The following is a 242,866-nucleotide window of genomic DNA, read 5'->3' as shown; positions in this document are numbered from 1 at the left end:
AAAAATGAGTAACACTTTTAAATAATTCAGATTAAAATAACTGATATTGAGGATAATACAGGAGGAAATGCATTCTCCAAATAGGTTATTCTCATTACCACAGTAATCCAGAGCTTCGACATACAGATTCATTTGCTCTCTTACCTAATCTTGTGCTGATACTAATGTCAAGACCACTTAATTGTCCTTCTACATATTCTATTTATGTGGATATGCCAACAATTTCTTTTTATTTAAAAAGAGGATCTTCCTCCACTATCCCACTCAGATCTTAAGCCATAATCAATGTAAGTGCTGCTAGGTCTTGGGTGGGGACGTGGGAGAGTAGAAACTCTATTTTGGGTGGCTAGCAAGGGCAATGTTTAAACACACTATAAGCAAACACATTTTTACTTTCCTGCAAACTGCCATGGTGAGCCTGGTATTCTTTCACCCAGGTATAGAATACTAAGGTTGGAAGAGACTCATACTAAAAGCTAGAATAAAACTGGTTGGGCAGTGAAATTAGGAATCTATATGAAGAATTTAAGTAGTTTTAAAATGCAAAAAAAAAGAGTTACAGAAAAAATAAGCTGGCCAGGCACGGTGGCTCACGCCTGTAATCTTAGCACTTTGGAAGGTTGAGGAGGGTGGATCACTTGAGCTCAGGAGTTTAAGACCAGCCTGGGCAACGTGGCAAAACCCCGTCTCTACTAAAAATACAAAAAAATTAGCCAGGCATGGAGGTGCGCGCCTATAGTCACAGCTACTCTGGAGGCTAAGGCAGGAGAATCGCTTGAACCTGGGAGGTGGAGGTTGCAGTGAGCTGAGATCACACCATTGCACTTCAGCCTGGGCAACAGAGCAAGACTCTGTCTCAAAAAAAAAAAAAAAAGAAAAGAAAAGAAAAGAAAGAAAGAAAGAAAAAAAAAAGAAACCAAAGAAATTCTGAATGGCAGTCATCTTCTTCTTTTAATTTTTCTGCAACATTTTCAAATACAGATACCGTACACAATTTTTTAGCTCTTTGAAAAAAAAGCTGAATATAAATGTTTTAAATAAACAATATTTAGCAATTGTGAACACCTTGGTTATGACACATCAAACATATTTTAGATTTTAGTTTTTAAAAATAGATTTCTGCTCCCAAATAACCCAGTTCCCACCTTGCTTATCTTCAGTTGTAATTGTATAAACATTATACCACAAACCTACAGTTCAAGATTTCATCAGAGTTAATTGATACAAAAAATAACCTTTAAAACTTTTTAATGACCAACATAGTTAAACACAAGCTTTGTTAAGTGGCAAGCAAACACAAGGTTGGTTACATGTCTTAAGCCTTCCCCATAAACTTGAGTGGCTCATCCAACACATGTGTTTCTTGTGGTTTGAACATGATCCTGTGCTTGCCTTCAGCTGTTTTCTTAATTCAGTCAGTCAGCCACAGAAACAATTTACTCACATTGGGATGATCCACAGGAATGTCAAGGAATCTGGAAGATCTATGACAGAGGAAGTCTTCACTTGGATGATAAGCATAAGAGAATTTCCACGCTAGTAGACTCATATAAAATATTTGCATTTGCTATTTTTCTTATATCGCTATAGGCTCCAGTTCTCTAAAACAAATTACTCACATATACCAAAGCTTCAATAAGTTTTGCTTGAAGTTTGTAGATTCATCTTAACGGATCCAGTATCAGATGAAAAAAATTAAACAAAACCTCTGTGTGGTATTTTTGAAAAACAGAGACGGTATGTATTTTTTAGCCATTTTTAATGAGAAAAATTTTCACAGCAAAGACAAGTTCTTGACCATCCAAAACAATAGATTGGTGGTGGATTTTAGAAAATATTATACAAAAGGCATGACAATAATATAATTGAAAAAGACAATGAAATCGTTAAGAAATTTCTTTTTCATCTAAACAGTACTGAAAATGCTTGCCTGGGAAAACTAAAAACATTTTAAAAAAACTATTTAAAAGTTCAAAACCAACTTAGTTTTAAAAACTAAAAACATTTTTAAAAACTAAACAGAATACCCGCTTAAAAACATTACCCTGAGAAGTAAATTTGTGGTTACCTGTCTCAGGAGAAGCACCATTCCTCTATCAATCAACCAGGATCATCTAAAGTCCAAATCTCACTGCCTAACTTGTATCAGACACAAAAGTGGCATGAAGGGAAATATGATACAGCCCCGCCAGCGTAATGAAGGGTATTTACAGGGTTCCGTTGCAGATCCAGGGACAGTCATTTAGAACAGATTGCTCTTTCAGATCAACTTTAATAACTCAGTCTGCACGATGTTCTTAGGCTGGAGGGCTGGTGGGGGTGGATAATGACTAAGATGACTCAGGAAACAGGCTTTCTTGATTTCTTCTTAGACTAAATGAAAATAGTAGTGAAGAAATTCTCAAGAATAAAGCATAAGGAATATATAAGACATCTATACACAGAATGTATATTACATGTGTAAATATCTTTATTTAGTATCACACTGGGACTGTGGTCAAGGCCTTTCTTAAGGTAAATATGGAAAAACAATCAATTATTATAATACTTCCTGTTTGCTCCCCTAATTTTAAGGTGATTAAAGTTTTGCTATGTGGTTTGTATTAAAACACAACAAAGCTTCCTTTACTTGTGCTTTTGGTATATAGTACATATCAAAGTTTACGCTTTTCAAAAAGTATTATTTCCAAAAAGAAAATCTATTCAGAACTTTTTAAAAGAGCGCTCTGAGACTAAGTTACTGATGAAATCTGGAACAATTGTTATCATGTATGTATTGCTCAAAGTATACAGTTAAATCCTACTTCTTACCACATTAATATAATGACTATATTAACACACATAAATACACTATAGTCTTGGTAGAGATAAGTTAACATTGCTTAGCTATGTACTGGGCACTATGCTAGACTCTTTGTGTATGTTGTGTTTTATGTAATGGATTCCCTTAAGTCTATGAAGTATATGCATGGATTAAACATGTATTAAAAAAAAAAGAAAAACAGTCTATGAAGTAGCTATTGTTACAATTCTCATTTTACAGATGAAAACTTGAGGCTTAGAAATAAGTTTAAAACTTGCCCAAGGTCACAAGACAAGTAAGTGACTGAGCCAAAATTGAACCAAGGTCTGTGCTCATAACTACTGCAAATATTCAAATGATTACATTTCCAACATATTTGTGAAAAATTAAGATCAATAGAAAAATATCTTTCTTGTAGTAAATATTCTGAGGGAACACTATGTAGGGTTTTAAGTTAATAATTTTTCTGACTGAAACTGACCCTGAAATTATCTTGTACGACTAAACAAACAACAAGAAGTGATAATTTAGAAAGAAAAAAGCAAATGCTTGCAAATAAACTCTATATGCAATATTTTAACTGGAAACATGAATTAATATGTAGACTGGAGTGTTAGGCATTAGTGTGGAAAAGTAGGGCATTGGAAGCAGTTAGAATGCTATGACAGACCTATTTTTTTGTTTCTATTTGTTATAGTTATTGTGCTGAAACAATATAAGAGGTTTGTTCTTTTAAAACTAAATTTAGGCCAGGTGCAGTGGCTCACGCCTATAATCCCAGCACTTTGGGAGGCCGAGGCAGGCGGATCACAAGGTCAGGAGTTTGTAGACCAGCCTGATCAACATAGTGAAGCCCTGTGTCTACTAAAAGTACACACACACACACACACACACACACACACAAAACTAAAATGTTCTGGTGTTATTTCTGAGCACAGCAACATGGGTTAATAAAGTTTTACAAGTTAGGAAAATAACAACTTGTTAGCTCGAAATATGCCAATATGCCAGGCTCTGGGTGATTCCACACAGATTGTATTTTTGGTCTGCTCTGATATCTCCAAAACAGTATTCTTACTCATGACTCAGGTAATCACACTAATGCTAATGATGTGAGGGAAAGGAAATGGGAAATAACATTTCTTACAAGTGTATTCTAGGCTGGGGAGTAGCTTAAGTTACTCTCATTTAATTCACATAGCAACCCTGCAAAGTGTTGTTAACTGCATGTTACTGGGAGGAAATAAACCTTAAGGAAACATAGTTTTCCCAAAGGTACCCAACCAGTAAGTTACACAGTTGAGTGGATTCAAACCTAAGCCTTTTAGAGGTTTGTTGTTGTTTTGAGATGGTGTTTCGCTCTTGTTGAGCAGGCTGGAGTGCAATGGCGTGGTCTCAGCTCACTGCACTCTCCGCCTCCTGGGTTCAAGTGATTCTCCTGCCTTAGCCTCCCAAGTAGCTGGGATTACAGGTGCACACCACCATGCTGGGCTAATTTTTGTATTTTTAGTAGAGACAGGGTTTCACCATGTTTGTCAGACTAGTCTTGAACTGCTGACCTCAGGGAATCTGCCCACCTCAGCCTCCCAAAGTGCTGAGATTACAGGCATGAGCCACTGCACCCAGCCTAACCTAAGCCTTTTAGTTTAGAATACTCTCTTTTCAATGGCCCCCACTGCTTTCTCATGAAGAATAATTTTTAAGATTAGTTCAAAAATTAGAACTCACTCAAAGGGGGAAATTCATCATGATTTTCATATGTGTTGATGGGCAAACAGACTGTTAAAGATATCACTTTAGTTTCATTGACTTTGTCTTTAGTAGAAACATGAAGGGAACAGAAAAATAGCATATGACTAAGCTCTAGGGCTATTTTCACAAAGAAGACTCAATAAAATTGGTTGACAAAAATAGCAATGGCTAATACACACTTCTGGGAAGTTACCATCTTATTACATATAATTTGTCAGGAAAATAGTAAGTGCCAAATGGAATGAACCTGTTGTCAAGGAGGGAAGAGTACAGAAGAAGAACTTCGAGAACATAGACCATGGAAAATTCAAAAGAAATTTGTATCTTATATCTTTATCCAAGTTCACATTTTTATTTGCACACGAATCTATATGTTTGGCGTTTTCTTGAGTCAGCGAACTTCCTAGCGAATAAAGGCAGTAGGAAGCCCTGTAAAATCTTTTTGTTTTGCTTTTTCATTCATTTTGCTCATCTCCAAATTACTATTAAGAATGGATTAAAACAGCCCAAAGATTCATGATTCAATGTAATTATCAAGTGTGTTAAATATCTTAGACCTCCTTTCCTTTCATCTTTTAGGCTAGATGGTGAGCTTTAGTTCGAAACGCAGATGATAATGTCACTAAAAGGGATAAGTAAGCAGATAATATTACAGAGAAGTTAAACACAAAAATTTATCACAATTGGGATAAATTTAGCTGGGTATAAATCTATTTGTAGATAAGTCCACTGGCCTGACAATATTGTGCAAATTTTCCTCAAGAATAAGAAAAGCTTTGGTATAATCAGAAATGTGAGCATCCCAATCTTAGGAAATACAAACCACCATTCTGGTCTTACCTGCCACTCTTCTACACAATTACGTATCTCCAACCCAAATGTTCCAGCAATATGTCCTTGCCTTCTCTTTATCCCATGCCTTTGTTCACTGTCACTCCACTTCTTTTTTTTTTTTTGAGAGGGAGTCTCACGCTGTCGCCCAGGCTGGAGTTCAGTGGCATAATCTCAGCTCACTGCAACTTTCCAACTCCCAGGTTCAGGTGATTCTCCTACCTCAGCCTCCTTACTAGCTGGGATTACAGGTACACGCCACCACGCCCAGCTAATTTTTGTATTTTTAGTAGAGGCAGGGTTTTACCATGTTGGTCAGGCTGGTTTCAAACTCCTGACCTCAGGTGACCCTCCTGCCTCAGCTTCCCAAAGTGCTGGGATTCCAGCGTGAGCCACCGTGCCCAGCCTACCTCCACTTATTATGTAATTAAACAACTATTTGTTGCAGCATTTCCCATATAGTTGAACTAAACCAGGTCTTTATTTATGTATTTATGTATTATCTACTCAACTAGATCAACTTTTTGAGAACTGAAGCTATAAAAATTTTTTCTGGCCGGGCGCGGTGGCTCAAGCCTGTAATCCCAGCACTTTGGGAGGCCGAGGCGGGTGGATCACGAGGTCGAGAGATCGAGACCATCCTGGTCAACATTGTGAAACCCCGTCTCTACTAAAAATACAAAAAATTAGCTGGGCACGGTGGCGCGTGCCTGTAATCCCAGCTACTCAGGAGGCTGAGGCAGGAGAATTGCCTGAACCCAGGAGGCGGAGGTTGCGGTGAGCCGAGATCGCGCCATTGCACTCCAGCCTGGGTAACAAGAGCGAGACTCCGTCTCAAAAAAAAAAAAAAAAAAAAATTTTTTCTTTTTAGGTCACGCAGTTTTTATCTCAAGGTATGACACAAAGTAGGCACACAACACATGTTTGTCTGTGGCATGCCATAAAAATGATGTCTAAACTGTCCTAAATTATTCAGTCAAGCAACACATATTTACTGAACACTCATTATGTGCCAGGAAAGAACAAATGGCCAGACTCTCAGCAACATTAACTGACTTAATTGTCATTAATGGTTATGATATTTGTTTAACATGAAAATACTATTAAGAACTAAATCAAATGTTAAAAAAGAAAGCGGGGTGGGGGGGGCGGTGGCAGCGGAAGCCAGGTGCCCCTGCCTGCCCTGTCCTAAAAACAAAATAATTAAATCAAATGAAGAAAGGAGCTAAAAATGATTGTATGTTCACCATGCACCAGTCACAAACTGAGGAACTATATGTGCTTTTGGCTCAATGGATGCTTATAATTCTTGAGATAACTGGTATAGGGGAACTCTTGCTTTTGAAAAAGACTTGTGCTGTTTTCAGTGACCACCTTGGCCAAGGGTTCTTCCATAGGTGCTCATAAGAGGAGTTTCATACTTTTACCTCCTTCTAAACTGGCTTACTAATATTTTTCCTGACTACCTTTGCCCAACCTTTATTTTACATAAGGTCCTTGCTTTCTATCCACCCCATAAAGATCAGGCTCTTTCTTGCTTCCATATGCTCCTTCTGATGAGTTTTGTGCTTCTTGATCCTGATTCTCATAGCTGATAGGCAGTTCTGTTCATTCTCATACGCTGGTTTTGGGGATCCCAGCTCAAGCCACAGACTATTACCTGTTTGCCCAGAAATAAACAGTACACTTAAAACACACATAATAGTCTCTAATTTCAATCAAAATTTCAACTATTTGTGACTGACTCCAAACTGGACTTATTTTGGAAAGGCAGATAAGCTGGAATGAATTATTTAGCTTCCTGAGCCACCCTAGCTTACCTCAGCCCAGCATCCATATCAACCAAGCTTTGTTGTTCATATTTAATTCGTTATTTAGTTTACTACAACAACCCAGGAAGCATAGGTCATTATCCTTATTTTATGAAGAATGAAACTGAAAAAATTATATACTACTGTGGTTTTTGCAAATTCACGGATCTGAAAAAGTCTCAGGAAGCATACTTTGAGATTGTCCAAGGTATACTATATCATTATCCTTTTTTTATAGAGAAGGAAACTGAAGATCAGAGAACAAATTGCACAAAGCCACTCAGAGCTGTGATTCACACCTAAGGTCTACACAACGCTAAAGCCCAGCTGTTGTCTGCTACACCACGCCACATTTCAGAGGCTTGCACACTCATTAGTAATGTATTCAGAAACCTATTTGGAAAAAAACTGCGGAAGATGCAAAGTAACAACATGGAGACATCCGGTGATATTGGGATTACCTTGATTTGTGACTTCCTCCAAAATGTTTCCAAGTCCTTGGAAATCCAGATGATTCATTATCTCTCACTAGTCAAAGAAATAAAGGAATTGAAGCAACAATATATAATAAGCAATTCTCTCCGTGAATCTCTCTCTGCAAATTATTAGTTACTTTTTTTTATTTTTTGAGACACAGTCTTGCTCTGTCACCCAGGCTGGAGTGCAGTGGCATGATCTTGACTCACTGCTACCTCCACCTCCCGAGTTTGAGTGATTCTCATGTCTCAGCCTCCTGAGTAGCTGGGATTGCAGGTGTGTGCCACTATGCCCGGCTAATTTTTGTATTTTTAGTAGAGACAGGGTTTCACCATGTTGGCCAGGCTGTAGTTACTGTTTTAAGTAGACATCTGAAGTTATCTACAATCACATATTCATTATTACACGCCAATAAAAACAACAACAAAAACAAAACAACACTGCTGCCCTTGAAATTGGTCTTCATTATGATCATTTTGAAAGTTATGCTATAGAAAGGCCATGCTGCATGTCCATGTAGCCAGCAGTAAAACCCAGATTTTCAAGTTGACATTATTAATTTAGTCTAATGAGGGCTATTTTGGGGGGGTACCCCAAATGTTATCTATCAGCAAAACTAGAGCAATAAATGTTTACCAAGTGAGACTTACAACAGCTTTGAGTAACTGGGTATAGAAGGCAATGAAAAGAAACATTAAAAGGTGGTTATAGATTATTTTATGTCTCTAAACAGTAATTACTACAAATATTATTTTACTAAGTCTTAAGAAAACTGTGAGAACCAGATTAACGTATATGTTCATTGAAACATATCTAATTGCTTCATGAACTTTATTTTAAAGGTCACTTAGTATATTAAAAACTTATTCCCTAGCTACTATGGAAAATATAAAATAAAGACCCAGATTTTCAAAACATTTTTTTTGGGGGATGGAGTCTTGCTCTTGTCACCCAGGCTGGAGTGCAATGGCATGATCTTGGCTCACTGCAACCTCCGCCTCCTAGGTTCAAGCAATTCTCCTGCCTTAGCTTCCCGAGTAGCTGAGATTATAGGCGCCCGCCACCACGTCCAGCTAATTTTTGTAATTTTAGTAGAGACGGGTTTCGCCGTGTTGGCCAGGCTGGTCTTGAATTCCTAACCTCGTGATCCACCCGCCTCAGCCTCCCAGAGTGCTGGGGTTACAGGCGTGAGCCACTGAGCCTGGCCAAAAAATTTCTAATCTGCTTTCTAATTTTGTGGTAATAGTGGGTGAAAAGAATCTAATTACTATGTTAATAATAAGAAGTAGCTGGACTGCCTGTTTGTCAATTGTTCACAAATTATGTGAACTGTGTGTTGGAATAAAGTGATTGACAGAAATTTATTTTATTTTACACTCTCAAATTAATTTAGCTTCTAAATCTATTAATTTGAAAGCGAAGGGCAGAGAACGTTTCCAAATGCCATGATTAACTTGAACAATATAAAGACAGATAAGCATAAAAGCCATAGTAAAATTGAAATTTTTTTTTTTTTTGAGACAGAGTCTTGCTCTGTTGCCCAAGCTGGAGTGCAGAGGCACAATCTCGGCTCACTGTGACCTTCGCCTCCCAGGTTCAAGAGATTCTCCCACCTCAGCCTCCCAAGTAGCTGGGATTACAGGTGCCCGCCATCATGTCCAGCTAATTTTTGTATTTTTAGTATTGACAGGGTTTCACCATGTTGCCCAGGCTAGTCTGGAATTCCTGAGCTCAGGCAATCTGCCCACCTTGGCCTCCCAAAGTGCTAGGATTACAGGCATGAGCAACCATGCCCAGCCTAAAATTGAGATCTTTACGGACCTTAAATTCAGAATAATGATGTATATGAATTAAATTCAAGAAAGGGATATCACCTCTTTTGGAAGCAAATAATAAAAAACTAGTACTGAAAGGTGAACAATTTTAAAATTGGGAAATTGATATACACCCCATTTGGTTTGGACACAGATTTTTTTTTTTAAATCAGCTATATAGTAAGATGATAAAAGAGAAAATCAAATAAATGCCATAATTAGCCAGAGAGTCATTTAGTATTTAGAGCTGTACTCCAACTCTGCCACATATTATGTGAGAAACATTAGGCAAGTTATTTAATCTCTTTGTGTCTCAGTTTTCTCATGTCTCTAAAAGAGGAAAATGCCGTAAGAATGCTGTGAGACTTAAGTGAGTTAATACTCTTAGAACAATGCCTGGCTCCTAGCAAGTGGTCAATAAATGTTAACCACCTCTATTATCATTCATTACTATTATAAAGATACATTTATTTTAAATAAACATTTTTTCGTTCACTTTGTGAAGTCACAAAGAGTGGAGCACACCCAGTTGCACTGAGCTGTAAACTCCAAGGAAAGGCCAAAGGCTGAATGGGCCACCTAGAATGATGAGTCAGACACAGCAGCAGTTCAGGTTTCCAGACTGATTCAGTCCTTGGCTTCTAACCGGAGGCTGACAACAAGTGCCAACAGTGATGAGTTTTTGTAACATGGGGTACTCCATTAGAGATGCAAATCAGATCACTTACATCTTGTATAGAGCACCAATAGTAATCAAGTTCAGATTCACACCAGTAACATAGAAGTAAAATGCTTCATATCTAGTTACCATGCTCCTGAACCATACGCTTCTGAATTCTATGTTCTTGACCCACCTACTGCCAAAGAGCTAAACATAGCTAAAGGATTTAAATCATAATTTGATCTGACAACCAGGTATCAAACAATCCTTCTTTAGCCAAATAAGTAGAGCGGTGACAAATATCGGAGCAGTATATTCACTTTATGCTATGCGCTTTGTGACAGGAAAATAATAATTGAGGGTATTGGTAAATATCTTATTCTTATCCGATCTATAAAAGGATGTCAGCATAAGCTTGGTATTCAGACCAACAAAATTATTGTTACAGTTAAGCGACTTAGAAGAGAGAAATCTAGGAAAGTGAGGAATATCCTAACCTTTCTATGATTGTGAATTATAGGCCACCATTGAATGCATATAAACACTCTGATGTAGAATAAGACAAAGCAGATTCAGTTCTTCCAAATAAATGCTCCTAAGGATAATGATGATGAACTGGGACAGATGGCAAATACAAAGAACAATGATGTTTTAAATCCTATTATATTCAAATGCCCAAATATTATTAAAAATATTATGCTTGAATAACTTTTTTGTTTTTTAAAGTAGTTATTTATCATCAGAGTCATCAGCAGATCTGCTTTTTTTTTTTTTTTTTTTTTGAGATGGAGTCTCACTCTGTCATCCAGGCTGGAGTACAGTGGTGTGATTTCAGCTCACTGCAACCTCCACCAACGGGTTCAAGTGATTCTTCTGCCTCAACCAGTCTCCTGAGTAGCTGGGACTCCAGGTACCTGCCACCACACCTGGCTAATTTTTGTATTTTTAATGGAGACGGGGTTTCACCATATTGGCCAGGTTGGTCTTGAACTCCTGACCTTGTGATCTGCCCACCTTGGCCTCCCAAATTCAGATCTGCTTTAATATTCATGTTTCACATATGAGAAAACTGACATACAGAAAGAACAATTGACTTAGAGTTACATGGCAACTCAATACTAGAGTATTAAGAGTTATTATTTGCCCAGACCAGTATTTATTTTATATATCTTCAGGTTTTGGTGAATCTTGTCCCCATAAATAGGATGTCATGATTTGGGAATTATTAGAAATATCAGTTGATTTGTATATATTATCTTTTGCTGATCTCTGAATCAAATTCATACCTAATAATGAACTGTCTTAGCATAATTCTGTTCTATTTCAATTTTGTGAGTAAAAGGCCTAAAAAAATTTATTTTGAAATCTGATCTCCAGGTAACAATCTTTTTTTCCATTTTGAATTGTGGTAAAATATGCATAACATACAATTTACCATTTTAACCATTGTCACCACCCATCTCCAGAACCTTCTTCATCTTGTAAAATCAAACCTCTGTACCCATTACAATAACTCCTTCTATTCCCCTCTTCCCCCAACTGCTGGCAACCACCACTCTACTTTCTGTCCCTAGAACTTTGCCTTGCTACTCTTAGTTCCATATAACCTATGCTTATGAACATTCAAAACGTTTTGTCTTTAAAGAAAGCTTAGGGGGCCAGGCACGGTGACTCATGCCTGTAATCCCAGCACTTTGGGAGGCTGAGGCAGGTGGATCACAAGTTCAGGTGTTCGAGACCAGCCTGACCAACATGATGAAACCCTGTGTCTACTAAAAAAATACAAAAATTAGCTGGGTGTGGTGGCGTGTGCCTGTAATCCCAGCTACTCAGGAGGCTGAGAGGGGAGAATCGCTTGAACCTGGGAGGCGGAGGTTGCAGTGAGCCGAGATCGCACCACTGCACTCCAGCCTGAGCCACAGAGTGAGAATCTGTCTCAAAAAAAAGAAAGAAAAAAAAGAAGAAAGCTTAGGGGAAGATTCTTTAAATTATCCACTTCCAATTAGTCTCTGAAGTGAGACTCTGTAATTGTTCTGCCTGGAGTATCCACATTAGTTAGGCTGGTTCTAAGTACTCTGTTGAGTTGTAAATGGCTGGTACTTCAGATAGGAGGCAGGAGACTCTGGTCTGCAGTGTGATTTGTGATTGGCTCTCCCACCTTGCCACAGTGCACGGGATGCTTCTACAAATTATGGCAAGAAAGAGTTATTCATATGTACTGTCTTTCATGCCTTATACATTTTTTTTTGAGACAGGGTCTGACTCTGTCACCCAAGCTGCAGTGTAGTAAAGCGATCTCTTCTCACTACAGCCTCAACCTCCCAGACTCAAGCAATCTTCCCACCTCAGCCTTCTGAGTAGCTGGGACCACAGATGTGTGCCGCCACACCCACACCCAGGTAATTTTTGTATTTTTATAGAGAAGTGGTTTTACCATGTTGCCCGGGTTAGTCTGGAACTCCTGAGCTCAAGCAATCCATCCACCACAGCCTCCCAAACTGTACCTGGCCTTATGCTTTATATCTTCTTCTTTGTTTTTAAAAAGTCTCCTTCTATAGTCCAGGCTGGAGTACAATGTGTGATCTTGGCTCACTGCAACCTCCCAAGTTCAAGTGATTCTCAGGCCTTAGCCTCCCTAGTAGCTGGGATTACAGCGCCCGCCACCATGTCCAATTTTTGTATTTTTAGTAGAGATGGGTGTTCACCATGTTGTCCAGGCTGGTTTTGAACTCCTGACCTCAAGTGATCCACCCACCTCGGCCTCTCAAAGTGCTGGGATTACAGGCCTGAGCCACCACACCTGACCCCCATGCCTTATATTTTACATAGTCACAGCCACCCATTTTTTGTTTTCTTTGAAAGTGCTAAACTTTAAGTGTAAGATCCAGTAAGATTATGTCAGAGAAGTGTAATTTATATATCACGAAGGCAATTTTACTTGGGATAAAATGCTGCTACCTATGTCGGAGGTGTTTGAACCAGAGCGACTTTCATCTCAAATAGGGGCTGGGTAAAATAAGGCTGAGACCAAGGCCGGGTGTGGTGGCTCACGCTTATAATTCCAGCAGTTTGGAAGGTCAAGGAGGGTGAATCACCTGAGGTCAGGAGACCAGCCTGGCCAACATGGTAAAACCCCGTCTCTAATAAAAATACAAGTTGGGCATGGTAGTGGGCGCCTGTAGTCTCAGCTACTCGGGAGAATCACTTGAACGTAGAAGGCAGAGGTTGCCAGTGAGCCGAGATCACAGCATTGCATTCCAGCCTATGCAACAGGAGCAAAACTCCGCCTCAAAAAAAAAAAATTCTGAGATCTACTGGGCCACATTCCCAGGCGGTTAGGCATTCTTAGTCACTGGATGAGATAGAAGGTCGGCAGGACTGGTTTCACAAGATACAGGACTAAAGACCCTGCTGATAAAACCGGGTGTGGCCAAGAAGCCAGCCAAAATTCACCAAATCCAAGATGGCGATGAAAGTGACCTTTGGTTGTCCTCACTGCTCATCATATGCTAATTATAGTACATTAGCATGCTAAAAGACACTCCCACTCATCACACCGTGACAGTTTACAAATGCTTTGGCAATCATTGGAAGTTTCCCTAGGTAGTCTAAAAAGTGGAGGGACCTTCAGTTCCGGGAAATGTCTACCCCTTTCCTGGGAAACTCATGAATAATCCACCCCTTGTTTAGGATTTTGTTTTAAAAGTTTACAAAGTAGCATCCAGAATGGCCAGGTGTGGTGGCACATACCTGTAGTCCCAGCTACTTGGGAAGCTGATGTGGGAGGATCACTTGAGCCCAGGAATTTGAGTCCAGTCTGGACGACATAGCGACAGCCTGTCTCTAAACAATGAAAGTAAAAATAAGTATTATCCAGAAAAACAAACAAGCAGAAAGAGCAATATATATACCCAGTTTATATATACTCAGCTCTGCCTATGGAGTAGATATTCTTTTATTCTTTTACTTTCTTAATAAACTTGCTTTCACTTTACTCTAAGGACACCCTGAATTCTTCCTTAATACAAGAACAGTCTCTTGGGGTCTGGATCGGGACCCCTTTCTGACAACACCTACATTTTTATTTTTATTTTTTCCCCCCTCAACAGCTACATTTTTAGAGCCATGATTTTGTTAAGAGTTTTAAGCCATTTTAAAATTCTTGAGAGTAAATATAATAAAACTTAGCAAGGTCAAAAGCACTGGTTTCTAACCTTTTCAAGGTTGGGATGAGCCCTCCTTTTTCCAACATGTAAAAATATTATAGACAACTGGACCCAGTGGCTGACACCTATAATCCCACCACTTTGGGAGGCCAACGCAGGAGGATCACCTGAACTTAAGGGTTCATGGGAGACCAGCCTGGGCAACATGATGAGATTTCATCTCTATTTAAAAAAAAAATCCAAAAAAATTATGTTTTCCGATAACCTTTGATGTACTCATGGATTAGTGGGCCCATTACAATTAATTTATAGCCCTCCAGGGGTCTTGCTCACAAGTTGGAAACCACTGATCCAAGAAAACATGCAGGTTCTAGCCCCAGCTCTGTCTCTCACTAGCTATAGAGCCTTGGGTGAATCATTCTACATGTTTCAGTTACCTCACCTTTTTAGTTACAGAAAAGTGAGGAAACTCTTTGTTTTGCTTACTTCAGGAAATTTACAATGAGTATAAGAATGAAATGATATACAAAGGATTTAAATCTTAAACATGACACATAAAAAAGTGACATAATTATGGAAGAATTTGATTTTATAGAAAACACATGGAAGCATCATAGAGCATTCCTACACTCTGAAAATTTAACTAGAAAATCAACATATCGTGAATAATGCATATAATTTGACATGCCTTAAGAAACGAACAACTAGCATTCCTGTATTTATAAGGATGTTCATCAAGAACTGCTTGTAACAGCAAAAAACTGGAAACAACATACATTTCTTGACATGGGAAGATGATATGTAAAATTTTTTTCACCAGTTTTCAAAACAGTACTTATGACTCCACTTTATTTTTTAAAATTCTGGAGTAAAATATTCTGTTTGTTTGTTTGTTTGTTTGTTTGTTTGTTTTAGAGACAGAGTTGTGCTCTGTTGCTCAGACTGGAGGGCAGTGACACAATCATAGCTCACTGCACCCTTAAACTCCTGGGCTCAAGCAATCCAGCCACCTTGGGCTTCCAACACTGGGATTACAAGTGCTTAAAATGTTAGTTATAGCCAGGGAGTGAATTACAGATAATTTTTCTCTTGTTTTTTTTTTTTTGACTGCACTAAACAAAAACTTTTTTTTTTTAAAGACGAGGTTTCACCATATTGGTCAGGCTGGTCTCGAACTTCTGACCTCATGTGATCCGCCCGCCTCAGCCTACCAAAGTGCTGGGATTACAGGCGTGAGCCACTGCACCTGGAAATCAAAACTTCTAATAAAATTGTTTATTTTTATAAAGAGAACAAAATAGTAAAACTCTTCCTCCACATCAAAAAAAGAGAATGCCTCAAGGACATCAAAAGAAGGAAAAGAAAAAAGATGAAAATTGGGCTGCAGTCTAGGCTGGGCACAAATGGTCATGTCTGTAATCCCAACACTTTGGGAGGCTAAGGCGGGCAGATCACTTGAGCCCTGAAGTTCGAGACCAGCCTGGGCAACATGGTGAAACCCCATCTCTACCAAAAGTACAAAAATTAGCCAGCATAGTGGCAGATGCCTGTAGTCCCAGCTACTCAGGAGGCTGAGGTGGGAGAATCACCTGAGCCTGGGAGGCGGAGGTTGTAGTGAGCTGAGATTGCACCACTGCACTCCAGCCTGAACGACAGGGCAAGACCCTGTCTAAAACAAACAAACAAAAAAACTTGGCTGGGCACAGTAGCTCACACCTGTAATCCCAGCACTTTGGAAGGTTGAGGAGGGAGGCTCACCTGAGGTCTGGAGTTTGAGACCAGCCTGACCAACATGGTGAAACCCGGTCTCTACTAAAAATACAAAATTAGCCAGGTGTGGTGTCGCATGCCTATAATCCCAGCTACTCAGGAGGCTGAGGCAGGGGAATTGCTTGAACCTGGGAGGCGGAGGTTGCAATGAGCTGAGATCGCGCCATTGCACTCCAGCCTGGGCAACAAGAGCAAAACTCCATCTCAAAAAAAAAACAAAAAACAAACAAACAAAAACTGGGCTGTAGTCTAGCTGATGGTACATATGTATGTATGTGCATATGTTATATGTCTTTATATGTAAGTATAAATGTGCATATATCTATATCTTAGGAGGTAATGGAATGACAGGTAGGAAAGAGAAATCAGAGAATAAGGAATCAGCACTGTCCACCCAAGAGAGCCCTATCTGCTCCTGATGGTGAAGCTGGGAGTCCAGGCCAATGCTGACAAGGTGCCATAATCAATTACCTGCCTTTCTCCAGTCCATGCCTACCCAGCACCATTGTAATTTCAGTCTAGTTTTTTTAAAAAACAAGTTTCCTGGTAGAGAAAAGAAAAGCTGATTTTTAACACAACATGCTATTTGGTTTGCTTTAAAACTATTTTTCTCAGTGTAAAGTAACAAATCGGAATTCTGGCTGATATAGTACTCTCTTGGGAATTTGGTTAATGTGAGTACTTTGCTAAGGGACTGGATCACTCTAAGAATTTTGGAAAATATATATATATTAAGTTTCTGAGTTTGAAAAGCTGAACACCAGACAATGAAACTTGATAATTTCATCAGTGTAATTATAAGCTGCAAAGTCTTACGACAGTCAACCAACTGGACTTCCCTAAGAAGCAATCCTATAATTCAATGTGTCACCTTTAGCATGAAATAAACACAAGGCAGATGTGTCTTGGAGACATAAGGTAGTTTTACAGTATGAACAATGGGTACAACATTTTAGCTATAATCCAGTGTTATCATTCCTAGTTTGGTGTTGTAGATAAATTAAAGACCAGAGAAAGTAAGTTGGTTATCTAAGATTATAATTGATATTAGTTCAAACTTGAAATTATAATTGATGCCTCCTAGTCCAGGATATGAAACTATTTTCCCCAGCCTTTATGAAAAAATGTCACAGTTCTTTAATGCCCTTATTCATGACTATATCTACCTTCCCTGTTTTAATAAGTGCTCATTAAGGCTGGGCACGGTGGCTGATGCCTGTAATCTTAGCACTTTGGGAGGCTGAGGTGGGTGTATCACTTGAAGTCAGGAGTTCAAAACCAGCCTGAGGAACATGGTGAAACTCTGTCTCTACTACAAATACAAAAAAATTAGCCAAGCGTGGTGGCAGGCGCCTGTTATCCTAGCTACTTGAGAGGCTGAGGCAGGAGAATCACTTGAACCCAGAAGGCAGAGGTTGCAGTGAGCCAAGATTGCATCACTGTACTCCAACAAGAGAGTGAGACTCTGTCTCAAAAAGAAAAAAAGAATGATAATTGAGTAGTATTTCTTTTTTTTTTTTTTTTTTTTTGAGACGGCGTTTCGCTCTTGTTACCCAGGCTGGAGTGCAATGGCGCAATCTCGGCTCACTGCAACCTCCGCCTCCTGGGTTCAGGCAATTCTCCTGCCTCAGCCTCCTGAGTAGCTGGGATAACAGGCACGCGCCACCATGCCCAGCTAATTTTTTGTATTTTTAGTAGAGACGGGGTTTCACCATGTTGACCAGGATGGTCTCGATCTCTTGATCTCGTGATCCACCCACCTCGGCCTCCCAAAGTGCTGGGATTACAGGCGTGAGCCACCGCGCCCGGCCCTGAGTAGTATTTCAAAGCACTCTGCTAGGTTGTTTTTTTTCAAATCTGCTCTGTATGTTTTATAACATGAGTGTGTGTCTAACACTGAAGTAGGATGGAGGAAAATATGCCTATTTACTAATAATCTAATACCTGCAAGGCACTGCTCTAGACATGCAGTGTCTTACTTGAAGTCTTACTTCATTTATTATTTACTAAAACCTTAGGCTGTGTCCCATATGAGTTTTCTAATGATATCCTAAATGGATGTACTTCATTCCATCAGGTCATATCCAAGATTATCATTAAATAAAAATTATCATTACTGTAAACCATGTATTAATCATTTCATTATATATAACACTCAAGTACCACTATAACTGGACAATCTTAGAGTAATGGGTTATAAATATTCACTGAAAACAGAGACTGGAAACAATCACAGATCCTCTTTAGGGTGAATCAACAGTCGATATTTCAACAACTTCCACTCACACATTTAAGCATCCTCTTTAAAACCAACAAAAAACAGGCCAGGTACAGTGGCTCACACCTGTAATCCCAGCACTTCGGGAGTCCAAGGTGAGGGGATCACTTGAGGCCAGGAGTTCAAGACCAGCCTGTCCAACATGGCAAAACCCTGTCTCCACTAAAAATACAAAAATTAGCTGGGCATACTGGCACATGCCTGTAATCCCAGCTACTTGGGAGGCTGAGGCATGAGAATCATTTAAACCTAGGAGGCAGATGTTGCAGTAAGCTAAGATAGCACCACTGTACTCCAGCCTGGGTAACAGAATGAGACTCTGTCTCAAAAATTAAACAAACAAACAAACTCACAAAAGACAATGCATTGTATGATTTTGTTGATGTGAGATATCTAGAATAGGCAAGTCTATAGGAACAGAAAGTAGATTAGTGGTTTCCTGGGGCTGTGAGTGAGAGGGGTTGGAGGAAGAGGAGTGACTGCTATTGGATATGAGGGGGTGATACATATGTTCTAAAATTGATTGTGGCAATGGTTGCACAACTCTGTAAATTTTCTAAAATCCATTGACTTACACACGTTAAATAGGTGAATTGCATGGTGTATGAATTATGTCTCAATAAAGTTATTTTTTTAAAGTTCTGAATTTCTGCTACCCAATTGCACAATTCTTTCAGATTAACCCTCTGAGAAACTCTGTTAACAGCACTGGAAGGTTTTACCACTAATGAGGAGTTGTAACTTCAAAAAGCAATTGGTAATATATCATTGAAATGAATTCTAGTATGGGAGACAGGAACTACAGAAACAATGGAGAGTGACAGATCAGTACCCTGACTGGGGGTTACTCATGTGCAATGTAAAATCAATCACTGATCCAGTTCTTTAGGAAACAATAATACAGAATATTCTGGTCCCCTCCGGGATTCTGTTGACTGTCCTCAATCAGCTCAACTGTTCTGCACCTCATTCATGAAAAAAAGCACACTGTTGTCCACTGAGTCCTATTTGTATTATCTCTGATCTTTCCTTTCTGGCTCTGCAGTTTCTTTTCTTTCCTTTTTTTTTTTTTTGAGACAGAGTTTCACTTTTGTTGCCTAGGCTGGGGTGCAACGGTGTGATCTCAGCTCACCGCAACCTGTGCCTCCCGGGTTCAAGCTATTATCCTGTCTCAGCCTCCCCAATAGCTGGGATTATAGGCATGCGCCACCACATCCATCTAATTTTGTATTTTTAGTAGATTCGGGGTTTTAACATGTTGACCAGGTTGGTCTCGAACTCCCGACTTCAGGCGATTCACCCACCTCAGCCTCGCAAAGTGCTGAGATTACAGGTGTGAGCCATCACGCCCAGCCTCTGCAGTTTCTTTACATTGCTTGGCAGTGTCCTTTCATCATTCCTTTTCCCACATGGCTGTAAAGATTTTCTAGGCCAGGCACGGTGGCTCATGCCTGTAATCCCAGCACTTTCGGAGGCTACGGTGTCCAGATCATGAGATCAGGAGTTTGAGATGAGCCTGGTCAACATAGTGAAACCCCGTCTCTACTAAAACTTCTACTAAAACTTAGCCAGGTATGGTGGCACCTGTAGTCCCAGATACTCAGGAGGCTGAGGTGGGAGAATCGTTTGAACCTGGGAGAAGGAGGTTGCAGTGAGCTGAGATCACTCCAGCCTGGGCAACAAGAGCAAAACTCCATCTCAAAGAAAAATTTTTTTTCTAGGACACCCTCCCTTCTTTAGCGCTTGAAAGAAGCAGCATCTACACACCCCAGAGAGCACCAATTCAACAAAGAGAATGTGAGTGGTTCAGATGAATACCCTGAGTAAGCATGAATAGAAGAATGCTCTTAATCTATTGCTCTCTTAATCATTAAATTGCTGGAGACTCTTTTTACTGGACAGCATTAAAATATTTCAATTACCTGGACATCCCCTTAAGAAATCTCAGGCTTTTTACCTCCCAAGGTGAGTTTTGAGGGAGGACCTTACCTGGCACAAGCAGCAGTGGAGCTCCAAAGGCTACGTTGGATAGTTTTCAACCGGGACTCCCAGCCCCTCACCTCACTTGTTGAGGGCAGGGAAGGCTGCTGTGGCTTTCCCCTCCTGGGCTTGCCCATCCTGCTAATTTTAGGCTGCTTCCTCATGCGACAGCCCTGGGTATCAGAGCATGTGGCTCCCTGTGGAGGAGCTATTTTCTCCTGTGAGCCTCACTTGTTTGTTTCCAACTTCTCTCCCTTCTCCTCCCTGCTCCCCACCTCTGTAGGGTAGAGCTATTTCATAGCAAAAAATAAAACATCTCTCAGAATCATGCTCTGATCTGTGTTTATTCCTGAATCTAAGAGACCAAGGGAAACTTTTCACGTTAGATTTTAATTGCGTCTGCCAATAGCAAGATTTCCAAATCATGTTTATTTAACAAATATTTGCCAGAGTCCTACAATGGATAAGATCTTGCCCTAGGTCACTGGGATACAATGATGAGCAAAGCAAACTTGTATTTCACTGATGAAATCTTAATAACAGAGATTTATTAAACTTCTGCTATGTTCAGGGTTTTCTGTTAAGACTTTAAAATATAAAAATCAGTAAGTAGACCGGGCACAGTGGCTCATGCCTGTAATCCCAGCACTTTGGGAGGCCAAGGCGGGCAGATCACGAGATCAGGAGATCGAGACTGTCCTGGATAACACAGTGAAACCCTGTCTCTACTAAAACCAATACAAAAAATTAGCCGGGTGTGGTGGCACACGCCGGTAGTCCTGGCTATTTGGGAGGCTGAGGCAGGAGAATCACTTGAACCCAGGATGTGGAGGTTGCAGTGAACCTGGGATGCAGAGGTTGCAGTGAGCAGAGATCACACCACTGCACTCCAGCCTGGGCATCAAGACTCTGACTCAAAAAAAAATCAGTAAGTAGAATCCCTTTTCTCAAAGAGCTCACAGATATTTCAATATATAGAGAGAAATTCAAAGACATAAGTCTTATAAATTCCTGTTGAGATTTAGAGATAATGAATGGATTCACTCATTCAGTTAATCAGTAAAACTAGATTTGAGATTATTTTATGGACATAGTATTCTGTTAGGCACTGAAAACAATAAATAAAAGTATATCTTGGGTCCCTTCCTTAGAAAGATAACAATCTAAACAAGGAACGATTGCTCACTGACAAATATTTACTGGATGTTTACTATATATATATTCAGTCTTCTCCATAGAGGACTGCTTGATAAGCAGCATGTTTGCTTATGCAAATAACATATAAAGATATAATTCTTTTGCTTTTTGGCAGTAATAATTTCTATCTTCATTGCTCCTATCATGGCTTCAGTTTAGGCTATCGTTGATTTCAGCCTGGAATAATCCTTTGAAAGATTTTATATACTAAATAAAATTTTCTGGGCCGAGGCAGGTGGATTACTTGTGGCCAGGAGTTCGAGACCAGCCTGATCAACATGGTGAAACCCTATCTCTACTGAAAATACAAAAATTAGCCAGGCGTGATGGTAGACACCTGTAATTCCAGCTACTCAGGAGGCTGAGGCAAGAGAATCACTTGAACCCTGGAGGTGGAGTTTGCAGTGAGCCATGATTGCACCACTGCTCTCCAGCCTGGGAACAGAGTGAGACTCTGTCTCAAAATAAATAAATAAATAAATTCTAACAATGTATTTCTTATATTTATTAGTCAAAAATATTTGATAACTACAATTTCTGAGTATTTGAAACAAGTTGTATTCATTCATTCCTGGGGATACAAGGGTAAAAAGATACAAGTTCCTGACCTTCAGCTAGCAATCCAGTGAGAGAGAAGACAGGAAATTGATTATGTTGAGATGTGGCAAGCTCTGTCGCAGAGGATGGCACCAGAGAGGAGGGTGCTAAATGTCACAGACAGGGCACGTCTTCATTATGAAAGCACTGCCTAAGCTGAGTATTGAAAAATGAGAAACTTATTAGGTTAGGAGCAATATGAAAATTTAGGGAGATGTGAGAGAGCATATTTCATACCTCATAAAACAAAGATGAAGTGTGATTTGTGGAATATGGCAGGGAGGAGGTTGCAGAGAAGGACAAGGGCTTGATTATGAAGAACTTTGAATGCCTAAATTATAAACATTTTCAGGAGGTATGATCAAATCTGCATTTGAGAAAGATCACCCCAGTGGCTGAGGGTTTGGACCAAAGAGCCAAGACTATATGTGTCCACAGGCCAGGGCAGAAGTCCAAGCTGGAACCAATGATAGCCTGAGCTGAGGCCATGGTAGGAGGGATAAAGATTGAAATAATTACTGCCAAAAAGCAAAGGAATTGGCTGGGCATGGTGGCTCACGCCTGTAATCCTAGCGCTTTGGGAGGCCAAGGTGGGTGAATCACCTGAGGTCAGGAGTTCAAGAGCAGCCTGGCCATCATGGTGAAACTCCATCTTCATTAAAAAAAAAAAAAATATATATATATATATATATATATATCTTTATGTGTTATTTGCATAAGCAAACATGCTACTTGTCAACTTAAAGGATACAAGTATGAAAGTGTAGTTGATAATATGCAAACTCTATGCAGCATCTCAACATTCTGCTTTCTATCCCCCTGAGCATTGTGCTCTTCTTTGGGGCCAGAAGAGTTGAATAACTTGGAGAAGCCATTCTAGGCATTCAAAGCACAGGTGATGATGATGATGATGATTTTTTTAAGAGATGGGGTTTCATGATCTTGGTCTCGAACTCCTGACCTCATGATCCACCCACCTCGGCCTCCCAAAGTGCTGGGATTACAGGAGTGAGCCACCGCGCCCGACCATGGTGATGATTATTAATACAAAAAGCTACATCAGAACACATTCAACTTAAGATTTGTATTCAACCTGGATAGAATAAGACTGAACATATCCATTATTATTTCTATCTGTGGTTAACTGCCCCTGTAGGTTCATGGTCTGGCATGTCTCCCATATGAATATAACTAAGCCCCTCAATATTTGGAAGGAGGTACTTAACACCTTGTTGAGTAAAAATGGGTTAAAAAACTCCAAGATCCATTGGGTAAACTTACATTGACTTTTCTGTGTGTACGCTTTGGAGTAGGAAAAAAATGTCAGAATGATGTTCAATATAGTGTTAGCATATGTATCAGGATCGTTTTTCTGATAGTTCTTTTCTTCTTTACTGAGTTATTTTAATTATTAATAAGCATTAATATTTTAAATAAAAGCTATTCTATTTTTATTCTTATTTTTATTTTTTGAGACAGGGTCTCACTCTGTCACCCAGGCTGTAGTACAGTGGTACGATTTCAGCTCACTACAACCTCTGTCTTCTAGGTTCAATCAATTCTCCTGCCTCAGTCTCCCAAGTAGCTGAGATTACAGGTGCCCACCACCACAGCTAATTAGCCCAGATAATTTTCTGTATTTTTTTAGCAGAGATGGGGGTTCACCATGTTGGCCAGGCTGGTCTCAAACTCCTGACCTCAAGCGATCCACCCACCTCAGCCTCCCAAAGTGCTGGGATTACAGGCATGAGCCACCATGCGCAGCCTAATTTTTTTGAAAATGAGAGTTCCCCATACTAAGCAAATTTAAATTTAAAACAGAAGAGTTTTACACTTTAAAAGAAATCTTATCCAGTCTATTTGTAACTGAGTTAGAAGAGGATGACAAGATGTTTCACCTCTATTGTAGACTAATTAAATATGTAATTATATTCTCTGATTATTCAGTCCTTTAAAAGTAAACAAAAATACTTCAACATTAAGAACAATTCTGACATTAACTGTTCCTCTATTTTATTGTCAACACTATCAGAGCTTGTGAATGGGAGCAGTTTGAAAGCTGCTCTTTGGAAGTTAGCTTGTTGGATAATGCTTCCATTTAAAGATTGAATAGATGAAGTTGTTTGTTGGAAGTGAACAGCACACAACACTTCAATTCACTTCTTAAGATCCTATGTTTATGAAGAGTAATTTTTGTTTGGCTTTTTAAAAAAATTGGTAAAACAGCAGCTTGAATTGCATGGCATTTTTCTTGGGCAAACATTTCTGTCATTTCAATATGGTTAAACTCTATTTAGGCAATGTGGAGGTGGCAACTATAATTTGTCTTGTAGGAACACTCTGTCCTTCCTAGTCACTACTGCTCAACTGTTCTGTCAGGCTATCAGATCTTACTTACATTGAGATTATAAGAACATCAAACTCTAACGAAAGCCTGTCCATAAAAATTGTGGTGTTTTATTTATTTCTGGATGCCAACTATTAGGGCAATCTTTTTCACTTTTCTGAAAGAAGCATGAGTAGCAATAGAGATTTTTTAAAAAATTTGCAATCACTGTGCATAAAAGTTATCTGTATGCTAAAGGCAACCAACAATTAGTTCTACAAACATAAGGAGTACACTAAACTTAAGGAAATTAGAGGCAGGTAGCTTTAAAAAACTTTTCATCTCTTTACTTCTGTAGTTCTTCTGTGCTGCTTTCCTAAAAATTGCAATGCTTAGTTAAGGATCTGAAATGTACTGTCAGCTCCCATTCTAAAAGTGATAATCAAATAAGATGCTTAGCAAGTCTTTGTCTTTTATAACATTACTTTGGAAGTTATTAATAAGGGATTCAATAGATGAAGATATTCATGTTCTGGCTTAATTGTTATCCAAAGCAGCAGTACTGTTAATTTGACACAGATCTGTAGTTACAATTAGTTTTAGTCCTGATTTTATTTAAGGGCAGTGAGGCATGCAATCTAAATATATACATATTCTTCCCCGATTTAAATTTCTGATAGTTACATTAGAACTTTCAACCTCAAACATCTTTATAAGACCCTTGGAAATAAGTAGCAACAAAATAGTTCAATTAGCTACTCGAAAGTATGACCGATAAACTCTAATAGTGGAGATTCCTCCTTTTTTGCTAGTCTCTGCTATTGCTATCTTCTGTTTTCATTAAAAGAAGACACATAGATTTAAAAGAATCATTTAAGTACAGATTCTACACTTTCATATTGTATTACTTTGATGATGCTGACTATTAATTAGAACTCACAGAATCCTCATTTTATGATTGCTGTGGTTTAAAGCTAATTTTAAAGAATAACTTATGCAGCTAAGACTTTAATATTAAACACAAATCTTATTTTTTACTGCCACAAAAAGCAGGGCAGTTTGAGAGTTTTCTCTGTTAAGAAAAGTAGCAACTGAAGTAATCGCTCTGTAATTTCAAATGTATGAACACATCTCCACATACTGGTGAAGGGCCACATTACATGCGATTTTTCACATTTATGCCCGTTTGAATGCCATTTGAATTTCGAATTTCTACAATTAGGCGATAAAAACAAACACAAAGAAATCATACAGAGTTATAAAAGGGGAGCATTTAAAAATATTTCTGGTATTCATGATGCAACCATTACTACTATTTCACACTGGGATACCAAGAAGGGAATTGAAGCCAGAATGTAAAGTTTGAGCCAGAAAGGAGGTTGAGATAATTGTGAGGGTGAAAGTAGAGAAGGAGTCCTATAATAAATAAGCTGGAATTAATATTCTTCATGTGTAGATTAAGTTGCCTATTCTGCGACATACAATAGTCTCAATAAGATTGTTTTGCTTGCATCCGTTAGAAAGACGGTCCACATTTTCCTCTCTGCTGTCTCATTTATGTGGCAGGAGTGAGTTATTTCTTCCATCTCTTTTCTGGAACAGGCCCATACCTCAAGTCAGAAAAAGGACTTTTGTCTGTTTGTTTTTGAGACAGAGTCTCTCTTTGTCGCCCAGGCTGGAGTTCAATGGCATGATCTGCCTCACTGCAATGCACTCCACCTCCCAGGTTCAAGAAATTCTCCTGCCTCAGCCTCCCACGTAGCTAGGATTACAGGCACCTGCCACCATGCCCAGATAGTTTTTTTGCTTTTAGTAGAGATGGGGTTTTACCATGTTGGCCAGGCTGATCTTGAACTCCTGACCTCAGGTGATCCGCGTGCCTTGGCCTCCCAAAGTGCTAGGATTACAGGCATGACTGGGGGAGCCCAACCAGAAAACAACTTCTATAATGCAATTCAGAAGAAAAAAAGATATGGCTATGGGCTGAATAGTGTTACATCCCCCCAATCTGCCGCCCCTGAATTCATATGCTAAAGTCCTAACCCTCAGTACCTGAGAATGTGACTGTATTTGGAGTTAGGTCCTTTAACGAGGTAATTAAGGTAAAATGAGATCATATGGGTGGGACTTAATCCAATATGACTTTATAAGAAGAGGAGCCTAGGACACAGGGACCACATAGATCAACGGAGGAACACATGAACACACAGTGAGGAAGTGGCCATCTACAAGCCAAGGAAAGAGGCTGCAGAAGAAACCAAACTTGCTGACATCTTGATGTGGGACTCCAGAACTGTAAGTAAATAACTTCCTGTTGGTTAAGCCATACAATCTGTGGTATTTTATTATTGCAGCCCCAGCAAACTAATATAGAAACCCACTCTTAATTTCTCAAACCTAAGGTCAAAACAGAACATTTGCTTTTTCCCAGTCAAAACCTGTCCTCCTTTACTTCTCTCAACAGTCATCCTTATATTAGATATAGTGAACCCCAAGTTTCTCTTCAAAGAATCAGTATGTCAGTATGTTCAGTTCTCTTATTCTTCAATTTCTTATTTTAAAGTTTAACTTCCTTGTAGTTTCAGTAAACAACCTTTTCTACCAGTTCTAATCAGTAGTTCACATCTGTTCCCCTGGTCCCCTGCCCCATCCTGATGCATCCCAGTCACCTGCTGTGGTCACCTGCTTTGACTCCTGCTTACCTGCTTTGGCCTGCCAGTAACTGTCCTTCCTGCCAAACTACCCACTCCGCCACTCCAGCTTGTACCGCTGCTCCCTTCAAAATAGCCAATCAGAATTATACTAGACTGTGCAGTCTAATCCTAGCCAATAGGGAAACGACATAGCAGGAGGGGTGACCTCCATTAGGCATAAGTACCCCTTCCCCTCCTTGTCCAGGTGTGCACTCACCATTGTTCCATCTGTGAGCTGCACCCTTCTGTAGAAGTAAATTGCCTTGCCGAGGAAATTTATATTTGAGTGCTACTTCTTTTGCAGCATGGAAAATTCTACTTATACACTCATCTTTGTAAATGTCATTTCTGTTAACCCAGTAGCTCAAGTCAGAAAACTACCAGTGGCTCAGCATTTCTCATGTGCTCTGATCCCCTGCAACCACCCCCGTCACAATCCTGTTAAGCCTATTCCCAAACTTTCTTTCGAATCTACCTCTTCATTTCCATCACTGCCATAGTCCCCACCATTATTATCTCCCATGTGGATTATTGCAAAAGCTTCCTCAGTAGTATAATTTTCTCCATCTTCCCTCTCTTCTAATCCAGCAATCCTGTCCAGCTCAGTAGTAGAATAAATCCTTTGGTCACTACTCACTCTTCTGGCTTACAACTCTTGAGCAGTACTTGGAATAAAACCAGACTTCTTAATGTGCCCTACTTGATCTAGTCTCTGTCCAATCCACCTTCTGCCTATCTCCAAACTTATCTAGTATCCCTGTGCTCCATCCAACTAATTTTTGTTCAGTTCCTGGAAAATGTCCAGTTCTTTCCTGGCTCAAGGGCTTCATTTTGCTCCTTCCACCTAGAATGTTTTAGGACTTGATCCTTCTCTTCCTTTGTTTTCAGTTTTAATTGCAAAACTCCTCTACTGAGGCCTTCATTATCCATTCTACTTCAAGGATTCACTCTGTTATTCTCCATCTCTACTCCTTGTTTATATTTATTACAACTTGAAATACTTTTATGTGCCTGCCCACTTGTTTTTGTCTATCTTTCTACTAGAATTGGGAGAGAGGTGCTCAGTAAAGACTTGTTTAATGAATCTGATAAAAGATTTGATGTCTTTTGTATGTTTCAGGCTGAAGCCATAATGCTAGGCCAAAGGCCCAGGAGAAGAGATGACCATGGAACCCTTAAGAAAAAGGATGGAAAAAAGTGAATCTCTACACAGAGGTACTCACTGAGGAACCATACAAGGCATGGCTGTGCTTGACTGAACGAAGGTCCAAACCTTGGAAAGCAAGAGTGACTAAAAATGACTAGAGGAGGCTTTTCCAATTGCCCACTCAAAGTGGAATCTGTGATTTGGTTACAGTTGGTGAAAAACATTTTTGGGCAATACCATCATGTCTCTTCAAAGTTAACAATAAAAGGACTACACTTGCCACACATCCTTATTAAAGCTTACTTCACTATACTGTAATTTTTGGTTTTTATGTCTCATTGACTAGAAAGTTCCTTGAAGACCAGATATTATTTTATTTCCCTTTGCATTGCCCAGAACCTAACAGAGTTCCTGGTCCCATGTAAGTGATCCACCAACGTTTGCTGAGTCAAGTGGTCCTGTCTAAAATCCTTGAAACCAGAAGTTTATTTGGGCTATGTCCACAGTCTCTAATATGCAAATAGAAGAAAGCAAGAAAGAACTATAAGATGTGGAAGAACAATGAAAAGGTGAATGGGAAAATAGCCTTTAGGGCAGGAAGAACTGACTCATCACTGTCAATGAGAGGAAAATGAATATGCACTTAGCAAATGTCCAGAATCCTAGGCTAATGAGATTATCTGTAGGCAGAAGGTACATAGATAATGTTGGTCTTTATCCCTTCTGAAACTGTTTTCAAAATATATGTTACCCCATAAATCACCAGTTTTTCTTTAGGGTAATCGAGAGGTAGGTGCAAGTCACATTAAGTTTACAGAAAATTAAGATAATAGAAGAACAGTTATGACTTATTGATAAAGGATTCTAGTGGGTTGAATAGAGCTCCCCCAAAATTCGTGTCCATCTGAAACTTCAGAATGTAACTTTATTTCAAAAATACAGTCATGTACTGCATAACAATATGTTAGTCAACAACATGTTGCATGTACGATGGTGTGGTTCCTTAAGATTATAATAGCATATGTTTACTGTACCTTTAGATAAACAAACAGTGTATGAGGCAATTATGTTACAGCTCCCTGTGGTACTTAGTACAGTAACATGCTGTACAGGTTTGTAGTCAAGGAGCAATAGGCCATATCATATAACCTAAATGTTTAGTAGACTACATCATCTAGGTTTGTGTAAGTCACTCTTTGTTATTTACACAATGACAAAATCACCTAACAATGCATTTTTTAATAAAAATATCCCATCATTAAGGGAGGCATGACTGCAATGTCTTTGAAGATGTCATCCAATTAAGTCTCTAGAGATGTAAATAAGTTACAGATCTAGATTAGGTGGGCCCTAAATTCAATGACTGGTGTTCTTATAAGGGAAAGGAAAGAGAGACCACAGAGACACAGGGAAGGAGGCCATGTGAAGATGGAGGTTGAGATTGTAGTTATACTGCCACAAGCCAAGGAACGATGGGAGCCACCAAAAGATAGAAAAGGCAAGGAAAGATTCTTCTTCAAGCCTTTGGAGGGACTATAGCACTCCTGACATCTTGATTTTAGAATTCTCACCTCCAAAACCATGAGAGAATAAACTCTGTTGTTTTAAGTCACCAAATTTGTGGGTAATTTGTTACAGTAGCCCTAGGAAATTAAATACAAGGATCAAAAGAAAACTGAGGAGTAATCTTTTAGTGGCACAAATGAACTCAAATTGGCATTCCCAAATACATAGTTCTAAAATGTCTGACACCTCTAAAAGCAATGCTTATCAAAACAGAAACTTCTAATTCACTTAAAGGAGTCAAATAATTCAATATATAACTCATAAGATCCTCTTGACACTCAATATTTTAAAAATTTCATAGAAGAATTACAACCTTGACTTAAACTATATATAAAAGTGAATATATACTTTGCAAGAAAAGGAAAATTTGATTCATTTGAAGTTCTGTATTTACTTTTAGATTGAGGATATAATTATGCATATCTATACTTTCAACCTCTTCTATTTTTGAAGTAAGTACGATTTCTCTTATCCACAACTTTTTAAGCCATAAGTCAAATATTTATAGAAATTTTGAAAATAGAGAAAACAATTGCTTCAAATTTCAACTCTAACACAATTTGTAGTATTTTGGTATATTTCTTTTTCATCTTTTAAAAACATGGCTACAGGCTGGGTGCAGTGGCTCATGCCTGTAATCTCAGCACTTTGGGAGGCCAAGGCAGACGGATCGCAAGATCAAGAGATCGAGACCATCCTGGCCAACATGGTGAAATCCTGTCTCTACTAAAAATACAAAAATTAGCCGGGTGTTGTGGTGCACACCTATAGTCCCAGCTACTTGGGAGGCTGAGGCAGAAGAATCACTTGAACCTGGGGCGTGGAGGCTGCGGTGAGTGGAGATTGTGCCGCTGCACTCCAGCCTGGCAACAATAAGTAGAACGGGCGTGGTGGCTCATGCCTGTAATCCAAGCACTTTGGAGGCCAAGGCAGGCAGATCACCTGAGGTCAGGAGTTCAAGACCAGCTTGACCAACATGGTGAAACCCCATCTTTAAATAAATAAATAAATAAATAAATAAATAAGTAAATAAATAAAAATAAAAACATGGCTACAAGCAGGGAACACACAATTTTGTATTCTACTTTTAAAAGAACCTCATAATTGTGTCATGTAAATTTTGTAGCAACAGAGTCTTTCAAATCGTAATTTTACCAGCCACATATCAATACACATTTTCCCCTGTTGGAACTTAGGCTGCTTTTTTTTTTAATTTTTGTTTTTTAATATGGAACTTAGGCTGCTTTTACTTTTTGTTTAATTTTTAATTTTTTGTTTTTTGAGATAGAGTTTCATTCTTGTTGCCCAGGCTGGAGTGCAATGGTGCGAACTCAGCTCACTGCAACCTCTGCCTCCTGGGTTCAAGTGATTCTCCTGCCTCAGCCTCCAGAGTAGCTGGAATTACAGGTGCATACCACCAGGCCCAGCTAATTTTTGTATTTTTAGTAGAGATGGGGTTTCACCATGTTGGCCAGGCTGGTCTCAAACTGCTGACCTCAGGTCATCTGCCTGCCTAGGCTTCTCAAAGTGCTGGGATTACAGGCATGAGCCACCATGCCCGGCTGGCTGCTTTTTATTTTTGCTATGGGAAATAACTCTACAATAAAAATCTTGTTCATACTTTCATTCACCTGCCCCCATGTTTTTATCTATACTGTTAGAATTGGGAGGGTGTCACATAGTAGATGTTCAATAAACATTTGTTGAGTGTATCTTGTATTTCCTTAGGATGGAATACAGAAGTAATATTGTACACGTAAATGATTTAGGGCAACGTCTCATAATAAATATTGCTATTATTATGAACTATTATTAAATGAAATTTACTGGCTCTTGAAATTTATTGCCAACTTTATTTATTAAAAGATTGTGATAATTTACAATGCTGCCAGCACCATTAATTAATTAATTCAAGAAGTGTTTTTTGTTTTTTTTTTGAGACAGGGTCTTACTCTGTTGCCCAGGCTAGAGTGTAGTGGCACAATCTCCGCTCACTGCAACTCTGTCTCCTTGAATCAAGCAATCCTCCCATCTCAACCTCCTGAGTAGCTGCGACCACAGGCTCATGCCATCCCATCCAGCTAATTTTTGTATTTTTCATAGCAACGTGGTTTTACCACGCTGCCCACACTAGCCTCGAAATCCTGAGCTCAAAGCAATCTACCCATCTTGGCCTCCCTAAGGACTGGGGTTACAGGTCTGACCCACTGTGCCTGGCCTCAGAAGTATTTTTTTAGCACTTGGCATGGACCAGAAACTGTTCAAGATCCTGGGGGATAGAGCACTGAACAAAACAGACAAAAATCACTGCCTTTATGAGTTTTCATTCTAATGGAGGAGGTGAAGTTAAATATCTATTTATGTAATATATAAATAGATTGTATATAATTGCTTATCCATTTTCTTGGTTATATATATTTTTTATATGATAAGCATAATACAAACTTATAAATTGTATAATAACATGTCAGTTCATTGTAATGGATATGAAGGAAAAGCAAGGAAGATAAGATGATAGGGAGAAAGCGGATGGTTTTTTGAATAGGATGATCAGGGAAGTCTGGAGAGGTGACTTGGGCAGAGACCTGAATGAAGAAAATGAGGTGTGATCCAGCAGGAGCAGTACAGCTGGACGGAAGGGAGAAAAAGAAAGAGTGGAAGAAGAATGAATACTATTTTTAGACATCTCTCAGCAGTCTGAATGGTTTTTTTTTCTTAATGAAAATAGGTAAAAAAAATTTTACTCTTGTGAACTAAAATTATTTTCTTTCTGTTCACATGGACTGCATTCACTTACTAGTAGTTGAGGAAAAATAATACTAGTAATAGCAAAAGTTAACATTTACAAAACTCCTGCCACATATAAGGCACCATACATGTTATTTTACTGGCTTCATAACAACCCAGTGAGATATGGATTATGAACATAATTATAAAAATCATGGCTGCGATGTAATATTCTGTAAAACAGACCATTAGTAAATGCCTCTGTGTTTGGGAGGATAGAAGACAGACAGAGGTCTGAGGTAGGCTATAGGGTTTAGGCTCTGAATTCAGATAAACCAGTACCAGAGATCATACTCACCAATATCTCATGCTGCATTTATGCAACAAATTTACATTATTCTACTAACCCTATGATCCTATACTTGTTTCACCTTAAAGATAACCACAAGCTACTTTCAAAAACCTTGCACCATAGTTTCACAGATTTATAAGGTTAAAGGGAACATGCAGAAATGTCCATTCCACTTTCTACAAGCAAGATCTATCTTTAAAAATATTCCACATAGATATACGACCAAGTGGAAGAGATAGCTGTCCACTAATTTACGCTCTCCCTTCCACAGCATGGAATAGTACTTGGGAACTCAGACAGAGACTATGCTTCCCAGCACCCTTGTTTCTAGGGGTGGAGCTCTGTTTTGTGTATAGCCGTGATATGTGGCATTTCCCAGACAAGGATTTTAAGAAGTTCACCCTCCTTCCATCTCCTCAGTTCCCTGGAAATCAGTTTTCACTCATTAGGAACACTTATTTGGACTGCCAAAAAGGTTTAAAAATACACTTTTATTATATTCAGCCACTCACATTTTAATGTTTATGTATTGTAGCATCATGTATATATCTTAAAGATCCTGAATTCTATAACTTCCTTTTTAATGATACATTCTGAGGCAACAATCTTTAAAGGTAAAAGACCACAAACAAAAATTCTACAAGAAGCCCGGTGCAGTGGCTCATGCCTGTAATTCCAGTACTCTGGGAGGTGAAGGTGGGCAGATCACTAGAGCCCAGGAGCCTGGGCAACATGGCAAGACCTTGTCTACAAAAAATACAAAAACTTGTTGAGCATGGTGGCGTGTGTCTGTAGTCCCAGCTGCTTAGGAGGCTGAAGTGAGAGGATCCCTTGAGCTTGAGCCCGGGAGGTATAGATTGCAGTGAACCGAGATGGGCAAGACCCCGTCTGAAAAAAAAAAAAAAAAGCCAACAAGAGCAATGATGCTCTTTCAAAATATGGCTATTTTTTTGTGAACATTCCTATCAGTTCTAATGTTGAAATTATGCCTTCCTTGCCTAAGCATCTTGTCATTCTACATTCATTTCTATAACATACTGTTGTGGGTTAAATTTGGTCCCCCAAAAGATAAGCTGAAGTCCTAACCTTCAGTACCTGTGAATGTGACCTTTAATTGAAAATGAGCTCTCTGCAGATGTAATAATGTTAAGATGAGGTCATAATGGATCAGGGTGGGCTCTAATCCAATGTCTGGTGTCCTTATAAAAGAGGGAAATTTGGACACACACACACAGGGAAAACAAGGTGAAGAGGGATGCTTCTACAAGGATTGTTGACAACCACCAGAAGCTAACAGACAAGCCTGGAAAAAGATTATCTCTCAGAGATGCCAAGAGAGAACCAACTTTGTTTTCACCTTGATTTTGAACTTCCGGCCTTCAGAACTGTGAGACAATAAATTTCTGTTGTTTTAAGCCACCCAATCTGTGTTAATTTGTTATGGCAAGCCTAGGAAACAAATACACACACTTAAACATATTCCAGCACAGACACTTCTTATCTAAAATATGTTTTTCAATAAGAGATAAAGAGGGAGAGAGACCCAAGATGGCTGATCACTAGCAGCTCGGGATCGCAGCTCCTAGTGAAAGCGCAGAGAACGAGAGGACGCCACACTTTCAGATGAATTTTTGTTGCTGACAGACCGAGATTCCCAGCGGAGGAACCCCACGGGTCACCAGGGCGACTCTTGTGGCTGGCGCGGCGGTTTTGCTGGTGCCTTAGCATGGCAGTTCTTGGTGCAGAGTCCGGAGATTCCTGGGCAGAAAAGCACCATCAATCTTAACACCGCTGTTTTGGCTGGCGCAGTGGATTGCTCAGAGACCTAGTTAGAAAGTCAGTAATTACAAAGACGACAGAGGGATAAATATATAATAAAGGGAAGAAACCAGCCTAAAAAGAGAGAATACTCAAAATCAGAATGCCTCTCCCTCTACAGGGGATCGCAGTTCCTCATCAGCAACGGAACAAGGCTTAATGGAGAACGAGTGTGTTCCATTATCAGAAGCAGGTTTCAAAAGGTGTGTGATAAGAAACTTCTGTGAATTAAAAGAACTTGTTCTAACCCAATGCAAAGAAACTAAGAACCTTGAAAAAAGGTTTGACAAAATGCTAACGAGAATGGACAATTTAGAGAGGAATATAAGTGAATTGATGGAGCTGAAAAACACAACACAAGAACTTCGCGAAGTATGCACAAGTTTAAACAGTCGAATTGATCAAGCAGAAGAAAGGATATCAGATGTCAAGGATCAGCTTAGTGAAATGAAACGAGAAGACAAGATTGGAGAAAAAAGGATAAAAAGCAATGAGCAAAGTCTCCAAGAAATATGGGACTATGTGAAAAGACCTAATTTACGTTTGATAGGTGTACCTGAATGTGATGAAGAGAATGAATCCAAGTTGGAAAATACTCTTCAGGATATCATTCAGGAAAACTTTCCCAACCTAGCAAGGCAAGGTAATATTCAACTCCAGGTAATACAGAGAACACCACAAAGATATTCTTCAAGAAGACCAACCCCAAGGCACATAATCACCAGATTTATTAGGGTTGAAATGAAGGAGAAAATACTAAGGGCAGCCAGAGAGAAAGGTCAGGTTACCCACAAAGGGAAACCTATGAGACTTACAGCAGATCTCTCAGCAGAAACCCTACAAGCCAGAAAAGAGTGGGGACCAATATTTAACATCCTTAAAGAAAAGAACTTTCAACACAGAATTTCATATCCAGCCAAACTAGGCTTTACAAGCGAAGGAAAAATTAAATCTTTTGTGAACAAACACTTAGAGAGTTCACCACCACCAGGCCTGCTTTACAAGAGCTTCTGAAAGAAGCACTATACATATAAAGGAACAACCAATATCAGCCTTTCCAAAAATATATCAAAAAGCAAAGAGCATCAACACAATGAAAAATTTACACCACCTAATGGGCAAAACAGCCAGCTAGCATCAAATGGCAGTATTAAACTCATATATATTCAAATTGGATAAAAAGCCAAAACCCATCGGTATGCTGCATCCGGACCTATCTCACATGCAACAATACACAAAGACTCAAAGCAAAGAGAAGGAGGAAGATTTACCAACCAAACAGAGAGTAAAAATAAACAAATAAATAAAAAACAGGAGATGTAATTCTCGCCTCTGATAAAGTAGACTTTAAAGCAACAAAGATCAAAAGAGGCAAAGAAGGACATTACATAATGGCAAAAGAATCAATGTAACAAGAAGAGCTAATGATTCTATAGATCAACGAGACAGAAAATTAACAAGGACATCCAGGACTTGAACTCAGACCCAGAACAAGTAAACTAAATAAACATTTATAGAACTCTCCACTTCAAATACACAAAACATACATTACCACCTCACACCTATTCCAAAGGTGACTATATAATTGGAAGTAAATCACTCCTCAGTAATCGCATAGCATTTCATAGGTTTAAATGAAATATTGGTTGGCTGCTTGTTTGTTATTTCCTTCCCTTATTTCTTCCTGTCTACATCATTAAGTATAATTATTGGTATAAAAGAGGTTTTCAATACCCATTACTAAACTGCATTCTAGCCCGGGCAAGAAAGCAATACTCCCATTCTCTCTCTCTCTTTCTCTTCCTTTTTCTTCCTCTTCTTCATTCTTTTTTTTCTTTCTTTCTTTTTTTTTTTAAAAAAAAAAAGAGAGATAAAGAAACAGGCCAGGCGGTGGCTCACACCTGTAATCCCAGCACTTTGGGAGGCTGAGGCGGGTGGATCACCTGAGATCAGGAGTTTGAGATCAGCCTGGCCAACATGTCGAAATTCTGTCTCTACTAAAAATACAAAAATTAGCCGGGCATGGCGGCACATGCCTGTTGTCCCAGCTATTCGGGAGGCTGAGACAGAGATTGCAGTGAACCGAGATTGCGCCACTGCACTGCCTCCTGGGAGACCGAACAACTCTGCGGGAGGAAAAAAAGTAAAGAAAAGAAAAAGATGATCTATTTGTGGAATTTCTTCTAGGTTCTCAATATTCATTCTAGCAATGCCCAACTTATGATTTCAAAAGTGCATTGTTTCTTCTCCTTTTTAAGAGGTTGAGGCTGGCCTAGGAGATCCAGAGTTTGTTTTTATGAAGCAGGAACTGCAGCCAAATGTGTCATTTTCTCTGATAGAATGAGGCCCTGCAATTCAAGCTTATCTTTCAGGCAAAGTGTAGAAAGTGATGGAAGCCAACACTGTAACAGGAACTTGAACTAGTGGTGTTATTAGTTTGAGTAGCTTCAGCTATTGCTATCAATACATCTCACATCCTCAGACTGGCTCCAGTTGAGGCCAGGGGATAAGATAACTCTTCACCAGTCTTTATATTCATAATTGCGATGGTTATTCTGCTACTTTAAAATCTCCTTGGGAAAAAGAGTAAAATACTAAAAAGACTAGCAATCATGAGCACAAATACAACCAAATCAAAAAACAAAGTAATGTTTTTCATTAAAAGGCTCTGTGCACGCCGAAGCATTCTCAAAAACAGTTGACACCTTCTCCACTTGTCTTCGCAAACTCCAACTTTCTGTAGTTGTCGTTTTCCCTCTAAAAGCAACGCAAAGCTGCAGACTGCGCAAGCGCGAGTGGCGAGGCGCCCTGGGAGGATTCCGGCGCAGGCGCGGGGGCCGGGAAGTGGGCGGGCTCGCGCGCGTGCTCTGCGGTTCACTTCCGGCCAGCCCTTCCCCCGCCTCCCTCGCGTGGCCACCTCCCACTCTGCCTTCTCCTACCCAGTCTCTTCCCCAAGTCTCCCCACCCCTCGTGCTCTCCGCCCCGCTTGCCCCCAGTTCTTCCCCGCCCGCTCCATCCGGGTCGCTGACGGCTGTCTCTGGACTGGACAGCGGCGGCGTCCGCTTTTCTCTAAGGAACCGGGTAAAGTTTCATAGGGGCCGGGGAGGGGAGCAGCGGAGCAGCGGAGCAGCGGCACAGACGCCGGAGGTGCTCTGGTGCTCGTAGCCACTGGCTGACGGAGGAGGGTCCCCGGAGCCGGAGACCTGCTTCAGCGACCGCGCTGCCTTGCTCTCTGGGGAGGGGCCGCCCCCGGTCGTCCTGGGCTTCTCCTGCCCTGAGGGGCCGGGCGAGTTGTGGCCCCAGTGGGTTCGGGGGCGTGTGACGGCGTTAGGGAGGGGCAGGCCTGGCTGGGCGGATGGAGGCCGGCTCGGCACGGGGCGCTTTCTCAGCGCTTCCTGGGGGTGAGGGGCGTGGGGCGAGGGCAGGGCTGGGGCTCCCTGGCCCCGAGGCTGGAATGTCGCACCTCCCTGGGGACGGGCTTCTCTCAGGTTGAGGCCGCGGGGTGCAAGCCTCGGCCGCCGGCTTCTGAGGCTGCTGCGAGCGGGCGGTTGCCGTAATTGTCTGCTCGGCCGCGAGGTTGGGTGTTGTATAGATGATTTCTCTTTCCCGGTCCCGGTGAGCTGATCTGGGTGCACGTTCAGGGAGAGACGGGACTAAACTGCTTCTCATTTCCCTACCTGTTGCTGGCGAGAGGACGCCTGTGTCTTAAAGAAAAGGGTGGTTAAACCTCACGCGCTGAAGTCGGGATATTTTCCTGTATTACTCTTATTATATTTTTTAAATACGGGAAAACAATGCAGAACTCTGAGGAATTACCGAGTTCTGATGCCCCAAAAGAATGAAATCAAACTTCTGTTAATGGATGATGGGTCGTGGAATAGGACACCTCGGGCACTTGCTAGCCGGAACGTAGGAAAATTGAGGTTGAAACTTCGCAGGCTCTATGTAAGGAATGTGGATGACTGCTACAGAATAAGGCTGACTTCCTGTAATTGTGATATTTAGTAACGCAATGTGTCTATGTAGGTATAGATGAAGTGGACTCTGTTATTTGTGTCTTTCTTTACAAGTGAAGAAATATTCAGTCAATGTACTGGAAAGTTCTACAGATTTCGCCATCAGACTGTCAGTGCCCCAGCCCCCATTCCTATTCTTGAAAAATCAGCAGTGCGAGAGTTATTTGCAATCCACCCCAGCCCCCCCTCTAATTGTCTCAGAGGTATGGATAGATATAGATTGCCCACGGGAGAGTTTTTAGTTCCGGTTACCACTTGTAATAAAAGAAGTTGAATTTTGGAGATAATTGATATTTAAACTGCATTTTTTTCTGTATTATAATTATGTACATTGATTTAGTTTTAAAATTAAATTAGTGAGGTTGGAATGTTAGTATTTTTATTTGAAAAATGGGATCTTTGGAGGTGATTTAAGATTATGGTTTGGTAAGAGAATCCTCATTTTCTTTCTGGCCTATTAAGAATAATTGGAAGAGTCGTTTGAATTGTAGAAAATTGCTTTAAATTTCGTTTATTGGTTTTATTTCTGTTACAGATAAGAACTTCCATTTTCTGTTGATGTGGAGGTAGGTATTAGAAGGCTTAATTATACTAGGAGTTGAGGGAGATTGCAAGGTTATGTTTCTGCAGTTGGCTAAATTTTTCATTGTGTATATTTGCTTTTTGGGCAGTGGAAAGATGGCGTATTTCTTGCTCCCACTGAAATTATTTAAAGCAAAAAGTAGAAAAAACTCTGATTAATTTCATCAGGGTACTTATTCCCATTAGTTTAGTCTATCACAAGATAACCAGAAGTCAAAACTAGTTAATATGTTTTAAATTTTGCAAAGGATCATAGAAAGTGATACATTTTCCCTGAAAATTTCTGAATGATATGTTTGAAAAAATACAACTGAGTGGTTTTTGAAACTGACTAATACTTATGTAGCATATTATAAAGTATATTTAATGTTTACTATGTAGCAATTATTGTAGCCTAGCACTTTAAAGAGCAATTATACATCCTTTTTTCTTTGAAGCCATATTAACTTCTTTCTATCTCCTCAGACATAGGGTACCTCCAACTTTCCGGGGTTTCAGAAGAGAATTTTTTATTGAAACTGGAAGACCAAAATAATTACAAGCATGTTGTGCTGGGGAAATGCATCCTTTGGACAGCTAGGTTTGGGTGGAATTGATGAAGAAATTGTACTAGAGCCCAGAAAAAGTGACTTTTTTATAAATAAAAAGGTCCGAGATGTGGGATGTGGACTCAGACATACTGTATTTGTTCTGGATGATGGAACAGTGTACACATGTGGATGTAATGATCTAGGACAGCTAGGTCATGAAAAATCCAGAAAGAAACCAGGTAAGTTGAAACATTCTTAAAATTAGCTATTTCTATTAATTATATTATTTTAAATTTGAAGCATCATATAATTTCTGTAGTTCTAACTACATGTTTATCAAACTTTAAAAGCAAAGTTTAAGTTAATTATTTCCTTTTTGTTTGTATATTTATATGCTTCTAAGTACTTTATGTTGTGGTTTCTTTTTTTTTTTAACTACTAGCATTATAAGACCTTATTTTGTATGGTGATATAAAACTATAGAGAAAATCAGCCTGTAGTATATAGATCTTTGGTGTAGAGTGTATAGTGTGCAGGTCCTTTTTAATAACTTCTGTTCAGCCATCGTGGATAGATTTTAAATGCATAATTTACTCTGTGTTTTCCTTACCTTTGAGCGGGCAGGTGAAACAAGACGAAAGCTTTTTACTTTGACTTACTTGCCTAAAATATGTTTTTATTTTTCTTTTTATCCCTGTGTCATTCATAGTATTTTAAATATGTAATTTTATTTGGTTTAGTTGGAAATATCTTTTATTCGCCTAATCTTCTTTCTGTAGTATTGCTAGCTATTAAAGATTTTGTGACTATGAAGTGTCCTGATTTTGTAGTAGTTGTACAAGCAAAATTAAATAATTTGTATGGTAATGAGAATTTTGAGGAATTTGGTCACATTTCATGTTCTGTTTTCCTCGATATTGTATTTTAAAATCAAATATTTCTACAGTTAGAAATGTCGTTGTTATATGAGTTTTGCTTTCAATTATGATAAAAGTTAATGATTTCAGGTGGTAAATTCAGATGAGACTGAAGCTATACTGTGTTACAGTTCCTTCTTTAAACTGTAACAATAATGGCACCTCAGTATTTTCTATGGCACTTATTTTATCAGTTTATTATCTAAGTGGTTTCTGTTGTTAGCCAACTTTTGAGAAATTAATGTAAACTAAGATATTCAGGCATTAAATTAAGACACATTTCATCCTTCACATCATCTCATGACCATGCCAAACCTCACTTTTCTAAGTTGCAAATACTGTATAGTTTTCATCCTTTCTTTGTGGTTAAGGTCCTAGTTTATTTTCTTCTGCCTTAATGTGTAATTTATTGTTATTGGCTATGATAGTGACATTAATAACAATAGATTATTTTTTTGAGACGGAGTCATTCTGTCACCCAGGCTGGAGTGCAGTGTCGAGATCTCAGCTCACTGCCACCTCTGTCCTGGGTTCAAGGGATTCTCCTGCCTCAGCCTCCCGAGTAGCTGGGAGTATAGACTCACGCCACCATGCCCAGCCAATTTTTGTATTTTTAGTAGAGACAGGGTTTCACCTTGTTGGCCACTCCTGACGTCGTGATCAGCCCTCACTGGCCTCCCAAAGTGCTGGGATTACAGGCGTGAGCCACTGCACCCAGCCAACAGTAGATTTTTAATTATTGCAGAACTTAAAGTAATGACAGCTTTCTTGTACTCTACCTGTCTCAGAACATTTTATGGATTCCTACCAGATTTTCATAATCTCAGACACTGAGGTGGTCATATTGGTAGAAATGAATGGTAATTTACAAATACACATTTGATGATTGTCTCTGCTCCAGAGACAAATGATGCCCTTTACTATTTTTCCTTAGTTTGGAATGCTGCCTCAGGTTGAGATTTTCATGGTGCGGAGGCTGCTGATGTTCTTTGTACTTTTAACATGCCCCATAGAAATAACTGAACATTTCTCTGTATTACTTTAATAATTTCTGAAAGGCCATTGGGCAAGTAGAAAGTAAAAAGCCAGCACATAGGAATTGCCAGTACACTTACTTACGTCTACTGAGGTTTAAATTTAAGTGTTGTTGATCACCTGTTCAGTGTCCAGGACAGAAGTAGACACTGTATACTAATAGTATAATGATCATTGTGCCAGGAATGGCTTCCAACTACATAAATGAGAGTCTGAGAACCTTAACTAGCTAGAATAGGCTTCTTTGTGGTCATGTTGACATTGTGATGATTGCGTTGTGACACCTATATCATCATCCTCTTGATTCATCCTGGAAGCATTATTTGGTAATGTAAAGTTGGGGCAGTGGGTTTCCCTAATTTGTGATACCTCTTTAGGATTGCCTCATTGTTGTCCCGATTATGCCACAGTCTGTGGAAGAGAAAAGTGAAAGGCATTAACTTTGTCTTTGAGAAACTTAGACTCTGGGTTGGAAGTTAAGGTGTACATGAACAACTGGAGAGAATTGGAAATTAGACATGATGTGCTATGTATTTTGACCCTAGGAAATTTAAATTATGGGAAATATTATGGGATAGAATTAAGATTTCTGGAAGAAAATGAAGGCTTACATTTAATTCTATTGGTGATCACATAAACAACTAGAAAATAGTCTGGAGCTGAAATTGCTTCATTTTATAGAATGGGATTGTCCTGATCCTGAGAGAAGCTTTTTGTTTTCAGAAGTTCTAGTTCAGTGATATATTGAAGTGAACCTAGGTTTCAGAGGGAAGTGAAAGAAGTTCAAAAAGTAGTAGTTGCTCTGACAGGAACTTCATCTTTTAATCTCAGCCTTGATTGAAGATTTTTTTTTTTTTTTTTTTTTTGAGACAGAATTTTGCTCTTGTCGCCAGGCTGGAGTGCAGTGGCACTGTCTCACCTCACTGCAACCTCTGCATCCAGGTTCAACTAATTCTTTTGCTTCAGCTTTCCGAGTAGCTGGGATTATAGGTGCCACCACACCAGCTAATTTTACGTTTTTAGTAGAAGTGAGATTTTACCATGTTGGCCAGGCTGGTCTTGAACTACTGACTTCAGGTGATCTTCCCACCTTGGCCTTCCAAAATGCTGGAATTAACAGGCATGAGCCACTGCACCTGGCCCAAGATGTTTTTTAACTAATGTTTTTAACTAAATTTTAAGAATGTTTTTAACTAAAGTTATTTATATTTGGAATAATTCCTTAATGATTTAAATGTGTCATTTCCCCAACCCCTTTTTAAATTTGTGAATTTGAGGACTGAATTAAAAGATAAGAAGTTGTTGTATCTTACTTAATTTATTTTAAAGTCTTCTGGTAATTGAGCAAGTTGATTGTTTCTAGGACCATTTAATAAACATGGTTCACTTCAAAAGAGCTTTTTTTTGGGGGGAGGGGGGATGGAGTTTCACTCTGTTGCCCAGGCTGGAGTGTAGTAGCACCATCTTGGCTCACTGCAACCTCCACCTCCCTGGTTCAAGGGATTCTCCTGCGTCAGCCTCCCAAGTAGATGGGACTACAGGCGCGTGCCCCCACACCCGGCTGATTTTTTGTAAAGATCTCGTGCCCTCGTGATCCACCCACCTCAGCCTCCTAAAGTGCTGGGATTACAGGCGTGAGCCACCGTGCCTGACCGACTTCACAAGAGCTTTAAACTTGTGTCAGAAAGCAGACAGGAAGGAGGAAACTAAGAATTGTTTTACGTAGATTGGCTTTATAAATATACATATTCTGTAACTAATCAGGAATGAAAGAGAAAGGTAGGCTTATTAAGGATAAATTATTTTTGAGAGTCATAATAACCTACTGGAGGACTTGGCCTGACAATGTAATAAATAGATTTAACCTGTGGCCTATTGAAAAGAGGGTGTTCTGTTCTGGACTTTTTAGGAAGCACACAGAAAGATTTAACTGAATGCCTTTATTATGCTAAGGGTGCAGATTATGTCCATGGTCATCTCTGTTGTCTTGTATATGTATATCCTTTTATGTCATTACTAGCTTTTTCTGAGTTATTTCCAGAGAAGTGAATGTCTGTTTCACTTTCATGTGTTTTTTCTTCATAAGAACTTTGAAATACATTTTAAGCTAATGTCTCACTTTTTAAAATTCATAGCTAACAAATAAATATATTTAATCTTCAGTGTGCTAGACCAGTCCATTTAAATGAATTGTTGTTTTTTTTATGGTTTCAAATTCACTTCTGAAGATTTTAAGATAACCTATGGGAAGTATTCTTTTCTTTAAAATATCCTTTTCTTACTGTATTATCTAATCATAGGTATAATTTGGTGACCATGGTCCTAACTATATGTTTTGCATATTGATTTCCATTTTCTTCATGTTAGAAACAGTACTAAACTATTCTGTGATCATAATTTGTAAATAAAGTGGTGTTCTGTTTCAAAATAAGCCCTGTTATCTAAAAAATAGTTTTTTGTGTTTTACAACATTCTTTCAAATGGAGTATCTCATTTAATTCTCACAACGGTTGTATGTAGCTAAGGCAAGTATTATGGTCCCCATTTACAAATGAGGACACTGAGGTTAAAAGAGATTAAGAGACTAATAGGGTCACTGGGCTAGCACATCTTGAGACCACCCTAAATCTTGTGGTTTTTATCCTTTATCTCATAGAGTTTTTCCTTTGCTATATTTAGAAGATAGAAGAATATTTGCTCACCTTTGAGGAAGCTGGTTTCCGTTAATATTTTATTGTAATCTGAGGGTTTTTTATTTTTTTAGATGGAGTCTTCCGTTGTCATTCAGGCTGGAGTGCAGTGGCATGATAATAGTTCACTGCAGGCTTGGACTCCTGGCCTCAAGTGATCCTCCTGTCTCAGCTTCCCCAGTAGTTGGGACTACATTTATGTGCCACAATGCCTGGCTGATTTTTTTTTTTTTTTTCTTTTTTTTGAGATGGAGTCTCGCTCTGTCACCCAGGCTGGAGTGTAGTGGTGTGATCTCAGCTCATTGCAGCCTTGACCTCCCAGGTTTAAGCGATTCTTCTGTCTCAGCCTCCTGAGTAGCTGGGACTACAGACATGTGCTACCACGCCTGGCTAATTTTTGCATTTTTAGTAGAGACAGGGTTCACTATGTTGACCAGGCTGGTCTGGAACTCCTGACCTCAGGTGATTCGCCCACCTCGGCCTCCCAAAGTGCTGGGATTACAGGTGTGAGCCACTGCCCCCAGCCAATTTTCTTATGTTTGGTAGAGATGGGGGTCTCCCTATGTTGCCCAGTATGGTCTTGAACTCTACTCTTCAAGCTATCAGCCTGCCCTGGCTTCTCCAAATTGCTGGGATTTATAGGAATGAGCTACTGTGCCAGCCAAGAAAACTCTTTAAAAAATTACTATCTTATAACTAAGTTTACAATGAAGACAGCATATTTTATTATGCTTCCCCTTGTGCACAAACTCAAAGAAAAATCATTTTAAGAACTGATAAGAAGATCGAGAGTTCTATTTTCAAGATGTAATATTGCACCAACACAAACTAAAAAAATTCAAATATGTATAGTGTATTCTTGAATGAGAAAATAACTTGATTAGCAGAGCTTATAGGTAAAAGTTTTAAAAGTATGATAAAATTTTTGTGATTTATGTTGCACTCTTTTTAAAGATGATGAGCATTGATTCTGTGTTTTCCATATCCTCGAATGGTAATTTCTACTGTTTAGTCATTCCAATAAAAGCATTTGGTCACGTAGTAGTGATTACTTGGCTTGCCTTTCTTGCTTCTTCATTTTCTGACCTGTTCTCTCTGTTCATAAAACAAATCTGTAAACAAACTGCTCCTTAAAATAGTTGAAATTTAAAAAGTAATATAGGAAAATATGGGAAATAAAATTACTCACTTTAAGGATGGGTTAACAATAAAAATACCCGATTATCCCACACATTTCTTTTAAACCAAAGAAGCTCATTGTGTTTTATAACTTGATTTTCACAATACCTTCTAAGGAAGAGAAAGATGTGAATGATAGATTTGAAAAAAGTAATTACTTGGGTCAGAAGTGGAGGCTTGCTTTGAACGCTTTACTTTGAGAAAGGTTAGTGCCCAAGAATCACAGTGTCAAGGATAGGGAAAAAAATCATAATGCAAACAGATGACTACTGTTAGAGAGATGTATAATAATACTTTACTTTGTGTAGGACCCTACATCTGAGGAATTTCAAGAGCATTACACAATAACTCATGGTTCCTTTCAAAATGCTTGTGACACAATTTGCAAGAATTATCCTCATCTTAGGGGATAAATTTACGGAGAATGACAGCACAAGTTGGTAAGTAACTTGTCAAAACAGCAGGTGACTGGTGAATAGCTGTAAGTTGAATCTGAAAGTTTAAGTCTACCAGTCTCCTACCTTATTCACTAAATGTGATTATGTTTAGAATTATTTACAGTAATATTTTCTGTTTGAGGCAGATCAAATACTAGTGCACAGATTGTTTCCCTGCCATTCTATTTGATGGCCTATTAAATCATTATTTTAGAAGATGCTTACATTCCGATACCACTTTGATACTTCATTTTAACTCTGTGTGGTATAAAGGATATTTAAACAAATTAACAGAAACTTACTATGGTAATACCCAGTCTTTTTTCTGTTATATATTGTATATGTTCCCTTGTCTAACTGCTATGATGTACTACAATCCAACGTCCATAGTAATTGACTTGCAGAATTGATTTGGTGGCTAACCTTGGAACTTGGATTTTTTATGTTGTGTAAAGTCCGCCATATAGATACGTGCATCTCTCTCTAAGATGCATTGATTTGGTGAATGCTTTATAAAACTCTTAAAACCTACACAGAAGACAAAAATAGCAGTAGATGCCTAATTTGAGGAGTCTAACAAAGGGAAACTTCTTTAAAGGACTTGGAACCAGTGATTTTCTCTTGGGTATGTTAATATTTTTACGTGATTAGAAGTGAGCCACATACTTTTCTTAAAAGATCAGTAGCGTGGTAGATATTGGTTTCACAATTTGGGTAGTTACCAGATTCTTGTTGCAGATGGCAGTCTAGGTAGTCTAATTTCCATTATCTCCTTAGTAAGAATTCTTAGGTTTCCATGTTCCCAATAGGTTATACAAATGTAGCACTGTTTTTAAAGCTCATTTCTTACAAAGGCATGTATTTTTAAAACTGCTTTGAAGAAATAAAAGTTACTTCTGTATTTGTAGACTATAAAGTATATCAAGTGGTTGGGATACATATTAAAGAATCTAATAGAGGAAGTGTACTCAAATGTTTATATAAGGGTTTATGTGGGCTTGGATAGTGTTAGTGGAAAAATAGGTAACAGTAATGAGGAAACTATATTAATGAGCTCATGGTTGATCTCCTTCCTGTTCCCCTGGATTTTTATTTTTCATATTGATAGAATTCAAAAGGCAATAATTAATTTTAAATCATAGTGAATTGTGATAATTACCTTATATGCAAGAAAAACCTATGCTATGTGTAATTATACAGACATTTATTGGAGTTTTGTTTTTTTAGACACGATCTTACTGTCACTGGAGTGCAATGGGAAATCATGGCTCACTGCAGCCTTGACCTCCCTCCGCTCAGGAATCCTCCCACCTCAACCTGCTGAGTAGCTGAGCCCACATGTGCATGCCACTATGCACAGCATATTTTTGTATTTTTTGTAGAGACGGGGTTTCCCTCTTTTTCCCAGGCTGGTCTCGAAGCCATCCTCTCACCTCAGGCTCCCAAAGTGCTGGGATTATAGAGATGAACCACCATGCCAGGCTTATTGGAATTTTTTTTTTTTTTAAGGGAAATGTCGTGAATTTTGGTGGCTTATTCTTTAAACCATAATGTTTTATTTGCCTAGATTTACTCTTGTTTGTTGTTGTTGTTGAGACGGAGTTTCACTTTTGTTGTCCAGGCTGGAGTGCAATGGTATGATCTCTGTTTACTGCACTCCGTCTCCCAGGTTCAAATGATTCTCCTGCCTCAGCCTCCAGAGTAGCTGTGATTACAGGCATGTGCCACCATGCCCGGCTAATTTTGTATTTTTAGTAGAGACAGGGTTTCTCTCTGTTGGTCAGGCTGGTCTTGAACTCTCAACCTCAGGTGATCTGCCCACCTTGGGCCTCCCAAAGTGCTGGGATTACAGGCATGAGCCACCGTGCCTGGCCGATTTACTCTTTTGTCTTCATTCGTAGCATGGCACAATTTTGGTTTAGCCTTTCTTGGCCATAAAACATTCTGGAATCCTTTAGTAATGGGCTTTTCACAAATTATTTGAAAATATCTTAACTAATTTTTTATTCATATCTAAGTTTCGTCTCATTTTATTCCTTTGCTAGGTGTTATGCTGTTCTGAAATAACACATTTTTAGTTTATCATACTTGTTTTCTATTATAAAAGTATTACATGTTCTTGGTAGAGAATTTGTAATACATAGGAAAGTAAAAACTGCAGCCATCTTGCATAGGTAAATACTATTGTTACTTGAGACGTTTTCTGTATTCATTTATGTTTCTGGTTACAAACTGGGGTATGTTCTTGTATCTCAAACTTTTTTTTCCCTAATAATAATTTAGCATTTTCCCATGTTTAAAAATTTTAGGAATATTGTTAATGATAATTAACATTTCATCATTTAGATGTACCAAAATTTATTTAAGTATTCTGTTTTTTGGAATTTATTTCCAGATTTTGTTGTAAGTAATACTGTAATGAACATATGTGTGAATTTGGTCTTTATTTTCTTTTTCTTTTTTTTTTTCTTGAGACAGAATCTCACTCTGTTGCCCAGGCTGGAGTGCATTGGTGCCATCTTGGCTTCCTGCAGTGTCTGCCTTCCAGGTTCAAATGATTCTCCTGCCTCAGCCTCCCGAGTAGCTGAGATGGCAGGCATGTGCCACCACACCTGACTAATTTTTGTATTTTTAGTAGAGATGGGTTTCACTATGATGGCCAGGCTGGTCTTGAATTCTTGACCTCAGGTGGTCCACCTGCCATGACCTCCCAAAGTGCTGGGATTACAGGCATGAGCCACTGCACCCAGCCTATTTGTTTCTCTTAATTATTTAGTTATTTTTTACTTTTAGGGGACAGGGCTTTGCTGTGTCTCTCAGGCTGGAGTGCAGTGGCATGATCTCGGTTCATGGCAACCTCTGCCTCTTGGGCTCAAGCAGGAGAATCTCCTGCCTCAGCCTCCAGAGTAGCTAGGATTACAGGCATGTGCCACCATGCCTGGCTAATTTTTCTATGTTTAGTAGAGATGGGGTTTTGCCATGTTGACCAGGCTGGTCTAGAACTCATGGCCTCAAGTGATGTGCCCACCCCAGTGTGGGAATTACAAAGTGCTGGGATTACAGGCATGAGCTACGCTGCCTAGCTTCTACTTCTTTATTATTAGTATTATTATTTTGAGACAAGAGTTTCGCTTTTGTTGCCCTGGCTAGAGTGCAGTGGCGTGATCTCATCTCACTGCAGCCTCCACCTCCCAGGTTCAAGTGATTCTCTTGCCTCAGCCTCCTAAGTAGTTGGGATTACAGATGCCTGCCAACATGCCCTGCTAATTTTTTGTATTTTTAGTAGAGACGGGGTTTCGCCATGTTGGCCGGGCTAGTTTTAAACTCCTGCCCTCAGGTTATCTACCTGGCTTGGCCTCCCAAAGTGCTAGGATTACAGGCATGAGCCGCCACACCTGACCTACCTGTTTATTTCTTTAGGAAAAAGAACATCTTTAATTTTAAGGAATGAGAACAGAATTTAATTTATTTTAATTTATTTATTTTTTTCCTTTTTTTGACCTTCAAAGCTACTGTAAATCAGGAATTTATTTTTTAAGCACAGTTGCGTTTCATTTTACGAAGTTGATACGCTCATAAGGTATTTGTAAATGAGTTTTTAAAATGTATGACAAGGCCGGGTACGGTGGCTCACACCTGTAATCACAGCACTTTGGGAAGCAGAGGCAGGCGGATTACGAGGTCAGGCGTTCAAGACCAGCCTGGCTAACATAGTGAAACCCATCTCTCCTAAAAAAATAGAAAAATTAGTTGGGTGTGGTGGTGTGTGCCTGTATTCTCAGCTACTCAGGAGGCTGAGGCAGGAGAATTGCTTGAACCCAGGAGGCAGAGGTTGCGGTGAGCCGAGATCATGCAACTGCACTCCAGCCTGGGTGACAGAGCAAGACTCTGTCTAAAAAATAATAATAATAAAAGTAAATAAATAAAATGCATGACAAGCTTTTGAGTACAATATGATGTATATCATTTAAAGATCTAGTAGGGAATAGAAAACAAATGCACAAGTAATAGAAATGCGATTAAAATATGCTAAGTGTTATAGGATGTATAAACAAGAGTGCTATGTAGAAATAGTATAACCATTTGGGATGAAGTGGATTGTAGGTGAATATTTGTAAGAAAGATAGCACATTAACTAGAAGGATATATATAGTATTTCAAGGAGGAAAGAATGAAGAATGCTTTATAGGTAAAGCAGCTCGGATGGCAGCAGGCAAGTTTGAGGCTTACTAAGGGAAGGGTAGTCCATGTAACTGAGATGTCTGAGAATAGCAAGCAGGAAAGTTAGGCAAAATTGAGGTCAGATTATAGAAATAAATTAAGGAACTTGAATTTAATTTGATGAATATCTATCCACTGATAGTTTGTAATGGGAATTACCATGGACTTATGAAGGAAAAGTTGAAAGGGAGAGAAATTGGAGGTAAGGAAATTAGGCTGTGATGATAGTACTTTAAAGCGAGAAAGGAGCAGGTAGATGATGGAGAGACTTAGGCAGAAAGAATGGACAGGCTTTGGTAACCAGATGGAAATAAATAGTAACTATAAAGGCTTTGGTAACCAGATGGAAATAAATAGTAAATGTAAAGGAAAGAGCCAGGTATGATCCTAGGTGGAATTGTTAGCTGACAGAAATAAGGAATCCAGGAAGAGGAGGAATATTCTCTTTTATTTTAAGAGGCAAATTAAGAGATTCTGGTGAGGTGAATTTTGTAGCAAATTAATAATAGATGAGTGAGCAGTAAGAAATTTAGTACTGTAAGTGGGGAGAAAGACCGGGCTAAAGGCGTGAAGTGTTTTATTTTCAATTTTGTTTTATTTTCAGTTCAGATAAGCTAACATTCCACCTGTAGACTTCTCCCCAGTTCTAACCTGTTGAGTAATTAACAATTCATTAACATTACTTAATTTTGTGCTTTTGGAAGACTGCTTAAGGTATGTGGCGATGTAGTACCATTATAAATTTAAAGTAATGTAAATGGTTGCTTCCTCCATGTGTTTTGTAAACCTGAATTTTCTTTTTTCTTTTTCTTTTTGAGATGAAGTCTCACTTTGTCACCCAGGCTGGAGTGCAGTGGCGCAGTCTTGGCTTTCTGCAACCTCTGCCTCACGGGTTTAAGAGATTCTCCTGCCTCAGCCTCCCAAGTAGCTGGGATTACAGCTGTGCGCCACTAGGCCCAGCCAATTTTTTTTTTTTTTTTTTTTTTTTTTTTTTTTTGAGACGGAGTCTCGAACTGTCTCCCAGGCTATAGTGAGGTGTCACTATCTTGGCTAACTGCAATCTCTGCCTCCTGGGTTCTAGCAGTTCTCCTGCCTCAGCCTCCTGAGTAGCTGGGACTACAGGCCTGAGCCACCACACCCAGCTAATTTTTTTTCTGTTTTTAGAGGTGGGGTTTTACTGTGTTGTCCAGGCTGGTGTTGAACTCCTGACCTCAGGTGATTCACCTGCCTAAGTCTCCCAAAGTGCTGGGATTACAGGTGTGCGCCACCATGCTTGGCCAATTTTTATATATTTTTTATTTTTTAAATTTATTTTAATTTTAATTTTATTTTTTATGATTTTTTTACTCTTAGGATATGCTTGCAATTTTTATATTTTTAGTAGAGATGGGGTTTTGCTGTGTTGGCCAGGCCAGTCTCAAACTCATGGACTCAAGTGATCCGCTCGCCTCAGCCTCCAAGAGTGCTGGGACTATAGGTGTGAACCTCCACACCTGGCCAACATATTTTAATTTTAAAGCCTTGATAGTTAAAATTGCCTTACAAATAGACATTAAACCAATAAAACAGAATATTAAGCCAAGACATAAACACTCATCTTAAATCAAGAGGGGAAAAGAGTCAAGTGAGGACTATTTAATAAAGGGTCTTGGAATTAGTGGGTGAGTCATCCAGAGAATAAGAGTGTTGGATTAATACCACACTCTATGTATATATTTGGATAAATTCCAAATGAATCAAATATTTAAATGTAAAAACTGTAAAGATAAAATTAAAGAAAACATGAGCAAATTTGTTATTTTGGAGTCAGGAAATCCTTTCTGATTAAAATGTGAACAGGCATAGATGAAAAGATAAACTACACAAAAGTAAACATAATTTTGCTAGGCAGAAATTATTGTAAACAAAGTTAAAAAGACAAATATTTGTGATTCATATTACAAAGTACTAATCTCCCAGATACAAAGCACTTCTAGAAATTGATAAGATTAATAGCAAAACGGGCAAAGGATATGAACATACAGTTCACAGAAAAGGAAAAACAAGTGGTTCTTAAATAGATGAATACTGTTTAACCTCATTTATATTAAGAGAAATTAAAAACCATACACGGAAGGTACAATTTTTTTCACATATCAGGTTAACAAAAATCTTAAGTTATGTAAAACACGGTGTGGAGAGCCTGTCATTAATAAGCATTTAATGTTGTTTGTGTTAGTATAAATTTATAAACTCCTGTGGAGGGTAACTTGCCAGCATATATCAGAATTACGAATACGCATACTCTTTTTTTTTTTTTTTTTCCTTTGGGGCGGAGTTTCGCTCTTGTTACCCAGGCTGGAGTGCAATACACATACTCTTTTTCTTGAAGAAGTTCTGTGTTCAGTAGAAATTACCTGATGGCTTTATTTTTATTGAAGAAGTTCTGTGTTCAGTAGAAATTACCAGATGGCTTTATTTGTACATGTGCAAAATAACATAAAGTACAACTTTTTTTTTTTTTTTTTTTTTGACAGAGTCTGGCTGTGTTGCCCAGGCTGGATTGCCGTGGTACTATCTTGGCTCACTGCAACCTCCGCCTTCTGGGTTCAAGTGATTCTTCTGCCTGAGTAGCTGGGGTTATAGGCACCCGCCACCACATCCAACTAATTTATGTAATTTTAGGAGAGACTGGGTTTTGCCATGTTTGCCAGACTGGTCTTGAACTCCCGACATCAAGTGAACTGCCTGCCTTGGCCTCCCAAAGTGCTGGAATTACAGGCATGAGCCACTGTGCCTGGCCTACAACATTGTTTATAATGGTAAAACATTAGAAACAAACTTAATATCTATTTTTTGGGAATTGGTTAAATAATTATCCATCCAATTAATATAATATATAATGATAACATAATTGTGAAAAGAATGAAATTCTGGCTGGGTGTAGTGGCTCACACATACAATCCTAGCACTTTGGGAGGCCAAGGCTGGTGGATCTATTGAGCCCAGGAGTTTAAGACCAGCCTGGGCAACATGGTGAAAACCCCATCTGTACTCAAAATACAAAAATTAGCTGGGCATGGTGGTATGCACTTATAGTCCCAGCTACTCAGGAGGCTGAGGTGAGAGGATCATCTAAGCCCGGGAGTTTGAGGCTGCAGTGAGCTACGATCATGCCACTGCACTCCAACCTGGATGACAGAGTAAGACCCTGTCTCAAAAAAATTGATATGGGAGAATCTCTAATATACATTAAGTAAAAAGAGTAAGGCTTGGAAATCAATGTCTAGAGAGCTACATTTTGGGTTTTTTAAACAAGGAAAAATACACACTTATATTTGCTATAAATACACAGAAAACCTTGGAAGGATATGTACAACTAATAACATCAGTAACTCTTGGTGTAGAGGTGGGAAAAGAAGGGATGAGAGTTAGGTTGATGGAGAACATAAATAGTAGACTTTTCACTGCATACCTTTTTAAAAACAGTGTAAATATATTACCCATTCAATTTTTTTTTTTTTTAAGGGTACGCTTTGGAATTAGAGTGCTTAGATAAAAATCCTGGCTCTGCTGCTAGATCTGTTTTCTTGGTCACATTGCTTAACCTCTGTGTGTCTAGGTGTTCTCTTCTCTAAAATTAGGATAATCATGCCAAACTCCTAGAATAGATGCAGGAGAATTGCTTGAACCCAGGAGGCGGAGGTTGCAGTGACCCGAGATCGCGCCACTGCACTCCAGCCTGGTGACAGAGCGAGCCTCCATCTCAAAAATAAATAGATAGATAGATAGATGAGAGATAGATGGATGGATGGATGGATGAATGGATGGATGGATAGTTAGATAAAACAGTGCAAAGAACAATGCCTGGCTTTTGGTGAGTATTCAATAAGTGTTTGCTTAGAAGAAAAAACATTATTAGAGTGGGAATTTAAATTTAGGTCTGCCTTACAGTAATGTGGGTATTATGCTGTTTCATATTGCCTGAAGCCTGTTATGTTGTCCTATATGGAAACTATGCTGCTTCCATAATTACCTCCAGCTATACAATACAGATCTTTTCATTTATGCCTGAAGTTCAGGCATTTATTCAACAAAAACTTGTCTTCCTACTGTGCTCCTAACATTGTGCTAGGAATGAAAATACTTCTTTGACTTTAGTCTTCAATCACCTTATTGAAGCTCTTACTTAAATAATATGCCAAAATTTTAAAAATTGTTTGTTTACGGTGCTTAGAGGTAATGCTTTATTGGAGTGATATAAAATGGATTGGATTCATTTACCTTCAGACTTTAAAGATATAATAATGATATCGAAAAAGAAAAGAATTAAAGATGGCTTTTTTCTTGTGAGAAGCACATAAATGATGAAAGTTAGATTGATCATTGATTTTTAAAAAGGTTATTTAATGATTAATAATTATAAGGTGGCTGGGCATGGTGGCTGTCACCTGTGATCCTAGCACTTAGGGAGGCCAAGGCAGATGGACTGACTGAGCTTAGGAGTTCAAGACCAGCCTGGGCAACATGGTGAAACCCCACTTCTACTAGAAATAGAAAAAATTAGCTGGGCATGTTGATGCATGCTTGTAATCCCAGTTATTCTATTCAGGAGGCTGAGGCACAAGAATTGTTTGAACCCAGAAGGCGGTGGTTGCAGTGAGCCAAGATTGTACCACTGCACTCCATCCTGGGCAACAGAATGAGATGCTGTCTAAAAAACAAAAAAATTATAAGGTATAGTTTGTATACTGATATTTTGAGGATCATGGACATTTGATTAAATACTACTTAGTCATACTTTTAAAACCAGCCCTGCCCCTCCCAAGATGATGAACTGACCTTAAAATGTAGAATATGTGTTTGATCATATTTTCTATTCTTATTTTGCATTTTCTGTTATTTTTACACCAATCTGAATAAAATTTTTGCTTAGTGTGTTGTTGATGAACTATGTACCCACTGTTACACAATGCTTGACTATGAGAGAAATTTATACATTAAGAAAATCAAGAACAAATATATATATACATACTATATAAAACTGATAAGTTGTGGAGAACAAAAAAGGAACATTTAAAATGGAAGCCATTGCAATTAGCCATCTTTATCTTTTAAAACAAAATGCAAAACAACCCCTTTTCCTTGTTAATGCTTGCACTCATTTAAGTTCAGACCTCAGATTCATTTTAGGGTCTGTTTCCTTTCCTGTAACACCAATATTGATTGACCCAGTTGCCAGATTTTGGTTATTTTTCTCAGTGACTATCTTGTCTTTTAATTTCCTTAGCAAATAGCTAACTGTGTGACATTGAGCTAATTACTTTAAACTATTGGGCCCTTAGTTTCCTTCTCTCTCAATCTAAATTTCTTCATTTTCATTCTGGACTATTACTGTTATACATGAGAACTGTGGCCAGTAAGCTGTTTAACTGATCTCCCTGCTCTAGTTCATCCTTATTAATTCCAGGCTGATTTTTCTAAGGTATATTTAAGTTTCTCTGTCTTGAAATTTGCCCAGCTAAAGTACCATCTTGGTCACTCTTAAAAGAATTCAAGTCACACATTTTGTGTACTACCAAGCACAGCCCATGGAATTCAGTAACTTAATTAATTGCACTGCTGTCTTCTCATTACAGTTGTCTTCCCTACCATGTCATCTACTGGATGGTAGAAAGCCTTGTCTTACATGTCTTCGCTAAAACCACGGTGAAATACTATGGTGCACATAGAAGGAACTCGGGGCAGGGTTGTTGAATGAACACATGATCAGTGTATTTTAGTGGTTGTGTCTTAGGAAAGGAAGATCATAGACTCTTGTTTTAATGAGCTTGATCAGCATCAGCTACATTATAGCCAACATTTTAAAATTTAAAACTCTACTAATATATTCTGAGGTTTCATTCTTGCTTGTCTTTGAAAGAAATTGAACTAAAACAACTATATGATTGTATTATGTTGGAGTCTTTATATTTCACCTGTGTCTCTTCTTTCCTCTTCAAAGCAATTAATTTTAGCAGTTCATAGACATCCAGATAGTACTTCTTTAAAAGAAATGAGCCCAGTGGCTCATGCCTGTAATCCCAGCACTTTGGGAGATCGAGGTGGGCAGATCACCTGAGGAGTTGAGACCAGCCTGGTCCAACAAAATATAAAAATTAGCTAGGCATGGTGGCGGGTGCCTGCAATCTCAGCTACTTGGGAGGCTGAGGCAGGAGAATCTCTTGAACCTGGGAGTTGGAGGTTGCAGTGAACCTAGATCACACCACTGCACTCCAGCCTGGGTGACAGAGCGAGATTCCATCTCAAAAAGAAAAAAAAAAAAAAGAAAGGATATTGTAATGCCCCTAAGTATTTATAAAACTGTATTTTGGAAGTAAATTATTGAAACATAACTATGTTATACTTGAATATTAACAAAAGCATAGCGGTTCCTTTTAAAATAGGATAAATAAATAGGGAAATGTTTATAACTTAGTGCCTTTATCTGTGAAGTGTAAGGGTAATTGTAAACCTGCCTCATGGTGTTAGGAAGTTTAAATAATATTAAATAATTAAAGTGCTAAGCTTAGTGCCAGGCACATAATAAGCTCTTTATATATGTTAACTGTATTCCTCTATATAAATAGGATATATAACAGTTGTATGAACTTGTCGACATATCCATTACAAAGAATTTCTTAATCTTGTTCGTTGTTTCTCCATATAAACATTTTATTGTTTGCTGTCAACTAAGACATGTAAGTTACTTTATATTAACTTTAGATTTTATCAGGGAACTCACTAAAATACTTCATTGGCTGTGGATTGTACCATTCCAAATTCCTGCTGGTAATTATTGGTAATAATTATAGGGAACAAAAATTTTCATTTTATTTATTGATGTTTTAGTTTTGTTTGTTTCTTTAATTCTGAATTTGTCTTATAGTTTGTGATAATTTTTAAGTGCATGATGTTAGAGATCCTTTTAAAAGTATCAGTTACCACCAGCCTGGGCAACATGGTAAAACCCTGTCTCTACTAAAAATACAAAAATAGCCAGGCGTTGTGGCATGCATGTGTAATCCCAGCTACTCGGGAGGCTGAGGCAGAAGAATATCTTGTACCTGGGAGGTGGAGGTTGCAGTGAGCTGAGATCACACCACTGCACTCCAGCCTGGGCAACAGAGCAAGACTCTGTCTCAAAAAATTAAAAATAACATAAAGATAAATAAGTATAAAAGTATTAGTAAACAATAGTTGTACTTTGTTTTATTTAAACAATAATTTCACTGTTATATTTCAGTAATAGGGCAGTTTGTGCCTTGAGTGAAGTAGCCTTTGGTTATTTGTTTTCTCTGCAACAAAATTAGCAATGTAATTATTTAAAGTTAAAAACAAATCTGAATTACTCATTGGTGTTATTCACTAATCCCAAGTGATTAATATCTTCATCTTTAAAACGTCAGACTCATAAAATGGGACAGGTATGATGGCTCACATCTGTAGTCCCAGCACTTTGGGAGGCTGAGGTGGATGGATCACTTGAGGTCAGGAGTTTGAGACCAGCCTGGCCAACATGGTGAAACCTTGTCTCTACTAAAAATACAAAAAATTAGCTGGGCATGGTGGAACATGCGTGTAACTACAGCTACTCGAGAGGCTGAGGCAGGAGAATTTCTTGAACCTGGGAGGCAGAGGTTGCAGTGAGCTGAAATTGCACCACAGCACTCCAGCCTGGACAACAAGAAGTGAGTGAAACTCAGTTTAAAAAAAAAAAAAGTCAGGAAATGCCTACACATTCAGTTGTTTAATAAAATAAAGAAGAAGAAAAGAAAAGTTAAAAAACACTTATTTAAAAAACCTAGTGTTCCCAGCACTTTGGGAGGCCGAGGTGGACGAATCATGAGGTCAGAAGATCAAGACCATCCTGGCCAACGTGGTGAAACCTTGTCTCTACTAAAAATACAAAAATTAGCTGGGTGTGGTGGCGCATGCCTGTAATTGCATCTACTCGGGAGGCTGAGGCACGAGAATCACTTGAACCCAAGAGGCAGAGGTTGCAGTGAGCCAAGATTGTGCCACTACACTCTAGCCTGGCAACAGAGTGAGACTCTGTCTCAAAAAAAAAAAGCAAAAAAAAAAAACAGTGTTGAAAATTTGATAGTCATTTTCCCAATCTTTTCTCTGCATACATGTGTAAGAATGGAGCTCTATAATACCTTTTTATAATTTTATATTATGGTATCTTGAGAACTTTAAATTTTTAGGTATGGATTTTACATATACTTTGCATTCCCAAGTTTAGAGTTTTGAGTTGTTCAGAGAGAAGGGAAAGGGAAATCTATATTTTTAACAACTAATGAGGTGTGATAGGACAGAGGATTTTGAAACTTAAGCTCTGGTGGTTTTAATATGTACTAAAGAGTTGAAATGATCTCTTTAAAGTAGGTACTTAAAGTATATTCCTTCTGACCTCAATATTAATATTTTTTCAATATGAATATACTTGTTGCTCTTCATGACAGTGTTGATTCTAGATTTTGTTAACTTGAACATAAAACATCAACAGAGATTTTTGTTCTCTATATAAAATGATTAATGTTTTAGTTTGTGGTCATTCCTGGACGTGGGCATGCACAGAGCTGCCAGATACTTGAGTCAGCAGATGTGTACTTTACCAGTGGAAGTTCAAGGCAGTGCTCTGCGTTTTTGTTTTCGCTGTCATTGCAAACAAGTGGCCTTTTCGTGATATATTTAATTCCACATTTTTTTTTTTTTTTGCATATTTTGCACTTCTTAATGATGATTTTGCCATTTAAAATGGCCCCTAGGCTGAGTGCTGTGGCTCAAACCTGTAATCCTAGCACTTTGGGAGGATCACTTGAGTCTAGGAGTTTGAGACCAGCCTGGGCAACATAGAGAGACCCCATCTCTACAAATAATTTAAAAATTAGTGGGGTGTGGTGGCGCATGTTTGTGGTCTCAGCTACTTAGGAGGCTGAAGCAGGAGGATTACCTGAGCCTGGGAGGTTGCTGCTGCAGTGAGCTATGATTTCTCCACTGTACTCCATCCTAGATGAGAGAGACCTGGTCTCAAAAAAAAAAAAAAGACCCCTAAGTGTAGTGCTTAAATACATTCTAAATTAGATGTTTTTAAACAGAAACACTCCTAAAACAAGATTATGTATTCATCAGTTGACAAAAATGTTTTGACCAGAGGCTTGCAGGAACCTTACCTTGTATTTTCCTTAGGGGCAATGATTCAATATTTGCTAAGTCAGTGTTCATGGTGACTTTATAGGACATACCTACTGCATATAGTGAGAATTGATTATTCCCAGCTAGACTAAAATAAAAAGACTAAAATAGTAAGTGGAAGAATGATGCAGTTTCCTAGAAGGATGATGCAGTAGAGAAATAAATCATCAGTATTTAGCATCCTCTGTTTCTTTATGTGTTGTATAGAGTATTGTGTCATCTTTTAAGAAGGTGTAAAACAAGTCTGGAGTCTCTGTCTTTGTAGCTTTTATTTTTTTCTTTTTGTAGCTTTCATTGACCACAATTAAGAATACAGAATTTTTCATTCTCTGTTCATAACGGCAAAGAGAGGATAATTGACAGAGGAAGATGTTTCACAATTCAGACATATCAGAAGATGAATGCAGAGAGAGTAGCACTTTATGATGGTGAAATTGATCATATAAGTGAACTCTTACACAATGTATTGGAGATGTTGATACTCTGTATGAATTTTCACAAGCTTAATTGATTAATGAATGATAATATTTTTCAGGTCCTAGAGGATATGGAATATTCTTACCCAGTTAGTCATTCGACAGGAAGTACTTTGTTACGTAGTGTTTTGCGACAAGAACCTGGACCCGTCCTGTGTGTGAGACAGTATTATTTTTTTAACGATGTTGGTGCAAAAAAAATTTAGTTTGTAAGTGAACAAACACTAAAGTCGGGTTCGCATGCAAAGGTGATTGGAAGGACGTAGCTGATGTAGAAATGAAAATTTTAATTAGTTTGATCATTTTAACTTTTAAAAATAAAAGTCTAAAAATGATAGTTTTTCATTTACGAAGCAAAGAAGTTGACCTCTTTCTGCTCAGTAAAATGGTACGCCATTAGTGTTTTCAAAAGTATGATTATTGGTATAAGTGTAAGAAGAACCAGAAGTAATGATGAACAAGGACCTGTTAGAGATGTATTTGAAATACCTGTCAAATCATTTTCTGCACAGTGGGTATGTTTCATCTGTCTAGCGCTTTATCTTTTCAGGTTTTGCCTGTGTCTCTGAAGAATGAATTCAAAAGGCAATCTTTCCACTTGTGTTTTCCTTGTCTTTTTGTGCCTCTGAAAATTAAATGTCCCTTTCTTTCCTTGACGAGAAATACTGTGACTCATAAATACTGATAGACCACAATGATACTTTTTTTTCACACTTTTTATATGAACATTTTGAAGCATAAAGAAAAGTTGAGGCCAGGCGTGGTGGCTCATGCCTGTAATCCCAACACTTTGGGAGGCTGAGGCAGTGTGTTGCTTGAGCTCATGAGTTTGAGACAACCCTGGACAACATTGTGAAGCCCCATCTCTAAAAATTACAAAAAGTTGGGCTGTAGTCTCAGCTATTCAGGAGGCTGAGGTGAGAGGATCACTTGAGCCTGAGAGACGAGGTTGCAGTGAGCTGAGATTGCACCACTGCACTCCAGCCTGGGCAACAGAGTGAGACCCTGTCTCAAAAAAAAAAAAAAGTTGAAAGAATAGTGTTAACGTTTTGCCATGTATTTTATCTTTGTGTATTCATATTTTTAATAACATACCTTTTTATTTCTGAATTACAGTTGACTGTAATGATCATTTGCTGTTATTAAACCTTTCCAACAAGTGTAGTATCAAATACTTGTAATTTCAACATCTTATAGCCTTATTTATCAAGGGATTCAGTAGTTTCTTAATAGACTTATGTGGCAAGTTTTTTTGGGGTTTTTTTTTTTTTTTTGGTCTTCTTTGAGTTTTTCTACTTATCCTCAACTGATATGGTTTAATCCCCCTTAACTCTCTGTTTCCTAATTGTGTTATTGGCCTTTAAAGGTAAATGTACTTTGCTGAAAAAGTTAATAGTACATAGTACCTGGAACATAGTAAACAGTAAATGTTAGCTGTTAGATTTAGCATGAGTAGTTCTTTTTTTTTTTTTTTCCATCCCTTTCTTACATGTGGTATTACGGGCCAGGGTTTGTAAGTGATTTTTATTTTGTTTTGTTGTGCTGGTTTCATTTATTTCTCTTCATTCTTGCTTGTTATTATTTCCCTTTTTAGGCCATCTTGATTTGCATATTCAACTAGAATTTGACTTGGATGTAAAATGTCTCAACAAACCATTGATCTGACTTTCAAGGATACTGGGGGAAAATGGTTGAGGTTATTCATTTTGATGAGCCATTTGGAAAAAGTTTTTTTCCAATTCTTAAAAAAAAAGGGGTTATGAGTTTTCTGTATTTGATGTTATTCTCAAGTCGTGTGTTTATAGTACTGTACTGCTGAAGTTGTTATCCATTTTCAAAATTGGTATTCTAATAATTTGCTGGGGCTAAAATTCTGAAAGAGCCAAAATTATCTTTAGTATTTAGTATGTTGAAAAAGATTAAAGAGCTCAGATGAGTTTTAAAATGAAAACTGGTTTTAATACATTGCTTTAACTACTTACTCTAAGGGTCTGTTTCTTTATTTTTTATTTTTTAAACTTTTTTTCTTTTTTTTTCTTACTGTCCAACTTTCTGTTGAAGGGTCTGTTTCTTTTGTATTTTTTAAGTTACATTTTATTTATTGTTTGTTTTGAAAAGGCAACATATTCACATGGTTCAAATGTCAAATCAATTTAAAAATACATTGAGAAGTTTAGCTCTTAACATTTGACCACACTATTGTTCCCTCTGCCTGTATCCCTTATAAGTAACTGTGTTTATTAGTTGTTGTTTTTTTGTTGTGTTGTGTTTTGTTTTTGAGAAAGGGTCTCACTTCAGTTGCCCAGGTTGGAGTGCAGTGGTGTAATCTTGGTCACTGCAGCCTCAACCTTCTGGGATCAGGTGATTCTCCTACCTTAGCCTCCCAAGTAGCTAGGACTACAGGCGCCCATGGCTAGTTTTTTGTTCTTTTTCTTCAGTGGAGATGGGGTTTTGCCATGTTACCCAGGCTGTTTCTGAATTCCTGGACTCAAGCAATCTGCCTGCCTCCCAAAGTGCTGGGATTACAGGTATAAGCCACTGTGTCCAGCCTTGTTTGTTTTTTTGTTTTGAGACAGAGTCTCACTCCCAGGCTGGAATTCAGTGGCACAATCACAGTTCACTGTAGCCTAAGCCTCCTAGGCTCAAGAGATCCTCCCACCTCAGTTCCCTGAGTAGTGGAAACTACGAGCCACCACGCCTGGCTAATTTTTAATTTTTTTGTATAGACAGGGTCTTACTATGTTGCCAAACTGGTCCTGAACTCCTGGGTTCAAGCCATCCTCCCACTTCAGTCTCCCAAAGTGCTAGGTGGCGTGAGCCACTGTGCCAGTTCATTTGTTAGTTTTTTGTGTATCTTTCCAAAGTTTTTTCTTTTTTTTTTGGAGACAGATTCTCCTCTGCCGCCCAGGCTGGAGTGCAGTGGCAATGAACTCAGCTAACTGCAACCTCTGCCTCCTGGGTTCAAGCGATTCTCATACTGGGATTACAGACACCCGCCACCACACCTGACTAATTTTTATGTTTTTAGTAGAGATGGAGTTTCACCATGTTGGCCAGGCTGGTCTTTAACTTGGCCTCAAGAGATCTGGCTACCTCAGCCTCCCAAGGTCCTGGGATTACAGACATGAACCACTCTGCCTGACCTATCTTTCCAAAGTTTTGAAATGTAGATACAATATTAGCAAGTATGAATATGTTTTCTTTTTCCTCTTATACAAAAAATAGCAAATACACTATTCCACATCTTTACTTTTTTTTTCTTCCCCACTGGGTCAGATACCCTGGGGATCTTTACATAACAATGTGTAGTTTACTCTTTTCTTGATTTTTTTTTTTAATTGCAGAGCATAATATTTCAGCATGTATGTGGAATCTTTTGGATACTGGAGAATTTCCAGTTTTTTGCTGTTATATATAATGCTGCAAACACACACACACACACACACACACACGTATATCTGTAGGACAAATTTCTTGAATTGGAATTGCTAGGTCTGAAGGGTGAATGCATATGTGTTTTGTTAGATATTGCCACATTTCTCTTCATAGAGGTTTTACTGTTTTGTTCTTTGACTAACAGTGTACAGGAGTGCCTTTTCCTCCATGAACTAATTGTTATCAAACTTTTTTATTTTTATAAGGTTAAAAAATAGTATCTTAGTATGTGGGTTTTAAAAAAAAAATTTTTTTTTTAAATATGATTTCCCTTTAGAGCAGTTTTATGTTCAGGGCAAAACTGAGCAGAAAATAAAGAGTTCCCTTATACTTCCTGTCCTCCACCGTGCACAACCCCCCCAGCTTTCTGGATCTTCTGCACCACGATGGCACATTTGTTAAAAATCAACAAATCCACATTGACATATCATTATCACCCAAATTCCATAGTTTACTTTAGCGTTGATTTTTAGTGTTACACATTAAATGGATTTTAACAGATGTATAATGACATGTATCCATCATTGTAATATCATGCAGAATAGTTTCACTGCCCTCAAATCGTCTGTGCTCTGCCTATTCACCCCTCCCTCCCTCCCTTTATCCCCTGGCAACCACTAATTCTTTTACTGTCTCCATTGTTGTGTGTTTCCCAGCATGTCATATAGTTGGGATCATATCGTTTGTAGACTTTTCAGACTGGCTTTTGTTACTTAGTAATAAGTAAGTTTCCTCCATGTCTTTTCATAGCTTAGTAGCTCATTTCTTTTAGCACTAAATATTCAGTTGTCTGGATGTACCACAGTTTATCCATTCACCTGCTGAAGGACTTTTTGGATGGTTCTGGGTTTGGGCAATTATGAATAAAACTGCTAGTAACATCTACATGGGCTGGGTATGGTGGTTCATGCTTGTAAATCCTAACACTTTGGGGGGCTGAAGTGGGAGGATCGCTTGAACCTAGGAGTTCATGACCAGCCTGGCAACATAGTGAGACACTGTCGCTACAAGAAATTAAAGATTAGCTGGGTATGGTGGCATGTGCTTATAGTCTCAGCAACTCTGGAGGCTGAGGTGGGAGGATTGCTTGAGCCTGGGAGGCTGCAGTGAGCCCTGATTATGCCATTGCATTTCAGCCTAGACAACAGTGAGACCCTGTCTCAAAAAAAAAAAAAAAAAAAAGATACCCAGGTGCTGGTGTTTTTGTGGACGTAAGTGTTTATTTGGGTAGATATCAAGGAATTGGATCATATGGTAAGAGTATATTTAGTTTTGTAGGAATCTGCCAAACTGTTTTCCAAAGTGGCTATAGCATTTTGCATTCCCACCAAAAATGAAGGAGAGTTCTTACTGCTTCACATCCTTGCCAGCATCAGGTGTTGTCTGTGTTTTGTCTTGTGGCTGTTCTAATAGGTGTGTAGTAGTATGTTGTTTTAAGTTGTAACTCCCAGAGGACATAAGTTGAACATCTGTTTGTATGCCTGCTTGCCGATTGTATACTTTCCTTGGTGAGGTGTCAGTTTTGGTCTTTTACCTGTTTTTAAAATCGGATTATTTGTTTTCTTATTGTTGGGTTTTAAGCATTCTTTGTTTATTTTGGATTAACAGTTTTTTATCAGCTGTATCTTTTGCAAATATTTTCCCCCAGGGTATGGCTTGTCTTCTTCTTCTCTTGATAAATTTACTGTAACAAGTAATTTGAATTTTCTCAAATGGATACATGGAATATCCTCTTTCCTCAGCTCAGGACTCAGCTAGTTTTCACTGTCTTCCAAAATTCTTTGTTTGTTTGTTTGTTTGTTTATTTATTTATTTATTTTGGAGCCCCAGTGTTGCTCTGTTGCCCATGAAGGAACACAGTGGCGTGATCACAGCTTACTGAAGCTTAACCCGTATGGAAAAGTGCAAAATTTAAAGTATTTATATAACTTGTTGAGTTTTCTAAGTGAATCTATTATTGGCTTCTCAGTTTGAATTTGCATTTCTCTCAGCAGTGAAGTTGAGCATCTTTTCATATGGTTAAGGACCATTTCTGTTTCTTCCTCTGTGAACTGTTGGTTCACATTTCTTACCTAGTTGTTATGGGAATTACTGACCTTTTTCCCCCACCCCAGGAAGTCAGTAAAAACTGGGGATGTTATTCCTTTGTCTGAGATGAGTAATATTTTTTGCCTCATTATTTTCATCAGTCTTTTGACTTTGCTGTTGGTTTTGCAATAACAAGTAATTTGAATTTTCTCAAATGGATATGAAGTAGGAGTGGCCATGAGAAACAGACCTCTCAAACATCGAACTGGGAAGGAAGAAGTGTTTATTATTATTATTATTATTATTATTATTATGGCTGGGAGCCAAGCGACAATTTGTCTAAATGACCAAGCTCGCCTAACAAAGAGAAGCTCTGCCTTATATAGGCTTACACTTTAGATATTACACATGAAAGAATCTTAGGTTTACAGCCTTAGAAATTACAAGCGAAAGGGTCTTGTGTTTATAGTTTTAGAAATCACATATAAAAGGGTCTTGGGTCTACAGCTTTAGAAATCATATATGGAAGGGAGTGGGGTGGGGTTTTGATCTTGTTTAAGTGAAAACAATGTCTTCTGGAGAGATTCCCCCATGCCATGCCTGCTATTTACAGGAAGGTGATTCAGGAGGCTCCAGTCGGCCAGCCTTTTTTTCTACTGAAATGCAGTGTGGAAGTCAAGGGGGAGGTGATCCTATATGCCTTGGTCTCCTTCCTCACCACCCCCTTTGAGACCCTCACTACTCTATAATATTAGTGAAAGGTCTCATTCATTCTCATTTTCCAGATCCTCTGAAGAAACTGATTGATAATGATTCATATAATATACTTGTGATGCCATTTTTTGGCTAACTACAGTAGTAATGAATTCCCTAATCATCTGAAGGAACAGGGGAAGTAAACAAGGGAGTAACAAACAAACGCCTGTTATTACTATGACACTTATGATGAGAGTCTTGAATCATCCTAAGGATGAGAACCAACCTCCAAACAAAGACTCAGGGTTAAATCCGTGCCATACCACATGTGCCAGTTTGGTCATGTCTCGTACAATATCCTCCACTGCTTGACCCTGGTCGTCTGTGTGTAGGCAGCAGTTGGTTAGATTGAATTTTCCACAGACTCCTCCTTTAGCTGCCAGCAAATAATCTAGGGCTAGCCAGTTCTAATAAATCACATTTCTCATTTGAGTTTCTTGGTAGGCCAAAAGGGACAGAGATTTGCTTGTTTCATTAGTGAGTATTTCCAAAACAGCCTGCAACCGGATGATCCTGTTGAGCATGTAAATATGAGTCTGGTATCCCCATGAGCCATCCTCCGCCCATGTGGTTGGCCCATAATACTCAATAATTCTCTCTGGTGGCCGCTTATCATCTGTCCATTCTCCTATCTTTAGGTTTCTTTTCTTTTTTTTTTTTTTTGAGACAGAGTTTCGCTCTTGTTACCCAGGCTGGAGTACAATGGCGCAATCTTGGCTCACCGCAACCTCCACCTCCTGGGTTCAGGCAATTCTCCTGCCTCAGCCTCCTGAGTAGCTGGGATTACAGGCACGCGCCACCATGCCCAGCTAATTTTTTGTATTTTTAGTAGAGACGGGGTTTCACCGTGTTGACCAGGATGGTCTCGATCTCTTGACCTCGTGATCCACCCGCCTCGGCCTCCCTAAGTGCTGGGATTACAGACGTGAGCCACCGCACCCGGCCCTCTTTAGGTTTCTTTTCTCCCTAGCAGGGTAGACTGGATACCCTAACAGCTCATGTGTCTTAACAGAAAATAGGAAAAAAGAAGTCTTAATGATGCCTATGACACAGCTATCTGTCCATCTTTCAGGCAGCTGTATGTATGCCCTGTGTCCACATATCCAGTACAACCCAGGCGGGGCTGTCCAGTCTCTCCAGTACCCAGGATGATCCCAAGCATCCTGTAGTTTTGGAAATTTTAGGAGGGGGTTTTTTTCTTTATAGTTTGAGCTCCACCAGGTTACAGTGTCTACGGTTTCATTATGCAATTGCTGCCCTAAGAAGCTAAGCTTCCCTACTGGAATAGTGAAGCCTGTTACTTCTCTGACCAAACAGTATTGTCCAATAATTGAAACCTTTAAAACCCAGAAACTGTTGATTTGAACCCTTTGAACTGAGGTCAGGTCATGGACAGGGTCAGAGGGTAATAACTCACGGGCTTCCTTTGGCCACCTGTCACCCATAGTCGTCCCTCCACATACGTAGCAAGAAGTGACATTGAGGGAATGGGCCACATTTTCAGCAAGTTGGAGCAACAAGTTCTTTGTCTTTTTTGGAAGTTCTGGTATTGGCTCATTTAATATATCATAAAAGTGCTGGCACACTGGCTGGGCTGAGTGTTTCTTGATTTTTCCCAGAATCTGGATGCTGACTCCACGGTCACGTCCTTTTCCATCAATTCCTAGCACTATACTCTCCCCTTTTTCCCATTTGTGTTCTTGGGGGTTTGTGATTATTCTACTGGGTTACAATGTCCTGAGACGCAGGGGACATTACCCCACGGAATGGTATCCCTCCCTTTTACAAGGCGAACAGGATCATTTTTATCATTTTTCCAAGTGGCCCAGGTGACACATGACCAATAGGGGCAGTCATAGCACCAGTAGGTTTTTTGGTAGAGGTATTTATGCTCTTTTGCATAACTTTGTTCCCATCCGAGGGAACCACAGCACCCCCCCACCGGAAGGATAGGCATTGATGGCTGCACAGGCATCAAACCTTAGGGTGACCTGCTTTGGGCTTCCCTTCTCCTCTGTTTTAGCTATTAGTTTAGTAGGGCTATTCCATTGCCCTGTTAGGAGTCTAATTTCAAAAGTCGTATGTTTAGGGGGCTCTGATGGGTCGTAGCATACATCGGGTTGTCCATCCCCTGGATTACACACCTTATATTGAGTACCATTATATAAACTGGTTCCCTTTTGTGTCCCTGTGCACTCATAATAACTGTAGGACAAAAGAACGGCAGTAACTTTATGTCCTGCCTTAGTAATCTGGTGTACACACTGAGAGCATTCTTCAAAATTAGTTAAGGTCCCTACTGTTCAAGTCCAAATATTTAGAAGAACAAGTCCCGCAATGCATTTCCTCACGCTTCGGCCATACGTGGACCAGCCAGCTTCCCAGATGTGGCTGGAGCAGGGCTTGTTGTCCTTTTTAAGGTGATTTTGCAGTCGTTGTCTGGGTTTGATGTAGCTTCCCAAGTTTCAGCTGCTGTTGGTTTCACACGGCTGTGGTGGATCCAGGCTGGGATTCCCTCTACCTTTATGGCTGTGGGGGTGGTCAGGATCATGGTCTGGGGTCTTTTCCACTGTGGCTTCAGAGGGGCTGCACTCCAGTCCTTTATCAACACGTGATCACCTGGTGAGAAAGGGTGAACTGGGGAGAATAAGCTTACAGGACATCTTTGATTTACCCAGGTTGAAATATCCTGAGTGATTTTCCCTAGAGCTTGTAACTAGCATCCTAAGTCAATCTCTCCCCACTTCCGAGGAGTTCCTGGGAGTGCCCAGAGTATGGGAGGGGGCCTATGATATAAGACTTCATAGGGGGAATATCCTGTCCTCCTAGAGGGAGTGCATCTAATTTTGAATACACCAAGGGAAGTGGCTGCACCCACTTTAATCTTGTTTCCTGACACATTTTCCCTAAGCTATTTTTGATGGTCTGGTTCATTCTTTCCACTTTTCTGGAACTCTGAGGTTGGTAGGCAGCGTGTAGTTTCCAAGTAATACCCAAGGCCGTTGCTGTTTTCCGGACCAAATCCACCACAAATGCTGGTCCGTTGTCTGATGCAATGCGCAGTGGCAGTCCAAACCTAGGGATGAGATCTCGAAGCAGCACATGGGTTACTTCATGGGCCTTTTCAGTCCTAGTTGGGAAGGCCTCTACCCACCCAGAGTATGTGCACACCAGGGCTAACAAATACTTATGTCCCCTACACTTGGGCATTTCAGTAAAATCTACCTGGAGATCTTCAAATGGAGCTGTTCTGTAAGCTTGAATGCCAGGGGGAATAGTTGGACTTTGCCTCACGTTGTGCTGTTGACATGTAATGCATCGCTGCGCCACAGTTTTGGTCAAGGCTAAGTGTGAGATATAAAAGTACCGGCCTAACAACCTCTCTAGTGAATCTTGACCTAAATGAGTGGTTTCATGTACGGCTTGTACAACCACTGCCCCTAATAGCCACGGTACTGCTATTCTTCCATCTGGCAGCCGGATCCATCCTTCTTTAATCAGTTGCCCCCTCTCTGTCTGGAGAAAGTCTTTTTCCCCTTAGAGTAAGTAGGCACCAAGTTGGGTATCTGGGGAATCAGAGGGGCTTTAACTGCTGCTCGGTAGGGAGCAGATGCTGCCTTACCTGCTGCTGAATCAACTCGGGAATTTCCCAGGGCCACAGAGGTGTGGACCTGCTGATGTCCTTGACAATGCATGACTGCCACCCTCCGGGGCTTCCAGACTGCTTCTAGCAACTGCAAAATTTCATGTTGATACTCTCTCTACAGCTCACGGCTTCTCGGTTTACAAATACCTGGTTAGCTATTTCCAATAACTGTGAAGTATTCATGCCCACAAATCCTGCCTGTTTCTGCAATTTTCGTCTAATGTCTTCTGCACACTGACTGACTAATGTCATATTTATCATGTGTTAGTTTTTCGGGCTCTCAGGATCAAAAGGAGTATATGTGTGGTAAGCTTCACACAGCCTTTCATAAAATTGTGTGGGGCTTTCCTCTTTTCTTTGAATAACCTCAGAGATTTTATTAATGTTTGTAACTTTCTAGGCCCCCTTTTTCAATCCTTCCAGCAAGGCTTCTCTGTACTGGATTAGCCTCTGCATGCCCTCCAGGGTGTTCGGATCCCACTGGGGGTCAGTTCCCGGTAACTGGACCCTGACATACTCTTGGGGGTTCTGGTAATCTGCAGGAACATGCTCTTCCAGTCAATTAGAAGCGGCTTGGAGTATTCTCCGCCTTTCGTCCGTGTTAAAAAGATGCATAAGCAGCTGATGGCAATCAGCCCAAATGGGGTTATGAGTCTGAATAATAGTTTGCAGTAGATCAATGAGAGCCTGGGGTTTCTCAGTATAAGACGGGTTGTTATTTTTCCAAATGATAAGATCAGCTGAGGTGAACGGCAGGTACGTGAAAACACGCTTTTCTACCATGTGGCCATCCTCATCCACTTCTGTGTACTTTTGCTCTCTTAAAGGCATCTGCACCTCTGCCTTGGATCGCACATGGGCTGCCAGAGGGGGAGTTCCTTCTAGGAAGCAGGTAGCAATGGGAGGAGTTTTTCTGCACTCTCTTTTATCTACTCTGGGTGGTTTAGGGGTGTACAACTCTGGTAGGGGTGCTGAGGCTTCTGGCCCAGGGGCAGGGAGTCCCCGAGGAGGAGGGGGCATTATTGGCAAAAACTCTTCAGCTGCTGAATCTGCCAGAACCTTGGGAGTCATTTCTGCCACTGAATCTGCCTGGACCTTGGGAGTCCGAGTCTCTGCCGCTAAGTCTGCCTGGATCTTGGGAGTCCGCATCTCTCGGTGGAGTTGAGGGGGGTGGTTTCTAGCAGTTTGTCCCTTGGCCACTAAAACAGATGCTGTCCTCTTAACCACCTCAGGGGGTTTAAAACTAACTGCAATCACGAGTCTATGTACAGAAATTGATCAAAGTGTTCTGGCTCGCCACATATAACCTCATGCCTTACTTGGGAGACAAGAGACCTGTCTAGGGTCCTCTCTGAGGGCCAACCTACCCCAAATGCTGGCCAATCTACCTGACATAAAGTCCTTAATTTCTCTGGTGTCATAGCTACTCTATAATTTCCACTAAATCCCTTCTTGAAATTTTTCAGCATTGTCTTGCTATGAGCGTGACCCATGCCTACATGCCAAAAAAACAATTCTCACAGTTAAGAGAGTGTTACTCCACCCACAGCAGTTCCCACCCAGCAGGATGCAGTACACACTCTGATTCATTTGCTTCAATCCCTTTCACAACGCCTAAATAGCAAAGGCTCCTCCACTTAGCCTTATGTGGCCGTCTCTAATTCCAATCAGCCCTACAAATTGCTTGAAGTATGAGGCCTCCCCTCTAATGGGCCATTATACTCCCATCTTTCACGGCCAGTGAGTCCAGTTGGACTCCTACATGCGCGCTCGCGCACGCACGCGCACACACACACACGTACGTTCCAAGTACCTGTTCCTTCTCGGTGTTCAGCCGCTGGTTGGATCCACACTGTGGGGGCTTTCCTGCTCTGCTCTGGTGAGGCTTTCCACCAGGCAAATACCTGCCTGGGAGCGCTCTCAGGAACTGTGTTGCCCCAGTGGGTGAGAACCCCCCTCAGGGATGCTCCGAAGGGCTAGGCAAACCGCCTGACAGGCTTTTCCAGCCATCTGCCAACCGAAACTCGTTTCCCGTTCAGGGAATCAAATGAAGCAGGAGCGGCTGTGAGAAACAGACCTCTGAAACATCAAACTGGGAAGGAAGAAGTGTCTATTATTATTATTATTGTTATTATTATTACGACTGGGAGCGAAGCGACAATTTGTCTAAGTGACCAAGCTCACCTAACGAAGAGAAGCTCTGTCTTTATATAGGCTTACGCTTTAGATATTACATATGAAAGAATCTTAGGTTTACAGCCTTAGAAATTACAAGTGAAAGGGTCTTGGTTTTATAGTTTTAGAAATCACATATGAAAGGTCTTGGGTTTATAGCTTTAGAATTCACATATGAAAGGTTCTTGGGTTTATAGCTTTAGAAATCACATATGAAAGGGAGTGAGGTGGGGTTTTGATCTTAAGTAAAACAATGTCTTCTGGAGAGATTCCCCCACACCATGCCTGCTATTTACAGGAAGGTGATTTAGGAGGCACCAGTCAGCCAGCCTTTTCTTCTATTGAAATGCAGTGTGGAAGTCAAGGGGAAGGTGATCCTAGATGTCTGGGTCTCCTTCCTCAGATACATGGAATCTCCTCTTTCCTCAGCTTAGGACTCAGCTAGTTTTCACTGTCTTCTAAAATTCTTGGTTTATTTATTTATTTATTTTTTTGGAGCCACGGTCTTGCTGTGTCACCCATGAAGGAACACAGTGGCGCAATCACAGCTTATTGTAGCTTCAACCACCCGGGTTCAAGTGATTCTCCCCACTGTGTCTCCCGACAGGTGCATGCCACCATGCTTGGCTCATTTTTAAAGGAATTATTTGTAGAGACAAGGTCTCACTATGTTGCCCAGGCTGGTCTCAAACTCCTGGGTTAAAGTGATCCCCCCACCTTGGCATCTACAAGTGCTGGGATTACAGGTGTGAACTACCTTGCCTGGACTATCTTTAAGGTTTACATAAATAGTTCATGTTCTTTTCATGTCTTTTGCATATGTTTATCTTAGCATGTAGTAACAATCTTTATCTCACTTGTTTTTCCATAGGCCATAAACTCATTGAGGGCTAGGACACTTGTTTTATTCTCTCTCTCCCAGGTGCTTGGAGCACAAGAAGTATACAATACAAGTGTTTAATATAAGTGATTGCTTCTTTGTTTCTTGGATTTTGGTGCCTTTGACTTTAAGGCCATTGCTCTCTTTACAGCCATTGCTATTAATTTGTTATTGCTGAACCAACCAGGCAGTCTTACCCCTCTTTTCATCCTGTCATTTTCTGCTACTTCCTCTTACCCCTCTTTTCATCCTATCATTTTCTGCTACTTCCTTTGAGGATTGTTCTGGAGAGACCTTGACTTTCTGGAACCACTGTGAGAGATAAATCTTTTACACATGTACTTCTTTCTTCATAATTAAGATTTATGGGAATGTTTTTATATAAACAAATGATGATTCTAAGTATTTTTTCATGGTTTTTTTTTTTTTTTTTTTTTTGAGGAACAGCGTGTGTCATATCTTGTTTTCCTTTTTGGTTTTTGTATGTTTCTGCAAAATAATTTTTAAAAAGCTATCCAAAAAGTGAGGGATTAGTGTAATGAACTTCCATGTACTGGAAGCTTCAGGAGTAATCAACCCCATAGTACCTGAAGGTAAGTACTTCATATATCATTAGAGTTATGTAGGTTCCTAGAGGCTATCTAGGGCTAACCTCCCACTCCAAAATGCAAGCTAGTAATCTAGATACAATTTGAATTTCTTTATAGATAGGAATTTCATACTCTCTGGTTCAGTCTGTTTCATTATTGGACAGCTGCATTTGTAAATTAAGCTAAACTGTGCTTCTGAAGAAACCCTGATTGAGACTTTTAGTTCATTGAAGACAATGATTATAGCTTTCTTATTAAGCTGAAAGAATGTTAATTTTAAATGGCATCTTTTAAAAAACATGCACTAAACTGACAAACACATCTTGAGGACTAGGGGAAACATACTCACTTTCCTCATTGATTTGTCAATTGACGGCTCCTGGTAGTAGGGCCAATATTTTAAGTTAATTTCTGATTTAACTTGAATATATTTTAACCGAGTAAGCATCTTTTATATCTGCTGATATTTAGTTAGCAGTCCACAAATAGAAACCTTGTCAGTCATGGTTTACTGCCTTCTAGTTCTCTACTCACCATATCTAATAGACGTTTTATTTATGAGATCTTTAAAAAATTTGTTTTCTATTCAGAAGTTGCTAATTCAGATTATTTCCTTAATTCCCCCCCTTTTTTTTCCCCCTTGAGACAGGGTCTGGCTCTGTCGCCCAGACTGGAGTGCAGTGGCATGATCTCGGCTCACTGCAACCTCTGTCTCCCAGGTTCAAGTGATTCTCCTGCCTCAGCCTCCCAAGTAGCTGGGATTACAGACATGCGCTACCACACCCAGATAATTTTTGTATTTTTAGTAGAGATGGGGTTTCACTGTGTTGGCCAGGCTGGTCTCAAAACTCCTGACCTCAAGTGATCCACCCTCCTTGGCCTCCCAAAGTGCTGGTATTACAGGCGTGAGCCAGTGTGCCTGGCCTGTTTCCTTAATTTAAAAATCACTTCACGGCAGCATATACATTGTAATATATGTGTCAATTATGATTTTATTGTTAAAATCGAGCAGCCCAGGTTATTTAAATGATTTCTTCCTCTTTTTTTGTTTTTGTTTTTAACTTGGACTCTTTTATTAGTAATAGATTTGAATAGAAGGTACATTCTGAGAGAATCTTTATAAACCCTTAACTTCTTCCCAAAAGTGTTCAGATCACTTAATATTCTGAGTTGATTATGCCCTATAATGTATTTATCTGTGTTTTACCACAATGAGAATTACCTATGGAACATATTTGTTAGATAATTCAAAATAACTGGTTATATGTAATGTGTGTTTAAGCATTTCTTTAGCTTGTTTGTATAAAATGAAGAATGTATTTTGTTTTTACTGGAAGTTCAAAACTAGAATGTAATATCTTTCTTCTTTATTTCTGTAGAGCAGGTTGTTGCCTTGGATGCCCAAAATATCGTAGCTGTTTCATGTGGAGAAGCTCATACATTAGCATTAAACGACAAAGGTCAGGTGTATGCTTGGGGTCTCGATTCAGATGGACAGCTTGGCCTGTTAGGATCAGAGGAATGCATCAGAGTACCCAGGTAACAAAGGTGACCAGAAAGAGATCCTTAACAATCTTTTATAATAAATTTGTTAATCTAAATCGTTCTGCTTATCTTTAGGCATGTAAGAGTTGACATCTCATTATTTCTCCCCTTTGAATCCTTTGATAAGAAATTGGTTCTTGTTATAATTTTGGTTAAGCTATTGATTGGTTTGCTATTTTTTTTTTTTTTTTTTTTTTTTTTTGAGACGGAGTTTCGCTCTTGATACTCAGGCTGGAGCGCAATGGCGCGATCTCGGCTCACTGCAATCTCCGCCTCCTGGGTTCAGGCAATTCTCCTGCCTCAGCCTCCTGAGTAGCTGGGATTACAGGCACGCGCCACCGTGCCCAGCTAATTTTTTGTATTAGTAGAGACGGGGTTTCACCATGTTGACCAAGATGGTCTCGATCTCTTGACCTCGTGATCCACCCGCCTCGGCCTCCCAAAGTGCTGGGATTACAGGCTTGAGCCACCGCGCCCGGCCTGGTTTGCTATTTTTATATATACCCTATATTTTCTCTATAGTCAGTAGAATTTATGTTTGTTAAAAAAAAAAAGGGACAGGGAATACTTGCTTCGTTATAAATTATTAGTGAGTTAGACTAATTTAAACTACTAAATCTACTATCTTGAGTATTCCTGTTATTGAAATAGTTATTAAATATTGGTTTGTTGCATATTTTCACTAACTTGTTTTTTTCAGTCTTTATTGTTTTTGTTGAATATATAAGTCCAACATGCTTACTTTAAAAAGAATTTAGTCACTTTCCACTTTTTACATAGCAGTAACCACAATTTAGTTAATTAATCATATAATCATTTCACAATTAGAAAATAAGCAGTGTCTCATCAGTGTTTTAGTCTTACAGATTTATATAGGGCATAATCATGTTTATTGTTTTTTGTTTTTGTTTTTGTTTTGAGACCGAGTCTCGCACTGTGCCCGGGCTGGAGTGCAATGGCATGATCTCGGCTCACCACAACCTCCGCCTCCCGGGTTCAAGTGATTCTACTGCCTCAGCTTCCTGAGTAGCTGGGATTACAGGTGCATGCCACCACACCTGGCTAATTTTTTGTATTTTTAGTAGAGATGGGGGTTTCGCTGGGTTGGCCAGGCTGGTCTCAAACTCCTGACCTTGTGGTCTGCCTGCCTTGGTCTCCCAAAGTGCTGGGATTACAGGTGTGAGTCACTGCTCCTGGCCAATCATTGTTTTAATATTAAAAACTGTAGCAGTATGTATATTTTACATAGGCAAAAATAAATAGATTTAAAGAAAAGCATTCAGTTTCTTTTAGATACATAAATAATATATTAACTCATATTTAGTTTTAATATTTATATAAATTCTGACCTCTTAAAACTCTTTTGTTCTTTTTCCTAGTAATAGTTGTAGGAATAAAATAATGCTACAGGAAACCAAGTATTCTTAAGTTAATTTTAGATTTACTGCAGATGACATTTTTCTACACATCTTTATGCATTTTGTTTTGTTTTTTTTTTGTTGTTGTTTTTTAATTTTATTTTTTTGAGATGGGAGTTTTACTCTTGTTGCCCAGGCTGGAGTGCAGTGGCGCAATTTTGGCTCACTGCAGCCTTTGCCTCCCAGGGTCAAGTGATTCTCCTGCCTCAGCCTCCCTAGTAGCTGGTATTACAGGCATACACCACCACACCTGGCTAATTTTGTATTTTTAGTAGAGACCGGGTTTCACCATGTTGGCCAGACTGGTCTTGAACTCCCAAACTCAGGTAATCTACCCGCCTTGGCCTCCCAAAGTGCTGGGATTATAGGCATGAGCCACCGCGCCCGGCTCATTCTGTTTTTAACATTGATAAATTTTGTTTTGGTTTAAGAATGAGGATGTAACTACTGGAACAAGAAAATGGAGCATAGGAACTCTTAATTTGACATTTTATATCCTGTTAATAATGAACTATCTGTTGAGACTTCTATTTTCTTTATTGAACATATAACCAAATTCTTCAAAACTCCCCAAACAATTTGCTTACCCTTTGTTTCTTCTGCACTCATAAATAACACACACAATTCCCAGTGTCCTTTGATTTCTCTTAATGATGGAACTTTTGGGAGAAAAATATTTTTTTTCTTAAAACATTCATAAAAATATAGTGACCTCACATTTGACCTTCCCTCTACTCCTTTTATTTCTTCTCACAAGTAATTCTTACAGAACAGAATTTTAAATTTAAGAGTTTTTTTTAAATTGTGTTTTTAGGATGAAAAGATATTTGCATATTAGATCTTGTAAGTCAGTATTCTCAAAACCATGATTCATGGCAAAACTTTCTAGTTTCCTTTATTTTTACTTTACCATTCTGATGATTCTCATGCTTAAATTTTTGTTGCTGTTCACTTTTAAGGGATTTTAGTCAGTAGTACATAGGTAAATAATAAATGGAAAGAAAGTTAATTATAAGGAGAGAATTTTATTATATAAAAAATTTATTTGAGGGCTGTCCAATAATAACAATGAACCTGGATTGGGACCTGAAAGAGAATTTACTTGAGTTCTTTGGTTTAAACATCTTTATTTTTGTATGTGCTCAACATTTGTATTAACTTTAAACTGTGTGTTAAGGTATTTCTGCTCTTCATCCATCTCAATTTTTCAAAATTTTATGGCTTGATCTGATTTGTTGTAACATATACATAGGTTTTACTGATATTATCAGGTTTTAAAGGGCCATTCAGTATTTCAGTGGAAATGTATTTTTATAAAAGGAGGAGTGCCAAGTAAGTTTTAGTTTTAATTTCAGTACCAAATCATTTTTTAGATGTAAGGCTTTTTCTAGGTGGCTCAGAGATGTCAGCCAGCTTTGTAAATTTTACATATGGTATCTATACACTGATTTCTAAAAATTGGTGTTTATAGATTTTATTTATTTACTTATTTGTTTGAAACAGGGTCTCACTATGTCACCCAGGTTGGAGTGCAGTGGCATGCTTACACTCACTGCAGCCTCAGCCTCCTGGGCTCAAGTGATCTTCCCACCACAGCCTCCCTAGCAGCTGGGACTACAGGCATGCACCACTATGGCCTGGCCAATTTTTTTTTTTTTTTTTAAATAAAGATGGGGTTTCACCATGATGGCCAGGCTGGTCTTGAATTCCTGACCTCAGGTGATCCACCCACCTTGGCCTCCCAAAGTGTCACTGCGCCTGGCCTGCCTGGCCAATTTTTATATTTTTGGTAGAGACGGAGTTTTCCCATGTTGCTGCCCAGGCTGGTCTCAAATTCCTGGACTCAAGGGATTCACTGTCTTTGGCTTCCTAAAATGTTGGAATTACACGCGTGAGCCCCTGTGTCTTATCTAGTGTTTATAGATTTTCATAAGAGTAATCAGAAAAGACCAGGTGCAGTGGTTCACGCCTGTAATCCCAGCACTTTGGGAGGCTGAGGCAGGTGAATCACAAGGTCAGGAGTTCAAGACCAGCCTGGCCAGTATGGTGAAACCCCATCTCTACTAAAAATACAAAAAATTAGCCGAGTGTGGTGGCGGGCACCTGTAATCCAGCTACTCAGGAGGCTGAGGCAGAGAATTGCTTGAACCTGGGAAGCGGAGGTTGCAGTGAGCCGAGATGGCGCCACTGCAGTCCAGCCTGGGCTACAGAGCAAGACTCCATCTCAAAAAGAAACTCCATCTCAAAAAAAAAAGAGTAATCAGAAAAGATTCACATGAGATTATACTTTTGTGACAAAATCCATTTTTTATGCCAATGAATGGATAATATTGAAGAATGTGAAATTGATAATTGGATATAGCTGAAACTAATTAGTTTGTTAATGAATTCTTTCCTACTTCTAAGTTTGTTTTGTTTTGAAGTCACTACTTTGGGAAAGAGCAAGTATTTTAAATAGTGATAGTGTCTGTAGACCTGCATTTCTGGCTAGATTTTAATGTAGAGTATGTATTATACCTTTTTATTTTAAAAAAATTACCCAAATTTTATTATCTTAGTTTAATGTAAGTGGAAATACATAACTTTGCTCACAGACTTCAGAAAAATAATTGGCAGTAAAGATGTAGTTTATCCTTTAAAAGTTCTGCTTCTTAGACATATGCACTAAAAAAATCACGGCAAGATAGTATAAGATTATTATTTTTGTGAGTACAGCTATTTCTGGACTATACAAACTGACTAAAGATGTTTAAATTATTAGCTGGGTCAAAAATTTATTTATTTATTTTCTTTTTTCTTTTTTTTTTACCTGAAATGGAGTCTCGCTCTGTTGCTAGGCTGGAGTGCAGTGGTGCAGTCTTGGCTCACTGCAACCTCCGCCTCCTGAGCTCAAGTGATTCTGCTGCCTCAGCCTCCAGAATAGCTGGGACTACAGGCACGCACCACCACACCCAGCTAATTTTTGTAGTTTTTAGTAGAGACAGGGTTTCACCATGTTGGTCAGGATGGTCTTGATCTCTTAACCTCATGATCTACCTGCCTCGGCTTCCCAAGGTGCTGGGATTTACAGGTGTGAGCCACCATGCCAGGCCAAAAATACAATTTATTTTCTTGTTTTTCATTTGAAAATATGTTACAATTTCTGCCTAATATTAGCATATCAAATTTTAGAGCACTGTAGATTAAAAAGAAAAAGAGTACTTTTTAATGGTACAGACTAGATCAGTTGTTTAAATTTTTCATTTTAAAAAAAAAAACTCCCCTAATGTGAGATAAATTTTTGAAAGTTGAAATGAGTTGGTGTTAAGATTTTTCTTAAATAACTAGGAAACTTGTTGCTTAACTGAAAAATAGAAAATTGTTAATTCTGTTTAATTGGCAAAATATTTAATGCTTTAGTTCCTCAAATGTTTGATTACATAATATAAACTTTTTACTAATTATTAACATTAGTAGTTGGAATTTTGTCTTCAGAAACGTAACTAGCAGTGCCTGGTTTCTGCCTGTATTGCTGCTACACATTAAGTTGGACAAATAGAAGAATACAATAGTATACATATTGCATAACTAATATGCTTTAGCAGTGTCCCAAAGGAAGGGTGTATAAATCTTATTTCCAAGTTTATTAACTTTTACGAATTTCAAATTGCTTTCAAAATTTATTCAAGAAATGGTTCAGTTATTTACAATGAATCATTTTAGTGCTATCACAGTCATTTAGAATATTTCACATACTCTAAACTTTAGAGAGTTATTTTAAATTTGTAAGCAGTATAAAATGTTTGCTATAGAGGTCTGATTTCTGATTTTTTAAAATAGATTTGATTAATTAGGAGTCTTTATGTTTTGTATGCATGCATACGTATGTATATTTTTTTAATTTACGAAATGTATTCTGGCTTCTTTTGCTTTTCAGTTTAGTATATTTGAATCTTCAAAAACCAAAAACGATTAAACACATTATCTTTTTTACGTGACAAAGGGGATTACTTTTGATGAGTTCTAAAACATTTATTTATTTTCTTATTATCTCTTTAGGAAAAATGGAACATGGGAAGCTTTATTTTACCATTCACAGTATTTTTTTTTTTTTAACTTCTGAAAGTTAAAACAATATTGCCCCAATCTTCAGGGTATTAATACATTTATATGAACATGGAAAGGGATAGTTTTTTCTTTGACACAGTAATGAGACAGAAGAATGTATTTCCTGGTCTCTGTAGTAGATAATGGCAAAACATATTAGCATTTATGTGTATTCACAAGCCTTAGGTTAGTATTTTGGAAAGGAGAGTAACTGAGTATAAATTGCTATGCAAATTTAGAAGTTTTTTTGCAAATTTTATGACTAATTAATACTAAAACCTCCAAGACCTTACAAATTTATTTATCCTTAAACAGTATATTCATTACATACTATTAATTAGGCACTATAGTAGGTGCTAGGGATTATCATGGGTAAAAGACACATAGTCTGCCTTCACAGAATTTATTGTTTAGCAGAAGAGACAAATATTAAATGAATATGTACACTAATAGTTAGTACCGATAAATACTATGAAGGAAAAAACAGAGTACTATGAGAATGTAGTATTTTGACATGTTTCATTTGCAAAATTGTACTTGATACTCGGAATGGTGTTTTTTTTTTTTTTTTTTTTTCCTAAAATACTTAATATGCTGAACAGGTCAATGTATCGTCTGCCTAGTATACATAAGCAATAACAGTAAATGTTTAGTAATTTGAGCACAGTTGTGTATGTTCATGTATTTTTTATTCCTTACTCTTTTTGCATTGCCAGTGTTTGATTTTGCTATTTCAGAGAAATGGCATTTTGTTAAGTTTGAAAATTTGAAGGTACATTGCATCCTGCTAATTTGTTGGATTCTGCTAAATTGTAGCAATACAACTCTCAAGTTTTGTAGTTAAGAGCATAAATCCACTAAATAAAAATATTTTTAATACAATAATATGGAATTAGAGTAACTCTCCTTTTTCCTGCTCAAAATTTGATTTGCTGAAGCTGCCTCCCGAAAATCATGTGTGTTGACTCTCTGGTCAGAATTTGCTCCGGACTCTCTTATGGCAGAATCAGGTCAGGTGACAGTATCAGGTAAAAGGAAGTAGAAATATAGTGTACCTCCCCATCCCTGCTTTTTTTCTTTTCTTTTCTTTTCTTTTTTTTTTTTTTTTTGAGATAGGGTCTCACTCTGTTGCCCAGGCTGGAGTGCAACGGTGTGATCTTGGCTCACTACAGCCTCTGCCTCTCGCGTTCAGGTGATTCTCCTGTCTCAGCTTCCTGAGTAGCTGGGACTACAGGTGTGTGCCACCATACCTGGCTAATTTTTTTTTTCTGTTTCTATTTTTAGTAGAGACAGGGTTTCACCAGGTTGGCCAGGCTGGTTTCAAACTCCTGACTGATCTCAAGCGATCCACCTACCTTGGCCTCCAAAAATGCTGGAATTACAGTAAACTACCTGTAATCCATGTCCAGGCTCCCCCTTTTTTTTTCTTGAAAACATTCATTTAGGAAAAACAGTGGCATGACCGGGTAAAGGGAAAGATCCTAAGGAGATGCTGGGATGGTTGATGTACATGCAAAGTTAATTGACTTTTGTAATGTTTTAAAAATGAGCCTTTAAAATTGCATTTTAGTAAAATAAAACTCAGGAGAGGAGGGGAAGAAATTATGAAAGTGTAAGGACAAAGTATAAGAGAGAAGAAAATAAGACTTAACATATTAGTAGTGATTGTTATAAATTTGAATTGAGTAAATTTCTCTAGTAAAAAAATTAAATGTCCCTGATTTAGACATAGAGCAAAAGGATAGCTTGTAAGGAATAGGTTTCATAATTTGTGAGTTGGTAGAACATGATAAAAAGCCCTATTGGTTTTTAAGAAACCTGATAAAGGAGAACATACGTTAAATTAGGCAAAACAACAATTTTAGACAAATTAGATAATGTACATTTGCTTTCCAAATGTATTGCCAAGTTTCTAACTGTAAGCTGATGATTTAAAAAAAACTTTTTTATAATGAAAGAGAATGTCTGAATTATGAGAGCACTCTGAGGAGTACTTGGTATGAGCATAGTTCACTTTGCTTCAGTATTCCAAGGTGTTTTCTTATCATCCCTTTTAATTTTTTTTTTTGTATCTAGCTCTTATTTACTGATTTTAGCATAAATTTTTGGTATGCTAAAATTGGGCTTGTATGAAAAAACTAGTGTGACTTATGTGCATATAGTAGGCCATCTATAAGTAATAAATAGCATTCAGGATCAATTTGTTAAATGGAATTAACTGATCTTGATCTGTCTTCTTCTTTTCTAGAAATATTAAAAGTTTGTCAGATATCCAGATTGTACAGGTTGCTTGTGGTTACTATCATTCACTTGCACTTTCTAAAGGTAAGCATTCGTTTTTATTTTATTTCCCTTCAGTTTTATTACTTGGTACTTTTTTTAATTGTGCATATAGTTCTCCAACTTTGCTCATCTTTCTCCAAGATTGTCCTGGTTCTTGATCCTTTTCATTTCCATATAACTTTTAGAATTAGGTCATTAGTCTGTACACACACACACACACACACACACACACACACCCCCCTGGGATTTTTAGTGGGATTTCATTGTCTCTATAAATCAATTCAAGGAAAATCTTTACAATATTGAACATTTCAGTTCCAGAACATGGTATATTCATCCATTTAAGTCTCCCTTTGATTTTTCACATTAGCGTTTTGTTTTACCTGGACAGGTCTTATACACCTTTGATTAGACTTTCCCCTAGATATTTGGTTTTTTGTTGTTGTGAATGGTGTCATTTTTTGTTTATTATATAGACATGAAATTGATTTTTGTGTCTGTTTATTAACCAGTTAAAAACTTTTCATAACTGCAACTGGGGAAGATTGCTTCCCCAATCTCATTTAATCTCACAGATGAACTTTCTATGAATAGAAACAGAGAAGGCCAAACATATTTATTAGTTTTGTTTGCATTCCTCTCTTACTGATTTAACTTATTAGTATCCTAGCTAAGGACTGGAACATGGGTTAGTAAAGAATCTGCCTTATGTATGTTTTTTACCATTAAAAGAAATAGGTTCCAGTTGCTCCATTGTTACTATTATTTAGTGAAGCCTACTACAAATAAACACTAAGCTAGAACCATGGGGAAGCACAGGTAAATAAAGAGACAGGTTTAGGGATCATACAGTCTAGTGAAAGAGACAGCTATCCAAGTAAATAACTGTAGTTTGAGGCAGAAAAAAATATGTACTATTTCAGACAAGGTAAAGGTACAATGCTGTGACAATGATATAATTGTTTCTAATTGATATAATGGGTAACAATAAGGAGGGGATTAGTATTTGATGCAGGCTTTAAAGATTTATTTTCTTATTAATAATTGGAGAAATGTTGAGAAGGACTAGGAGAAATGTCGAGTGGCTAAGGGATTGTGCTAGTGTAAAGATATAGAGTTAAGAAAGTGGTGTATTTGAATATTGGCATGTAGTTTTATGTGGGTGTTGTGAGGGAGATATACTCATACTTTAGGCTGAAATAAAAAGAGAAATCTGTTATAAAGGGCCGTAAATGTCATATTAAGGTATTTGGACTTCTGTAGGCAGTTAGGAACATGGAATCTCTGAGTGTTCTTTGTTGTTTTGCCAACTCCTCTTTTGATATTTTGGTAGGTGGATCTAATATAAATATAAACTCAAAAGGTTTTATTGAGGACAGTTTTTCATATTGACCTATTTTTTTTTTGCCTTACTCAGCTTTATGCTGTAGGCAAAATCTTATTCATTTGCTAAACATTTTTTAGAGCCCTTAGTATGAGCTAGGCATACTACAGTATATAGTGATAAGCAATGCACTACTTACTAGCCCTCATGATACAGTCATACAAATAATGACATAATTACATAGTATGGTAAGGGCTATAAAGAAAAACTTCGGGGTATTTAGAACATACGATGGGGTACTAGACCTAATCTAGGAGATCAGGGAAGGAAGGCTCCTGCTGGAAGAGAGTTGAAATGAACTGGACAAAGATGAGGGGAAGGTTTAGGTAGAAAGAACGGCAAGTGTGTGAGAAGTGGCCTTTGGAGAATATAAAGGAAGGCAACTATGGCTAGAGTATAGTGAGTGAGGGAAGAAACTGATATGAGATTGGAAACATAGGTAGATCATACAGCACCTTATAGGCCTTGTTTAAAGTGTTTATCCCAAGAGCAACAAGAAAGCACTGAAACATATTTTTTGGGGTGAGCAATATTATCAAATCTGCATTTTTACAATATGCGTGTATACAAATGTCTATTTATATGTGCATAGAACATTTCTTGAATGACTTACCAGTAATTGGTAAGAGTGATTGTCTCTTGGAAGAGGAACCAGGATTCTGATTTTTTTGGAAGGAAGCTTGCTTTTAATTGTGTGCTGTTTTGTAATTTCAATTTTAAAAAAGTTAGTTACTAGTGTATCAGTTATTTAGTACCAGTTGTTAGTTTAATAAAAGGATGTCTAAAGTTTCAAAATAGGATGGCAGTATGGGAGCAAAAGTGACAGGCAGGGAAAACTATCTTAAGAATCAGGTAAGATGGTGAGAAAGGATCTATTTGCCATATTTTTCTTTAGAAAGAAAACTGTATATATAACTGGTGATATATAATAGACTGGATATGTGTGAGATAAAAAACAAAAGGAGTATTAAGGAAGACTCCCTAAGTTTGTAATTTTTGCTACTGAGTCAGTTATGATGTTATTTACCGAAATGGGGAACACTGAAAAGAGGTCCAGGGAAGTAGGATGGGGTGATGAATTCAGTCTGTGACATCCTAAGTTAGAAGTTCCTTTGAAATATCCAAGTATAGATGTCAGGTAAACAATGGCTTATGTGGGTTTTTTTGCTCAGGAGACGTTTGGGCTAGTGATAAAATTTTGAATGTGATCAACATAGAGTTACTAAAGTTTTGAACTTGAATGAGTGCCTCTTGGGAGAACAAAAATGATACTCAAGGAATATTAACAGGAGACTGTTGAGCATAAGAAAATGAGATTACTCCTTGTTAAGTGACTCACCTGTTCATCTGTGTAGTCAGTCAAAGTTAAAAGTGTGCTAATACTGAATGTTCTTCTAGGTAGTAGTATATTTTCACATAAGAAATAAGCATAATTGCTAAAAAGAATATGTATATTCTTTTGATAATATGAAGAATGTCCCAAAATAATATTCTTTATATGAAATTTGAAATGAAATGATTTTCAAATTAAATTTTTTGCATGTGAGAAAAATGGTTAATTTTTCTGTTACTGTTTTACAGCAAGTGAAGTCTTCTGTTGGGGACAGAATAAATATGGCCAATTGGGTTTAGGTACTGACTGTAAAAAGCAAACCTCACCACAGCTGATTAAGTCTTTGCTTGGAATCCCTTTCATGCAAGTTGCAGCAGGAGGAGCCCATAGTTTTGTACTCACCCTTTCTGGAGCTATCTTTGGATGGGGACGCAACAAGTTTGGTCAGCTAGGTCTTAATGATGAAAATGGTAGGTTCTCATGTATAGTTTACATGTACTTTTTAAAAGAGGTGATCTTTTGAGATAGATCAGTGATTCTTAGTGTAAGAGAGAAATGTATCCCAAACTTCCCTGGTATAGAGGTGGGGATGAGATGTTATTTAAAAATTTCATTTGGGGAATACAGCAGGAAGACAAAAATACCCTTTTTTCATTAAAAAACTATAAAAAGTATATCTGGACAAAATCTTCAGTATTGGATGTTCATCTTCAAATTGTTGATCAATCCATTTATTGGCCACTGTTAGTGGAAAGAAGCTATAAAATTATTCTGGGGAAGTAACATGAAGTGTTAATCTTTGAGTTTTTCAAGGAAATATTTAAATGATTTGGGTTAAATTTTTGGTTGGGCTTCACTTTTAACATTGATGCGAAAGTCTTACAAATAAATGTATTTTGAAGTTGAAGAAAATTATAACTGAAACAAGTTGGGATCTTGGAACTTATTTTTCATAATTACATTGAGTTGAATGCCAGTATTTGATTTACAAAAGCTAATTTCTTATAGTTCGATATAATTGTAATGACTGAAATGGACAAAAGTGAGTTGTTGATCCAGTAAGAACTAGTAATGGTAAGCAAACAATACTTTCAGAAATAATTAATACCTTGTTTTGCATAAGAAAAATATGTCCTATTAGGATATCATTATCTTTTCTGCTACAAAACAGCCACAAGTACAGTTTTTCTTTTTCAAGCTCTTAAGTAGGATCTTGTCTGTATAAGTTTCATGAAGTGAATATAAAGAATGATGTGTATATGTGGAAAATTAGAAGCAGTTAAACAATTTTGAAATTCCTTAATTGCTGAGTTCTGTGCAGATTGTCACATGGACTATTTAGCACTTAACTCTTTAAGTCTTTTTTATCACAATAGTGTGGCTAGGCCTGGGAGTCTGATTTAGTAAGCTTATAGTACAAAATCATTGAAATATAGTTAAAATTATTTAGTTACAGCTATCTACTGAGCTTGGGAAGCTGTAGAGGATATACATTTAGACGAGTTTTAATTTTTAAAATAATGCTAACATCTCTTTTTGGAATTTTCAGATAGGTATGTTCCTAATTTACTAAAGTCACTAAGATCTCAGAAAATAGTTTATATTTGTTGTGGAGAAGATCATACTGCTGCACTAACCAAGGTATTGTACTTTTAAAACTTCTTTATTATTACTCATAGTTCTTTCATAATTAACGAATGTTCTCATATTTTCTCAAGTTTTAACTTGAGTGTTATTGGTGTTTCAGACATAATTTATCTGGGAAAATTAGATTATTCTTGAAAATAATTTACCTTATTTTTCAACTGTTGTATGTTATAAAATGTGAATTCTGATATACTATTATATGTGATAGTATATATTGCTGAATTTCTCAGCTTTATATAACATACTGCTTAAATCATACTTTGAATAAAATGATTCCATTTTAGTTCATTAGTTTTGTCATGCTAGATATGTATCAAGCCCATTTGTATTGTGTAGCTCAGCCTAATTGGAATTTAGTTTCCTTTTGGCTTTGAATATTTCATATAAGCAATACAGGAGACTGAATCTCTCTGTTATTCATTGGCCAAGTACTGTGCAAGCAGTTATAGCAAGCTTTCATCACAGTCTTATCAATGGCTTTAACTCTGATCTCTCATTGTCTTGGGTATGTGCCAATTGAGTATCAGTACTGTTTAGTTCTCTAGTGACTAGAAGTTAGATGAAAATGAAAGCATTCAACTAACCTTTACCAGAGAATTGAAGTTAGCTGGGTATGTGGTGGCAGGCACCTATAATCCCAGCTACTTGGGAGGCTGAGGCAGGAGCATCGCTTGAACCTGGGAGGCGGAGTTTGCAGTGAGCCGAGATGACACCACTGGGAGACAGAGTGAGACCTTGCTTGAAAAAAAAAAAATTAACTTCTAATCAGGCTTGAAAATGCCACACTCTTATTTTTACTTGGGAATTTTAGCAGGGCAAGAATTCTTCGTCATTGTCAAATATAGTGAACTCAAAGCACTTTAAAAAATATAATGATTAATTATGAAAGTTAAAGTATTTTGTATTACTTGCCTTTTAGTAAGGAAGGATTATTCTACCTGCCAATCTTATTATTAGGTTGGTGCAAAAGTAATTTCATTTTTTTTGCCATTAATGGTAAAAACTGCAATTACTTTTGCACCAACCTAATACCATATTTTATTGATTTTGGCATTCACAATACAAATGTAATCACTGAATTCTTATTTATTCCTGTTGGCAAGTTTTAAATTTTACTCATCATGTTTTGTTATTGGTATTTGGAAGAAAGAAGGCTATGTAAAAATAATAGCAAAAATATTTTTTATCAAAATATAAAAAATATTTGTGTGTGGTATCATTCCAAAACTAATTTTATGGCAGAAAGACTAACAATGTTACTGCTTTTCAAATTCAGCCTTTCAGATAATCATTCATCGTAATGTTCTAAGATAAGTAACTTTTTATGTCTATTTAGTTTTAAGAAATGCTAATTCTATTAATCTTGTGTATTCCTCTCTCAGAAGACAGTAGCTAGTGATATTTGTTCATTGGAAGTTTGGGTGTACATTATTTTTAACAAAATTACATAGTTGTAAATATCCCCAAAGTAAAATATTTTATTTTCCCTTGATTTAAGTTACATGTTCCATATCCATATGTCTTGCTTTTCTAGAAGAATTTCTTGGAAATAGTAAATAGATTAAGATTGCTTTATGAAGCAGTTTTCTGTACAAAACCTACACTAGGAAAATTGCATTAGGAAAGATTTTAAAATCAACGTTTAAAAACAGAATAAATGGAAAGACATGCCATGTTTATAGATATGAGGATACTTCCATGAAGATGTCATATTTTTTATAAGTTCTTTGCAAATGTATTATGTAAATCACATACAAATATACATTGATTTAGTAGTCCCACTTTTAGGAGACTACCCCAAAGATGTGAAATTATGAATGCACAAGACCATTTATTGTGGCATTTTAATAGCAAAAGACTAGAAGAAATCCAAATGTCCATGAGTTAAATAAATTGTGGTACATCACTGTAATGAAGTACAGTGAAGTGTAAAACAGGAGGAGGAAGATTTCTATTTTATGTTGTGGAATGATTTCTAGGATATATTGCTGAGTGAAAAGAGCAAGGTATACGGAACAACTGTCTTTTTGTAAGAAAGGGAACGAAATATGAACATATATCATATACCTTGTTTGTTTGTTTTGGAGATGGTCTCACTCTGTCATCCAGGCTGGAGTGCACTGGTGCAATCTTGGCTCACTGCAACCTGTTCCAAGGTTCCAACCTGCCTCCCAGTTCCAAGCGATTCTCAGGCCTCAGCCTCCCAAGTAGCTGGGATTATAGGCGTGCACCATCACACCCAGCTATTTTTTGTAGAGACAGGGTTTCACCATGTTGGCCAGGCTGGTCTTGAACTCCTGACCTCAAGTGATCCGCCCGCCTTGGCCTCCCAAAGTGCTGGGATTACAGGTGTGAGCCACCATGTCTGGCTATATGTTTTTAAAAATACAATAAATTTAAAATTAATGGCTAGAACAAATGTGCCTTGCCTTACAGTTTTTGACTTTGGACTCTAGAAACTATTACATGTAATTGAGAAGGAAAATCATGACTGGGTGTGGTGGCTCACGCCTGTAATCCCAGCACTTTGGGAGGGGCCAAGGCGGGCAAATCACAAGTCAGGCGTTCAAGACCAGCCTGGCCCACATGATGAAACCCGGTCTCTACTAAAAATACAAAAAATTAGTCAGGTGTGGTGGCAGGTGCCTGTAATCCTAGCTACTTGGGAGGCTGAGGCAAGAGAATCGTTTGAACCCTGGAGGCAGAGTTTGCAGTGAGCTGTAATCGCACCACTGTACTCCAGCCTGGGCAATAGAGCGAGACTCCATCTCTGAAAAAAAAAGTAAAATCATATATATATGTAAGTTATGTAAATATTAGTCCTTAAATTGAAAACTAACAAGTTAGTGGCACAATTACACCAGAAAGAATTATTTTAGGTAATTTTAAATTACAGCATTTTGCAGTACATCACTAGGGAGAAATACACTAAGGATAAACTGAATCCACAAAGAAATCTTAAACTGCATTCTTTTTTTCTTTCTTTTTTTTTTATTTGAGACGGAGTCTTGCTCTGTCGCCCAGGCTGGAGTACAATAGACCACGGCAACCTCCATCTCTTGGGTTCAAGCAATTCTCCTGCCTCAACCTCCTGATTAGTTGGGACTATACCCCCAGCTAATTTTTTTGTATTTTTAGTAGAGATGGGGTTTCACCATGTTGGCCAGGCTGGTGTCGAACTCCTGACCTCAAGCAATCTACCTGCCTCAGCCTCCCAAAATGCTAGAATTACAGGCAAGAGCCACTGCACACATCCCTTAAATTGCATTCTGTAATTTTTGTTTTTTTCTTTCTGAGATGGAGGCCTCACTCTGTTGCTCAGGTTGGAGCGCAGTGGTACAGTCATAGTGCACTGCAGCTATGACCAAATTCTTGGGCTCAAGCAGTTCTCCCACTTCAGCTTCCTGAGTAGCTGGAACTACAGGCATGTGCCACTGTGCCTGGCTAATCTTTTTAATTTTTGTAGAGATGGTGTCTCGCTTTGTTGCCCAGACTGGTCTCGAACTCCTGGTTTCAAATGAGCCTCCTACCTCAGCCTCCCAAAATGCTGGGGTTACAAGTGTGCATTTTGTAGTCTTATTGTTAGAAGTAAATTTGCTATGGTCTTTTTTCCAATATATTACATATAAATAGGAGAAAGCAAACAAGTAGTTATTTTACTGTATTAGAAACTATGATTTTCAGCTTAAGAGAAAAGAGATAGGCATAAAACTATAGGAATTAAGTTAAAACCTTGTGATCTTTACTTTGAATCACAAGTATTAGTATGAACTCTTCATTTGTTTTTCTCTAAGAATATGTTTTTGTTGTTTTGTTTTTGTTTTTGTTTTGCTATAACCACTGAAAGGTCCTAGAAGTAATGAACCATGTGCAATCTGGACACAATGGTAATGACTTGATTGTTGTAGATTCTTTATTAAAAGGAACTAGGACTTCTTAGAGAAGAGTCTGATCTCATGTCTGGGGCAAAAAATATTTATAAGAACACCTTTGGGCACTTTGTGGTATAAAAAAGCAAAAATTACTACTGTCGTGTCAGAAGGACAACTTGAAGGAGCTTTCACTGGATATCGAGAAGAAATAATGATTGCAAAAAATGGAAAACATCAGATCTATAAAAAATCCATGAGTTTGTGATGATATTCTCTTCCCCCAAATCAATATAAGCAAAACTTATTGCTTACCTTTGGAGGTTGCTAGGACAGCACTCATTTTTTTTCATTGGTCAATAATGGGAAAGAATCAAGTTTTCAGCCTTTCATTTGCAAATTGTATTTTAGGGTAACTTAATAGTTAATAAGTTCTTTAGAGAAGAATTCTAGCTCATAACTCTAGGAAAAATAATAAACTAGAAAAATCTCCATTTTACACTCCCTGATACATAATGGATCTAGGCAAAGGACATTGAGCCTAATGGGGATGTATCAGGCTGACACACTTTGACTTATTTATTTTTATTTGTTATATTTTATTTTATTGTTATTTTTTGAGACAGAGTCTCACTGTGTTGCCCAGGCTGGAGTGCAGTGGTGTGATCTTAGCTCACTGCAGGCCTCTGTCTCCCGGGTTCAAGCGATTCTCCTGCCTCAGCCTCCTGAATAGCTGGGATTACAGGCACACACCACTACGCTTGTATTTTTTTTTTTTTTTTTTTTTTTTTTTTTTTTGAGACGGAGTTTCGCTCGTTACCCATGCTGGAGTGCAATGGCGCGATCTCGGCTCGCTGCAACCTCCGCCTCCTGGGTTCAGGCAATTCTCCTGCCTCAGCCTCCTGAGTAGCTGGGATTACAGGCACGCGCCACCATGCCCAGCTAGTTTTTTGTATTAGTAGAGACGGGGTTTCACCATGTTGACCAGGATGGTCTTGATCTCTTGACCTCGTGATCCACCCGCCTCGGCCTCCCAAAGTGCTGGGATTACAGGCTTGAGTACGCTTGTATTTTTAGTAGAGACAGAGTCTCAGCATGTTGGCCAGGCTGGTCTCAAACTCCTGACCTCAAATAATCTGTCTGCCTTGGCTTCCCAAAGTGCTGGGATTATGGGCATGAGCCATCGTGCCAGACCCGACTTAACTTATTTTTAACTTTACTAACAAAGCAGACATATGCTTTGTGAAATGATACAATAAAATAATCAGGTACATTTAAACATGCCTGGTTATCAGATGATATTAAGAAATTAGTATTGATTTTGTGAATGTGATAATAGTATTGTGGTTATATACTTTTATCTGTTAGAGATATATGCTGTTGAAGATACACATTTGTGGGTGAAATGATTTGATGACCACAATTTGCTTTAAAGTACTCAAGTGCTTTTTGTTTTGTTTTAAAATATCCCAAAAGGGAAAGGGAGACACCAATGAAACAAACTAACCAACCTTTTGCCAGTTATTGAAACTTAGTGATGGTTTTATGGTGATTTACTATGTTTTCTCTTTACTTTTGTATATTTGCTTGACATTTTCTATGATTAAAAAAAGAAAAATGAATGTTCTCATGTAACAGTATGTAATGATGCTATTAAATGATAAAAGCAGAATATAAAGTTGCATATATAGCTGTAACTATGAAGAAAAGCAGCTGAACTGAAAAATACTAATTGTGATTGTGTTGTCATCATAGATTTTTTCTAATGCAGAACTTCTAATTTAGTTATATGTTACATGTTTTGTTTGTTTGTTTTGAGACAGAGTCTCACTCTGTCACCTAGGCTGGATTGCAGTGGCATGATCTTGGCTTATGGCAACCTGTGCCTCCTGGGTTTAAGTGATTATCCTGCATCCGCCTCCCAAGTAGCTGGGACTACAGGCACCTGCCACCACACCTAATTTTTGTATTTTTAGTAGATACGGGGTTTCGCCACGTTGGCCAGGCTGGTCTTGAACTCCTGACCTCAAGTGATCTACCCACCTAAGTTATTTTTATAAGAAGAGGTTTTTTTAAAGACATCTCTATATCATTGTAACTGCATGCTAAAAATTGCTATAAGGCCACGCACAGTGGCTCATGCCTGTAATCCCAGCACTTCAGGAGGCAGAGGCAAGAGGACTAATTGAGCCCAGGAGTTTGAGACCAACCTGGACAACACAGGAAGATGCCATCTGTACAAAAAAGTAAAAAATTAGCCAGACATGGTGGTGCATGCCTGCAGTCCCAGCTACTTAGGAGGCTGAGGTGAGAGGATCACTTGAGCCCAGGAGGTTGAGGCTGCAGTGAGTCGTGATCATACCACTATACTGAAGCCTGGGTGATTGAGCGAGACCCTGTCTGAATAAATAAATAAGTAAATAAAAATTGTTATATTTGTGCCTTCTGGTTACATGTACTCTTTTTGCAGATTATTTACATAAGGCAGTAACTACCTTGAAAAGTGAAGATGATACCATTTTTAGGTTTTGTGAAATCTTATATATGTACTTGGAATTCAGCAAGACAGTATAATGATAGTGAAAGGCAATGCAAATAATTATTTGTATCTCTAGTGACTACTTTAAATATTTTCTAATGGTGAAAACATCATTACCTGGAATTCTCATAGTTTTATGACATTTTACTTTGATAGAGCCAGCTGCCATCTCTCTGTTAAATTGTGAAGACAGTTTGTAGAAGATAAAAAAACTGAGTTTATATTAAAGATTTGGACTTTAACTTATTTTCCTTTTATTTTCTTTTATAATGCCTTTTAATGGTAAGGGGTTTTGTTTCTTTTTTTTTTTAGGAAGGTGGAGTGTTTACTTTTGGAGCTGGAGGGTATGGTCAGTTGGGCCATAATTCTACCAGTCACGAAATAAACCCAAGGAAAGTTTTTGAACTTATGGGAAGCATTGTCACTCAGATTGCTTGTGGACGGTAAGCTGTTATATAAAAGAATATTTTGGTCTCTAACTGCAGTTATTCAGGGATTGCTTATTGAATTGTTTTAGGGATCCTAATAATCTGAGGAAACACCTTCCCCTCCAAATACTGATTTTGCCACTGAGGAATCATAGTAACAGGAAAAACATCTTTTTTTAACTGTTATTTTATTTATCTTTACTTGAACAGATTTAGCTGAGGCAAGATGTAATAATGTATATGTAATATTATATTTATTATATTTGATATAACACTCAAAAGGCTTCTTTCTTTCTCTTTTCCACTTTTTTTTTTTTTTTTGATGATAGTCTTTCCTTGCTGTCAGGCAGGCTGGAGTGCAGTGACACAATTATGGCTTATTGTAGCCTTAACCTCCTGGGCTCAAGTGATCCTCTTTGCCTCAGCCTTTTGAGTAGCTGGGACTACAAGCATGCACCACCATGCCAGCTAATTTTATTTTTTAAATTTTTAGTAGCAACAAGATCTCACTATGTTGCCCAGGCTTACCTTTTTTCCTTAAAGGGTGAAGAGATTGACCAATTAATTAAGACAGAATTAATGTGACGAATGTTTCATTGGTATAATTAAACCAATTATCTCCTGATTTTCCTTATTCTGAATTCTTAGGAGTAAACAGAAGAGTCTTTGACCTTGAGCTTTATCTGTTGATTTTTAGTTCTTGGAAATAAATAAGAAGAGTCTTTGGGTTGAGCTTCATCTTTGGGAGAATTAAATTGATCAGACTCCCAAGTAGCAAAATGTACCTTTCTTGACCACTTAATTTAATTTTGATCACCTTAATGTTTTTCTACCTTCTATGCATATCTATACAATAGTTTAGTTTTACCAACTATTAGCTTCAAATACATGTAATCACACAGTGAGTATTCTTTGGTGATTCCTTTTTCCTCTTAACATCATGCTTCTATAATTTTTATGTAGTTATGGTTCTCCATCATTAGGCCCATTAATGTTTTTTAGTCAATTTTATGCATAGATAATATACTTGTTCTATCGCTGATAGACATTTGCCATGTTGCCAGATTTTGGCAATTATGAATAATGTTGTTTTGCACTTTTATTATATGGTATATGTAAGCCTTCGTATTCACCCAGAATGGAATTGCTGGGTTATAGAGGACACTTAATTTGAATTTTATAGGTTAAACCATACTTCCCATGTGGTTTTTCCAGTTTATATTCGCATTAGCAATGTGTGAGAATTTCTGATGCCCTGTATTCTTGTCACCAGTTAGTATTGTCAGACTTTTTGCTAATTTCTTGGATATTTATTGTTACTTCATAATTTGAATATACATTTCCATGACTTACTTGAGGACCTTTTCCATATGTTTATTGGTCATTTACATTTCTTCAGGATATAAAAAATTGATTCATAGTAGTTATTTATATATTGTAGATACAAGTTCATAATGTTTCTCAGTACAGGGATAAAAGTTCTTTATTGGGCATATGTTTTACAGATGTCTTTCCATGTTTTATCTTATCTTGTTATTTTCATTCTTTTTATGAACAGAAGTTTTAGATATTAATAAAAATGAATTTATTAATATTTTACTTAATAGTGCCATTTATTTCCTAAGAAATATTTTTCTACCTGAAAGCATAAAAGTAATCATCTCTATTCTCTTCAGAAACATAGTTTTGCCTTTTACATGGAGGTCTGTAAGCTATCTCAAGTTGATTTATTTTGTGGAGGACAGTATAATATTCAAGTAAGGAATCAACTTTTTAAAAACAAATAGTCAATTACCCTAGCACAATTAAAAGTTTTTTGTGGGAAATACATACAACAAAATTTACCATCTTAACTATTTTTAAGTATACAGTCCATGGTGTTAAGTACATTTATATTGTTGTGAAACCATCATCATCATTCATCTCTAGAATTCTTTTTATCTTGCAGAATTGAAGCTCTATACCCATTAAACAATAACTCCCTATTCTCCTCCATGCCTTCCTGTGGCAACCACCATTCTACTTCCTGTCTCTATGAATTTAAGTACTCTAGGTATCTCATATAGGCACAACCTTAAAGTATTTGTCGTTTGGTGACTGACTTATTTCATTCAGCATAGTGTCATCAAGATTCATGTTGTAGAATTTCTTTCTACATGTGTCAGAATTTCCTTCCTTTAAAAGGCTGAATAGTATTCCATTGTGTATATATACTACATTTTTCTTATGCATTCATCTTTTGATGGACACTGGGGTTACTTTTGTGTTTTAGCTTATTGTGAATATTGTTGCTATGAACATGAATATAAAAACATCCCTTCAGGACCCCACTTTCAGTTCTTCTGGGCATATACTCAGAAGTGGAATTAGTGGTTCATGTGGTAATCCTATTTTTAATTTTTGTAGGAACTGCCACACTGTTTTTCATAGTAGCTGCCCTGTTTTGTATTTCCACCAATAGTGTACAGGGTTTCAGTGTCTCTATATCCTCACCAACACTGTTATTTTCTCATTTTGCCTTTTTCTTTCTTTCTTTTTTTTAAATAATACCTATTTTAGTAGCTGTAACATGGCATCTCCTGTGGTTTTGATTTGCATTTTCCTAATGAGCTGAGCATCGTTTTATATATTAATTGACCATTTGTACATCCTTGGGGGAAATGTCAATTAAAGTATTTTTCTCTTTTTTGAATCTGGCTGTTTTGTTGTTGAGTTTTAAGAGTTTTCTATATATTCTAGATATTAATCCCTTATCAGATATTTGCAGATATTTTCTTTCATTCTGTGGGTTGTTGTATTCTATAGGTAGTGTCTTTTGATTCACAAAGCTTTACATTTTTATAGAGTCCAGTTTGTCTATTTTTTATTTGTTGGCTATGTCTTTGGTGTTATATCCAAGAAATTATTGCCAAACCCAATGTCATGAAGCATTTTTCTGTTTGCTTTTTAGAGTTTTATAGTTTTGCCTTTTACATTTAGGTCTTTGATCTATTTGAATTAATTTAAAAAAAATTTTTTTTTTTTGAGATGGAGTCTCACTCTGTCACCTAGGCTTGGAGTGCAGTGGCACGATGTGGGCTCACTGCAACCTCTGCCTCCCGGGTTCAAGGGATTCTCCTGCCTCAGCCTCCATAGTAGCTGGGACTACAGGCGCCCACCACTACGCCTGGCTAATTTTTGTATTTTTAGTAGAGACGGGGTTTCACCATGTTGGCCAGAGGTGATCCACCCGCCTTGGCCTCCCAAAGTGCTGGAATTATAGGTGTGAGCCACTGTGCCAGGCCAAATTAATTTTTATATATGGCCTGAGTCCACTTTTATTCTTTTTCATGTGGATATCTAGTTTTCCCAGCATTCTTTGTTGAAAAGACTGTCCTTTCCCCATTGAATGGTCTTGGCTCACTTGTTGAAAGTCATCTCAACATACGTACTAGGGTTTATTTCTGGGCTGTCTATTCTGTTGCATTGGTCTGTATATCTTGTCTTTATGCCAGTACTACATTGATGATTGTAGCTTTTGAGGTAGGTTTTGAAATCAGGAAGTGAGAGTCCACCAACTTATTCAAGATCTTTTTCAAGATCATATTAGATATTCGGGGTCCCTTGATTTCACATGGATTTTAGGATGTGTTTTTCTATTTCTGCAAAAAACATTGTTGGGATTTTGATAGGGATTATGTTGAGTCTGTACACTCTTTTGGGTAGCATTGACATCTTAACAATATTGTCTTCCAGTCCATGACCATGAGTGTCTTTCCATTTATTTCTCATTTAATTTCTTTCAGCAGTATTTGTAGTTTTATTATGCAAATCTTTTGCCTTCTTGTTAATTCCTAAGTATTTTATTATTTTTGATAGATTATAAATCAAATTTTATTTTCTTCCAAATTGTTCATTGTTAATGTATAGAAACTCAGCTTATTTTTGTTGTGTAGATTTTGTATCCTCCGGCTTTGCCAAGTTTGTTTATCAGTTTTAACAATTTTTGTGTGGAATCTTTAGGGTGTTTTTTTTTTTAATTATCAAAGGGTGTTGAATTTTGTCAAGTTATTTTTCTGCATCAATTCAGATGATTGTATGTGTGTTTTTTCTTCTTCAGTCTGTTAATTTGATACATTACATTGATTACATATATTAATTTTCATATGTTGAACCATCTTTGCCTTCCAGGAATAACTCCCACTTGGTTGTTGTGGTGGTGTATAACCCTTTTAGTGTGCTGCTGAATTCAGTTTATAATTATTTTATTGAGAATCCTTCATATATGACAAACAGCTTCTCTCTTGCTGCTTTCAAGATTCTTTGTCTTTCAGCATTTTGATTGAACTGTGTCTCTTTGTTGATCTCTGAGTTTATCCTGCATAGAGTTCATGGGCGCTATGGATGTTTAGATTCATGTCTTTTGCCAAATTTGGGAAGTTTTTGGCTATTACTTCTTCAAACAATTTCTCTTTCCCTTGCTGTAGTCTTCTGAGAATTCCACAGTGCTTATGTTGGTTGGTTTAATGCCGTACTATGGTTCCCTTAGGCTCTCTCTACTTTTAAAAATATTTCTTTCTGTTCCAGAGACTCAGTAATTTCCACTGTCCTATCTTTTTTGTTTGCTGATTTTTTTTTTTTTTCTGTTTGCTGAAATCTGCCTTTGAATCTCTGTAGTATATTTTTTATTTCAGGTATTGTACTTTCCAACTCTGGAAATTTTTCTTAGTTTTTCTTTTTGATTGATATTTCCATTTTGTTCATACTTTTTTTTTTTTCTTTTCACACATCTTACTCTAGTTCTTTGAACATCTTTAGGATATTTGATTTAGTCTTTGTCTTTTAGGTCTACAGATACTTGAAGGCAGATTTTAGGTCTGTCATTTGACATTTCTCAGGGGTAGTTTCTTTTTTTTTTTTTTGAGATGGAGTCTCACTCTGTCACCCAGGCTGGAGTGCAGTGGTGCAATCTTGGCACACTGCAACCTCCACCTCCCAGATTCAAGCGATTCTCCTGCCTCAGCCTCCCAAGTAGCTGGAACAACAGGCGCGTGCCACCATGCCTGGCTAATTTTCATATTTTTAAAATAGAGACGGGGTTTCACTATGTTGACCAGGCTGATTTTGAGCTCCTTTTCAGGGGTAGTTTCTGTTTATATTTTCTTTGAGTGGGTTATACTTTCCTGGTACTTTGTATGCCTTGCGATGTTTTTTTGAAAACTGGATGTTAAACTCTAATAATGTGATAACTGGAAATCAGATTCTCCCCCTTCACCAGAGTTTGCTGATTTTTGGTTTTTGATTACTGTAGGTTGTCTCTGTGTCAGGAGTTACCCTGAGGTATAAAAATGAGGTCTTTGCAGATGTTTTCTTAGCCTGTACCTTTCCCTGCTAATGCACAGTGACTTCCTGAATTCAGCCATAAATGTGGTTGTTTTTTAATTTTCTAGATCTTAAATGTCTGGCTCCCCAAAGGAAAAAAGAAAAAAATGAAAGGTAGGGGTGGAACGAGGGTGGAAGAAAGAAAGATAAAGACATCAGCCCTTTGAATTCTTTGGAAGTCTCTTTAGCCAGAGTGGGAGAGTGTGCAACAGTCTTTGCCTGCCTTTCTGCACCTGGTAATCAGAAGCACCAATCAGTGATCAGAACATCAGTTCCTAAAAGGAACAAAGTCCTTATTGCCCACACTGGCGCCTATAAGTTGCATGCAAGCTGCTCGTGGAACCTGTTTATGACTGCCTTACACAGGAGTAAGGAATGGGTAACTGCTACCATGCTATGAATTGAAATTGAAATTAACCAGAATTTGTCATCCAGCTCTTTCCTGGAAATAACAGACCTTTGCATAGACTCCAGAGTTGCAAAATGGTTCTGTCAGACAGATTCTGTCAGTGTAATTGTTGTCTAGGTGGGCAAAAAGATTCTTGGTGCTTCTTATTCCACCATTTTCCAAGAATTCCCCTGTCCAGCTGTATTTTTGAAAATCCTTCACCCTCCTACTGTATGGTGTCACTGTTGCTATAAATTGTTATGTGTACATGGATCTCTTTCTGTGATCTCTAATTTTTCAATCTATATGCCTACCCCTGTGCCACTTAAACACTATCTAGACACCATAATAATAACTTCTTCTATTTGGGTTAAAGTGACTCCTTGTTATTCTTGTTCATTAAGAATGCTTTGGCTGATGATAACCTTTATTACTTTCATATAAATTTTAGCATTGGTCTATCAAGTTCTCTCAAAAAAAAAAAAAAAGGCTTGTGGATTTTGATAGGTAGTGCATTGAATCTCTCTAGGTTAATTTTGGGAAAAGTCATTATCTTTATAATATTTACTTTTCTAATCAACTTCCATATTTATTTAATGTCTTAATAATAAAATGTTTTAAAATTTTCATCATAGAGGTCTTGTATATCTCTTTGTAGTTCCATTTCTCGGTGCTTATTTAATGGTACTGTGTTTTTATTTCTACTTTCTAAGGAATCACTGGCATGTAGAAATAATTGATATTTACATATTGATTTTAAATACAGCCACTTTGCTGGGTTTTTTTTGTTTTTTTTTTTTTTGAGATGGAGTTTTGCTTTTGTTGCCAAGGCTGGAGTGCAATGGTGTGATCTTGGCTCACTGTAGCCTCCACTTCCCAGGTTCAAGTGATTCTCCTGCCTCAACCTCCCAAGGCTGAGATTACAGGCATGTGCCACCACGCCCAACTAATATTTGTACTTTATTTTTAGTGGAGATGGGGTTTCACCATCTTGGCCAAGCTGGTCTTGAACTCCTGATCTTGTGAGCCACCACACCCAGCTGTTAAACTCTTATGAATAACTTACTCATGTACATAATCATATCATCTGTGAGTCAATGCAGTTTTGTTTCATTATTTCTATTATTTATACTTAAAGTGTTTATATAATTGTTTTAATGTGCTGGTTAGGTTTTATTAATATTACAGCAAACTATTATGATGTTTGCTGTAATATTATTATGTTTCCTTTCTGTGGGAAAACTTTGACTATTTCACAATTAATTATCATGTTTGCTGTTAAGATTTTTGTGGATAACCTCTATCAGACTAAGTAATTTCCCTTTTATTCCTAGTTTTTTATTGTGAACGGATGTTAAGTTGTTAATGTTTTTTCTATTGTATCTGTTGAAGTTAAGTTGTTAATGTTGCTTTTGCTATTGTATCTAATGTATCTATTGAAATGATTTACGATTTTTTTCCTTTAATCTGTTAATGTGGCATATTGATGGATTTTCTTTTTTTTCTAGTTAACAACTGCTTTGGTTTTCTGGAATAACTTCAGTTTGGTCAAGTATTATTTTTATTTAGTGCTGGATTTGATTTGTGAATATTCTGTTTATGTATATTTCTGTTTATCAGTGAGCTTGAGCTATAATTTTTTTATTCTTTTCACAAGGCTTTATTATGAAGGTTTTCTAGTCTAATAAAATAACATTGAGGAATGTACCCTTGTTTTCTAATTTTTGGAAATAGAACAGCTTGAAATGTTGGTAGAACTTGTCATTAAAGCCATTTGTGCCTGGCATTTTCTTTTTTGGAATTTAAAAAACATTCTTCAATTTCTTTAGTGGCTATGAGGTAGCTTTTATTATTTCTTGAGTCAGTTATATGAATGTTAATTTTTTTCTAAGAATTTTTTCATTTTGCCTAATTTTAAACATATTGATATAGACCAGGCACAGTGACTCACACCTGTAATCTCAGCACTCTGGGGGACCGAGGTGGGCAGATCACTTGAGGTTAGGGGTTCACGACCAGCCTGGCCAACATGGTGAAAAAAAAAACACCTCTACTAAAAATACAAAAATTAGCCAGGGTGGTGATATGCACTTGTAATCCCAGCTAGTGGGGAGACTGATGAGGCAGGAGAATTGCTTGATCACAGGAGGCAGAGGTTGCAGTGAGCTAAGATTGCGCCACTGCACTCCAGTCTGGGTAACAGAGCAAAAACTCTGGTTCAATCAATCAATCAATAAATTAAAATTTATAATGTCTGTATTGGTCTCTTGTGCACAAACATGTCAGTGATATATAATAGTATTTTTAGTAGAGACGTGGTTTCACTGTGTTGGCCAGGCTGTTTTGAACTCCTGACCTCATGATCTGTTCGCCTCAGCCTCCCAAAGTGCTGGGATTACAGGCATGAGCCACTACGCCCGGCAGTGACATACAATGGTAAATGTTTATTTCTTACTCTGTGGTTCAGTAAAGTGGTTCGTCCTCGGTCCTTAGGCTATCTCAAGCAGCTTTATTTGGGCTACAGATTGACTGGGGCAGTTCTGTTTCAGTCTGCCTCTTCACTGGGGTGAGTTTGCTTAGACTGTGTTTCAGCTGGGTTGGCTTTGTTACATGTCTCATTCTTGGGACTATACCAGATGAGCAGTGGGCTGCGTCTGGGTGTTCTTCTGACGGAGACAAATGCACAAGAAGGCAAACTCAACTGTACATCACATTTCAAGCCTTCTGCTTGCATCACATTCACTGAGATCTCGTTGACCAAAAGCAAACTATATGACCAAACCTAAAGTTAAGGTATGGGAACTATAATATACAGTCCAACCACCATTAGGCTATGATGGGAATGTGTATGCTTAATATAACACGATAGTGAATTCACATCACTTTTTTAGGTGACATATTTTATTAGTCCTTTGTGAAATATCACAAATGATTTAATGTTATCCACTTTTGTAATTCTTAACAGCCAAAATGTACATGATTTGAATAGTTATTCTTACCTCTGTAATACATGATTTGAATAGTTATTCTTAGCTCTGTAAACCAGTTCTTTTCAGCAATTTTATTCATGTAACTGCTGGATCTGGGGTGAAATTTCAACATATTGAGTGAGATCTAAGGACTTAACCTAAATAGGAAATGTAAGTAGGTATCTGGTATTTTGATCAGTTTGACTTCCAGGTGGTGAGTACTATAAGAAATACGTATTATTTTGTTATTCAGTAATTGTCAAAAACCTCCTGAACGAAGCAGTCAAGAGTACCAAAATGTCAGTCCATCAGTAGATGATCCAAAAGAAAAAGGTTCACATTCTAGCAGTATAATAAAATGCTTTCGAGCTCTTATGTTAAATCTAGAGCTTAAGATAGTTCTGTTCATTCAGTGGCTCTGAACCCTGACTTTACACTGTAAACATACACACACACACACGTTGTTGGTGTTGAGACTGAGTCTCACTCTGTTGCCCAGGCTGGAGTGCACAATCTTGGCTCACTTTAACCTCTGCCTCTGCTTCAGCCTCCCAAGTAGCTGGGACTACAGGCGCATGCCACCATGCCCAGCTAATTTTTGTATTTTCAGTAGAGACAGGGTTTTGCCATGTTGGCCAAGCTGCTCTCAAACACCTGACATTAAGTGATCCACCTGCCTCGGTCTCCCAAAGTGCTGAGATTACAGGCATGAGCCACCATGCCTGGCCGAAAATGTGTATTTTTACCTAGGTTCACCCCCAGATGATTCAAATATGCAGCCAAGGTTGAGAACCAGCACTTTATTAGGCCAACGTGAGGAGGAGTTTTAATAAAATTGTATTGCAGTAATTTTCAAACTATCAATATATTCCTTTGAGATGGCTGCTTCCTGAGAGAGGCTAGTAATCTGTCAGACTAGCTAACTTGAAAACTCTTTTGAAGCTTAAAAACACCTTTAAAATAGCATATGTGAGTTTGTGAGGATATAAAGAGAAAACAAAGAAATTTGAAATTTGAAAGAAATTTGAAATTTTAAAAACCAAAGCTGTTTGAATTGACTTTGGAGTCACTCTAAAAGAATTTCCAATCTGGGTAACATATTGATTAGCTTATATCGCTAAACAAAACACTCCAAAACCTAGTGGCCTAAAATAGTTATTTAGCTGATAATTCTTTGCTTCAGTAATTTCAGCCGAGCTTAGCTGGGCTGCTGTCATCTTAACTGGCTCAGATGATCAGTTGATGATCTGGCTAGGAGCTGGGAGTCTAGGATGGCCTCAGCTAGGACAGTTTGTCTCTGTTCCAGATTGTAGATCATCCTTTAGCTGCTAACCTTGGTTTACTCTTAATGACAATAGAGCAGGATTCCTAAAGATAGTTAGGGAAAGAGTGTATAAAGCCACTTGTGAGACATAGGCTCAGAACTGAGACACTCGTTTCTGCTGGCCAAAGCAAGCTATAGATTAGGACTTGGATTTAAGACGTAGAGAAAGAGATTTCCAATCTTGGTGGGAACAATTGCAACAGTCATACTGCATAGGATGTGAGTATGGGGAGAGGGATAATTTCAGCCACTTTAAAACAATATTCTACAAATTTGCAAAGAGGCAGGAGATAAGATCTAAGACCCGACAGAAGCAAGGGCGAGACCTGGAGGTACCATGTCCTCTCAATAAAACTGTTTCATGGAAAGGGTATACAATGAAATATTGCCCTGCTTACATAAGGAGACTTTTTCTGAGGAGTTGGATAGGTTTACTGAGAGTGGATTGGTAGGTCATCCTTAGCTTCAGTTCTGTGGTTTCTTAGGTTTGCTTTTACTATAGTACCTCCAGAGGAGTTTTGATGATTACATAAAGAGATCACTTTCCTCAGAAGAAAGGAAACATTGTTTCTGTCATGCATAGGTATATGTAACAACCTTCTGATTGGTACTAGATTACTTCCCATTTCTTAGCCTAAAATTTCTGGGTGATGCCCAAATGGAGGACTTTCATAGACCATAGCTCTGGACTAGAACTTGACAAGGGAAATAGTGGGGACTTCCTTGGACAAGATAATTAGATGCTACTCTGGAGCTGAACCATTTATTGTAAGGGATTTCCATATAGACCTGGGCCTTTTAAAATTTAAACATTAGTGGAAATTTTCTTTACCATGCTTGTGTAGCCTGCCTGTGTGATACAGAATTCATTCTATATATTAAAGCTGCTAATGAATATTTTGTACAGAAGCTTTAGAAGTACTAAATTTATTAATTTTTTTTTGAAAAGAAAAATTACCTCTTTGATATTTTCTCTGCTTTGGTCATTGTAAATTGTTGGAAGATAACATTAAGTCTGAGGTTTTCTATCATTTTACTCTAGGCAGCACACTTCTGCTTTTGTTCCTTCATCAGGACGAATTTACTCTTTTGGGCTTGGTGGTAATGGGCAGCTGGGAACCGGTTCAACAAGCAACAGGAAAAGTCCCTTCACTGTAAAAGGAAACTGGTACCCTTATAATGGGCAATGTCTACCAGATATTGGTAAGTTCTATTAAAGCTTTCCTTCATATATTAAAGTTCTTGTTAAAATGTTACTCTTAAATCATGAAGATTTCTGCGAAAGATTTCCAAGATATATTGTTAAGTGAAAACAAATGGAGAACAATGTATGTGATGGTTTGATTTGCTTATATTTACTTGTAAATGCATAGAGAAATTCTGGATAAATAAAAGTTACTTTCAGAGAGTGGGACATATGTGAACTAAGTGATAGCTAGATATTAGTGGGTGGGAGTTTTTTTTGTTTTCTATTTTAAATTGTGGTAAAATATGCACAACATAAAATTTACAGACTTAACCATTTTTTAAGTTTACAGTTAAGTAGCATTAAGTATATTCACGTTACTACGTAACCAATCTCCAGAACTCTTTTCATCTTGAGGAGCTAAAGCGCTGTATGCATTAAACAGCAACTCTTCATTCCCTCCTCCTCCTCGCGCCTGGCAACCACTATTCTACTTTCTGTCTCTATGGATTTGACTTAACACTAGGCTAGGTACCTCAAAGAAGTGGAATCATATAGTAGTGTCTCTTTTTGTGACTCATTTATTTCACTAAGCATAATGTCCTCAAGGTTCATCTATGTTGTAGCATGTGTTAGAATTTCCTTCCTTTTTAAGCTGTATAATTCAGACATACCTTGGAGATATTGTGGGCTCAGTTCCAGACCACTGTAATGAAGCAAATACTGCCATAAAGCAAATATCGTAATAAAGCAAATCACAAAATGTTTGGTATCCTAGTGCATATAAAAGTTATATTTATACTATAGTGTAGTTTACTAAGTGTGCAATAATAAAATTGTCTTAAAAGACTGTGTGTTTAGTCTTTAGTTTAAAAATATACTTTATAATTTCAGTTTAAAAATATACTTTATTGCTTAATAATGCTGACACAGAGATGTGAAGTGAGTACATGCTGTTGGAAAAATGGTGCTGATAGACTTGTTCTGTGCCGAGTTCCCTGAACCTTCAATTTGTAAAATTCACAGTATCTGAGAAGCACAGTAAAGTAAAGCACAATGAAATGTGGCATGCCTGCATTCTTATTATATGGATGTGGTTTGTGGCACCCAAAACAATTACAGTAGTAACATCAAAGATCACAGATCACCATAAAAGATATAATAATAATGAGAAATATTGAAATATGAGAATTACTAAAGCTTATAAGCTTTACTGAATTTTTGATACTGAATTTTTACAAATTGAAGGTTTTTGGCAACACTGCATTGAGCAAGTCTATTGGCACCATTTTTCCAACAGCATATATGCTCACTTTGTATCTTTGTGTCACATTTTGGTAATTCTTACAGTATTTCAAACTTTTATGTTGTTATTATATGTGTAATATGATCTGTGATCTGTGATCATTGATGTAATTGTTTTGGGATGCCATGAACCTTACCTATATAAGACAACAAACTTAATTGATAAATATGTACATTCTGACTGCCCCACCAGCTGGCCATTCCCATCTGTCTCCTCTCGTGGGGACTTCCTGTTCCTTGAGGCACAATGATGTTTAAATTAGGCCAGTTAATAGCCCTACAAATGGCCTCTAGGTATATAAGTGAAAGGAAGAGTCACACATCTCTCACTTGAAATCAAAAGCTAGAAGGGATTATGTGTAGTGAAGAAGGCATGTCAAAAGCCGAGACAGGCTGAAAGCAAGGCTTTCTTATGCCAGTTATCCAAGTTGTGAATGCAATTTGAAGAAAATTAAAAGTGCTACTCTGGTGAACACATGAATGGTAAGAAAGTGAAAAACAGCCTTATTACTGATATGGAGAAAATTTTAGTAGTCTGAATAGAAAATCAAACCAGCCACAACATTCCCTTAAGCCAAAGTCTAATCCAGACCAAGATTCTAACTTTCTTCAAGTCTCTGAAGACTGAGAGAGATAAGGAAGCTGCAGAAGGAAAGCTTGAAGCTAGCAGAGATTAGTTCATGAAGTTTAAGGAAAGAAGCCATCTTCATCACATAACAGTACTGATGTGGAAGCTACGGCAAGTTATCTAGCATGTCTAGCTGAGGTAATTGATGAAGGTGGGTACACTAAACAACAGATTTTCAGTGTCGACAAAAAGTCTTCTATTGAGAAGAAGATGTCTTCTACAACTTTCTTTTATAGCTGAGAGAAGTAGTCAATGCCTAACTTCGAAGGACAGGCTGACTCTCTTTTAGGGTCTAATGCATCTGGTGACTTTAGGTTGAAGCCAGTGCTCATTTACCATTCTGAAAATGCCAGGGCCCTTAGGAATTATGCTAAATCTATTCTGCCTGTGTTCTATAAATGGAACAACAAAGCCTGGATGACAGCTCATCTGTTTACAGCATGGTATACTGAATACATTAATGTGTGGGCTTAAACCCACTGTTGAGACCCACTACTCAGTTAATAGACTGCTTTCAAAATATTACTGCTTGTTGACAATGCACCTGGTTACATCAAAGATCTGATGGAGATACACGTGGAGCTTTCTGTTTTCATGCCTGCTAATACAACATCCATTCTGCTGCCCAAGGATCAAGGAGTAATTTTGACTTTCGAGTTTTATTATGTAAGAAATATGTTTTGTAAGGCTGTAGTTGCCATATATGGTGATTCCTCTGATGGTTCTGGGCAAAGTAAATTGAAAACCTTTAAAGGATTCACCATTCCAGTTACTGTTAACATTTGTGAAGTGAGAAATTACTTGAAGCCAGCAGTTTGAGACCACCCTGGGTAACATAGTGAGACACTGTCTCTACAGAAAATAATTTAAAGAAGCCAGGTGTGGTTGTACATGCTACTTGGGAGGCTTAGGCAGGAGGATTGCTTGAGCTCAGGAGTTGAAGGTTTATAGTGAGTTATGATCATGCGAATGCACTCCAGCCTGGGCAACAGAGTGAGATCCTGTCTCTGATTCATGGGAGGAAGTCAAAATGTCAACAATAACAGGAGTTTGGAAGAATTTTGTTCTAAACCTCATGGATGAGTGAGGGGTTCAAGACTTCGTTCGAAGAACTTAACTATAGATATGGTGGAAATAACAAGATAACTAGAATTAGAACTAAAGCCTGAAGATGTGACTGAATTGCTGCAATCTTAAAATGAAAAATATTCCTTATCCAGTCCCAGGACATCAAAGCTCTGCAGAAAGAACTCAAGAAATTTGCCAAGCTCCTGAAGCAGAAGAGGATCACCCTGGATATACACAGGCCGATGTGGGGCTCACCCTGTGGGTTCTGTTTGGGAAGGTGTTCAGCCAAATGACCATCTGCTACTTTGAGGCTCTGCAGCTTAGCTTAGAGCATATATAAGCTGTGGCCCTTGCTGCAGAAGTGGGTGGAGGAAGCTGACAGCAGTGAAAATCTTCAGGAGATATGCAAAGCAGAAATACTTGTGCAGCCCCGAAAGAGAAAGTGAACCAGTATTGAAAACCAAGTAAGAGGCAACCTGGAGAATTTGTTCCTGCAGTACCCCAAACCCACACTGTAGCAGATCAGCCACATCACCCAGCACTTGGGCTCGAGAAGGATGTGATCTGAGTGTGGTTCTGTAATGGGTGCCAGAGGCAAGCAATCAAGCAGTGACTATGCACAGTGAGAGAATTTTGAGGCTACTAGGTCTCTTTTCTCAGGGGGACCAGTATCCTTTCCTCTGGCCCCAAGGCCCCATTTTGGTACCCCAGGCTATGGGAGCCCTCACTTCACTGCACTGTACTCCTTGGTCCCTTTCCCCCTGTTTCCATCACCACTCTAGGCTCTCCCATGCATTCAAACTGAGGTGCCTGCCCTTCTAGGAATGGGGGACGGGGAGAGGGGAGAAGCTAGGGAAAGAGAACCCAGAGTTTGTGCCAGGGCTTTTGAGATTAAGTTCTTCATTCACTAAGGAAGGAACTGGGAACACAAAGGGTGGGGGCAAGGGAGTTTGGGGCAACTGGTTGGAGGGAAGGTGAAGTTTAGTGATGTTCTTGATTTTAATCCCCATATCATGTATCACTTTTTTCTTAAATAAAGGAGCCTAGAACACAGTAGAGAAGGAAAAAAAAAAAAGAAAAATACTCCTCATCCATTCATGTTCTATGGATGAGCAAAGAAGGTGTTTTGTTGAGATGGAACCTACTGCTGGTGAAGATGCTATGAACATTATAGAAATGACAAGAAAGTATTTAGACTATTTCATAAACTTAGTTGACAAAGCAGCAGCTGGCGTTGAGAGGGTTGTCTCTATTTTTGAAAGCAGTTCTGTGGGTAAAATACTATCACACGGCATCTCCTGGCATAGAGAAATACTTTATGAAAAGAAGAGTTATATCAATGTAGTCACTGTCTCATTTTAAGAAATTGCCATAGCTACCCCAGCCTTCAGCAATCACCACCCTGATCAGTCAGTAGCCTGACATTGAGGCGAGACCCTCCATCAACAACAGATTAAGACTCACGAAGGCTCAAATGATCATTAGCATTTTTTAGCAATAAGTGACTTTAAATTAAGGTATATACTTTTATTTTTTTAAGATATAATGCTATTGCACACTTAATGGACTACAGTATATTGGGCCAGGCACAGTGGCTTATGGCAGTAATCCCCATGCTTTGGGAAGCCAAGATAAGAGAATCACTTGAGGCCAGGAGTTTGGAACAGCTGGGGCTATATAGTGAGACTCTCATCTCTATTAAAGGAAAAAACAAAAAAGCCCAACTCTATCAATGGACTACAATATTGTATAAACTTTTTTTTTTTTTGGGACAGAGTCTTGTTCTGTCACCCAGGCTGAATGTGCAGTGGTGCAGTCAGTTTACCGCAACCTTCACCTCCTAAGTTGAAGTGGTTCTTCTGGCTTAGCCACCTTAGTAATTAGTATTTCAGGTGCGCACCACCACACCTGGCTCATTTTTTTAGTATTTTTAGTAGAGACGGGGTTTCAACATGTTGGTCAGGCTGGTCTCGAACTCCTGGCCTCATGTGATCTGCCCACCTTGGCCTCTTAAAGTGCTAGGATTATAGGCGTGAACCACTGTGCCCAGCCTAGTGTAAACATACTTTTACATGTACTATGAAACCAAAAATTTGTGTGACTTGCATTGTGTTATTTGCTGTATTGCAGTTGTCTGGAACCAAACCCTAAATATCTTTGAGGTATGCATATGCCACATTTTGTTTATTCATATGTCAGTGGACAGTTGCGTTGTTTCTACCTTTTGGCTATTGTGAATAATGCTGCTATGGATATAGGTTTACAAGTATCTCTGAGATTCTGCTTTCAGTTCTTTTGGGTATATACAGGAGTGTTAATTATTTTCTATTCTTTAAAATTGGAACTCTTTGAGTCTATTGGTTATTAAAAATATAAAAAAATTTTGACCCAGAAATGGACTCAGCACATAAGGACCATTTTTGACATCCATATGATTACCTCCCAACCAGTCATCAGCACCCATTCTCCTGCCTGCTAAACTATCCTTGAAAAACCCTAGCTTTCAAATTTCTGGGGAGACTGATTTGAGTAATAAAACTCAAGTCTCCTATTTAAAAACACCAAAAAATTTTTTGGCTAGAAGGGAAGCTACTGCCCTGAAAACAAAGACACAGGCCTAACAGGATTCATCACCTGCTGACTAAAGAGCCCTTGGGCTTTGAATAAACATCAACAATAGACAGGAATTAGTTGCCACATGCCTTGCGTGAGACCTAGTACTGTAAAGTGTGACCGAGCACAGTCTCAGCAGTGGTGGCCATGGGGGTGCTTGCGTCACCTCTCTCCAAACTCTTAAGAATCTCAGCACAGAGAGAGAAACTTCATTTGTTTAGGGGAGAGTAAGGGAGGAGAACAAGAGACTCTGCCTTCTCCCAGATCTTACCTGAGTTCACCAAGGTAGTATCTCTATGAATTGGCAAGAGTCACAGTTTTGCTGGGCATGGTTATGTGTGCATGTAGTTCCACCTACTTGGGAGACTGAGGCAGGAGGATCACTTGGGCTCAGGAGTTCTGGGCTATAATGTGCTGTGCTGATTGGGTATTTGCACTAAGTTCAACATTGATATGGTGACTTCTAGGCCACCAGGTGGCCCAGGTTAGAAATGGAGCAGGTCAGAACTCCGGTGCTGATCATTAGTGGGATTATGCCTGTGAATAGCCACTGTACTCCAGCCTGGGCAACCACAGTGAGACCCTGTCGCTTAAAAAAAGAAAAGGTCAGGCGTGGTGGTTCATGCCTGTAATCCCAGCACTTTGGGAGGCTGAAGCAGGCGGATCACCTGAGGTCAGGAGTTTGAGACCAGCCTGGCCAACATGGTGAAACCCCATCTCTACTAAAAATACAAAAATTAGCCGGGCGTAGTGGTGTGCGTCTGTAATCTCAGCTACTCGGGAGGCTGAGGCAAGAGAATTGCTGGAACCTGGGAGGCGGAAGCTGCAGTCGTGAGCCAAGATTATGCCACTACACTCCAGCCTGAGTGACAGAACAAGACTCAGTCTCAAAAAAAAAAAAAAAAAATAGTGTTACTGGGCTTGGAGTGGCCCCTATTGTAGATGGCTGCAGTGACTAAACACTTGAGATCATTACACTCAATTCCTTTTGAATACTTGGAAAGCCTTCCCAAGAAGTTCAGTTACAAACAAGCACAGACGGCAAAGATTAGAATTAATACCTGACTCTTCAATGCTTAGACCTGATGAAAATTTGGAAGCATTAAGACCATCCAGGAAAACATGACCTCACCAAACAAATGAAATAAGGCACTAGTGACCAGACATGAAGAGACAAAGTTACATGATGTTTCAGAGATTCAAAACAACCATTTTGAGGAATCTCAACGAAACTGAAAATAAACAGAGAGGTTCAGAATTCTATCAGATAAAGTTAACAAAGAGATTGAAACAATGGTAAAATATCAAAGAGAAATTCTGGACTTCAAAATTCAGTTGACAACCTGGAGAATGCATCAGAGGCTCTCAACAGAATTGATCAAGCAGAAGAAGGAATTAGTGAGGATGAAGACAAGCTATATGAAAGTGTACAGAGCTAACAAAAGAAAAAAGTGAAATACTCCCACAGCGTCTGGAAAAATAGCCTCAAAAGGGCAAATCTAAGGATTACTGGCCTTAAAGAGGAGGTAGAAGGAGAGATAGAGATACAAAGTTTTTTAAAGAGCTAATAACAAAGACCTTTTCAATCCTAAAGAAAAATAACAATATTCAAGTGCAAGGTTGTAGAATACCAAGTGTATTTAACCCAAATAAGACTACCTCAAGACATTTGATAATCAAACTTTCAAAGGTCAGGGATAAAGAAAGGATTTCAAAAGCAGCAAGAGAAAACAAACAACATACAATGGGGCTCTGGTACATCTGACAGCAGACTTCTCAGTGGAAACCTTACAGATTAGGAGAGAATGGCATGACATACTTAAAGTGCTAAAGGAAAATAACATTTAGCCTAGAATATTATATCCAGTGAAAATATCCTTCAGATGTGAAGGAGAAATAAACATTTTCCCAAACAAACAAAAGTTGAGGGGTGGCCAGGTGTGGTGCAATGGCTCATGCCTGTAATCCCAGCACTTTGGGAGGCTGAGGCAGGTGGATTACCTGAGGTCAGGAGTTCGAGACCAGCCTGACCAACATGGTGAAACCCCATCTCTACTAAAAATACAAAAAAAATATTAGCCGGGTATGGTGGCGGGCACTTGTAATCCCAGCTGCTCTAGAGGCTGAGGCAGGAGAATCACTTGAACCCGGGAGGTGGAGGTTGCAGTGAGCCAAGATTGCACCATTACACTCCAGCCTGGGCAACAAGAGGGAAACTCCATCTAAAAAAAAAAAAAAATGCTGAGGGGTTTTATCAACAGCAGACCTGTCCTATAAGAAAATGCTAAAGGGAATTTTTCATTCCAAAGGAAAAGGACATTAATGAACAATAACAAATCATCTGAAGGTACAAAACTCACTGGTAATAGTAAGTACACAGACAAATACAAAATATTACAACATGAATTGTGTTGTACAAACTACTCATCTTGAGTAAGATGACTAAAATATGAACAGATAAAAAATAACTATAGCAACTTAAAAAGACATACAGTATAATAAGATATAAATAGAGATAACAGAGCAGGGGAAAAGAAGTTAAAGTGTAAAGTTTTTTTTATCAGTTTTCTCTTTGCTTATTTGTTTTTGCAAAAGAAACTTTGTTGTTTGTTGCCCTTTCCTTATTCCTAATTAACTTATTAATAATAACATTTTTGGGCCTAATTTGGTTTTTTACTAACAAATAGCTGCCAACAAACAGCTGTATGTATTATCTTGTATACTTATATTGAAAAAAAAATAGTTTTGTATTCTGAAATATTTACTCAAGAAGTTTTCATTGTTGTTTGTTATTTCTTTTTAAGAATATATATTTTTTAAGAGATAGGTCTTGCTATGTTGCCCTTGCTAGAATGCAGTGGCTGTTCACAGATACAATCATAGCATACTGCAGCTTTGAACTTGGCTCAAGCCATCTTCCTGCCTCAGCCTCCCAAGTAGCTGGCACTACAGGCATGTGCCACTGTAGCCCAGTTCAAGAATAAATATTCTTTTTTTTTTTTTTTTTTAAGATGCAGTCTTACTCTCTGGTCCAGGCTGGAGTGCAGTGGCATGATCTCAGCCCACTGCAACCTCCGCCTCCTGGGTTCAAATGATTCTCCTGTCAGCCTCACGAGTACCTGGGATTACAGGTATACACCACCATGCCTGGCTAATTTTTGTATTTTTAGTAGAGATAGGGTTTCACTATGTTAGCCAGGCTGGTCTCGAACTCCTGACCTCAAGTGATCCTCCTGCCTTGGCCTCCCGAAGAGCTGGGATTACAGGCATGAGCCATTGTGCCCCACCAAAAATAAATATTCTTAATTTTTATTTTCTTTTAGCTATCTTTTGTAGCTTTCATTCTATTTTTTTTTAATCATTTTTGGTTTAAAATGAAATATACTGAGATGCGAATTAGAAAATCCTTTTTTTCTCTTGGTGCACGGCAGAAGAAAGGCTTGTAAATTTCACCAAATGCTGCTTATGCTTGTGGGATCGTTTAATGTTCATCATTTGGTCAGTCTTATCCCCATAGCAGTCAGAATATTTCAAGTCACTTTATATCATGGAGTCCATGAATGGGAGGCCTTATTAAATTAGATGAATATGTGAAAATCTAATGGCATATTTGAAAGTTTGAAATTATATAAATCTTGGCTTTTAATTTTTTACATTTTTATTACAGATTCTGAAGAATATTTCTGTGTAAAAAGAATTTTCTCAGGGGGAGATCAAAGCTTTTCACATTACTCTGGTCCCCAGGTAATAATATAATCATGTAAATACTTAGTTCCAATAATTTTGACAAATTAAAAAAACCCTATAATTAATGTTCTTTATATGTTACAAAGTAATTGCCCTAGTTTTTTCCCCTCAAGTCTATACAATAAATTTTTTCTGATCTGTTAGATAGGTTTTTGTTTCAGGTGTTCAGTAATTCTGTTTAAAACACAAATACATAATGGAGTTTTTGAGTTATATATAATATCTCTTCCCTTTGACTAATCTTATTTGAAAATTTAGAACTGTGGGCCACCAGATGACTTCAGATGTCCCGATCCTACAAAGCAGATCTGGACAGTGAATGAAGCTCTAATTCAGAAATGGCTGAGCTATCCTTCTGGAAGGTTTCCTGTGGAGATAGCCAAGTAAGAAAAGCATTTTGGGCCAGGCACAGTTGGCTAATGCCTGTAATCCCAGCACTTTGGTAGGCCGAGGCAGGCAGATTGCCTGAGACCAGCCTGGGCAACATGGCGAAACCACATCTCTACAAAAAAAATACAAGTAGCTATACGTGTTGGCACACTTGTGGTCTCAGCTACTTGGGAGGCTGACGTGGGAGGATCACCTGATCCTGGGAGGTCAAGGCTGCAGTGAGCTGAGATTACACCATCGCACTGTAGCTTGGGCAACAAAGTGAGAACTTGTCTCCCAAAAAAATCCATTGTAATAGATATTTTTAAAGATCTTAATTAAATATGCATAAGTTGTAGTTCTTTCATGTACATAGAGACATGTTAAATGATAACATAAAATATTAAATGTAGCCATTTTAGGATTGGCCTTGAAATGTCTTCTTTCTAGTTTCATAATGGTCAGTATCTTAACTTTTAGACTTTTCAAAAGACTTGAATATTGTTTGTTTCTTGAATATTTTGTTAACTTGTCTAGTAGTACTTAAGATTTTGTTATTTGGTTTTTGTTGGTGTTTGGGATGACAGGTTGTATTTGAAAGCTGTTTTGTTTTTTTAGATTGTTTTCCAAAACTATACTTTTTCTGAAAATCCCAAAGACATCCCCGATTAGACTCATTGCCAATATGGAATTTTTAAAAAATTTTTTAATTAAAAAAATCGTTTTTATCTGAATATACACACTTAATTTTTGAAATTCCATGTTTTAAAGTAGATAACTTAATTCATTTGATAAAGCAATGAAAGTAATATTTGAGAAAGTCTATGGTACAGTAATACCTTTATCAAGTATTATTTTATCAGTCTTTAGCAATTTATATAATTCTGATTCATCTAATTGGGTGTTAGACGAGTGATCTGTAACATTAAATATTAGATTCATATTCATTTTAATTCTTTTTTAAGAAAGGGTGAACAATTAAATTCCTAATTCTGTGATTTAAAAAAATTTTTTTTGTTATTTTTTAGTGAGATAGATGGAACATTTTCTTCCTCTGGTTGCCTAAATGGAAGTTTTTTAGCTCTTAGGTAAGTGGCAGTTCTTTAATATGCTGAAATTTTCAAATTTGTTGTATTAAATAGTATATCAAATTTTAAAATGAAGTAATTTTAAAGTGTTATTCTTTTTTTTATTCTTTCTTTTCTGTTTTTTAGCAATGATGATCACTATAGAACAGGTACCAAATTTTCAGGGGTTGATATGAATGCTGCTAGGCTTTTATTCCACAAACTTATACAACCTGATCATCCACAGATATCTCAGCAGGTCTGTTTTTAAAGTATTATATTTACATTATTATCTGTTGATTTTTTGTTGTTGTTCTGTGTTATATGTTTATAGACTAATTTACTTGCAGTTTCACAGACTCTTATGTTGTGCTTTTAAAATAAGATTTCATTTTAAAGCATTTGTAGTTCAGCTGTCAAAGATCTAAAAATCTTTTCAGATGTTTGAAGCAGACCCTGAATTACTTAACGTTACCATGTTGCTTCAGTTTGTGTATAGTTATAGAGGTAGAGATTTTAAATTGAGACTTGTACAGATGATTTTTTAAATTCTCCAAGCAATGCTTAGGCATTAATTTTCATTGTGCTGTAAAGTACATTCATTGTAAGACTTTGTCTTTCTTTTTTCTTCTTCACCATTTCATGTTTGCTGTAGTGCAGAATTTTCCTTTTCTTTCTTTTCTTCCTGCCTTCCTTTTTTTTTTTTTTTTTTTTTGAAAGTGTATTCATTTTAAATGAAGTAGGTTTTACTTTTTGTCAAAATATAGGTGGCAGCTAGTTTGGAAAAGAATCTTATTCCTAAACTGACTAGCTCCTTACCTGATGTTGAAGCATTGAGGTTTTATCTTACTCTACCAGAATGTCCCCTGATGAGTGATTCCAACAATTTCACAACAATAGCAATTCCCTTTGGTACAGCTCTTGTGAACCTAGAAAAGGCACCACTGAAAGTACTTGGTAAGAATCCTAATTTTTTTTTCTTTTGACACATTTTCTCTTTAAATGAAAATGCTCATAAGTTCTTTTGCTGTTTCCAGTTCTCCTTCCCTGCTTATTTGACATTGTCTTAGGGAAAAATGAATCTGTTTTAACTTTTCTTGCTTTTGTCTAGTCATTTGATTCTAGTTGTTGGAGTTGTTGAAAGAAAAGCGTGTTAGATATAGAAGTTTAATCAAACGTAACAGCAGAGACAATATTAAGAAAGTTAAAAACTGTTACCCATATTCCTTTCCCTCATTGCCTTTAATATAATCTTGCTATTAAAGAAGTAAAGGAGGAGGAACAATTAAAACTGAACAAACATGGGTTTTAAGTCTTCTTTGAACCCTGATATAAGCCCTCTATCTTGTGTTTCCTTCACTTGCTGATTTCATGATATTTGATTTTATTTTTCTGTGTATAGACTAGATTTTGTTGCTCATCTGATCTTGCACTTATATCTCTTACTACTCTGATTTTTTTGGCCTAAACTTTTCTCACTTTAATTTTTCGATTTGTCTAGATTTTATCTCTATCTCCTGGTCTTTATAATTTTTTTGCTAACCCAGTGCTTTTCTTTCTAATAGTATTTGTTAGATATGTGGAGCCGAGATATATAGAATATCAGTACAAGAACTTTAAGGCTAAGGGTAAATGGAGGAAGCAACAAGCAAGGGGTAGAATGTGGGAATCTGAGGAAATACCCAGTAATAAAAGAGTCAAGCAGGGACTGACAAGAGTATTTCTTTCCTGTTGTCAGAAATTATTGTATTCTTTCTGCCTGCTTCATAGGATTGAAATGTTTGTACTTAGTAACTACAAATAGTGAATGTGAGGAAGGACCCGTATGTTACACTTTACATTGTTCAGCTTCTGTATTTGATCTTCAGGAGTACCTTGCATTTTAAAGGTAGTGGTTCACAATATTTCAACCATATATTAAATTGAAAGATAAAACTTAGAAAGATCCTTTAGTATTAGAGCAATACAATTTAAAGGATGTTTTGTTTAGAAATTGGAACAGTAATTTTCAAAACTTTTAATAACTGGTTTTAATATTAGGTATGGTGGTGAGTTTTTAATATAATTTAGGAAACCAAGAATATAAATTCAACAGGACTGTCTACATTATTTTTGTTTTTGAGAGCTTTTAGGACAATATTGTTTAACTTGGCTGGGGTGGGTATAAACCATAGAAATGTTACATAAAATACTGTGCTATATGCATCTTTCTGGGGTTTTCTAAGGGTTAACAACTGCTTTAAAAAAAAAGTCCGGAGATTTTGAAAGCTGTGATTTTTCTTAACTTCATTTTATTTGCATGTTCACTTTTTAATAACAGAAAACTGGTGGTCAGTACTTGAGCCTCCACTATTCCTCAAGATAGTAGAACTTTTTAAGGAAGTTGTGGTACATCTTTTGAAACTCTACAAGATCGGTATTCCCCCTTCTGAAAGAAGAATTTTCAACAGTTTTCTTCATACTGCATTAAAGGTTTTAGAAATACTACATAGGGTATGTCCAATAGTTCCTTTATTTTCCTCTTTCCCCATTCCTAACAGATTGATAATGTTCATTTTAACATTAATCTATTAAAGACTTAGATTGGCAAAACAATAATGTATATTATAAAAATTTGGAAAAGTTATCTATACTTTCCCTTAAAAGAAGTAATTTGTACTTTGGAGCTTTGGTCTTACCTGACTTTGTTAGGCATGTATAGATACCTTGTCTATAATTGGGCAGAACAGTAACTAATGAGTTAGAATTCTCCTTATATTTCCTTATGAAGAATATAATTTGTTAGGTTGCATTACATGTTTTTGTTAGCTATAAGTGGTTATCATATGAAAGAGATTCGGTCCTAGTTGTGATTATCAATATTTAAACTCGTGTTCTTTTGATATAGTGTACTAATGGCCTCAAATAAAGTAGAACATTTCATTTGAAACAAATGAGTAATTTAAAATTGGAACCATATGTAATTCATTAATTTGCCTATTGTTCTTCCCTGCCCTTCTTCCCAGTTTTAAAAATAGTACCCTTTACCCTTGTAGTAGTTCAAAGTTATTTGAAGAAGTAGACTCTGAGCTGTTTCATTAAAGATGGATTTCATCCCTGACAGTTGGTAGGTATATCTCTGTTATGCCATTTGGTTTTCTCAAGTTGCTATTTAGATGAGACATGACCTAAGGGAGAAACATACGTGTCTAGCCTATGGAATGACTAAAAAACCTACATGAACCTTTAATCTTTTAGTTTCTTCTCCTTAACAGCTTCTTTGTATTTTCAGACCCTCTTGCCTAGTACTAAGGTAAATAATAAAGGGATAAAGGAGATAATCTGTCTGAACATTTCCCGACCACTTATTTTCCTATTTTAGTGAAGTTCCTGGGTATTTTTCTCAACTGCTTAACTTTATGGACTTACTTTTTTCTCTTGTATTTAGTATGTTCAAGATTCCTAGAAAAACAACTCATTTTTCCTCATTTTGATTGACAAAATCATCATAGCCATATATTTCCTAGGGAAACAGTTTATTTAATTTATTTATTTATTTATTTTTTGAGATGGAGTCTCACTCTGTTGCCAGGCTGGAGTGCAATGGCACAATCTCAGCTCACTGTGGCCTCTGCCTCCCGGGTTCAAGTGATTCTCCTGCCTCAGCCTCCTGAGTAGCTGGGACTACAGACATGTGCCACCATGCCCAGCTAATTTTTGTATTTTTATTAGAGACAGGGTTTCACCATGTTGGCCAAGATGGTCTCAATTTCTTGACCTTGTGATCTGTGTGCCTTAGCCTCCCAAAGTGCAGGGATTACAGGCATGAGCCACCACGACCAGCCGGAAACAGATCATTCTTATGTTTGCCTTTACCCAGAACAAGGTTTTCTTTTAGCATATCAGGGTCCAGGTCTGCAGTTAACTGCTATTAAGAAGATTCTCTGACTTCATGGGATGGGTCTCTACCTTTCTGTGTACTTTTTGCAAAGTTTTTTTCTTTTCTCTGGACTTCTTACTACTTTGGTGAACCATCCCTTTTCAGCTGGATCCTATTACCAAATAATTACTCATTCTTTGCTTTCATTATCTGCTTGCCTTTAGTCCCCCTTTAAAAAGTACTTTTTTTCTTAGCTATGTCTTTTACCTCAAGAAAATAGAAGAGGAAGAGAAGGGGAGGAAATTGAACATTTTGTTTTTCAAACTACAGGCAGGACTTAAGTAAGTTAAATAAGCTGCCTAGCTCAGTAACTTCAGTCTTAACTAAGGAAGAAATTTTGAGTTTCATCTGCAGAGACCTTTTTGATGGACTCATTCTAAATACTAGAATCTTCATATCTTGTTAGTTGAAGTGGAAGGGAAAAGAACATTTATTGCTTGCTCACCACAGCTAGGACTAGAACCTCCTTTGTATGTAGGTCATGTGAATAATTTTTAGATATATTTAACTTTTAAAACCCTATATAGTTGGTATTTTGCTCCTTTTTATAGACTGGAAAAATGAATATCCACATCAAAGTAAGTAGTAGAGTTGAAATACAAGTATCAATCTTCTACAAAGTCCCTGCTGTTTCTAGTGTTCTTATATTAGCAGATGTAGTAGTATTATCTGTTTAGAAGGGGGATTGATTTTCTTTTATGCCCCTAGATATAGATGTTTATATTGTAGATCACTTGTAGTAGTATGTTATAGGCCTTGGACTAGGAATCAAGAAGACCATATATCTAACCCAGCTGTGTTGCTTCCTACCACTGATATTTTGAAGAAGTCTCTTTATCCCATATGCAAATGAAGAATTATCTCTAAAACATGGATTAAAATACCAGCCCTGATAGTTTTCTAAAATCTATATATTGTTTAAATTATACAATATGGGCTGGACACAATGGCTTATGCCTGTAATCCCAGCACTTTGGGTGGCGAGGTGGATGGATCACTTGTGGTCAGGAGTTCGGGACCAACCTGGCCAACATGGTGAAACCTCATCTCTATAAAAAATACAAAAAAAATTTAGCCAGGCATGGTAGTGGATGCCTCCAATACCTCGGGAGGCTGAGGTAGGAGAATTGTTTGAACCCAGGAGGCAGAGGTTGCAGTGAGCCAAGATCACACCACTGCACTTCAGCCTGAGTGAAAGAGCAAGACTCCATCTCAAAAAAATAAATAATACAATATATGTAAGTTATTATACATTCATAAGGCAGTAATTTTGTTACCACCACCACTTGGGTGGAAAACCACTACTTTTTACTTGAAGAAATTATTGGGTTATGAGGAAACTGGGTTCTTGTTTGAAGTAGTTACATAGTCAAAAGCAGGATGATACTAGTATGACTTTCTTAAACGTCTCTTTCTGGGAGGCTTTAGAGTAGTGAGTTATCTTTCTTCTACCCCTTAGAGGAAATTTTGCTTCATCCTACTCTGCCATAAATAGATATCTGGATATGAACAATGAGGGATGATTTATTTGTATCATTCAAGAAACCTATTACTTGAAAACTTGTTTATTCAAAGACTCCTTGTATCTGACAACTGTATATTCCTTCCCTCTGTTCTGTTGTTAAGAATTAAGGTGAATTTCCTGTTTCCTTCTTTATCTAACCCTGGAGCAGGATTATGAACTAGAGAACTGGACTTTGTGTTCCTTATTTATTTCAGGATTTAGGGATACACTTGTTCCTCCCATATGTCATGTCCTTTGGAAAGTTTTTGAATTAAAAATCATTTTCAGTGCTCCAAATGGCATCATAGGAAAATACCTTTCATATGTGCTGTCAGGAATGGATGTATTATCAGCTAAACGAGTTTACTGGCAAATAATTGAGTTATTCAGTAGTTTCCGAGTTCCATGTAGTACATTATAGACATGTTGGTATGCCAAAAGGGAAGCCTTACTTGGTCTGTCTAGCCTAGTTGCTACATATTTGTGTTGATCTAAATCAGTGATTTTTCAAACTATTTTATGTAGAACCCTTAAATAAACCAAACAGATACATACTCACCATAACCACCCTTGAACTGAGGTGTTTAAGCAAGGATACTAAACTTTAATTAAAATGTGAAATAAAAGTGTTATAATCAAACTTATGTAGATTTTATTTTGTACATTTAGGCAATAATCCTAAACATATAGTTTGTTTTGAACTTCTACCATGTGACTTATTTTTTAAATTCATTTTGCAAATATTGAGTGCCTACTATATGCTTATTATTATATTAGATATTAGGGATGCAGTGATAAAAGATGTGATTTCTGCCTTTGTTGAGCTTACAGTGTTGAGAGATTGTATAAACTTTTTGGTCTTTATGTTATAGCATGGTAAGTACTAGATTAGGAAAAATGCAGAGTGCTATGAGAACACTTGGGTGGGCATGTAACTATGAAGGACTAAGGAAAACCTCCTGGAGAAAATGATGGCTTGTTGAACCTTCTCTACCATGCAAGTATATTATTTTTATTCTAACATTAACTTGTCTTTTCAAAAATGTATGTATCATGTAAGCAAGATATACAAACTGCAAATACTTGTTGCATTTCTTTAATTTTTTTTAATTCTTAATTTTTGGGGGTACATTGTAGGTGTATCTTTATGGGATACATGAGATGTTTTGGTACAGGCATGCAATGTGTAATAATCACATTATGGAAAATGGAATATCTATCCCCTTAAGCATTTCTCCTTTGTGTTACAAACAATCTAATTATAGTCTTTTAGTTATTTTTAAACATACAATTAAATTATTATTGACCACAGTCACTTTGTTGTGCTATTAAATACCAGGTCTGGTCATGCATGGTGGTTCACACCTGTAACCCCAGCTCTTTGGGAGGCTGGGGCCAGTGGATCACTTGAGGTCAGGAGTTTAAGACCAGGCTGGCCAACATGGCGAAACCCTATCTCTACTAAAAATTACAAAATTAGCTGGGCGTTGTGGCACATGCCTGTAATACCAGCTATTCAGAAGACTAAGGCAGGATACTTGCTTGAACCCAGGAGGTAGAGGTTGCATTCAGTCGACATTGTGCCATTGTACTCCAGCCTAGGCAACAGAGTGAGACTCTGTCTCAAAAAAAAAAAAAAAAAAAAATACAGAAACAACAACAAACCAAAAAAAAGAACCTAGGTCTTCTTCTATTTTTTTTTTTTTTTTCATGCCTATTAACCATCCCTACTTCACCCCTGCCTCCCCACTGTCCTTCCCAGCTTCTGGTAACAATTCTTCTACTCTGTGTCTCCATTAGATAAATTGTTTTGATTTTTAGATCCTACAAATAAGTGAGAACATGCGATGTTTGTTTCTGTGCCTGGCTTATTTCACTTAATATAATGTCCTCCTGCAGTTCTATCCATATTGTTGCACATGACAGGAATGTCATTCTTTTTTCTTTCTTTCTCTTTCTTTCTTTCTTTCTTTCTTTCTTTTCTTTCTTTCTTTCTTCTCTTTTTTTTTTTTTTTTCCGAGATAAGAGTCTTGCTCTGTCACCCAATCTGGAGTGCATTGGCGTGATCTCGGCTCACTGCAGCCTCCACTTCCCAGGTTCAAGCAGTTCTCTGCTTCAGCCTCCCGAGTAGTTGAGACTTACAGGCATTTGCCATCACACCTAGCTAGTTTTTTGTATTTTTGATAGTAGAAAAGGGATTTTACCATGTTGGCCAGGCTGGTCTCGAACTCCTGACCTCAAGTGATCCACCCACCTTGGCCTCCCAAAGTGCTGGTATTACAGGTGTGAGCAACCACACCTGGCCAGGATCTCATTCTTTTTTATGGCTGAATAGTACTCCAGTGTGTATAAATACACATTTTCTTTATTCATTCATCAATTGTTGGACACTTAGATTGCTTCCAAATCTTGGCGATTGTGAACAGTGTAGCAGTAAACTTGGTAGTGCAAATATCTCTCTGATACACTGATTTCTTTCTTTTGGGTAGGTCCTCAATGGTGGGATTTTTAGATCATGTGGTAGCTCTATTGTTAGTTTTTTGAGGAACCTCCAAATCGTTCTCCATAGTGGTTGTACTAATTTACATTCTGACCAACAATATATGAAGGCTTCCTTTTGTCCACATCCTTGTCAGCATTTGTTATTGCTTGTCTTTTGGATAAGAGTCATTTTAACTGGGGTGAGATATTGTAATTTTGATTTGCATTTCTCTGATGATCAGTGGTGCTAAGCACCTTTTCATATGCCCATCTGGTTTTTTTTTGTTTTTTTTTTGAAATGGAGTCTTGCTTTGTCACCCAGGCTGGAGCGCAGTGGTGCAATCTTGGCTCACTGCAACCTCTGCCTCCTGAGTTCAAGCAATTCTGCTGCCTCAGCCTCCCAAGTAGCTGGGACTACAGGCACACACTGCCACACCCGGCTAATTTTTTGCATTTTAGTAGAAATTGAGTTTTACTATGTTGCCCAGGCTGGTCTCAAACTCCTGAGCTCAGGTGATCCACCGGCCTTGGCAAAGTGCTGGGATTACAGGTGTGAGCCACTGTGCCTGGCCGCCTGTTTGGTATTTTTATGTCTTTTTTTGAGGAATGTCTATTCTAGTCTTTTGCCCATTTTTAAATTGGATTATCACATTTTTTTCTACAGAATTGTTTCAGCTCCTTTTATATTCTGATTATTAATTCCTTGTCAGATGGATAATTTCCAAATATATTCTCCTATTCTGTTTGTTTTCTGTTTCTTTTACTTTGTAGAAGCTTTTTAATTTGATGTAATCCCATTTGTCCACTTTTGCTTTGGTTGCATGTGTTTGCGGGGTATTACTCAAGAAATTTTTGCCCAGACTAATGTCCTGAAGAGTTTCCCCTAATATTTTCTTATAGTAGTTTCAAAGTTTGAGGTCTTAAAGTTGTTAATCATTTTGATTTGATTTTTGTATATGTAAGAGATGGGGGTCTAGTTTGATTTTTCTTCATATAGATACCGAGTTTCTCAGTACCATTTGTTGAAGAGACTGTCTTTTCTCCACTCTATGTTCTTGGTTCTTTTGTCAAAAATGAGTTCACTTTAGGTATGTAAATTTGTTTCTAGGTTCTCTATTCTGTTCCATTGGTTTATGTGTTTATTTTCATGCCAGTACCATGCTGTTTTGATTACTATACCTCTGCACTATAATTTGAAGTCAGGTAATATTATTCCTCCAGTTTTGTTCTTTTTGCTTAAGATAGCTTGGACTATTTTGGGTCTTTTGTGGTTCTTTATAAATTGTAGGATTGTGTTTTCTATTTCTGTGATTGATGTCATTGGTATTTTGATAGGGATTGCAAGTGAATCTGTAGATTGCTTTAGGTGGTATGGACATTTTAACAATATTGAGCATGGAATATCTTTCCATTTTTTCTGTCCTCTTTAATTTCTTTCATAGTTTGTCTTTTTCTTTTGAGACAGTTTCAGTCTGTTGCCTAGGCTGGAGTGCAGTGGCCCGATCTCGGCTCACTGCAACCTCCACCTCCTGGGTTCAAGCAATTCTTGTCTCAGCCTCCTGAGTAGGTGGGATTACAGGTCACACCAGGCTAATTTTTGCATTTTTAGTAGAGACAGGGTTTCACCATGTCAGGCAGGCTGGTTTTGAACTCCTGATCTCAAGTGATCCACCGCCTTCACCTCTCAAAGTGCTGGGATTACAGGTGTGAGCCACCACACCCAGCCTATTTCAGTTTTTTTTAATGATTTAAGACTTGTTTTATGATGTAACATATGGTCGGTCCTTGAGACAGATCCATGTGCTGAGGAGAACAATATTTATTCTGCAGCCATTGGATGACATATTCTATTAATATCTGTTACGGCCATTTGGTCTATAGTGCAGATTAAGTCTGATGTTTCTTTGTTGGTTTTCTGTCTGGTGTATCTCTATCCATTGCCAAAAGTGGAGTGTTGAAATATCCAGCTATTACTGTACTGAGGTCTGTTTCTCTCTTTAGCTCTAATAATAGTTGCTTTGTATGTCTAGGTGCTCCAGTGTTGGGTGCATATATATTTACAATTATTATATTCTCTTGCTGATTTGATTCCTTTATCATTATATAGTGACCTTCTTTATCTCTTCTTATACTTTTGTTTTTTAATCTGTTTTCTCTGATATAAAGGTAGCTACTCCTGCTCTTTTGGTTAACATTGGCATGGGATATCTTTTTCCATCCGTTTATTTTCAGACTATGTGTCTTTATAAGTGAAGTGTGTTTCTTGTAGGCAGTAGATCATTTGGTCTTATTTTTCTATTCATTTCAGCCTTTTGTCTTTTGATTGATGAGTTTAATTCATTTACATTCAATGTTATTAATAAGTAAGAACATACTCCTGCTATTTTGTTATTCATTTTCTGGTTGTTTTGCAGCCTTCTCTTTTCTTTTTTTCTTGCTGTTTCATTTTTAGTGAAGGTGATTTTCTTTGGTGAAATAATTTAGTTTTTGCTTTTTGTTTTTTGTGTATTCGTTGTCTGCTTTTGGTTTTAGATTACAATGAAGCTTGCAGATACTATCTTATAACCCATTATTTTAAGTTGATAAAAACTTAACACGTTTGTATAAACAAATAAGCAAAAAGAAGACTAATAAAAATGTTACACCTTAACTTTGTACCCCTGCTTTTTAACTTTTTGTTGTTTCTATTTATATCTTATTGTATTACGTTTGAAAAGTTGTTGTAGTTATTTTTTTTAATTAAAAAAAAATTTTTTTTAATTAAAAAAAGAAAGGGGGTGGATACGGCCCCCAGAAAGCAAGTTGGTTTTTTTTTTGGTTTTGTTTTTGTTTTTTGAGATGGAGTCTCTGCTCTACCACCAGGATGGAGTGCAGTGGCAGCGATCTCGGCTCACTGCAACCTCTGCCTCCTGGGTTCATGCAATTCTCCTGCCTCAGCCTCCCGAGTAGCTTGGACTACAGGTGCGTGCCACCACACCCAGCTAATTTTTGTATTTTTAGTAGAGACGGGGTTTCACCATGTTGGCCAGGATGGTCTCAATCTCTTGACCTCATGATCCGCCCGCCTCAGCCTCCCAAAGTGCTGGGATTACAGGCGTGAGCCACTGCACTGTAGTTGTTATTTTTGATTGGTTAATCGTTTAGTCTTTCTACTTGAGTAGTTTACACACCATAATTATAGTGTTATAATATTCTGTATTTTTCTGTATATTTACTATTACCAGTGAGTTTTGTGCCTTTAGATGATTTGTTACTGCTTATTAACATTTTTTTCTTTCAGATTAATACCTCCATTTAGCATTTCTTGTTCAACAGGTCTAGTATTAATAAAATTCCTCAATTTTTGTTTGTCTAGGAAAGTATTTGTCCTTCGTGTTTGAAGGATATTTTCACTGGATAAGTTTTTTTCCTTCAGTACTTTAAATATGTCATGCCATTCTCTCTTGACCTGTAAAATTTGCACTGAGAAGTCTGCTGCCAGACATATTGGAACTATATTGTATGTTGTTTTTTTCTCTTACTGATTTAAGGATCCCTGGTTTATCATTGACCTTTGGAAGTTTGATTATTAAATGTGTTCAGGGAGTCTTACTTGAATTACATTTGCTTGGTGTTCTGCAGTCTGCTACTTGGATATTGATATCTTTTTCTAGGTTTGGGAAGCTCAAAGAGATGGGAAGCCCGTCTCTTTCCCTATCTCCTCTTTAAGACTGGTAACTTAGATTTGCCCTTTTGGGGCTTTTTTCTAGATTCTGTAGGCATGCCTCATTTTTTTTTTTATTCTTTTTTCTTTTGTCTCCCCTGTTTTCAAATAGCCTGTCTTCAAGCTTACTGATTTTTTCTTCTACTTGATCAATTCTGCTATTAAGATTCTGAGACATTCCTCAGTATGTCAATTGCATTTTTTCAGCTCCAGAATTATTGTTTCTTTTTTTAAAATGATATCAATGTCTTTGTTAAATTTATCTGGTAGAATTCTTTCTCTGTATTATCTTGAATTTCTTTGAGTTTCTTCAAAATAGCTATTTGGAATTCTCTGTCTCAAAGCTCACATGTGTCTGTTTCTCCAAGATTTGTCCTTGGTGCCTTATTTTGTTCTTGATACTTACAGATGTTCCTCTCTGGGCATTAAAGAGTTATGTATTTATTGTAGTCTTCACAGTTTGGACTTGTGTATATTCATGCTTCTTGAAAAGGTTTTCCAGATATTCAGAGGGACTTGGATGTTGTGATCTACGTGTATCTGCTTTAGGTGGCACCCCACACCCAATAATGCTGTGGTTCTTGCAGACTCATAAAGGTACTGCCTTGATGGTCTTGGACAAGATCTGGAAGAATTCTCTGAATTACCAGGCAGAGACTCTTGTTCTTTCTCTTTCCTTACTTTTTCCAAAACAAACTTTCTCTATCTCTTCTGAGCCACCTGGAGCTGAGGGGGGAGTGACACAAGTGTCTCTGTGGCCATGCTACCACCAGTGGGACTGTACTGGGTCAGACCTGAAGCTAGCACAGCACTGGGTCTCACCCAAGGCCTGCTATAACCACTTCCTGGCTACAGACTATCTTCACTCAAGGTGCTGGTGCTCTGCAATCAGCAGGTGACAAAGCCAGCCTGGCATGTGTCCTTTCCTTCAGGGTGGCAGGTTTCCCCAGGTGACTCCAGAGGTGCTATTTGGGAGCCAGGGACTAGCATCAAAAACCTTAGAAGTTACCTGGCGTTCTGTTGTACTGCAGCTGAGCTGACACTGAAACCACAAAACGGTCTTTCCTACTCTTCCCTCCCATTTCCAAAGACAGAGGAACACTCCCCGTCCTCCCTTTGGCACTGTCACCACAGGCCTGTGGGGAGTACTGCCAGACTACTGCCAGTGTTTCCTTAAGGCCCAAGGACTTTGTTTGTTTGTTTGTGGTCTCGCTCTGTTGCCCAGGCTAGAGTGTAGTGACACGATCTCAGCTAACTGCAACCTCTGCCTCCTGGGTTCAAGGGATTCTCCTGCCTCAGCCTCCTGAGTAGTTGGGACTGCAGGCCTGTGCCACCATGCCTGGCTGATTTTTGTATTTTTAGTAGAGATGGGGCTTCACCATGTTGGCCAGGCTGGTCTCAAACTCCTGACCTCAAGTGATCCATCTGCCTCAGCCTCCTAAAGTCCTGGGATTACAGGCTTGAGCCACCACACCCGGCCCCAAGGGCTTTTTTGAGACAAAGTCTGGCTCTGTTGCCCAGGCTGGAGTGCCGTGGCACAATCTCGGCTCACTACGCTCTTCTGCCTCCTAGGCTCAAGCAGTCTTCCCACCTCAGCCTCCCAAGTAGCTGGGACTACAGGCATGTAACACAGTGCCTGGCTAATTTTTGTGTTTTTTATGGAGACAGTTTCTCTATGTTGGCCACGCTGGTCTTGAACTCCTGACCTTAAGTGATCCGCCCACCTCGACCTCCCAAACTGCTGGGATTACAGGTGTGAGCCACCACGCCTAGTCCTCAAGGGCTCTTTAGTCAACTTGTGGTGAATGCTTCCTAGCATGGGACTTACCTTCCAGGGCACTAGCCTCCCATCTGGCCCAGCACAGGTCCAGAAATGCCTTCTAAGAACCAGATCCTGGAATTGGTTCACCGTCCTGTGTCGGAGGTGATACCTAAGGTGCAAGACAAAATCTCCTTTACTTTTTCTCCACTTTTCTCAAGGAGGAGTCTTGCCCCATAGCTGCCATTGTGAGGAATGTGCTGAGTCTCACCTGAAGCCAGGAAGTCTCAGGCTCACCCAAGGCCTTTGTACGTAGTACCTGGGTATTGCTACTGATTATTCAGGGTCCAAGGGCTCTTCAGTTACCAGGTAATGAATGCTGGCAGGACTGGGTCTTTCTCTTCGAGGCAGTGGGTTCCCTTCTGGCCCACTATGTATCTAGAAATGTTGTCCAGGAGCTACAGCCTGGAAAGTAGTCCTCACAACTTTGTTTGGTGCCCTATCCTGCTGTGGCTAAGCTGGTATCCAAGATGCAAGACAGAGTTCTCCCCACTCTTCCTTCTTATCTCTCCACAAGCAGAAGGAGAGGATCTCTTGTAGCCACAAGTTGTGCAGCCCTGGGTTAAAGAGGGGTAATGCCAGCAGTCCCTTAACAGCCCCAGGTGGTGTCTCAGTAGGTCGCATGCCTCCCCAGTTCACTGGCTCTGGGCCCAGTTCTGCACTAGGACTCACCTAGTAGTTGTAGTCCTTGTGGCCTGCACTATGTGTGAAGTTTATTGAGGGCCCCAGAGCACTTTAGCCCACTATGGTGAGGCTTGCAGGAACTCACATTTTGACTACTGGGATCCACAATTCTCCTCTGGCTAGGGCTGGGTTTTAATGCTCCCTCTGTGGACAGGAGTCAGCTGAGTTTGATTCAGTTTTACTTTTTGCCCTAACAGGGTAGTGCTGAGCTCAATGCCTCACAATTGCTACATTCTTTCTCTTTCCACATGCACGGAAATGCTATCTGCACCACACTGCCACTGCCAGGGGCTAGGAGAGGGGTGCTCTTGGTGATTCAAGACTTTTTTGTATCTCTTTTTTTCAGCAGTATCAAGTTGAAACCAGGTACTGTGAGTGCTCACCTGATTTTTGGTTCTTAGGAGGGTTCTTTTTTTGTGTAGATGTTAAATTGGTGTATATGCAGCTGGGACAATTGGTGGAGCTTTCCATTTTGCCGTATTGCTCCACCTCTTCCCCTGTTTGCTTTTAGGGATAGAAACTGTGGTTTAACTTTTAAATTTTAAGTAAGATAAACAAAAATATATATCAGAGATCAGTGGGATGTGAATCATTCTGCAGCGGTCACTAAATTTTAGAATCCAATGTGATTAAAAAGTAGTTTGTATATTTATAAACATAAATGTTGGAGAGGGGAAAACCATTGTGTTTTTTGTGTAACTATTCTGTATATTTTCATTTTTAGTAGAAAGAGTTTGGCTAATTATTTCAGTTGATTAGAGCACAATACTAAAGACTCCAGGGAAGAACCTGCAAACTTTTTCTGTAAAGGACCAGATAGTAAATATATATTTTTTTTTTTTTTTTTTTTTTTTTTTTGAGACAGAGTTTCGCTCTTGTTACCCAGGCTGGAGTGCAATGGCACGATCTCGGCTCACCGCAACCTCCGTCTCCTGGGTTCAGGCAATTCTCCTGCCTCAGCCTCCTGAGTAGCTGGGATTACAGGCACGCGCCACCATGCCCAGCTAATTTTTTTGTATTTTTAGTAGAGACGGGGTTTCACCATGTTGACCAGGTTGGTCTCGATCTCTTGACCTCGTGATCCACCCGCCTCGGCCTCCCAGACAGTAAATATTTTATGCTTTGTGAGCCATACAGTTGAGAGTCAACTCTCAACTCCACTGTAGGTAGCATGTAAATAGATGGGAGTGGCCACTTTCCAGCAAAATTTACTTTAAAAAAACAGTGGGTAATATTTGACCCACAGTTTGAGTAGCTTGCCAACCTCTTCTTCTAGGATGAAGATTTTGGTCTCCATATATAATCTTGGTGTCTTTGTTTTGTTTTAAAGCTAGGTAATGGAAGTATAACTCTGGTCAGTTCTCCCAAATGAATATCCTGGCCACAGATAAAAAACAATCAGAACAGTGGGAGAAGAAAAGAGCTGAAAGTGCTTTTGTCAATATTTAGAGGGGTTAAAAGTATCAACTGTGAAAATAAAAGCAGTATCATTAAATGTGTGTGTCTTAAACTGGATTATATGCACCTTCAATGGTAAGCCATAGGATCAAACAAATTGGAGAGTCATACAGTGAGTTAAGAATGCATGTATCTTAGGCATGTGTTACATTTCTGGCTGTGTTACTTATGTGACCTTGGTTAACTTTCTTAAATTCTAAGCCTTAGTATACTCATCTGTATGATCATCATAATGTATACATTTCATAAGACTGTTTAAATGAGATAATGTACATGAAGTCTACTTTAATGATAGTTTTTATTATTTTATGATTGGAACATAAAATTTGAGTGAATTTTAAGGTAGAGTCTGCATTATAGTGAAAATTTTAGCTTCCCTTCTTGATATACATGCTGAAGACCTGACAGTCACCTACCCCCTCCCATGGAAGGAGGTAGGTGATGGTGTTATATGTGTTTGTTCTCTTTTTCTATTAGGAATACTTCAGGGCAAAAGTTTGGAAAACATAAACCATTCTTTTTACTAAAAAATAAGCATACATTACATCTCACTGAAAATGCAACAGATATAGACCAGTCCTTTTAAAGTGCCGTTAGAAGTAAAACTATAGGCGTATCTCTTAAGTTTTATTTGTCCATCCATTCATCTTATGTTTATTGAGCACCTGTGTGGACACCAGCATTGTCTGGTTAGATTTATATCTTTACTAAGTGATTGTGTTTGTGTGTGTGTGTGTGTGTGTGTGTGTGTGTGTGTTTGAGAGAGAGAGAGACGGAGTCTCACTCTGTTGCCCATGCTAGAGTGCAGTGGCGTGATCTTGGCTCACTGCAACCTCTCTCTCCCAGATTCAAGTGATTCTCCTGCCTTAGACTCCCAGGTAATTGGGATTATAGGTGACAATCACCAAGCCCAGTTAATTTTTTTTTGTATTTTTAGTAGAGACAGGGTTTCACCATATTGGCCAGGCTGGTCTCGAACTCACGACCTTGTGATTCACCTGCATCTGCCTCCCAAAGTGCTGGGATTACAGGCGTGAGCCACCATGCCCAGCCTACTAAGTGATTTATTTTGTTCCCTTTCAGATATTGCTTAGTTGGTTTTAATGTATATGTGATTATTCAAAAATTATAAAGTTACTTTTGTTATTCTTGAAAGGAAAGTTAGCTAGTTTCATTTAGTTTGTATGTTAGATCAACTTTGTTTCTTTGTTGGTTCTTCTCTTAAGTGCAACATCTCTGTAGGGTCTGCTTTTGGATCTTTTCTTTTACTTTTTACCTCTCCCTCACCTACTGCCACAACTTAGTTGTCTCCTTTAAGAAAAATTACTTTCAGTTTTGTCTTTGAGGCAAACGTTTTTCTTGAGTGACTTGACAGTCCTGCCATTACTTTCAACTAAAAAAGGTTTGTATTGTTTTCCTGACTCTGTGTGTGTATGCACAGTAATTTTTAAAATTATTCTTACCCAGGGTTGAAATATTGAAGTTGTCTTTGACTCTTCTCTTGTTTTCCACATCCATTAACTGTCATGACCTCTGAATTCTTATTATCGAAAAACTTTAAATCTTTTAGCAATATCCTGATTTATTACCGCCAGCCTCTCTGCTTATTCTCAGCACAGAATAATTTTCACAAAATATGACTGATTCTGTTACTTTTTAAATCTAATACCTTATTTCCCCATGTATCAGCTTTTGCCACAGCAATATTCTATAACAAAACATGCCAGAACTCATTGGCATACAGTGATGAACATTCATTCTGATTCCTACTGGATTGGGCCCTGTTTTAGCCTGGGCCTTGGGTGAGGTTGGCTAACCTAGAGAGGTTTGAGATCAGCTTATTTCCCAACTGCATGTTGAATCCAGTTTTGCTCCATGTGCTTCTCATTCTCTTTAGCAGTTTAGCTGGGGGCAATTGCATACAGATTTTGTCTCCTTTAGCTGGTGCTATTCTCTCTGCCTAGAATGTTCTCCCTCAAACCTTTTTTAAAAAATCTTTTCCATTCACTTTCCTCTTTGATTTTTATTTGTAATGTCTTTAAACATACAGAAACATTGAAAACAAATATAATGAAAACCTATGTACCCTCCATTCTAGATTTAACAGTTGTTAATATACTGTCACATTTGCTTTATGTATATGTGTTTATATTCTTTTTTCATGAATCATTTGAAAGTCAAATACAGATATCATCCTTTAATACTTATCTTTCGGACCAGGCACGGTGGCTTACGTCTGTAATATCAGCACTTTGGGAGGCTGATGCGGGTGAATCACAAGGTCAGGTGTTTGAGACCAGCCTGGCCAACATAGTGAAACCCTGTCTCTACTAAAAATACAAAAAAAAGTTAGCCAGGCATGGTGGCAGACATCTGTAATCCCAGCTCCTCAGGAGACTGAAGAAGGAGAATTGCTTGAACCTGGGAGGTGGAGGTTGCAGTGAGCCGAGATCGCTCCACTGCACTCCAGCCCAGGCGACAGTGCAAGACTTCGTCTCAAAAAAAAAAAACAAAAAAACACCTTCATCTTTCATCTCATAAGAATACAGGCATTTTTCTGTGTAACAGCAGTAGCATTGTTTCTCTTAAGGAAGTTAACTGTAATTCTATAATATCATCTATCTGTGCATGCGTATTTCAAATTTCCTCATTTATAGCAAAAAGTTGTTTATATTACTGATTTTTAAATAACTAAAGTCCAGTCAAATTTTGGTTTTTGCAATTGTTTGTTGAGTCTTGCTACTCTCCTTTCTGATTCATCAACATGGTGAATGCCTCTTTCATTACTATCAGCAATGCTTTGTAGTTTTCAAAGATCTTCCATATTTTTCAAAAATAATTTATTTCTTCTTTCTCAAAACTTTGTCCCTTGGAGAGGGGGCAAAAAAAAAAAATTGTCCCTTAATGTTTTTGGTGCTTTTGTAAATGATTTTTAAAATTTTTATTTTCCAATTATTTGTTGCTAGTACAGAGAAATAATTCTTCTTTTTTTCTTTGAGACGGAGTTTTGTCACCAAGGCTAGAGTAATGGCGAGATCTCAGCCCACTGCAACCTCTATCTCCTGGGTTCAAGTGATTCTCTTGCCTCAGCCTCTTGAGTAGCTGGGATTACAGGCACCCACCGCCATGCCCAGCTAATTCTTACATTTTTATAGAGATAGGGTTTCACCATGTTGGTCAGGCTGGTCTCAAACTCCTGACCTCAGGTGATCCGCCCACCTCAGCCTCCCAAACTCCTGGGATACAGATGTGAGCCATTGAGCCCGGCCTGAAGAAAATCAATTAAGTTTTGAATGTTGGCCTTTTACCCTATGACCTTGATAAATTCTTAGTTCTGGTAATTCTCTTATAGATTGGTTCATTTGGCTTTTTTGTATACACAGTCATGTTATTTTCTTGCCATATTTTATTAACTAAGAATTCTAGTACAATGCTGAATATAAGTGATTATAGTGGTCATGCTTGCCTAGTCCCTAATCTTAGAAAGAAAGCATTCACTATCTTAACAGTAAGTATAATGTTAAATATGGGGGGCGGATTAGATGGATTTTATCTGTTTGAAGAAATTTTCTTCCATTTCTCGTTTGCTGAGAGTGTTTATTATGAATGGATGTTGAATTTTGTCAGATGTTATTTCTGTTTGTTGAGATGAACAGATGATTTTTTCTCTCCTTTTTAAGAAATATTGTGAAATGTGTTGATAGATGTTAAAGTAATCTTGCATTCTTGGGATCAACTTTACTTGGCATTATATTTATATTATACTTTATATATATTATTGGATTTAATTTGCTAATATTTTATTGAGGGTTTTGTATCTGTGTTCATGAGGGATATTGATCTGTAGTTTTTATTTCTCATACTGCTGTCAGCTTTTGGTATCAAGTTTATTTTGGCTTCATAAAATGAATTAAGAAGTGATCCTTTATTTTCTGAAAAAGTTTGGTTAAGATTGGTATTATTTCTTCATTAAATGTTTGATATAATTCATCAGTGAAATCATTTTGGTTCTGGAATTTTCTTCTGGGAAAATTTTAAAAATAAATATAGGATATTTCATGTTTTCTCTTGCTTCATGAGTGAGTTTTACCAAGATATCTATGTGATCATGTTTCTTCTTTAATTCTGATAGTGGTAATTTGTGTCATCTCTTTCTCTTGGTCAGTCTGACTGTAGGTTTATTCATTATTGATCTTTTCAGAAAACCCATTTGCTTTTAATTTCTTCTCTAGTGTTTTTCTTTTTCTGTTTTCTCTTTCATTGATTTCTGTTCTTTATTTCCTTCTGCTTGGTTTGTGCTTAATTTGATCTTTTTCTAGATTCTTTTTCTTTTTCTTTTTTTGTGGTGACGGAGTCTCACTGTCGCCCAGGCTGGAGTGCAGTGGCGCGATCTCGGCCCACTGCAACTTCTGCCTCCCAGGTTCAAATGATTCTCCTGCCTCAGCCTCCCGAGTAGCGGGACTACAGGTATGTGCCACCATGCCTGGCTAATTTTTTGTATTTTTAGTAGGGGCAGGGTTTCACCATGTTACACAGGATGGTCTTGATCTCCTGACCTCATGATCTGCCTGCCTCAGCCTCCCAAAGTGCTGGGATTACAGGCGTGGACCTTTTTCTAGATTCTTAAAGCAGAAACATTGATCATTGATTTTAGACCCTTTATTCCTAATATGATCATTTAATGCTATAGATTTTCTTTTGTGCCTGGAGTCATTAGCATCCCACAGATTTTGATGTTATGACTTTTAAGTTCAAAATACTTTCCTAAAGCCCATCCCTCCCTGTTTCCTAGCTCCAACATTTGGGTCTTCTCTGAATCTGACTCTGTTGATTGCTTTGTCTTTAGACAGTTTTTTGTTTTGTTCAGGTTTTTTGTTTTTTGGTTTTGTTTTTGTTTTGAGACAGAGTCTCACTCTAGTCACCCAGGCTAGAGTGCAGTGACATGATCTTGGCTCACTGCAATCTCCACCTTCTGGGTTCAAGTGATCCTCGTGTCTTAGCCTCCCAGGTTGCTGAGATTATAGGCATGGGCCACCACACCCAGCTTATTTTTGTAGTTTTAGTAGACATGGGGTTTCACCATGTTGGCCAGGCTGGTCTTGAACTCCTGACCTCAGATGATCTGCCTGCCTCAACCTCCCAGAGTGCTGGGATTGCAGGCCTGAGCTACCATGCCCAGCCTGTTCAGTTGATTTTTGATATGTCTCATAATTTTGGGTTATCTGTAAAATAGTAAGAAACTGAAATAAGTAGGTTTAAAGCTTATAAATGGGTACACCTCTTCTGTCTGGTATTAGTGTAAGGATTTGAGTCTGTATTCAGGAGTAAAGCTGGGATTGAATTTTTAATTTGCTGTAAATACCTTCATTACACTACAGGCCTCTAATGCTAGAAGAATTTGAGGCCTCTAACATTAGAGGAATTTGAGGCCTGTAATATAGTGTGTGTAGGTTGGAAGTGGGGTGTAAAATGGTTTTTGTGAATGTTTGTGCCCCTTTCTTTATGCCTGCTCCTTAGAGGGGTTTTCTTCTCACTCTTTCACCCTGTCAGTTGTATACTGATGTTGCTTCTTACTCAGTGCTTTCAAGATTGGTAGAAGAGAGGGAACAGAAATGGTTCTTGGTTGTTGTGATGTAGCCTTGATCTTAGGTAGATTATATGTGTCTGAACCTCGAATGGAGTTCCATTCGAATGGAACTCCATTTGAGGTTCAGACACATATAATCTACCTAACCTCTTCCCTGTGGCAGCCAAACTCTGCTTGGATCTTTTTGTGTGGAAGTTTCTGCTCCCTCCCTTAGCAATTGTAGACCACTAGTCCTACTGATAGAAGATTCTAAACCTAGGACTGTTCTTGTCACATTTCCTCCCAGGAATTGAAGGTTTTTCCGTCCCTCAGCAACAAGCTAGGGGTTTGCTTCCCCTTCCTCAGTGGCTCAAGGCTTTTGCTCTGTGTGAGGGAAAGATCTGGATGGGTGGCAGGCCTTCGTTCCTTTCTTATGTGGCAGATAATTCCTTGTACCATTGAGAGAGGTTCTTGATCTTCTGCCTTGTTTCTTTTTCTTTTTCTCTACCCCCTCTGCCGTGTTTCCAGTTGTTTTCCTGGGCACCCAGTGGCAGTCTATGGAAAAGAGGCTATGAGTGAATGCCAGTTGCCTGGGACTCTGCGGAGTTTCCTACTGTCAAGCCACCCCACACTCAGCTTTAAAGTGATCCTTAAAATTTTACTGTATTCTGCTTGTATGACAGTAGTAATTTCCTCCTGCTCTCTGCCACAAATGAGCCATTTCTGGTACCCTGACTTGTAAGTATTTGTTAATCCTTGGAATTCAGGCTAGTTGGTTATCTTGTGACTTCAGCTTTCTTACAGGTTCAAGAAAAGTTTTCCGTAACTTAGAAGTGTTATATTTAATTGCCAGCATTCTAGGATTTTCCAAATCTCTTTCTGTTACTGATTTTAGTTTGATACCATTGTGGACAGAGTACATATGTTGTATACTTTGGATTCTTTTAAATGTATTAAGACTTACAGTATGGTCCAGGATTTGGTCTATCTTAGTGAACATTTCATGTACAATTATTGAGTGAAGTGTTCTATGACAGTGAGTGTAAGTTGGTTGAAATTGTTGTTCAGATCATTTATACTTGCTGGTTTTGTTTATTTTTTTCTATCAGTTAATGAGAGGGGATGTTAAAAATCTCCAACTATGATGGTGGTTCTGTTGATTGCTCTTTCATATATTTTCAAGCTCTGCTGTTTTGGATTGTTGTGACTTCTTGGTCAATTAATCCTTCTATTATTATGAAATGTGCCCCTTTTCCTCTGGAAATGCTTTTTTTGAACCCTTACTTGAAGAGTAGCCTCCCAGCTGTGCTTTTTGTTGGTTTGGGTTTTATTTATTTATTTTTGGCAAGTCTTTGTGCATTCATGGTTTAGAGTTAGGCAAGGATGTGGGCAGAATTTGCACACAGATTCTGGGGCTTCATCCTCTGGATTCTTTTCTTTGATTTTTTATTCCTCACTATCTGGCTGTGCTGGCAGCTTCAGTCTTTGTCTGTTAAGACTGCTGTTTTCTGCCTGAGCTCTATCCTCTACTTGTATCCATTCCTGTTTCTGTCTACTTTTGGTTGATCTCCAGTGTTTTTAAGTACAGTAGTTGTTCTTTAATATATTGTCTAAAGCTTATAATTGTTAATGTTAATTATAATTGTTAATACTAATACAAAAGTATTCTGCCATATTTAGTACCAGAATTCCTCTAGTCTCTTTTAATTTAGAATAGCTCCTACCTTTTTTTTTTTTTTAAATCCCTACTACCTTGATTTTTTGAAGAGTCTTGGCCAGTTTTCTTATAAAAGTTTCATAATCAGGATTTGTCTGATTATTTCCTCATGGTGATGTTTATTTAACTAGTTTCTCTCTCCCTGGTATTTGCAATAAACTAGAGTTTAGATTAGGAGGCTTGATTGGATTTGGGTTAAACCATTTTTACTTCATAGAGCATACGTGTGCCTCTTGTTGAGTTATATCACCAAGAACATTGTATTTCATTGTTCCAGTATTGGTAATGATTAGTTAGATCACTTAATTAAGATGGTGCTCTCCACTGTAAATATTTGTTTTTATCTTTGTAGTTAGTAGGTAATCTCTGGGGTGGTTATTTGCATGCTCTTCATTTTTCACATCTTGTCCAGATATCACCTTCTAAAGTTTATTCTGATCAGATGCCAGCACAGAGCAACACTTAACAAGCATTAGCTGCTATTATTATTAAGGTACCATTTCCCAACCATAAATCCTTATAGTATCTAGTTTATATGTACCATATACACTTTAATGATACATATCTCATATTGTGTTGTGGTTATAAAGATGTGTTTTTCTTTTCTAGATTTTGAGGTACTGACTGCAGATACCGCATCTTATAAATCTTTGTGTCTTCCATAGCACTTAACTAGCATTTTGCATATAGTAGGCACTCAGTAATTATTTTTTGTAGGAAGAAAAAATTGGCAAGAAAATCCCCAAAGCTTTTTTTTCTTTAGACATTTTAAATTTCTCTGTCTTGAGTACTGATTAAATTTAATGTCAATTATACTTTCTCTTGTAGGTAAATGAGAAAATGGGACAGATTATACAGTATGATAAATTTTATATACATGAAGTACAAGAATTGATAGACATAAGGAATGATTATATCAACTGGGTCCAACAGCAGGCCTATGGAATGGTAGGTTTCCTGTGCAATTTGTGATTTTATTTTTATGTATATGTATCTAATAAAAATGAAAAAATTTTTATTTTCCATGATGTTCCCTCTTCTCCAGTGTTGAAAATACTGTCATTCTTCATAGTGGAACCCCTGAAAATGCATTATTGTTTTGAAACTGGTGCTTCAAGACTACCAAAGAAGGCTGGGTGCGGTGGCTCATGCCTGTAATCTTAGCACTTTGGGAGCCTGAGGCAGGTAGATTGCCTGAGCTTAGGATTTTAAGACCAGCCTGGGCAACATGACAAAACTCCATCTCTACTGAAAATACAAAAAGTTAGCTGAGCATGGTGGCACGCGCCTGTAATCCCAGCTACTTAGGTGGCTGAGGCATGAGAATCACTTGAACCTGGGAGGTAGAGGTTGCAGTGAGCCAATTATGAGTTTAGTTTTATTTCAGATTTTTTATATAAATGTAGGTGCATACATCTTTTTATGCAGCTAAGTCTTTAATAACTAGACACTATCCCATTAAAATAGTATCATAGTCTTATAAAACTTGAATTAGGTACATAAAATTTTAATGCAGAAATGGGTAAGCAGCTAGATACAAAATACTTATGTTTAATACTCTTATTTGCTAGCTATTTTAGTATACTTGAGTCCCACTTTTCTGCACAGAGGTAATTTAATATGTGTTCAGCAGTTATGTAATAACTTTCATTGCTTGCTAGGCATCAGCTGTAAGCTCCTTGTGGATGGGTACTCTTGTTAACCAGCACCTCTGACAGTGTCTAGAATATGTCTAGTAAGGACTAAAAAAGTACAGTAGTTTTTGAATGGCAGTCTGGTTAGTACATACTGTTTTTAGGATACTCCCACCTCCCGGAATCAGGTTGCTTCTAGACATCTTTTCCTTCCCTCGTGTACTTGGGTCTGGACTGGGGGAGACTCATTGATTTTTCTCCTGAATTACCTTGAGGCTGGATCAGGTTTATAGCCATTCTATAGATTTAGGTCTACTCACTTGCTATTCAACAATGAGAATCTGTTATGTAACAGGCACTGATTTAGGTATTAGAAATACAGTGGTGAACCAGACAGATCAGAGCCTTGTTTCTCGTGGAATTTGTAATCTAGTTGGCAAGATGGACAATAGTCAAACAAAGCAAATAATACCAGCTAATAATATGTAGTATTAAAATTGAGGCGACTTAGTAAAGATAGGTTTCAGAAAAGACTTGTCTAATGAAGTATGAGTTTTAATCTGAATGACAAGGAGCAGCCCTTTAAGATCAGAGCAGAAAGAATTTCAAGAACAATGAACATTTAGTAAAAGCCTTAGGTAAAAACAAGATTGACAAGATTGAAAGGTCAAAAAAAGTCAGCATGGTGCAGTGGCTCAGGCCTGTAATCCCAGCACTTTGGGAGACCAAGGCTGGCAGATCACGAGATAAGGAGTTCGAGACCAGCCTGGCCAACATAGTGAAACCCCATCTCCACTAAAAATGCAAAAAATTAGCCAGGGATGGTGGCAGGTGCCTGTAATCCCAACTTCTCGGGAGGCTGAGGCAGGAGAATCTCTTGAACCCAGGAGGCGGAGGTTGCAGTAAGCCAAGATCGTGCCATTGCACTCCAGTCCGGGTGACAGTGCAAGACTCCATCTCAAAAAAGAAAAGAAAAGAAAAAAGCCAGCATGGCTTATGGGAGTGAGGAGGGAACAGAGAAATGGGCAGGGGCCAAATCAGAGAGAGTTTCATAAATTAGGGTTAGGAATGTGGATTTTATCTAAAGTATTACGATAAACAGGGGAAACTTAGTCTGATCTTTTTGAGTAATCACTTTGTTGGTTGTATACGGAATGGGACAGAAATGAAAGAGGGAGACCTTATCTACTAATCTACTAAAATATCTACTATATTTTAGTAGATTAGGGGAAAGGAAATTATAGGTTTGACTAGGATGGTAGTGTAGATAGGAGAAGAAAATGTACTTGGAATACATCTTGGAGATAAAAGAGAATCTTGGAGACAAAAGGAAGATAAAAATTACTGATGGATTGGATATGAGATGAGGAAAGTAGAGAAATCCACAAAGATTAAAAAGCAGGTGTGGTAGAGCGAAAAGTAGGAGAGGGAAACCAAAATTTAAAAATGAAAGAGAGACTGTGTTGAATGCTGCAGAGGAGGATGATAAAACCATAGAACTTGACAGTGAATTGGTTACATGAGGGTAATCTGTAACCTTGATAATACCATTCTAGGGTTGGGGTGTTATAAAGAGAAATTTAGAGGTGAGGAAGCCATAACAAAGTATAGGCAATACTTTGAAGAGGTTCTGCATTGAAGAGGAGCAAAAAAAAAAAAAAAAATGAAGTGGTAGCTGGAATCAAGGGATAATTTTTTAAGAAAGAAAATAATTGACTTCAGCAGAGTTTTGAATAAATACTTTCTCTTTCCTTCATCCCTGACCTAGGTTAAGCTTCTCAAACTCTTTCTTCAGAGAACCTGTGAAGGCAGGAGAAATAACCTATCTCTTAAGGATTTAACCTTCCCTCAGCAAGACTTGAATGGAGGCTAATTTTCGATCTTTAAATGCAAATTTTGCATTATGAGCATAATAGATATTTATTGCAATATAAAAGAGATCTAATTTATTTGCCATTGAGGAAAATTTATTCTTCAGGAAATGAACTTTGTTCGTACCAAGACTTTGCCTATATACCCTCACACACCAACTAGGGTACCCTAGGTCTTTTAGCAGTATTTTTGAAAGGATGCAGAACATTTGGAGGGATATGTAGACCCCAGAGGAACAATTTCTTTTTTTTGTTTGTTTGTTTTTTTGAGACGGAGTTTCGCTCTTGTTACCCAGGCTGGAGTGCAATGGCGTGATCTCAGCTCACCGCAACCTCCGCCTCCTGGGTTCAGGCAATTCTCCTGCCTCAGCCTCCTGAGTAGCTGGGATTACAGGCACGCGCCACCGTGCCCAGCTAATTTTTTGTATTTTTTTTTTTTTAGTAGAAACGAGGTTTCATCATGTTGACCAGGATGGTCTTGATCTCTTGACCTCATGATCCACCCGCCTCGGCCTCCCAGAGTGTTGGGATTACAGGCGTGAGCCACCGCAGCCAGCAGAAGAACAATTTCTTAAGAAGCCCAGTGTTCACTTACATATCATATAAATATATACACACATTAAACTAGTTCTAAACTCTAAACTAGTGCTTAGCTCTTTAAAGAACTCTAAGACCACAACAAATTTATAATTATAAATAACATTACAGGCCGGGCACGGTGGCTCATGCCTGTGATCCCAGCACTTTGGGAGGCCGGGACCGGTGGATCACAAGGTCAGGAGTTCAAAACCAGCCTGGCCAAGATGGTGTACCCCTATCTCTAAAAAAATACCAAAAAAATTAGCCAGGCGCAGTGGTGTGTGCCTGTAATCCCAGCTACTCAGAAGGCTGAGGCAGGATCGCTTGAACCAGGGGGACGGAGGCTGCACTGAGCTGAGATCACGCCACCACACTCCAGCCTGGGCGACAGAGTGAGACTCTGTTTCAAAAAATAAGTAAATAACATTACAGTCTGGGCACAGTGGCACATATCTGTAATCCTAGCACTTTGGGAGGCTGAGGCGGGCAGATCATCTGAGGTCAGGAGTTGTAGATCAGCCTGGCCTATAAGGTGAAACCCCATCTCTACTAAAAATACAAAAATTAGCTGAATGTGATGGTAGGCACCTGTAATCCCAGCTACTTGGAAGGCTAAGGCAGGAGAATGGCTTCAACCTGGGGGCTAGAGGTTGCATTAAACTGAGATTGGGCCATTGCACTCCAGCCTGGGCGACAGAGTGAGACTCCGTCTCAATAAATAAATAAATAAATAAATAAATAAATAAATAAATAAATTTACAAATTGGAAAATTAATTTATTATGGAGAATGTTGTGATGATTAGGAATTCTGGCTCACAACATAAATATGTATCATGAGGAAGCAAAGTAACTTATATAAGAGTGTCTGATCTAGTCATTTCTGTCCTTGGGAAAATTACTTAATTTCTCTGAGATTTCATTTTCTTTTCTGTAAATTAGGATATTAGTACCTGCCTTAAATGTTTTGAGAAGATTAATTTATATGATCCCTGTGAAGGACTTAAGGGTAATTTCTGGCACATAGTTAAGTCTTTATAAAATGGTGATTATTGTTGCTGGCTACCTTGACACAGGCTACAGATTTGTCAGTAGCTTTTGTTCTGACATGTCTAATAACTCTGTTCTCTTGCTGCCTTTCTCTATGTGCACTATAATGAAACATTTGCTTTTAGAATGAGTTGTGATATTCATTTGGTCTTCACTTATGAAGCACATCATTTAAGTATAAGGTCCTAGGCAATTACAGAGATCCTGTTTGGTACCAGTTTGGTTATATTTAGAACCATTGTAGGCCTTGAAGATCCATGGCAATACTGGGATTATAAATGGGTTATCCTAATTTTGGATTTTTAAATCAGCCTTTAAATTATTGGCATAAGACCCAAACTTTAAAATGTTTAAAGCGACCTTTCAATTATTGGCATAAAACCCTAAATTTAAAATTTTCCTGTTGCACTCATACACCCCCTAAGAATGTATCCCCTGGGATCTGCCAGCCCAGTTTGAGAAACATTGTCGTAGAGAGTCATATTTGCCTGGATCACAGTGAACTGTATCAGATGTTCTGTTATTTATAATTTATATTTAGTAGCTTTACCTTATTCTAAACACTGCAAGAAAATTTTCTCTCTATGCCATAATCTTTTGGGTTTTCTTTTCTTTACCTTTCTTTCCCAGTCAAGGATTTAAGAATCCATCAGGTATACACTTCCCTGATCCCTAAACTTTAATAACTAATTCCCTGAAATTCTTGGCTTTCCTTGTAATATCATTTTATACTGCTAAAACATCTAACTTTTCACCTCATTCCCTTCCATTCTCCATCCTGTTTTACCTCATTCCCCTTATGTGTTTTTGTGAAGTCTGCTTGATTCTCTTACTCTTGCTAGTTACTATATAATCTTCTGTGTTTTTTTTCCATGACATTGATCTCAGTGAATACAATTTTTTCATGTGGATTCCTTTGCTTTTTATCTCTTCTTTTTCGCCTCTACTATGATCTCTCGGCAAAATAAAAGAGCATGTGTGTTTTTCCTCTCTCTTTTTTAATCTTCTGCTATGTAATGATTTTCTCCACTTTCTAGGTACTATCCTCAGTTTCCTTATCCTCCTTTAACTTTGCTTTTAAATTGTTTGTAAAAATACCTTATTGGTTACTACCAAACTCTTTGCTCTTTTTTGCTTCCCTTCCTAATACTTTGAGTTATTGTTCATGCATATCCTCATACATACCTAGTAAAAATTGACTAATTCACAGTAAGGTATAGAAAGGTCTATACTGGGTCTGTCTTGTTTGAATTACAATGAGATTCAAGTGAAACTTTTTTTTTTTAATGCATATGCATTTTTTTTAAAACCGTGTATACCTATTTGAGATGTATGTCAGATACAAGTAAGTACTAAGAAAGCTACTATGGTAAATTGGTGAACAAACATTTTACAGTCTTTGATATTCTATATAAGTAATAAATCTTATTTCATATTAATTATTCTGTATGTATAAATTACCACCATATTTGTTCTACTGTGTTAAGTTGTATATTACTGTGGGCAGGTGCTGAGCTACCAACATGATGTGTTCCTCAGCAAAATAGGAAGATAGGCAAGTATAACAGCTGGGTAGACCAGTTTTGGGAAGTTATACCAGTATCTAACTTTCCTGGGTTAGATTTCTTTCTCATTTAATAAAACAAAGAAGTTGACTGAAGTAATTGGTGCTTTCTCACAGCTCAGAAAAGTTCATCCTTGTTTTTTAAAGCTCCCTAGTCATTTTTAGTGGCATTAATATTTTGTAGGGATCTAGTAATAAGTAATAAGATTCTTAGACTGATCATAATATCATTTTTTTCCTTATGTATTAGATTACCAAATTATGTTTGTGTATTTTTTTATATTCTTTATGTTTTAGAAATGTCTTTTTATTTCTCTTTTACCGAATAAGACCCTTCATATTTATTTGAATAACTTCAGTAACTTTGGTATTCTTTCTTTGGGATAGTAACTGCTCAGAGAAATCCCATGTTATGCCCTTAAATCAAGATGACACCAGCAGTGCCAAGGTGCTGCATCTATTTTATCTTTAAAAACTTGAACCATCAATAAAGGGCGAATGAAAGTAAAAAAAGAAAAAGAACTGGAACCATCATTAACCATTTGTGTTAAAAGCAGCCTTAGTAAAGTCATAAAACCCCGACTTTTGAACGTTCCTTTAGTCCTTTGTCACTCCAGCTTCTAGGGCATTGAGTAACTAAAATTAGACATGCCCTGGCTGCACATGGTGGTTCAAGCCTGTAATCCCAGCACTTTGGGAAGTCAAGACAGGCAGATCATTTGAGCTCAGAAGTTCGAGACTAGCTTGGGCAACATGGTGAAATGCCGTCTCTACAAAAAAAACACAAAAATTAGCCAGGCATGGTGGCACACCTGTGGTCCCAGCTTCTTGGGAGACTGAGGTGGGTGGATCACTTGAGCCCGCGAGGTGAAGGTTGCAGTGAGCTGAGATCGTGCCAGTGCACTCCAGCCTAGACAACAGAGAGAGACCCTGTCTCAAAAACAACAAAAAGGCATGCCTTAACCCAAGTTTCAGGGTTCCCACTCTAAAAACAGCTAACAGTTAGTGCTTGAGTTTATGGATTTGGAGCCACTAGTATCTCTCACATTGAGTGGTACGCTGAATTTTTAGCAGTGGACCTTTAGTTGACTTAAGACGTTTTTGTTATCCTGCCCACCCCCGCCCCTGCACCCCTTTTGTCCTTTTTTAAAATTTCCATTGGAAATACTACTATGATGCATTAAATTTGAGCCACCTTGCAACTCTAATATTTCCCAGAAGAATTTCTTTTTGCTTAGCATCTACTCTTTTAAAATGTTTGAGCCTTTGTCTACAATTCTTAATCCTTAAATTGAAATTTGTAATAATTATCTTAATCTGGTTTTCCCTTTGATGCCTCTCTCTCCTAGAAAAATGATTTTATCTAATGTCTAATCATCCCTCTGTTTCTCACTTTTTTACATGTCCTATTATTTTTCATATTCTTGCCAGTTCACATCTTTCTCCCCAAATTTTTAGTGTAACTGAATCATACTCTGCTTAGTATGGGGTTAGTGACACTATAAATTCTAACATTATCTTATTGACTTCCCCAGTGGATAATGATATGCATAGCATCTATATCTATTTACATGTAATAGTAAAAAAGATAATGCATACATACTAATATTTCATTACTTAGCTAAGGATAAAATTCATCTCCCATACTATGAACTCCCTTGGTATGTAGTATAGTTATCAAGCAGGCCATAGATAAATTTTTATAGGCTTTTTTTTTTTAAGTTATTTAAACTTTCTTAGTAGTAATACCACTTTTTAAATGTCCACAAGAAGAATATTGGTGATGTGAAGACTGTGCATGTGTGAGTACAGGGGTATATTGGAAGTCTCTGTACCTTCCTTTTAATTTGCCGTGAACGTAAAGCTGCTTTAAAATAATAAAGTTCTTTTTTCAAAAACGTCTCACAAGGTATACTATAAAAGGGTTTCAAATGTTCTTTTATGTTGCCTTCTAGCTAAACTGAGTGTAATCTAAAAGGCTTTTTTGCAGAACAGTCTCTAAGACTTTCATCTTGCTTACACTGCCAGTAGGAGCACTTACGTAGTAGTAACTTGGTACTCGGAATTTTTTTAAAGAAACTCTTGTCAATAATATTATTCCTCTGAATAGGATGTTTTGCTTATGCTTACACTGCTTTGGCTTTACTTAACACAGTATAGTGAGAGAACCCAAAGTCTTTGCTAATATCTTAAATCCTCCAATAATACCCCAGTGACATGTGGGAACTTAGTCAACTGCAAAGTTAAAGAGAACATTCCACACAAGACTGCCTTCACCTCTGATACCAATTGTGAGTTTGGGGAGGGTCCCCCAAACTACTCTCAAGTTTGATAATTTGCTACAAGGCCTCCCTGAACTCACTGAAAATTGTTACACTGATGATTAGAGTTTATTACAGGGAAAGGATAATGGGTTAAAATCAGCCAACAGTCCATTTGGCTCTCTGAGCAGCACCATGACATTTGGCAAGAACAAGCACCTTATGGAAGGTGACAAATAAGGAGCCAAGAAGTGGTTGTCTACTTTCTAAAAATAATTGGTATGGTATGAAAGCACCTGCTATGTGTAGTATAAGAAATACTGGAGAAACACTAGTCACCAGGACTCAAGGAACCAAAATTATATCTGATGGCCTCAAGGGTTGTGTGTGTTTGAAGTGAACCTTTCTGATCTGCAGAATGATGAAATTGTATTTTAAAAATTCAAGCAGACTACTGAGGATGTTCAGGGCCAAAACTACCTAACTTCCACAGTGTGGATCTTACCCATGACAAAATGAGTTCCGTGGCCGAAAACTGATAGGTCATGAAAGAAGTTCATGTTAATGTCAAGACCACTGATGGTTATTTGCTTCGACTGTTCTGTGTTGGTTTTACTAAGAAATGCCAACAGTCAGATACAGAAGACCTCTTACTCTCAGCACCAACAGGTCCGCCAAATCCTGAAGAAGGTGATGAAAATCATGATCCAAGAGGTTCAGACAAGTGACTTGAAAGAAGTGGTCAATAAATTGATTCCTGACAACATTGGAAAAGATAAAGAAAAGGCTTGCCAGTCTATTTATCCTCTCCATGCTTGTCCTTGTTAGAAAAGTAAAAATGCTGAAGACGCCCAAGTTTGAATTGGGAAAACCAGGGAGCTTCATGGCGAAGGTAGTAGTTCTAGAAAGGCTACTGGGGTTGTGACAGGTGCTAAAGTTATATGAGCAGATGGATGTGGCGTACAAATCCAAGGATCTGTTTAAAATGTCGGCTTTTAATAGTGACAAATAAAAGGTTCCATCTGTGGAAAAAAAAAATCAGTCAAAAGAAGCAGCACATAGGACAGAGTCTGGAAAAGATACCAGAGGCAGAGCTTCTGTTGTCCTTTCCTTGTAGAGTCATGGATGAATTACTTTCCTGGCATAGATGTGTGACAGTACAGAGCATTTCCAGCCAAGGAAGCGCACCAAAACCCTGGTGCCCAGAGTTTTTACTGGGGTTCAATCACATCCTGCTCATGTGGTGACCTCTAGTTCTCAGCTCTTCTGGAGGCAGAACTGACAGCACATGGCCCAAGCCACTATCATAAACCACATTGTCTGGTGGCTAAAGCCCCAGGCGAACAAAGACACTCCTGTCAGGCATGATATTCCACAGGTCTATAGGTCACCTCCCAGTAACCTAGGGCAATGCCCTGTCTTCTGGGGTAAAATTAGTTCTTTACAACACAAGACCCCATCCACAAATTTAGTAACATATTTCTGAAGATTCTGGTGCTTTACACAAGTCTGCTCTGAGCATATGTGGAAGGTTCGTACATTTCTGTTAGTAAGTTTTCATTATAATTTCCATGATTACTTCCTTAATTAATATGTCTTTCTTTTCTCATTTCTTTTTGCTTGTCAAGCCTTTCTCTCTCTCCTGTACTTTCTGTCTTAAATTAATTCAGTTTTAAAGAATATTTAATGTAAGATACCTTATGTTTTACTGTTTTTTTTCTGTCAAAAACAATTTATGGCTTATTTTTTCTTCTTGTCCATATAGCATTTTAATCTACTAAACACTGTCAAACATTTTGCTGAGATTTTAAAAGTCTTAAAGTCTGAGAAATGCTTTTTCCATTTTTGGGTAGAGAAACAGCCATGAAATTATTTTTTTAAGATGAAGCCAGGCATAGGATTAGTTTTCTTTTTATGCCTAAATTCTGCAAATGGGGGTGCTTAATTGCTGAAAGCAAATTTCATTACATTCAAGCCTCAATAATTTTATGATCACAAGGTACCTGAAACAAAGATCTTACATTTATAGTTATATATAAGATACATGTGTCGGGGGTGGTATTTTATTGTAGATGTATTTTCTACCTCATTACTTCAATATTCTGCTGTAGCAAAATATATGAAATGCTACCTTGAATAGAAATAGTTAAATTTGGACACTAACATTGCTCTTTCCTCGTTATTGTTATATTCTGCACTGCTGTCTTAGGATGTCAACCATGGATTAACTGAGGTAAGTTTGGTGTAATAAAGCTCATGTTCAGAGTAAGATATATTCCATTTTCTCCTAAGTAATTGAAGAGCCAAAGATTTTGTTTTTTGGTGTGGTTAAAAAATGTAAATTAATAAATATATGTGTCTTTTTAAAAATTGAGTCTGTAGAGATTATCTTGTATAACATTTCAGAAGTTTTCTGAAGAAAATGAAATTCTGTTAACATTACATCTATATGATGCCTTTCAACAATATTTGCTTCAGAATAGTCTCTGCCCTCCTTAAATCTTCAAATATAAAATGTAATGTATCCTCACAATATAAAAAAGCAAACTTTTATTTTAAAATTTAGCAAATGCCTACTTAATGTGGCTGAAAACATTTTATATCAGAGAAGTAAAATGAACTTCATTTTTAAAATTTATTGATACTCAAAATGGTCACAAAGTTAAACTTCTGGTATGAATATCTTTCTCACTTCTAACACATAAAAGTTCTAGCGCTTTGGTTTAAGTAATCAACAACCCTAGACTACCCTTTTAACACTTGGGAACCTTAAAATAGTTTCTTTATCTGTTACAGATTTTGGTTTTGCTTTGATATGCTTTTTGTTTGTTGGTAGGTATGTTTTTCCCAGCACTTGAACCAGTGAAACATTTTGAGTTGGCTTTAAATTATGAGTCTAATATTGTTTGCTTCTTCATTGTCAAATAGAAGTAGCACAAAATTATGAAAACAGAGTTTTGAAGCCAAAGGGTGCTTTAGAGTTATCTAAATCTTTTTGAATTTCAGAGAAGTAAAATTAGTTTTTATGATCATTAGCTAGGCAGTGCCAAAATATAGGATGGAGGTAAACCTTGTCACATGAAAAACACTGAAGAGTGAATGTTGAGAATGGAATAAAAGACCATTTAGGGAGAGTACGATCAGGACTACAAATATTTAAACTACATACACTTCCCGGCAGGGGCGAAACAAAGACTAAATTATGCATTGTGATATATAGAAATGCAGATTCAGGCCGGCAAGGTGGCTCATACCTGTAATCCCAGCACTTTGGGAGGCCAAGGCAGGCAGATCACTAGGTCAGGAGTGCGAGACCAGCCTGGCCAACATAGTGAAATCCCATCTCTACTAAAAATACAAAAAATTAGCCGGGCATGGCGGCAGGTACCTGTAATCTCAGCTACTCGGGAGGCTAAGGCAGGAGAGTCTCTTGAAAGCCAGAGGGGGAGGTTGCAGTGAGCCTAGATTGAACCATTGCCCTCCAGCCCAGGCAACAGTGTGAGACTTCGTATTAAAAAAAAAAAAAAAAGGCAGATTCAGACTGAAGAATTATGTAATCACTAAGAAGTGGATTGTTTTATGGTGTATTAATTCATTGGAAGTCTTACAACAGGGACTCTGAGTCAGGGCAGGCACAAAGATACTGTCTTGTTGAGTCGATGGTAGAAGTAGGTCCTCTTCCAACTACAAGAATGTGTGACTGGCAATTAATAACTCTTTATATTTTACTGCATGGTTAAAATACTAAGCAGTCAATCACTGTGTTACCTGCTAGGATAAGTAATTGTCTGTAAAGTGTCTAATGTCTGATAATTATAATAATAGATCAGTTTTCCTAACTTTAAAGGCTAACATAATAAAAATGGTACTTATTTTTGTATATTAAGTAAATGAACAGATTGTTGGACTCATAATAATTTTGACACCCTAATGACATTATACTAATAAATATCTGTTAAATGAAGGAATAGACAGATTACTTATCAGTAGCCTCAATTGTTGCTGTTGCCCTAACATGTAAAAACTGGTTATAGTATTTAACTTAGGAGCCCCTGATTTTAGAACAAATTTGTAACCTCATTCACTGAGACTTGCAATTAATATATGGTAAGCAAAAGATACTTGCAGTATATGATTGTATGGGCTCTCAGGTATACAGTTGCCCCCTAAAATTGCAAATTGGGTTTATTCCAATGCTTCATTTAATTTTTAATAATTCTGTAAGCAGCATGTTTTATTTTTAATTCCTGAACCACATGAGTGAATAAACAAAGAATGTAGTCAACTTTATAAGAAATGACAGCATCCACAATAAGCATATCACAAATCAACTTGTACTAATAAGTTAATTTTTTATTTCCAGTTGGCAGATATCCCTGTTACAATCTGCACATATCCATTTGTATTTGATGCCCAAGCAAAAACTACTCTGTTACAGACAGATGCAGTCTTACAGATGCAGGTAAAACATTGTATAATACTAATCTAATTTGAGTTGCTTTTTAAAAAAAATTGTTTCTTTCATGTTTTTAGGCAATAAATATTTGAAATTTTTCTAGGATGAGTAATGAAGGTACACAAAGTACCTTGGGTGGCTATATGTCCCCATTTTATATACTTAGTAAGAGATGGAAGTCACTAGAAGTGAGATGATGTTAAAAGTAGGAAGCATTTGATCTCTTGTTAGGAAGAGGATATGAAATTTCCTTGAAGAAAGTTTTAATAATAAGGTATTAAATATTTTCCTGGGGTTGGTCACCATTATCTCCTATTTCTCTTTCATCTCCCCTTCCTACCACCCTTCCACATCCATTTTATCTTGAGCATTCTTTGTTTTATAATGAGGATTTTTAAAACTACTTCATGTTATGACTTTAAAGGGTTACAGTAAGTTTGCTTTATAATTTGATCTTGTAAATAAAAAAGATTTTGAGCTGCTTCCTCTAGTATAGAATATCTGACTATATGAACTAAGAATTATGGAAAGGATGAAAAAGAGCTTGAATGTTTGATTATCTAAATATATTTTTTAAAATTGAAAACCTTCAAATCTTATTAACCCTTTTTATTCTGTTCAAATAAATGCATTTGGTATTCTAAATATTTTTGTAGGATTCTATACTAACAGCTAGTAAACCAGTTATTTGGAGGTCTTTGTTAAAACAGTAAGTTAATAACTTGGTGATTTTAACATGGGATATTCCATTTTAGAACAAGAACTCTGGAAGAACCATAAGAAAAGAACAAAAGTTTTAAATGATAAAAGGCAAATGCTTGGTTTGTGAGCACATATGATGACCAGTTAATTAAGTGAATTTGTGTAATACTTCCTTAGCCAGATTGTTTCTTATTCTCTTAGTTTTTTATTTTTGAGACAGAGTTTTGCTCTTGTCACCCAGCCTGTAGTGGAATGGCACAGTCTCAGCTTACTGCAACTTCTGCCTCCTGGGTTCAAGTGATTCTCTTGCCTCAGCCTCCTGAGTAGCTGGAATTACAGGTGCCCACCACCATGCCCTGCTAATTTTTGTGTTTTTAGTAGAGACAGGGTTTCACCATGTTGGCCAGGCTGGTCTCGAACTCCTGACCTCAAGTGATCTGTCCTCATTGGCCTCCCAAAGTGCTGGGATTACAGGCGTGAGCCACCGCACCTGGCCTATTCCTTATACTCTTTAAAGGTTTGTTTTTCTCTCTTCTTTACCCTACCCTCCAGCGAATGTTTTTTAGGAAAACCAGTGCTCAGATTTATCAGTGTTATTATAGTTCTATACTTGGTTACTTTAATGGTGTTATGGGTTATACGTTAATATAAAAACATTCAAAAGCGTACTCTTTTATGCTCAGTTTATTTAGTTTGTATGCCATACTGGATACTGTGTTAGGTGCTTGGTTAATTAAGTAGTATAGGAATTATAGAATACCTATAACTAATTGGTAGAGGTTAGCTTGTTTCAGTCACAGTAGCTTTATTGTAGCATTGCTGTTAAAATGTTAATCTTTTGTTTTCTAGATGGCTATTGATCAGGCCCACAGACAGAACGTCTCCTCTCTTTTTCTCCCAGTGATTGAATCTGTGAATCCCTGCTTAATTCTAGTGGTGCGTAGAGAAAATATTGTAGGAGATGCAATGGAAGTCCTTAGGAAAACAAAGAACATAGATTACAAAAAGCCACTCAAGGTAATTTGACATTTTCTGTTGTTTAATTGGGACTTTTATTCAGAAGCCATGTTTAAAGTTTTCCTATTTGTTTTTAGTCAATCTTTGAAACTTAATAAATAAAATTATGTATATATATATTTAAACTGTTAATTATTGAATATTTATTAGTAATAAATAACATGTTATAGGGTCTCCAGAATGTACTTTCATTTCTTTACAGACTATTCGGTGTTTGCATTGTGCTATTTTAGGTTATATTTGTTGGAGAAGATGCTGTGGATGCAGGAGGGGTACGCAAAGAATTTTTCTTGCTCATCATGAGGGAATTATTGGATCCTAAATATGGCATGTTTAGGTATTATGAAGATTCCAGGCTCATTTGGTTTTCTGATAAGGTAAAATGTCCAACTGTCTAAATTACTTCTGTGTATATACCTACGTATTTATACCTGTATGTATCAAGTTAATTCAGTAAATAAGGAGTTATTACTGGATTCCTAACATATAAAATCTGCTTTATTACAGTTTGAAAAATTATAAACTTTGTACTTGGAGTTGTCAAAACACATTTGATGCTTACCACACATTTTAAATTAACAAAATAAATTAAGAGATGGTCAGCCAGAAAATAATGTTAACTATTTCTTCTGCTAATTTCAATTTGGGGATTGAATAATAATCACCAGATTAACTTTTCTTCTGTGAAAAATTAATTTATCATTATGAATCATTGATTTCTCTACCTTGTCATTTAGGGCAGGTCAGCAAACTATAGTCCGTTAATGAAATTATTCCCACCATGTGTTTTTATAAAGTCACACCCACTCATTTACCTATTGTCCAGGGCTACTTTCACACTACAATAGCAGAGGCAGAGTTTGAGTAATTACAACAGAGACTCTATGTGCAGGAAACCCCAAAATATTTGCCATCTGGCCCTTTACAGAAAGTTTGTTGACTCGATTCAGAGATCATAAGTGAAACAGATGGATCAGTTTAGTAGAACTCCTGACTTGAAAGAAATTTAAATAGAATATCTATTGGTTATAAAAACCTTGATGTAATATTTAATCATTTTGCTTGGAGGTTGGCTGTCTTACTTGATGTTAGCAGTCATTCGTGCTCAGTGCCTAGACTCATTAATTCATTAGGAGTTGCAAAATGGTGTGTTCCTCTAATATTTCTTTTTTTTTTTTTTTTTTTTTTGAGACAGAGTCTCGCTCTTGTTACCCAGGCTGGAGTGCAATGGCGCGATTTCGGCTCACCGCAACCTCCGCCTCCTGGGTTCAGGCAATTCTCCTGCCTCAGCCTCCTGAGTAGCTGGGATTACAGGCACGCGCCACCGTGCCCAGCTAATTTTTTTGTATTAATAGAGACAGGGTTTCACAATGTTGACCAGGATGGTCTCGATCTCTCGACCTCGTGATCCACCCGCCTCGGCCTCCCAAAGTGCTGGGATTACAGGCTTGAGCCACCGCGCCCGGCCTCCTCTAATATTTCTTTTTCATTTATTAGCTTGGATACTTCTGAATAGAGAAATTTCCTCACATTTTTTGATTTCTTAGTAGTACAGTTCATGGGAAAGGATTCTATTTAGTTAACCAATTTTTCAAAAGAATGAATTGGTTCATTAGCATAGTCCATTGGTAATAATTCATTTTTTTTGTTTTGCTTTCAAGTATCATGTATTCATGGGTTTAAACATACTTGAAGTTTTTCAGTCCACTGCAGTTATTGTCTTTATTGATGCTCATATTGTCCCGTCTTTGTTCAAGGAGAGCTTTTAAGGTTGGTGCCCAAGGCCTTTTGAAACAGCCTATATACTTTTTGGTAGCTTCCTTGCTACCTTATATATTTATTATGGCAGAATGTCCCAGACTTATCTTACACATTTACTACCTAAAACTACCAACATTACCACTAATATTATAATTACTAAAATATTTGAAATTGTTTTTCAGTTCTTTTTGTCCATAGGGTATACCCTAATACAGATAGACAACCAGATAATAGAGTTTTGATATCATTTACAATTGTTACACTCTATGGTTATACCACCAAGTGAATACTCATTTAAGTTAACCTGTTTTTAGGGATTCCTTGTTCAAATTCAATTTAGTTTTACAATAATATAAAATATCTACATAGTTCCAAAGTCAAATCTACAAAATAAGTTATATTCAAAGAAGTCAAGCTCCACCTTGTTTTCTCCATCCTATAGGTGATCTTTTGAAAAGGCATGGGCTATCCTCCTTAAAAATATATATGTAGATAGCAATATATTATATACCAATGTCATTTTCCTGGTTTTGACGATAGTTATGTAAGCTGTTATCACTGGAGAAAATTGTGTGAAGGGTACATGGGAATTCTTTATATTGTTTGTGCAATTTATGAGTGTTTAAGGTATTTTAAAATAAGTATTTTTTGGCCAGGCACAGTGGCTCACACCTGTAATCCCAGCTGTTTGGGAGGTTGAGGTGGGTGGATCACCTGAGGTCAGGAATTCGAGACCAGCCTGGCCAACATGGTGAAACCACCCCATCTCTACTAAAAATATAAAAATTAGCTGGGTGTGGTGGCAGGCTCTTGTAATCCCAGCTACTTTGGAGGCTAAGGCAGGGAGAATTGCTTGAATGGGGAGGCAGAAGTTGCAGTGAGCCGAGATAACACCACTGCACTCCAGCCTGAGCAACGGAGTAAGAGTCTGTCTCAATAAATAAATAAATAAATTTTAAAAATAAAATAAGTATTTTTAAAAGTAGTGGTATACTATACATATTTTTTCCTATATCAAGTAAGGGTATCTTATTTTAGGTGCGAAATTGGAGTGTGATGTGATTAATTATTCAGAAAACGAAAAATCAGTAATGAAAGAGGGGATATCAGTTGCAGGAGTAGGGTCCTTAAGTTGTGAAGACAGGATGGAGTTTAGTGTACTTGTCAGAGGATTTATTGTGGACACATAGATCCATATCAGGAGGTGATATAGTTTGGATATCCCCTCCAGATCTCATGTTGAGATGTAATCCCCAGTGTTGGAGGTGGGGCCTGGTTGGAGGTGTTTGGGTCCTGAGGGCAGATCCCTCATGGCTTGGTCTGTCCTCCCAGTAGTGAGTCAGTTCTCATAAAATCTGATTGTTTAAAAGTGTATGGCACTGGCCAGGCACGATGGCTCAAGCCTGTAATCCCAGCACTTTAGGAGGCTGAGGTGGGCAGATTATGAGTCAGGAGATAGAGAGCAGCCTGACCAGCATGATGAAACCACATCTCTACTGAAAATACAAAAATTAGCTGGGCATGGTGATGCGTGCCTGTAATCTCAGCTACATCAGAGGCTGAGGCAGGAGAATCGCTTGAACCCGGGAGGCAGAGGTTGCAGTGAACCGAGATTGCACCATTGCACTCCAGCCTGGGCAACAGAGCGAGATTCCGTCTCAAAAAAAAAAAGGGTATGGCACTTCTCTCCCACCCTCACTCTCTTGCTTCTGCTCTGGTCATGTGATATGCAAGCTCCCACCTTAGCCTTCTGCAGTGAGTAAAATCTCCCTGGGGCTTCCCCAGAAGCTAAGCAGATGGTGGTGCCATGCTTTCTGTATAGCCTGCAGAACTGTGAGCCGATTAAACCTCTTTTCTTTATAAATTCCACAGTCTTAGGTATTTCTTTATAGCAATGCAAGAACGACCTAATACAGGAGGGAAAGCCAAGTTTATACATAAGTAAATGCAAATCACTTGATATAGTTGATGGTAGGAGGTTGTGAAAGTTTGCTTGAAATTATTTCTATTTTTTATAGTGAAATAAGATGCAGGGTTATTAGCAGTGCAAGAAAAAAAGTTAAAATTCTGGGAACTTGCAGATGGGAGAAGTTGTGAAGTTATCACTTTGAGAAATGAAAAAATACATTGATCATGTAAATAAATACAAGATTAGACTGGCAGCACTGAAGGCCCACTTGAAATTTATGTTCATAAATTTAAAAGGAGACCAGTTGGCATAGTTGTGTTTTTTCTCTTTAGTCACATTTATCTATTTGCATAGAGGTAAGGACAAGACCAACAGTTGATTTTAACCAGGTTTTGGTTTTAGCAGGTGAGTGTAACACAGAAGGGAGTAAAGGGCAAGGGAGTTATGATAGTGAGGGATTATGGAATTTCAGCTTTGTGTGAGCTTGATTTGGACAAATAGATAAACAGACTGTAGTTGATGATGGAGTTGTATTGAGGAACTGAGATAAGAAGTCAGAGGTGATGGTTAGTTACAGAATGCTTGAAATTGAGTATTGGAGTATTGTAGTTGAATGTAAGATATAACCATGGGAATGGGCGTTGAGGTGTGGTGGAGAACAAGATTGTTGGAAACAGACAGGACCAGGAACTGAGAGGCTAATGTATTATATGCATTTTTTGTCTGAATATTGAAGTTGCCAAAAACAATGACAGAAATAGTGGTAGAGAAAGAAAACTTAAGATAGTGCCAAAGTCTGTGAATGAAGGAATTGTGGAAGGTTTTTATACAACTGCTCAAGGAACAGTAGCAGGGAATATAGTCAGTTGGCCTGTGTTTCAGGGGAGTCAGAAGTTTTAGGATGGCAAATAGAAGGAAGTCTAGAAGCACCAAAGAGCAAGGAGACCTACCTTAGCTCTAGACACAATCATATGAAGGTTTGGAAGAAAAAAGTGACACCATTTGTGAGAGCTGCAGAGGAAATGGTGTCCTCAGGAGATAGTCTTGTTTTCTTAGACAAAAAGGGGAACAAAATTGGAGTTTATGATAGAAGCAGTTTTCCAAATGGTAGATTGTGAGTTCCAGGACAAACAGTGAAAGGGTTTGGTGGAGCAAGGACAGTCATAAAATTGTGTCAGACTTGAGTGCATCTCACAGTGCCATATGGATGTGGGTATAGGGATAACGTATGAGTTTCGTGGCTTTGTATTTGGTCAGTAAACAGGCATAGAAGACATGATGGAGTTAGTCCTAAGTGCCTCTGAGGTAAGTGGACAGTCTTCTGAAATCCTAGCCTGCTTCCTGGCACTGCTGTCCTTATAGAGAAACAGGAAAGTTTGTAGTGGTGTAACAGGTAGAATTTGAGAGAGCATATGAGGTTGGGGCCTGTCCTGCTAGAAACATAGAGTTCTGCCTGCCCTTTAGTCAGTTTTGCAAAGAGAATGTTTTGATACCAAGGGAGGGGCAGTTGTAACAAGCTTTATATGAATCTCTGTGGGACCTTTTCAATTATATCTCAGCTTGGCTCACCAGCCAAGCTCTACCCTTTGGTGTATTCCTGACATATCTCCATTATTTTTCAAGCATTTCTTTACATTTGGTACAGTAAACATTCCAGGATCATCTTATGTTTCCTCCACCCCAGCCCTGGCATTAGCCATTTTTTCATAAGAGCCTTGTCTTTTTTAAGTGGAAAATGGTATTTAGAAATCAGGCTCTGGATGCTAAGTGTAATGTTTCCAGAGAGTCAGTAGTTCTGGGTTCTTTGAGCTGACAGAACTAGGAACTGTATGTGTGTATACAAATATATTTACATAGACATATCTATATTTAGAGCTGTATATATGTTGAAGACCATGTAATCAAACTGATACTTCTAATTCTATTCAAACACGAAAGAATTTAGCCTTCTCCCTTTCCATATTATGTATATAACTTTCATCATCAATGAGAAACCTTACTGCCATCATCTTTAGGGTTTTTACTTAAATCTCCCCTGAAGTATATCCAGTCTTCAGGCTGCACTGGTCGAAAGCTCAACCTCAGACATACTGGATCACCATCTCAGAAAAGGCATAATAGTAAATGTTTCCTGTGCACTTTTCCCAAATTCCCTTTATGATGTTAAGGAAATTCCCTTCTTTCCCTAGTTTGTTAAGCAATTTTATCATGAAAGAGTATTGGAGATAGTCTTTTATGTAATCCCTTTTTTTTTTTGCTGTTTTGTTTTTTGGTTTTTGTTGGGTGTTTGTTTGTTTGTTTTGAGATGGAGTCTCACTCTGTCACCCAGGCTGGAATGCAGTGGCATAATCTTGGTTCACTGCAAACTCCGCCTCCTAGGTTCAAGCAATTCTCCTGCCTTGGCCTCCTGAGTATCTGGGATTACAGGCATGCCCACCACACCCAGCTAGTTTTTTTTTTATATTTTCGGTAGAAACGGAGTTTGACCATGTTAGCCAGGCTGGTGTCAAACTCCTGACCTCAAGTGATCCACCCGCCTCAGACTCTCGAAGTGCAATATTTTGTTGACAATTTTCACATCTATGTTCATAAAGAATATTGGTTTGTAGGGTTGGGTTTTTGTTTGTTTACTGTTTTTTTGTTTGGGGAGTATGTGTGCAAGGTCCTTGTCTGGCTTTGATATTTTGATAGTGATGGCCTCATAGAATGGTTTAGAAAATATTCCCTTTGCTTTGATCTTCTGGAAGAGTTTAAGAATTGGTGTTAATTCTCCTTTAAATGTTTGGTAGAGTCAGTCTGTTCCTTGGCTTTTCTTTGTTGGAAGATTTTTAAATTACAGATTTAACCTCTTTAATTGTTATGGGTTTATTCAGATTTTCTAGTATTTTTGTAGTGTCAGCTGAGTTCACTTGGCCCTTTGTATCTGTGGATTTCATATCTATGGATTCAACTAACCACAGATAAAAATATTCAGAAAAAAATTGCATCTGTACTGAACATGTAACAGACTTTTTGTCATTATTCCTTATACTATGTAGGATAACAACTATTCACATAACACATTGTATTTGGTATTATAAGTAATTTAGAGATTATTTAAAATATAGAAGATGATGTGATACATTATATGCAAATACTCTATACCATTTTATATCAGGGACTTGAGTATCCTTGAATTTTGGTATTTGCTGCAGGTCCTGGAACCAATCTCCCATGAATACCAAAGGACAATTAGTTTGTCGATTTCTATGAACGTGTCCATTTCCTCTAGGTTATCTATTTTGTTGGCATACAATTACTCATAATGTTTTCTATAATTTTACTTCTGTAAAGTAGTAATGGCCCCACTTTCATTCTTGATTTTAGTCATTTGAATCTTCTTTTTCTCTTGGTCAGTCTAGCTAAAGGTTTGTCACTTTGTTGACCTTTTAAAACAACCAACTTTTGGCTTTGTTGCTTCTGTGTATTATTTTTCTTTTTTTTTTTTTAAGTAAAAGTAAATGTTTTATAGATTCAGGAATTAGTATAATCACTGAAATACATCCAGAGGGTGCAGCCTTTATAGGAAAAGAGGAAGCTCACCCCTGTAATCCCAGCACTTTGGGAGGCTGAGGCAGGCGCATCACAAGGTCAGTTGTTCGAGACCAGCCTGGCCAATATGGTGAAACCCCGTCTCTACTAAAAATAAAAATATCAGCTGGGCGTGGTGGCATGCAACTGTAATCCCAGCTACTCAGGAGGCTGAGGCAGGAGAATCGCTTGAACCTGGGAGGCAGAGGTTGCAGTGAGCCAAGATTGTGCCACTGCACTCCAGCCTGGGTGACAGAGTGAGATTTTGTCTCAAAAAAAAAAAAAGTTGGGGGTACTCAGCGGAAGTCAGCATTAATTTGTTTAAAATACCAACACTTAACTGCAAGTCCAAAGTTAAACAACAGGACTCATAGATTATTCATTAAAGGTGAAGTTAAGAGGGAAAATGATGCAGGGAAATAACAGTTTTCTTTTTTTTAATTTCAATAGGTTTTTGGGAAACAGGTGGTGTTTGGTTACATGAATAAGTTCTTTAGTGGTGATTTCTGAGATTTTGGTGCACCCATCACCCGAGCAGTGTACACTGTACCCAATGCATAGTATTTTATCCCTCACCCGCTACCACCTTTCCCCCATGTCCCCAAAGTCCATTGTATCTCATGCACTTGCATCCACATAGCTTAGCTCCCACTTATTAGTGAGAACATACAATGTTTGGTTTCCCATTCCTGAGTTATTTCACTGAGAATAATCGTCTCCAATTCCATCCAAGTTTCTGTGAATACCATTATTTCGTTCCATTTTATGGCTGAGTAGTATTCCATGGTATACATATATACCAAATTTTTTTATCCACTTATTGATTGATGCACGTTTGGGCTGGTTCCATTATTTTTGCAGTTGCAAATTGTGCCGCTATAAACATGGATGTGCAATTATCTTTTTTGTAAAAAATCTTCTTTTCCTCTGGGTAAATACCCAGTAGTGGGATTGCTGGATGAAATGGTAAATCTACTTTTAGTTCTTTATAAAATTTTTATTTATTTTTGTGGCAGGGTACGAAATGGAGTCTTGCTCTGTCACCCAGGCTGGAATTCACTGGCATAGTCTCGGCTCACTGCAACCTCTGCCTCCCATGTTCAAGCCAGTCTTGTGCCTCAGCCTCCCAAGTAGCTAGAACTATAGGCTTGCCCTATCATGCCCAGCTAATTTTTGTATTTTTAGTAAAGACAGTGTTTCATCATGTTGGCCAGGCTGGTCTTGAACTCCTGACCTCATGTGATTCACTACCTCAGCCTCCCAAAGTGCTGTGATTACAGGCGTGAGCCACCACTCCTGGCCTACTTTTCGTTCTTTAAGGAATCTCCACAATGTTTTCCATAGTAGCTGTACTACTTTACATTCCCACCAACAGTGTAGAAGTGTTCCCTTTTCACCACATCCACACCAACATCTATTTTTTTTTATTATTATTTTGTTATGGCCATTCCTGCAGGAATAAAGTGGTATTGCATTGTGGTTTTGGTTTGAATTTCCCTGATCATTAGTGATGTTGAGCATTTTTTCTTTTTTTTTTTTTTTTTTGAGGTGGAGTCTTGCTCTGTCACCCAGGCTGGAGTGCAGTGGCATGATCTCAGCTCACTGCAACTTCTGCCTCCCGGGTTCAAGCCATTCTTCTGCCTCAGCCTCCTGAGCAGCTGGAACTACAGGTGCCCACCACTATGCCTAGCTAATTTTTGTATTTTTAGTAGAGACAGGGTTTCACCATATTGGCCAGGCTGGTCTCAAACTCCTGACCTCTCATGATCCACCCACCTCAGCCTACCAAAGTGCTGGGATTACAGGTATGAGCCACTGTGCCTGGCGTTGTTTTGTTTTTTTTTTTTTTGCCATTTGTGTATCTCCTTTTGTGAATCGTCTATTCATGTCCTTAGCCCACTTTTTGATAGGATTTTTTTTTCTTCCTACTTTGCTAGAGTTCTTTGTAGATTCTGGATTGTGTATTATTTTTCTATTCTCTAATTCATGTATCAGTGCTTTAAATATTTAGCTTTTTCCATCTGCTAGCTTTGGGTATAGTTTGTTCTTAGTTCCTTAGGATATAAACTTAGGTTATTGACTTGAGATTATTCTCTGTCTCTTTTTTTTTTTTTTTTAGTTGAAGTGTTTACAACTGTTGGTTTCCCTCTGAACACTGCTATTTTCACATCCTATAAGTTGTAGTATGCTGTGTTTTCATTAGCATCTAAGTATTTTCTAATTTCCCTTGTGATTTCTTCTTTGATCCTTCGGTTGTTTAAGAATGTATTGTTTAATTTCCATGTATTTGTGAATTTTTCAGATTTCCTTTTTTTATTTCTAGTTTCATTTCATTATGATATGAAAGGATAACTTTTTATGAATTTAGTGGTTTTAAAATTTAAAATTAGGTCAGAAGTTTTGTGACCTAATATATGGTCTATCCTAGAAGATGTTCCATGTACACTTAAAAAGAAGATGTATTTGGCTGGGTGCCATGGCTCATGCATGCCTCCCTTTGATTCTGTCAGTTTTTGCCTTATATATTTTGGAGCTGTGTTGTTAGGTTCATAACTATTTGTAATTGTTATATCTTCTTGATGAATTGACCCTGTTATCAGTATTTGTCTTTGTCTCATATCAGTTTTGCATCTTACTATTTTGTCTGTTATTAGTATAGTTTCTCTAGCTCTCTTTTGTTACTATTTACATGGAATAATTATTTTCCAAACCTTAACTTTGAACCTGTTTCTATCTTTGGACCTAAAGCAAGATTTGTTTTGTGGCCTAACATATGGTCCTTCTTTGAGAATGATTCATGTACTGCAGAGAACAATGTATATTCTTCAGCTGCTGGATGAAATGTTCTATCAATATCTATTAGGTCCATTTGGTCTATAGTGCAGATTAAGACCAATGTTTCTTCATTGATTTTCTGTTTGAATGATCCGAAAGTGGAGTGTTGAAGTCTCCAGCTATTATTGTATTGGGGTCTCTCTCTCTGTCTCTTTAGCTCTGATAATATTTGCTTCATATATCTGGGCACTCCAGTGTTAGATGCATATTTATATTTGTAATTGTTATATCTTCTTGCTGAATTGACCCCTTTATCATTATATAATGACCTTCTTTGTCTTCTTCTATAGTTTTTATCTTGAATTTTCTTTTATATGTATCTTTTCTTTTCTTGAACATTTGCATGGGTTATTTTCAATGTAGGTGTCCTTATAGGCAAAGTGTGTTTCTTGTGGGCAGCAGATCATTGGGTCTTGGTTTTTTTGTTTTTTGTTTTTAGTCCATTTACCTAGTCTGTGTCTTTTGATTGGCATGTTTAGTCCATTTATATTGATTGATAAGGACTTACTCTTGCATTTTTTTTTTTTTTTACTCTTGCATTCTAGCCCTGTCACCCAGGCTAGAATGCAGTGGTGTGATCACAGCTCACTGCAGTCTCTCCTGGATTCTGGTGATCCTCCCACTTCAGCCACTGAGCAGCTAGGACTATAGTCACATGCCACCATGTCTGGCTAATTTTTATATTTTTTTAGAGATGGAATTTCACCATGTTGCCCAGGCTGATCTCAGATTTCTGGGCTCAAGTGATCTGCCCACCTCAGCCTCACTAAGTGCTATGGGAGCCAGCAGTGTCTGGCCACTCCTGTCCTTTTAAAATGTGTTCAGGTTGTTTTTCACTTATCTCTTTCTTCTCTTTCCTTTTTGTATTCTTTTTTGTGAAAATGATTTTTCTCTGGTGGTATGTCTTGATTTCTTTTTTAATCTTTTCATATCTTTTGTATTTTTTTTTATTTGAGTGTACCATGAGGCTTACAAATAGCTTATAACCCAATATTGTAAACTGAAGATAACACCAATTATATAAACAAACTAACAAGCAAAGAGAAAACTAATAAAAACTTGAATGTTCCCCTGGTTTTTACCTTCTTGTTTCTGTTTATCTTACTACACTGTCTTTGCCTTGTAGCTGTAGTTATTATCTTTGATTGGTTCATGTTTTAGTCTTTCTGCTCAAGATATGAGAAGTTTACACACCACAATTACAGTGTCATAATATTCTGTGTTTTTTCTTTGTATTTGCTATTACCAGTGAGTTTTGTACCTTCACATGATTTCTTACTGCTCATTAAAGTTCTTTTCTTTCAGGCTGAAGAACTCCATTTAGTTTTTCTTCTTGGACAGGTCTCATGTTGATAAAAACCCCTCAGCTTTTATTTTCCTGGGAAAATCTTTGTCCTTCATATTTGAAGGATATTCTCACTGGATATACATACTATTCAAGGTTTTTCCCTCAACTTTAAATATGTCATGCCATTCTCCTGGCCTGTAAGGTTTCCACTGAAAAGTCTGCTGCCAGATGTAGTGAGCTCCATTGTTTGTTGTTTCTTTTCTCTTACTGCCTCCTAATGCAGATATGGCTGCAATGACCAAAAACTTAGATCACAACACCCAAGTCCCCCCGAATACCTGGAAAGCCTTCCCAAGAAGGATGAGTACAAATAAAACCAGACTGTGAAGACTACAATAAATACTTAACTCTTCAATGCCCAGACACCAACAAACATCCACGAGCATCACAACCATCCAGGAAAACATGACCTCACCAAATGAACTGTCTTGCTTTATCCTTGACCTTTGGGAGTTTGATTATTAAATATCTTGAAGTAGTCTTACTTGGGCTAAATTTGCTTGGTGTTCTATAACTTTCTTGTACTTGAATATTGATATCTTTCCCTAGGTTTGGAATGTTCACTGTTTTTATCCCCCCACCCTTTTTTTTTTTTGAGATGGAGTTTCGCTCTTGTTACTCAGGCTGGAGTGCAATGGCGCGATCTCGGCTCACCGCAACCTCCGCCTTCTGGGTTCAGGCAATTCTCCTGCTGCAGCCTCCTGAGTAGCTGGGATTACAGGCACGCGCCACCATGCCCAGCTAATTTTTTGTAGTTTTAGTAGAGACAGGGTTTCACCATGTTGACCAGGATGGTCTCGATCTCTTGACCTCGTGATCCACCCGCCTCGGCCTCCCAAAGTGCTGGGATTACAGTTTTTATCCCTTTGAACAAACTTTCTATCCCATTTCTTTCTGTACCTCCTCTTTAAGGCCAATAACTCTTTGATTTTCCTTTTGAGGTGATTCTCTAGATCTTGTAAGAGTGCTTCATTCTTTTTTACTGGTTTTTCTTTTGTCTCCTCTGATTGTGTACATTGAAATATCCTGTCTTCAAGCTCACTAATTGTTTCTTTTTCTTGATCAATTCCACTGTTGAGAGACACTGATGTGTTATTCTTCAGTATGTCATTTGCATTTTTCAACTCTAGAATTTCTGCTTGATTCTGTTTAATCTCTAACTTACCTGATAGGATTCTGAATACCTTCTGTGTGTTATCTTGAATTTATTTTTCCTCAGAACAACTATTTTGAATTCTCTGTCTGACTGAAAGGTCGCATATCTCTGTCTCTCCTTGACTGGTCACTGGTGCCTTATTTAGTTTATTTCGTGAGGTCATGTTTTCCTGGATGGTTGTGATGCTCGTGGATGTTTGTTGGTGTCTGGGCATTGAAGAGTTAAGTATTTATTGTAGTCTTCACAGTCTGGTTTTATTTGTACCCGTCCTTCTTGGGAAGGCTTTCCAGGTATTTGGAGGGACTTGGGTGTTGTGATCTAAGTTTTTGGTCACTGCAGCCATATCTGCATTAGGAGGCACCCCAAGCCCAATAGCACTATGTCTCTTGTAAACTAAGAGGTACTGCCTGGTCTTGGATAAGATTCAGAAGAATCCTCTGGATCACCAGGCAGAGACTCTTGATCTCTTTCCTCATTTTTTCCCAAACAAATAGTCTCTCTGTGCTGAGCTCTCTGGAGCTGAGTGAGAGGTGATGCCAGCACTTTTGTGGCTACCATCACTGGGACTGCACTGGGTTAGACCTGAAGCCAGCTCTGCACTGGATCTCACCTAGGGCTCATGGTAACCACTACCTGGCTACTGCTTGTGTTTGCTCAAGGCCCTAGGGCTCTGCAGTCAGCAGGTGGTGAAGCCAGATAAGCTTGTGTTCTTTCCTTCAGTGCACAGAGTTCCACTCAGTCCCAGTTGGGTCCAGAAATGCTGTCTGAGAGCCAGGCCTTGAAGTCAGAAACCTTAGGAATCTACTTGATGCTCTGTTCTACTGTGGCCTTGCTGGCACCCAAGCCACAAGGCAAAGTTGTTCCCACTCTACAGGCCCCATCCATAGAATAATTAGGTAGGGACCTTTCAAAGGAGAATCCTCAAATGTCAGCATATATTGTTTATTTTGTCCTTCAGGTTTTCAAGAAAGGTTGTAACCCTGGATATCTGTGTTTTAGCAGTGGTTTGAACTCTGGAAAAGGAAGCTAGGATTCTCCTTGTTCACTAACTATACAGACCTTCATTTGATCCCTTTGTTTTCAGTGTAGCACCCTGACTATCAGCTGCTTCAGATTCCAGAGCCTCTGGTTCAGGCTCTCCAAAAAAACCAAGTGTCCTAGTTTCAACCCCACTCTAATACCTCCGCCTTTTAGAGTCTTTATGTTTACCAACTGAGCTAACTGGCTACCTCTGATGTTGCAGTTGCAGGCATTGGTACTTCAAATTCCTGAGCCTGTAGCTCACATTAGCTGTAAGTTACTATTTCAATTTTTTCTACTTCGCCAGTTCAGTTACCAGCCATTTGTCAACTTTTCATATTTTGAAATGTTATTAACATCTCTTACTCTCTTTTTTTCCTGTGGACTTAAAACATTTTTCTTCCTTTATTCTCTTTTAGAGGGTTTTAGGGGGAGAGAGAATTAACACATTAATCAGTCTGCTCGATTTAAGAACTTTCTAAACTTAAACAGAATTAAGACATAATAGCAGAGAAAGATTAATTTGACCACTGAAAACTGTTACATTTATGCATAGCAGAAGACATAAAATTGAAAAGCCTGTAACAGGCTGGGTTGTATGTAACAAATATGGTGCAGAGTAATACTCCTAATATATGAAGAATTCAAATACAAAAGAAAAACACTATCTCCCAAAAGATAAGTGGACCAAGTACCTAAGGAGATATTTCATGAGCACCCACATATTTCTGCTTTTCAGTATCACAAATAGAAATGTGTACTAAAGCAAGTTGTCATTTTAAACTCAAAACAAAAATGAGTTTGTGAATGTGTAGAGTACATATACAGATGAAAACATGAAGAGTGGGGCATTTTCCTGTACTGCAAATAGCAGTTCAAACTGGAACAGGGGTAGAGGAAAACAGATTAGCAATATGCTTGACTATCTTTTGACTTATGAATTCTTCCTTAGGAAGTAGAATTTCTCCTAGGGAAATATTTTAGACAGGTAGAATAACTGATGTTTCTTGAACTTTTCATGTGTGCTTCAAGAACTGTGCTAAAAGCGTTTAACATATATCATCCCATGTAATCCTCACAACAATCATATGAGGTAAATACTATATTTATCTTCTTTGAAAACACAGAGCTAGACTGCCAAACCAGGCTAAAGCCCAGGTCTATAACATTTATTCTTTAGCCATCATGCTCACAGTTTTCTGTAAATACATATTACTGTTATAAAGATGAGGGAAAAAATAAACATTTTCAGTGTGTCAGTAGTGTAAGTATGTTTCAGTAATCTAAACATCCAACTAGAGTAAAACAGCTAAATTGAGCAACTCACTGTACTTTCATGATACGATATGCAGCCATTAAAAAGTCATGTTTTGGGCGGACGTGGTGGCTCATGCCTGTAATCCCAGCATTCTGGGAGGTGGGATCACCTGAGGTCAGGAGTTCGAGATCAGCCTGACCAATATGGTGAAACCCCATCTCTACTAAAAATACAAAAATTAGCTGGGCTGTAGTGGCGCACACCTGTAATCTCACTTATTCAGGAGGCTGAGGCGGGAGAATCACTTGAACCCAGGAGGCATACATTGCAGTGAGCGGAGACCACACCACTGCACTCCAGCCTGAGCGACAGAGGGAGACCCTGTCTCAAAAAACAAAAACAAACAAAAAAAGTCATGTTTTAGAAGAACATTTAATGACATAATACTCATATTGTAATTAGAAAATGAGATAAAATCTTAAATACAGCATATTAAAATTATTTTTCTGAGCTTATTGTAGGTGGAAATACACACAAAATTTTTGATCATTATTCCTGAGTGATTGGTTTACAGGTTTTATCATTTTCTTTCTTATGTTTTTTCTTTGTTTTCCAAATTTCAAATGTGTGTTTTTAAATCAGAAAAAAAGTTAGAGTAATTATTTCACCTATTAACTTAATGTTGAGTGACATGAATATGCTTATGTGTCTGGGAAAAAACAGTTGTAAAGTCATATGTGTAGTATGATCTCAGCAAGATATTAATTTTTTTATTTATTACTTTTTTCTCTATCTTCAAAATTGTATACTATGAGCATATTTATGTAATCATAGAAAATTTAATATTTTAACTTGGAGGACATGTCTGTACTTTTTCTTATATTTTTAGACATTTGAAGACAGTGATTTGTTCCATTTGATTGGTGTTATCTGTGGCTTAGCTATTTACAATTTTACTATTGTGGACCTCCATTTTCCTTTGGCTTTATATAAGAAACTACTGAAAAAGAAGCCATCCTTGGATGATTTAAAAGAACTAATGCCTGATGTTGGGAGGTTAGTTGTAAAAAAAGCAAAACAAAACAGTCAAAAGGTAGTAGGGTTTGGGAGATAAGAAGTGGGTAATGTACAGAAAGCTTTCCTTCTATGAATGAATATTTTTTGTTGTTCTTAAATTTCCAAAATAAACTAAACAAATGCCCCTCTAATAAAGGAAAATCCATTATGTTACTCAGATCAAAATTTTCTATTGAAAGACTAAATTTGGCTGGTGCCTTGGCTCACACCTATAATCCTAGCACTTTGGGAGGCCCAGGCAGATGGATCACCTAAGGTCAGGAGTTCAATACCAGCGTGACCAACATGGCGAAACCCCATCTATACTAAAACTACAAAAAATTAGCCAGGCGTGGTGGTCCACGCCTGTAGTCCCAGCTACTCAGGAGGCTGAGGCAAGAGAATTACTTGAACCCAGGAGGTGAAGGTTTCAATGAGCCGAGATTGCACCATATCACTCCAGCCTGGGCGACAGAGCAAGACTCTGTCTCAAAAAGAAAAAATTTTTTAGTTATTTGATAATACCTTGCAAATAACAGATAATCACCTTAGGAAAGCAATTTTTTCCGAGAGTGATTGAATGATTTATTTGGACTTTTACTTCTGATAAACTTCATTCCTAGTTTGAATATGTGAAATTTATTTTTATTTATTAAATAAAATGGATTAAAAATTGTATATAAATAAGGACAAATGGGCTAGGTATGGTGGCTCACGCCCATAATCCCAGCACTTTGGGAGGCCAAGGCAGGTGGATCATGAGGTCAGGAGTTCGAGATAAGCCTGGCCAACATGGTGAAACCCCATCTCTACTAAAAATACAAAAATTAGCTCGGTGTGGTGGCACACGCCTGTAATCCCAGCTGCTCTGGAGGCTAAGGTGGAAGAATTGCTTAAAAAGCCAGGGGTTGGAGGTTGCAGTGAGCCAAGATTATGCCACTGCATTCCAGCCTGGGCAACAGAGCAAGACTCCATCTCGGGAAAATAAAATAAAATAAGGAAAAATGTTAAAATAAGTGGATACATGTCCTTTTGTATTCAGAAAAGTGATAAGAACCTTTGTCTAATTTTTTTCCTTCAGCATCGTTTATAAGTTTGCCATTGTTTATTCACTATTTTGAAAAAAATATAAAATTACAAATTGACAGAAAGGATTTTAAGTGAATGAGAAGTATATACATATTCATAAGTAAAATAGTCAAAATACCCAATAATAATTTTGCCCTAAGAAACATATATATTATTTTGCAGAAGCATGCAACAATTACTGGATTATCCAGAAGATGACATAGAGGAAACATTTTGTCTTAATTTTACGGTAAGATGGAAAGACAAATTACCCTGATTATTCATCATCCCTTTTATTTAAGAGCTGTGTCTTACAGTTTTTCTTTATTTTGATGGATGGAATTATTAAAGAACCCTTTGGCTAACATTTATTGAGCATTTACTATGTGCTAGCTAGTCATAGTACATGCATTTCGTTTAATCCTCAACAATCCAATGAGGTTAGGATTATCCCTGTTTTACAGATGAAGAAAACTGAAAAAGGTCATTACTTTGGAAGTCAGTATACATACCAACCTCTGTTACTTAAACCTGTATGCTTTATCATTATGCTAAAGATATTTACAAATACAAGACATCCTCTTTATCCATGTGTTCATTTTTGAGTCTGGAGTTATAGAAATGCTTCCGAGAAGCAAAAGGTTATTATGAGAATATTACTACTAAACTTAAAAACATAAATTTCCACTGGTACATACCATTGTGTTTCACACTAACATTCGTCCTTGCCCATCTTGTCTTACTCACTGTTGGATAACATGGATAAAACAAATGCAAATACATTGCAATATCATTTGGAAAATGAAATTGCAAATCTTGTAAAAGATGCACAATCATTAAGGCAATGAAAAGGATGTTAAATAACTGATCCAGTCACATGCAAAGCCATTAATAGATGAGGATATGGCAGGAGTAGACTAGTTGGCAATTAAATATGAGAAAATCCATAAAGGTTATGATAAGGCCCTCCAGAAGGGAACAATTTGAATATTATAAATTAGACTCTGGGGAAATTGTAAAACCTTCAGTTTTCTTTTCTTTTCTTTTCTTTTCCTTTCTTTTCTTTTCTTTTCTTTTCTTTTCTATTTTTAGACGGAGTCTGGCTCTGTCACCAGGCTGGAGTGCAGTGGCATGATCTCAGCTCACTGCAACCTCTGCCTCCCAGGTTCAAGTGATTCTCTTGCCTCGGCCCTCCCAAGTAATTGGGAGTGCAGGTGCACACCACCACGCCTAGCTAATTTTTGTATTTTTAGTAGAGACAGGGTTTCACCATGTTGGCCCGGATGATCTCAATCTCTTGACCTGGTGATCTGCCTGCCTCAGCCTTCCAAAGTGCTGGTATTACAGGTGTGAGCCACCGTGCTCAGCCTCTTTTTCTTTTAAAAATTTTTTTATTTGTATATTTCTTTGCCACTCGCCACACACACAACAGTTTTCTTTATGGTTTTGTTGTCAAAGCTGTCAAAAGATGCCATATTTTGCTGTCATAAGATTTGCCAAAAAGAAAAAAATTGCATGTTCATAGTTTTTTCAAGAAAAATGAATTTTTAAAACCATTTTCTGGCCGGGCACAGTGGCTCATGCCTGTAATCCCAGCACTTTGGGAAGACAAGGTAGGCAGATCACTTGAGGTCAGGAGTTCCGAGACCAGCCGGCCAACAATGGTGAAACCCCATCTCTACTAAAAACACAAAAATTAGGCAGGCGTGGTGGTGCACGCCTGTAATCCCAGCTACTCAGGAGGCTGAGGCAGGAGAGGTTTAAGGCCTCCTGCTTAAACCCAGGAGGCAGAGGTTACAGTGAATCGAGATCACACCACTGCACTGCAGCCTGGGTGACAGAGTGAGACTCTGTCTCAAAAAAAAAAAAAAAAAAAGTTGCTCTTCATGAATCCAGATAACAGAAAAGCATTTTCCAAAATATGTTACCGTTAGAATAAGGGGACCATAAAATTAAAAAAAAAAAAAAAACTATTTTATATGAAATTTGGGTTCTCTTTTTTATTTGAGTCACTCATACCCATGTTAGGTTTTTATTTTATTATTATTATTTTTGAGACAGAGTTTTGCTCTTACTGCCCAGGCTGGAGTGTAGTGGCGCAATCTTGGCTCAAAACAACCTCTATCTCCTGGGTTCAAGTGATTCTCTTGCCTCAGCCTCCCAGGTAGCTGGGATTACAGGCATGCACTACCACGCCTGGCTAATTTTTGAATTTTTAGTAGAGGCAGCATTTCACCATGTTGATCAGGCTGGTCTTGAACTCCTGACCTCGTAGTCCACCCGCCTCAGCCTCCCAAATTGCTGGGATTTTAGGCATAAGCCACTGTGCCTGGGGCACACAATGTTTTGTTTTTTGTTTGTTTGTTTGTTTATTTGTTTGAATATACCTTACCTTCCTCTTTTGCAGAGCCACTTGCCATACATTTTCAGAAACTTGGTACTTACTGTAATATCTTTTTTGTTCAATCGATATTCTCTGTCTGAAATCTCACTCTCTTCTTAATCTTTCAAAATACTGCCTGTACTTACAGGTGCTTTTCAAATGGTATTTCTTCCTCAAGGTCTTTCACACTTCCTCTAGTTAGAATTCCATTTTCATTCCTCTATGATCTGATAACATTTCATTCATATCTCTCTTATAAATGGATTATTTTATTATAATTAGTTTATATATTACATTTCTCTTTTTTTACTAGATAGTAAATTTCAGAGCAGAAATATTCATCTAACATCCCACTCCCATCATAGTATTTTATAAATAGCAGATTTTCGTAAAAGAGGGTAATATTCCACAAAGAAGAAATAGCAGAAGAAAAGATGCAAAAGTGGGAGTGGTAATATTTGTAGAAAAATTCCAGAGGTAAAAGAAATACCTAATTTCAAAATACCTGACTATCTTTATAAATCAAATTAGTACATAACTGGAAACCTACCTGTGATTAAATTTACAAGGCTGATAGAGGAACCCTAGAGTAGCAGTTGTCATGTGGGAAGAATGTGTGGTTTTCTAAGCTGAATGCATTCTGATGCTTGGATTTTATCACTCATCTAAGGAAAACATCCTTTCTAATATTTTATTCTTACAGTAACCATTCTAAACTTTTATGCATAAGAAATGCTTAGTTTCCTTAGTAACTTACCAAACACTTGGTAATTTGTAGTTAATCATGGTAGGATTTCAAACTAGAGAGGATCAGAATTTCTAGTTATGGCTTTAAGCAGAATTCTCAAATAAGCTATGGTAGCAGAATTTTATCTCAAATTTATTAGTCTTTTTATTAAATGAAAGGTAGAATATAATAATAGATTATTAAAATACTCTAAGTTTTGAGTCTGACTTTGACTTTTTTTAAAAATTTAAATTAATAGATCACAGTTGAAAACTTTGGTGCAACAGAAGTGAAAGAGCTGGTTGTAAATGGTGCAGACACAGCTGTTAACAAACAAAATCGGTAAGTGAATTATAGCAGCAACAGTGGGAATAATAAGATTCAGTAGACATTTACTTCTGTATGTAGAAAACGTGTCACAACCCTAAGTTTTTACTTCAGTAAAACTTTAATTTTGAATGGTTAATGAGGAAATAATCTGCCTTTTCCTTCTGAAATCCCTTGAAGACATTAAAGCAAAAATAAGGGAGAAGTGACAGCAGCAAACATTTTTGGAAGCCCGAAAATAGTCATAATTAACTTTAGCAAACCAGAGAAAGCTGCAACATGAGATGGAAAAGAGAAGCCAAGAAGCCAGCTGGATCACTTCGCAGAACAAAAGTTTAGGTGCTGAGAATAAAACATACCTTTAGAAAGTGCATGGTGTTTGGGGAAATGCTAGAAACAAAGGTTGACTCTTACAAGAAGCAGTTAGAAACTAGTTTCCTGTGCTAACATTGGATTTAAAACAACAACGAAAGTGCTAGTTTCCCTTAGCACACCAGGAACCTGGCAACTACCTCTCTCCAGACTGGGCAGGAGATTGGAAATTTACCTTCTGGAGAAATTGAACTAAAGGGACTGTGGATTTGAGGGCACCTAGACACTGCCATAGGCAAGGAGCTGAACTGAAAAGAGGGAGATGAGGTGCTGAAAATCTGTAACTCCCTCCTCCTTGGCACTGTATAGTGGAAGATCCATTTCTGGGGAAACTGCCTAACATTGAAAATGTAACTCAATAGTCAAAGATCAATAGACATTAAAGAAAAGACCAAAACAGTCAAAAAGAATGGCAAGAAGCCAGGAACCATGCAGGTTGAGGGACAAAACGTTGGAGGAGACTGAAATCAGTATCCTCAAAACGATGCATGACATACAATTTTTTTTTTAATGTTTTTTTCTTTTTTTAAACACGGGGTTTCACCATGTTGGTCAGGCTGGTCTTGAACTCCCGACCTCAGGTGATCCGCCCGCTTTGGCCTCCAAAGTTCTGGGATTACAGGCATGAGCCACCACGCCCGGCCATGACATACAATTAAAAATAGAAAAATAATTTCATTCAAAAGAAATGGAATGAATGAAATTTGTCAATAAAATATTTTTTTAAAAAAACAACTTTCCAGAAACGAATGACATCCTTTCAAGATTGAAAGTATGAGAAGTGGAAAAAAGATCAATACCAAGACAAGATACATGAAATTTTCAAAATTTTTAAAGACAAGACCCTAAAACGATCCAAAAAACCCACAGACCTAAGAATCAATAACATCAGACTTGTAAAGAACACTGGAAGCTAGCAGAACAAAATTCTGGAAGAAAATTACTTTTAATTACTTTTAACTTAAAATTCTGTATCCAAATTATCAAATGTGTGAGTGTTTAAAAACATTTTCATACATGCACAGTCTCAGAGAATTTACTTCTGATGCCTTTTTCTCAGGAAGTTACTGGAGGTGTGTTCTATCTACTAAAACAAGGAATTAAGTAAGAAGAAGACACAGGATTATAAAAGCAACAAAAAAACACCAAGATTCAAACAAGCAAAGATTCTTTCTGAATGATCAATAGCTGTGTAGAGTTAGAGAGCTAACTATCTGGATTACACCAAGAGTATGGAGGGCTCGAGGAGAGAAATGCAACTGATAGCACCTAATATTTTGAATGAATCTAGAGGAAATGGATATTTCTTTTGGAGAAGTTGGGGATGAAGTAGCAAACTAAGGAAAATAGAAGTTTTTGTTGTTGTTTTGAGGCAGAGTCTCCCTCTGTCACCCAGGCTGGAGTACAGTGGTGCGATCTCTGCTCACTACAACCTCCGCCTCCTGAGTTCAAGGGATTCTCCTGCCTCAGCCTCCCAAGTAGCTGGGACTACAGGTGCCCACTACCACACCCAGCTAATTTTTGTATTTTTAGTAGAGACGGGGTTTCACCATGTTGGCCAGGCTGGTCTTGAGCTCCTGACCTTGTGATCCGCCCACCTCAGCCTCCCAAAATGTTGGGATTACAGGCGTGAGCCACGGGGCCCGGCCAGAAGTTCTTTTTAAGAGAAAAGTAATCATAGAATACAGCTTAACTGTGAATAATGTAGAAATATTAACAAATATTGAACCAAAAATGATTATATAAATGTAATAGATGTGCAGGGGAGTGGAAAGTGAATGGGATAATTACATTAAAGGTAAATCCGGCCTGGCGTGGTAGATCAACTGTGGCCAGGAGTTTGAGACCAGCCTGACCAACATGGAGAAACCATGTCTCTACTAAAAATACAAAATTAGCCGGGTGCATGCCTATAATCCCAGCTACTCAGGAGGCTGAGGCAGAAGAATCACTTGAACCCAGGAGGGAAGGCCGAGGTTGCAGTGAGCCAAAATCACACCATTACACTCCAGCATGGGCAACAAGAGTGAGACTCCATTAAAAGATAAATCCAAACCAAATTGAAATTTAAGGAGTAACTATAGAACTGTGTTGTTAAAAGCTTGAATATAAATATCAATTGTAATAGCAAAAAAAGTTAACAAAGAGTTGCCTTTGAATAGCAGGAATTTCTGGTGGAGAAGTGCAGGACAGATTTTGTTCCCTTCTATTTTGTTACAATTCTTTAGTAGTGACTGTTGCCAGGGACTTGGTCCGAAGGATTGAATCCGATTCCGCTACTTAGAAGCTTTATAACGTTAAGTAAATTAGTTGATGTCTCAGTGCCTCGGTGTCCTTCTCTGTTAAATGGAATGACAAATTGTACCTTCATGGCGTTATTTTGAGGATTAGATGAGACAATATTTTAAGATACTTAGAATAGAACCTAGCACATGTAGTGCTCAGTAAATGTTGGCTATTAGGATTGTTATTATTTGGTATTTTAAACTATTGATATGTCTTACTTTGATAAAAATAAAGCTGTTTTTATAATATGAAAAAATTTTAGGACCTTCTAAATATTCTTTTTTTAAAAAATTTGGTTTTTAAAGGCAATTTACTATTATTCCTATTGCAAATCATCCTTTATTACTTGGAGAACAAAGATATGAAATAGTGAAGTCTTCTAGTACCTGTTCTCATTATTTGTTTGACCAGATAGCATCATAAAAAATTTGTGGATAGCAAAACAAAACAAATTGAATGAAACTGTGGTTCAAACTCAGGGGTTAACATGGCTTCCTTTTTTTCTTTAGAGTTTCCTTTCATATCATAAGAGAAGAGAATCAGAAGTGATTATGTATGTGAGTTACACATACATTTGAAAAGAAACTACACTTGTACTCTTTACTGATTATCCTAAAAGAATACTAATACCCTCTCTTAGGTATTTATTAAAATAAATGTTGTTCAGATTCCTTGGAACTGAAGGAAAAGAAGGCTATAGTTTGTAAAATGGTCTGAATCCCAAAATTATTTTGATAGCCATTTGCATCATTCTCCCCATTAGGAAATGACATTTTTTCCATTAAGAATAGCCTAAGGCTGGACACGGTGGCTCACACCTGTAATCCCAGAACTTTGGGAGGCTGAAGTGGTTTCATCATGAGGTCAGGAGTTAAGACAAGCCTGACCAATATGTTGAAACCCCGTCTCTACTAAAAATAGAAAAATTAGCCGGGCACGGTGGCAGGCACCTGTAATCTCAGCTACTCAGAAGGCTGAGGCAAGAGAATCTCTTGAACCCAGGGGGCATAGGTTGCAGTGAGCCAAGATCATGCCACTGCACTCCAGCCTGGGTGACAGAGTGAGACTCCGTCTAAAAAAAAATAGGGAATATCCTAAGAATAACTGAATGCCTCATGGATATAGCTGATTTTCATATAGAAAGAATAACAGCTTTTTCCATAATGACTTTAATTTTATCCTATTTGAATCCCACTCATACATTCTCAGTTTTGTAGATATGTAGCAGAAATTGCAAGAGCACGTGAAGTTTTTTGTTTTTTTTTTTTGAGACGGAGTTTCACTGTTTTTACCCAGGCTGGAGTGCAATGGCACGATCCTGGCTCACTGCAACCTCTGCCTCCTGGGTTCAAGCAATTCTCCTGCCTCAGCCTCCCGAGTAGCTGGGACTACAGGCGTGCGCCACCATGCCCAGCTAATTTTTGTATTTTTACTAGAGACAGGGTGTCACCATGTTGACCAGGATGGTCTCGTTCTCTTGACCTCATAATCCACCCACCTCGGCCTCCCAAAGTGCTGGGATAATAGGCGTGAGCCACCGCTCCCGGCCCGAAGTTTTAATACTACATTATGTATTCTTCATAAATGATTTTTATAATCTGTACATATGTGCTTTTTCATTTCTAGGCAAGAGTTTGTTGATGCTTATGTGGATTACATATTCAATAAATCAGTGGCTTCCTTATTTGATGCTTTTCATGCGGGCTTTCATAAGGTCTGTGGAGGAAAAGTTCTACTTCTCTTTCAGCCTAATGAACTACAAGCAATGGTCATTGGAAATACAAACTATGATTGGAAGGAATTAGAAAAGGTAGGGGAAAACTAATCTCTGATATTGCTTAAATGGAAAGGCAAAAGAAGAACATCGCTTATATGTGGAAATCTTGCCTCTTTATGTATTATTTTTTATTTTATACAATTTATTACACTCATTTTACAGGGAAGCACTCTACCCTTCTTACCGCACAATGAATGGATTTGAACTGTGTATGAATTAGACCCTATTGTAATTGGTGGTATTGATACAGAAAACTCATCTGGCCAGGCACAATGGCTCCTGCCTGTAATTCCAGCACTTCGGGATGCTTAGGCAAGGGTATCACTTGAGGGCAGGAGTTGAACAGCAGCCTGGGCAACATAGCGAGACCTCATCTCTAAAAATAATTTAGGCCGGGTGTAGTGGCTCATGCCTGTAATCCCAGCACTTTGGGAGGCCAAGGAGGGTAGATCGCCTGAGATCAGGAGTTCAAGACCAGCCTGGCCAACTTGGTGAAACCGCGTCTCTACTAAAAATACAAAAATTAGCTGGGCATGGTGACATGTGCCTATAATCCCAGCTACTCAGGAGGCTGAGGCAAGAGAATTGCTTGAATCTGGGAGGCAGAGGTTGGAGTGAACTGAGATTGATTGCGCCACTGCACTCCAGCCTGGGTGACAGAGCAAGACTCTGTCTCAAAAAAATAAATAAATAAAAATAATTTTTAAAATTGGCCAGATGTGGTGGCAAACACCTATGCTCCTAGCTACTCTACTCTTGGAAGGCTGGGATGGGAGCATTACCTGAATCCAGGTGATTGAGGCTGCAGTGAGCCATGATTATACCACTGCACTCCACCTGGATGGCAGAGCAGGACCCTGTCTCAAAAGAAAAATGTCATCTGTGACACAGTTGGATAGAAGCCCTAGCCAAAATTGAATGGGTTTTCATTCTGCCTCAGTCCTAGGAAAACCATTATGAAAAGCAGTTGTGATGTTTAAAAATCTTTGTTTCCTTTTTTTCTTAGTCTCAGTGTCACATTTCTTAGCAGAGTAATTATCAAATATTTCTTCCAATAAACATTTAATAGAAAGTGTTAGGTTAAGCCAGGCATGGTGGATCACTTGAGGCCAGGAATTTGAGACCAGCCTGGCCAACATGGTGAAACCCCATCTCTACTGAAAATACAAAAATTAGCCAGGTGTGGTGGCGCATGCCTGTAATCCCAGCAACTTGGGAGGATGAGGCATGAGAATCACTAGAACCCGGGAGGTAGAGTTTGCAGTTAGCCGAGATTATGCCACTGCATTCCAGCCTGGGTGACAGAAAGTGCAAGGTTAGATCAGCTTTGAAGAAGATACACGCAGAGTTGACCTGTTGATTTTCTATCTTTATAATACAGCATCCTGTAATTTGTGCATTTATAATTAGTTAGCTACTGTGCACCTATTAAGATGACTGACATAAGAAAAACAGAGCTAGCACTTACCACTCTATTTTTTATATTACTCATCTTCATAGGTGCAGAGTGTCAGGAACGTTTATATGTTGCTGGTGGGGACACAAAATGGGATAATCACTTTGGAAACAGTAGCGGTTTCTTATAAAGTTAAACATACATTTACTATATGACCTAGCAGTCCTACTCCCAGGTATTAAATTATATTCACACAAAAGTCTATAAACAAAGGGAACAGAGTTTCAGTTTTACAAGATGAAAAGAATTCTGGAGATGGATGGTGGTACAACGATGTGAATGTAATTAATGCTACTGAAGTGTACACTTAAAATGATTAAGAAGTAAACTGGATGGTATGTGTGTTTTACCTTAATTTTTAAATACTATTTAAATTTACAAATGAGTAAAAAACTGAAAACAACCTAGATGTCTTTCTGTGGGTGAATGGGTAAACCAACTACAGTATACCTATTCAGCAGAATAACTACTAAGTGTTAAAAAGAAATGCACAACACCTGTAATCCTGGCACTTTGGGAGGCTGAGGTTGGCAAATTGCTTGAGCCCAGGAGTTCAAGATCAGTATGAGCAACATGATGAAACCCCATATCTACAAAAAATACAAAAATTAGCTGGTCATGGTGGTGTGCACCCCTAGTCCCAGCTACTCAAGAGGCTAAGGTGGGAGGATCCCTTGAGCCCAGGAGGTGGAGGCTGCAGTGGGCCGTGATCACACTCCGATGTTGGCAACAAAGCAAGACCGTATCTCAAAAAAGAAAAAAAGGCACTATTGATACATGCAACAACTGGATGACTCTGAGGCTTTATGCTGAGTAAAGAAAGCCAATTATTGCATACTGTATGGTTCCATTTATGTGACATTTTTAAAAAGACAGTTATAGTGAATAGGAGCTAGGGGTTGAACGGGAAGGTGTGACTTCAGAGGAGGTAGCACAAGAGACATCTCAGAGCATAACAGTGATGGGACTGTTCAGTACCGTAATTTTGGCAGTGATTACACAGATCTGCACATCTTCTTAGAACTTACAGAACTATATACACACCAGAAAATGGCCAGTTTTACTGTTTAGTAATTTAAGGAATAAGATTTTAATAATAATTAGGACTTCTAATTAAACATTATGGAATAAACATAGCTGCTCCCTCCCAAAATCTCACTAGAATGACAGTAATGGAATAAAAATAGGAATACACACACTGAAAAATGAAAATTTAATGAACAAGAGAAGAAATAGTTTGGAAGACAGAAAATAAGGAGATAAATTGATGAGTGACTTAGAGCAGAGAAAAATTGAATTCTCAGCCTCCAGAGGGACAGGATTGTCAGGAGGCAACTCATTTTATACCCTAGAATCTGAAAGCCTCAAGAATTGGTATACCATGTTACCATTAATGGCAGGGATGAGGGTTGGACTAAGGACAATAGAATTACTTTACAGCAATTTTAAAGAATAATTGGACCATTCACGTCTCCTCTCCTACCCAGCAAAAGACAGCTTGGGAGAAAGGCTTTATAATTTGGGAAACTAGGTAAAACAGGATGCCATGCAGCTGGTAGCCAGGTGTAAATCCTTCAGGAAGGAGATTGAAGGGTCCTGTGTGGGGGTAAATTGATCTGCTCAAGAGAAGAAGCCTATAGATACTAACTCTAAGGGGTCCCCCAGTGGAAATGGATTCCACCGCTAATCACCTTAAAACAAAAATGATATAACGGCTTCTCATCACTCTTTAGATCCTACACAATTTGTCCTTCCTTGCCTCATCTTCTGTCATTGTTCCTCTCTCACTCTGCCTCAGCATTATTAACCTCTTTGCTAAGCCTAGATCCCTCCAGGCACACTCCAGTCTTAGGGCAGTTCTGTTTCCTTTTCCATGTGCCTGGAATCCTAGATTCTTGCCCTTCCTTTATGTGTTTATACCTTCTCAGAGACCTTCACTGGATAACTGATAGAAAACTGCAATCCTCTCTCCTGCATACATATCCTGTCTCCACTCACTGTTTTATTTTGCTTCTTTGGATTTGACATAATTTTACTTACTTGTCTTTACGGTTGCTCCTTCCCCCCGACTATAATGTAAGCACCATGAGGGGAGAATTTTTGCCTCTTTGTTCACTGCTATATTCCCAGCACCTAGAAGAGTGCTCAGTTAGTACTTGAAACCTTGCCTGAAGTGACAATTGATGGAAGTGTTCATTCAGTTAAGACAGGACATCTTAGGCCGGGCACGGTGGTTCACACCTGTAATCCCAGCACTTTGGGAGGCTGAGGTGGGTGGATCACCTGAGGTCAGGAGTTTGAGACCAGCCTGGCTAACATGGAGAAACCCTATCTCTTAAAAAAATATATATATTTTAGTGTATTTATACTTAGTACTTTGATTTCTTCTATTATATATCTGATTCATTACAATTTCAGTGATTATGATTTGGAGCTGTAAATGTTCTTTCTTAATCAGGACAGGTGTGCACATTTCTACCAAACCATTTAGAGATTTAAAAGAAAGAAAAACTTTAGCCATCCTCTTTTCATGCTCCGCTAACATGTTCACAGACTTTAATTCAAACAGTTTAATAAATTGAGTGCTAGAATTCAAACCATTTTCTTCAGACTTGTTTGCACCTAACAGCAAATATTTTGCAGATTTGAATTATTGAGAGTTCAGTGATTGAGATAAATCATGGCTACAAATAAGGAGAGTCCAAAATTCAAGAGCAAGTATTTATTGAGCCTCTACTGTGTGCCTGATAATATGCAGCTGAGATTATGCAAGAGATTAAGGAGAAGGCAGGAAATAAGATTGAGACATGGTCTTTGCCCTAATAAGGGAGCTAGAGATTAAATGCTTAATAGTTTTAATGAATACAATGAAAAAGAGTTTAGTGAATGGTACATAAGGAGGAACCTAATCTAGGCTAAATGAATCTAGGAAAGCCTCTCACTAGATGGTAAGCTCCACAAGGTAAGTGAGGATTATGTTCACTGAAGTTTTCCCAGGGCCCAAAACATTGACTAAAACTCATTACATATTTGTTGGATGAATCAATGAATTAGATGACATTTAATCTGAGCCCTAAAAGGGTAAGTAAAAATTAGCCTGATGACCAAAGAAGAAAGGATGTGTGTAAGTGGTGTAGGCTGAGGAAACGGTATAATCAGAGGGCCTGACGCATCTTAAGAACTGAAAGTTAAGGCCAACTGTGGCTGGATAACACTTCACAATATAAACTATTTCCTTTCTGCTTCCTATCCCCTTCTCTCCTAGTACTAATTTTTTTTTTTTTTTTTTTTTTTTTTTTTTTTTTTTTTTTTGAGACAGTGGAGTTTCGCTCTTATTGACCAGGCTGGAGTGCAATGGCACAGTCTTGGTTCACTGCAACCTCCGCCTCTCAGGGTCAACTGGTTCTCCTGCTTCAGCCTCCTAAGTAGCTGGGACAACAGGCGCCTGCCACCACGCCTGGCTAATTTTTGTATTTGTAGTAGAAACGGGGTTTCCCTATGTTAGCCAGGCTGGTCTCGAACTCCTGACCTCAAGTGATACGCTCACCTCAGCCTCCCAAAGTGCTGGGATTACAGGCATGAGCCACCGTCCCCGGCCAGTACTAATATTTTTGAAAGAGGAAATGTATTAGTCCTATTGCTGCAAATTACCCCAAAACTTACTGGCTTCAAAATAACAATAAAACTTTGCTTTCTAATAGTTTCTGTAGTTCAGGAGTGGCTTAGCTGAGTAGTTTGGGCTCAGAGTTCTCTCATGAAGTTGCAGTCAGAATACCGGCTGGCGCTATAGTCATCTAAACACGCCTAGTTAAGGATAGAGATTCACTTCCAAGGTGGCTTAGTCACATAACTGTTGGCAGGAGGCCTTAATATAGGACCATGAGTACTTCTCTCCATATAGGGATGTTTGAATATCCTCATAAAATGACAGCTGGTTCTCCCCAGAGTGAGTGATCCAGAAGAAGGGCTGAAGCCATAGGTTTTTTTTTTATGATTTAGTCTCAGAAATCATTCCTTATATTCACAATATCCTTATTAACACACTGGCATGAATACCAGGAGGCAGGTGGCCATCTTGGAAACTAGCTCAGAAAATTTTTAGTGTTGCTTAGTACCATATTTTTAAAAGGAGGGATAGAATGTAATGCTTTACTTCTGTTCATGAATACAGAAAGTGAAAATTTTCTAATTATCACAGATAATTCCATGTCAAACTTTTAATAGTCCCATAACGTTATTTTAGTAATCTAGTTTCTCTTTAAATATTTACTTTTGAAGATGATAGTATGATCATCTTTGAAGTGCTGGGAAAGATTTCTGGTGATTGTTACATGTTTCTTCTTTTTCTCCTGGAACTAATAGCTTCAAATTGTAAATGTCCAGGAAGTAGTGAGCAGTCCATTGAATTGCATGAGTTTCAAACTCCTGGACCATGTTAGCTTTATGTGTTAATACATTAGCCAGTTTGCCAGATTCAAAACAAAACTAATATCCCTTAATACTAATAAAAGATTGTGTTGTTTTTAGAATACAGAATACAAAGGGGAATATTGGGCAGAACATCCTACGATTAAAACTTTTTGGGAAGTATTTCACGAATTACCATTGGAAAAGAAGAAACAGTTTCTGTGTAAGTATTTCTGACTGGTTGTCTATTTTATGAGACTGGAATCTAATTACAGTATTATTCCAAAGTCCTGTTTTTAATCTTCAAGTAATTTTTTTGATAAAAGAACTGATCTGCACTCTTCAGTACATTTATTTTCTTATTTCAAAGGCTAAATTCAGTTTGCCTCCAAAATGGCATTGATTCTATGAAGTAAAACGGAAGCTAACTTGGAAATGAAAGCAAACTATAGCTATGTTATAATAAACTGTGGTTACAATCAACTAGGATCGTAGAATTCTTTTAGATTTCTAAAAAGATCTCTGGAGTAGTCATCCCTCAGCATACATGGGGGGTTGGTTCCAAGACCTTACCGCCAAGGATACCTAAATCCAATAGATGCTCAGGTTTTTTACATAAATTGGTATAGTATTTGCATATAACCTACACACATCCTTATACTTTAAATCATCTGTAGATTACAGTCATGTGCCACATAATGACTTTTCAGTGAATGAGAGACCACATATACAATCGTGGTCCCACAAAATTTTAATACCTTAATTTTACTGTACGTTTTCTGTGTTTAGATATACAAATCTTATTGTTGTGTTACAGTTACATACAGGATTCAGCACAGTAGCATGCTGTACAGGTTTGTAGCCTAGGTGTGTAGTAGACTGTACTGTCTAGGTTGTGTAAATATATGATGTTTACACAACAAAATCGCCTAATGCTGCATTTCTCAGAACATATCATTAATGACACATGAATGTACTTGTATTAATAATACCTCATACAATGTGAATGCTATGTAAATAGTTATACTGTATTGTTGGGAACCAATGTCAAGAAAAAAAGTCAACATTTCAGTAGTCACAAGCATCCATTTTTTGAGAATATTTTCAATTTGCAGTTAGTTGAATCCATGGATACAGAACCCACAGATAATGGAGGGCCAACTGTATACATGCCCTCTTCTCTGTTTGGTCTTCATTTTCTTTTTCTTTTGGTTCAAGACTAAACCTTTGGGAATTTCCATATAAAATGAAACATTTTTGGGCCTTAGTTCCCTCATTATAACTGATGCCTGTGTATCCTCCTGTTAAAGTCCATATTCTAATTTAAATTTGACTTATTTTTAAAGTTGTCAGAATTTGTGTCGAAATCAGCGACATTTTCTTTGATATTCCTGCAATTGACAAGAATATTTTGGCAATCTCTTTGAGAATCTTGGTCAAATTTTTTTGTATGTCTTAAGGATGAGAAATCATTACTCTTTAAGAGTAATTCGAGCCTGGGTAAATCTCTACAAAAATTAGCCCTGGGCTTGGTGACACGCGCCTGTGCGCCTAGCTACTCCAGTAGCTCAGGTGAGAGGATTGCTTGAGCCCAGGAAGTCAAGGCTGCTATGAGCCGTGATTGTGCCACTGCACTCCAGCCTGGGCAACAGAGCAAGACTCATCTCAAAAAAAACAAAAGTGATTTGAATTTTGGCTGCCCATTATAAATTTCTGATAAAAAAAATAACAGAAGTGGCTGGGTGCAGTGGTGTATGCCTGTAATCCCAGCACTTTGGGAGGCCAAGGCGGGTGGATCACAAGGTCAAGAGTTCCAGACCAGCCTAGCCAATATGGTAAAACCCCCATCTCTACTAAAAAATACAAAAATTAGCTGGGTACCAGCTACTCAGGAGGCTGAGGCAGGAGAAACACTGGAACCCAGGAGGCGGAGGTTGCAGTGAGCCAAGATCACACCACTGCACTCCAGCCTGGGCAACTGAGCGAGACTCCATCTTAAAAAATAAATAGCAGAAACAAAGCAAATAGATAAATCATAATAAAAACTGCATTTTGTATTTGGTTTGTCAACTAGTTCCTAAATGAGTTCTCCAAAAAAAGGGGCTCTCAAAATGGTTTAGGAATGGCAATAGTTATTCACTTATCAAACATTTATTAAGCACTTCCTTTGTGCCAGTATTAAGATTATACTTTGGGGCCGGGCGCGGTGGCTCACGCCTGTAATCCCCACACTTTGGGAGGCCGAGGCGGGTGGATCACGAGGTCAAGAGATCGAGACCATCCTGGTCAACAAGGTGAAACCCCGTCTCTACTAAAAATACAAAAATTAGCTGGGCATGGTGGCGCGCGCCTGTAATCCCAGCTACTCAGGAGGCTGAGGCAGGAGAATTGCTTGAACCCAGGAGGCGGAGGTTGCGGTGAGCCGAGATTGCGCCATTGCACTCCAGCCTGGGTAACAAGAGCGAAACTCCGTCTCAAAAAAAAAAAAAAAAAAGATTATACTTTGAAAGAAAAAATATTGTGTGGATGAGCCATTAGTATGTGTCTCAAAAAACTTGTCTTCCACAAATTCAGGAAGTAAGTTAATACCTTAGAGTAAATGTTAATATGAAGCTCTGCTATAGTGACTGTACGAAATTTTACTTGCTACTTTATGTTTTGGTTTTGAAGTGGTTGACTGATTTTTTTCTTGGCAGTATTTTTGACAGGTAGCGATCGCATTCCTATTCTTGGTATGAAGAGTCTGAAACTAGTCATCCAGCCAACAGGAGGTGGTGAGGAATATCTCCCAGTTTCCCATACTTGTTTTAATCTTCTGGATCTTCCAAAATATACAGAAAAAGAAACTCTACGCTCTAAACTGATCCAAGCTATTGATCACAATGAAGGCTTCAGTTTAATATAACTTTGCATTTATAACTATTCAGTTTAGTGCAAAAGCATTAAACTATTTGTGTTTTTCTTGTGGTGATGAATTCAGCAAGGTGACAGAGGTACTATTATAATTCTTACTTGCAAAATGTTCAATCTGCGAGTGTTCATGGAAGCCAAAAAAATTAAAGGAAAATGAACAAACTGTTAATATTATTGTACAGAACCATGGCTTTTTTTGACCATCTTCCAATAAACATACAGGTATTGTGAATACATTAAAGTTTTACTAACATGAATTTCAAGAGTTTGCATATTTCAGAAATGATCTGGTGTGAGTGCATGGAAATACTGCTTAATTTTTCTTCAATCATTGAGTGAAAAACCTTTAACTTTGGCCTGCGATAGTCATTTATTATTTTTTCATTTTGTAAATAATATTGTTTTGTAATAAAATAGTTATGTTCTGATACCAGTACAGTTTCTATGGTTGTAATTGAACCTGAGCAGACTTTTAAAGGTTAAAAATTATGATTTCAATCTTCCTCTGAGACTCTATGAAAAAAAAAGGTAGCATGGTGGAAACAGTCTTTTCTTTTTTGCTAGAATAAGTGTGTTTGTGCAAACCTAAATCACAAGTAGGTAATATACTACATAACCTGGAGTTCTTTTCTCTTTTGTGAATCCTGACATGCTGAGAGATGGGGGATTGTTGAAACTATTTAGTACTGGAAGAACTCTGTCTCTACATTTGCCAGTAATAAAAAGAAACTGGCTACTATGAGCACCAATCTCTGGGTTATAGCTTTCAAAATTATTGATACTGCAGTGCTTTAGAGCTATTTCCTTGAATTTATTAAACAAATCTTAACAGTTTTATGGTGCTGATGCTTAGTTATCTCATGCCATTAAATTGTAAAAGTGAGTTGATGCAATACTTGTGACTTTCTGCTATAATGCAAATATTTATTTTTAAAATTTATTTAAAAATGCCATGAAAACTGTTTTAATAAAGATTTATTGTTTTAATATTTAAACTTTCAGTGGTTCTCATGTAAGAGTCAAAATTTTTCAGAAAGAGGGATGGCTCAGGGAGGGTCTCTTAAATTTCGGATTGCTGTTTCCATGACCATATGAATTTATAGAGGGCCACAGTCTCTTACCTGCAATTCTAAAATTTAAAAAAACTGAAAAGAGTATTTTCATCTCTCACTATGCAGAAAAACCTGATCTGAATTGTTGAAGCTATTAATGGTATACACTAAATGAGAATGTGACCTCTATTGGGTGCTTTAAAAAAAATCTTTAAAATGCATAATTCCAAAATGCAAATAAGCCCCAGGGTTGGATAAGGGGTTGTGGACTTGTACTTTTCAGTAGTCTAACTTCTTAAAACTATTAGCAAGCCATAGAACTTTTCTATAGATAGAAGCACTAAAACAATATTTTCACCTAAGGTACTTCTCAGAGTAGTAGCATTCCTCCCTATGAGAAATGTTTCCATGTACCTGATAGTATACCATTTTCCCTGTTCATCCATTCCTTGAGGTAATAATTATTCAAATCAAACACGTCAGATGCTCTTTTTCAATAGTAACCTTTGTATACTATGAAGCTGATCTGTGAAATAGCAGGCACTTCTTTGGGTTATAGTTCCATGAACAACTATTTTAACGAGAGCATAGCATGTCATCTGGGAGCACCCTGTACAGAGCTTAATTTGGGAACTTTCTTCTGTTACTGCAGACTGATACAGTGCATTAACAGCAAGGAGATTCATGTTAGTTAAAATACCACGTAAGATTTCTGAAATTGCCATTTGCTTTTAAAAAACAAGTCTCGAGTTTTGTAGATCAGAGCAGCAAGGCTGCATGCAGATAGTTTGCTAAATTGTAGGACCGTGATGATTGAGAGTTAGCTAAATACTGAAGCATTTGGCCTCCACACATCTGTTTCTAAGAGATGATAGATGATAGATATATATAGTGTGTTTGTAGCTCTCCTGTCTTTAGCAGCCATCGTTCAGGATTATTAAGGCAGCAGAACCAAGATGATACTCCTTTCAATTAAAAGGAAATGAAACCAGCCCTGGCTGGGTGTGGTGGTTCACACCTGTAATCCCAGGACTGTGGAAAGCTGAGGTGGGCAGATGGCTTGAGTCTAGGAGTTCGAGACCAGCCTAGCCAACATGGTAAAACCCCCATCTCTACTAAAAATACAAAATTAGCCAGATGTGGTGGCAGATGCCTGTAATCCCAGCTACTCTGGAGAATCACTTGAACCTGGGAGGCAGAGGTTGCAGTGAGCTGAGGTGCTACTGCACTCCAGCCTGGGCTACAGAGCAAGACTGTCTCAAAAAATAATAATAAAACAATAAAACCAGAATGTAGTTGTAAAAACTGAGAGACCTAGAGTCCCAAGGTTAGCCTTCTCAAAGGATCTATTCCTAAGGACTGTTCATTGGGGTCCATTTTTACTAGCAGGTTGTTCCTCCTTACAGCTTTTTACTACATTTAGTAAAGTTGTGAATCAAAGCGTAATATGGCATAGAGCAGTCTTCCCCTGAAGCGTGTATGGTAAGCTTGCTAAAAAACAAGAGCAAAATATTCCTGTCATCAGTCTCCCTCCACTTCTCAACCTCTTTTGCACTTTGACCATCCAAAATGCCTTATAGTAGTTTTGTCCTCCTTTGCTGAAGACTTCACTCTATTTTGATAGCTCCCTACTCTTCCCTGTGTTGGCTTATGAACCCCAAATTAACTGATGAAGTATTTCTGGGGAAAACTTGGAAATAGAGGGTGCTAATGTAAGTTAACCTCCTTTTCAGGCCATGTTAAAAGAAGTCTAAATGGAGCTTCCCTCTTCTTTTCCAGCTAAAGGCGTTTCTCAAATCTGGCTATACTTCTGAATCACCTGGGGGTGTTTTAAATAACTGCACAAGCCCCATCTTCTTATACCAGTGAAATCTGTATTTCTAAGAAGACATCTCAGGCTATACATACTTTTAAAAAGCTTTCATGTGGTTTTTAATAGTCCCATCTGAGTCACTCCAAAAGGTGGGGAGGTCATTAGACCACATTTCTGTACCTCTACTAGTATCCTAGTTTGAGCTGAAGGCACAGAATGGCTTTAGATCTTTGCGGGGGAGAAGTTTTGTCATACATACACATACATACTCCCCCGCCACCCCTTTCTAAATTATAGGTCAGGAGTTGAGACGTGTTTCAAATAAAGCTTAGTTGGAGACGATGTAAAACACCACTGAAGGTCCAGTCATTTTATGTACCACTATTTAAAAAAATGGTAACTAAACCATCATGTGGCATTAACTAGGGTATTACAATGAAATACAGTATATGCTGCATTAGTCAAAGTGGTTCAGCAGTAGTATTATGTACAGGGCTTGAGTAAAATTAAGTCTTGCCAAGTCATCTTTTGACCACTTCACTATGTACATTTTAAAAGTTATCAACTGCCTGACTTCAATTTGTACGTATATAGAATGATGTTCCTTAATTTTGTAATATTTTGAGGATGGGATTTTACAGGTTATTTCTCTAGTGCTAACAATATACAGGGCAGGGTATATCTAGAAAGTCTGCTGAGGAGGGAGGCAGAACTGTGAACAGGAAATTGATAAAGTTTTACTCATTACATATACTTTTTTTTTTTTTGAGACTGAGTCTTGCTCTATCAATCAGCAGGCTGGAGTGCAGTGGTGCCATCTTGGCTGACCGCAACCTCCTCTTCTGTGTTCAAGCGTTTCTCTAGCCTCAGCCTCCCGAGTAGCTGGGACTACAGGCGCCTGCCAGCACACCCAGCTAATTTTTGTATTTTAGTAGAGGTGGGGTTTCACCATGTTGGCCAGGCTGGTCTCAAACTCCTGACCTCAGGTGATCCACTGCCTAGGCCTCCCAAAGTGCTGCGATTACAGGCGTGAGCCATCATGCCCAGCTTCATTACACACACCTCGTTACACATACATTTTAAGGGGCATTTTGCTGGCCTCTTCATTAGTACTTTCTCCCTCAAAACCTTTAATGGCTTAAGTAGGTTCTCAGGTCAGCCTCAAAGTTGTTAACAAATGTGGTCTGCAGTTTTCGGACTTGAAAAACCTAGCATACAAGAACATATTTCAGTTAACCCGGGCTTTGCATCACATGGGATTCTTGAATTCACTATCCACCACTTCCTATTCTCTCTCGAATCCCAAACTCCCGGTCCTTTGTCATAGGACGTTACCACATCCTTCTTAAAGCCCTGCTCTGCTTTTTCCCCACGTTTTACTTGCTAAGGCCTCTAGCCTATACTGGCTGAAATGGTTTTAAAATGCTTGGTGGTGATGCATCATCTAGGATCAGCACCATCAGTGTTTCCAAGTACCGGTCTGGTGAGACTAATGTAATAAACTGATGAAACATAGTATGAGAAATAAAGCATCTAATACTATAGCATTCGAAGCTGTACAAATTCTGCAAGATTTAAAAATTATATACCTTAAACAATGTAACAGAAAAAAGTCAAATGACAATTTTAATAGACTTTAAAACAGTGTACAAGTAAAAAACACTGGTTTTGTATTTCAAAAGTTGAAGGAGGATATCCAGTCATTAAACAGTCTACAAAACATATGCCAGTAGATTACATAAAAGACTATGTACAATATAAAAAGAGCTGAAAACAGTCTTCACTGTAAAAATAATTTAAAACAAACTTTTCAATTTAAAATATCATCTATAGCACAAACACACCATGCAAATGGAAAACTAAATATACTGCATTCTTTAGTGTAGCCAAATAAATTCAGATTGAGACATCTTTTAGGTAGGGAAATGGCTGTTGAATACGATTTTTTTTCCTCTGGCAGTAATGGTCTTAGCCGGGTATTTTATGCATAAAGAACAGCTATATTTCAAACCCTTTTTATTGTAATAAATACTAAAGCAACATAGGAATACTTTATTAATTTAGGAGTCATGTTCAAAAATGGTCTGAAAAATAAATGGTTACTGTGCAATTTCATAAAGTATGAACTTACCAGAAGCTTTTGCAGCTGAGAAAGTTGATCTCTAGTTTTAAGGCAGGCTAAGCTTTTAAATAAAGATAAATTATAAGAACTAGTTTCATTCATTAATTATTCTGCTATTACATCATGTTCATCTCCATAATACTAGGCTAGCAGTTTGGTATTGAACACCAAATCCTCCCAATGGGAGACATGTACTTTCTGGCTGAGTTATAATTAACATCTTACTACTTTGGAACTGTCATCAGGGGCCTGTTGCTCTCCTCATTAATGGAAAACAGCAGTCCAAAATATTACACTCTCCCCACTAGAAGTACCATTATTATAGATTCAGAAAGGCTTTGCATATTCACATTTTGGCAGTTTAATACTTGTGGAAAAGACCAATGCAAGCTCTACCACAGTGATAGGTATTTAAACAACAATGGCAAATATTTCAAAACTAAGGGGATCCAGGCAGGCACTATTGTTTCTAAAGCAACTGAAACATTTCCAAAGCATTTATTTGTTTTTCAGGTTAGTTCTATGAGCCAATATAGACATTACTACATGTCCACAGGAAGTACAAAAGCCATCTTCATTTGAGCAATAAATACAATAATCCTGAAATTCTTAGCACCAAGTATTACTTTTAAAAGTAAAGACAACCGAGTGCTCACCTACATATTGTTGACTTCCTTCTACTCACATTGCATGTCACTTGAGATTTTAAAAAGTTAGCTGCCACAAGTTTTGGAAAATGCCAGTGTTTAAAAATAAATAATTGTGTTAAAGAATCAAAAGTTTAGCGTAACAGATTTTGAATACTTCATTCAATGTTATAAAGAAAAGTGAAAATACCATTCTTTGGTCTAGATAAGCTGTTCCCTTTACATTAATTTAACATTCTGATGGCTTTTTGAAAACTTTAAAAATGTTGAAACTCACTAGGCAAAAACAAAAAAAAAATTATATATACATATGAATTTATCATACAAATGAACCTTAAAAAGAAAGTTAATCTTGACCAATAGCTGATTAAAGATACTTAGTACCTTTCTTAAAAAAAAGTTAGTGTTGAGTTTGTACAAGTACAGAAATAATGAAGTTAAAAATTATCCATGAAAAACAATCTATTTTATCAATCTATAAATATTATACCTTCTGGTTTCCTTGCTCTATTGAGTTCACAAGTAAACATTCATTTTGACATGCCAAAGTTCCTAATGCCAGTGGAACAATTCCTGTACCTGCACAATTATTACACTATGATTTGTTTGATGTATAGTTCATGTCTGTTACTTCCTGTTTCATAGGTACAGCTTCATTAATTGTCTCTTGATCATCTCCATCAGTCCCAAATCCAACTTCTCCAGCTCTCTCTGGAACATCAGGCTCATCTTCTAAGCCATTGTAGAATTCTTCAATTTCACTTTCATCCTCCATGGGTTCTTCTAAACTTGGACTCTGGCATGTCCCACTATCACTGTTACTGCCACAAGAACTAGAGGATAAGACGTCATCTTCAGAGTCTGAATATACCTCAGCGCCATGGAAAATATAACGATTTGGTGGCAAAAACAGATACTGATTACCTGAAATAGTAATAAAAATGTTACTTTCAGTTTTCTAACACTTAGTCTAAGCAGGCAAATGAATTGTGGGTTCCAGCTCTGCCTTTTCTAAGTGTCCTTGTGAAAGACTACTATTAGTGTTTAAAAACAACTGGGAGGCCACAGTGTGCCTGCAGTCCCAGCTACTCAGGAGGCTGAGGTGGGTGGACTGCTTGAGCCCAGGAGTTCAAGGGCCAGCCTAGGCAACATAGTGAGGCCCTGTCTCTTAAAAATTAATTAAATAAAAACAAGCAGTAGACTTCGTCCTGGGTTCAAATCTTAGTTCCGCCATTTATTATATCTTTGTAAATTTTTAAGTGTACCTCTGTGCCTCAATTTCCTCATCTAGAAAATGAGATACATTTCACAACCCTATGAGGGAGGTTAAGTGTGAAAAATGTAGAGAACCGCATTCAATAAATGTTATTTCACCAATTCTTTTCAAAAGATTTGATGAAAATGAAGTATCTGCCCTAGCCTACATTAGGTACCCTATTTGTGTTCATTAAATGTAACTTCTCTGAAGTACACAGGGTTTTAAAGCATCTTGATTAACTCATTTAACTTTTTTCTGATTATAAACCTAAAATGTAGTCAATAATGTCCACAAACTCACAGCATAGTCTGTAGACACTGTGAATCTACAGTTATCACCTGTGAATCTAAAGATTCATGGCCCCATGACCCACCTACTGAATCAATGTGTGTGTATATACATGTACAGTCTAAAGATGCTTTTGAAAACTCCTCTAAGATGTAATTTGAATCCATGAATACCAATAAAGTTCTTTCTACAGCACACCAAATCAATCCCAGCTTAGCTATTTGGGGTTTTTTAAGCGAAAGAGCAGGATCCCTAAAAACTAATGATGGACAAGTTTTCTACCCTTGAATTCACAAGAATATGCTCCTAACTTATCTTTTCACACATAATAAATGTAGTATTTATTGTACTATATCCCAGATTCATTCACAAAAGCCTGGTTACCACACTGGTAGGTGGCATGTCACTCTAGATACTAAGCATACCTCAAGTTCTCTCCAAAGTGGCTCTCAGACTTTTTTATGCTGCATCATAACCCAGTTCTCATCACAACTACAACCGGTGTGACAATTCTGACCTGAACCCCTAAAATTTCACAGTCCACTATAAATCACAGAAACTAACTTATTTCCCTCTATTACAAGACATACATAGTACTCATCAGTTTCCTAAGACACTGCAGGCAGGGCACGGTGGCTCACACCTGTAATCCTAGCACTCTGGGAGGCCAAGGCAGGCAGATCACTTGAGCCCAAGAGTTTGAGATCAGCCTGGGCAAGTGGTAAGAGCCCGTCTCTAGAAAAACTTAAAGAAAAAATTAGCTGAGCATGGGGACATGCGCCTGTGGTCTCAGCTACAGCTACTCGGGAGGCTAAGGCAGGAGGACTGTTTGAACGCAGGAGGTCAAGACTGCAATAAGCCAAGTTCATGCCACTGCACTCCAGCCTGGACAACAGAGCAAGACCCTGTAACAAAAATAAGGCACCAGTATTAATTACGTAGTTAGAGCAAGGAGTCAAGTACCTGTATTTCACTGGCAGATAACCTCACCTGGTACTTCTAACTGGGCTATCTCCTTTGAATCACACCTACTCTTTTTTTCTAGTTTTGTTTTTTTGAGATAGGGTCTCATCCTGTGGCCTAGGCTGGAGTGCAGTGGCACAATCTCGGCTCACTGTAGCCGCAGCCTCCCCAGGCTAAGCTAATCCTCCCACCTCAGCCTCCCAAACAGCTGGGACTACAGGTGCATGCCACCCCACCTGGCTAATTTTTGTATTTTTTGTAAACAAGGAGTCTCGCCATGTTGCTCAGGCTTGTCTCCAACTCCTGAGCTCAAGGAATCCTCAGCCTCACTTCTCAAAGTGCTAGGATTACAAGCGTGAGCAACTGCACCTGGTTTGCTTCTTTTAAAGAGCCAGGTTCTCATTCTGTTGCCCAAGCTAGACTCAAACTCCTGGGTTCAAGCAATCCTCACACCTCAGCCTCTCTAGCAGCTGGGACAGTATGTGCATGCCACATTGCCCAGCTCCAATCAATCTTTTTTTAAAGGGGTCCCAGCAAATGGTTGTCCTCTTTTCTTTTTGTAGTTTTGGCTCATGCTTCTAAAAATCATTTCCTTCTGCCCTGGGCTCCCTAAAAAACTGAATAATGTATTTCGCAGCTCCAGTGTTCAATACCTGTATTTTTGCCCTCTACTTGGCAACTCTCCAGACAGGTTAAAAGTTTACCTTATCTGTGCTCTTACTTCCTCCTTTTTAGCCTTGACCTGACAGAATAAGAAATAGGTGACAACTGTGGCTAAATAAAAGGAGAAACCTATAGTGGTCATTTGGTTTTAACATCTACAATTTTATACTTTTCACACACATCTTATTTAAATTCTTACAATTCTGAAATATTTAAGAACCTATGACATAAAATAACTGCCTGAGATAGAACTGAGACAACACAGGTCTAATTCTAAAACTCCTGTACCTTTAAGGACTCCTAACTTGGTGTAAAACCCAGTATAATATAAAAGAGGCCAATGCAGTAGCCCACACCTGTAATCCCAGTGCTTTGAAGGCTGAGGCAGAAGGACCACTTAAGGCCACAAGTTTGAGACTAGCCTGGGTAACAAAGCAAGACCCCCATCTCTACAAAAACTTTTATGATTAGCCAGGCATCGTGTTACAAGCCTATAATCCCAGCTACTTGGGAAGCTGAAGCGGGAGGATGCCTGAGCCCAGGAGGAGGAGATCAAGGCTTCGGTGAGCTTTGGATGACAGAGACTCTGTTAAAAATAAAAAATAAGCCGAGCACAGTGGCTTATGCCTGTAATCCCAGCACTCTGGGAGGCCAGGCAGGTGGATCACAATGTCAGTTCAAGACCAGCCTGGCCAAGATGGTGAAACCCCGTCTCTACTAAAAATACAAAAATTAGCCAGGTGTGATGGTGCACACCTATAATCCCAACTACTCAGAAGGCTGAGGCAGGAGAATTGCTTGAACCAGGGATGGGGAGTTTGCAGTGAGCCGAGATCACGCCACTGCACTCCAGCCTGAGCAAAAAAGCAAGGCTCCATTTCAAAAAAATAAATAAATAAAATTGACTGCTCCAGGTTAACTCTTGTTTCCTGGGCAAAGAGATTTGTGTGTTTGACACATCTGTCAGAATGACATTCAAGAAAAGTTCCTGGGAGGGATCCAAGATAGGCAATTAGGAGCAGCTCAGGATTGCAGCTCCCAGTGAAAGCGCAGGCAGTGAGTGGATGCCACATTTCTAGACGGATTTTTATTGCCCACGGACCAGGAGATTCCCAGGCGGAGGAGCCCCATGGGTCGACAGCGCAGCTGGTTTGGCCGGCATGGCTGTTTTGCCGGCGCCCCGGCGCGACGGTTCTCCATACAAAATACACAGGTCTGGGCACCGTTTTAGCTCGCGATTGGAGCTCGTGGCAGAGTCACCCATTCAACTGATTAAAAAGGGGACTGAAACAGGGAGCCAGGCCAGGAGATTCCCAGGCAAAAAAGAGCCAAGAATCTCAGAGCAGCTGTTTCAGCCGGCGCTGTGGGTCACCGCACGGGAAATCACAAAGATCCCGGCGCCTTTTCAACAGGTGACTGCAACACCTGGGAGACAGAGTCAACCGTTCAACTGAAAAAAAAAAAAAAAAAAAACGGGCTCTGAGGCAGGGAGCCAGGTGATCAGGCCTGGCTGGTCCCACCCCCACAAAAAAAGAGCAAAACACTCTGGATTGAGAGTTTCGCAGCAAGCACAACTGAACCCGGGATGGTCCAGCTCTGTGGGGGAGGGGCGTCTGTCATTACCGAGGCAGTCCACCACTACAGAGCTAGTTTGCCATTGCTGAGGCAGCCTGTCATTACAGACTGTCTGCCATTATAGAGGTGGGCCGCCATTGCCCAGGCAGTTCTAACTACACCCGTATAAACAGGACTGCAGGGAAGTTCACACGGCAGCTGGGCGGAACCCACAGCAGCTCAGAAAGCCTCTGAAGGCAGACAGTGACTACGCCGCCTCCTCGCTGGGCAGGGCAGCCCTGAAAAAAGGCCGCAGCACAACAGAAACTCATAAATAAAGCCCTAACTCCCCAGGACAGAGCACCTGCGGTGGGGGGGGAAGGGGAGTTTATGAGTTCTGCTGCAACAGACTTAAACGCACCTGCCCAGAAGCTCTGAATGAACAACGGAGCTCACAGCTCAGCACTTGAGCTCCTATAAAGGACAGACTGTCTCCTGAAGCAGCTCCCTGATCCCTGTATACCAAAAGAGGACAGCTCAGACTGACAAAGGAGGACATTACATAATGGTAAAAGGATCAATGCAACAAGAGCTAACGATCCTAAATATACACGCACCCAAAAGAGGAGCACCCAGATACATAAGGCAAGTTCTTAAGGACTTACAAAGAGACTTAGACTCCCACACAATAATAGTGGGAGACTTTAACACCTCATTGTTTCAATATTAGACAGATCAACAAGACAGAAAATTAACAAGGATATCCAGGACTTGAACTCAGACCTGGAACAAGCAAATCTAATAGACATTTACAGAACTCTCCACCCCGAATCCACAGAATATACACTCTTCTCAGCACCACATCACACCTACTCTAAAACTGACCACATAATTGGAAGTAAATCACTCCTCAGCAAATGCAAAAGAACAGAAATCATAACAAACAGTCTCTCAGACCACAGTGCAATCAAGTTAGAACTCAGAATTCAGAAACTAACTCATAATCGCACAGCTTCATGGAAACTGAACAACTGGCTCTTGAATGTTGACTGGATAAACAATGAAATGAAGGCAGAAATAAAGATTCGAAATCAAAGAGAATGAACACACAACATACCAGAAGCTCTGGGACACATTTAAAGCAGTCTCAAGGGGAAAATATATAGCAATAAATGCCCATATGAGAAGCAAAGAGAGATAACACCCTATTGTCAAAATTGAAAGAGCTAGAGGAGCAAGATCAAAAAAACTCAAAACCTAGCAGAAAACAAGAAATAACTAAGATCAAAGCAGAACTGAAGGAGACAGAGATACAAAAAACCCTTCAAAAAAAAAAATCAATAAATCCAGGAGCTGGTGTTTTGAAAAGATCAACAAAATAGACCACTAGCCAGATTAATAAAAAAGAAGAGAATAATCAAATAGATGCAATAAAAAAGCGATAAAGGGGATATCACCACAGATTCCACAGAAATACAAACCATCATCAGAGATTATTACAAACAACTCTATGCACATTAACTAGTAAACCTGTAAGAAATGGATAAATTCCTGGACACTTGTATCCCTCCAAAGCCTAAACCAGGAAGAAGTTGAAACCCCGAATAGACCAATAACAAGAGCTGAAGTTGAGGCAGCAATTAATAGCCTACCAACCAAAAAAAGCCCAGGTCCAGGTGGGTTCATAGCCGAATTCTACCAGACATACAAACAGGAGCTGGTACCACTCCTTCTGAAACTATTCCAAACAATCCAAAAAGAGGGAATCCTTCCCAAATCATTTTATGAGACCAACATCATCATGATACCAAAACCCAGCAGAGACTCGGCAAAAAAAGAAAACTTCAGGCCAATATCCATGATGAATATAGATGCAAAAATCTTCAATAAAATACTGGCAAGCCAATTGCAACAGCACATTGAAAAGCTTATCCACCATGATCAAGTAGGCTTCATTCCGGGGATGCAAGGCTGGTTCAACATACGCAAGTCTATAAATGTAATTCACCACATAAACAGAACCAAAGACAAAAACCACATGATTATGTCAATTGATGCAGAGAAGGCCTTTGACAAAATTCAACAACCCTTTATGCTAAAAACCCTCAATAAATTAGGTATTGATGGAACGTATCTCAAAATAATAAAAGCTATTTATGACAAACTAACAGCCAATATCATACTGAATGGGCAAAAACTGGAAGCATTCGCTTTGAAATCTGGCACTAGACAAGGATGCCCTCTCTCACCACTCCTATTCAATATAGTACTGGAAGTTCTAGCCAAAGCAATCAGGCAAGAAAAAGAAATAAAGGGCATTCAAATAGGAAAGGAAGTCAAATGGTTTCTATTTGCAGATGACATGACTGTATATCTAGAAGACCCCATTGTCTCAGCCCAAAATCTCCTGAAACTGATAAGCAACTTCAGCAAAGTCCCAGGATACAAAATCAATGTGCAAAAATCACAAGCATTCCTATACACCAGTAACAGACTTAAAGAGAGCCAAATCAAGAACAAACTGCCATTCACCATTGCTACAAAGAGAATAAAATACCTAGGAATACAACTAACAAGGAGCGTAAAGGACCTCTTCAAGGAGAACTACAAACCACTGCTCAACAAAATAAGAGAGGACACAAACAGATGAAGAAACATTCCATGTTCATGGTTAGGAAGAATCAATATCATGAAAATGGCCATACTGCCCAAAGTAATTTACAGATTCAACGCTATCCCCATCAAGCTACCAATGACGTTCTTCACAGAACTGGAAAAAACCACCTCAAACTTCATATGGAACTAAAAGAGAGCCCACATAGCCAAGTCAATTCTAAGCAAAAAGAACAAAGCAGGAGGCATCACACTACTGGACTTCAAACTATACTATGAGGCTACAGTAATCAAAACAGCATGGTACTGGTACCAAAACAGAGACAGAGACCAATGGAACAGAACAGAGGCCTCAGAGGCAACACATCTACAACCATCCAATCTTTGACAAACCTGACAAGAACAAGCAATGGGGAAAGGATTCCCTGTTTAATAAATGGTGTTGGGAAAACTGGCTAGCGATGTGCAGAAAGCAGAAACTGGTCCCCTTCCTGACACCTTACACTAAAATTAACTCCAGATGGATTAAAGACTTAAACATAAGACCTAACACTATAGAAACCCTAGAAGAAAATCTAGGCAGGCCGGGTGCGGTGGCTCACGCCTATAATCCCAGCACTTTGGGAGGCCGAGGCGGGTGGATCACGAGGTCAAGAGATCGAGACCATCCTGGTCAACATGGTGAAACCTCGTCTCTACTAAAAATACAAAACTTAGCTGGGCGTGGTGGTGCGCGCCTGTAGTCCCCGCTACTCAGGAGGCTGAGGCAGGAGAATTGCTTGAACCCAGGAGGCGGAGGTTGCAGTGAGCCGAGATCGCGCCATTGCACTCCAGCCTGGGTAACAAGAGTGAAACTCCGTCTCAAAAAAAAAAAAAAAAAGAAAAGAAAATCTAGGCAAAACCATTCAGGACATAGGCATAGGCAAGGACTTCATGACCAAAACACCAAAAGCATTGACAACAAAAGCCAAAATAGACAAATGGGACCTGATCAAACTCCACAGCTTGTGCACGGCAAAAGAAACAGTCATTAGAGTGAATCGGCAACCAACAGAATGGGAAAAAATTTTTGCAGTCTACCCATCTGACAAAGGGCCAATATCCAGAATCTACAAAGAACCTCCTTACAAGAAAAAAACAAGCCCATTCAAAAGTGGACAAAGGATATGAACAGACACTTTACAAAAGAAGACATACATGAGGCCAACAAGCATATGAAAAAATGCTCATCATCACTGGTCATTAGAGAAATGCAAATCAAAACTACATTGAGATACCATCTCATGACAGTTAGAATGGCGATCATTAAAAAATCTGGAGACAGATGCTGGAGAGGATGTGGAGAAATAGGAACACTTTTACACTGTTGGTGGGAGTGTAAATTAGTTCAACCATTGTGGAAGACAGTGTGGCGATTCCTCAAGGACCTAGAAATAGAAATTCCATTTGACCCAGCAATCCCATTACTGGGTATATATCCAAAGGATTATAAATCGTTCTACTATAAGGACACATGCACACAAATGTTCACTGCAGCACTGTTTACAATAGCAAAGACCTGGAACCAATCCAAATGCCCATCGATGATAGACTGGACAGGGAAAATGTTGCACACATACACCATGGAATATTATGCAGCCATAAAAAATGATGAGCTCGTGTCCTTTGTAGGGACATGGATGAACCTGGAAACCATCATTCTCAGCAAACTGACACAAGAACAGAAAATCTAACACTGCATGTTCTCACTCATAGGTGGGTGCTAAACAATGAGGACACAGGGAGGGAAGCATCACACACTGGGGTCTGTTGCGGGGGAAACAGGGGAGGGACAGCGGGAAGTGAGGAGTTGGGTAGAGACAGCATGGGGAGAAATGCCAGATATAGGTGATGGGGAGGAAGGCACACATTGCCATGTGTGTACCTATGCAACAATCTTGCATGTTCTTCACATGTACCCCAAAACCTAAAATGCAATTAAAAAAACAAAAGACATGTGAAGTGTTACATTTCAGGTTATAGGAATTTGTGAAGAAAATGAAAATATGATTCTATTTATATAAAAAGTCCAGAATAGGCAAATCTATAGTGATAGGAAGTGGATCAGTGATTATCTAAGGCAAGGGAGACTGTGGGAGAGAAGGGAGGAATTGTAGGTGGCAGCTAAGAGGAATGAAATTTCTTTTGGGGGTAATGAAAGTATTCTACAATTGATTATGATGCACAACTCTGTGAATATACTAAAAGTCATTGAATTATATACCTTCAGTGGGCAAATTGTATGGTATATAAATTATATCTCAATAAAGCTGTTTTTAAAAAGTGAAAATAAAAAAAAAAGTTCCTGATGCAAGTCTTCAGTGCATAGGTAGACTTTGTATATGGTAGAGACTGCATATTACCTCAGTTGGTAGCAATTTTTCCACTTCTGCCACGATTTGCAAACATAAGCATATCCCTCTATGCTTTTTGTATCATCTTTTTAAATCCCTACTTCTACCTTTTGGGTGATGTTATTTTCAAAATAATAATAAAGCACTTTGTTCTTCAGCAGTACCTATATCAAAGTATTAATGAATATTTACCACCCACATTTATAATTATACACAACATTAATCACTGTCTCCAGAACTTACCACAGTGCCTAATATGGAAAAGGCCAAAGGTTCAACTGAACTAAATTTATTTACAGCAAATAACTGGAATACTTAATACGGTTGTCTAAAATTTGTCAGTTTCAACCAAGTATGGTAAATGGAGTAAGTTCTTCTAAATTAAATAAAACTGTTAGACAGCTAAGTTACAGTGTGTGTATGGTTTTTTTTGTTTTTTTTTTAACAGTAAGTAAGTGTCAAGAAATGTTAAGTTTACAAATGTTAAAGAAAAAAAGTATAAGTCAGGAATTTCCACCACAGACTACTTGGACTTAAACATCAGCTTCCAAAGAGTAGAAAGTGATGGCTTGTCCGGGTGCAGTGGTATTTACAACTAATTGATCACAAGCAGTTACAGATTTCTTTGTTCCTTCTCCACTCCCACTGCTTCACTTGACTAGCCTTAAAACAAAATTAAAAAAAAAAAAAAAGAAAGTGATTTCACCTATGTCGATTAACACAAATTGATAAAGACTATGCATGTTCAAAACAGGGTAGAAACCATTCCTATATTCAGTGGAGAAGAATCAAAGATGGTTTAAGTCCTCAGAGAAAACAAAGATGTGTTCTAGATCTGAGATAACACTACACAGTAGTTAAGAGGGCAGGCTCTAAGCATAGGTAGACTGGATTTTAATCTGGTTCTTCTACTTCTTAGTAGTTACCGTGCACAAGTTATTTAACCTATATGATCCTCAGTTTTCCCACCTGCAGAAGAAAGTAATAGTTCCTACATCAGAAGATTAAAATCACATAACATATGTAAAGCAGCTGACCCACACTAAGCACTCAAATCTGTCATCATTTCTGCCAGCTAAAGCTCTCACCAGACAACTGCACAGCACTCAATATCAACCCATTCTTGATTTATCTTTCCATGCCCTAGAGAAACACAACATACAGAGCACTATTAAACACTTCCTTCTCCACATTATGTAAGATACCAGATTTACCTTTCTAATTATGAACTGTACAGTTTCTCTAAACAGAATCAACTACATAAAGCTACTCTATCAATTAACCTGCTGAAATAGCTAATTTTTTGCAAATATTGTTATAAGTATACTTTCAAAATTGTTGATTGCCTTCTTACCATCAAGCCGCTTACTAATCTGCTCCTTTGCCACTCTACTAGGCCAGCACTTTCTCACTGTTCCAGCCACTGAAGTTCTTTCATTTTTCTCCCCAGTACTGGAACCAACATTCTTCAAATCCGGATTTTCCATCTGTTCAGAAATACTTTCAACGTCTCTAGAAGTCTGTACTTCTTGTGGTTTTTCTTCCATACAACCTTTTGATTCAGACACGTCTAAATCATCAATATTACTCTTTGTTGCTTGGTCTAAAAGTGTGACAATCACTGAAGAATCTGGTGAAGTTCTTTCTGGTGAACTTGAGTCTTCTGAAATATGAAGAGGTGTGGGTGGCAACTCTGACAAATAAGCCAACTCTTTTTGTGTTCGTGGAGGTTTTTCAGTAATTTCTGAAAGCTTTACAGGATTACAGCAAAGTTTGGCATATTCACCACCTAACCTATGACACAATTCATTAATTATGACATCACAGTCTCCAAGAAGCTCTACATCAAAATGCAGATGAGGCAAAGGTTCTCTATTAATTAGTATCTGAGGCACTTCATGGGGTATGGAACCTAAAACAGGGTGAAAAATAAGAGTTAGAAAAAGGAAGGAGGAAGTAAGCTAATAAAGCCACAACAGATACAAGGGCTTGAGTTCCCAATTCCCAAAAAAAACCCTTACACTAATACTTAACCAAGCCATTACATTTCATCAAGCAAGCACATGAGCAGTTAAGGGTCTTTTATAAAACATTCAGGTTCTGCTCCTGTCACCTAGTTACCTGAGCTGTCTTCCCAGACTTTCCTATTCTGAATCTCAATTTCCCTGTCTGTAGAATGAGGATATTAATAGTACTTTCCACAAGACTGTCGTTGAAGATTAAATGAGTTAATAAGTCAAGTGCACAGAAGAGTTCTTGGTAGTTCCTGATATAAAGAAGGCAAGCCAGGCATGGTGGCTCACACCTGTAATCTCAGCACTTTGGGAGGCCAAGGCAGACAGATCATCTGAGGTCAGGAGTTCAAGACTAGCCTGACAAACATGGTGAAACCCTGTCTCTACAAAAAATACAAAATTAGCCGGGCATGGTGGCGCATCCCTGTAATCCCAGCTACTTGGGATGCTGAGGCAGGAGAATCACTTGAACCCAGGAGGCAGAGGTTGCAGTGAGCCAAGATCGTGCCATTGCACTCCAGCCTGGGCAACAAGAGTGAAACTCCATCTCAAATAAATAAATAATAAATAAGGTGAAAAGATATACAAATCTATCCTACACTATTATAAAACTGTTTCATTTTTTAAAAAATTATCTTTGCAACACACCATACTATCCCACAGAAAGCTTTTGAAACGAAAGCTTTTGAAACAAAAGCTTTTAAGGACCGGGTGTGGTAGCTCATGTCTGTAATCCTAATGCTTTAAGAGGTGAAGACGAAGGATCGCTTGAGGCCTGGAGTTTGTGACCAGCCTGGGCAACAAAGTGAGTCCCGTTTCCACAAAAAAATTTTAAAAACTAGCCAAGCGTGGTGTGCACCTGTAGTCCTAACTATTCAGGAAACTGAAGTGGGAGGATTCCTTGCACCCAGGAGTTCAAGGCTGCAGTAAGCTGTAACTGCACCACTGCACTTTAGCCTGAGCTGGACACTGATCTCTAAAAAATAAAAAGCTTTTAAACAGAGTGCCTTTGAATTAACCTTTAAAAAAGCAACTCAAGGCTGGGCACGGTGGCTCACACCTGTAATCCCAGCACTTTGGGAGGCTGAGGCAGGGCGGGTCATGAGGTCAGGAGATCAAGGCCAACATGGTGAAACCCCATCTCTACTAAAAATACCAAAAAAAAAAATTAGCTGGATGTCGTGGCGCGTGCCTGTAATCCCAGCTACTCGGGTGGCTGAGGGAGGAGAATCGCTTGAACCCAGAAGGTGGAGACTGCAGTGAACTCAGAGAGGGCCACTGCACACCAGCCTAGCAACAGAGCAAGACTCCATCTCAAAAAAAAAAAAAAAAGAGAGCAACTCAAGGTCAAAGAGACTTGTATATTAAATTTTCATGTTTCATTTAATTGCAAATTGTCTTGTATTCTACTTTAACAGACTTTTATAGCTAATTAGGTAAGACTGAGTTAACTGCTAAAGACACTAGATATGAGATAAACACAAAATTGAAGAGCTTGATTCCATGTTTCTTCCAACTGTTTACTCTGGCTGCCTTGACCGCTGATGTGGGGTCTAATTCAATTCTCTGGCTAGGGATATGATACTGTTTCCTCTCCTCTTTCTCTCACTTATGAATGGACACATTTGATGCAACTGAAATCTCTCTCTTCTGATTCTTCACTAGAGGAATAAACAGGCAGTATGAGAATATATATGAGAAAGAAATAATTCTGAGAGCAATAGGGATTTAAATTGTATGTGAACACTTTTATACACACAGCTTTTGGGTTTGCTAGATCAACATACCATTATGACATGGCTGATTGTTATTACAAGAATGAACCAATCATTTTGAGCTCCCAAATTCATCTCACATGGTATGTTACACTTCTACCTTCTACCAAACTATACATTTGAATTGATTGGATGTGAAATCAATTAAATTGGAAGGATAATGACTATCTTATTAAGACTAAAAAATACAAGGATTAAGGACTGTTTCATAAATTAAGGCTAACCCTTGCAACATTAAAAACACGTTCCACCAAAAAGTCTGTTAAACTCTTTACCTTTGTCTTAATTTTTCACATTAATTAGAAGTAGAGTTTGGCATTACTTGTGGGTTTGTTTTTGGTTTTTTTTTTTTTTGAGACTCTGTTGCCCAGGCTGGAGTACAGTGGCAAAATCTCAGCTCACTGCAACCTCTGCCTCCTGGGTTCAAGCGATTCTCATACCTCAGCCTCGCGAGAGTAGCTGGGACAACAAGTACGTACCACCCCGCCCAGCTAAATTTATATATATATATTTATGTTTTTTTTTTTTTAATGTTTATATTTTTAGTAGAGACAGGGTTTCACCATCTCGGCCAGGCCAGTCTCAAACTCCTGGCCTCAAGCAATCGGCCTGCCTTGGCCTCCAAAAGTGCTGAGATTACAAGCATGAGCCACCAACATCACTTGGGTTTTGACAACCCTCCACCCCCATCAAAATGTCAGATTCACCAGTCTCTATGAACAACAATGCCACCTAAAAAAGAAAGTTTAGCCAGATGTGGTGGCTCATGCCTGTAATCCCAGCTACTCAAGAGGCTGAGGCAGGAGGACCAATTGAGCTTAGGAGTTTGAATCCAGCCTGAGCAACACAAGACCTCATCTCTATTAAAAATAAACAATTTCTAAAATTAGCTCTTTACCACTCCTTTTTCTTTTTGGGACGGAGTTTTGCTCTTGTTACCCAGGCTGGAATGCAATGGCGCTATCTCGGCTCACTGCAACCTCCACCTCCTGGGTTCAAGCGATTCTCCTGCCTCAGCCTCTCGAGTAGCTGGGACTACAGGTGCGCGCCACCATGCCCAGCTAATTTTTGTATTTTTAGTAGAGACAGGGTTTCACCATGTTGACCAGGATGATCTAGATCTCTTGACCTCGTGATCCACCCGCCTCGGCCTCCCAAAGTGCTGGGATTATAGGCGTAAGCCACCGCCCCTGGCCTTCACCACTCTTTTAAACAAAAGCAGAATAAGATTACTATGGTCTATTACACAGATCCACAACCCATGGCATTAATATATAGAAATGTTTTCCAAAAACCATCACCAACTTACTTGGAATTAGTGCTACTGGTCTTACTTTGAGGGAAGACCCAATAACAATCAGGAGATCAGCTTCATCTTTGTCATACTTCATGGCTCTATGAAACTGTTCTGGTAAATTTTCACCAAAAAACACAATCTCTGGTTTCATGATAGCAAGTGGTTCATCAGCTGGGCACCTAGGACATCGAGGAACTACCTACATATGTTCAGATTTTGGTTGAGGTAGAGAAGTAAAGGGTAAGCCCAAGTTAGAAATAGTCAACATTTCCATACTTTTAAGAAAACATTTCAGAATTATTAAAAAAAAAAAAAAAAAAAAAAACAGAAAAGCTATGGATAAACAGCAACTGGATTACAATCTAAACGTCAACTGTCAATAATGGGAAGTTTATTAATAACATACTATGAAACAATGAAATATTATGATATTATAATATCTATGTAGAAAAACACTGACATTCAAGAATCCATCATATATTAAGAGGAAAAACACAATGTGTGTATATACACAAAATGGGAATTGATCCTTTTAAAAAAAATACATGCCAGGCGCAGTGGCTCATGCCTGTAATCCTAGCACTTTGGGAGGCCAAGGCGGGCAGATCATGAGGTCAGGCGATAGAGAACAGCCTGGACAACATGTTGAAACCTCGTCTCTAAAAATAAATAAATAAATAAATAAATAAATAAATAAAATACAAATTTGTAAAATAAAATGATTCCATTTTATTTTTTGAGATAGAGTCTTGTTCTGTTGCCCAGGATGGAGTGTCGTGGCATGATCTCTTGGCTCATTGCAACCTCCACCTCCCGGGTTCAAGTGATTCTCCTGCCTCAGCCTCCCAAATAGCTGGGATTAAAGGTGTACACCACCATGCCAGGCTATTTTTTATTTTTAGGAGAGACAGCGTTTTGTCATGTTGGCCAGGCTGACCTCAAATGATCCACCCACCTCAGCCTCCCAAAGTGCTGGGATTACAAGTATGAGCCACTGCACCCAACCAATCATTCCATTTTACTATACTGTTCTTCCTCTTTCATAATGACATGATTAACTCTACATATTACTAAACATATAGGACATATTTCTGGATAATTTTTATTTTCTGCTACATTTTCCTATATTTTTTGGCAATGAATATGTATGAAATACTTTAAAAAGAGTACCACAACAAATAATAAGGTCCGAACCTGACAGGCACAAAAAGGGAGGAGGAGGAGAAAAATTACTATAACAACACTTGCTTATGATCTGATATTTTATGTTTGGGTTAGGCACTAAGAAGCCAATTTCATAATTTTAAGAGACTTTATAGAGCTGTTTTTTACTTAAGGTACTGAAAGGTTCTTGTGTATTTCACCAAAATTCCCAATGCTAACTATTTTCTTCCTTGATTGGGGAAAAAAAAAGGATTTTGAGGCAAAAGAAGAAATACATCAGAGACATGCACAATTCCTAAAATATGGGAAACAAATTACCTGATTAAAAATATCTCCTCGAACAGCTTCACAGTCAACTTTGTATTTACAAATCAGGCAAGATGCTGCTGCAAAGGAACCTAAAAATAACCAACATATATATGCTTTATTAAAGAAGTATTTGTTTCTTGAACACACCACAAACGTTATAAAGTTTCACAAATTAAGAGAGTTGACACCACAAATGTTATAAAGTCTACAAAGTTAAGAGAGTTTAAAGATTTTCGTTTTTAACTTTTATTTTAAAACTCAGAACACACTGCAGTTTTGTGATACGCTACAGGAGAATCTAGGGGATAAAGAATTTACATTTATACTTATTTATTTATACATAGAATAAATACAATTCTCAATCGCTGAGACACTGATATAACGATGCCTTCTAAAGGTACTCTTTTCAACTCATAAAAAAAAAAGAAAATAAGAAAATAAATAAAGCTACTCTTTTCAACAAAACTATAACAACTCACTCCTCCAGGGATAAAATCTTGCAAAGTTGGAGAGTTTCAATTCTATTACCTCAGCTTAGCAGTTCTTAGAAACAGTTCAGATACATAAGAAAATGACCAGTTCAAATTTGTTTTACATTAAACATTTCTAAATCTCTGAATCCTGTACATCTCAACTATCCAGTTCTCTTATAGTTTCATAAACTAAAGATGTCATATTTCTTCATTAGTAGCTAATATTAATTATTCTTTTAATGAGAAAAAAAAAATTTTTTTTTAAGAGTCTTACTCTGTCACCCAGGCTGGAGTGCAATGGCACAATCTCAGCTCACTGCAATCTCCAACTCCTGGGTTAAAGTGATTCTCGTGCCTCAACCTCCCGAGTAGCTGGGATTACAGGCACCTGCCACCATGCCCAGCTTATTTTTTGTATATTTAGTAGAGACAGAGTTTCACCATGTTGGCCATTCTCAAACTCCTGGCCTCATGTGGTCCGCCTGCCTTGGCCTCCCAAAGTGCTAGGACTACAGGCAGCCACCGCATCAGGCCAGAAAAGACTGCAAGCAACTGCAACATCTTTGAAATCCAAAAGCACACTAATATCTGAGGTTTTATATAAAGGCCAATACTTCTGTTATTATTTTCGCTTTCCACTTTTCTGAGGTTATCTACATTAATGAGATAACATGATTAAATAATGCTTAATCTCCACTTCTAGATGGCAGTCTGCTTTCTAATCCTGATTTTTCCTATAAAACTAAAATAAACTATAGAAAACCATTCTGAAGTTTACTAACCATGACACTGAATTATCCTTTGGATTCCTGCAACCTGTTCCAGCGTATCTATGTTCTGGGTATAGTTGCGAAGTAGTTTTCCTTCCTTATCTGACAAGGCTATGAATTTGTGACAGAGAGATGGTTGGAATTGCCCAGGATATATTTCCTATAGCAAGCAAAAGGTAGAAAAAATTTACATTAGTGAAATAAACAACAGATGTCATATCTTTAACAAAAAACTACCGATTATAATACCCCACATATAATTTTTAAAATGAAATAGATGAGCATTTTAAAGTATCTAGATGGATGCAACACACACCTACAAAAGGACTGTTGCTGTCATATGTATAAAACTCAGCAATTAGTGAACTTGGCCCCTTGAAGAAAAGGACAAAGTTGACCCATAAACATCTCTAATAAATGTTGATATTTTAATAAAAGTCAGAAGTAATACAACCTTAGGATATCTAATTTTTTTGTCTGGAAAGTCAGATTTTTTTCTTTAAAGAAAAAAGGGAAAAGTTTAAACTAAAATTACAGATAACAAAGATAGGGTGATTTTAAAAAAAAGCACTGTCAATACAAGAATATTAAAATTGTTATTTATCATTCATTAGAATATCAACCTGTTGGAAGTTTAAAGCTAAAGTTTTAATCCTTACCAAAATTGTTTTCCTTCCACTGCACAGGCACATACTGGTATAGTATAGAGTTGCTCATGAATGCTGAGTTGCTGGATTTTGTGTGTGTGTTTTTCCCCCCAAATAATGCTTCAATGCTGTTTCTTCTTTAAAAACAAAGAATTCAGATATACACATGGCAAAAAGATCAGAGAAAAAGTATCAATTTTGGTCCTCCCAACTTTTGACAGTGTTTTTATTAAATTTCATTTAGTAAGTGCTATGGCAAAGGAAGTTTCTTCTCTACTTTTTCCTTTAAAGTAGTAGTGCTATCATCTACTTACTTCCTTACCATTCATTACAGGCTCTAACCTATCATAATGCCAGCAAAAAACTAGACACAACCGTATGTCCATCAGTAGGGAACCGGTTGCATAAATATGGTACATCCATAATAGTGGAGTATGTAGCTATTAAAAAGAATGAGGGAGACCTAGATGAACTGACCTGGAAAATGACTCATGACATACGTGAAAAAAAGCAATAGTCACCAGTATGTATAGCTTGTTTTGTTTCTGTTATTAAGCAAAAATTGGAATTATATGCACATGTATATAGATATGTCCATTTAATCAATCAAGTCAGGAAGGATACAAACAGGCTATAAGCAGATGTGGGGAACTTTCACTTCTGACATTATACAAAAAAAGTTTAATAGAAATTAAAGATGACTTTTAACCTATTTAATCTTTCAAATAAAAAAAAAATTCCCACTGAAACTTCTAGGTTCTACTTCCTAAGCTCCTAAGTAAAACGTAAGTGAATTCCCTAACAGCTATCACATACATGCTGCTAAAAACCTTACATTTGAGTATTTATCACAAATTGTGTCAGTAACTCTGCAATTTAAGAAACGGACAGTGCAAATAGTAGCAAGGGAAAAGCTTAATGAAGTCAATGTTTACAGAAAATCAAAAGGTACCTTGTTTTGGGAAAGTAAGTTGTGTTAAATCAACCACTGTTTTCTTCCCCAGAATGCTTTGTTCTAGAATATTTACATTTGGGAAATTAAACATTTTAATGTCTTATTTAAAGCTCCTTCTGGAAATAGCTTTTTAGAGTATTTTAAGCACTCTGAGAATATGCTAGGCCACAGATAAAATAGGATCCATAGAAGTAAGGAAGTGATAACAGCATGCCAAAGGCAGAATTTAAAAAAAATAAATAAAATAACTCCGGTCAGGCGTGGTGGCTCACACTTGTAATCCCAGCACTCTGGGAGGCCGAGGCAGGTGATTACGAAGTCAGGAGTTCAAGACCAGCCTGGCCAATATGGTGAAACTCCGTCTCTACTAAAAATGTAAAAAATTAGCCAGGTGTAGTGGCATGCGCCTGTAATCCCGGCTCCTTAGGAGACTGAGGCAGGAGAATAGCTTGACCCGAGGAGGTGAAGGATGCAGTCAGCCAAGATTGTGCCACTGCACTCCAGTCTAGGCAACAGAGCAAGACTCCGTCAAAAAATAAAAATAAAAAACTGCCAAACAACTCCAGGGCATGGTCAGGGAACAAAAGTACCAAGACTCCACCCCCCCACCCCCCCAAATTAACTGTGTGTCTTATCCATGCCCACCCCCACCCTTTCTAAAGAGTAGGATAAGAAACACAAAGATCTACAGGACACTAGATTTAGCTCTTACACTTGCTTCCCTCCTGTCCTACTTATAACAGTTCAAGGTTAGCCCTTAAAATTAATTTAACTACCTTTAAGACAAATTATAAAGGACATTTTTGTTTTATTTTATAAGCCTACATTTTACATCTGAGAATGTGAATGATTTGAGTCTTTGACTCATACTTTCTGTCAAGTATGAAATGGACCATGTCTGAATTATTAGATTTAAATATAGTGTTCAGACTAAGAGAAGTAGTCCAGGTGTGGTAGCTCACACTTCTAAATTCTAGCACTTTGGAAGGCCAAGGCAAGCAGATCACTTGAGACCAGGAGTTCAAGATCAGCCTGGGTAACATGGCAAAACCCTGACTCTACAAAAATCACAAAAATTAGCCAACCTCATGGTTCATGCCTGCAGTCCCAGACACTTGGGAGGCTGAGGTGGGAGAACTACCTGGGCCCAGGGAGGTGGAGGTTCCAGTGAGCTATGACTGTGTCACTGCTCTCCGGCCTGGGTGACAGAGTGAGAGCCTTTAAAAAAAAAAAAAAACAACCAAACAAAAAAACCTAAATCTGAAGTAATGGGAAAAATTACTCTGGAAGGACTGTTCTGTTCTAATATAAACCACTCCTCCTAACACAGGACCACTTGCTGAAAACCAAATTACTGGAGATACAACTCACAGACAGAATATGGATTAACTCTTCCATGGTCAAAGTATGACATGCTGATCCCTGTTTCAGGCAAGACCACCCAGATCTGAATATCCTAAGGCCTTTTTAAGGAACCAATCATAAGGGCTGGGCCATTCTGTTGCTGCCACATGGATCCTTACAGACTAAGAGTGGAAGGAGAACTGGAACCAAAGGCTCAAAACGCTATAAAAACAAACCCTGCTTTCACATAGCTATGTCTGGAAATGTGTGAATAATCCAGGAATTGGCCATAGGCAACCAACGTGGGCAAAACTAAAGCTGAGAATGATCTGCAGAAAAAACGGCTTTTCTCTAGAGATTATGCCTTTCTTTCTTCTCCAGATTTCTAGCAATATGAATAAAAGACCCCAGAATAAAAGGCAAAGGTGCCAATATGGTAGCTAACATCTGTAATCTCAGCACTTTGGGAGGCGCAGGAAGGTGGGATTAGGAGGTTGAGAGATCAAGACCATCCTGGCCAACTTGGTAAAACCCCGTCTCTACTAAAAATACAAAAATTAGCTGGGTGTGGTGGTGTGTGCCTATAGTCCCAGCTACTTGGGAGGCTGAAGTAGAAGAATCACTTGAACCCAGGAGGTAGAGGTTACAGTGAGCTGAGATCATGCCACTGCACTCCAACCTGGCAACAGAGTGAGACTGTCTCAAAACAAAACAAAAAAAAGGCAGCTGGGCATGGTGACACAGGCCTGTTGTTCCAGCTACTGGGGAGACAGAGGAGGGAGAATCACTTGAGTCCAGAAGTATGGGAGCTGTAGTATTCTATGATGGTGCCTATAAAGGTGCTACACTCCAGCTCGCACAACATAATGAAATTCACCCCTACCCACTTTTCTTCTTTCTGAGACGGAGCCTCACTCTGTCGCCCAGGCTGGAGTGCAGTGGCGCAATCTCAGCTAAATGAAACCTCCGCCTCCTAGGTTCAATCAATTCTTCCACCTCAGCCTCCCAAGTAGCTGGGACTACAGGAATACACCACCACTCCCAGCTAATTTTGTTTATTTTTAGTAGAGACAGGGTTTCACCATGTTTTAGTAGAGATAAGGTTTCACCTGGCCAAGACAGGCCAGGATGGTCTTGATCTCCTGACCAGGCTAGTCTCAAACTCCTGACTTCAGGTGCCAACCACCTTGGCCTCCCAAAGTGCTGGAATTACAAGTGTGAATCATCTGTGCCCAGCCAAAATTCCCTCTTTAAAAAATAAAGTGTTTGGCTGGGCGCGGTGGCTCATGCCTGTAATCCCAGCACTTTGGGAGGCTGAGGCGGGTGGATCACGAGGTCAAGAGATCGAGACCATCCTGGTCAACATGGCAAAACCCCGTCTCTACTAAAAATACAAAAAATTAGCTGGGCATGCTGGCGCGTGCCTGTAATCCCAGCTACTCAGGAGGCTGAGGCAGGAGAACTGCCTGAACCCAGGAAGCGGAGGTTGCGGTGAGCCGAGATTGTGCCATTGCACTCCAGCCTGGGTAACAAGAGCGAAACTCCGTCTAAAAAAAAAATAAAGTGTTAAAAGAATTCATCAAAATGTACAGATGTTAATCTCTGCTGATAACCACCTCCTCCTATATATAGATCAGATGGAGGCAGTAAGTAGAGTTGCTAAGAAAATAGAACCTAAACTTTCCTTCCTGTCAAAAAAAAGTGAAATACATCAATCCTGGCAAGGAGAGTCCTCACAATCCCTCCTGTCTCTTTCGTTTCACAAAACCACACTTGAAAAAGTCACTCAACATCTTAATCAATACTAATAAATTGGTCACCTGACAAATTGAACTGTATTTCAACATATAAATAAGCATGGCTATTTTCTTTTCTTTTTTTTTTTGAGAGAGTTTCGCTCTTGTTGCCCAGGCTGAAGAGCAATGGCACGATCTCCACTCACCGCAACCTCTGCCTTGCCTCCCTGGTTCAAGCGAGTCTCCTCCCTCAGCCTCCCAAGTAGTTGGGATTACAGGCATGTGCCACCACACCCAGCTAATTTTGTAATTTCAGTAGAGACAGGGTTTCTCCATGTTGGTCAGGCTGGTCTCAAACTCCTGACCTCAGGTGATCCGCCCACCTCAGCCTCCCAAAGTGCTGAAATTACAGGCATGAGCCACCACATCTGGCCAACTATGGCTATGTTCTAATAAAAGTTTGTATTTATGAACAATGACCTAAGAATTTTATATAATGTTCAAGTGTCATGAAATAGTTCTTTCAATTTTTCCCCTAGCCGTTAAAAATTAATTATTAGCAGGTGGTGGCACTGGGAAGATGTTGGAAGGAGTAAGTTCAGGAGATCTATTGTTGACTATAACAACATATTGTATACCTGAAAATTACTAAGAATAGATTTTAAATATCCTGACCACCCAAAAAAAGCATGTGAAGTAATGAATATTAGCTTGAGTTACCCATTCCATAATGTACACACATCAAAACATGTTGTACACCATACAAACTTTATTTGTTGATTTAAGTAATAATGCTTAATGCTTAGCTCACAGGTTATACAAACACAGGGAGTGGGCCACATTTGCACTGAGGCCATAGTAGGCCAACTGCTGTAATAACCTAACACAAGAGAATGTCAGTTAGTTAAACTGCCAGTCACCACTAATAAACTTTAGTATGCACCACGTATAATATAAGCACTGTTATTTCTTCTTTATTATGCTACAGACAAGGCTGAGGACTGGGTTGTTTTTTAACTTACTAAAGGCTGTAAAGAAAACAAAGAACGTATGACAGAGACCCTAAGCAGTCCACAAAGCAGACTACATATTTACTACCTGGCCCTACCTTACTAAAAAAAGTTTGCTGATGCAGCTGTAGACATATAACCTGATGCAGATGAAAGAAAACAACCCAAACATAACTTGCCATTTTGGTCACAAGAGCAAGTCAGTAGCAGAGCCTTGTTTTGGTATGAAAATCCAGCAACAGCCTGGGCAACATGGTGAGACCCATCTCTACCAAAAACACAAAATAGCTGGGCATGGTGGTGCACACCTGCGGTCCCAGCTACTCAGGAGGCTGAGGTGGGAGGATCGCTTGAGCCCAGAGGACAGAGGTTGCAGTGAGCCATGATCACACCACTGCACTCAGCCTGCGTGTCAGATCAAGACTCTATCTTAAAAAAAAAAAAAAGGAAAGAGAAAACCTGAAAACCCCAGCACTTAACCTCTATGCAATATTCACTGCCTTTTCAGTTTCTGATCCCTCATCCTCAAGTTTTCTATTTTTCTTTTAGGATAAGCACCATTTCTATTACGTATTACAAACCAAATGACTAAGACTAGTAAATACATTTCAGTTTGCTCACCTTCATGGGATTACTAAAAGGCTGGAATCCAAGTAAGCCTAACTCTTCAAGTATATATAATGTACACAAACAACTATTATGTATCAATAAAAAATTTTAAGGTAAATCAAAAGAAAAAGAATATAATTATTCCCAGAAGTCAGTGTGAAAAAACAACCAAATGGGGACAAATGGCTAAGAACAAAGAGGCAATTCAGGGATATACAAATAGCCAGTAGTAACCAGCAGTCACCCACACTAATAAAAACAAAACAGGCCTAGCCTGGTGGTTCACACCTACAATCTCAGCACTTTGAGTAGCTGAGGCAGGAGAATCACTTCAGCTCAGGAGTTTGAGGCCAGTCTGGGCAACAGAGCAAAATTGTCCATACAAAAAAAAAAAAAACAAAAAAACAAAGAAACAGCCGAGCATGGTGTTGCACACCTGTAGTACTAGCTACTTGGGAGGCTGAGGCAGGAGAATGATTTGAGCTCAAGAGTTGGAGGCTGCAGTAGCCATACGATCACACCATTACACTCCAGCCTGAGTAACAGAGGGAGACCCTGTCTCAAAAAATAACACCTTAATGTTTTACTTTTTTTTGAGACAGAGTTTTGCTCTTGTTGCCCAGACTAGAGTGCAGTGGCGCAATCTCGGCTCACTGCAACCTCTGCCTCTCAGGTTCCAGTGATTCTCCTGTCTCAGCCTCCTGAGTAGCTGGGATTACAGGTGTGCACCACCATGCCCAGCTAATTTTTTGTATTTTTAGTAGAGATAGGGTTTCACCATGTTGGCCAGGCTGGTCTTGAACTCCTAACCTTCAGGTGATCTGTCTGCCTCGGCCTCCCAAAGTACTGGGATTACAGGTGTGAGTCACCATGCCCGGCCTGTTTGCTACTTACTATAGTTTTTAAACTGCCTTAAAAATGCTAGATCGAAAAGACAAAAACGTAGATACCTATCAAAAGGAGACATTAATATATTGTGAAACAACTTTAAAACAGAATACTACACAGCCTTCTTTGAAAAATAAGGTATATCTATTAAGTGCTGTTATAAAACGATCAGCAGCTAGGCACAGTGGCTCACGCCTATAATCCCAGTTCTTTTGGCCTCATGCTGTCTTTATTTTGGCTTATTGTTTGAGGAATTAAATCTCCTCTCTCAAAGAAAAAATTCTGCCTCTTTAAAAATCTTTTCCCTCCTCTCCCCTCCCTTCTCCTTCCTCCCTTTGGGAGGCCAAGGTGGGCAGATCACCAGGTCAGGAGTTCGAGACCAGCCTGGCCAATGTGGTGAAACCCCATCTCTACTAAAAATACAAAAAATTAGCGAGGCTTGATGGTGCACCCCTGTAATCCCAGCTACTCTGGAGGCTGAGGCAGGAGAATCGCTTGAACCTAGGAGGCAGAGGTTGTGGTGAGCAGAGATCACACCATTGCACTCCATCCTGGGCGACAGAGCAAGATCTCCGTCTCAAAATTATATAAAATTAAATAAATAAATTAATTAATTCCCAAGAATATTATATGGTGAAAAAAGCAATACAGAAAACAGTGTTTTTTTTATTCTGTTGGTAATCATTTATCAAGTATTAAAAACTTATGCTTACATCCCTCCCCCATCCCAACACAATTTTATTTTTCCCCTGAAGGATATCCAAGAGTTTCACCATGGTAACTACTGAGGATAGATATTAGGGGCAGGAAAGACGGAAGGGGCAAACTACATATAGATATATAATTTCTGAAAGATACTGCACTCTAGTCTGGATATCAGAGCCAGACGCTGTCTCCAAAAAGAAACAGAGATTTTAATGCTACTAATGTATTGTGGGGTTTTTGTAGATTTGGGGTAGGTACAGGTGGCAGTGGCATGCTAAATCAGTCAAATTAGCTAAATTCCAAAGTGTTGGGATTACAGGCGTGAGCCACCACACCCGCCCTGATGGAAGATTTTATTTCAACCTTTCCAAGCTGCAATAAGACTTAAAGAACTCTGACACGTTTCTCTGAAATTCAAAACAGAAATTCACTTTCAGGAATTTATCGTAAGAACACTGGAAACATATCAGAAAAGGACAATTGTAACAACACTATTTGTACATTTAAATGTACAACTGTGTAACCCTCACTCTCACCCTAAACTCTAACCCTTACCCTCACCCCAACCCCCACTCTAAAAAAAAGAAAGGAAAAGCAAAAAAAAGTACAATTGCACATGCAAAACATATACGTGCAGAATTACAGTTCACCACTTGATAGACAACCATTAAAAAGTACCGAAGGCCAGGTGCGGGGGCTCACATCTATAATCCCACCCAGCACTTTGGGAGGCTGAGGCAGGTGGATCACAATGTCAGGAGATAGAGACCATCCTGGCTCAGGGTGAAATCCTGGCTCTACTAAAAATATAAAAAGTTAGCGGGGTGTGGTGGCGCCACCTGTTGTCCCAGCTACTCCGGGAGGCTGAGGCAGGAGAATCACTTGAACCTGGGATGCAGAGATTGCAGTGAGTCGAGATTGCACCACTGCACTCCAGCCTGGTTGAGACAGTGAAATTCCGTCTCAAAAAAAAAAAAAAAGTATTCATGTACCTCACAGAAAGTTTATTATATTAACTAGAAAATACTACAAATCCAAAGCAAAGTAAAACACCCAAGTTTTTTCTTTTCAGGGATGGATCTCGCTCTGTTACTCAGACTGGTGTGCAGAGGTGAAATCATAAGCTCACTGCAGCCTCAAACTCCTTGGCTCAAGCAATCCTCCCACCTTACTCTCCTGAGTAGTTGGGACTATAATCGCAAGCCACTGGAAAAATATGGTAACATAAAACAGCAAAACCCAAGTTTTATGCTAAAAAGGCTCACTGCAACCTCCACCTTCCAGGTTCAAGTGATTCTCGTATCTCAGCCTCCCAAGTAGCTGGAATTACAGGTTAGCACCACCAAGTCTGGTTATTTTTTGCATTCTTAGTAGAGATGGGTTTCGCCATGTCGGCCAGGATGGTCACCTGGGCTTGAGTGATCTGCCAGCCTCTGCCTCCCAAAGTGCTAGGATTAAAGTCGTGAGCCACCTCAGTTGGCCTCGATGAGTTATTTTGCAACAAACATTTTTGAAGACATTTTTTATTGTCAGGACTTGGGGTGAGGGTCCAAATGGCATTTCGTTGGTGGAGGCCAGGGATTTTTTTTTTTTTTTTTAAGACAGAGTCTTGCTCTGTCACCCAAGCTGGAGTGCAGTGGCGCAATCTTGGCTCACGGCAACCTCAGCCTCCTGAGGTCAAGTGATTCTTGTGCCTCAGCGCGTACCACACACAGCTAATTTTTATATTTTTAGTAGAGACAGGGTTCCACCATGCTGGCCGGGCTGGTCTCTTGAACTCCCAGCCTCAAGTGATCCGCCCACCTCAGCCTCCCAAAGTGCTGGGATTACAGGTGTAAGCCACTGCACCTGACTGTCCAGGGATATTGCCAAACATCCTACAACACACAGGAAAGTTCCCCACAGCAAGTAAGTATCAGCCCAAGGCTGGGTGCAGTGACTCATGCCTGTAATTACTTTGTAAGGCTAAGCAGGAGGATTGCTTGAACCCAGGAGTTTGAGACAAGCCTGGGCAACACAGTGAGAACCTGACTCTACAAAAAAAAAAAAATAATAATAATCTAGGTATGTGGTATGTGCCTATGGTTCTAGCTACTCAGAAGGCTGAGGCAGGAGCCCAGGAGTTCAAGGCTGCAACAAGCTGTGATTGCTCAACAGAGTGAAACAGTCTCAGAAAAAAAAAATCCAAAATGTCAATAGTGTCAAATTTTAAAAACTGTTCTAACAGAGCAGTAACTTTCCTAACACACTTCTCCATTACTTGGAATTTTCAATCTAAATGAAATTTAAGGGCTGGGCACGGTGGCTCATGCCTGTAATCTCAGTACTTTGGGAGGCCTAGGCAGGAACATCACCTGAGGTCAAGAGTTCGAGACCAGACTGACCAACATGGAAACCCCATCTCTACTAAAATTACACAAGTTAGCCGGGCATGGTGGTGGGCGCCTGTAATCCCAGCTACTAAGGAGGCTTGAGACAGGTGAATTGCTTGAACCTGAGAGACGGAGGCTGCAGTGAGCCAAGATCGCATCACTGCACTCCAGCCTGGGTGACAAGAGCAAATTTCCCGTCTCCAAAAAAAAAAAAAGACCTTTAAGTTTCTTCTCAATAATTGCATACAATCAATGGTTTAATAGATGGTATAGAAATTCTCTCTTTCCTTCCAAAGTATCTAAATTTCACCAATATTTCCTCTTTTCATGGCTTCATTTTAAATGTTTTCTCACAACTAGCAAAACTCATAAACCATTTTAGTGAATTTTCTGACTAGTATACTGACTCACAAAAAAATTTAGGTTATCCTATCAGTATTCTATTCTTGTACTATTTGGAAATTTAGTAAAATATTGACACTATTTACATAATTTCCCCATCCTCCATTTTAGGGTACTATCCTGCACTCTTTGTCCTTATTTATTTCTCCTTAAGCAATCTTGGCTCACTGCAACCTCCGCCTCATTGGTTCAAGCAATTATCCCTGTCTCAAGCCTCCTGAGAAGCTGGGACTACAGGCACCCGCTACCACGTCCAGCTAAGTTTTGTATTTTTTAGTAGAGAAGGGATTTAGCCATGTTGGTCAGGCTGGTCTTGAACTCCTGACCTCAGCTGATCCACCCACCTCAGCCTCCCAAAGTGCTGGGATTACAGGTGTGAGCCACTGTGCCCAGCCTAGAAGCTTTCTTTTTTTAGTCAGTTTCCAATGTGAGAATTAAACAATGCACAAAGAATTATATGTGACTAACAATTGTAAAAGCTAGTAGATTTAACCATTACTATAAATGAAAACTCAGAAAAGTAAAATTAAATTTATAAGTTTGGGTGCAGTGGCTCTTGCCTGTAATCTCAGCACTTTGGGAGTCTGAGGTGGGGAGATCACAAGGTCAAGAGATCAAAACCATCCTGGCCAAAATGGTGAAACCCAGTCTCTACTAAAAATACAAAAATTAGCTGTGTGTGGTGGTGCACACCTGTAGTCCCAATTACTCGGGAGGCTGAGGCAAGAGAATTGCTTGAACCCAGGAGGTGGAGGTTGCAGTGAGCAGAGCAAGATTCCATCTCAAAAAATAAATTTATATAAACTGGGTTAGACGACACCTTGTAAGTGACTGAATTTATTTTTTCAAAATTGCATATTCTCAGTGGCTGGGCGCAGTGGCTCATGCCTGTAATCCTAGCATTTTGGGAGGCCAAGGTGGGTGGATCACCTGAGGTCAGGAGTTCAAGACCAGCCTGGCCATCATGGTGAAACCCCATCTTAAAAAATAAAATAAAAATTTTTTTAAAAATGCATATTCTCCTTTCCCCGCGCCCCAAGATGGAGTCTTGCTCTGTCACCCAGGCTGGAGTGCAGTCGCAGGATCATGGCTCACTGCAAACTCCACCTCCCAGGTTCAAGCAATTCTCCTGCCTCAACCTCCCCAGTATCTGGAATTACAGGTGCCCACCACCACACCCAGCTAATTTTTGTATTTTTAGTAGAAACGATATATCACCATGTTGGCCAGGCTGGTCTTGATCTCTTGACCTCATTTCACTCAGATTGAAAATTCCAAGTAATGGAGAAGTGTGTTAAGAAAGTTACTGCTCTGTTAGAACAGTGCTGCTCATGATCCACCTGCCTTGGCCTCCCAAAGTACTGGGATTACAGACATAAGCCACCGCACCCAGCCTGCATATTCTCCATTTTATACACAAGTGAAAAATGCTTATCCTCTTTAACCTTTTCTCCTCCCAGGGAGTATAAAACCTGTACAGAGTGGTTAAGAGCCACTGTAACAATTTAACAGTGTGCCATTGTTATTATATTTCACGTATTTTCTCTTATACACTCTCTAGATTTCTATTAAATGGATTTTAAAAATTCTTAGGACTTATTTTTTGGGAGCAATTATGAATTGCTTCTACAGATTCTTACATGTCAAAGTTCATTTAAACTAAAGATGCATACCTGGTTTGCACACTAGACAACTAAGCATACAATCCTCCTCACCTTGCTATTTCTACACTGTTACCATATTTTTCCAGTGTTAGGTTACCAAATGTACTTAAAGCAATATACAAAAACTTGCTACCAAAAGAATAGTACTCCTAATTTTAGACATTTAACTGCACCTTATAACTTTACCAGGCAATTTAATATCTTAAGTAGATTTTCCTAAAGTTGGTGAAGACAGGTAACAAGTTAGCTTTAGCAAGATAGAATTTACAGCAAAACCTGGTGGGTGGCTCATGCCTTGTAATCCCAGCACTTTGAAAGGCCAAGGCTGGTGGATCACTTGAGCTCAGGAGTTAAGAGACCAGTCTGGACAATATGACAAAATCCTGTCTCTACAAAAAATACAAAAATTAGGAGAGTGTGGGGGCACACACCTGTGGTCCCAGCTACTTGGGGAGCCAAAGTGGGAGGATCACCTGAGCCCAGGAGATCAAGGCTGCAGTGAGCCATGATCACTACTGCACTCCAGACAAAGTGAGACCCTGTCTCAAAAACAGCAAAAAAAAAAAAAAAAAAAAAATTACAACAAAAATCTTGTGAGCATCATAAAAACGCACTAGTGAGTCAAGTTTTTGTAATAAGATTTTTTTTTTTTTTTTGAGATGGAGTTTCGCTCTTGTTACCCAGGCTGGAGTGCAATGGCGCGATCTCGGCTCACTGCAATCTCCGCCTCCTGGGTTCAAACAATTCTCCTGCCTCAGCCTCCTGAGTAGCTGGGATTACAGGCACGCGCCACCAAGCCCAGCTAATTTTTTGTATTTTTAGTAGAGACGGGGGTTTCACCATGTTGACCAGGATGGTCTCGATCTCTTGACCTCGTGATCCACCCGCCTAGGCCTCCCAAAGTGCTGGGATTACAGGCGTGAGCCACTGCGCCCAGCCCTATAATAAGATTTAAGATCAAAGTAACTTCTAGTTACTTGCTGGTCTTCTGATAGTGTCAATGCCTGTGCCACATGGAGATTTCATAATGCCAGTGTCCTAGATTCAATTCAAGAAACCTTTAACTAGTCGTATTTCACTGGTCTTCAAAACCATGCAGTAGTACCACTAGCAGCAGATTGAAACAGTAAATCTTCACTAATCCATAATTAACCAAAAAAAACTATATTATTTATTCAATCCAGGTATGAACCAGTTGTCTGCTCTAAAAGCTAGATAGATATAGATGACCATCATTATTGTGGATACATGAAGTAAAAAGTTCAAATTATGTAAGTTTTAAGTTCGAAATTCTGATAGCCTGAAAACTTTTCAAATTGTTTAGCAATCATATTCAAGAATTTTTAACATAATTTTCCCACTTTACACTGATGTCCATTTAACATACCACAACCTGGATAAAACAAAGATTACACTGGGTGGGGCGGAGGGTAGTGACAGGGTCTCACTATGTTGGCCACGCTGAAACTCCTCAGTTCAAGCAATCTTCCTGTCTCAGTTTCCCAAAGCACTGGGATTACAGTGCTTTAAAGAAAATTACTTTCTTTAAAGACAGTCACCAATTTATTCTGAATTAGCAGAGCTTCTCCTGTAGTCATGTAAATACATCACATGGTCCGAAAGTAGATGAGGCTATACCATTTAGTTAAAATCTAGGTTCACTGGCCAGGTGCGGTGGGTGGCTCATGCCTGTAATCCCAGCACTTTGGGAGGCCGAAGTGGGCAGATTACGAGGTCAGGATAAAAAAAAAATGACTCTTTCAAATACATATACCTCCAAGTTTAACAATAACAAATTTCGTAATTTCTTCTCAAAAGACTAAAATACAGGAAAGAAAACAGTTTTCTAATGACTAAATCTCTTGGGTATGGCATAATGCATTATTAAACTTCATACTCTAAAGCAGAGCTGTACAATAGATATATGTGAGACACACACGTAACTTCAAATTTTTTTTTTTTTTTTTTTTTTTTTTTTTTTGAGACGGAGTTTCGCTCTTGTTACCCAGGCTGGAGTGCAATGGCGTGATCTCGGCTCACCGCAACCTCCGCCTCCTGGGTTCAGGCAATTCTCCTGCCTCAGCCTCCTGAGTAGCTGGGATTACAGGCACGCGCCACCATGCCCAGCTAATTTTTTTGTATTAGTAGAGACGGGGTTTCACAATGTTGACCAGGATGGTCTCGATCTCTTGACCTCGTGATCCACCCGCCTCGGCCTCCCAAAGTGCTGGGATTACAGGCTTGAGCCACCGCGCCCGGCACTTCAAATTTTTTAATAACTATATTAAAGTGAAACTGGCTGGGCGTGGTGGCTCACGCCTGTAATCTCAGCATTTTGGAAGGCCGAGGTGGGTGCATCACCTGAAAAGTCAGGAGTCTAAGACCAGCCTGGCCAACCTGATGAAACCCCGTCTCTACTAAAAATACAAAAATTAGCTGGACGTGGTGGCAGGTGCCTGTAATCCCAGCTACTCAGGTGGCTGAGGCAAGAAAATTACTTGAACCTGGGAAGCAGAGGTTGCAGGGAGCCGAGACTACACCACCACACTCCAGCCTGGACAACAGAGTGAGACTCCGTCTCAAAAAAAAAAAAAAAAAAGTGAAAACGTCAAAACATACATATATTTTTGAAAAACTCTTGCTCTGTTGCCCAGGATAAAGTGCAGTGGTAGATCATGGTTCACTTAGAATCTTGAGCTTCTGGACTCAAGGGATCTTCCCATCTCAGCTTCCTGAGTAGCTGGGTCTACAGGTGCATACCACCATGCCCAGCAAATTTTATTATTTATTTTGTAGAGATGTGGTCTCAATATGTTGCTCAGGCTGGTCTCAAACTCCTGGCTCAACTGATCCTCCTACCTTGGTCTCCCAAAGTGCTGAGATTACAGGCATGAGGCAACATGCACAGCCCAAAATATATTTTATTTAATCCAATATCAAAAGTATTTCAAAAGAAAGAATTAAAAATTTTTAAAAGTACTATTTACATATAAAAACCAATATTTGTTCAATATTTAAATAAATAAAACTAATAAAATATTTTGTTTTTTCCATACTGGATCTCTAAAAATCTGATATGTCTTCCACATTTATTGTACATGTCAACACATTTCAAGTACTCAATAGCCACATGTAGCTGGGCTAGTGGCTTCTGAACTGGACAGTGCAACTCTAGAGCAGACTAAGGCTCCTCTGCAACGTGTTAACAAAAACCCAACTTAAGAATCTTCCCCATCTCTAATTACAAATCATTTTTCAGGCACATCCTAATGTTAAAACTTGACTACAAAATCCCAAAGCAATGTTCTAACCTTTACAATCTGTAATAAAATATTATAAATCACAAGTTATGTTACTTTTATATGGTGTACAAACCTCTTAAAAAAGCCCAGGCAGATAACAACCATAGGTGAAGTGCAAATTTTAAAAATATGAAACTGTCTCTTTGAAAATAAGCTCACTCCTACAATGAAGAAAAGTAGATGACAGTCGTTCTCTAGAAGTAAGGGAATCCTGGCCATAATGAGTGATCTTACTCTGCCACAGTAGCAGCATCCACTTTACTAAACAATGAATGATAAAGTGGCTATGTATGAACAGAATACTTTCTCATGAGACAAGGCCAAAGAAACAACCAGAAGAGTTCATAGTACCTTTGCAAACTTGAAGAATGGTCTTGGATCTTTTCTGAAATACTCAATATCAAACATCGCTTGAGGATCTGGAAGATCTGGGAAGTCTACAGCAAGGCGAGCATAAATACCATCCCTTGACCTGAAGTCAGGTATTCCACATGAAACAGACACCTAAAATGTGCATGGCATAATTTGTAAAATTAAATCTTCTTATAAAAACTAGCTCTCTTACCATATAACTAGGTAAGAGTTGAGAAAGAAAATTTTAGTCTGAAATTCCTTTTAAGAAACAAAAATACAACCCTACCCTAATTTCAAATAGAAATAAAACTCCCAAATAACTGAGTATAATTAAACATACCTCCTATTCCACCTTTAACACAGATAAGGAATTTTTAAGTCAGGCTAATTTTAAAAACCTTTTAAGCGTTTAACCAACAAATTAATGCAAATGCAACTTGAAAAGGGAGTAAATCATCAACAAATTATTTTAAGTAGGGAAGAATTTATTTTTATTTTTTGAGACAGTTTCACTCTGACGCCCAGGCTGGAGGGCAGCAGTGCCACCATGGCTCACTGCAGCCTCAACCTTTCAGGCTCAAGCAATCCTCCCACCTCAGCCTCCTGAGTAGCTGGGACTACAGGTACACACCAGCATACCAGGCTAATTTTTTGTAGAGACGGGGGTCTCACTCTGTTGCTCAGGGTGGTCTCAAACTCCAGGGCTCAAGTGTTCCTCCCACTTTAGCCTCTCAAAGTGCTGGAATTATATTTATGAGCCACTGCATTAGCCAAGAATTTCTACTACAGACAAGTAATTCCAAAGAAATCGCTCCTATAGTTAGGGTTCCATCACTGCAATAAGACTACATTTCTCTATTTTCATAAAAAAAAGCCAGGCGCGGTGGCTCATGCCTGTAATCCCAGCACTTTGGGAGGCCAAGGCAGGTGGATCACCCGAGGTCAGGAAATCAAGACCAACCTGGCCAACGTGATGAAACCCCGTCTCTACAAAAAATTAGCCAGGGGTGATAGCATGCTCCTATAATCCCAGCTACTTGAGAGGCTGAGGATCACTTGAACTCGGGAGATGGAGGTGGCGGTGAGCCAAGATCACGCCATTGCACTCCAGCCTGGGCAACAAGGGCGAAACTCCGTCTCAAAACAAAAACAAAAACAAAAACAAAAAAAACCACCACTGTATAGGCCAGGAGAGGTTGAGGCTGCAGTGAGCCATGATGGCACCACTGTACTCCAGCCAGGGCAACAGAGCAAGACACTGCCTCAGAAAAATTTTTAAAAGGCTGTATAATATTTCAATTCTTCATTTCTTTAAGAACAGACTCATATACTAATCATACAAAAAATCCTGACATTTCAAATAGAGATTTCAGAAATTATTGTTTCATCATCTTACCAGAGTTGACTCCAATTTGACCTGGAGTCAAGGTCAATTTAAGTTAAACAAACTTGTCTACAACATTATCTGTCAGCAAAACACACTCTTGATGATCATTTAAGATTATGTAACACCCTTTCACAATTTGAAATGGCAGAAAACAGGACAAAATTTTACTATAGCAGTTGCTCTGGTTGCTAACATGTAATATACCCTGTATGAAATACATATTGTGCAACAGCCTTAGGTAACTAGTTAGCTGAGACCCTAAGGCAGATCAAATAGAAAATGTCAAGTCACCACAATCCTATCATCTTAATTTAAAATGGAGGGAAGGTAGGAATCTCTTATCTTCCCAACATTAAGTTCTTCACTTGTGAATACCAACTAGGTTTCCCGTTTCTCATAAAAATCAAATATCCAATTTCTCCTTCAGACTCTGACATACCTTAACAAAAGCAGAGTTTCAATTCTCTGCATCTCCTTTAGGAGCTGTGATATAATGTAGGTAAAAATCTTGCTTTAATTCCATTTACCCACTGTGCTATAAATAAGCAGAAGCAAATTTTTTTAAAGGCTGTTGGAGAGGTTTTAAAAATCTGAACTAATTTAGCAACTGCTGCTGCACTCAGTTTTTGGCAGTTTCCAAACATCCATTATCATGTAAGGATAAATCCTCCTAAACCAGAAAAATGTTTCCTACTTGGAAAAGGCATAAGAAAATACATTTACCACTTCCCCCATTTACTAGTCTTACATACCCCAGCTCCAGTTAGAACTATAATTTTTTTGCACTCTTGCAGTAATTTCACAGCATCTTCAATTGTATTAATATCTTTTCTTTTTTTCCTTTTTGGTGGTTCTGAAAGGATGTTAATAACAATCTGCCATAGTGTCATATCATCCAATTCAGGTGGAGGAATTGTTTCCGGCAATAAATCTTTAAGAATTGTTCGAGGATCTGTGCCAATCATAAGATGTTGCTGAACAAAAGTATACGGACCTACAATAAGGGGGAAAAGACTTAGATCAAGTCAACTTGTCAAGTAATTCAAAATCTCATTTATTTTCTGAGGTAATGAGTTAGCAATCTGTGAGGGTTTTTGGCAAAGTAAGAAAATGTAATTTAATGGTCTTTCATTCTTAGCACACCCTCAAAATTAATGCTATATCCCAATGAGACTAGGAAGATCTAATCAGAGTTGGGAGACCCCCTTGAGCTCTAAGTACGTATTTTAAGAACCTAACTAACAACCAAAATTAAGTTCTTATGGTTAAAATCTAGAAACATACACCATAATAACACAAAAGTATTTACAAAAAGGTTCTACAAGTCAACACAGAAAAGACTGTACCAGTCCTAAAAGCCTATACTACTTATCATTAAAACCACACAGGAAAATGAAAACCTATACATAATTGCCATCTTAATTATTTTTACGGTAATTTTTCAATTTGATCTTAACTAATCTTGCAAGACAATACATACGATGTTGTTGTTCTGAGAATTAATCATTTTCTTTTCTTTTTTTTTTGGAGACAGAGTTTCGCTCTTGTTGCCCAGGCTGGAGTGCAATGGTTCGATCTCGACTCACCACAACCTCCGACTCCCAGGTTCAATCGATTCTCCTACCTCAGTCTCCCGAGTAGCTGGGTTTAGAGGCACGTGCCATCAAGCTTGGCTATTTTTTTTTGTACTTTTAGTAGAGACGGGGTTTCACTGTGTTAGCCAGAATGGTCTTGATCTCCTGACCTGGTGATCTGCCCGCCTCGGTCTCCCAAAGTGCTGGGATTACAGGTGTGAGCCACCACGCCCGGCCTAATCATTTTCTTTTACCCTGAAATTGCTGAAATCAGCTCCCTAGCTTGATTAAAAAAAAAAAAAATCTTTAAATAAAAAATAAAATTACAGACACCAAAGAGAAACTAATCTTTACTATGTTTAAATAATCAAACCATTTGTAAAGAGTGAGAACATAAAAAGACTCACTTTAGCTGGGAGAGGTGGCTCACGCCTGTAATCCCAACACTTTGGGAGACCGAGAGGGGCAGATCACCTCAGGTCAGGAGTTCGAGACCAGCCTGGCCAACATGGCAAAACTCTGTCTCTACTAAAAATACAAAAATTAGCCGGGTGTGGTGGCATGCTCCTATAATCCTAGCTACTCAGGAGGCTGAGGCATGAGAATCACTTGAATCCAGAAGGTAGAGGTTGAAGTGAGCCGAGACTGGCCACCACATTCCAGCCTAGGCAACAAAGACTCCATCTCAAAAAAAAAGAAAAGAAAGAAAATGATCCACTTTCAAGATGGTTATGTTATACCTTTGGTATAAAAATCTGAAAATGCTTTCTATTACAAAATACTTTCCCATTTCATTCACATATTTATTAAATATTTATTCACATGTTTATTAAATATTTATTGAGCACAAACTATGTGCCAGGCACATTTTAGACACTGACAAAACAGCAGTATACAAGTCAGTAGAAAATTCCTGCTCCCTGGCCAGACGCAGTGGCTCACATCTGTAATCCCAGCACTTTGGGAGGCTTCGCAGGCGCATCACCTGAGGTTGGGAGCTGGAGACCAGGCTCACCAATATGGAGAAACCCCCATCTCTACTAAAAATGCAAAATTAGTCGGATGTGGTGGTGCATGCCTATAATCTCAGCTACTAGGGAGGTGGAAGAAGTAGTGCTTGAAGCCGGGAGGCAGAGACTGCGGTGAGCCGAGATCGCGCCATTGCACTCCAGCCTGAGCAACAAGAGCAAAACTTCGTGACCACACCCCCCCCCAAAAAAAAAAAAAAAAAATTCCTGCTCCCATGGAACTTACATTCTAGACCAGGAAACAATACAATGTAAGATACAGCACTTGTTGAGAAGTGATAAGTATAAAAGTGAAAAAACAAGAAATATGAAGTGAGTGAGGAAGACAGTCTAACTGAATGAAGAAAAAAAAAAAAGGCCCGGCACAAGGGCTCACGCCTGTAATCCCACCACTTTGGGAGGCCAAGGCGGGCAGATCACAAATTCAGGAGTTTGAGACCAGCCTGACGAACATGTTGAAATCCTGTCTCCACGAAAAAAAAAAAAAAATCAAAAATTAGCCAGGCATGGGAGTGGATGCCTGTAATCCCACCTACTCAGAAGGCTGAGGCGGGAGAATTGCTTGAACCCGGGAGGTGGAGGTTGCAGTGAGCTGAGATTGCGCCACTGCACTCCATCCAGCCTGGGCAACAGAGTGAGACTGTCTCAAAAAAACCAACAAGGACAACAAAAAGCATACATTTACTCTCTTAAGTTAACAGCTCTGAGCCATACCTATCCGTGGCCTTGGAGTCCAGTCACTAGAGCTTGCATGTGAGGCTCTATCCTCCTCATCACTTTCACAGGAATGAAAACCATTAGTGATAATTTCATCACCGAACAGAAGGTTATCTGCAAAACAAACCAAAAGTCAGCCAAGCTACCAAATAAATGTGCACCTAAAACGTACGAAGACCTATAAAGGGTTATAGTGCAATTATTTTCATCAAGTACAGCATTTAACATTTATACTGCGTGTGTAAATGCTTATGGGGTTGGCTTGCACTTCTCATAGGTAGTTTCTTCATCTTTAGTAATTCTGCTCAGACTCTAAAACTTTCGGCCAAAATCTAAAAATAAATTAAGTCTACTTAAACAGAAAAGATAGTAACATATAGAAAGTATCAACCACAAACAATAGAGTTCGTGAAACTTGTAATAAATGGAAATTTACACAAAAATGTCATTCAAATAAAACCGTGGCAAAGCGCACTTTAAACTCTTATATAATACTAAACATAGGTATCTCTGAATTGTTTCCTCAAATAATAAACAGTATTAACAACACAATTATTAATAATAAATTAGCATTCAACTGTGTTGCTTGAAATCAGGGTCTCTTGACCGGGCGCAGTGGCTCACGCCTGTAATCCCAGCACTTTGGGAGGCCGAGGCGGGCGGATAACCTGAGGTCGGGAGTTCGAGACCACACTGACCAACCCGATGAAACACCATCCCTATATAAAAAATAAATTAATTTTTTTAAAAAAGGCACACGTTACTTTTTTTGCGGGGTCTCACTGTGTTGTCCACCGTGGAGTGCAGTGGCGCGATCATAGTTCACTGCAACCTCGAACTCCCGGGCTCAAGCAATCCTCTCGCCTCAGTAGCTCAGACTACATACAACTGTGCACCACCAAGCCCGGCTAAACTTTTAAAAAAATTTTTAGTAGAAAGGTGGTCTCGCTATGTTGCCCAGGCTGGTCTAAAACTTCCAGGCGCAAGAGATCCTCCCGCTTTGGCCTCCCAAAGGGCTGGGATTACACGAAAAGAGCCACTGCGCCCGGCCTGACCCAAATACTGATAAAGATGAACACCTCTCAAAACTAGAAACTCCTCAGATCAAAAATATAAAACCTTCAAAAACATGACAAATGCAACATATCTACTTCATTATACTAGCAATGTTAAATTTGTCTCACTACATACATACAAAAGAGTATGCTTCGCCTCAACACCGTTACCGTACACAAGAGCAAGATTAAAATAAAAGTAATATGAACTGCTCTAAAAGTACTATAACTCTCCCATGCCCACTACTAACTGCATTACAGAATGGTAATGTCTTTAGGAACAGCCATGTTCTTTATATTTTGCAGGCTGTGACTACAGAAACAGCTTTACTCTTGTAAAAATTGTAATTTCAGGCATAAAAATACAGACCCTAAAAAAAGCAAATTGCACAGGTGTCAGTTTGCAAAAAGTAATTGAAAATGCCGACGAACGGGACAGCAAAAAGTTGCAAACTTAAGTGTGCTGGGGGGGCGGTGGGAGAAAAAAAGCAACCCAAAAAAAAGGGAAAGAAAGGGAAAAAAAAAGTTCTAACAAAAGCAATATGCTAAAAGAGTAAGATGGGAAGAGAAAACTTATTTTAAAGCGACTGCGAGAGCCTCCCGACCTGGCTGCTGCGCAAAGCGCAAGGCCGCCCAGGCGGGCCACGGACAGAGAAAAAGCGAATACACCGGCAGCTCCCGCAGCAGGAACTGCAGCCCCAGAGGAGCGCAGCTAAGCGGAGGGCCGTGGTGGGGAGGAGAACGCCATGGAGCCTGCCCCGAGTCTCCGGCGCGTTCCAGAGACCCCCTCAAGCCCACGCTAGGAGGGTCCCCGGGAGAGGGAGGAGGGGATGCGCAGTTCCGGCTGCCCGCACCCTGCGCACCTCGGTACCCAATCGCCGCCGCCGCCTCTTCCTCCTCCTCGCCCTCGTCGTCGTCGTCTTCGTCGTAGAAGTTGTCAGACAGCGGTGGCTCCCGAGATAGGCCCTGCAGGCCCGGCCCATTGTCTCCTTCCCCAGCCGCGGCCGTCGCCTGGGCCTCTTGCTCCCCGCCCGCCGCCGCCGCTCCCCCTGCCCCTGCCTCCGCCTCCCGCCACAGCGCCGCCGCCGCAGTCGCCGCCGCTGGGCAGCTCCCGGCCGCCGCCGGCACCTCACGCTCCGGGGCCGCCCCACCGAGCTCGTTCGGGCTCCGCTCGGGGCCGGGGCCATCTCTCCGCGGCCTCTTGCGGAGCGGCTCCCCGGCGGGCGGCGACGCGGCCTCCTTCTCGGCCGCCGCCGCCGAGGGGGAGCCGCCGGGCTGAAGGACGAGGTCTGCCTCGTCCGCCATCTTCCAACTGCCTCTCTGGCCCTCCTCCGTCGCCTCCTCTGCTCCCGCTCGACGCGCGGCACTGGCGCCCCCGCGGCTCAGGCTGCGGGAGATTTAAATCCCGTCACGTGACCCGCCCCATCGCCGCCCCCGCCCTCTCGGCGCTCCCGCCACCCACGCGGGCCAGACCACAACACTACGGGTCACATGGCGGGCGGAGGCAGCTGAGTCTACTACTCCGCCTGAGCTGGCAGGAAACTCTGCCCCGGCGGCCCGCGGCCCTGCCCTTCTGTGGCAGGCGTGTTGTGCAGCCAAATTCGCCCCTCGGCCAGTTTCTCAACTTCTCTTTCAAACCGACCTCAAATCATTACCGCCCGAACAGCTCAAGTTTTGGTCCGCACTGGGAATTTCCACTTCTGCCTCAAATGTACACCTGGCCTGCCTTAGCCTTGTCTAGATTTAGCTAAGGGTTAAAACACACCTGAAGCTGGCTAAGACTCAGCTCCCTTAAATACGCTGGATAGCCCTTCTGCTTCGTTAATGGGTAGGAAGAGAGGCAAAAGGAGGCGGCTCCCTTCCCACCCTCCTCACACCATTCTCACAGCTCTTCTTTGGCTTCTTTTTCTGCTCCTTGCTTCTCTCCTTAGTTGGTTGTTTTTGCCCCTCTCCATCACTTGTAGGGTGGTATAGATTGTCAGATCCTTTAAGGCATGGGAAGAAGACCTTTGACGTGAAGGTTTGGAGATCAGCCGGTTTGCATTCTGGCCCCAGCTTGGCCTCAAGTGTGTGTGAATTCCCTTCTCTGGGCCTCAGTTTTCTCCCGTGCAGAATGGGTGTGTTGGGTCAGTATGAGGAGAGTACGGAAGGAAAAGGACTTGGCCTCCATGTACATCTGCGCTTGGTTAAAATTTGGAGTCCTTTCTTTCTAACATGAGCTATCTATGTAGCCATTTATTTATTTATTTATTTATTAAGACGGAGGCTTGCTCTGTCGCCAGGCTGGAGTGCAGAGGCACGATCTCGCCTCACTGCAACCTCCGCCTCCCAGGTTCAAGTGATTTTCCTGCCTCAGCCTCCTGAGTAGCTGGGATTACAGGCGCGCCACCACGCCTGGCCCTATGTAGCCTTTTCTAAACCCAATTTTTCTCATGTCTTAAATGGTAATAATACGTATTTTGCAGGGTCATGGTGAGGTTTAAATGAGATAACCTGGTGTAAAATGAGAGGTACCTAGTAATTCAAAAGCGTTAGTGGAAAGCCTTTCCAGTTACTTTCTTCCCTCCCTGAAATTCTGGGACACTGTGACTCCATAGCTAACCATAACTAAGGACACATATAACCCATGGTAGATCTAGAACCAGTGTTTGTTGTGGCGTCTGCCCGGAGCACAGCGTTTCTATCAAAATCTTTAATAGAGATGGGGTCTTGCTATGTTGCCCAGGTTGGCCTCAAACTCCTGACCTCAAGGCATCCTCCTGCCTATTTTGTCTTTTTCACTACGTTAGAAGACAAGTGTTGGCCGGACGTGGTGGCTCACCCCTGTAATCCCAGCACTTTGGGAGGCCAAGGTGGGCAGATCACGAGGTCAGGAGTTTGAGACCAGCCTGACCAACATGGTAAAACCCTGTCTACTAAAAATACAAAAAATTAGCCGAGTGTGGTGGCGCATGCCTGTAATCCCAGCTACTCAGGAGGCTGAGGCAGGAGAATTGCTTGAACCCGGGAGGCAGAGGTTTCAGTGAGCTGAGATCGTGCCACTGCACTCCAGGGTGACAGGGCAAGACTCCACCTCATCAAAAAAAAAAAAAAAAAAAAAAAAAGGCGAATGGTGTACTTTCCTATAGAACTTAGTATTCTGCACTTTATCAAACAACATTTGGGTAGTTGTGTGAAATTTCCAAACTATGGCAAATAGACTGTTTAGTAATGCAACCTGACTTCTGCCAGCAGTATATAAACCTAGATCAGGTTCTCAACTGGGAAATTTTGCCCTCCATCCCGCAGAGGACATTTGACATTTCAAAGACATTTTTGGTTGTCACACCTGCGAGAAGGATGTACTACTGGCATCCAGTGGATAGAGGCCAGGGGTGTTGCTAAACGTTCTAGAAATCTAGAGAATAGCCATCTACAACAAATAGTTATCCAGCCAAAGTTTCAACAGTACCATGGTTGAGAAACACCGACCTAAAGTTTCAACCCTATAGGGCAAGTGGTAATGATTGAGGCTGTAAGTGAGGAAAGTTCCCAAGGGAATGAAGGGGCAAGCTTTTATTACCAAAGCTAGGTTGCAGATAGCATAGGAGAGATTTTCATACTGGTTTTTATCAGAATCCACCCACTGAATGAACTTAACTCTATTGTATAGTATCATAAAGATATATTTCCTTTTTAAAGGACTCTCATTAATTAGTAAGAAAAAGATTGTAGCCTAGTTGGAAATAAAGAGTTCAGTTCACAGAAAATGGGACACACGTGGCTTTTAAACATATGAAAAATGTAAAACCTCACTCATAATACAGAACTATGCATTAACCTACAACAAAATATCAGTTTTTACCCATCAAAATAGTAAGGAACTGGCCAGGCACAGTGACTCACACCTGTAATCCTAGAACGTTGGGAGGCCCAGGCGGGCAAATCACTTGGGGTCAGGAGATTGAGACCAGCCTGGCCAACATGGCAAAACCTCATCTTTACTAAAAATACAAAAATCAGCTGGGCATGGTGGCAGGTGTCTGTAATCGCAGCTACGCAAGAGGCTGAGGCAGGAGAATCACTGGAACCCAGGAAGTGGAGGTTGCAGTGAGTCAAGATTGTGCCACTGTACTCCAGCCTGGGTGACAGAGCAAGACTCTTCTTTTCTTTTCTTTCTTCCTTTTTTTTTTTTTGAGATGGAGTCTTGCTCTGTCACCCAGGCTGGAGTGCAGTGGTGCAATCTCTGCTCACTGCAACCTCCGCCTCCTGGGTTCAAACGATTCTCTTGCCTCAGCCTCCTGAGTGGCTGGAATTACAGGAGCCTGCCACCATGCCCAGCTGATTTTTGTATTTTTAGTAGAGATGGGGTTTCACCATGTTGACCAGGTTGGTATTGAACTCCTGACTCATGATCCACCTGCCTCGGCCTCCCAAAGTGTTGGGATTACAGGTGTGAGCCACTGCGCCTGGTCAGCAAGACTCTATCTCAAAAAACAAACAAACAACAAAAAAAGTAAGGAACAAAAATTTGATTATATATTGCATTGGCAAGGATGTGAAGAGCCAGGCCCTCTTGTATAGTGATAATAGAATTGTAAATTGGTACAACTCCATGGAAGGCTATTTGGCACTATTTATCAAAATATAAACTGAATGTACTTTTTAATCTAGCAATTCCAATCCTAGGAATCCACTTTATAGAATTACTTTCATATGTGTGAAATTACATATATTCAAGGATATTCATTGTGCTATTGTTTATACTAGCAGAAGACGGGAAATAAACTAATTGTTCCATTAATGTGGAACTGGCTAAACATATTACCAGTACCCATCCTTATATGTACGTAGATTATTGAACTCAAGAAGTAGGTAACAGAAGTTGTTCCTAGGGAGAGGAAATGGGAGACAAAAAGAAAGAAGTGTGAAGGAGATTTAGTTTTTTAAATCTTTTGTGCCTTTTGAAGTGTTCACCATATATATCATACATACATGCATACATTTATATATCATATGTTACACACACTAAACATATAACAGTAGGGCTTTTCTGGCTGAAACAGCCTTCCCTTGTGTCCAGCAGAGCACCCTGCAAGACATCCAGTGTCAGAAACAAACACACCAGGCACTATGGCTCATGCCTATACTCCCAGCACTTTGGGAGGCTGAGGTGGGCAGATCACCTGAGGTGAGAAGTTTGAGACCTGCCTAGCCAACATGGGGAAAATCCGTTTCTACTAAAATTACATAGATATTTGAATCTGAGTCACGGCACCAAAAAAACAAACAAACAAAAAACAAAGATTAGCTGGGCATGGTGGTTCATGCCTCTAGTCCCAGCTACTAGGGAGGTTGAGGCAGGAGAATCACTGAACCTGGGAGGTAGAGGTTGCAGTGAGCCAAGATCTTGCCGCTGCACTCCAGCCTGGGCGACAGAGCAAGACTCCATTTCAAAAAAACAAAAACAAAACAAAAAACAGGCCAGGCACAGTGACTCACGCCTGAAATCCCAGCCTTTTGGGAGGCCAAGGTGGGCAGATCACCTGCAGTCAGGAGTTTGAGACTAGCCTGGCCAACATGACAAAACCCCGTCTCTACTAAAAATACAAAAATTAGCCAGGTGTGGTGGCAGGTGCCTATAATCCCAGCTACTTGGGAGGGTGAGGCAGCAGAATCACTTGAACCCAAGAAGCAGAGGTTGCAGTGAGTCAAGATAGTGCCACTGCACTCCAGCCTGGGTGACAAGCAAAACTCTGTCTCAAAACAAACAAACCCAAGAAACGAAAAATAAAAAAAGAAGAAAAGAAAAAAGTTTCATATTCACATACTAAATAATCCAAAAATTTCAATGGCTAAATGCAACAAAAGTTTCTCTCTCAGCTGGATGCAGTGGCTCACGCCTGTAATCCCAGCACTTTGGGAGTCTGAGGCAGGCAGATCACGAGGTCAGGAGATCAAGACCATCCTGGCTAACACCGTGAAACCCCGTCTCTACTAAAAATACAAAAAATTAGCTGGGCACAGTGGCACACGCCTATAGTCCCAGCTACTTGGGAGGCTGAGGCAGGATAATTGCTTGAACCCAGGAGATGGAGGTTGCAGTGAGCCGAGATCACGCCACTGCACTCCAGTCTGGGTGACAGAGTAAGACTCCATCTCAAAAAAAAAAAAAAAAAAAAGCCGGCCGGGCGCGGTGGCTCACGCCTATAATCCCAGCACTTTGGGAGGCTGAGGCGGGTGGATCACTAGGTCAAGAGATCGAGACCATCCTGGTCAACATGGTGAAACCCCGTCTCTACTAATACAAAAAATAAGCTGGGCATGGTGGCACGTGCCTGTAGTCCCAGCTACTCAGGAGACTGAGGCAGGAGAATTGCCTGAACCCAGGAGGCGGAGGTTGTGGTGAGCCGAGATCGTGCCATTGCACTCCAGCCTGGGTAACGAGCGAAACTCCGTCTCAAAAAAAAAAAAATTAGCTGGGCACGGTGGTGCGTGCCTGTAATCCCAGCTACTCAGGAGGCTGAGGCAGGAGAATTGCCTGAACCCAGGAGGCAGAGGTTGCGGTGAGCCAAGATCGCGCCATTGCACTCCAGCCTGGGTAACAAGAGTGAAACTCCGTCTCAAAAAAAAAAAAAAAAGTTTATATCTCACATAGTAATCTAACATGGTTATTCCCTGGTCAGGTGGCTCTTTGGGGCAGCTTTCCTCCAAAAAGTGAACAAGAGACCCTTGTTCCTTCCATCTTGTAGCTCTGCCATTGGACAAACAAAGGAAATTAAGTAACACCTGTTAAAGGGTTTTATAGACGAGTCCTGGAAGTTGAACCCACTACTCCTTCCCACATTCAACTTTCTAGAAATCAGACATGTGGCTACACACAAGGATGCCTTGGAGATTGTATTGTTCAGGATGACAGATTAGAGTAATGGGCTAGCAGAGACAATGACCAGCACTAAAACGTGCTCTAGCTGTATGTCCAAGTTGTCAGCTGGATCCACTCATTCTAACTTTATAAAGTTTCCTATTAGCTTTTCACCTAATGAATCCACTCCTTTAATGGTGTCATAGACAGAATGTTTGTGTCCCTCAATATTCATATGTTGGGCAGGCATGGTGGCTCATGCCTGTAATCCCAATATTTGGGGAGGCCAAGGCAGGCAGATCATGAAGTCAGAAGTTCGAGACCAGCTTGACCAATAGGGCGAAACCCCATCTCTACTAAAAATACAAAAGTTAGCCAGGCATGGTGGCACATACCTATAATCCCAGCTACTTAGGAGCCTGAGAGGTCAGGAGAATCATTGGAATCCAGGAGGCGGAGGTTGCAGTGAGCTGAGCTCATGCCACTGACTCCAGCCTGCGCAACAGGCAAGACTCCATCTCAAAAAAAAAATTATATGTTGAATTCCTAACCCCCAAAATGATAGTATTGGGAGATGGGGCTTCTGAGATATGATTAGGTCATGAGGGTGGAGCCCTCACAAATGGAATCAGTGCCCTTATAAAAGAAACCCCAGACAACTTGCTCACTCTGTTTTCCCCACGTGAAGACTCAGCAAGAAGATAGACTCCTGTAAACCAAGAAGAAGACACTTACATAAACCCAACCATTCAGGCACCCTGATCTCAGACTTCCAGCCTCCAGAACTGTGAGAAACAACTGTTTGTTGTTAAGCCACCCAGTCTATGATAATTTTCTATAGCAGCAGAGGTCACTGAGGCAAATGAGATCTTCTGATAAATAGAAGGACTCAATTTATTTGTTTGTTTGTTTATTTATTTATTTATTTATTTTTTGAGACAGTCTTGCTCTGTCGTCCAGGCTGGAGTGCAGTGGCATGATCTAGGCTCATTGCAACCTCCGCTTCCTGGGTTCAAGCAATTCTCCTGACTCAGCCTCCCGAGTGGCTGGGGTTACAGGTGCCCATCACCACACCCAGCTAATGTTTGTATGTTTAGTAGAGACAGGGTTTCGCCACGTGTTGGCCAGGCTAGTCTCGAACTCCTGACCTCAGGTGATCTACCTGCCTCGGCCTCTCAAAGTACTGGGATTACAGGTGTGAGCCACTGTGCCCAACCCAGAAGTATTCTTCTTTTTTTTTTTTTTGAGACAGAGTCTCATTCTGTCTCCCAGGCTGGAGTGCAGTGGCGAAATCTTGGCTCAGTGCAACCTTCACTTCCTGGATTCAAGCAATTCTTCTGCCTCAGCCTCCTGAGTAGCTGGGACTACAAGTGCATGCCACGACGCCAGGCAATTTTTGAATTTTTATTAGAGACGTGGTTTCACCATATTGGCCAGGCTGGTATCCAACTCCTGACCCCGTGATCCGCCCACCTCGGCCTCCCAAAGTGCTGGGATTGCAGACGTAAGCCACCGAGCCCAGCCTGAAGTATTCATTTTAATGTAGATTAGTTTATCCATCTTTTTCTCTATATTGGGTTGTTTGTTTTCATATTGTCATGTTTTATGTTTTCTACACATTCTAGATAAAAGTACTTTGTCAGATTGGTGACTTGCAAATATTTTTCCCAGACTGCAGCTTATTTTTCATTCTCTTAACCGTGTTCTTTGCAGAGCAGAAGTTTTGTTTTATTTTGTTGAGATGGAGTCTTCCTCTGTTGCCAGGCTGGAGTGCAATGGCACTGTCTTGGCTCACTGCAGCCTCTGCCTCCCATGTTCAAGCAATTCTCCTGCCTCAGCTTCCCAAGTAGCTGGGACTACAGGCGCATGCCAATAAGCCCAGCTAATTTTTGTATTTTTAGTAGAGATGGGGTTTCACCATGTTGGCCAGGATCGTCTTGATCTCCTGACCTCATGATCTGCCCACCTCGGCCTCCCAAAGTGCTGAGATTACAGACGTGAGCCACCACAGAAGTTTTTTATATTGTTGTTGTTGTTTTGAGACACAGTCTCGCTCTGTTGCCCAGGCTGGAGTGCAGTGGCGGGATCTTGGCTCACTGCATCTTCCGACTCACAGGTTCAGTGATTCTCCTACCTCAGCCTCCCCAAGTAGCTGGGATTACAGGCACCCCCGATCATGCCCAGCTGATTTTTGTGTTTTTAGTAGAGATGGAATTTCACCATGTTGGCCAGGCTGATCTCGAACTCCTGACCTCAGGTGATCTACCTGCCTTGGCCTCCCAGAGTGCTGAGATTACAGGCATGAGTCACTGCGCCCAGCTAGAAGTTTTTTATATTGATGAAGATCAGATTACCATTTATTTTCTTTTATGAATTTTGCTGTTGGTATTATGTGTAAGAACTCTACCTAACCCAAGGTCACAAATATTTTCTTTAGTTTTTCTTCTGAAAATTTTCTTTTTCTTTTTTTTTTGAGACAGAGTCTGGCTCCATAGCCCAGGCTGGAGCGCAGTGGCACCATCTCAGCTCACTGCAATCTCCACATCCTGGGTTTAAGTGATTCTCCTGCCTTAGCCTCCGGAGTAGCTAGGACTACAGGCATCCGCCACTATGCCTGACTAATTTTTGTATTTTTAATAGAGACGAGGTTTTGCCATGTTAGCCAGGCTAGTTTCGAACTCCTGACCTCAGATGATCCACCTGCCTTGGCCTCCCAAAGTGCTGGGATTACAGGCATGAACCACTGCACCTGGCCTCTTCTGAAAATTCTATAGGTATCCATTTTACACTTAAGACTATGTTCATTTTAGGTTAGCTTTTGTATAAAGTGTGTGAATGAGTGGAGGTGCTTTTTGTTTTTGCTTTGTTATTTTTTGCCAATGGATATCTATTTGTTTGATCACCATTGCTTGAAAAGGTTATCCTTTCTCTGTTACATTTTTCTTGTTCCTTTGTTAAAAATCAATTGCTTATACTTTCGTAGGTCTCCTTCTGGACTCTATTCTGTTCCATTGATGCAAATTCCATTGATGCAAATGTCTATGCTTTCACCAACACAGTACTACACTCTTTTTTTTTTTTTGCGACAGAGTCTCACTTTGTCACCAGGCTGGAGTAGAATGGTGTGATTTCGGCTCACTGCAACCTCCGCCTCCCAGGTTCAGGTGATTCTCCTGCCTCAGCCTCCTGAGTAGCTAGGACTACAGGCAAGTGCCACCATACCCGACTAATTTTTATTTTTTTAGCAGAGATGGGGTTTCACCATGTTGGCCAGGATTGTTTCAATCTCCTGACCTTGTGATCAGCCCACCTTGGTCTCCCAAAATGCTGGGATTACAGGTCCACAGTGCTTGACCT

General features: G+C 38.7%; 2 protein-coding genes and 1 pseudogene across 5 annotated transcripts; 2 read left to right on the top strand and 1 right to left on the bottom strand.

The window, feature by feature from the left end:
- Positions 1-37,706: 37,706 nt before the first annotated feature.
- On the top strand, positions 37,707-188,180 carry HERC4 (HECT and RLD domain containing E3 ubiquitin protein ligase 4). 3 transcript variants are annotated; one of them, XM_012451400.3, is made up of 26 exons: positions 37,707-37,847; positions 39,318-39,348; positions 39,830-40,133; positions 74,958-75,117; positions 82,876-82,952; positions 85,876-86,097; positions 87,177-87,268; positions 93,995-94,125; positions 105,195-105,355; positions 114,620-114,696; positions 114,958-115,082; positions 116,097-116,156; positions 116,283-116,394; positions 116,903-117,092; positions 118,456-118,628; positions 139,815-139,934; positions 150,153-150,176; positions 152,307-152,405; positions 153,951-154,118; positions 154,352-154,495; positions 169,865-170,031; positions 171,283-171,349; positions 174,469-174,551; positions 178,821-179,004; positions 184,955-185,057; positions 187,531-188,180. In XM_012451400.3, the coding sequence occupies exons 3-26, from the start codon at positions 39,908-39,910 to the stop codon at positions 187,737-187,739; spliced, it is 3,174 nt and encodes a 1,057-aa protein (XP_012306823.2). In that variant the 5' UTR covers positions 37,707-37,847; positions 39,318-39,348; positions 39,830-39,907; the 3' UTR covers positions 187,740-188,180. The 3 variants fall into 3 exon arrangements, with proteins under 3 accessions (XP_012306823.2, XP_012306824.2, XP_064230245.1); XM_012451401.2 differs by lacking the exon at positions 150,153-150,176; XM_064374175.1 differs by lacking the exons at positions 37,707-37,847; positions 39,318-39,348; positions 39,830-40,133 and adding an exon at positions 46,033-46,155.
- Positions 105,376-113,919, top strand: LOC135274010 (POU domain, class 5, transcription factor 1-like; annotated as a pseudogene).
- Positions 188,181-192,212: 4,032 nt separating the features above from the next.
- Positions 192,213-233,970, bottom strand: SIRT1 (sirtuin 1). 2 transcript variants are annotated; one of them, XM_012451449.3, is made up of 9 exons: positions 233,529-233,970; positions 231,608-231,724; positions 229,044-229,285; positions 226,902-227,054; positions 210,929-211,076; positions 209,683-209,762; positions 208,213-208,399; positions 204,468-205,025; positions 192,213-194,305 (listed from the first exon to the last, which is right to left on the bottom strand). In XM_012451449.3, the coding sequence occupies exons 1-9, from the start codon at positions 233,968-233,970 to the stop codon at positions 193,977-193,979; spliced, it is 2,256 nt and encodes a 751-aa protein (XP_012306872.3). In that variant the 3' UTR covers positions 192,213-193,976. The 2 variants fall into 2 exon arrangements, with proteins under 2 accessions (XP_012306872.3, XP_021528495.1); XM_021672820.2 differs by lacking the exon at positions 233,529-233,970 and adding an exon at positions 211,576-211,700.
- Positions 233,971-242,866: the final 8,896 nt, after the last annotated feature.

Source organism: Aotus nancymaae, unplaced genomic scaffold, assembly GCF_030222135.1.
Source record: "Aotus nancymaae isolate 86718 unplaced genomic scaffold, 86718_ANA_hifiasm-v0.15.2.pri h1tg000010l, whole genome shotgun sequence".
NCBI lineage: Eukaryota > Metazoa > Chordata > Mammalia > Primates > Aotidae > Aotus > Aotus nancymaae.
This window is presented reverse-complemented; position numbering and strand designations above follow the sequence as displayed.

What these genes read in the sequence shown, in the direction of transcription:
- HERC4 (XM_012451400.3), top strand. Translation starts at nt 39,908, where the DNA reads ATGTTGTGCTGGGGAAATGCATCCTTTGGACAGCTAGGTTTGGGTGGA. An exon ending in AAAATCCAGAAAGAAACCAG is followed by an intron (nt 40,134 to 74,957) that starts GTAAGTTGAAAC and finishes TTATTTCTGTAG; the next exon opens with AGCAGGTTGTTGCCTTGGAT. An exon ending in GAATGCATCAGAGTACCCAG is followed by an intron (nt 75,118 to 82,875) that starts GTAACAAAGGTG and finishes CTTCTTTTCTAG; the next exon opens with AAATATTAAAAGTTTGTCAG.
- SIRT1 (XM_012451449.3), bottom strand. Translation starts at nt 233,970, where the DNA reads ATGGCGGACGAGGCAGACCTCGTCCTTCAGCCCGGCGGCTCCCCCTCG. An exon ending in CATTCTTCAAGTTTGCAAAG is followed by an intron (nt 211,077 to 226,901) that starts GTACTATGAACT and finishes TGCTTGCTATAG; the next exon opens with GAAATATATCCTGGGCAATT. An exon ending in AAGGATAATTCAGTGTCATG is followed by an intron (nt 209,763 to 210,928) that starts GTTAGTAAACTT and finishes GGTTATTTTTAG; the next exon opens with GTTCCTTTGCAGCAGCATCT.